The sequence below is a fragment of the Saimiri boliviensis genome, chromosome 9, assembly GCF_048565385.1.
Source record: "Saimiri boliviensis isolate mSaiBol1 chromosome 9, mSaiBol1.pri, whole genome shotgun sequence".
Taxonomy (NCBI): Eukaryota; Metazoa; Chordata; class Mammalia; order Primates; family Cebidae; genus Saimiri; species Saimiri boliviensis.
The window spans coordinates 91,229,617-91,517,974 of record NC_133457.1 but is presented as its reverse complement, the minus strand read 5'-3'; the positions used below and the strand labels follow the sequence as shown (position 1 = coordinate 91,517,974).

The window sequence follows — 288,358 nt, the reverse complement described above, 5'->3', positions numbered from 1 at the left end:
CAGCACTTTGGGAGGCCAAGATGGGTGGATTAGCTGGGGTTAGGAGTTCAAGACCAGCCTGACCAGCATGGTAAAACCCTGTCTCTACTAAAAATATAAAAATTAGCTGGGCATGGTGGCACGTGCCTTTAGTCCCAGCTACCTGGGAGGCTGAGACGGAGAATCGCTTAAATCCAGGAGGTGGAGGTTGCAGTGAGCCGAGATCACATCACTGCACTCTGTCTCAAAACAAACTCTCATCAACAGGTGAGTGGATAATAACAGTGAGGTATATTCATGCAATGGAATACTACTTAGGAATGAAAAGGAGTTAATTGTTGAAACAAAACAACACGGATGTATCTCACAGGGAAGCCAGATCCAAAAAAGTACACACTGCATGATTCCATTTACATGGAGGTGATAGCCATATTTTCATCTTTAACATTCACTCAAGATGAGCTGATAAAGCACCTCTTTCATGAAATATTTCTATAATTTCTATAATTAGAAGTTGAAACTGCTCTCATCACATCTTTTGATGTTTATATGCACACTTTTCTGCTAAAAAAAAAGATTAACCTAGTTTTTAGGGCTAATATTGGGCTAATATTAGATGTTTCTGACATATTCTTCACAAGGCCTTCAAACTAAGTCATGATATAATATTTGCAATTAGAAAAACAAATACTCAAAGCATGTTTAGAGGTATTTACATGTTTTCTGATATCAGTTGGAGGTGGGGAGGCCACCAGTGCTCTGAATCCAGAGGCTAAGATGAGCCACTTGTCAAGCTTGGCTGTTTGGAATTGTCTGTCCTTTGCAAAAGCAGATGAAATGAAGATACGGTAGTTAGTGGGATGAGTGGGCCACTCAGAAAAGTCAAAGTTCAGATTAGACTCATTTTCTCACGTATTTAAGTGTCTTTGCCATCTGTGTGTCTTCTCCTGTGCCTCCAGCTCTCATCATCAGGAGATGGGGCCAGCATGTTTGGAAGCCCACTCAGCCCATGCATAGATATGGCTACTATTTCCAGAATCCACTGACTCAGAGTTGCAGCCCAAGGTTATACGACAGTGCCCTGAGGTAGGGAATGGGAAGCAACTGGGTCTCCAGGCTCACTAAGGAGTACTGACCTGCAATGCAATTGCTACGTCAGCAAAGGTCCTCCGTCCATGGTTAGAGGGCTCCTGGATTTGCTATGCCTAGCCTGATGGCTTCCTTCATGAGACCATCCATCCACATTTGGCCCTTACCCAGGCCTGAAATTCTCCCCCGTTGCACTCCACCTACTTATGTCTATCACCTAGTTCAAAGCCAGTAAACCTCATCTCTGAACCAACAAAGATTTCCTTTATCCCATTAAAATGGCCTTAACATCTATCTTGAGGTCATGCAGCTATCTGGATGTTACTATGCTGATATCGTCTCCTTCTTCTATGGATTCCCAAGCAGAGTACAGGTTCCTTGGGGAGTAAGAGCTGGAACTTCAGCTTCTTTTATATCCCACACGGCACCCAGCACAGAGCACAGAGCTAAGTGCATCGACCCAGTGACTGACTGAATAAAGACATGCTATCGCGCTTGTAGAAGCCCAGATTCCTCCTTCTTATGACTCCCGCACTCACTTAGGAGGTCATTGTGGCTTAAAAGAAGTTACATCTCCATTAGTGTCAAAGCAACCGTATATAAGTGGCTCAACGTGATCAGGCATGAATTTCTTTGTTTTCCCACTCACCTGAAAGCCCAAGTACTCCAGAGCTTGCCCACACCATAAAAAGGCAAAGTACAAAACTGTTGAAAAGAGAGATCATGGTGGGTTTGCGAGAACGTCTTTCAGATATATCAGAAACAATCCAGATGGTAAACACTCTGACTCTTCAAGGAAAACCGAGGAAAGTGATTCCTACGGTCTCTTTTGGATCTACCATTTTTTGTTTCTGAGTGTTTTTTGAATATTCAAAATCCTTTAAGGGCATTTCACCATGCATAGGAGAAGGTCATGGCTCCTCACCAAATTGCAAGAGGTCTTTTATAGGCTGGACTCCACCTCGTTCTCCAAGCTCACCTTCCATACTCCTGATGTGTGCCATAGTGCCAGACCCTTTCAAGCCCTTCCCCGCCCTCTGGAGAATCCCTACTCACCTTAGTGACCAGTTCAGACATGGTCTCAGGAGACCTTTTCTAAGACCCTATGTGAGGTAACTAGCCCCCTTGGCACCTTGTGACGGAATTATTCACTTTCACGTACATATCTTAGTGAACCACGAGCACCTGCAGACCTTACCCTGTGTTTGGTCGCTTTGCTCTGCTCTCCACTGCTGACACCTATTTTTACCAGGCTGTCTCCAGGGACGCGAGCCCTTGGGATAGGGTCCTCGATGCTTCTCTACCTGCCTGACTTATAAATTTCACTAAGCTTCTATCCCATTCTCTTGAAAACAGCAGAACTTACTCTGACATGCCCTGAGGAAGTTATTTCTCCACTGCTGTTCAAACCCACTCCCAGGCTTGGCATTCCCTGGGGAGAGCGTCTCAGCCAAATCCGACTGCCTCCACCTCAAGCTTCCTGCCTCATCTACTAGGTCTTCCTAGAGCCACAGGAAGAATCAATGTTCCAGTGTCAGCCAGCAGGGGGCAGTGTGGAAACACACACACTAGGTCCTTTTTTCGAAGGGTGAGCTTCCTTGAGGGTGTTTATCTGTGCCTCTATGAAACATGGCTTGGGCTATTCCTCCATTCCCATGGCCAGGTGATCCTTCTTTTACCCTTCATTTCTATTAAATGAGAACATATCATTTCACTTACTGGATTGCTGGAAAGGCAACAAGCTCTGCCAGACATCTGTCTTTCAGTGCTCTCAGACCTGAGTCAGCAAGCCTGCCACATGCAAAAGTAGGAACATTAAATTCTTGAAGCTGGGAGAGAATAAGTGGGTTTCTAATCCTCTCTGGTGCATTCAGTTCTAGAAAGTGTTTCTTTATATTCTACTGGAATAATTGTATGTTTGTGTTTTTTCGTTTTGTTTTTTTGAGACAGAGTCTTGCTCTGTTGCCCAGGCTGAAGTGCAGTGGCAGGATCTCAGCTCACTGCAACATCTGTCTCCCGGGTTCAAGGAATTCTCCTGCCTCAGCCTCCGGAGAAGCTGGGATTACAGGCACGTGTCACCACACCTGGCTAATTTTTGTATTTTTAGTAGAGCCGGGGCTTTACTATGTTGGTCAGGCTGGTGTATGTATGTTTCAAACATACTTTAAAACATAATTTCTTTTTAGAGATGGGGTCATGCTATGTTGCCCAGGCTGGAATGCAGTGGCTATTCACAGGTGTGATCATAACACACTGCAGCCTAGAACTATGAGACTCAAGCGATCCTCCCACCCCAGCCTCCCACGTAACTGGGACTACAAGTGTACACCAACATGCCTGGCCTTTAAACATGCTTTTAAATGTGTCATAGATTTCCTTTCTCTGATGAGTAAAAAGAATTATCTAATGTTGACAAAGAGTCAAATCCCCCATGTTTAATCTTTCACCTCTCAGTGCAGATTTCTTAATGAATTCTGTTATTGAATCCACAAAATTTAACATCATGTTATTTTGGCCCTGCAGGCATAACTTCAAGCCATTCTGGATACTGAATGTGTTGCTGACGTACACATAAGCAAATCACTCAGAAGCGGACACACTTCATTACATTATCAGTACCGTGAAAAAATATTTCTATGTCATGATTCATTTTGAGAATGAGCACTTTCTTCTCAATATGTGTGTAATCACTTGGTCTCAGGAAGCTAAGGAACAGCTTACAAAGGGATTTTTTTATGCCCCACTAATTACGTAGCTTAAATCAGACTGGGTAAACATGTACCCCTAATGCAAATCATCAATCTCCATATGTTTAAGAAGTAATGTAGACATGCTGCTGCAGCATGCCCCCCAGGGAGTTCTGGACTTTAAATAGCATCTTATAAATCACCAGCAAAAACAATCAATTCATATCTTGGCTGAGGGTCTTTACCAGACTCCCAGATACCACTGGAGTTAAGCACTGAACCAACACAGGCTGGCTGCAAATAAGACCCATTGCTGTAGTCTGGATATTTGACCCCCATCCCCCACCCCCGCCAACCAGGAAAAAAGTCTCATGTTGAAATTTCATCCCCAGTATCAGAGGTGGGGCCCAGTGGGAGGTTTGGGTCATGGGAGCAGATCTCTCATGAATGGCTTACTGTCAGCCTCACAGGCGTGACTTCTCACTCTTAGTTCCCCCAAGAGCCAGTTGTTGAACACAGCATAGAACCTCCTCCTGCCTTCTCTCGCCTCCTTTCTCCGTGTGATCTGCACACTGTGGCTCACCCTCCCCTTCCACCATGAGTAGAAGCCGGAGGCCCTCATCAGAAGCAGATATTGGTACCAGCTTTTTATATAGTCTGCAGAACCATGAACCAAGTAAATCTATTTTCTTTATACATTACTGAGTCTCAAGTATTCTTTTATAACAACACAAGCAGGCTAAGATAGCCCCATCTGTGGTCAGTTCCCAAGGCCTCCTCTCTCATGTGAGCTTTGTACCTTACTCTATTTGATAAAGTTGTTTCTCGTGGGGATACGCATTAACCATTCTGATATGATATGGAATTGAAAATAAATGAATGGTGGATGGCAGGAGCCAGGTCACTCACTGCTGGAATGCCAATTTACAGATAGGCCAGGGGAGGAGGCTAGAAAGATCCACTTAACAATGGAGCAGAGTTGGAGACATCAGTATGAACTCATGTCTAGCTTAACACAGGGGCAGAAGGTTCCATACAGAAACATGCAAACGTATGTGACATTCACAGGTTAGTATACACATGAATATTTCCTTGCTCTGTCATCCAAGAAGACCGAAATAAAACAGCACCCCAGTAGCAAAAAGCATACCTAGCACCCAGACCTTGGTTTCTAACAGCACTCTCCAGTGAAAGGCACCAGAGCTCCTTGGAGAAAAGGTCAATTCTATGCCTCGGACAGAAATATGCAAGAGGAGCCTGGATCATTCTGCAGTGCCAGAAAATAAGGAGGCACTCAAAAACAAACAATAAACAAATGCATATTAATGGAGCTACATCAAAGAAACGCAGAAGCCAACTGAGAACGCTCCCAACAGCCAAAGCTGGAACAATTTGAGCAACGAAATAAAGCAGTGCTGGATTATTATCCAAAGTACAAAATAAATACCCCCGAGTCCTCACTATTGCAAATAAATGATTGAATAAATTAATCAATGGGGAAGAAAGGACAAGTCCTTTGGACCAGAGAAATTTCAAATAATGTGTGCAGACACTCTGCCTTCAAGGGGGTGAGGCATACCTCCTGACTCATTAAGTGTGGAGTAAGCATAGTGACTTCCTTCCTAAGAGAACAGTATGGAATAGGGGAGAAGAGTGACCTTACAATGGAGGATCCTAACACATACCACCTCAGCCAGGTGATCAAGGTCAACATCAGTGGTGATCAATCATGCTGATCGTTCGTACTTCTGACGTGATGTGAGGAAAATAGCAGTCTACTTCTGTGGTCTTCCTCTCAAAAACTCATAAGCCCAGTCAAATCAGGAGAAAAACATCAGACCAATCCAATAAATAGGCATTCTGGAAAATGTCTGAGCAGTGCTTCTCAAAACTATCAAGGTCATCAAAAACAAAGAAAGTCTAAGAAACTGTCACAGCCTAGAGGAGCCCAAGGACATGCGATGAGTAGATAATGTATCATAATGGTTCATTAATTCTAACAAATGTACCCTCCTCATGCAAGATGTTAACAAAGGGAACACTGGACATGGGTGTGTGGGAACACTCTGTACTATCTTCTCAATTTTTCTGTAAGCTTGAAACAGTTCTAAACAAAGAAATTCTTTTAAAAATACAATCAAGGCCAGGTGCAGAGGCTCAGGCCTGTAATCCCGACACTGTGGGAGGACCCCTTGAGCCCAGGAGTTCGAGGCCAGCCTGGGAAACATGGGGAGTTTCTACAAAAAATTTTAAAACTTAGCCAGGTATTAAGGTGCACACCTGTGGTCCTAACTACTCAGGAGGCTGAGGTGGGAGGATTGCTGGGGTCCAGGAGGCCAAGGCTGCTATGAGCCATGATCGCACCACTGTACTCTAGCCTGGGTAACAGAGCAAAACCCTGTCTCAAAATCAAAAACAAAGAACATATAGGTAAATGAAAAGATTAATATCCACAAAAGGACAAATATTGTGTATTTCATTTATATGAGGTAGCTGGAATAGGCAAATTCGTAAAGACAGTAAGTAGAAGAGAAGTTATGAGGGGCTGGGAAAGGAGAGAACTAGAGAGTATTGTTTAATGCACCACACTCCAGCCTGGGCCAAAAAGCGAGACCTTATCTGAAGAAAGAAATACATAAATAAAAATACAATCAACAGAAGAAAAGTATTTGCAATATGTAACAGATTCCTATACAGACTGTACAAAAAACTCCCAGAATCAGTGAGGAAAAGGAACAACCCGATTTTAAAAATTGACAAAGCCTGTGAAAAGGCAATACATGAAAGAAATACAAGTATCCAAAAAACATAAGGAAAATGCATAATCTCACCAATAATCCGAGAAACGCACATTCCACTAAAATACCTGTCAGACTGATTTCTCTTCTCACATTGAAGGTCTGGTGAGATCTAGTGTTAGCAAGGGTGTGAGGAAACAATGCAAATGTATCCATATAACACTCGTGTAATTAAGTATACAAGGGTGTACTGTCATGGAGACTAAGAGGGAAAGAAAGGCATGATCCCTTTGCCACATTATAAAGGAAGCTGTGACTGCAAAGTGATGGGTGGCTATCTAAATGCCAATAAGCCCCACAGATAGCCGCCCATCACTTTCCAGTGAAATGGAAACTCACCATCAGTGAAATGTAAATTAAAACTCTACCCAGATGCTACTGTGCACCAGAATGACTGACACAAATGTGGACGAGGATGTGGAGCAGCTAGAACTCCCGTGCACTATTGGTGGGATTGGCACAGTTTCACTGGAAAACTCCTGGGCAGTATCTACTCAAACTAAACAGGTGCTCATGCAGCCCACCAATTCCACTTCTCAGTAAACATTCAACAGAAGTGAGAGCTTATGGCTCCCAAGTGATACATACAAATTTTCATAGCCACCTTATTCACAATAACTACAAATAACTCAAATGTCCATGGATAGAAGCAGAGCTAAATGGTGGCATAGCCATGCCTGCCCATCCTTTGATTTCAGACTTCCAGACTCCAGAATTCTGAGAGCATCAGTTTCTATTGTTTTAAGTCACATGCTTTGTGGTCATTTGACACAGCAGCCCTAGAAAACCAACATTTCTTTGAATGAAATTCAAGAGTAGGCAAAGCTAATCTGTAGAGATGGAAGCTCAAATACTGGTGGGGACAGTCCTCATTTGGGAAGAGAAATGAGGAAGGCTTCAAGGGTGTTCAAAATGGATCCTGTTCCAGGCAGCAGCTACCTAGTCACAGACACATGGAAATTTTCACTGAATAATACATTTAAAATTTGTGCACTTTCCTGCATAGAAGTGATACTTCCTATAAAAATGTAAAAAGCAGAAAGCAGGCTGTTCTCTTGGAAGTACAAACTACTTTGCTCTTTTTTCTTTCTTTCTTCTTTTTTGTAGAAACGGGGTCTCACTGTGCTGCCCAGGCTGGTCTCAAACTCCTGGCTTCAAGCAACCCACCCACCTCAGCCTCCCAAAGTGCTGGGATTACAGGCGTGAACCACTGCCCCCAGCTACTCTTTGCTCATCCTTGAAGGAAATCTCCATGTTGTTCAACTTGCTCTTGTCACTCAAAATGACCATCCCCTACCCTCTATAAGTATGAGTAGAAACTGAAGATCCCTGGCAGCACTTCTCCAAGGTTGGTTTTCCCCAGAAGCAGGGCCTGAGACAAGGATTACAATGCAAGTGCTTTGTGTGGGAGCACGTGGGGAGGGGAGAGGGAGATGGGAAGTATGGGGAGGAGTACTGTGCCGCAGTGGGACCTGCTGAGACACCATGGGACACATGCCAGAATCTTATCACCAAGGAGCAAGGGAGCTAGAGCCTTTATTCACCAACAACCTTACCTCGCAAGGTACAGGTGGCTCCCAGCATGCCAGAGAAGGAACTCAGGCAGAGAGAAGCAGTACCTCTGCAGTGGCCTCCAGGCGGGGCTGAGGCCATGTCGGTGGGGACCTTCATCTCTAGATACAGGCGGGGAAAGGCAAGACCTGGCTGTCCTTGAGCTCTGCCCTCTTGTCTTGGGGATCGAAGAACCAGGGATGCAGTACACTGAGAAATTCAGGTTCATGGACGTTCCTCCCCTTTCTTAGCACACAGGGTCCCTCGCCATACACCGGGGAACCTCACCCCCACCCCCCAGGCACAACTACCGACACCTTTCCATGAGAACAAAGCAAAGTGACTTCAGCAGAAACTGCAGGTGAGGACGAAGGTTGTCGGGAGGAAGCCGGCCCCAGGCTCTCCAGGGCTCCATTGTTCTCTGCATACCTCAGAGTTGTCCAGGGCATGGTGCCGGCCAGCTGAGGAACTCCGGGTTTTGTCCTGTCTTCCTGCTGGTGGGAAGAATGGGAGCTGGCAGGAAAGGAAACCTACCGAACAAAGATACAGAGGAAAATCAGAGGCCCCCTGGAGAGGCACTACAGCTGGCCTCAGAGCTCATTGTATTGGAGTAGGGGAAGCAAGCCATTGCCTGGGAATATGCCTAAAAACTGCAGGAGACTCCCATGCCCATCACATCAAACCAGGCACTAGCCCAAGAATTCGACTTCCCAGATCTCCAAGCGAGCTTAAAACTTTGAGTCCAAAAGCCAAGATTTTTTCCATTTGCTTTAAAACTCTTGCTGAAAAGCAAATGTTGAAAAGTCTGGGGACTCATGTGTCAACCAAGAAAGAGGTTTCTTAAGGGCATCAGCCACCATCCAGAGCTGGGAGCAAAGCTAAGCTTGCAAGCTGGGGCCGGGAACACGTAGACAAGAACTCTGAAAGGTGTATGCCATCAGCCTACATGTGAGAAGGGCTCAGGGGCCTTGGGCATCCAGGTATCCGAGCTCTGGTGCCACAGTATTGGGGGCCATTGCTCAGAACTGCAGCCTTTCAATGGCAAACTGCAATACCCTTCAGACACCTGAGGCCCTCCTCTGGGGCATGGCCATGACAGGACGCGGTGAAGACCCAGAACACTTTGCTCCTCTTACCAGCTGCATGTGACTCTGAGAAAGTCATTTATCCTGGTGGTGTCTCTGTTTCCTCATCTGTAAGATAGAGATCATGACCTGCTTCGTGGAGTTGTGAGAATGCCAAGTGCTCAGTGTAGTGCTTAAAACATAGTAAGTTCTCACAAACATGAGTTAGCACGCTGGTGCAGCATGTGTGCTCACAGTTGAATGCCACAGGTGCACCCATCATCTACCTTCCTTTCTCTCCTCTAGATTTCCAGGGATGGCTTTTGGAGGGTAAAGGAATTGGTAGCTGAAAGGTTTCTACCATGAGCCTACAAGAAAAGCAGCTTTCCATCACACTCCAAACCAGAACTCTTGAGATCCTGTGATACCCACGAGAAAATGCATTATTAATCCAGTTCTTAGCATCTCCACTCACTGTCATCATCTTTCATCTGGATGTTTGCAACAGCCTCCTAACTGATGTTCCTGCTTCCATTCACAGGAACAAGAATAATCTATTAAAAGTCTAAAATCTGACTCACCCTCTCTCCTTAAAACTTTTTAAAAACTTTCAATTGTACCCAAATAGAATCCAAACTCTTGCACTGGCTTCAAAAGCCCTGTGCTTTTCTACAACATCGCCTAGACCCCTATTTTCCTGATGAACTCTGTTTCAGCCATGCCGGTTCTCTGTCAGTTCCTGAAACACAACAAGTTCCTTCTAGCCTCAGGACCTTTGTCTGTTTCCACTCCCTTCCTTTCAGTATGTGACAAGCTCCTTCTCAAACGTCAGATCTCAGCCTAAATGTCAGCTCCTCACCAGGCCTCCCCAGGCCATCCTCCCTAAAGGAGGTGCCTTCTGCTGCTGCACCATCATCTGTTTCCACTTTGCCATTCTCTTCTTGTATCAGTCAGCTATTGCTGTGTAACAAGCCACCTCAAAACTCCATGGTTTCAAATAACAGGCATTTATTATCACTCACAACTGCAAGTTGGCTGGGGTTCAGCTGGGCATCTGTGCCCCCCATGGAAGGGCTGTGGGTCAGGGGGGACAGTTCTGTACATGTTTCTCATCCTCCCCCTGGGGGAGACTGGGCACGTTTTTCTCATGGTAATATCAGAGGAACAATAGAGCAAGCAGAAAGTTGTGAGCTCTCTCAAGGCTTAGGCCTTGACATACCAACCTTTCTACCACATTTTATGGGCCAAAGTACATCCTTGTGATCAAGCCCAAACTCAGAGAGTGGGGAAATGCCCTCCGTCCATAGTGAGGCCAGGCAGGCCTGTGCCCACAGGGAGGAGGGATAAAAAATAAGGGCAGTCATACAACTGTCATGATGTGTGATTCATGATGAATATTTTTGTTTTTCTGCTCTCCACTAGAATGAGCAAGCAGGAAATTTGTCTCTCTTTACCTTTCCCTGGTACCCATAGCACCTAGAACAGTGCCTGACAAGTGACGGATGCTCAACAAGTTCCTTATTATACTTTTGTGTGTGTGAGAGAGATAGGGTCTGACTCTACCACTCAGGCTGGAGTGCAGTGCCACAAACATGGTTTACTGCATGCAACCTTCAACTCTTGGACTCAAGCAATCCTCCTACCTCCACCTCTTAAACTGCTGAGATTACAGTCATGAGTCACCATGCTTGGCCCTTTATTATACATTGAATGAACTCTTAGACTGGAAGCCCATGTGTTACCTCTAGATGACAATTGTCTTATAAAACCATCATGACAGCAATTGGCTTTTCAGATATGGCTTTTCTATTTTGTTTTTATTTTTTGAGCTCTGTTGCCCAAGCTGGAGTGCAGTAGTGCAATCTTGGCTCACTGCAAACTCTGCTTCCCGACCTCAAGTGATTCCTCTGCTTCAGCCTCCCAAGTAGCTGCGACTACAGGCACACACCACCACACACAGCTTATTTTTGTATTTTTAGCAGAAATGAAGTTTCACCATGCTGGCCAGGCTGGTCTCCAAGTCCTGACCTCGGGTGATCCGCCCACCTTGGCCTTCCGAAGTGCTGGGATTACAGGTGTGAACCACTGCACTGGCCTCAGATATGGCTTTTGTTGAATATGGGCTCAGATATAGACCAATTTTTGCTTAACAGTGGAGTCCTTTATTAATCAATGGACAACTTCATACCTACTTGTTAGCAATTGTTTGGACATGGTCTAAGGACTACCATAGCCACCTCCTGATCCAGAGCAGCAGAAAAAGCCCACAGACATGGCCATGACCAGGATGAGGACCATGCAGGGCATTCTCTACCCTGGACACAACGAAACTGATGAAACTCAGAGCACGACCCAGCTCCAAATTCCCCTGGTCCAAAACCTGCTTATTCTTTGAGGGAGTGGGGCCGCAGAAGGTAGCCATTGGACAAAGTGCAAAGGTTGTTGGGGTCCCTCTTTATACCTCCAGGCAGAATGGGGCAGACAGAAAAGCAGCTGGGAGCTGCCTTTGGAGCGAAGAGGCCTGGGTTGGCCAATGAGCACCCATGTCACTTTGGACAAGGCCGCTGGCCTCTTAAGTCCTTACCAACGCAAAGGGCAGTTGAGTAAATCAAAGGAGAAGAGCAAAAGGAAGGCCGCCCCTGTGCCGAGGCTCGCTGGTCCCCATCCAGGTTCAGAAGCCGCCCCTGTGCCGAGGCTCGCTGGTCCTCACCCAGGTTCAGAAGCCGCACCTGTGCCGAGGCTCGCTGATCCCCATCCAGGTTCAGAAGCTGCACCTGTGCCGAGGCTCGCTGGTCCCCAACCAGGTTCAGAAGCCGCACCTGTGCCGAGACTCGCTGGTCCCCATCCAGGTTCAGAAGCCGCACCTGTGCCGAGGCTCGCTGATCCCCATCCAGGTTCAAAAGCCGCACCCGTGCTGAGGCTCGCCATCCAGGTTCAGAAGCCGTGGTCTCCAAACTTTTCAGATTGGACACCCACTCAGTGAGCATTCCCAGTAAGTGCTGACACTTACTTATAACATTAAATACATGTGCTCTTAAATAACATCATTTACCGGTTCGTCTTCCCACTCTCTTGCAGCTGTGTTTCAGGACTCTTGATCTCTATTTTTTACAGTCATGCTTAAGCCTCAGGATTTTTGTGACAATTTTAGTCTAAGTAAAACTGAAAGAAATAGTATAACAAACTATAGTATAGTTTGAAATCAGTAGTGTGATGCCTCCAGATTTGTTCTTTTTGCTTAATCTTGCTTTGGCTATGCAGGCTCTTTTTTGGTTCCATATGAATTTTACAATTGTTTTTTCTAATCCTGTGGCAAATGATGGTGGTATTTGATGGGAATTAAGTTGAATTTGTAGAGTGCTTTTGGCAGCATGGTCATTTTCACAATATTGATTCTACCATCCACAAGCGTGGGATGTGTTTCCATTTGTTTGTGTAATCTATGATTTCTCTCAGCAGTGTTTTGTAGTTTTCCTTGTAGGGGTCTTTTGACTCCTTTGTTATGTATATTCCTAAGTATTTTATTTCACTTTTATTTTTTGCAGCTATTGTAAAAAGGGTTGAGTTCTTGATTTGATTCTCTTCTTGATCATTGTTGATGTATAGAACAGCTACTGATTTGTGTACATTAATCTTGTATCTGGAATTTTTGCTGAATTATTTTATCAGTTCTAGGAGCTTTCTAAGAGGAGTCCTTAGGGTTTTCAAGATACATGATCATATCATCAGCAAACAGTGACAGTCTGACTTCCTCTTTACCAGTTTAGATGCCCTTTATTTATTCTCTTTTCTTTTCCTTTTTTCCTTTTCTTCTTTTTCTCTGAAGTTTTTACTCTTGTTGCCCAGGCTGGAGTGCAGTGATGTGATCTCAGCTCACTGCAACCTTCGTTTCCCAGGTTTGAGTGATTCTCCTGCCTCAACCTCCCAAGTAGCTGGGATTACAGGGGCCCGACACCATATGCAACTAGTTTTTGTATTTTTAGTAGAGACAGGTTTTGCTATGTTGGCCAGACCAGTCTCAAACTCTGGTGATCTACCCACGTCGCCTCCCAAAGTGCTAGGATTACAGGTGTGAGCCACCACTGGGCCTGGTTGCCCTTTATTTCTTTTCTTGTCTGATTGCTCTGGCTAGGACGTCCAGTACTGTTGAAGACGAGTGGTGAGAGTGGGCATACTTGTCTTGTTCCTATTCTGAAAGGGAACGTTTTCAACTTTTCCCCATTCAGTATTATGTTGGCCATGGGCTTGCCATAGATGGCTTTTATTACATTAAGTTATGTCCCTTGTGTGCCAATTTTGCTGAGAGTTTTAATCATAAAGGGATGCTGGATTTTGTAGAATGCTTTGCCTGCATCTATTGAGATGATCATGTGATTTTTGTTTTTAATTCTGTTTATGTGATTATCACATTTATTCACTTGCATATCTTAAACCATTCCTGCATCCCTGGTATGAAACCCACTTGATTGGATTATCTTTTTGATATGTTGTTGGATTCAGTTACCTCGTATTTTGTTAAGGATTTTAGTATCTATGTTCATTAAGGATATCGGTCTGTAGTTTTCTTTTTTGTTTATGTTCTTCCCTGGTTTTGGAATTTGGATAATGCTGGCTTCATAGAATGAATTAGGGAGGGTTCCTTCTTTTTCTATCTTGTGGAATAGTGTCAAAAGTATTAATACCAACTCTTTGAATGTCTGCTAGAATTCTGCTGTGAATCTCTCTGGTCCTGGACTTTTTTTGTTGGTAATTTTTTTTTTTTTTTTTTTTTTTTTTTTTTTTTTGAGACGGAGTTTCACTCTTGTTACCCAGGCTGGAGTGCAATGGCGTGATCTTGGCTCACTGCAACTTCCGCCTCCTGGGTTCAGGCAATTCTCCTGCCTCAGCCTCCTAAGTAGCTAGGATTACAGGCACGCACCACCATGCCCAGCTAATTTTTTGTATTTTTAGTAGAGACGGGGTTTCACCATGTTGACCAGGATGGTCTCGATCTCTTGACCTCGTGATCCACCCGCCTCAGCCTCCCAAAGTGCTGGGATTACAGGCTTGAGCCACCATTTTGTTGGTAATTTTTAAGTGACCATTTCAATCTCACTGTTTGTTATTGGTCTGTTCAGGGTATCTAATTCCTCCTGGTTTAAGCTATGAGGGTTGTATTTTTCCAGGAATTTATCCACCTTTTCTAGGTTTTCCAGTTTATATGAGTAAGGGTGTCCATAGCAGCCTTGAATGATCTTTTGTAATTCAGTGGCATCAGTTGTAATATCTCCTGTTTTGTTTCTTAGTGAGCTTATTTGGATTTTCTCTCTTCTTTTCTTGGTTGATCTTGCTAATGGTCTATCAATTTTATTTATCCTTTCAAAGAACCAGCTTTTCGTTTCATTTATCTTTTGTATTTTTTGTTTGTTTGTTTGTTTCCATTTCATTAAGCTCTGCTCTGATCTTGATTATTTTCTTTCTTCTGCTGGGTTTGGCTTTGATTTGTTCTTGTTTCTCTGGTTCCTTGAGGTGTGACCTTAGAATGTGAGTTTGTGCTCTTTCAGACTTTTCAATGCAGGTGTTGAGGGCTGTAAACTTTCCTCTTAGCACCACCTTTGCTGTATCCCAGAGGTTTTGATAGGTTGTGTCATTGTCATTCAGTTCAAAGAATTTGTACATTTCCATCTCGATTTTGTTTTTGACCCAGTGCTCAGTCAGGAGCAGGTTATTTAATTTCCGTGTACTTGCGTGGTTTTGAAGGTTCCTTTTGGAGCTGATTTCGTTTTATTTCACTAGTCTGAGAAAGTGCTTGATGTAATTTCAATTTTCTTAAATTTATTGAGGCTCATTTTATGGTCTGTCATATGGTCCGTCTTGGAGAAAGTTCCATGCATGGTTGAATAGAATGTGTATTCTGCAGTTGTTGAATGAAATGTTTTGTATATATCTGTTAAGTCCTTTAGTTCCAAGATATAGTTTAAATCCATGATTTCTTTGTTGACTTTCTTTCCGAATGACCTGTCTAGAGCTGTAAGTGGAGTATTGAAGTCCCCCATTGTTATTATGTTGCTATCTATCTCATTCCTTAAGTCTATTAGTAATTGTTTTAGATTTGGGAGCTCCAGTGTTAGATGCATGTATGTTTAGGATCGTGATATTTTCCTGTTGGACAAGGTCTTTTACCGTTATATACTGTCCCTCTTTGTCTCTTTGAACCACTGTTGCTTTAAAGTTCGTTTTGTCTGATGTAAGAATAGCTACCCCTGCTTGTTTTGGTGTCCATTTTCGTGAAGTGCCTTTTTCCACCCCTTTACTTTAAGTTTTTGTAAGTCCTTATGAGTTAGGTGAGTCTCTTAAAGGCAGCAGGTAGTTGGTTGGTGAGTTCTCTCTTTTTTTTTTTTTTTTTTTTTTTTTTTGAGACAGAGTCTCACTCTGTTGCCCAGGCTGCAGTGGCACAATCTCCACCTCCCAGATTCAAGCAATTCTCCTGTCTCAGCCTCCCACGTAGCTGGGACTACAGGTTCATGCCACCATGCCCAGGCTAATTTGTTGTTGTTGTTGTATTTTTAGTAGAGATAGTATTTCACCATATTGGTCAGGCTGGTCTTGAACTCCCTACTTCGGGTGATCCACCCTCTTTGGCCTCCCAAAGTATTGGGATTACAGGCATGGGCCACTGCGCCCAGCCAGTTGGTGAGTTCTGTATCTTTTAAGTGGAGCATTCAGGCCGTCTGCATTCAATGTCAGTACTGAAATGTGAGATGCCGCTGCTCTCACTGTGCTCTCTGTTGCCTGTGTACTTTGGTTTTTGGTTTTGCTTATTAACTTGTATTTTTGTTTTTCAGGTCCTATGTGATCTATGCTTTAAAAAGTTTCTTTTTTTGATGTGTTTCCAGAATAGGTTTCAAGACTTAGAGCTCTTTTTAGCAGTTATTGTAGTGGTGGTTTGGTAATGGCAAATTATCTCAGCATTTGTTTGTCTGAAAATGATTGTATCTTTCCTTCATATATGATGCTTAGTTTCACTGGATAGAAAATTCTTGGCTGATAATTGTTTTGTTTGAGAAGGCTGAAGATAGGGTGCCAATTCCTCCTAGTTTGTAGAGTTTCTGCTGAGAAATCTGCTGTTAATCTGATCGGTTTTTCTGTTTAAGTTACCTGGTGCTTCTGTCTCACAGCTCTTAAGATTCTTTCCTTCCCCTTGACTTTGGATAACCTGATGACAATGTGCCTAGGTGAAGATCTTTTTTGCAATGAATTTCCCAAAAAAGTATTCTTTGTGCTTCTTGTATTTGAATATCTAGGTCTCTCACGAGGCCAGGAACTTTTCCTTGATTATTTCCCCAAATATGTTTTCCGAGCTTTTATAATTCTCTTCTTCCTCAGGGATGCTGATTATTTTCAGGTTTCGTTGTTTAACATAATCCCAGACTTCTTGGAGGCTTTGTTCATATCTTCTTATTCTTTTTTCTTTGTTTTTGTTGGATTGGGTTAATATGAAGACCTTGTCCTCAGGTGCTGAATTTCTTTCTTCTACTTGTTCAATTCTATTGCTGAGACTTTCCAGAGCATGTCACATTTCCAGAACTGTGTCCAAAGTTTGCTGAATTTTTTATTGTTTTTTTCTCTAAGCTGTCTATTTCCATGAATATTTCTTCCTTTATTTCTTGTATCACTTTTTGGATTCCTTGCATAGGACCTCATCTTTCTCTGATCCCTCCCCAATTCACTTAATAACTAACCACCTGAATTCTTTTTCAGGTAAATCAGGGATTTCTTCTTGGTTCAGATCTATTGTTGGTGAACTAGTGTGATTTTTTTTTTTTTTTTTTTTTTGGCGGGGGTGGGGGCGGTTGAAGAGTCTTGTTTTGCCATATTACTAGGGTTGGTTTTCTGGTTCCTACTCATTTAGGTAGGCTCTGTCAGTGGGAAGGTCTAGGGCCGAAGGCTGTTGTTCAGATTATTTTGTCCCACAGGGTGTTCCCTTGATGTAGTTCTCTCTCTCTCTTTTCCTATGAATGTGGCTTCCTGTGAGCTGAATTGCAGTGATTGTTGCCTCTCTTCTGGGTCTAGTCACCCAGCAAGTCTACCCTGCTCCGGGCTGGTACTGGGGGTTGTCTTCACCGAGTCCTGTGATGTGAACTGTCTATGGGTTGCTCAGCAGTGGATATCAGCGCCTGTTCTGGTGGAGGTGGCGGAGGGTGCAGTGGACTCTGTGAGGGTCCTTAGCTTTGGTGGCTTAATGCTCTATGTTTGTGCTCGTTAGCCTCCTACCATGAGGTGGTGCATTCCAGAAAGCATCAGCTCTAGTAGTGTGGAGAGGGATCAGTGGTGGGAGGAGCCCTAGAACTCCCAAGATTATGTGCCCTTTGTGTTCCACTCAGGGTGGATAGTCAAGGACCATGAGGTGAGGGTGGGGCTCAGCATGTCTGAGCTCAGACTCTCCTTGGGCGGGTTTTGTTGTGGCTGCTGTGGGGGATGGAGGTGAGAATCCCAGGTCACTCAAATTGTGTACTTAGGAGGATTATGGCCTCTGCTGAATCATGCAGGTTGTCAGGGAATTGGGGGAAAGCCAGCAGTCACAAGCCTCACCGGCTCCCGCAAACTAAAGGACCTGTCTCCCTCCCACCGTGCCTCCACCAACAGCCCCAAGTCTGTTTTCCAGCTCTAGGCAACAGGCTTGAAAGCTATCTGCCTTCCAGCTGGGAGAGAAAAAGGCTTTAGTTCTTCCCCTGCCTGTGAAGTCTCCACGATTCACACCCTCCCCAGCATTCTGGCCAGGAGACTTCTTGCCCAGTTCAAGTTGTTATAAATTTCAGCTAAAGAATTCCTTCTCCCTGTGGAGTTTTACCCGCTGCTCCTCTGGCCTCCCTCCCGATGGATCTCTGTGGTGCCAGGCAGGAATGGGCTGCTTGGGGACCCAGAGAGCTCCCAGGGCCTTTCTGCTGCTTCCTCTACCCCTGTCTTTCCCTTGGCTCTCTAACTTGATTCATCACCAGGTAAAGTCAGAAACTTCTCCCACAAACAGAACTTCAGCTTCTCCAGTGGGGGTGTGTGTTTGTGAGAGGAGGATCTCCCTTTTCCACTTGCACAGTTGGGGCACTCACAGTATTTAGAGTGTCTCCCGGGTCCTGCAGGAGCAGCCTGTCTCCTTCAGAGGGTCTGTGGGCCTCTTGGGATTGCTGGTTTGTTTTTGCAGTGGATCTGGGGCTGAAATTCACAATGTGAGCCTCTGCATGCTGCTCTGTCTGGAGCTGCAATCTAGTCCTGCCTCCCGCCTGCCACGATCCCTTCTAATCTGCATTTAGCTATTTTAAAGATGTTTAGTCCCTGCAGCGGTCCCATGAGATGGGTATTAATATTATGCCCATTAGGCAGATGAAGAAATGGAGGCGGGCAGAGAGTATCTGATGTCTCACCTCAGGGGGGACAGGATTCGAACCTGAGAAGTCTGATTCAGAGGCATCAAAACACACCAGGAATGTGTCGAAAGCTTTAGGTCCCAAACTACTGAGCCCAGGGAAGGTGCTTCATGATATGGGACTAACATACAAACCAAGTAAAGACACCAAGGCCAAATGTCACTATTTTTAAGATTTAAAAATGTTGATTATATCAAAATAGAAGTTGTAGGTTTTTTTCTCTCCACTCTGGAAGAGCGGGGAGGCAGGCGTTGCACCGGGTACTGGCCACCAGGGGGCACGCGGGCACCACCCACCCAGCGAGGCCGGGCCACCCTTCCAGCCGCCTGGCAGCCCGAAGGACCGCAGGGACCCTTGTGCAGAGCTGGCTCTCAGGAGTCCTCCAGCCCACCCAGGTCTTTCCTAGCCCCAACTCTTTCCCACCGCCGTCCCTGGGACAAGCAAACCTGCCGTGACAGTCAGCTGATACCCGGGTGGGATCCTCCTCGAGTCGCAGAGACAGAAAGTGCCCCCAGGGGCGCCGTTCCCTCCTCGCGGAGATGGTCTCTGAACACCTGCCTGCCTTGATGACTTCTGGGGACACCTGTCGGGGTTTCTGCTAGACGGAAAGGTTCCGGGCGCCCCTCACGCTCGCAAACTCTAGTGCTCACACCCAGGCGTGCTCCTCACATTCCAGAAGCCAAAAATGACCGTCTGGCTTTTCCACGGCGCCTCCTCGCCCAGGCGGTGACTCGGAGGTGGCGCTCTCACAGCGGGTGGGCGCGGGAGAGAGGAAAGCCTCTGGCATCCTCACCCCCAGGGCCCTGGGACTAGGGGTGCCCTCCACCCCGAGCCACCTGCGTCTTGAATTCCGTCCCTCCACGGAGAGGGCAATGCCTAAGCCCATGGAAGTTGGACGAGGGGCAGCACTGGAAGTCAGAGGCTGCAATGCTCCCATAAATGCAAAAGACGGTTCCTTCTTTCAGTGCCAGTGAGAAGGGTATCTTGAACATGAGGAATACAGCAGTGAGCAAGACAGAGGTGCCTGCTTTCCCAGGAGACAAACAACAAACAGATAAATAAGCACCACACTTTCCTGCCGAGCTAAGTGACATCCATGAAACAAGGCAACGGGTTAAGAAGAGGCTGGGAAAAGGTTTGGCTGTGATTTTGCTTTCTGCAGTTTGAGTTGCCCATGTTCAACTGAGGTTCAAAAATATTAAATGGAAAATTTCAGAAATAAGCAATCATAAGTTTAAATTGCATGCCATTCTGAGCAGCATGATGAAACCTTGCACCATCTCTCCCAGTGCTGCCCCGGGTGTGACGCATCCCTTTGTCCAGTGTGTCCACATTGCACATGCTCCAGGCCCATTAGTTACTTAGTAACCATCTAAGGTTTTCAGATGACATCCTGGTATGGTAGCGCTTACGTTCAAGTCACCCTTATTTTACTTAACAATAGCTCCAAAGCATAATGACCATAGTGATGCTAGCAATTTGAATATGCCAAAGAGAAGCTGCAAGGTGCTTTCTTTAAGGGAAAAAGTCAAAGTTCCAGACTTAATCAGCAACCTTTGCTGAGGATGCTAAGATCTATGATAACAAGGAATCTTCTATTCATGAAATTCTGAAGATGGAGAAAGAAATATGTGCTCAAACTGCAAAGTAATGGCCATGGTGCATGATAAGAGCTTAGTTAAGATGGAAAAGGTGTTGGTGTGGATAGAAGCATGAGGGAAATGTGTTCTGATTGATGGCAATCAGGCTCAGTATTATCCATGGTCCCAGCATGCACTAGGGGTGTTAGAATATATCCCCCATGGATAAGAGGAGACTATCGTGTCCTTGACGGGGGCATTGCTACATGGATGTATATATTTGGCCAAACTCTCCCAACTGGTCACTTCAGATAGGTGTGTTTCGTTGCATGCACATTTTTCAACAAAAATCTTTTCCTTTTGCCAAAAATGGGAAAGGAACACATTAACTAGGGTGGTTAGGATGGCCTCTTTACAAAGGGGACATTTGAGCTGAGACCTGAAAAGTGAGAATGAACTAGGAGTTAGCCAGGCCAGGATCTTGTCTCTTCCCGACAAGATGCTGCAGGCAGAGGAAACGCTGCATGGGAAGGGCCCAGGGTGAGAATACAATGAGGGCATGGGGAGACCTCTGTGGGCAAGGGGAGCAGGAGGGCAGGTAAGTGAAAGGGGGTCAAGGCCAGGGGCTGCTGATGAGGGACTTGAAGTCTGTGTAGGAGGCCTAAGTTTATTCTAAGTGTAATTGAAAGTCGATGGAGCACCACATGGAGGAAAGATCCAGGTCTCCAACCTGATCACCCTTGGGATCACCTCCAGGCAGAGTCTAAAGAGGGAGAGCGGGCGCAGTGGCTTACACCTACAATCCCAGCATTTCAGGAGGCTGAGGCAGGCAGATCCCTTGAGCTGCTCAGTGACATGCTCAGCCTTTTGAGTAGCTGGTACTACAGGCGGGCACCACGGCTCCCAGCTTACTGGGTTGTGTAATAGGTCATTTTCTGTACTGGTTTGTTGTGGTTACAAAGGTTAGCTGCTTTGTAACACAGAGCAAGAAAAGTCAAGTTGAATGTCTCAGGTGGGGCCACCAGAGAATGGAGGTGACCTCATCCGAAGTGGGACAAATCGGAGCAAATCATTTGGGTGGAAAGCAAGGAAATAAAGGGGCAACTTCAGCATGTCACTCAGGCCTCCACAGAGGAGGGTCTGGCCCTCCAAATTCCCAAAGGGCTCCTCTCCTGGGAGGCACTCTGTCTCCGGAGGTGAAAACACCCTTTCTTGTCTCTCTCTGCCTGAGATCTTGTTTCCAGCGTCAAATGAAGGACTGGGGAAAGAACCAAAGCTTCCCTGGTTCACTAACTGCTCTGGGAATTACCCAGAATTTTGTGACAGCATTGAGATTTAGAGTTGGCACAGAAGAAGAGAAGAGGGGAAGTGGGGTGCTGAGAGCCGGCTGGCGTTAGCCCTGCTTCAGCCACATTCTCTTCCCTTTATCACTCATGACTGGGCAACGCATCAGACCTCCCATGTTTGTGTACCTTCTTGTCTGTTAAACAGGGTTATCCAACTGATTGAGGACATTTCTTTCTTTTTCCAATTTCCCTTTTTCCAAACTAGTTTAGATCTTCCAGAGTGTGGTAGGCCAAAAAATGTCCCCCCAGAATATCAGGTCCTAATCCCTGGAACCTATGAATATTGCCTTCTATAGGAAAGGGGTCTTTGCAAATGGCGTTAAGTCAAGGATCTTGAGAGAGGGAGGTTATTCTGGATTATTCATATTTTTAGGCAGACCTGAAATAAATTCCAAGAATGTCATCTGGAGTGGAGGAAAAAGGTATATTTTAGGATGTCCAGGAAATTAAAAGATGATGAAATGCCCAAACAAGCTTACAAAAGTGTAGAATAGTTGAAATATTGACATCTAATATCCACTTGCCATGTCTGTGCACACATGCCTCTAATGGCCATCAACCGTGTCCCTTGGCCTTCAGGCTTTTTTGGCCACCAGAGCCTGCTCTGCCTGTGTATACAGCAAATGTATCAGGGAAGTGATGCCTCTCCAGCCCGCAAGAGCTGCCCTCAACCAGTGCCTAATGGAAGTTGGTATGTAAATACCCCAGCTCCCTCACCCCTAGGTGGAAGAACTCCAAGGTACCTCCCGCACTGGCTCCCAGAGGTCTCCACTGGGCCTGAGCTCCAGCTGCACACCATCAGAACTTATTTAATGACACACCCTAATAAGCTTCCCTCCCCCCCTTATTGCACTTCCCCACTCCACTTCCATTGTTTTCTAGAATCAAGCCCCAAATAAACTACTAGCCCTCAAATCCTGGTCTTAATGTCTGCTTCTAAAGGACCCCAAACTAAGACACTCTTACATCTCATTTAGTGAGAATGTCAAAAGCGTGTATTGAAGGCCCTTCATGAATTTGAACCTGAGTCAAAGGCCCTCCTGGCCCTCTCACATCAGGAGGCAACTGGAGCAGAGTTGGGAAAGTTGACCCAAGCCAGGGTACGGTTTCAGGGGCTTGAAGGTGATGGGATGCATAGCTCTGTGTGTGAAAATGAGCACATGGGCCTGTGGGGCAATTGCACAGCCAGATGCCTGCCAGACCTTGAGGCAGAGGTGCTCGCCTGCTGGGACTTCAGGAGAGAGGCTCTGCTGCCTCCCCACTTTCCAGGCCCTGGGGACATCCAGGTGTTCTGCAGAGGTGGAAAGGTTGTGCCCTGTTAGCCAAGGCCAGGCACCTCACCTGCAGTGGCGGGAATGATGGAGATGCAGGTGTGATGATGGCAAGAGGAATGAACTTTATCTCAGGGAGGGGCCAACCCAGGCTCCGCAACCAGTACGTATCTCGAATGTCAAGCTCCAAGCCAAACCCTTGTGACTAAAGAAACCCTCAACAAATCTTGTAAGGCCAGCAGCTCCCCTCCATTTGTTTTTGGATGGGGAAATACATGTGTTTTCTTCTATAATCTTCTAAACACATAGACTTCTAAAGTTTTAAAATTTTTGTTGTTGTTTTGAGACAGAGTCTCGCTCTGTTGCCCAGGCTAGAGTGCAGTGGCACAATCTCGGCTCACTGCAACCTCCACCTCTCGGGTTCAAGAGATTCCCCTTCCTCAGCCTCCTGAGTAACTGAGGACACAGGCATGTGCCACTATGTCTGGCTAATTTTTGTATTTTTAGTAGAAACGGGGTTTCACCATGTTGGCCAGGCTGGTCTTGAACTCCTCATCTCAAGGGATTTGCCTCCCTCAGCCTCCCAAAGTGCTGGGATTACAGGCGTGAGTCACTGTGCCCAGCCTAAACTCTTAATAATCTTGAAATATAGAACCCGAGGATATAGGCGTGGCCTAGGGGACCAGTTTAATGTTAGTTAGATTGAGTTAACCAGAGTAACGATAACAAAGTGGTGGCCTACAAGCCAGTCCCGGTGACAGTCTTTGTCTGGCATAGCGGTTTTTTTAAAAAAAAAACAAAAACAAAAACAAAAAAACAGAGATTCTGATAATAATCTGTGTTTCTGGGTTTTTGCATTTTCTTGAAAAATCAGAAACTCCTGAATCCCATGGGGCTTTCATTCTACAGGACAGCATTGCCTGAGAAGTTAGAATTTACAATCCTGCTAGTAGCAGAAAGTCAATCCAAAAGAGGAAGGTGTGGTTTGCAAGAAAGAGGAAATGAAGATGAAGAGAGAGCGTGTATGTGTGCTACACAAACCCCAGTAGATGATGAAGCAAGACCCCTGCTGACAACCAACACCAGGCTGAGAGTCACCCCCAGGGGACAGGTATCCAAGGAGACACAGTGGGTAGAAGGCTGGGGGAGACTGACAAGAGGTTTAGAGAGTTTGGGACAAGTAGGAGGCTGAATTCATGAAAAATACATTAAAACCTAGTCAAACGAAAGGACAATTTTAACTTCAAGGAGAACAAAAAGTTGTGCTAAAAATGGAGAAATAAGCCCAGTGCAGCACACATTCATCTTTACAGAGCATGTTTATACAGCGATACAGCGTAAAGGCTGGACATGCGTTAACCACAAACTGTGATTGGCAAGGAGACCAAAGAACTGGGGAGGAAGGTGGAAAAAGATAAGGCCCCAGATGAGCAAATCAGGAAGAGCGATACCAACATGCTACTCACAGATAAGGTGGCAAGCGCCAAAGAATCAGCTAGAAGAGTTGAAGGGCAGGGGGAGGAAGGGGAGGTAGAGGGTGGTAGGAGCAAGAGACAGCTGGTTTTGTTTGACTTTCTAAACCATGCGCATGTCTCTCATTGAAGAAAAGACAAACTATGTTTTGAAAAAAGCTAATTGAGCACAGGTAAAGCCACCACCCCCAGCTCTCATCCTTACTTCATGATAACCCTTAACAATTATATCCTTCCAATCTTTATATATACATGAAGACTGTTGGGGTTTAGAGTCATTTAAAGCAAATTTTAATTTGTAAGGGTCCTTAGGGAGGTATAAGGCTTCAGATCTCGCTGGGCCCAGTGGCTCATGCCTGTAATCCCAGCACTTTGGGAGGCTGAGGCAGGTGGATCACCTGAGGTCAAGAGTTCGAGACCAGCTTGGCCAACATGGTGGAACCCTGTCTCTACTAAAATACAAAAAATTATCTGGGCATGGTGGTGGGCCCCTGTAATCTCAGCTACTCGCGAGGCTAAGGCAGGAGAATCACTTGAACCTGGGAAGTGGACATTGCAGTGAGCTGAGATCCCGCCACTGCACTCCAGCCTGGGCAACAAGAACGAAACTCCATCTCAAAAAAATAAAAATAAAATGGCTTAAAATCTCTTAGACTTGGCCAGGCGCGATGGCTCAAGCCTGTAATCCCAGCACTTTGGGAGGCCGAGGCGGGTGGATCACAAGGTCAAGACATCGAGACCACCCTGGTCAACATGGTGAAACCCCGTCTCTACTAAAAATACAAAAAAATTAGCTGGGCATGGTGGCGCATGCCTGTAATCCCAGCTACTCAGGAGGCTGAGGCAGGAGAATTGCCTGAACCCAGGAGGCAGAGGTTGCGGTGAGCTGAGATCGTGCCATTGCACTCCAGCCTGGGTAACAAGAGTGAAACTCCATCTCAAAAAGAAAAAAAAAATCTCTTAGAGTCTACTGAGATCTATCTGTCTGTCTATTTAAGGATTTTGTATATATATAAATTAATTTTTATGTATATGTGATACATAAATAGTATCATCCTATATGTATTTTTTACCAACTATCTGTTTTCACTTAATATTATGTCTTGGCATCTACTTTTAGCTAGTGGAATTGGTGTGATGATAGGTCTGTAAGCTTTAAGATCCTTCTGCTACAAATTCAGAATAAAGAAATTATTACACAGACCAATCTTTATTACCAGGACTTGAATCTCATTTATGTCGTCCATTGAAAATAAAATGTTATCTTTCAAAATATCCCCCCAAGAAAGACAGTATTATGGATCTTGAACTTTCTGGGAGATGCATTTTTGGAGCACCTTCCTTGGTGGGATAAAGCAGTATAAGTCATTATCCCTCAGCATAATTCATTTATAATATCCCATGTGAATTCTTGTCCTTTAGCTACTCCTGGACTTTCTCCCCCACTTTTCTCAATATGCTGAATGTCACGCTGTCCTGAAAAGCAGTGTTACCGCTGCAGGGGTAACTTATATTTCATCTCATAAAGCCCCAAATCTGCATTATTTTTTATCTTAATTCAGGATGAATGCGGTGATTAAATTGAGACCAACATGGCTCGTGATCCTCAAATGGATTTTTGGATCCCAGTTCAAAAGTGGAATGTTAGAAATATGAGTTCATCTTACTCTGTAATAATGCCCTCAGTGACAGGCATGCACGTGGGCTTAGGGTAGAGAGCATCGTGGTGAAGCTTGATGATGTTCATCAGGAATATCAGAGTTAACCTCACAGTTGGATATCTTAATACTGCATTGTCATTATTTAGGGTTTCGGGTTTAAGTTATTAGAGTTTAGGGTCCTTGGGATCAGAGTCAGAGTTACATTTAGGAACAAGAAAGCCTCAAGGTAGTCTCTTGCTCTTCTCATGTCATTGGGATTATTAGGTGAAGGTACCTGATCATTAAGAAGAGAGATATAGGGTTTGGGTTCGGGTCAGGGTGTATGTAGGTCTGCTCCAACCTCTTTACAGAATTTAGAGTTCAGGGTCATTGGTTTATGACAATCAGACTTTTAGGGTCGTCAGGGCCAAGGGGGTCAGGGTCAACCATCCATTAATTTATCATCATTTGGAATTTGGGGTCTTCCTAACATCAATAGGATCCCTAAGTCAGGGTTCAAGTCCAACCACACAAACAGAGCTCTGCTCTTTGGGTAACAGATGAATCATTGAGGTATGGGGTAATGAGGGTCAGGACAGGTCACTGACAAGGTGTCTGCTCCATTGCCTGTTAGGGTTTAGGATTGTTGAGTCGTTAATGTCAAGGGCACTGGAGTTAGCATTAATGTTGTTGAGGCTGAGAAGGTTGGGCTCATTAGATTTGGGTTCCTTTGAAACTACTTAAGGTCACTTTAGGTTTAGGATAATTTCAGAGCAATTAGAATAGTTTAGAATAGTTTGGGTATTTTAAGTGCAATTATGATCTCTTGGATCTTTTAGAGTCTTTTGGACTGTTGGGGTTTAGAGTCATTTAAAGCAAATTTAAATTTTTAAGGGCTCTTAGGGAGATATAAGACTTAAGATCTCTTAGAGTCTATTGAGATCCTTAGGGTCATTTAGAGTTGTTTGGGTTAGTTTAGGGTTATGTGAGATAATCTAGGGCTTAAAGTTTTAAGCGTCATTTAAGAAACTTTAGCATGTTTAAAGTTGTTTAGGATTTAGGATTGTCTGGGATCTCTGAGGGCGTTTTAGAATTTAGGGTCATTTTAATTGGCTTAGAATCCTTTGGGTTTATATAGCTTCTAGCTTTGCTATTCCAAGTGTGGCCTGTGGATCAGCAGCATCCACATCCCCTGGGAGTTTGGTAGAAAGACAGTGCCTCAAACCTCACCCCAGGTCTGCTGAATCTGAGTCAACGTTCTAACAAGATCCTCTCCAGAATCACAGAACTTGCATCTTCAAGTTCTGTGGTAGTTTAGGGGCATCTGAGGTCACTTCCGAGTATTAGGTCTCTAAGGTTGTTAGATACATTACCATAGGGTCGTTTAAATGATTGGTTCTTTGGAGTGCTTAGACTCTAAAGTATGTCCTGACATTATTCATTCAGGATGTTTTATGCATTTGAGTTCGGATTGTTTAGGGTTCAAATGACTTAAAAGTCTTAGAGAGATTTTTAAGGTTTAGGTTCCATTTTGATTGCTTAGAGCTTTTTAAAGGTGATTTATTTATGTCACTTGGCACCATTTATATTCATGGAAGTTTATTTAGCATTTAAAGTTGTTTTGAGTAATTTATACCTCTTCAGAATCTCTAAGAGGGTCTGAAGCAGGTGTCCCCAACCTACGGCCCGGGGGCCGCATGCGGCCCCCTGAGGCCATTTATCTGGCCCCAGCCGCACTTCAGGAAGGGGCCCCTCTTTCATTGGTGGTCAGTGAGAGGAGCACAGTATGTGGTGGCCCTCCAACAGTCTGAGGGACAATGAACTGGCCCCCTGTGTAAAAAGTTTGGGGACACCTGGACTCTGAAGTCTTATACCACTTTGGGTAGTTTAGGATCACATAGGATTTAGGACCATTTGAGGTGATTTAATAGCTTAGGGTCATGTACGTTCATTTTAAGGAGGATTACACTTGTTAGTGAGTTTGGGTCAGAACTTAGAGGCTGTTAGCATTGGCACGAGGTCTTGGTGTTTATGGTACTTTTGGATATTCATTCATTCATTACACAAATATTATCACGGTGTTGCAAATCAAAGAAAATGACCGAGGTGGGTCTCAATCATTTTAAGAGGTTTATTTATCAAGGTTAAAGGCATACCCAGGAAAAGAACACAGAAGCTCAGGAAAAATCTGTGGTCCTCGCATTTCCCAAAGAGTATCCGGGGACCTCAATATTTAAAGGGGAAAAAAAGCAACTATTGTAGGAAAAAGAAAGGAACTTTTTAAAAGGGTAGGCAGTAAGAAAGGCAAGCAGTTGCACTCTTTTCAGTCTTCTTTGCTCAGCACTCACTGAGTACACATCATACATGTGAGAAAGGGGTAGCGGAGTAGTCAGTTATGCGTTCGTCTGGTGCTCAGTTAATCAGCATTTTTACGTAAGATAAAATGACACAGGGAAGAGGAGGCAGTTACACATTTGTGTCAGGTGAACAGAGGGATGACTTTTAGTTCTGTCCTTTGTCCTGTGCCTGTGAAGATCAGGGTGAAATTCAACAGAACTGCTTTAAAGTAAAGATCTTGGGACCCACAAGGAATTTCCTTGTGGGCACATTGTGAGGGAAGTATGTAGCTCTTTCTATCTTTGCAGCTATCTTTTTCTGAACAAAATGGGAAGCAGGTTTACATGACCCATTTCCTAACTTGACTTCTCCCTTTGGCTTAGTGAGTTGAGGATCTGGAGGTTTATTTTCCTTTCACAGTGTCTACCAAGGATCAGGTGCTGCCCTAGATGGTCTGGATGCCTTCACAGAGCTTAGGTTCTAGCGGAGGAGATACATAAATCAACAAATACATTCAGACTGCAAAAAGCACTTTGAAGAGTGTGGAAGCAGAGGGTAACTGGCAGGAGGGCAGCTGATTCAGGTGTTCCAGGAAGGCCTTGCTAGGAAGGAAGAGTTTAGCTGAGACCCGAATCAAAAAGGAGGCGAGCATGTAGTGAGCTGGGGGGAAGAGTGTCCCAAAAAGACCAAGTGGCAAGTGCCAGTCCCAGAAGCAGGACGGGTCTGCATATGCTTGAAGGGCAGCAAGGCCAGTGGAGCTGAAGCCCAGGGACCCTCCAGGAGGGTGGAGGCCATGGGATCCCAAGAAGAGGCCTGAGGTAGACCATGTAGGTCTGAAACAAACCCAATTGTCCCATAGAGCTGATGTTTATGGTTTCTTTTTTGTTGTTTTTGTTTTGTTTTGTTTTCTGAGACGGAGTTTCACTCTTGTTACCTAGGCTGGAGTGCAATGGCATGATCTTGGCTCACTGCAACCTCCGCCTCCTAGGTTCAAGCAATTCTCCTGCCGCAGCCTCACGAGTAGCTGGGACTACAGGCACATGCCACCATGCCCAGCTAATTTTTGTATTTTTAGTAGACACGAGGTTTCACCATGTTTACCAGGATGATCTCGATCTCTTGACTTCGTGATCCACCCACCTTGGTCTCCCAAAGTGCTGGGATTATAGGCATGAGCCACTGCTCCCGTCCTGGTTTCTTTGAAGAAACAGAGAAATTGATCCTCTTAGTCTTAAACCTGAGAAAGTGACACTTGTCTTAGCTGAGTTCCTTTCTCGGGAAACCAACTATCAGGCCTTCTAGATAGCATCAAGGCACTGACACTCACCAGATCATTGCATCTGGTGAGGCAAAACCCTTTGCCCGTCATGATTGCCTAAGCGACCACCTGCCTCCTGTTGACCAACTCCTCTTGCTTACCCCTGCCTAATTCCTGTTTTCCCATGCATGGTTACATTTCTTTCCTGCTATATAAACTCCTAATTTTAGTATCTCAGGGAAATGGATTTGAGACTGATCTTCTATCTCCTCAGCTACAGCACCTGATTGATGCCCTCTTCCTTGGCAAGGCTCATTGTCTCAGTGACTGATTTTCTGGGAGGCAGGCATTAGGACATAGCCTGAATTCCTGGTGTTTTCGGTAGCAGGTCCAGGTAGGCTAAATAAGGACTTGGGATTAAAAAAAAAAAACAAAAAAAGATTTGAGGTCATTTAGAATCACTGCATATCATTTGGGTTCTCCGTTTTGTTTTTGTTTTTGTTTTGAGACAGAGTCTTGCTCTGTCACCAGGCGCCAGGCTGGAGTGCAGTGGTGCAATCTTGGCTCACTGCAGCCTCTGCCCTCCCCGGGTTCAAGCAAGTCTCCCGCCTCAGCCTCCAGAGTAGCTGGGACTACAGGCAAGTGCCACCACGCCCAGCTAGTTTTTGTATTTTTTAGTAGAGATGGGATTTTACCATGTTGGCCGGGGTGGTCTCGATCTCTTGACCTCATGATCCACCCACCTTAGCCTCCCAAAGTGCTGGGATTACAGGTGTGAGCGACCTCGCCTGGCCGGGTTCTTTGTTTTTAAAGTTGGGTCATTCAAGGTTTAGGAACCTTTAGGGATGTTAGGAGTCACCACAGGTCATTTAGAATATTTCGTGGCTATTTAGGATCTTTTACTATTATTTATGATTTTTGAAATTCATTTGGGATGATTTAGGGTTATTATTGTTGTCAAGGATTTGGTTTTAAAGTTTTTAGATTTACAGTTGGTAGGACCCTGGCAGGTCCCTTTGTTGTCATTTAGACCTTTTTATTATATCTTGACTTGATTAAAGTTATTAAGGACATTTTTCAATTATTACAGCATTTAAATTTTTTTCTAGCATTTATGGTCACTAAAAGTTATTTTGCATCTTTTAGGGTCCTCTGGGATCATTTAGGGTTGACTAATAGTATTTAGGAATCTTAGTGTCATTTTATTGTTTGTCATTTTAATTGTCTAGGCTGGCAAGGCCAGCATGTCCGGCTGGCAGCTGTTAACTCCTTCAGCTGAGTGGCCACAGACACCCCTAGCCCACTCTTTCACTGTATTCTGTGTCTGAGGGAATTTATTCATCTGTCATGGGGTTGGGGTCTGCTTGTCGGACCCTGACAGGGACACAGCCAAATCATATCAGTTAGTAAGGAAGAGGCAGTATTAAAAAATCTGCTGCCAATGCCATAGCCCAGAAGAATTGAACCACGATCTCTTGGTATGGAATATAGACATCGGTGTTCTACAAAACTCCCCGGGTGATTACAGTGTTCCCCTTAGACCCTTAGTGCACCAGAAATATCAGCATCACATGAGACCTTCATTAGAGAAGTTCTCTGCCCTGCTCCATCTGCTGAATCAGGAACTCTGGTGTTGGGGCCTGGCAATCTGCATTTTAACAGGAACCCTGGGTGATTCTGATGCTTCCTAGAGGTCAAAGCCACCAGCATGAGGTTTACAGAAATCTTCAGGATCCTTGAGGCCTCTTAGGGTGGGGGGATTCTAAGGGCATTTTAAGAACGCTTAGAGTCATTTGGGTTTTTTTAGGGTTGTATATTATTGACTTAGTGTGTGTATCCTGAAAAGGTACCAGTAGGTACCTGAGTGAATTATTTTTAAATTCAGTTTATTTGATAATCATCTGAGTCAGCCCAGAAATCATGTTCACTGCCAGTGTCCCTGGCCTCTATGGGGATGAAGGTCAGAATAGCTCCTCAGCCCCTGGCTCAGGCCCCAGGTACATGGGGTGGGCTTGGGGAGCAGGGGGTGTCCCATGTGCCCAGGCGGAGTGAGGCACACATTTATCCAGAAGACACCAAGCAAAGGGCTTTGTGAATCAGGCACTGCAGCTGGTACCCAATTCCTAATCAAGACAATTTCAGAATGTAAGAAACTGAAAGTGGAACTGTCTGGCAGCACATTCTGGCTAACTTCAGATTAGAGTATATATTTTTCTCTTCTTTTGAAAACTTTTGAGGGTCCAATTTCTGAAAGGAGAATTGAGAGTGCAGTTTGAAAGTGCGTTTGGTATTCAGGGTGACTGACCCTAAACACGGAGAATTTCCCAATTCCTCACGTGGGGTGTCCATCCTCAGGCTCCTGCATACTCAAGGTAGCATGGCATGGTGGCTGGTTTTCTCAAAGGCCCTAGAACTATTGATGTAATCTTTCCATTTTGTGTGTGTGTATTACATAGGTGTGTATTTACATTACATATATATATGATTTTGGGATGTGGGACTACATTTCCATTGCATAATGGGCCTTCTATTTTTCTAGGAATTCTGAAGTCTAGTGCTTGGAGAAACTGACCCTACCAGGGACACAAAGGCCTGGTCTTCTGGACATTGTTTTTGTTGTTGTTTTGTTTTGTTTTGTATGTGTTTGTATTTTTTGGATTCTCAATATTTTCGGAGTTACTAAGCAGGAAATTTTAACTTAAAAGCCAATGTAATAGAAGCATTAAGAAAATCTAATACCACCTCCGCAACATAACTTTTTTCACCTTTACGTATAGGCCTACAATTACATTGAACATACTATTTTATTTACTTTACACAGCAATATTTTCCATGTTTCTACATAAACTGTTATGTAATTTCACCGAGTCTCACTCTGTTGCCCAGGCTGGAGTGCAGTAGCAAGATCTTGGCTCACTGCAGCCTCTGCCTCCTAGATCAAGCGATTCTTCTGCCTCAGCCTCCTGAGTAGCTGGGATTATAGGCACCCACAACCACACTTGGCTAAGTTTAGTATTTTAGTAGAGATAGGGTTTCACCAAGTTGGCCAGGCTGGTGTCAAACTCCTGACCTCAGGTGATCCACCCAGCTCAGTCTCCCAAAGTGCTGGTATTACAGCTGTGAGCCACCATGCCCGACCTTCTACATAAACTTGATAATTATACTTTCAGTAGCAGAATAATATTCATGCTTATGGTTTTTATTTTACCTATACCATTATCACAAGGAAGGAGGAAAGTAAAGAAAAAAAGTACTTGTCTTTTTATTTGGATTACTTAAATCTCTAGATAATTTGGGAGAGATCTGCTAAATTTTGAATCCACAAATGAGGTATACCTTTCCATTTTATAAATTTTATTTTTAATCTTTTATTAGATTATACACCTAGAAATGCATAGAAATACATTTTTATGTATTTTTCTTGTTTTAGCAACTTTGCAAAATTTATTTCACATTTCTAATAATTGATCTCTAGATTATTATGACCAACTTTAATTCAAATTTTATTTGTTGGTTTATTTTAATGGGTCATGGATGTTATGGTTTGCTTGTTTGCTTAGTGATTTTTGTGACAACTTGTATTATAGCCAATATTTGGCTATGGAACTTTAACGCTTGAAGTTGAACACAAACGGGAAAGAGTCCCTTGTCCCCCTCGCAGGGTGCAGGGCGTTTGACAGAGGGTGTGGCTTCCTTCTTTAGTGCCCGGCTGCTCAAACCTCTAGAGGAGCATACAGATGGGCAGGCTGTGGGGCTGCGATCCCACAGCAGTGTCTAGAAGGGTGAACATTTACAGCTCCTGAAGCCCCAGTGGGCGTGTGCTACAGGGTGCTCTTTTAGTTTAGCCGTCCATAGACGGCTTGTATTAACCAGCTCAGTTAGTCCCTCTACCTTGTGGCAAGTACAGAGGGCTTTCTGCATCCTGGGGTTCTTGCCTTGGTGTACCGGAAGAATTGGATCACACGTGGGCTTGGAGAAAGAGTGCAAGGTTTTTTTGAGTGGAAGTAGCTCTCAGCAAATGGGGGAGACAGAAGGGCGATGGATTTCCCCTGGAGTCAGGCCACTTGAGCCCGGGCTGTCCTCCGATTGCCCCTGCCAAACTCCACGCCGTTCTGCCTGTTGGTGGCCTGCCGGCGTGCCAGTGCTGCTGATGTGATCCTCTCCAGGTCCAGCCCCCGGTGCGTTCCTCCGCTGATGTGTTCATCTCCACGATCAGCCGCGCCTGTCTCTGCCTTGCTAGGGTCTCCGGTTTTTATAGGCACAGGATGGGGCACGGCAGGCCAGGGTGGTCTAGGGAAATGCCACATTTGGGCAGGAAAGCGAAAATGCCTGTCCTCACCTAGGTCCCTGGGGGTAGATCCCTCGCTAGGGACCACGCCCTCCTCTACCCAGCACTTCACTTCCCCACCTCGATATCATTTAAAGGGACCACGCTCTTCCCTTCCCAGAGCGTCAGTATCAATTACATTTCTCAGATGTGCCCTTACCTTTAAGATCTTTCCTTGGTTTCATTTTGGAATTAAGGCTCTTTGTAGTCCCAGACATCCAATATCCACAATGCGTGGGAGTTCTAAGCAGTTTGTTCCCGAAATTATACCCCAGACATCGCTGAGGCATAATTACTTTCCATCAGCAAGACATACCCACGCTCTCATGTTTCCTCCGCCCCAGCGTTTGGCACCAGCTACCTCTCAGCCCAGGGTTGTCCCAAAGAAGAATGTTGTAAAATACCCCAATCTAGGTGCCGTTGACCCCATAGATGGCTCTGCAGGTGAGGTAGGTGGCATCAAGGGCAGCTTAGAGGGGCTTAGTGACTAGCAGGGGACATTAAAAGTCATGAATTATTGAGTTGTGGAAATTTGAATGTTAACACCTTATCAGATACACGGTTTGCAAATATTTTCTTCCATTCTATAGGTTGTCTTCTCATCTCATTGTTTCCTTTGCTGTGTAGAAGCTTCTTAGTTTGATGTAGTCCCAATTGTTTATTTATTTTTTTTTTCTTTGAGACAGTATTTTGCTCTGTCACCCAGACTGGAGTGCATGTGATTTCAGCCCACTGCAACCTCAGCCTTCTGGGCTTAAGCAATCCTCCTACCTCAGCCTCCCAAGTAAGTGGGACTACAGGTGCATGACGCCCTGCCCAGCTAATTTTGAGGGGTATTTTTTTGTAGAGATGGGTTTTGCCGTGTTGCCCAGGCTGGTCTCAAACTCCTATGCTCAAGCAATCCACCCACCTTAGCCTTCCAAAATGCTAGGATTACAAGCATGAGCCATGGTGCCAGGTCTATTTTTGCTTCTGTTGCCTTTGCTTTTGGTGTCATATCCTAAAAATCAGGGAAGAAATATTCAGTTACAAGGAAAGTTCTAGGGATCTAATATACAGTGCTCCGACTATAGTTAATAGTACAGTATTGTTTACTTGAAATTTGCTAAGAAAGTAGATCTTTAGCCGGGCGCGGTGGCTCAAGCCTGTAATCCCAGCACTTTGGGAGGCCGAGGCGGGTGGATCACAAGGTCGAGAGATCGAGACCATCCTGGTCAACAAGGTGAAACCCCCGTCTCTACTAAAAATACAAAAAATTAGCTGGGCATGGTGGTGTGTGCCTGTAATCCCAGCTACTCAGGAGGCTGAGGCAGGAGAATTGCTTGAACCCAGGAGGCGGAGGTTGCGGTGAGCCGAGATCGCGCCATTGCACTCCAGCCTGGGTAACAAGAGCGAAACTCCGTCTCCCAAAAAAAAAAAAAAAAAAAAAAGAAAGTAGATCTTTGACATTTTGGGCTGGATGAAAAAATAACAGTTGATCTGAAGTGTACACACACACACACACACAGAGGCAGTGTGATGATGGATGTGTTCATGTGATGTGGTAATCATTTCGCAATGTATGTGTGAAATGTACATATATAACAATTATCAGGTTGTACATCTTGAATATATGTCATTTTTATTTGTCAATTATATCACAATAAAACTGAAAAATAATTAATTTTTAAATGAAAAAATAATATTCATGCTTATGGCTTATGAGCTAATCAGTCCAGGTTTAAAACTCCACTAAGAAAAATTTGTTGAGCCAGGCACGGTGGCTCATGCCTGTAATCCCAGCACTTGGGAGTCTGAGGCGGGTGGATCGTGAGGTCATGAGGTCAGGCGTTCGAGATCAACCTAACCAACATGGTGAAACCCGGTATCTACTTTAAAGTACAAAAATTGGCCAGGCATGGTGGTGCACATCTGTAATCCCAGCTACTTGGTAGGCTAAGGCAGGAGAATTGCTTGAACCCAGGAGGCAGAGGTTGCAGTGAGCCAAGAGCACACCATTGCACTCCAGCCTGGGCAACAGAGCAAGAGCAAGACTCTGTCTCAAAAAAACATATATATATATATATATATTATATATATATATAGTCTACTCTAATGCAAGAACAATTAAATCAGGGTTAGCAAAACACTGATACATAAAAATCCATATTATATTCTGCATTAAGCCAAAACATGTTCAGATTTCAGTTTTTCCTAAAGTTTAAACTTAACACTTAAATTCCAACTTATGGTTGCTGCTTTAAAAAAGTCTCATCAAAATTATGATAAGCTACTCTTTGGCCAATGCATAGCATGGTCATATTTATCATCCATCCTGGGACATTTTGAGAGTAAAAGGGGATTCTGTTAATAATTACATATAACCACAGAATAAAGTGGAAGCATCCCAAGCAAACCAGGACTTATGGTCCCTACCAGTGGGTCCACCTACCATTTTAAAACTTCTAAAGTTAACTTATATACTTATAAAGCATATACTTATAATTTATTATTTACATAAAGTTAACTTACTTATATAATGTATATACTTAAACCATAAGTCACAATTTCTATTCTGCATTTCTTCTTTTCTTCTTTCTGCCCTATATGATCTGCAGAAAATTTTGCATAGTTTTAAAAGGAAAATAGCAGTGTCAATTTTACTCAAGTTCAATTTTCAGCAGTGTTTTCTTTCATTTAAACATTTCAGCAACCTACTCAAATGGCTTCAAAACTTCACAGTGAGGTCTTGTACTCACAGCAAACTCCATTCGGTAGTAACTTCATTACCTAAAATAGACAATACCAAATTACTTCATAAAATCTGTTTCCATAAAACAAGCCAAGAACTGCCAGCACCTTTGGCAGAAGGCTATTAGAATTTTTTGGGTGATTTTAGGCACTGTAACTCCTACAAGGCTTACCACCTTTTGGGGAGTCTTGGTTGGACCCCAAATGAACCATTTATCTTCAGTCTATATCACCTACATCTACATGATGAGCTGTACAAAAGCCTCACTACTTTGGAGGGTAACTGCCTGCTCATCTGTTTCACCCAACTTAATGCAGCAACTGAAAAGCTATCTTTGAATTAAAAACTCTAAATACGGGAAATCAAAACAAACTCAAACGGAACTGTGATGTATCCAAACTTTATTTTTGTCCCTCTCTCCCCACTTCCCCACCTCTCTCTCTCTCTCTCTACTTATATATGCATTGTTTACAGAAGCATCATTTAAAATCTTGTCTTGGTTGTTACCTTCTTCTAGAGGCCAAATTACAATCGTCACTATTTATGCTCCATGGCCAGATATCTTAGAAAGATACTGTCAAATCACATATTAAATTTTATGAACCAATGAAGTAATTTCTGTGTATTAGTCAGGGTTCTCCAAAGGGGTGTGCGGGTGTGGGTGTGTGTAGAGGGAGGTGGGGGTGTGAGGAGACAGAGCTTAAGGAACTAGTTCACATAATTCATGTTGTAGTTCAAGTTCAAAGGCAGTCTTGAGGCAGAATTCCTTCTGCTCTGGGATCTGAGTCTTTTTTCTTAAGGCCTTCAACTGATTGGGTGAGGCCCACCCACATTATGGAGGGCAGTCTGCTCAAAGTCTACTGATTTAAATGTTAATCTCAACTTAAAAAAAAAACAACAGATTCACAGTAACATCTAGACTAATGTTTAACTAAATATCTGCGCTCCATGGCCTAGCCAAGTTGACATATAAAATTACATATGCTATCTCCCTCAAACCATAGGGGGAAACTTGGGCCCTAGTCTAAAAATCCCACAACTGGGGAGCCGTGAGGGGATGCTTCCAACAGAAGCAAGCCCAGGTGCCCAGCCCCTGCAGTGTGGGTTGGCCATTTTACAAATGAGAAAACCAAGTCCTAGAGAAAGGCTCACTGAGCTGGTCCCAGGGTCCGAGAGCCAGGAATGGAGTCAGAGTGGAAATCCAGCATCACTGAGTAGAGGTTCCAAGCTCTTTCTTCCTCAACTCCTGGCTCTCCAGAGCCCCTCAACTGGGAGCTTCTAAGACAACCTTCTTATTTCATGTCCTATTTTGGACAAACAGCCAGCCCCAAGCATGTTCAAACCATAAACTGGAGGAAAAAATTAATTTATCCAGTGGGTGGTCCTTCCTGTTCCTGCCCCCGACTTTACAGCCACCCTCTCACAACACAGAGCTCCTGCACCCAGCAGTCACACACAGACCCATCCACGGAGGGGTGGGCAACTCTTTGAAAAGTGCTTTATTTCAAGACGATCTAAGTCAGGTGCATTAAAACATAGCAAATTGTTACAAAAATGTATGGCTCACTAATGAGGCCTTGTCAGATTATGTTTAGATGAGTAAACACATCAGTGTCTAAGTTCAAAACCAAACATTGAACCAGGTCATGTACCATTGCTGAAAGGCAAGTTATAATTAAGAAAAGAATACTTCACAAGGCTAAAACAATTGGGGAAACCTTCAGAAACACTAGCAATTACACACCAGAAACATCAGCCTGGAAACAGTTCTGTGATCTACAGGGAAGACTCCAAAGGTAAACTGAGGCTTTCCCGTCATAGCTCGTGCATCTTGTGCTCAGTTAAACACAGTTAAAATGCAAGGGGCACTTAAACCCCACCCCTTGTAATAGGGTGAAGCTTTCTATTAAATCTGAACAAAGGGGTGCCACATTCATTTTTATTTTTACATCGCTAGGAAATCATCTCATCTCATCTGACTGAAGCAAGACTTTGTGCAAAACAACGTAAGTGGAAACATGAAAATGTGTGCTGCTTTATGAAGGATGTTCATAGTGATATCCTGTCTCCCATCTCATTCTCCACGTCATGGTTTGGCCACTGTAAGACACCGAAATTGCCTCGTCCATGTAGAAGTTTCTCTCTTGGCAATGTATCTATGACACCACATTCTTTGTGCTATAGCGCTTTGACATAAAATGTAGTTTTTGGTTGATATGGTGGTGGTGCTGGTGTTTTTCTAAAAGTAACTTCCCTTTTCTTAAGAGAGCTTCTTGCCCTTCTGTGGTCAATTTCTTTCTCCACCCTCCTGACACTTTGAAATAACCAGTCAACTCCACAGAATTCTTATCGAGACTTTTCTGCATGGAGAACAGATTGGGAGAGGCCATTCTATGCCACCGATGTTAGGAGAAAATGTCTTTACCTAGAGGTTTCTAGGAGAGAGTACTGTTTTCTTTTGGTGAGGGAAGAAAACATGGTGAAAATATTTCTCCTTGAAGCATCAGCATGTCTCAGGCCAAAATCTTGATGCGAGGCCCCAGCATTTTTTTTGCAGATGGGTGGCTAATATCCTGAAATCCTCTTGCCTCATCAACTTCAAGTTGAAGTCCATCCAGCCTGGAGACCAGTGTGTGCGCTCTTCACCTACACATACAGGCAAGACTTCCTTTGTGCTTTTCAGCATCTCCCCAAGATAACCGGCCCCTGCCCCGGCCCCCACCATTTAAGTCATCACCTTCCCTCTCATGTGATCACAGAGAATGTAACCTTGTGCTTAATTCCACCATCCCAGCCAGATGGGCTCAGGTTTTTCCTTCACTTGATCACATTGTAACATAATCCTCTGGGAGAAAAAGAAATAAATAACAACCCTATAAACTGGTCTTTTGTTCTTTATGTAATTTCAGGTTCCTTGCACACAATTACATAAACTCCCACAAATCTGTTGAAGAGTTTAAAACTGCAAGACCATGTGATATCAGTGAGAAAATCTGTTCCACGCTGTGGCAAAGCATCTCTGTTTCAACTGCTGCTACTTCAAAGGATCTTTCCAAAATTCCTCATCAGGTTCTTAGGATGTGAGAAATGACCTCTAAAAAGGGCAGGACAGAATCGGAAAGTGTGGTCTGCATCACATGAAGTGTGCTGTGTAAGATGGGAGCTCCTCTTTCACTTCCACCTCCTGACCTCCCATCTTTAAAAAGGCGGATCTGCCTTAATATTGCTCCCTTGGAAAGTGACCTGGCCAACTAAACATGTTGCACTATTTCCATATTTAACACTATTGTAGTGCTAGTGCAAATCAGAGAACTCTTCTAAACCAGAAATGGCTGTCCAATAACAGTTAGTGGTTAGTAGTTTGCTCTGTGGAAATTCTTCTCCCAAGTCCTCCAAGGAGAATTACTGGAGCCAACTAAGGCTTTGAACATGCAAGATAAAAATTACTAGAAGAGAAGTTCTCCAAATCATTTTCTCAAATGCAAAACTCAGGAAGTGTTTGCATTCACAGAACGGTTCTTTCCCATCTGTAACAAAGGAAGCCTCTCCTGGTGCCCATTCCTTGTCTTCCTACACCAATTCCGTACAGTTTGCAGAAGCCCTTCTGGGTTTCCACTCCATGCCCCACAGGGCTGGTGCTGCTGACCCTATGGAGGAAGGAGGCTTGCTATAACACCCAGGACAAAATGCCAGGGGCAGCATGCCATCTTTTTGCAGGCTACATTGAGACCACAGCTTTGAGTCTTTCAAAGATGCCGTAGGTATGAATGGGGCAAGAGGGTGCCTGGGGTAGAAACATCTCCACCAAAAAGGTCCACCTTCCTTTGGAGACACCAACCAGGGTCTACCCTTTCCTCAACTGCCCAGCTCTGCAAACCTTCTTTGGAGAGAAGGTGGAGAAGAGATGGGCAGTATCTTACCCCAGCTAGGCTCAGAGATGTCAGAGACACCCACTCTTAGAAGCTCCTGGTCTTGTTTGGTTGATGTCTACAGCCAGGCACCCAGGTCCAAGCATCTGTCTACCTTCTCAAACTGTATCAGCTGCACTGATGCCCAGCTGCCTGGCAAGCGTCCTGATGGGAGTCCCAGACTGTTCTTGCCCTTTCCCCGCATTGGGATTGACTCTAAAGATCACCTAGGTGGCTGCTCAGAGAAGCTAAGAAAGAAGCTCCATCCTCCCCATGCATCTTCACCAGGTGGCCTAAAGAGCTTCCCCGAACCCTATACTCAGTCAGTACCAAGAGAGGCTTCATTCTTAGAATGCATTTCCACATGCAAGGTGAGGGCAACTTGCAAGAACCCAGCGGTTAGAAAGAACAGTCTTGACTGCAAGCATGGCCCCCGCTTCAAGTGCAGGAAGACCCTTGATGACGTGAAGATGGGCTGGGTTCAGGCACCTGTCATTTCTGCAGGTAGCCTCGACACTACCCTTCAGCCTAAAACTTCCTGGCCACACTAGCTGGTCAGCCCCGTGTGCACACCAGTGAGATCTTTGTTTCTTGAGACATTTCATTCCACTCAAAGAAGCTCCAGAGAGATGGGTTGACAGCTGGGTACAGAGAAACACACAGGATCCTCTCTCTCTCCTAGAGGTAGCCATGGAGGTGAGGATGGAGGCAGAATCTACTTTTTATAGGTTTCCACGTAGAACATCACATACATCTTTGTCATTTAAAACAATCAAAGTTTCCAGTGTAAAAACATGGGGGCTTACTGCGTCTACCCCACAGATGATTTATCTTTTTATTTCCATCAGACTTCCCTCAAGATTATGTGGCTGTTATTTTGTTAATTTCCAAGGCTCTCACATTTACTGATCCTTGCAGGAATACAGGGAGAATTTCTACCAACATATAAACAATCCAAATGGTGAACCTGGAGAACCCTCTTCCCTTTCTAAACACAGGCAGACATGTGGCTGCTCCGTGGCACTTGAGAGGGGAAATCTTTCCTTCAACCTAAAAACCCCTCAGATCATGGTTCCTCTGATTTTCTGGCCCATAAGCAGCACATTTGCCAGGCTCACGGCTCTTGTGCTGGTTGCCTGGAATTTAATTACATGTGAAAGTATCAGGTAGGCACATGGATACGTACCATGTGTGCACACACATGCACACACACACATTTTGGGTCTTCCTTATAACCAAAATCAAAAGTCTTGTGAGTGGAAGAAGGGAGAGCAGGGATCCAGGGATGGGGAGCTGTCTGCTGACTTCTACATCCAGCTCCTGGTAGCAAATGATGGCTTGGCCGGAGCTGGGGAGGTTTGAGTCTAAATGTTTCCATGAAAAGAAAGTGCCCAGCTTCCAGGGGTTCTTATGGCAATGGCAGCTCCTGGCGTGCCCAGATCCCCTCGTTCTCGTGGCTCAGATTGTTGCTGGGGTCTCGGCTATCTCCTCTAGCCTCTGCCGAATCATCAGCCGGAGCACGGTGTACCTGGAGACAAGAAACAGGCTCAGGTGGCGAGCAGCCAGCAACGCACACTTCCCCAGGACCTTCCCGGCCACCCGGGTAACACCAAGGTCACAGCCGGTACCAGTGCAGTCAAGTGCTCTGCTCCTTTGCTTCCGTTACTGACCCCTGCCCCTCTTTAGCTACTTTGTTGCTTATGTTCATTCCTACAACACAATGAGAGAAAATAAAGAGGCCAAATCCAAATTAGATTATTTTCCTATGGTTAGAACATCTGGTCAAAAAAAAAAAAAAGGTAAAAAAATAACAACAGCAATAATAAGCATTCTACGAATTCAGTGGGTTTGCTTACTATGTCCAAGACACTATGCATAGTACTTCATATGCACAGTAGCTCATGAACCCTCACCTAGGCTAGATGATATAAAATTGCTAATAGTTGACCCTCTTGGGGGGGGGGGTCCCACAAAAATGGCAACTCCATATAGTCCAACCCTGTATCAGAACCTGCATTTTGCAGAAGAGGCCATAGCAGCTACCAGGCATGGAGGTCCATGGCTTGGGAGCAGTTCAGTTTTCCCATGACTTCCCTCAGCTATGGCACTGCAGATACATGAGTGGGCACTGTCATCCAGGGATAAATAGACATATTCCTTATGTTCAGGCCTTTGTGCTGCACAGTAAAAGCTATTTTTAAAGTTTCAGACAGAGTTGGCCGGGCGCAGTGGCTCACACCTGTAATCCCAGCACTTTGGGAGGCCGAGGCGAGTGGATCACTTGAGGTCAGGAGTTCAAGACCAGCCTGGCCAAATGGCAAAATCCCATCTCTACTAAAAATACAAAAAAAAAATAGCTAGGTTTGGTGGCACATGCCTGTAATCACAGCTACTGGGGAGGCTGAGGTGGGAGAGTCACTTGAGTCTGGGGGTGGAAGTTGCAATGAGCAGAGATCGTGTTACTGCACTCCAGCCTGGACGACAGAGCGAGACTCCATATAAAAAAAAAAGTTTAGGACATAGTAAGTGTTCAGTAAATGTTATCAGACTAGTTATGATCATCGATACAGTAAATCCAGCATTGGCTGTATTTTCCAGTGGCAACCATGAATCACTTATTCAACCACATCCATGAAAGGCAATCTCTTTTATGACTACACATGGCAAATAAATCACAAAATCCTCCCCAGAAAGCAGCTTTGTTTTTCAATCAAAATGCAATTTCCAGAAGAGAAATGTTATAAAGGGAGGAAAGGGGAGAAGAAAGGATTTTAGAGGTCAGTAGGGCAGGGTACTTCCAGTGTTAAGACAGCCTTCCTGAAATCTCTGGAACCTCCGGGTCTTGGTTAGCACTCCTTGCCCTCACCCCTCAGGCAAGCGGCGATAACACTCGGCCCAGGGACTGCACTACCCCTTGAAGTTACCCCAGACTCTGCCCAAGTCTTTGTAAATAATCCCTCCATCAAACACCCCTCCAAGACCCTCATCGGAATGAGCATCTATCTCCTGCTGGCAGCCTGATCATATACTTAAGAAACCAGAGCACAGTCACCTCCCCTACGTCTGAATCTAGACCCCAAAGAAATTTTAAACCAACACCTTTGCAGAGTATTTCCATAAGAGGGAGACAAAAGACACTTTGATGACACAAGAAGTAGAGAGATGAACATGACACTGTCATGCCCCCACTTGAAATCCAGATTTGTCAATGGGCAGCCCCCCCCCCACCGCGAAGAAAGCCCAGAGACCCAGGCCCGTGCAGCAGCTCAGCACAGTCCCTGCGAGGACCTAACAGAGGTCCCTCTGTTGAGGTCCAGGAGAAGTGCACCCAGGGCCCCAGAGGCCACGCTTACTTGCGCATCAGCTTCTTTACTTCCCGATCTTCTTCCTCCTGGAGCTTCTGAATGAAGCTTTTAAGTACCGGCATCTCAAACTTTATATACTGGGCCACCTGGGGAGAAAGAAGCTAGTCAGGATGCATGCCCTTCCCAGCATCACTACAGCTCCTTTCAGGGCCATCCTTATACAAGGCACAAAGCCTTGGAAAGTCTATTTTTTTTTTCTTTTTCTTTTCCATGATTTCCTTAAAGGCAGGAGCCAAGTCTCATTCCTCTCCAGGCTGGGAAGGAGTCTGTGATGGTCGCTTCACTTATGTGACACCATCTCATAACTTCTCATTTTTCATGTAATGCTTTCAGTTCACGATGAAGTGACACCAAACATATAAAAGCACTTTCTCTTGATACAGGAATGCAGAGAAAGAACTGAACCCATTATGTTTAATAAACCCCTTTGTTCTGCCCTAAGAGAATGGAAAGAACCAGGGTTCAGAATGACGAATTGGGTCTCAAGGCTCAAACAAGCATCCAAATATGAACTTGCTTTTGGAGAGGCTGTGGGTGCCTCTGGGGTGAGTTAAAGTTTAAAAAGGGCAGCAGGCATGGCGGCTCACACCTGTAATCCCAGTACTTTGGTAGGCTGAGGCCAGTGGATCACTTGAGGTCAAGAGTTTAAGACTGGCCTGGCCAACATGGTGAAATCCTGTCTCCACTAAAAATACAAAAATTAGCCAGGCGTGGTGGCGCACAACTGTAGTCCCAGCTACTTGGGAGTCTGAAGCAGGAACAATTGCTTGAACCAGGGAGGTGCCACTGCACTCCAGCCTGGGCAACAGGGCGAAACTCCACCTCAAAAAAAAAAAAAAAAATTAAAAAATGGCTTCCTTTCCCTAACCAGAATCCCCACCCTGCTCTATCAACTCTCCTTCCTGGGAGAAGTATACTTCTCTACCCTATTAATGTTGAGCTCGTCCATGTGACTGGCTTTGGCCAATGGAATGTGTGTGGACATGACACACCAAATCTGAGTGGAGGCTTCAAATATGCTTACATGATTTGGCCTGGTTTCTCACGCTCCACCATCTGCCATGAGGAGCACCCCTATGAGCAGTAACTACTGCCCCAAGACCCTGGGGCTCTGGATGAGTCACATAATGGCAGACCTGAACTCAACCCACACTTACAGTAGACCCATTGCTAACAGACCACAGAATCATGGGCCAAAAAGTCAATGTTTGCTGTTGTAAGCTATTAAGATTGGGAGATGTTTGTTACTGTAGCAAAAGCTGACTATTACATGGCTCACTTCTTGTATTTGTGTGTGTGTGTGTGTGTGTGTGTGTGTGCATGTGTGTGTGACAGGGTCTTGCTATATCTACCACCCAGGCTGAAGTGCAGTGGTGTCATCACAGGTCACTGCAGCCTAGATCACTTGGGCTCAGCTGATCCTCCCACCTCAGCCTCCCAAGTAGCTGGGACCACATGCACACACCACCATGCCCGATTAGTTTTAAAAAGTTTTTTGTAGAGATAGGGTCTCGTTTTGTTGCCTGGACTAGTCTCAAATCCCTGGTCTCAAGCAGTCCTCCTGCAGCAACCTCCCAAACCATTGGGATTACAGGAGTGAGCCACTGCAATCAGCCAACTGCTAACTTCCCAGCATTGCTAAAAGAGTGTTTGCAGACATTTCTCATCCCTCTCCCAGTACCCTAGGAAGCTTCAAGCAATTTATTCCTCCTATGGAAATCACTTTCTGCCTGGGCATTCCTCCAGCAACTCCCACCTTCAGCCTGGCTTCAAGAGAACCTGGTACTAAAGAACAGTAGTAAAAGGGAGCATTGGTCAAAAAGGTCATTCTATGCCCTAGTTGCAGGTGACCCAACCAAATCCCACCCTCCTGAGGACAGACCACCTGACCCAAAGGGGACTCACATCATAGGTGACTTCCTCCACCTGGTCCTTCTCCATTAGAAACACTTTGGAGACCTGCTCACACGGGCCCTGGAGGATTCGGGCAATCAGCGGGTAATCAGTGGTCTTCAGCTTCTGTTTCTCTGCAATCACACACAACCAGGGGCAGCCCTGAGTTTGGCCTGAGGCCTTTCTCACATTAAGTACTGGTCAATGTAGGGGTTCAAATGGATCAGGCACCTTAAGAGATGCCACTGTATAAGTCAAGAGACTAATTTATAAATGAACTATTCCATAGATGTAAAAAGCAACCTCCTCCCACTCCCCTCCCCGCAACAGTACCACCATGCCTCAAACCCCTTGGAGAATTTGGGTTTATCTGTCTCTTGAGAAAATCTAGGTCCTTTTTGAATAGCCAGTTAGGTTTAGGATTTGTTTACTGGCCACAGAAGGCAATCCCTAGTGGACTCACACAGCAAGCCCATCAGCCTTGAAAGCAAACAACATTTGGAAGTTTCCAAAACCCAAACAACAAGCAAAGGAGGCAGACGTATTTTTTTAACTTGCTATTTCGAGATAATTAGAAGTTTTAAAGTACACTGTGGCCTTCAGACTTACCACCACTCGTATGGACCACGTACAAGGCAAACTCTTCTGCTGAGTTCTCAATCTGAAGCAGAACAAAAGATACTTACTGAAAGTATCTGTTTAAACATCCCAACTCTGAGCCTTTTTCTCTTCTTTAACAATGCAAAGCTAAGTATATTTTAGGCTGTTTTGAGGGGAGAGCTATTTATCTACAACTCTCAGAAGTGATGAGAAGATTGAGAAGGCAGATGAGTTTATCAATAATATAGTCACGCGCTTAACCAAGAGGAAGCATTCTGAGAAATGTGTCACTAGGCGATTTCATTGTTGTGCAAACATCACAGAGTGTACGTACACAAACCTGGATGGCACAGCCTACTACACACCTAAGCCATATGGTACAGCTATTACTCCTAGGCTACAAACTTGTACAGCATGCTACTATACTCAATGCAGTAGGCACCTGTAACACAACGGGAAGCATTTGTGTGTCTAAACATACGTAAACACAGAAAAGGTACAGTAAAAAACAGATTATAATCTTACAGGACCACCATCATATATGTGGTGTATCACTGACCAAATGGGTCGTTCTGTGGCACATGACTAGGATAGATAATAGCTGTTGTCTATTGCAATATGCCAGGCATAGTTCTACAAGTGTTAAAGGTTTGAACCCATCTAATGCTCCTGACAATACCATAGTGAGGTCCCATTATCCTCATTTTACGATGATGAAGCAGAGGCAGAGACAAGTGAAGCTGCCCGCCCCAATTCATCCAACTCACAGGTGCTCAGTGGAGATCTGAAGCCAGAGCCTGTGTTCTTAGGTTGCTAGGCTACACTGGCTTCCGTTAAATATAAGAATACCTGGTCTCCAAGAGATTGTGGAAAACATAGAGCAACAGGACTTTAAAAGCACTCCTGCACTATAATTTACACATCTATTTAAGTATCATATTTCATATTTCATATAAGTAGGTTTCCCAACTGTGTCCCAGAAGTCAATCTTTGCACTGAGCCCAAAACCAGTCATCAGGCCCCAGGGTCCTTCTAAAGTAGCCAGTAGCCCATAAAGGATTTGAGAGCTGATGTTTCTCAAACTTTGGTAGGCATCCGAACCCCCTACAGGCTTGTTAGATGGCGTCCCTGGCCTGCCCCTCACAATTTCTGATTCAGCAGGTCTGGGGTGGTGACTGAGAACCTGAATTTCTAACAAGCACCCAGGTGATGCTGATGCTGTGGACCTTGTCTTGGATCATGAAGATCTAAAGAACCCAAGCCCTCTGCCCAGCATCCCACAAACCATACAATTCCCATAGCTCCCCGCACAACCACTCTAGGGGTCCCAAGGCACAACTGTGACCCTAATTGTGGCCAGCCAGCAAAGGGAACTTGCCTTAAATTTGTTGAGCAGAAGCTTCAGGACCTGTGGGGTGGTCATGGTGCTATTGATGCGGACGTTGGTGACAGAGCCATAGGCTGGTGTGAACACGGATGTCTGTCGATAGAAGGGGCCAGCTCAGGATGGGAGTGGGAACAAGGACCCAGTGCTAAAATCCAGGTGCGGTACAGGGCACAGTGACGGTACTCACAATGTACCCCCTGGGAGCCCTCGGCAGCCTGGCAAGCAGCAGGCTTTACAGACAAAGCAGCCCTCAGGGTTTGCATAATTCAGTTCATGCTCCACACTCACAAAGACCCTTCTGCTGGGACTTCAGCACAAGGCTGTCTCTGACCATTTTCCCACCATGCTCTTCTCTCCAGGGGTAGGATTTGAACAGAGCAAGAGGAAAGGAGGGGTCAGCTATCTCGGGCAGGGTTGGTGGTGCACTGACACCCCCAGGACTGAGACCTGCAGCTCTGCTTCGGAAGCAGCGCTGAGCTCCAGGAAAAGCCAGACCATACACCAACGGGGGGCACAGTGTGTAGGAAGAGGGTATAACATGGATTTTCTTGCAAGGGACTGAGGAGCTGTGTTTATGGGGTCTTCAAGGCTACAGCAGGGACTGCTTTATATAGCGCCACTGAATTCACCCACCACCCTAGGGGGGAACCCACAGGAGGACTCTGAGCCTTCTGAGCTGAGGTCCCTCCACCTTCAGGAGCCAGCAGGGCTTGCAGCCCACCCACAACCCAAAGACTAAACAGCAGCACACACTTGGCTTCCCAGGCATTGCACCACCCACCACATGGCTGTAGCCCTGAAGTGGCAGCTACCCAGGAAGGGGTCCTCCCCCTCCCCTGTCCCCCCCGTCCACTTTACCTTATGGTTGTAGAAATGGCCATTGATGGAGAAGCGATGGCGTCTGATTCGCCGCTGGTCACTAGGTGTCCTCACATTGCCACGGCGACGCACCCCAACATCACTGCGTGTGCGCATCAGCTGTGGGGTGTCCTCCTGCATGGGCTTCAGGCCCTTGGAGTCTGAGAGAGGAGAGGCAAATGAGTTGTCTGTCTAGACCTGGGACATGGCACATGGTCCTCTCTTTGTGGCCAGTGCTATAGAACCCACTGTCTCCAAAACCATATATTTTATACAAATAGTATTTTCTGCTGGGGGAAGACATAATGCAGAATTTACAGAGAAGCTATACAGTGACAAATTCAGACAACACTTCAGATCCAGACTCCCTGGGTTCACATCCTAGCTCCATGATTGTCATATATCACTAACCTCTCCGTGCCTCAGTATTTTTATATATAAAATGGGGATGATAATAATATCCATCTCAGAGGATTGCTAAGGGTTTAAATGAGTTGATACACATAAAGTGCTTAGACTAGTGCCTGGCACAGGCAGGTAACAAGATACTGCGGACGAACTCTGACACATGCTACACACGATGAACCTTGAGGATGTTATGCTCCATGCAACAGGTCAGTTACAAGACAGCAAATACTGAATGATTCCAGCTATATGAGGTACTTAGAGTGTACCTCATATAAGTGTACATCATATAACTGAGGTACACTCTAAGTACCTTCTAGGTACATTCAAAATTACAGTGACAGAGAATAGAATGGTGGTTGCCAGAGGCCAGAGGGAAAGGATTTGGGGAGGTATTAGGAGTTTAACGGGTACAGAGTTTCAGTTTCACAAGATGGGAAGCGTTGTGGAGATGGATGGTGGTGATGGTTTACATTATGAGTGTATTTCACACCACCGAACTGTACACTTGAAATGGTTAAGATGGTAAATGTTATGTAGCTCTTACCACAATAAAAAAAATAGAAAAAATAATGCTTAATAGAGCATACATATAAAAATATATGGGGTTCCCGTGGCCTATTTCTATCTTGTATGTATATAAATATAAAATATTGACATTAATCGTAAGTAGATTAATCTGATCTTATTAAAATATATTTAATCCATGTTATCTAAAAAAGATTTTGCAAACTGACAATATCTATGAAAATTTAAACCCAGAAATTCCACTTGAGAATCGTACGTGCTGACAAATGTGTGACATGACACATGTATAAGGCCACCGACTGCAAACTTGTCAGAGCAGAGACTGAAAATGACTTAACTGTCTACCAAAAAAGAGTGATGACATAAATTATGCTTTTTCCATACAATGAAATAATGCAGAGCTGTAAAAAAGGAGGAAGTTCTTCATAAATTTGTAAGGAAAAGTTCCCCAGATAAACTGATCCATGAAAACGAATGTGCAAAATGCTACCACTTGCAGAAACAGGGAAAGAAAAGAGACTACATCTGACCGGGAGCAGTGGCTTATGCCTATAATCCCAGCACTTTGGGAGGCTCAGGTGGGCAGAGCACTTGAGGCCAGGAGTTCAAGACCAGCCTGGCCAACATGGCAAAACCCTGTCACCACTAAAAATACAAAACTTACCTGGGATTGGTGCACATGCCTTTAATCCTAGCTACTCAGGAGGCTGAAGAGGGAAGGTCACTTGAACCCGGGAGGCACAGAGCCAAGATTCATGAAGAAAGGAAGGAAGGAAGGTAGGAAGGAAGGAAGAAGGGAGGGAGGGAGGGAGGGAGAGAAGGGAAGGACAGAAGGGGAGGGAGGGAAGGAGGGAGAGAGGAAATGGAAGAGGGAGGGAGGGCAGAAAAACTACATCCACCCATAAAGGTATGTCGATGTGTTTTGCCTATATTTGGATAGACTACCTCAGGAAGGATGTTCTTGGGATGCTTCTAGGTGGGTGGATAAGGTGGGTGACTTCATTCTCTCCCTTTGAATCTTGAAGCATATACATTTTAAATTCTCAAAAATAATTAACAGTTTATACCATCTACCACAGCGGTCTTCACATCGTTGGTCCCTAGCTGGAAGCACCTTTCCCCACACATGTACCTGTGGGGCTTGGCATCTGGTCACCCTCCGGCGGCCCATCCACCTCTGAGATCTGAACGTTGGGCACAGTCAGGGGCTTCAGGACGGTTCTGGGGGTGGAGAAGACAAAGGCGAGAGGAGAGACGAGTTTAACCCCTGTGGAGAGATGCCCCACACCCGCCGGACCCCACTCCTGCAAGGGGAGAACTTTGCTAGTGCCAGGCTGGGTACTGGCACACATCAGGTGATGAAGGGTGCAGATGGGCTGCGCCAAGCATCCCATGAGGCTGGCCCAGCTCCCAGGCCAAGCAGTGGGTGGAGCGGGGGGAGTTCTGGAGGGAGAAGATGTTCTTTTCCAGCATCTGCAGCAACACACGCATCCACTTCATCAAGCCCAGGATGGATACCAAAGAACAAAACCCATGTGCTGCCCGCACTGCTTCTAAGCATGTATGGGTTCTGTGGCTTATTTGGAAAACTCCAACAATAGCCATTTGTTTTGCAGGGTAAGATTCCAGTTCAGACTCATTGCTGTTGAAGAAATAACTCATAACTGCTTCTGGCGTTGAAAAGGAATGGAGAGTAACAGGTTGGCCACTACAAGGGCCGGGGCAGCTTTGGAAGGGACACTCTCAGTACTCTCAGGGTTGCAAGGATGGAGTCCTCAGCCAAGCTGAAGAAAGGGTTATGAGGAGGCAGTCCAAGCTGAGACCCTGGTTTGCCATCATAACTGGCAAATACCTTGTCGAAGCCAAAAAGGACAAAGAGAGCAGCTCAGAAAAACATTCAAAATCAACAAAGGATTTGGCTGGAAAGGAGAATCATATTTGACCAATGAGGACCAACCCATGGTGAGAAGAGCATGGGCTCCCTGGGGCCCAGGAGAGATAAACTTCATGTTCTGGGTAGGACTGTTTTAAGGGAGGACAATTAAAATGGAAACTGTAAAAGAACTTCCTACTGTAATTTAACTCATATACTTCTGAGCCACAAAATAGACCTGGCCAGAGCCTCTGGGGAGTGGTGAACCCTTGGCACCAAGAGCAGCCACTCCCCACTCCCTGATTTAAAGCCCTCACTCTTGCTGAAGTAGGAACTGGTCTCAGTATCCTTGGCTTTTTTTTTTTTTTTTTTTTGGCAGAGGTCCGGGGCAGAGTCTCTGTCACCCAAGCTGGAGTGCAGTGGCGTGATCTTGGCTCACTGCAATCTCTGCCTCCCAGTTCAAGTGATTCTCCTGCCTCAGCCTCCTAAGTAGCTGAGATTACAGTCATGCACTGTGCCCAGCTTTATTTATTTATTTATTTATTTATTTATTTATTTATTTATCTGTAGAGTCAAGCTGGTCTCAAAACTCCTGAGCTCAAGTGATCTGCCCACCTCGGCCTCTCAAAGTGCTAGGATTATAGGTGTGATCTGCCATGCCCAGCCTCAGGATCTTTCTACAGACAGCAGTCTAGGCATTCACTTTATTATAGCTGACATCTAAAGGACATCATTTACCATTCCTGAAAATTCTACCAAAGTATTTTTCAGGTTTCAAGAGTCAACCAAAACCAGCCTGATACCACAGAGAGGGGAGAAGGAGCAGGCGGAGTGAAAGAGCCCTTGGCAGCCCAAACCAAAGGCAGTAGGGCCAAATGAAATCTTCAAAGTCATCTCACTTAGGGAATAGAATATAAGTGTGGGGTCAGGGTCAGGCTGTGAAATGGACACAGCCATTGGAAATCAAACACAGCCATAATGCTGGGCATGGTGGCTCACAGCTATAATCCCAGCACTTTGGGAGGTCATGATGGGAGGATTGTCTGAGGCCAGGAGTTTGAGACCAACCCGGGCAACATAGTGAGACCCCATCTCTACAAAAAATACAAAACTTAGCCAGCTAGGGCCGGGTGTGGTGGCTCATACCTGTGGTCCCAGAACTTTGGGAGGTCAAGGCAGGTGGACAGCTTGAGGTCAGGAGTTTGAGGCCAGCCTGGCCAACATGGCGAAACCCCCTCTCTACCAAAAAATACAAAAATTGGCTGGGTGTGGTGGTGGGCACCTATAATTCCAGCTATTCAGAGAATCGCTTGAACCCAAGAGGCAGAGGTTGCAATGAGCCGAGATTGCACCACTGCAATCCAGCCTGAGCAACAGAAAAAAAAAAGACAGGGGGGTATGCACCTGTAGTCCCAGTTGCTGGGGAACCTGAGGCGGGGGAATCACTTGAGCCTGGGAGGTTGAGGCTGCAGTGAGCTGTGAATATGCCACCGCACTCCAGCCTGGGAAACAGAGGAAGACCTTGTCTCAAACAAAACAAAACAAAAACACAGTGATAGCGCTGAAAGCAAAGCAGAGCATGAAACCAGCAAAGTTAGATGAAACCAAAGAGCGTGAACCAGACACCTAGCGCCTATGGGGTGGGCAACAATTTTCCTCCTTAAATCCCCTTGGAAAGAAACCAGACCAGCTCCAGGGTTTGGCCACATAGTAGGGTTCTTTCAATCGTAGAGAAACGTAGATTTGGCCGTGGAGTTTAGCAAAGTGTTCAATGTGGCCAACAGACATGGTTTGGTTCTCATTTAAACCAGAAAAAAAAAAAAAAGGTCACTGTGGTTTTGGCCGAGAGGGAAGCATACTCCACCCAGGCTGGGGCCGAAGGCAGTCAGCATCAGCAGGTTTCAGGATGGAGCCAGGCTAGTCACTTGATCCTAAAACTCAAGCCCCAGAAAGACAATAAAGAGGGCGTTCAGTGGTGTATTCAGTGGCTTACTCAGCCATGGAGGATAACAACGGACAGCGCAAGTCTTCCCGGCGCTTCTGGTGGGGACTTGGACTCCCCACCATCATACCACGCCCTGGCTCCCCCTGTGGTCTGCAGGGAGCACACCCCTGGCTGATCTCGCTTGGCTGACTCTGACAGAGCCTAACATTCCTTTTCCTCTTCCAGTTTCCCCAACATTCAGAGAGCTTTGGTCAAAAGGTTCAAGTCGTAAATGCTTTGGAGCAGGCCATTCTGAGGAGTGGTCCCAGTGCAGAGGATGTTGGAGCATGGGGTGCCCTGTTAGAAATCTGCAAGCTGGGCCTCACCAGCCACTAGCAACTCCGCTTAGAGCTCTCCCTGAGGGAGGACTCGGTGACTCAGCAGCTCCCCTCCTGTGACCTCATCAGTGATTGTGGTGACAGGAAGGGGGCCCAATCACAACCACATCTGCCCCTGTTCCTCATTCCAAGCCCAAGGCAGGTGGAGAGTAAAGGCGGTAGGAGGAGGAACCAGGATCAGGGCTGGAGAGAAGAAGGCAGCATGTATCTGCTTGAGACACATAGAACCCCCAGGCATGCTGGTCATCTCCCGGCCCCAGCTCTCCTCACTCACCCCTGAGCCCCCAGGTTACAGCCAGAGTGCCAGGAGGAAGAGGACGGAGGGGGCCGAATGCGCTCATTGTCATCCTGCATCTGCAGGCGGATGGGCCGGCGTAGGCCCCAGGAGATGTTCAGGAGCCCCTCCACGATGAACTCATCTTCTTCCTGCCCACAAAGCAATGGGGGTGGTGAGCCCAGGAAAGTCCCCACAGAAGCCAAGACCGTGCTGAAGGACAAATGACACATTCTTCATATGTCCTAGCTGGGTGCCCCCAGTTTGTATTCACAGGATGGGGGCAGCTGCCCAGTTCACACCCCAGCTCGGAACACTTTCTCCCAGCCCTGAAGCTGACCTCACAGATCAGCACAAAAGTTGCCTTGAAATTCAAATACATATGTGCAAATTATAAAAGCATGTTTTTTTTTTTTTTATCCTAATGACTTTTAAAGAAAGCAGAACACATGTCTTAAAAGAAGTGAGACTAGCCTTGCTAACAGAAACAAGAACTGAATGCTTGAGTTAGCTACATCCCGTCCCCTACTACGGAAAAAGATGTCTCTTGAGCTATAACATGTGTTGAGCAATCCAACCTGGTGGTTGAAGGAAACTTAAAGCAACACTTCCCAAAGTTTATTCTACAGAACACCGGCTCCTCTAGCAGATGAACTGTTGTCTTTAAAAGGGTGTCAAGTGATCATGAGCTGGGAGAGGCTGTGCTAATCAGATTTCCTAACAGCAGACTGTCCCAGGTTCTGTAATAAACTAACAGGCTACATGACAACTCTCCAGCAGGTGAATAAATTTTGCAGGAGTCCCTAATTTATACTCAAAGGTTGCTGACTAATTAGAAGTTAAACATAAAACCATTCTAAGGCCTAAGTTTAGATGTTCTATCGCAAAGAACTGGGACTCATGACTATGAAATCCTTTAATCACGGAGCACTTTTAACAGGAAAGCTATTTAAGAACGAAAATCTGGCATAGCCCTGCTACTGATTAGTAAAAGCTTGGAGGGAAATCCCTAAAAGAATCAGCTCTCCTCTCCCTAGTCTCAGAAAAATCTTTCTGAACCCATGTTTTATGGGCTGATCAAGTGTCAGATCTGGGTCATGGCCACATCTTCAGGACAAGCCCCATACATGAAAATGACATCAGCCCAATGAGCAACTCACTTGGTCCCCAAAATCATCCTCAAAGAGGGAGGAAGGTATAAAAGAGGGCAGGAGAGACATGAAACAATTTTAGGGCACTTAGGAGTCTTGGGGAGAAAAGCTTCATGTAAACATAGGCAACTTACATGGCCTTCCCCTGGTCAAGTTGGGCATCATTATTTTACACAATTGTAGGTCAAAATTTAACCCAAAACAGGATTTTGTCTAAGTGGAGTGGTTTGAAGGACACGGAATAGGCCACTACATCCCATGCACGGTCCCCAAGCAACCTGCCCTAGCAGCTGAAATTCCACCATCTGTTATCTGTATCTATGGATTAAATCGACACAGCTTGATAACCTGAAAGTGTGTTTCAAAGGGCATTACACATATGGACCTTTTTATCAGTCAAGAGTGCTTGAGTATAAAGTGCTCTATCAGACTGCTTTATAACTCATCATCTATCTGATAACAGCCTTTAGAGAAATGGATACAGGAAGAGCAAGCTCACTTTCGGGATGGGGCCCAGATGAATAACAAAGGCAACCTAGGATGACCAAGTGTGGGGACAGGCCGAGTGCTACCATCCTGAGCTTGTGTGCTTTGCCCAGGTCACTGCAGTGATAGGACTTGGGCCCAGATGTTTAAACACAGAGGACTGGGGTTCCCGGATTGCCCGATGAGAGGGAGTCTGCCTGGGAGCTACCTGGAAAGGTCACTTCATGAAAGCTCCCTCTGGAGAATCTCCCCCATGAGACTGGGCTAGCCCAGCCACACATCTACAAGAATGTCTCTGGAACACATCTCTGAAACCTTCATCCTTTTTAGAATAAAACTGGGCCTGGAGTCTTCTTCCAAAGAACCCAAGGACTCTCACTAGCATCTTAAATGAGAAGCAGGAGAGGCAGGGATCTCTTGGGACCTCAGGGACCTTCAGACCCAGGACACATGGTGACAAGGCCAGTCAGGGCCTTCCCTGAAGACTCCTCACCTCCCGGTGCCGGAGCTGTAAATTCTGGCCTTCATAGTATAAGTTGTAGGTCTTCAGATGCAAGAGAAGTTCATTTCTTAGGAGGAAAAATACAAGAGATATAACATTATCAGCTGAAGCCACTTACTATGCAGTTGTTCCCTCTTTCACCTCTCACCTGGCCTTCGGTCACCCCACTTTGGGCGTTTGTCCACATGTACATACACACACATGCACACGCACACAGGGTTCTGCCGCCACTGCCCCATAACCATCTTCCCCCAGGATCAAAGTCAAGAGTGAGCACCACCCCAGAACAAGGCTGAATGTAAGGAGCAACTCCAGGGCGCCGAGGCGGACATTGGCGGCAGCACTCCCAAACCTAGCTGAATGAGCAGGTGTCAAGAAGCCACCGATGAACTGAGACAAGCACCTCAGAGCCCACAGACCGCGATTCTCCTGCCTGGCTGTGGCCTCTTCTCCCTCAAGCACGCTGTGAGTGAGGAAAGGACAATAACAAAAAGCCTGCACAAGACTCAGAAGCTGGCCAGGCGTGGTAGCTCATCCCTGTAATCCCAACCCTTTTGGAGGCCGAGGCCAGTGGACCACTTGGTTAGGAGTTCAAGAGCAGCCTGGCCAACATGGTGAAACCCCGTCTCTACTAAAAATACAAAAAATCAGCCAGGCGTGGTGGTGCACGCCTGTATTCCCAGCTACTCAGGAGGCTGAGGCAGGAGAATCACCTGAACCTGGGAGGCAGAGGTTGCAATCAGCTGAGATCACACCACTGTACTCCAGACTGGGTGACAGAGTGAGACTCTGTCAAAAAAAAAAGAAAGTAAGAAAAAAAACAGGAAAAAAAAAAGACTCAGAAGCTTCCAGGCTATTCAGAAGCTAAACAGGACAGGTTTGAGCTACAGTAACCTATGCTTCATAGAGATGACCTCATCATGTGTTTAAAAACTTGCAAACTCCCATCAACAGCAGAATGGGTGAATAAAGGAAGCAATAGCCACACAACAGAATACTATCAGCGAAGAGAATGCGAATGAACTACACGCCTGTGGATGACTCTCATGGGAATTATAAGATATGTGCTTTTTCTTAAATCTAGCTTCTTTCACAAAAAAGCAAAAAGAAAGACACAAGAAAAACATATCATATTCCATTGATACAAAGTTCAAAATAGGGCGTTAGAATTCAGGATAGTGGTTCACCTTAGGGAGTAGTGACAAGAAGTGGACATGAGGCGGCTTCCAGGCCCTGCAATACTTTTTCAATTCATAAAATTAGGGCAGGGAGCAGTGGCTCATGCCTGTAATCCCAGGCCTTTGGGAGGCTGAGGTGGGCGGATCACGAGGTCAGGAGATTGAGACCATCCTGACTAACACAGTGAAACCCCATCTCCACTAAAAATACAAAAAATTAGCCAGGCATGGTGCCAGGCAGCTGTCGTCCCGGCCACTCAGGAGGCTGAGGCAGGAGAATCGCTTGAACCCAAGAGGCGGAAGTTGCAGTGAACCAAGATCGAACCATTGCACTCCAGCCCAGGTGACAGAACCGGACTCCATCTCAAAGAAAAATAAAAAATAAAAAAAAATAAACCCTTAGAAACTCACCCTCTGAAGTCTGGTTCTGGGCTTCCTTAGCCACCCGGTTTTCCAAGTGGCTGCCGTAAGTCCAGCTCTACTGCAGATGGCCAGAGAGGAGGTTTCACCTTCTTTTTGATCAGGGAAATCCCTCATCAACCCTGAGAATGCACGAGTCAAGTTTCATCTAAAAGTGGGTGTTTTCTACTCCATGTGGGATGAGGGGGAGAGGGGTGGAGGGGGTCAGGGTTGCTGTGTGCCTTTGTTTAGTCTAAGGTAAGAGTTGACAGAGTTCTGCCCCTCTGAACCCAGCCATTCAGTGGAGAGATTTGGGACCATGCCAGGAGTCAAAACCCACTGGAAATGCCAAGAAACTCCTGACAAGTTAAACCTAGATAGATCAGCATGATTCTATGCAAGCTGAAATGAATTCGTGGAAAATGCGATTCCAAATAACCTAAGACAAAAAGCTGTTTGGTACTTTTGAACACACAGATCTGAAACTGGGAGAGAAAATCACTGGTTGGTAGAAGTCCCTGGGGATATCTGCCCATAAAGAGATAAGAATGGTCAGATGTTACAAAACATGTTCACGCCTGTAATCCCAGCACTTTGGGAGGCTGAGGCGAGTGGATCATGAGGTCAGAAGATCAAGACCATCTGACTAACACGGTGAAACCTTGTCTCTACTAAAAATACAAAAAAATAGCTAGGTGTGGTGGCAGGTGCCTGTAGTCCCAGCTACTTGGGAGGCTGAGGCAGGAAAATCACTTGAACATGGGAGGCAGAGGTTGCAGTGAGCAGAGACTGTGCCACCTCACTCCAGCCTGGGCAACAGAGTGAGACTCTGTCTCAAAAAAAAAAAAAAAAAAAAAAAAGTGTCAAGTGTGTCTGAGGACTTAAAACAATTTAATCTCAGATAAATTAAATGTTTAATTAAGATAGAGAAATCCTAGCTGGGCACAGTGGCTCACGCCTGCAATCCCAACACTTTGGGAGGCCCAGGCAGATGGATCACTTGAGGTCAGAAGTTCGAGACCAGCCGGACCAACAAGGTGAAACCCTGTCTCTACTAAAAGTACAAAAATTAGCTGGGTGTGGTGGCACAGGCCTATACTCCCAGCTACTCAGGAGGCTGAAGCAGGAGAATCGCTTGAACCCAGAAGGCAGAGGTTACCATGAGCCAAGATGGCTCCACAGCACTCAAGCCTGGGTGACGGAGGGAGACGCCTTCTCAAAAAAATAAATGAATAAATAAATAAAAAGAAAAAGATACGGAAATCCCTATGCTGGACATAAAAATATGTCCTTGAACTTCTAATTCAAGGGTCTCTAATTTTCCATTAGCAAAAAGCCTGAGCTTAAGAGCCTTTAGTGCATAGAAAGCAATTAAATTGTCCCCTTCTATTCAGAGGCACCTGTGCCAATTTTAGCCAGAACCAGAGCAGCCCAGGGACACGCTACCCCAGCCAGGACTCCCCGGGAACACCACAGACAGGACAGAGAGCAATGTCTAAGTCTGTTCTGGCTGCCGTACCACACCCTGGGTGGCTTCTAAAGAACAGAAATTCACTTCTCACAGCTCTCTGGCCAGGAAGTCCAAGGTCAAGGTAGAGTCGGTGTCTGATGATAGCTCTCTCCTCACAGACAGTGCCTTCTCACTGCGTCCTCACACCGTGGAAGGAAACACAAGCTCCCTTGGCCTCTTTTATAAGGGTGCTTAGATCTAATCAGAGCTCAGAGGTCCCAGCTCTTATACCATCACCTTGCCGTTAAATTTCCACATAGGAATTTGGGGGGGGACACAAACATTCAGAAGATAACGAACAGCCACCAGCCAACTCCTCCTCCTAGAAGCCTTCCAGGACACCACACCTTTTGAGCCCCCAACAGTCTTGACTTCCCGTTTACTTCCCCTCCAGGCCGGGCTCCGGGGCATGTTTTTATCTCTGGCAGCAGCCCTGATGCTCTCACAAGCCCAAGTTCAGCTTGACTCCTTCCCACACACAGGAGCCCCGCCAGTCTGACACACAGGGGAAGCCCCTGCCAGTGGCTGCCGTCCACCCCCAACACCCCAGCAGGGGACTGGCCACTGAGGACACAATACTCCAGCAAAATGTCTTACTTGGAAATGTATTTATCTTGTCCACATGGGACTAGGGACGTTTGGTGACTGTAATCCATTCTTCCTTTCTCTTTTCATCGGAAGGAGAGGCCTGTATTTGGAAGGAGAAGACAGACGTTTAAGTCAGGTTGTATCCTTGGGAACTGAGCAGATCTTGGGGTGGAGAGGGGGCACAATGCTGGACACCATGGTTCTCCATTCCTCCCCACCCAGATCCCGGCTAACACTGACCCAAGGCTATGAGAGGCAACACTGCTGACTGCTTCCTCGGCTGGCCACAGCCTCTGAGAATAAACATCCAGAGGAAAGACAATCCAAACACAAATGTCCCAACTACAGAGCACACTGACACCCTTGCTGGTTCCAAGGATGCCTGGTGAGTCCTCCTCTCTGAAGAGACCGACTCAACACAGAGTAGACCTATCTCGGGGACAGCCTGATTGTACTGAAGTCTGCTGGGGATGGGTAAACCACCTAAAAATGCCCAAATGCAGCTGAGCCCGAGAAATCACAGCATGTGTCTACAGTTGCCACTAAAATATAACAATATGAAAGACAATTTAATTATAACAATACATTATAAAAACACAGGTAACAAAACTATCAGTCCAATTTTGTTTAAAATCTATGTAAGTATAAAATATGCATATACATACACACATTTACATGTATAAATATTCAGATCAGTATTATATGTCAGGATTCTTAACCTTGGCACTATTACCATTTGTTTTGTTTTGTTTTTCTGAGACAGAGTCTCGCTCTCTTCGCCCAGGCTGGAGTGCAGTGACACAATCTCAGATCGCTGCAACCTCCATCTCCTGGGTTCAAGCGAGTCTCTTGCCTCAGCCTCCTGAGTAGCTCAGATTACAGGTGCCTGCCATCATGCCTGGCTAACTTGTGTTTTAGTAGAGAGGGGGTTTCACCATGTTGGCCAGGCTAGTCTCGAACTCCTGACCTCAGGTGATCTGCCCGCCTCTGCTTCCCAAAGTGCTGGTGTGAGCCACCATGCCCAGCCACATTATTACCATTTGGAGCTGGCCCATTCTTTTTTTATTTCTACTTGTAGAGATGGGATGTCCTTTTGTCACCCAGGCTGGGAGTGCAGTGGCATGATCATAGCTCACTGCAGCCTCAAATCCCTGGGCTCCATCGATTCCTCCCCCGCCCACTGTCTCAGCCTCCCGAGTAGCTGGGACTACAGGTGTGCCCCACCACCCCTGGCCTTGGACTGTTCTTTGTTGTGGGGCTGTCTTGTGCATTGCAAATGTTTAGCAGCAAGCAGCATCACTCCAGTGATGACAACCAAAACTGTTGCCAGACACTACTAAGTATCCCTGGGGCAAAATCACATTATTTACAATAGCCAAAAGGTGGAATCAACCCAAGTGTCCGCTGATGGATGAGCAGATAAGCAACACGGAGGAAGCATCCAACAGAATATTATTCAGCCTTCAAAAGGAAGGAAATTCTGACACATGGCAGAACATGGGTAAATCCCGAAGACATTATGACAGGCCACACCCAAAAAGAAAAATACTGTATGATTCCACTTTTATGAGACACCTAGAGGAGTCAGAATCAGAGATTGATTCTGTAGAATTGCGGTTCTTCAAAAAGTGGAATGGTGGTTGCCAGGAGCTGGGAGGAAGGGGGAATGGAGAGTTGCTTAATGGGTACAGAGTGTGCAAGATGAAGAGAGTTCTGGAGACAGAAGGCCATGATGGTTACACAACACTGAAGGTACTTCTTGCCACTAAACTGTACACTTAAAAATGGTTAAGATGGTAAACTTGATGTGTATTTTACCATTATATACGTGTGTGTGTGTGTGTGTGTGTGTGTGTATTTTTTTGAGACAGGGACTCACTCTGTCACCCAGGCTAGAGTGCAGTGGTATAATCTCAGCTCACTGCAGCCTCGACCTCCCCAGGCTCAGGTGATCCTCCCACCTCAGCCTCCTAAGTAGCTAGAACTAAAGGCATGTGCCACTATGCCCAGCTAGTTTTTTCCATTTTTAGTAGAGATGGGGTTTCGATTAAATGAAGACTCAAGCAATCTGCTTGCCTTGGCCTCCCAAAGTGCTGGTATTACAGGTGTGAGCCACCACACCCAGCCCACAATATATTTTTTAAGTGGAGGAGGAAGACATAGATGCCAGTATTATAGTGACAAAATGTGAGAAGGATTGGACCTTCTGGAAGAAGGATCCATCATCTAACGGACATGAACAGCCTCTAGAAGCTGGAAAAGCAAGAAAACGGACTCGCCCTAGAGTCTCCAGAAAAGAACACATCCCTGTTGATACCGTGATGTTAGCCCAGTGAGATTCATGTCAGACCTTTGAACTACAAAACTGTGAGATAATCAATTAGTGTTGGCCAGGCATGGTGGCTCATGCCTATAATTGCAATACTTTGTGAAGCCGAAACACGAGGATCACTCGAGGCCAGGAGTTCAAGACCAGCCTGGGCAATATCAGGAGACTCCTGTCTCTACAAAAAAAAAAAATTTTTAAGTTAGTTGGATGTGATGGCAAGCATCTGTAGTCCTAGCTACTTGGGAGTCTAAGGTAGGAGGATTGCTTAACCCCAGGAGCTCAGTGCCGCAGTGAGCTATGATCATATTGCTGCACTGCAGCCCGGGCAACAGAGTAAGACCTTGTCTCTAAAAAAAATAATAAAATAGCTGGGTGTAGTGGCTCACGCCTGTAATCCCAGCACTTTAGGAGGCCGAGATGGGTGGATCACCTGAGGTCAGGAGTTCGAAATCACCCTGATCAAGAAGGTGAAACCCCATCTCTTTAAAAAAAAAAAAGAAAGAAAGAATAATAAAATAAGGCCAGGCTCAGTGGCTCAGACCTGTAATTGTAGCACTTTGGGAAGCTGAGGAGGAAGGATCACTTGAGCACAGGAGTTCAAGACCAGCCTGTGCAACACAGGGAGATCTCATCACTACAACAAATACATACCTCTGGTCCCAGCTACTAGGGAGGCTGAGGCAGGAGGATAAATTGGGCCCAGGAATTCAATGCTGCAGTGAGCCACAATCATGCCACTGCACTCTATCCTGGTTGAAAGAGTGAGAACATCTCTTAATTAATTAAATAAAATAATAAAATTAAAATAAATTAGTGTTGTTTTCAGTTACTACGTTTTGGCAGCTTGTTACTGCAAGTGACCACGGGCTGATTCCATTCAGAAAACTGAGATGCTACCAGCGGACCCGAAAGTGGTACCCTGGGAATACAACGCATCTCTTGAAATTTTAAATTTTATTTTATTTTTTTACTTGTCCAAAAAGGAAGAATAATCTGATCATGAAAACCGGAGTACACACGTAATACAGAAAAAGAAAAAAAGGGAAGTCAGGCTAGTGAGAAAGCTTTTCTTTTTTAAGTGATAGTGACCCATAACTAGGGAGTGCCCCTTTTTCTACAAAGGTGCCCCTTCTACACATGTGTAAATTGACACATTCAACAAGCATTTATTGTGTGTCTACAATGTATTAAGCATCGTGCTTCCCGATGGTGGCACAGCAGCCAAGGAAACAAACCAGGCATGTGGAGGAGGGGAATGCGGGGGGCAGAGGGCTCTGTCAAGGGAGGGTGAGTGCTATGGTGGCCAACAGGAAGGATGCCTGTGGGTGAGCGCAGGGTCCTGGGGGACTTTCTGGAGGCGGAGACCTCTAAATGGAGACTTCAGTGTTGGCAAAGATGAGGGGTAAATGGGTCCAGGCAGAAAGCGCAGGCATCTCAGAACTGTGCGAGACAGAGTGGCACCAGCAGAACCCAGGCCTGGTGAGGAGTCTGGACTTCAGCTGGTGGGCGATGCTGGGCCATGTGAATGTGAAGGATGAAGAACGGTCCCCAGAGGTACCCAGGTGCAGACCCTGGAACCTGTGAATATCACCGTACATGGAAACAGGGAGTCTGTGGATGGGATTAAATGAAGGATCTTGACATGAAGAGACTATTCTGGATTATCTGGGGGGCCCTAAATGGAACTACTGGTGTTCTTATAAGGCGGAGGCTCTGCTGCACACAGCAGAGAGGAGGTGACGGGACAGCAGCAGCAGAGGGAGAAACGTGCAGATGTCGCACTGTGGACGAAGGCGGAGGAGGGGGCCACAAACCCAGAAGACAGCTCACAAGCTGGGAAAGGCAAGGATACGGATTTGCCCCAGAGCCCCCCAGTGCAAGCAGAGCCCTACCAACCCCTTAGTTCTGGGCCAGCGAAACTGGCCTCGAAACTTCTGGACTCCAGAATATGAGTATTAAATTTCTGTTGTTTTAAACCACCAAGACCAGCGGGGCGCGGTGGCTCACGCTTGTAATCCCAGCACTTTGGGAGGCCGAGGCAGGCGAATCACAAGGTCAGGATATCAAGACCATCCTGGCCAACTTGGTGAAACCCCGTCTCTACTAAAAATACAAAAATCAGCAGGGCGTGGTGACGAGCGCCTGTAATCCCTGCTACTTGGGAGGCTGAGGCAGGAGAATTGCTTGAACCCTGGAGGTGAAGGTTGCAGTGAGCCAAGATCACGCCACTGCACTCCAGCCAGGGCAACAGAGTGAGAATCCATATCAAAAAATAAATAAATAAACCACCAAAACCTTAGTCATTTTTTTTTCAGCAGCAAGAGGAAAACAAGGGGAATTCCAAGGGGAGGGATAAGATCTGATACACGTTTTTGAAAGGTCACCCACCCAACGCCTTGCTTTGTGGACAAATAATCTGGGAGAAGAGTTGCCAGGGGGACCAGTTGAGAAGCCAGAGCCTGAGTTGGAGAGACAGAGTCTAGAGAGTTTGAAGAGGTAGAGGGAAGTCGTGAGGCGTTAATGAAATTTAGGGAAAGGGAGTGCTGCTGGATGAAACGTGAGGTGACAGGCAGAGTCTTGGCGATGCACGGGCTGCTGGTGAACCACAACGTAGGCAGAGGTGCCACCTTCGGGGTCACTGATGCGAGGACCAGGGCTGAGTTTCAGGCAGGCCTATGGAAACTCCCGGTGCCGATAACCAGAAGTACAGCAGGCCTGAGGCCCAGGAGAGCAATTCCTGGCACGTGAGGTCAAGGGAGGGGACGAGGGCATCGGGAAAGAAGAGAGGGGGCAGGCCCAAGGGCAGGGCTTTGATGAACCCAGTGGGTCAGCATGGGCAGAGGAAGGAGTCCCTAGAGAAAGAGGAAAACAGGAGACATGGTACCAAGGAAGCCCAGGAAACAAAGGGCCTTGAGAAGGAGGCCAAGGTCGGCGGAGCCGGGAGCTGGTGGCTGGAGCCCAAGGAAGGGGAATCTGAGCAGCTTCTGATTTAAGCCACATAAAGGTCATGGGGGAACTCGGCCAGGACTAACTGCACAGCCTGGCTGGAGAATGGTGCCTGCTGTCGGCAGCCCTTCTCACTCAACGCTGGAGTCTTTCTTCAGCCAGAGGAAATGTTATTCTCTTTCTTTGGTTACTTTCCTTTCTTCCTCCCATTCTTGGTTCCTTTCCATTTTTGAGACAGGGTCTTGTTCTGTCACCCAGGCTGGGGTACAGTGGAGCCATCATAGTTCACTGCAGCCTCAAAATCCTGGCCTCAAGAGATCCTCCCGCCTCAGCCTCCCAAAGGAACTACAGGCACAGGCCACTACACCCAGCTAATTTTTTTTTCTTAATTTTTCTTTTATAGAGACAGGATCTTGTTATGTTAACCAAGCTAGTCTTGAACTCCTGGCCTCAAGTGATTCTCCCACCTCAGCCTCCCAAAGAACTGGGATTACAGCAAGCCACTGCACCCGGCTCATTCTGGGTTCTTCTGCAATCTCTTCATCTCTTCTCTCTAGCACTAGCCATCCATCCATGCCAGCAGCTACCCTTCATCTCCTTGTTTTTCTCAGAATTCTCCAACTAATCTTCTAATTCACCGATTGAATTTTCTCCAGGGCTCTCTCTTTTATTCTTTGCCTCCAACATAATCCATGATTTGGTAATTGAGTTCTGCATCTGACCTGCTCTAAAGACAATTTTTTTTGATACCATGTCTTCTTCAATCTACTGAGAATACCAGTTAGAGAATTTCATTCTTAAGACTATTTGGTTCTACAGAAAAAAATAGGAAGAGCAACGAAACAATAAACATATAGAAATAGATCCAAATATATCTGGGATCATAGACTGTAAGCAGCAGTTCTAAATAGCAGGGGAAAGGTAGCTTAATTTTTTAAAATATCACTAGAGCATTGGCTGGCCTTTGGAAGCGGGGATACAGGGAAGCTAAATTGCTTCCTTACTCCTTCCCCCAAAAGAAAAAATCTAAACATTAAAAAATGAAATGCTGAAGACATTAATACCCACCTGTGAAAATTTTAAACTTCTGTTTAGAAAAAAAAGTACACTACACAAGTCAAAAAAGCAAATTAAAAACTGGGGAAAAAGATTTACAAAACATAGGGCACCCAGCTAATGTCCTTAACACACAAGGGCTTTAATGAATTGGTAAGAAGGCTGGGCGCAGTGGCTCACGCCTGTAATCCCAGAACTTTGGGATGCTGAGGCGGGTAGATAATCTGAGGTTGGGAGTTTGAGACCAACCTGACCAACATGGAGAAACGCCATCTCCAAGAGTATGGTGGTGCATGCCTGTAAGCACAGCTACTCGGGAGGCTAAGGCAGGAGAACTGCTTGAACCTGGGAGGTGGAGTTTGCAGTGAGCCACCTCTCCAGCCTGGGGAACAAGAGCAAAACTCCACCTCAAACATAAATAAATAAATAAAATCAGTAAGAAAAAGGTCCTATGCTCATTTATAAAATGGGCAAAGGACATGCACGATAGTTCACGGAAAAGTCAATACAAGTAATTAATCAATCTGTGAAAAGGTGTTCAACTTCCCTCTTGACCCTACTTTTTACCTACCGACTGACACAGATCAGACAGTGTGTTTGTTGGCCCCGACTGTGGGATTTTCTAGGGCACGGCCACTCTCTACCTGTTGGGTGATCTCACCAAGGCCATAACTGTAATTCCAACCTAGGGGCTCATGTTGTCCCATCTTTGTCTATGGCCAGACTTCTCCCCACCTTTTTTCTGAGACGAGTCTTGCTCTTGTCACCCAGGCTGGAATGCAATGGCACGATCTTGACTCACTGCAACCTCCACCTTCCAGGTTCAAGCGATTCTCCTGCCTCAGCCACCCGAGTAGCTGGGATTACAGGCATGTGCCACCCCCAGCTAAATTTTTGTATTTTTAGTAGAGATGGGGTTTCACTATGTTGGCCAGGCTAGTCTCAAACTCCTGACCTCATGATCTGCCCGCCTCAGCCTCCCAAAGTGCTGGAATTACAGGCCTAAGCCACCGCACCTGGCCTCTTTTTCTTGCATTTACATGTCTTGGCAAAAGAGTGTTAAGAACATATTTACATAGCCTTCCCCATAGTCCAACTGAAATTATAGGTAGGTGATTCTAGGACCCAACCCCTCTTTTGCCCCACTCAGGGCATCTGCAGCTTTCTTCACAAACTTTCCAACCACCCTCACGCAGCACTGGCTCCCCGCAGCGAAACGAGGCTGCATTCGCATCCACCGCAAGGCAAACAGAGGCAGCAGCAGCAGGACTTACAGAGGGCCGGAAATTCACAGTTAATTCTGCTTGTTCTTAAACAGAGCATTGTTCCTCACACAAGGAAGGTCAGAGGAAGATGGTCTGTGGAACAGGAATGTGGATTCAACTGGACACTTCCTTCGAGGGTGCCTGCCAGTACCTGCGGCCTTGGAGACACGGCCTCGCTCAGCTGGCTGGCCGCAACGCTTCTGCCTCCCCTGTTATTATCAGGACTTTATGGAGCTCTCCTGGGCCCCAAAATGCCTTGTAAGAACTATTTATGATCATCACTTCCCACAGTGCCTTGGGAATACAGACTGATGGTTGTCATGTCTTATAGGTGGGAAACTGAGGCAAGGAGGAAAGAGGGGCTTCCCACATCAGCCAGTATCTAAGCACAGAACCAAAACACCTCGTAATCTACCACATACAGCAAGAAGAGGGGTAGAAAGGAGACAAGAAAGACGGGGCAGATTTTACACACATCTTTTTCTTTTTTTGAGACAGGGTCTCATTCTGTCACCCAGGCTGGAGTGCAGTGGCACAATCACAGCTCACTGCAGCCTTAACCTCTTGGGCTCAAGTGATTCTCTCACCTCAGCCTCCTGAGTAGCTGGAACCAGAGGTGCACACCATCATATCTGGCTAATTTTTTATTTTTTGTAGAGATGGGGTCTCACTATGTTGCCCAGCCTGGTCTCAAACTCCTGGCCTCAAGCAATTCTGTTTTAGCTTCCCATAGTGTTGTGATTACAGGCGTGAGCCACCTCTTCTGGCCCCAAACTCATTTTTAATGTGGAACCGCTCTTTGGAAGTCTAAAACATATTTAAATCTACTGAACTTTCTCTATGAACATGATTACTTACCCCCTCTAGAATTTTAAATCAGTACTTCTTTTTAGAAAAAAACACTTTAGAAAATAAAGCATATATTGAATGTCTATTCACCAAAAAGCATGTCTGCTGAAATGGCTGGAGATGTGACTACAGCTGGGCTTGCCTAGTTGAGACAAGAGCCTCCCAGGTTCCAGTCATGCTGGAACCCTGTTGGGGCCACCAAACCAGTTGGTTTTCCCCCTGGCACTGGCTTCATGCTCTGGCAGAATGTTCCGGACTCTCCTCAACTCCATTAAATGCCTGGGCAATGCCATGCTGCTTGTCAGTGGAATTCAGCTGGTTACGCAGAGACCTATTCATGACCTCCTGACTGCCTGAAAGACAACTTGGGGGTATGACCTTCCCTAAGACCCAGGAGGACGTCTTTACAAATGGAAGATCCTTCGGCTGTTCCGTATGATGACATCCCAGCCACAGAGAACTGTCTGGACCTACTTTTCACGCTCTTTGAATGTGCCCATGCCCCCGCTTAGCCCTAGATTCACATGTTCTAGCCTTGACCCTAATCGAAACTTACCTCCCCCTATAAATGACCCCTGAGGCCCATGGACAATGTGGGGACAGGCACTCCCACTTTGTCCTGCCCTTCAGCACAGCATACCCCACACAGAAGTCATCTGCTGGTGTTTCGGTCCCTTCCTGGGCCTGGAGCTTCCTCTCTGGGCCACCAGCTTCCAGCTCCCAGCCTGTGCCTCTCTCTTGCACCTGTTCCAGTTATCGTGATTACTGCTTCCAGGAAGGGAATGGGATCAACAGTCTGCCCAAGGACACTAACCTGCTCTCTCGGGCCAGGGGATTCCTAGAAGCAGAGCCTGAGAGACAGCTGACACGTGATTTACTGTGCAGGTGTTTTGAGGAGAAATCTGTAAGGGAATGGGGGAGGCTGGGCAGGGGCAGGGGGAGGAGCTAGGAATTAGGTGGGTTCAGCTGAGTCCAGCCACAGCTGATGCCCTGGAGAACTCTGGGGTGTGAAGGGCCACCAGAGTTGTCCTACCTGGAGGCCAGCAGGCGGGGCTTGTGGACCCCTGCATGTCAGTCATTGGCTGAGAGCCAGCCCTAGGCATTTGCCCTGCAAGAACAATTCTCAGGAAAAGTGTGCAACTGAGACCCAGCACTGTCAACACTCACAGCACACGATAGATTAAGGGGACCTGGGTGGTCCAGCAGCATCCATTACACCTGCTCCATATCTGTGATTGAAGCAACTACTGGGTCTGTCACTGTCCTCCACCCACTCTCAAGTTGGGAGGAAACAGCTGCCCCCTCAGGACCAGCCTGGCACTGAAGCCTAGGCTGCAGGAATGGGGTCAGAGTCACCAAGCTCTGGACCAGCTGAAGCCCTGCAGTGGCTGCACAAAGGATCCTTTCCCTTCCTTCCCACAGACCCCACTCACAGGTGTTTCCAGCATCCACACAAGGCCTTCCCAAGAATAAACGCAGGGCTGTCCAAGCCCTTGAAATTCACTGGCTCAGCTTCCTGAGAGGAGAGCAAACACCAAGTCCTCAAGACGCTCAAGGAGGTGGGAAAGGAACCTGCAGCTCTCACCAAAGACAGCAGAATCCCCTCTGCTCTTAGATCTTGCTTCCTCTAAAGGCCCCGTGACCAGGGAACCCGGAACGCATGCCACCATTCCTCAGTCTCCGAGCATCCCCAGGATGCTCACCCTGCATGGTTTCAGTTCCAGCTGGAGACCCAGCACCTCTCCTCTTATTTAGGAACTGCAAAGTCCTCTGAGGGAGGGGACGGCCCTAGTGGGAAAGTCCAGGGTGAGAGAAGTGAAGCGCTCCCTTTGGTGATCACTTTTGTTTTTTGTTTCCTGAATTGTCTTCCTGGTTGTAAAGCAGGGGCCCACCCCCACCTCAGCTCCTGGTGGGGGTGGGGGAGGGAAAGCAACAGTTGATCTATAGGACTCAGGCAGCCCCAGTCTGAGACAGGCTTGGGGAGGACAGGGCTTTCCATGGAGAATTCTTGGGGTGGCAAACCCCACAGAGCCACCATCTGACCAGTGGGAGGGTCGGGCACTTGCCAAAGCCTTGACTGAAACCAAGGATCGGGGGCGGTGTGAAGTCGTGGCTTGGAGACACCTGACATCAAAGGGTTTTCGACTCCAGGTGCTCATGAGACTCTTCCAGAGCAGGGGCAGGCAGGGCATGGGGAGAGGGGTTGCTTTAAAAATCCTGATGTCAGCGAGGCTTGGTGGCTTATGCTCATGGTGGCTCATGCAACACTTTGGGAGGCCATAGCACAAGGACGACTTGGGGCCAGGAGTTCAAGATCATCCTGGGCAACACAGTAAGACCCCATCTCTACAAAAAATTAAAAATTAGCCAAGCACGGTTAATGCATGTAGACCTAGCTACTCAGGAGGTGTGCCCCTGTAGTCCTAGCTGCTCAGGAGGCTGAGGTGGGAGGATCACTTGAGCACAGGAGTTCTAGGTTGCAGTGGGCTGTGATTGTACCACTGCACTCCAGTCTGGGTGATGGAGTGAACCCTCGACTTCAAAAAATAAAATAAAATAAAATCCTGACCTGATTGCAGCCAGACCAATTACCTCAGACTCTAGGGGAGGGGTCCAGGCAGAAGCATTTCCAAAGCCTCCGCAGGTCATGCCAGGGTACGTCCTGGGCTGAGCGCCACTGTGGAATCTGGTAGGAAAAGAGCTGTTTAGATTGAGGATACCACCGTAAGTATTTCAAAGCAGCCCTTCAAGAAAGGAAGGGGTGGTTTCTAAAAGCAAACTGAGTTGGGTATTTAGCCCCCTCTCTCTACTACTATTTCCAAGGAGAAAGGGGATAGTGAGCATCCCACAGGGTCCACGTGTTCAGGCACTGAGCTGATGCAAAGGGCTCCTTCTTGCAAGCCAGGACACCATGTCACAGAGGCCAGGACCCCAGCCCAGGCCCCAGGTCTCTTGCAAAGGAAAGACTCATTGGAGGCTCACAGTTTCCCCTTTTGGGGCCTGTGCACACCTCTTCTCTGAGCCCTGCCCCCACCCCCAGGACACCCTGGATCTCCCGCGTTAGAGAAGAAAGTTGCCGGACACAGAGCTCCACACTACAGTGTTAAAGACCGACTGGCCAGGTGTCCTGAGGGAATCTGCTCTGTAACCAAGCAGTGGGAGAAGAGATAGCGCTGATCCCTCTGTGATTCGGCCCCCTCATATCGGGGCAGGAAGCTGTGTGATTGGCAAACAGGAAACCCCAGCCCCATTGCACCACACGAGGAAGGAGACTTGAGCTGCAGGCTGGGGCCCTGCCAAGACCTAGAGTTGACAAGAGATGCCAGATCGTGCTTCCCAAACCCGAGCCTGTCCTGGGCATGGGCAAAATGTGGGCTGCCTCAGAAGGAAATGGCACACTGTGCCTTCTGCCTTCCTGCTTCATGCAGCAGAAGGCCCCTCTCTGCTTGGGGTCCTTTAACCCCTACACCAACCTCATTAAGATATAACTTTATTATCCTCATTTTGCAGTTGAGCAGCTGAGGCGCAGAGAAGCTAAGCAACTTGCCCAAAGACGCACAGCTAGGAAAGGGGCGGAGCTGAGGCTCAAATCCAGGACAGTGCAGCTGCAAAGCAGAACCCCTAGAGCAGGCGTCCCCAAACTTTTTACACAGGGGGCCAGTTCACTGTCCCTCAGACCGTTGGAGGGCCGCCACGTACTGTGCACCTCTCACTGACCACCAAGGAAAGAGGTGCCCCTTCCTGAAGTGCGGAGGGGCGCTGGATAAATGGCCTCAGGGGACCGCATGTGGCGCGAGGCCTGTAGTTTGGGGACGCCTGCCCTAGAGACTACAGCTTCTCTTGGGGTGATAAAGAAGAAAGTGCTTTCAGCCAAAAATCAGCCACCCAACTATATTCTGGAGGAGTATGTATCGGAATCCCTTGAGTGTGTATTGAAATCCCTCCAAGGGCTTGTTAAAATACAGATTGCAGGTCCCATTGCCCCAGCTTCTGATTCAGTAATTCTGGGGTGGGGTCTGAGAAGGTGCAGTTCTAATACGTGCCCTGGGCTGCTGCTGCTACTAGTGGTAGCAGGCTCTAGGCGCTTTATCTTAGTCCCTCCAGGAACCCCAGTGGGGAGGCTTTACTTTCACCATTTTACAGATGAGGAAACAGAAGGTCCCAGAGGTTAGGTGGCTTGTCCCAGGTGACACAGCCGACACGAAGCCCTGTGCTCCTGTGGCTCCCTGGCTGAGCGCAGGATCTGAGAGACTCACTATGTGAGCAGCAGGTGCATGCTGGCTGGGGGTCCTGGGGATGGGAGGAGAGTGAGTGTCCAGACCAGAGGATAAGCTGTGGGAAAGGCAGACCCTGCAGGGACCACGGGGAGAGGCCCAGGGCCACAGGTCCAACACGTGGGCACTTGCAGTCACAGAGCCACTGACTCTCAGTCCCATATTACCCACTGGGTGGGACACTGAGGGGACAATGAACTACCCCTCCCACTCACAGGCTCCACAGACCATCCCCACCCCATTCCCAGAAAAGACTTGATAAATGACAGGCACAGGCCCTTCCTGGCAAGCTGCCCCACTCCCATCCCTGGAGCTTCCCCCTTCTGGCCCACGGACACAGAAGGAACTGAGACGTGGTGCTGGAATTTCTCATTCAAGCAGTTCAGCCCCTTCTTCCGCCACCCACTGGGGCCGCAGCCCAGCCCTCCCTGGCAGGGCCTTCTGCACAGGTCGGGTTCCCAGGCGTGACTGCGGGAGATGGAAGGAAGTGGTCCCTGGACTCCTGCTGGGAAGGCCTGCCTCCAGCTCAGCAGTGGGCCAGTGGCCAGGTGAGTGACCTGGAAAGCCACCAGTGGGCCCGCCCAGACAATGGCCTTGAAGGCTGGAGGAGCAGCCACGTGTTTATAGGGAAGCCCCACCGGCGTCCACAAATGCCTGACCTTTAGGATGGATGTTTAGAAGGAAACTCAGAACCCTTAGCCTCTAATCAGAGAACCAGGGCACTGGAGCAAGACGGAGAAGGAAGCACAAAGGAAGCACAGGCTCCAGAGAAGCAGCTGCGTGCGTGGGTGTGAGCGCAGGTCCGCGTGGGAGTGGGAGTCCAGTGTGGTGTGTGTGTATATGGAGGGCATGGTTGGGGGGGGGAGGTGTATGGCCGTGTATGGCTGTTACATGTGTGTGTCCACATGTAGTGTGTGCTTGGTATGTGTAGAATTAGACTCTGGCTCAGAGAAACTAAAGACCTAGAATGCTAACCAGCCAAGACACAGCCCCTCGTGGGCTCAAATTCAGTCACCTGAGAAATTCCGTGTGACTGTGGGACCCAAGGGGAGAGTGAAAAGTTGGTGGAGACAACACTGGCCCCAGTAAAGCAAATAAGACAAGACACTCCCTTGCCTGCATTTCTCAAAGCCAGGGCCAGTTTATAGGGTAGTTTTCATGTCCCTGCTGGGGAAGAGCAAGGTAAGCTTTCTTTCAGTCCAGTAACTACAGGATTTAAGTGGAGCCCTCGTCCCACAGGGAGGCCACCCTGCAGGAAGTGCCCAAGGCCTATGTCTCCAAGTGCTCCCCACTCACCCATCTGAGGGTTCATCTCCTAGCTGTGAAGAGACAGAGACAGACAGATCCGGGCAGGTAAGGAGGGGCTGCCTCCGGGTCCCCTGTTTCCTACAAGCTCAGATTTCTTTAGTAGCCACACTTCCTGTTTACTGAGTGGTTTCCAAGTCACAGGCCACTCTGAGACTCATTTCTGACTTCACATCCCCTTCCTCAAGGGAGCCCCAGCATTCTTCCTTTTTTGGTGCTATAGGCTGAGACTCTGAGCTCTGTGTGCAGAGATCTTGGGGTTTCCTCTACTCACCACCTGGGGCCAGGACTAAAAACTCAAAAGCTAGGAACGCTGGCCTCCTCTACCCCCAGACCTCGACAGTTTCCTTGGACTTGAAAAGCAGTAAGTGGAAAGAGTAAAGGAAGCACTGGGTGTATGCAGAGCCCTGGGGTGGGGAGCAGCCTCTGCGGCCCATCGTTTAACCTCAAGTTAATGCACTCACAGCATGTGTGGGGAAAGTCCCTGCTTACAGCAGATCTCAGGCCCCTCCTAGTGCCAGGAGAGATGGCACATCGGGGGGTTTCCAGACAGACCATTTCCAGGGGAAGTTTGCCACTGTAGCACATTCACACCGTCCTCTGTCTGCCCTACGTCCAGCTGACCAACCCTAAAGGAAAGTCAGCCCCGTGAAAAGCAGAACTGCTCCTCCACATGGCCCACGGAGGCGGCTCTGTCAAATTTCTGTACACCCCCCATGACTGCCTAAGATGAAAAGGGCAGCCGCCCACTGGGCAGGGCCAGGTGAAGAGACCCTGAGTGCCCTCCCAGACCCACGCTCTCACCAACTCACTGGGGGAGGCACAGGCGTTTCGGGGAACTCATCTAACAAGGAACTTACAGCATTTGCCTCAGAGCAAATATCCCAGAGAAAAGTCACCTGACTCACTCCTGTGACCCCTGAATAGAGTTATGTGACCTGGTTTCCCAGTTCCGGGTCCCGCAGCTTCCTGAGCTGACTGGAGGGCATACTCTGCCTCACCAGCTCCCCAGCCTGTGGCACCGTGGCCCCAACTGGCCACATGAGAGCCATCCTTGCCCTAAATGTCTGTGTGATCAGCTGTAAGACCCGCATGGCACTTTAGGAAGGGGCACGGATTATCCGAGGCTACTAACCCATCTCCCCAGAGTACCTGAGGTCTCGTGGACCCCACCAGCTAAAGTCCCTGCACCCCATGCCACACTACAGACAAAACATTCAACAGCCAGCCACACAGCCACTGGGATGGGTATCAGCAAGGCAAGGGTTTGGCACACACAGGATGCTTGAAACAGAAAGGCAGAGACAGTAAGTAATTACCAAGAGCTGGAAGGAGAAAGGAATGAGTGGGTTATTGTTTAGTGGGTACAGAGTTTCTATTTGGAATGATGAAAAAGTTCTGAACATAGAGAATGGTGATGGGTTATGCAACATTGTGAATGGAGTTAATGCCACTAATTTGTACACTTGGAAATGGTTAAGGGGGTAAATGTTACAGTATGCATATTTTACCACGATAAAAAATAAAAATAAATTATTACATATGAAAAAAGATGAAGATCAAAATCTCCCCAAACTCCACCACCCAGAGTTAATCCCTATTAATATTTTATCATACATCCTTCCAGATGCTAATATAAATGGGTGATATATTTTGCAGAAATAGCACACCATTTGGTAACCTGTTTCTTAAAAATATATCATATTCTGGTGGCTCACGCCTGTAAATCCTATCATTTTGGAAGGCTGAGGCAGGTGGATCACCTGAGATCAGGAGTTCGAAACCACCTTGGCCAACATGGTGAAACCCTGTCTCTACTAAAATATAAAAAATTAGCTGGGCATGGTGGCACATGCCTGTAACCCCAGCTACTTGGGAGGCTGAGGCAGGAGAATTGCTTAAACCTGGGAGGCAAAGGTTGCAGTGAGCTGAGATCACACCATTGCACTTCAGCCTGGGCAACAAGAGTGAAACTCCATCTCAAAAAAAAAAAAAAATCATATTATTCCATGTTAATAGCTACACATCTACATCCTATATTTTTGTAGCCACATGGTATTCCAAAGTAGAGATATACCATGGTTAACTAATTTATGACTAGTTATAAATTAGTTATAACTAGTTGGCCATTTGTTCTCCATTTGTCACTATGGAGTGTTGTTATTATAAATAATGCCGCAAGGGACATCCCCACACACATATTTTTCTGCATTTATCCAGTTACATCCCTAGGGGAAGAATTCCTATGGGTGGAGCTGCTGAGTCAGGGACTTATTTGGGAGGGTTGTCAACAGAGCATTAAGAGTCAAATTACACCAAGATGTTGAATTCTGTCATATAAAGGTCTCTTTCTCCACATGGACTTTCCTCCAAACCCCCGTCCAAGAGCCAGTGTTCAACATTTACCAGCACATCACTGGTCACAACCTAGGCATGCAAACCATGAGCAGACTCCACTTGGGTATCTATACCATTGAATAGTGATTCAGAAAGGAAGGATGGTCCCTTCCATAAGAAACTAGTCCTGGCAAGGCACAGTGGCTCACGCCTGTAATCCCAGCACTTTAGGAGGCTGAGGCAGGTGGATAACAAGGTCAAGAGATTGAGATCACCCTAGCCAACATGGGGAAACCCCATCTCTACTTAAAATACAAAAATTAGCTGGGTGTGGCGCTGCGTGCCTGTAATCCCAGCTACTCGAGAGGCTTAGGCAGGAGAATCACTTGAACCCAGGAGTCAGAGGTTGCAGTGAGCCAAGATTGTGCCATTGCACACCAGCCTGGGTGATAGAGAGAGACTGTCTCAAAAAAAAAAAAAAAAAAAAAGAAAGAAAGAAAGAAAGAAAGAAAAAAGAAAAAGAAACCAGTCCCTCCCTCCCCAGCTCCCCAGGCATTGTCTGCAGACACGCCATGCCTGAACCCTGAAACTGGTAAACAAGATAGGCAGAATTATACTGGGTTAATGTCCACTGAATTCTCAGCAGGAAAGACTCTAGGATGGCCCCATGCTGGGTGTCCCATGGTGGGCACCACAAGTGTAGTCTGCATGAAAGTTTTTTGACGTTAAAGGTTTTGTTCTTGTATAGACAGAAGGACAAGGCAATGACTCTTCTGAAAGAGACCAAGGGTGAGAAGGGACATGTGGAATCATTTAATCCCTTGCCTTGGAGATGGGGAAACCAGAAAGACTCACAGCATAAACATTTCAGTAATCATTAGCCAAGTGCCGTGTCTCATGCCTATAATCCCAGCATTTTGGGAGGCTGAGGCAGGTGGATCATTTGAGGTCAGGAGTTCAAGACCAGCCTGGCCAGCATGGTGAAACCCCATCTCTATTAAATACACAGAAAATTAGCATGCCTGCAATCCCAGCTACTTGGGAGGCTGAAGCAGGAGAATCACTTGAACTTGGAAGGTGGAGGTTGCAGTGAGCCAAGATCGTGCCACTGCACTCCAGCCTGGGAAACAGAGTGAGACTCCACCTCAAAAAAACAATTATAATCATAACCATTAAATGCACCCCAGAGGTGTCTCACATGCGATGATTCAACTGGTTCAGGGGAGCACTTTAACATATTCCATGTCTTCGACGCCTAGTACAAGTCTTATCTTCCCCCTGCCATGTACAGAATTGGAAATTGAAATCACTGGGGTCACATGCTGACTCAGTCATGGCCAGATGTGTGCTGGGGCAGCTCCCACTCATTCTCAAGGGCCTATGATGCTCCACTCTTCCCAACATTGTTCACTGACACCATGTTGGCAGAGTGAAGTCGGCCATAGTGAGAATATTTATTTTTATTTATATCACATAAAATGGAAAACATCACAAACCCCCTTCCAAGAGCCAGGTGTTAAGCATTTACCAACAAGTCACTGGTCACAACCTAGCAATGTAAATCAGGTGACGTCAGTTCCCTCACCTAACCTAAGAGCAGCCTCTCTCTCCAAAGCATGGTAACCCTCCACGTTCCACCAGAATACACACTCTCAATCCATCGTAGCCTGCTTCTAGCCAGCAAATGATTTTCTACATGCTTGCTGTGTGCCAGGCCTGAGCACATATAATAGCTCATTTGACCCTCACAAGATTGCTGTGAGTTACTATAATTTCATCTTACAGTTATATTTTATTGTAATATATATAGTTATTATAATAGTTATCATTTCATCGTACTGTTGGGGAAACTGAAACTTTTAATGACTTTTCACTACAGGTTAAAGCCTGTCATAGGTTGGTTTCCCCCAAAAGTAGATCCTGAGATAAGAATTCAAGTTCAAGTACAAAGCGGGGTTGTCGGGGGGAGTGAGAAGAGGAAGGGGGAAAGTTAACACTATGAGCCATGGGGATTCAGTCCAGCAAGGGAACACTTAGAGACAGCACAGAACATGCCTTAAACTTATCCCAACAGAGAGGCTTCCTTTAGAGCAGGCGTCCCCAAATTACGGCCCATGGGGGCCCCCTGAGGCCATTTATCCGGCCCCCCGCCACACTTCAGAAAGGGGCACCTCTTTCATTGGTGGTCAGTGAGAGGAGCACAGTATGTGGCGGCCCTCCAACGGTCTGAGGGACAGTGAACTGGCTCCCTGTGTAAAAAGTCTGGGGACGCCTGCTTTAGAGGAAGCTGGAGTATTTGCACACCTTCTCCCATCAGTCATTGGCTGAGCAGCGAAACATGGGCAGGAGGCTGTCAGTATCTATTATGTTGCCCTGTACCCCACAGCTAGGAAATGGTAAGATGCAATTCAAACTCCAAATCCAATACTCTTTTCATGACATGTATAAAAATGAGTAATCACATTTTACTGAATGCCAACTACAGTTGAAGCACCACGCTGATGAAGGAAATCTAAATCACTTTCCCAAATCACTTTGGGTTGACATGTTCAAAGAAAGCACAGGTATTTCTCTGCCAGTTTTCACCAATTGAAGGGACAGGAAAAGCCCTTGGACGTTACTGTGCCCGCTCCACAGGAATGGATGAGAGGACTCCTCTCTGGTTCTGCCACAGCTGCCTTGGCAGCAGTTCCCCAGCCCCAAGTTGGCACCACACACAGCTGCATCAACTTGTGATGACAGGCTTTAGAGTCTTCCATCCCAGAAATGATCAAAAGTGACCCACTGGCTGCCCAGCCTGAGTCAGAGGATGTGCCGCTCTCCTTCCCTGTGCCTCCTGCCACATTCACCGACCCCCACCTCACACGGCCACGTGGTCCACAGGAACGCACAACCAGACCAATTCAATGAAACCAGCAGTGAGACCTGGGGGTGCTCACTCCAACTTGAAGACTTTTATAAAGTCTTCTGGGCCAGGCACAGTGGCTCACACCTGTAATCCTAGCACTTTGGGTGGCTGAGGTGTTTGAGACCAGCCTGGGCAACATAGCAAGACTTCATCTCTATTTAAAAAATAATAATAAATTAGCTGAGTATAGTGGCATATGCCTGTGGTCCCAGCTACTCAAGAGGCTGAGGTGGGAGGATGGCTTGGGCCAGGGAGGTTGAGGCTGCAGTGAGACTTGATTGCACCACTGCACTCCAGCCTGGGCGACAGAGAGAGCCCCTATGTCAAAAAAATAATAAATAAAAATAAAAATAAAAATTCTTCTTGGAGTCAGGGAGATGTTGAAATAGGACAGTGCGTCAGTGGAATAAAAACTGGACCATATTGTGAAGAGTGTTAGGGAGGCGGCAGCAGGGAACTGCTACTCTCGCTTTACAAATCCATCTGGGGCAGCTCTCAGCCACTACGGATTGAAGATAGAGGCTGAACATCTTGTTCTATTCCAAGCACACTACTGAGACCTGCCCTGTGTCTCACTCTGGCGGAGAGGAGTAGATGAGCCCCGGGACTCTTGGAGGTCACCCAGTCCATCTCCCAGCCTCTCTGTGCGACTCTCTGGCAACCTGACCCTGCCTCTCTGACCCCACCTCCCACTCAGTAAGGACACTTCCTGCCAAAATATCCTAAAGACAGCTGAAAACAATAATCAGGCCCAGGTTCTTTTGTGCTTTGATGACAGGTCTCCTTTCTGGCAAGCAGCGCTGTCCAGCCCTCTGAGGCAGCAGATACACGCCCTGGGCACCTCTCCAGCCGACTCGCTCAGCTATTCCTAAGCAGCTCACACATGGAACACAGACATGGAGCCTGGCTCCGGGACACCGGGAAATAGACCCAGAAGTAAAAGCAAAACCAGTGAGTAACTGGGATGTCTCAGGTGGGCCAGAGCATCCAAAGGACTGAAAACAAGGTATAGGGTTGTCCGCCACACCAGCTGACGCTTAAGATGGCACAAACTGGTGAGATGACCTGAGCCTCCAAACAGAAGTCATGTGGAGACAGAGAGATGGGCTGCGGAGTGCTAGGGATAGAGTGGGCCTCGCTCAGGAAAGTGGGGATGATGCTGGCCGGAGATACAGCAGGTGCGGGCGCAAGCCCGCTTGGCCAGATGCGAAGGGCATTGTCCTGTTCCCCTTCCCCTAGTAGAAGGCATGAAAAGGGACCTCAGATCCCTGGTCTCTCTCAGCCAGCCTCTTCAAAGGAGCCATGATCATTCTAACCCAATTTTAACAACATAGAAACAAAGGGAGTGGAGTACTTGGGATATGTCTAGGCTGTACCCCAAGGCTTATCATGTGTCTCCCCAATATTCCACCTCTGCTCTTCCATCTGCTGAAGGAGGAGCGGGACTCACCTTGCAGCCTCCCCAACACAGGGAATCCCAAGCTGTACCAGCCTATGCTCCAGGTGCCCAGGCAGGCTGCATGCTATGCCTCCCTCTTCCAGAGCAAGAACTCCTGCTCCTTCCAAAACTACCGCCCTCTCCAAGCTCAGCCATCATTTGAGGCCCTCTTCTACCCCTGTGAGACCTGCTGGACTGCCACAGCCCCTAGGCATCAGGCTGACCTGTCCAGAGGAGAAAACACAGCTACTGCCCACCCCCAATGCCTCAGGGTCTCTGATCCCAAATGGCTACCACGCAGGTAGATGCCACACTGTGTCCCTGGGACATCACATTTGAACGCAAGTGTTTTGGTTTTTTAAAAAATTAACTCTTCTCAAACAACCTAATATATCTTCTCCATGCCAGGTTTCTTTAATTCTTCAGACCACCTGCAGAAAAACTGCCTAGTAAGTAAATGTGGATTTGTTAGTAAAATAAGCCTAGCTACAGATTCCTCATCCAGATGTTCCAGAAAGAAGGCCCCTGGCTCTGTCTTCCCGGCAGTTTAAAAGAATGATTGTTTCTAATTCTTTCCTCCCATTGTACTAAGATCAGCTGTGGCAGTAACCGGGTCTCCCTCCAGGACAAATTGCTGTTTATCAGCTGATTGGTTCACACATTCATTCATCACTTACAAGGCACTTACTGTAACCCCAGCCAGCCCTAGACACGCCTCTGCTCTCCCGAAAAACACGTTCTAGGCGCAGGATTCCAGACACCTGGGAAATAGAGTGCATGCTGCGTTGAGAGGCCTCGCACTCGGCTTCTCCTGTCACTGAGGCACAGAGGTGCTGTGGACAGCCGAGGACCCACGCAGCGCCCCAGAGGTGAAACAGAACCGTCAGTCTCCCCGTGAGGCCACCGGCACTCTGCTGTCCCCAGAGTTCTCTGAGTTAGAGCTGAATGCAAAGGCGCGCGAAATGCAGAAGCAGCCGAGGCCGCCCACAGCACCTGCCTCGCTCTCGGGGCGAGAGAGGACGCCAGGCGGAGGTCCCCAGAGACCTGAGGCACTAGCTCCTAAGGAGAGGGGGGAGACCGCAAAGGGGGAGGTGCCCAGAGGGCCAAGGGCCCCCAAGCACACTGCGCCCTTCCGAAGCGCACCGCCTCCCCGCGCCCGGGACTGGGACCCGCCCCTGGGGAATCCGCCTAGAGGACGGCAGCGGATTGGGGTTCAGCACTTTCTGGGGCTGTCAGGTCCTCCCCAGCCCTGCACCTGCCACGCCGCCCCACCTCACCAGGAAGTCTCAGAGGCCCGGAGGATGGGGTGGGAGCGCCTTCCCATCGCGGGCGCGAAAAGAAGGAGGGACGCCCCCAGGGGTCCGAGAAGGAGGACTAGCTCCAAGCCACAACTTTCTTTGGACGGACCGTAGGCCGGCTGGGGCTCCGCGCCGGCCCGGCCCCTGGGTGGGGGCGGTCCGCGCGCCCCGGGAGCCCAGCTGCTGGGGGAGGAAAGAGGCGACAAGAGGCAGGCGAGGACTCAGGAGCTGATCCCGCCGGCGTCGGGGCCATCGTGGGAAAACTTTCGGGAGGGTGGAAAGAGAACGGCCCGCGCCCTGCACCTTGAGCCAGGCATCCCGCGCCAGTGCCTCGCTCTCAGCGCCCCGCGCCGGCGCCCCGCTCCCCGCTCCTTGCCTGCACCCCTGGGCAGCTGCGTCGCGCGCGCCGCCGGAACCGTGGAGTTGGAAAGTGGGGGGCGCTGCGGCTGGGGGGCTGCTCCAGCTGCGCTTCGGCCAGCGATCGGTGGGCTGGACTCAAATCCAGCCAGGCTGGGCAGGCGGTGGCCGCGCGATTGGGAACCGGGCGCCCCGCCCTCCTCGCTCCCCTACTCCCTCCTCTCCCTCCCTCCCTCCAGCCCCTTGGCCTTTTTCAGCCCCTACCCGGTCTGCTAGTCCGCTGTCTCCTCTTTTCTCTCGCTCTTCTTATCACCCCCCACCCCTCCGCCTGGCCTTCGTCTTTCTTCCTCCCCTTGTCTCCCGCCCCCTCCTCTTCTCCCCTCCCCTCTAGGGGCGGAGCTTCTCCCCTCCCTCCCAGACAATGCTGTGGCTGCGTCCCCTTCCCCGCCAGCTCGTCTAGGCTCACGCAGCCAGCGATTCTTCCAGGCTGGGGGTGGGAGTGCAGGGTTGGGGAGGATGAGCTGGCTCCCCTCACCTCCTTGCTGCTGCCCTCTCCAAGCGGGATGAAGACTTGCCCCAAGCTCCTTGGTTCACCCGGCGCTGTGACAGCCACTCCCAGGGAACAGTCACGCTGCCCCACCAAGCCCACCTCCTGAGGCCCGGATTCCCCAGGCAGAGGCTGTGGGATTTTTTTTTTTTTTTTTTCTAACATCCAACTTATTCCCAAAAGGGTTTGAGCCGGGCAGGGGCTAAACAGGCCCCTTCGACTTGGCGGGCCGGCCAGACGTGACAGCAATGCCAAGGAGGCCAAGTTTCTTTGTCCATTTCTCACCTCCCCCTTTTCCATCCCTGGACCTCCTGGCGCCCTCAGCACACAGGAGGCCCTGGAACAGTCCGGCTACGGGTTCCCTATCTGCTCAGAGCTCTCCCCCAACGTGCCTACCCCCAACCCTGCAGAGTTAGCGGGCCAAAGGGGAAGGAAGCCTCAGGCCAACCCCCAAGATACAGCCAGACCAGCTCATCCAGCTTGGAAGCCAAGCATTCTTTACTAAATTCATTGTTTGGATCTTGGAATGTGTCTCCCTTAGAAACAATATTATAAATGGTGATCTGCTTCCAGGCTGGCCACAAAACTCTGTTGAACCCAAAATGCAGCTGTAGGGTGGTGCTGAGAACTGTGTCAGCTACCCTGAAAAAGGAGGCCACTGATAAGATTTATTTATAGAAAAAATGTGTATATATCTTCTGATTCTTTCTTCTTGAGCTACAAACACTATAAATTAAATAAGTTACAGCTTTCCCATGAAGTTTCTCCATCTGGAACCGCTACTCTATTAGTTAAGCTTCTTTTCTTTGTGGGTAATAGAAATAACCTCAGGGAAATGTATTTGTGGATGCAATGGTTTCTCGATAATCTAATCTCAGTGTCAGAACTTCTTGGAGAGCTCAGTAAGAGGCAAATCTAGAGCGTAAAGGGCTTCCAGTAACCCAGAAAGTCTTCTCTGAGGGGTTCCTTCTTGTCTTTCATCACAGACTGGCCCTCCCTGCACCTCTGACACATGGTGAAGGGTGGCCATGGCTTCTATCACTGGAGCTTGGAGCTCTGCTGCTCAGGAAAGCAGCCAGATGCTGCTAGAATCCCTTAATCTCTAATCTAATCTCCCAAAAAAGCAGTTCACTGTTCTGTGACTGTACAGCTACTGATGAGCTCAGGTTGTCCAAACTGGACTGCCAGAAATCCTGAAGCTAGGCTCTATTTAAAACCAAACCCATTCCTTTTGTTTTTGTTTTGCTTTCTAATTTTGAGATGGGGGTCTCACTCTGTCACCCAGGCTGTAGTGCAGTGGCATGATCATAACTCGCTGCACCCTCAATCTCCTGGGCTCAAGAGATCCTCCTGCCTTAGCCTCCCAAGTAGCTGGGACTAAGGCATGTGCCACCATGCCCAGCTAATTTTTGTATTTTTTTTTTTTAGAGATGGGGTCTCACTACGTTGCCCAGGCTAGTGTCAAACTCCTGGCCTCAAGCAATCCTCCCCATCGGCCTTCCAAAGTGCTGGGATTACAAGCATAAGCCATCTTGCCAAGCCCTGAACACATTTCTCTCTACTTAGATTCTCCATCTTGGTGAATAAATTGATTCATTGATTGATGGATTCATTTATGCAAGATACCAGAAAACAATTTTCCATTCATCAGTTTCCCCATACCAAAGCCACAGGAGAGAAAGGAATAGCCCTTCACCCTTCAAGGCAGAATAGGGCAACACATCAAAACAGGGATAATATTTTGCATATATTAAACTAATAATTAAAGTTTACCCTTAAATCATGTTTTCTTATAGTCTTCTACCATCAGAGGCCAGACCAGGAGGCTCATGGCCCAGGAAGCATCAGATGAGCATTGTCTAGAATTGTCTAAAATTCTCCAATAGAAACCCAACTCATGGCTGGCCATGGTAGCTCACGCCTGTAATCCCAACACTTTGGGAGGCCAAGGCAGGCAGACCACCTGAGGTCAGGAGTTTGAGACCAGCCTGGCCAACATGGTGAAACCCCATCTCTACTAAAAATACAAAAGAAATGCAACTCACCGGGTGCAGTGGCTCATGCCCGTAATCCCAGCACTTTGGGAGGCGAAGGCGGACAGATCACAAGGTCAGGAGTTGGAGACCAGCCTGAACAACATGGTAAAACCCTGTCTCTACTGAAAACACAAAAATTAGCTGGTGTGGTGGCGTGCACCTGTAATCCTAACTACTCTGAGGAAGGAAGGAGGGAGGGAGGGAGGGTGGGAGGGAGGTAGAAAGGAAGGAAGGAAGGAGGGAGGGGGGCAGGAAGGAAGGAAGAAAGGAAGGACAGAGAAAGAAAGGAGCCATTGTTCCTTAAGGTGGAATGAGTTCCTGTTCCTGGAGCTGTCCACCACTGCTATGCTGGGATGAGGCGTGACCTGAGGGGATGCAACACAGAACACACAAATCATCTGCTCTAAGCTCCAGGATGAAGAGGGGCAGGTAGACCCTGGCTAAATCGGGGGCTGGCAGGAGGACCTGTTGGAGACCCAGAGGGAGGATCAGCGAAGGCCAAGGGAAGATCAGGGTGCAGAGATCCGAAGGATCCTGGAGCACCCAGACCTTAAACTGCACATGCTGCAGGCATCATCAGTAGATGTCAGCCAAGCACTCAGGAGTGGGACCAGCATGCCCAGCATCCTGCTTTCAAGGGAGGGTCCAGAGCGGGCCCTCTGTAGCAGGGCCCACGGAGGACCTTGAGGCCTCCCTGTGATCCTGAGCACCAGCCTCACTAGCCACCACCAGAGTAAGACACAACCTCTCCCAATGATGCGTCTTAAAAAGAACTGGGCAGAAAGAAAGAACTCTGAGAGACTATTTACTTAAGAAGACCAGAGGGACCGTTTAGATTATTGCATAAGACTTCATTTATCAGACTAACATTTAGGAATTTTTTCCTCTGCTATCCAGAAGGTAAGAATTTACAGAGGAAGATCCAACGAGATCTAGAGGGATAAGGAAGCCTAAGTGAGGTCTCCCCTGGCTGCAGCCACCTCGTCACACATCTGCTGCACCAGCATGGTGGGCTGGCCAGACATCTGCTTGAGAGGTGGAAAAAAGACCCTCTTGGGAGAGAATTTGCATTCTAAAGAAAGAAAATTCAAAGCTTGAGTTGACAGAAGGCTAATGAGATTGTCACTCAACTCTTTCCCCAATCTGGTCCCCTGGACACACAGGAGGGTCCTCCTGGGAAGAAGGGGCTCTAGGTTACAACAGAAAGGGCTGTTCTGTAAACCTCCAGGTACTCTGGGGCCCAAGCAATTATGTTTTGGGAACCCTCCTGCTGAGTAATACTTAAGGGGCCAACACTCCCGCTGCTCAGCTTCTCTATTTCAGGAGTTTGTTATGTTGACAAAACTACCCAGATAGAGATAGCTTGATTGCTAAAATGGTCACAACTACTGGCTCCCCCACACGCATGCTATTTAAGATGTGACTCTGCGGTTCCTCCAATAAGGAAGTGGGGTCTACTTCTCCACCTTAAATCTGGGCTGACGGTGAGGGTTGCTTTGACCATTAGGAGGCACGAGGCAGGCTGTGCCTTTTCAGAGCCTGGGCCTCAAGAAGGCTTGCATTCTGCCACTCTCTCTGTTGGAACATTGCCTCTACCATTGAACAAGCCCGAGCTAGCTGGTTGGAGAATGAGCCCACATGGCCCAGAGCCAAATGAGCCCAGTTGTCCCAGTCAAAGCCCCAGGCATGTGAGAGAGCCCAACCAAGATCTGTCCAGTCCCATACCCAAATCCAGAGCTGACCACCAATGCATGAGGGAGTCCAGCTGAGTGTAGCCCAAAAGAGCCAGCTGATAAAAAGCATCAGCAAAATAGATGGTTATCACTTTAAGCCACTAAGGTTCGGGGTGGTTTGTTTTACAGCAATAGTGAACTGTTAAAAAACTTAACAGGATCCTGCTGTCAAGGCTGACACAACCAGGATATTGAGCAGACACAAGTCTGAAGTCCCCTGGATTTGCTTATGAGCTTGTGCGTGAGATACCTCTAGGAGTTCATCCCCACTACCAGCCCTGCACCCCCACCCTTTTCCCCCCACCACCAAAAAAGCATAAGAGGTATTTTCAAATGGCTCAAGTCTGAATGAGTTGGTGACATTTAGATTTGTGGCTGTTAATGTGACTCCGTTTGTTCTCACAAACTTGAGAGACATAGGGAAATCTGAGTAACACAGATTTTGTCACTGAACTTTACAAGTTTATCTTTCATGGGGAAGGAGTATCTTAATTAAAAGAGTCCATTTCATCCACCACTAAGAACTTTCCATAGCATTTAAAGTATTTATGCGAAGCAGTGTCTGGATCCATCCTTGCAGATGGGAGACTGGACTGAAGCTCTTACTCAGCTGATATCTAAGGAGGCTCATATGCCCAGGAGACCTGTCATACTAGTATCCTCAGTTAAAACACAAACACGGGCTGGTAAGAGAAAAAAAAGAAAAGAAAAGGACTCAAACTACATAACCTAAACTTATTCATTTCCACCGTTTGTCTCTTTTCACAAAAAGCATTTCATAGCCTCAAGGCTAAACTCGCCCTTGACTATCTTCCTGATAAACAAAGTGCTTATAACTAATTTGAACCATGTTTCAGATTGGGTGGGATATCTCATATAATTTTCCTAGGAATCCATTCAAGTTTTTTTAACCCCAGGATTACATTCCACCAAAGCTCTCCTTCCATTTTTGGAAGGAAATACCAATTACTTGGTGGGAAAAATGTTACTCCATCAATACAAATTGAATACACATCCAAAATTATAGATATTGATGTGATACTATATATGTTACCATGGTGAAACTATGCAGTCTGTGTTTGGCATAGGAAAGGCCAAACTACCACCACACACACACACACACACACGTGCACACACACACATTCGCACATACATACACATGCACACACACACACACAACTCTATTGTTCAGAGCTTTCCAATGAGCCAGAAAGAGACTTCTTGCTAACAACTGAGAAAGACTTTGTCTTGGATAGACGATCATTGGGACCAATAATTTTCTCATGAATTCAGTAACTTAATGAAAAAAAATCACCTATAAACAATTAGTCAAAGAAAAGTTACAGGACAGGTGTAGTGGCTTGAACCTGTCATCCCAGCACTTTCAGAGGCCAAGGCATGCAGATCATTTGAGTCCAGGAGTTTGAGAACAGCCTGGGCAACACGGCAGAAACCTGTCTCTACAAAAAAATCCAAAACTTAGCTGGCATGGTGGTGTGTGCCTGTACTACTTGGGAGGCTGAGGTGGGAAAATTACTTGAGGCTAGGAAATCAAGGCTGCAGTGAACCAGATGATGCCACTGCACTCCAACCTGGACAACAGAGTGAGAGCCTGTCTCAAAAAAAAAAAAAAAAGAAAAGAAAAGAAAAGAAAAGAAAAAAGGAAGAAGAAGAAAAAAGAAAGTAAAGAAAAGAAAAAAAAAAGAGAGAAGTTATAAGTACACCAGAAAAGAATTACAAGACAAGGAAAGAGGAGAAATATAAGCTACCAGGACTCAGGGAAAAAGTGAAAGAGAAGAATAAAACTATCACAGAAATGAAAGACCCAATGAAGGAGCAAAACACTTTGAAAATTCCGCTAGTAACTGGAAGGTACATTTCAGAAAAAAGAATGCAGTAACATGGAAAATCATGAATTTTAAGATGAAGAAGAAATAATAGATATAGAACAAATACAGAAGAAATTCAACATATGTATAATTGGCATTCAAATATATAAATGAAGAAACCTTTCCTAAACTGAAAAATGTGAATTCATAGATTCAAAGACTATACTATGTTCTGGGAAAATGGATATAGTTTTTTTTTTTTAACTATACCTAATGTATGTTTACACCCAAATGTATGTTCCATGAGATATGAGGGATGGGGATTTTTGTCCTTTTTTGTTTATTGCTGTTTTCCCAATGCTTAAAATAATGCCTGGCACCTAGGAGCCCCCAGTGAACATTCACTAGCTGAATTGCTAAAGGAACAGATTAACCAATATCAACATATCCTATTAACATTACCATACTTCAAAGATAAAGAGTTTTTGATTACTCAGCAAAAAGATCAGATCATTCACTACAAAACAACATCCTGTGTTTGCTATTGTGAATAGTCCTACAAGGGCCAAGTGTGGTAGCTCACACCTGTAATCTCAGCATTCTGAGAGGCCAAGACTGGAGGATCATTTGAGCCCAGGAGTTTGAGACCAGGCTGAGCAATGTAGTAAGACCCTGAATATACAAAAAAATTTACAAGTTTTAGAAAATAGTGCTATGATAAACATATATACCATGGAATACTATGCAGTCACAAAGAAGAACAAGATCATGTCTTTTGTGGCAACATGGATGGAGCTGTAGGCCATTATCCTAAGTGAACTAACACAGTACCAGAAAATCAAATACACATGTTCTCATTTAAGTAGGAGCTAAACATTAAGTACTGGGACCTACTTGAAGATGGAGGGCTGAAAGGGAGGAGAGGATTGAAAAACCTTCCTATCAGGTATATGCTTATTATCTGGGTAACAAAATCATCTGTATACCAAACCCCTGTGACACTCAATTTACCCGTATACAAACCTACACATGTACCCCTGAACCTAAATTAAAATTTTAAAAAATCAGATTGGTGGCCAGGTGCAGTGGCTCACACCTGTAATTCCAGCACTTTGGAAGGCGGGGGCGGGCAGATCACCTGACGTCAGGAGTTCAAGACCAGCCTGGCCAACATGGTGAAACCCCATTTCTACTAAAAATACAAAAAAATTAGCCGAGTGTGGTGCCAGTTGCCTGTAATCCCAGCTACTTGGGAGGCTGAGGCAAGAGAATCACTTGAACCCAGGAATCAGAGGCTGGAGTGAGCGGAGATCGCACCATTGCACTCCAGCCTAGGTGACAGAATGAGACTCTATCTCAAAAATTAAAAAAGATAAGATTGGCTACAAACATCAGCACAACATTCAAAGCTAGAATACAATGAGACAATCTTGTACCACATATGCTGCTATGGTGTTTCAGAGAAAGAAAACATGACCCAAGAACCTCATATCAATCCAAACTGTAGTCCAAATATAGAACATGTACATATTTTCAAAATTACAAAAATGCAGCCACCTTGAAGAAAATGCAAAAAAACCAAGTTTGGTAAACAAATGAAAAACAGAAGCAAAAACACCAATAGTGAGCACTGAATACATTTATGTTTGGGATTACAATTAAAACAATTATTGGAATGACAGTTGTGAAACAAAATGAATGCGATTCACCATTATCAAACAGAAACTGTAAAAACCAATGAGGGTAACAATGTGTTAAGTATCTTGAGTTTCTCATGTTTTTGAAGTTGAAGGACATGAAAAATATGTTTCAAGTCTATAGCCCAGCTATTAGAGATTCAAACAAGTGTGAAGTTATGCAAGAATCCTCTAGAGAGAGGCTGTTGGCTGGGGGTAGCATCTGTTTCTTTGGTGGTCTTGGAGCTTGAGCAGTTTGATGTCATTTAGTGTGTGGGGACCAAAGATAATGAGCGAACTGCAAAATGCTTGACTGTCTTGGACGAAGACGATTTTTCTCATACAAACATTCACAGTGTCCCTGTGGAGCACTAAAGCACTAGAACTCATAATAGCAATAACCAGCCCAAATTGAATGGAGGAGAGAAGAGAGAGGATTTGGGAGCAAGTGGAAGCAGCCAGCTGGTTTTTTCATTACTCATGGTGAAAAGTCAATTGGTTGTATCCTAAGAAATAGAGGATTAAATAAATTATACACAAATATGAGTGTTCCTTTGTACTATTTGACTTCCTCTTGTTCCATGTGCATATATTAACTAGTCAAAAAAAAGTAGTTAAGCCAAGGTGGGAGGAGATTCAAAATAGAGATTAAATTGCTTGAGGCCATGCCGGGCACTGTGGCTCACGCCTGTAATCCCAGCACTTTGGGAGGCTGAGGCAGGCGGATCACAAGGTCAAGAGATTGAGACCATCCTGGCCAACATGGTGAAACCCTATCTCTAAAAAAAAAAAAAAATTGCTTGAGGCCAGGACTTTGAGATCAGCTTGGGCAACATAGCGAGACCCCATCTCTACAAAAAATTAAAAAATTAAAAATTTTCTGGAGATAGCATCAGATAAAATTTTATTTTATTTATTTATTTATTTATTTATTTATTTATTTATTTATTTTGAGACGGAGTTTTGCTCTTGTTACCCAGGCTGGAGTGATGGGGTTTCACCATGATGGCCAGGCTGGTCTTGAACTTCTGACCTCAGGTGATCCACCCACCTCGGCCTCCCAAAGTGCTAGGATTACAGGCGTGAGCCACCACACCCAGCCCATATAACATTTTTTAAAAAAGAAAAAATTTGCAAAGCTTGGTGGCTCACACATGTAGTCCCAGCTACTCAGGAGGCTGGGTGGGAGTTTCACTTGAGCCGGAAAGGTGGAGGCTTCAGTGAGCCGAAATTGCACCATGCGCTCCAGCCTGGATCACAGAGCAAGATCCCAGCTGGAAAAAAAAAAAAAGTTAAAAAGTCAATATCCTAGTGGCAGGGAAGAGGGTCAGGGAGAAGGCAGGTAGGGAGAGGTGAGCTGGGGAAGCAAGTCATTTAGATGCTGGAGGCGATGGATCCTGAGAAGGTATCTAGCATGCTGTCCTCTCTCTAGTGTTATATCTGGAAGGATAGGAGTGGACAATAAGACACTCAGATTTCAGACCAGTTTGGGATCTGAAGGTAGAGACCTGCCCCACTTCCCATCAATCATCTGGAGCAACATGGTATCCATGGCATAGGGCTGCCCAGGCACCTTTGGCAGCGGAAGGACCTATGTAGACCCAGAGAGCTTCTAGGGGTTGCAGGAAGTTATAGGAGAGCAGCTAACATTTCCCATAACCCTGAGAAGGGCATGGAAGCCACATGGGAGAAAGCTGGGGAGCTGAGAGCATCTCATGGTTGGAACAGGGGGACCCACGGGTCTTGCCAGGGACCACACAGAAGCTCAAACATCTTGGGAGCAGCCAGGGAGGAAGGATGCTATGGATGCCCAGGAAGGTTCTGGATGCCCAGAACCATGGAAGGATGGATGCCCAGAACCATGACAACACCCATGTTCCATCAGCCCACCACCACCAAAACAGAGATGAGACCTGGCAAGAAGCTGGGAATGGGACCGCAGAAAACAACATTTCAGAATTAAGTGAATTTTAACCTAAAAGGACCACATTTCTCAAAAATTCATCAGCATGATTTTTGCTGCCAGCCAAATGGAGGTTCAAATAGAGATTAAATTATATGTTTTAAAAAGTTTCAGGTGCTCTGTGTGCAGGTTAAAGGTAGAGACCAGGGATGTACAACAGTCACTACAGGGAAGCCCCTAGGAAGACAGGACTCAGTGTAGAAGGGGAGGCCTCGCAGAGGGAGTGACATCTGGGTCAGGTCTTAAGAGTGAGATGCGGAAGGACATTCTAGGCAGAGGCAGCAGCAAGTTCAAAGCGATAAGGAGCCTGGCTCAACCAGAGAACAGCGGGTGGTCCAGTGTGGCTGGAAGGTGAGAGGCGTTTCATGTTCCACTTATGCAGCCAAGAAACAAAATTCAAGACAAGTCGAGTTCCCTGCTTTCTGTGGTGTTTCAGGGACACAGCTCACCTTCCGCTCTGTGTGTACTTGGTCCAAACTGCAGGGCCAGACGGGGAGCCAGTTGGGAGAAGTTTCTTGGAGAACAGTTATGCTTCCTGGGCCAAGAAATCTCAGGAAGAAGCCAAGGAGGGGAGGGCTGGACAGCACAGCCAGCAGGACTAGTCCATTGACCCGTTCCAGCCTGTCATGAAATGCCTGAGACGCTGACCCTTCTCCCAGCGCTGGCCAGATCTCCGCAGAGGCAAAGCCAACTTCCAGGGCTTTACCACTTTGAGACCTTGACCGCCCTTCCTGCCCCTGGCCCAGCCCACCCTCCTGCATGCACAGAGACAAACGTTCAGCATGTTCTCTCCCACACTTGACCTAATGGCTTTGCTATGGAGACTTCCCTGACCCAGCAAGCAGCCCCACGCCTTCCTGCTGTTCTCTGATTGAGAACAGGCCCAAGCTATTGAGGCCTTCCAACAATCTTAACCTCTTTCTCCCCAGACCCAGCCAACCAGGGAAGGTGGGGAGGAGAGCCTTGAAGCAGCTAAGTGACAACAGAAAATGCAATTACAATGTCCAGTCAATTGACTCTTGTTCTGAAGGAATGGTGACTCCGTACCCAGGCAAGCAGGGAGGAGATGGGAACAAGATGAGATGGGAGAGGCCATGTCATGCCTTGTATTGTAGGCCACGATGAAGATCTGGAGGTTTCGCTCATATTGCAGTGGGATGCCCTTGAATCATGGATTTATTATAGGAGTTAGACTTTATGTCCTTGTGGGAAAAGCTGGTGAGGTAATACCTATAAGAATCACTGGGGCCGGGCCCAGTGGCACACACCTGTAATCCCAGCACTTTGGGAGGCTGAGTCAGGTGGATCATGACCTGAGGAGTTCAAACCCAGCCTGGCCAACATGGTGAAACCTCATCTCTACTGAAAATACAAAAATTAGCTGGGCGTGATGGCGGGTGCCTATAATCCCAGTTATTCGGGAGGCTGAGGCAGAGAATTGCTTGAACCTGGGAGGTGGAGGCTGGAGTGAGCCAAGATCGCGCCACTGCACTCCAGCCTGGGTGGCAGAGTAAGACTCCAACTCAGAGCAAAAAAAAAAAAAAAAAAAGAATCACTGGAAGATCAGAAAGATGTCACAGGGGAAATGAAAAATATCTATGGAAGGCTGTTCTTTGTGTGTAGTGGTAAGCCTGGGTCAGCCAAGGCAGGCTACAAGGAAAACCTTGACACAAAGTGGGAAAAGCCAGCATAAATGGAGACACAGGAAGCCACAGCAAAACCCATGAGGACAAATTGGAACCTGTCTGTCTTTCATACATCAGGGGTGACCTGCAGAAGACGCCTATGGGCCAGGCACGGTGGCTGACACCTGTAATTCCAACACTTTGGGAGACCGAGGCAGGAAGATTGCTTGAGCCCAGATGTTCAAGACCAGCCTGGTCAACATGGAGAAACCCCATCTCTACAAAAGCAGTAAAAATTAGCTAGGCATGGTGGTGTGTGCCTCTAGTCCCAGCTACTCTGGAGGCTGAGAAGTGAGGGGATTATTTGAGCCCAAGAGGTAGAGGCTGCAGTGAGCTGTGACTGTACCACTGCACTCCAGCCTGGGCATCAGAGTGAGACCCTGTATCAAAAAATTAAAACATTTCAAAAACCCTCAGAGCTGCACATGTAGGAGATCCAGTGTGAGGAGCAGGAGCTGTTGGTCTGACTGTCCTCAGGTGGATGAAGGCATGGGGATGGGGACAGATGCAGCTGTGGTAGCGTCCAGAGCCTGCACTCATTTTCCAAATGTAACTGCTGCTGATGCTGCCGTCTGTCTCTTTCTAAATCTTGTACAAGTCACTCCTGTAGCCTAGTGGCCTGGACACACAAAGGGGAGGGAATTCTGGGAAATTGGACTCCAGCTTAGCTTGGTTGACACAGTACAAGCTACTGCAGAGTCCAAAACAGAGACGGGGTGTAGAATAAATTGAGAGCTTTCCATAATTCTGGTTTTGTTTAGTGTTACAAATGCTCTTATATGAACTTAGCATTGTTTCTGAATGTGGTTTGAAAAATTGTATATGTAAAAGTGATGGCATAGGATTTCTTTGCCTCCAATTTTGTTGTTGTTGCATTTCTTCCTTTACTTGACAAGTGCATTTGCCTTCTGTTTCTCTTTTTGAGATCTGCATGTTTAAACCCTTTAATGGCTGTACTGCTAGAAGTTTTTGATCTTTAGGAAAATTACAATGGGATACCATTGAAGTCCTTTAAACTAGGAAAAGATGTAATCAAATTTACAATCAAAATATCACCGTGGCTACTTTATAGACAAGGGAGTGGCGAGGGACAAAATTAAAACATGTAAATCGGTTAAGAGATTATTATGGAAGTTAAGAAACTGTGGCCACCAAGGCAACCCATTAGCCAGACCTTGCGGATGGCTCCATGGCTCCATGTCATTACTTATTTCTCTCTGGTTCACACTGTACCCACCAACAGGGCTGGAGTGTTGCTGCTCCCTGCACTCACTCTGCTGTTTTTCGCTTCCCTGACTTTGCTCAGTCAGCTGTCAGACCCCAGCATGAGCAAAAAACGAGAAGAGTTCCTAGACAGAGTTGAGAACAGCACCAAAAAAAAAAAAAAAAAAAAAAAAAAAATTCTGGCACTAAAAAATTGAGTTTTATCATGAATATTTACGTACACACATGAAATGTATAGTAGACCTCCATATGCCACCAGCCAGATTTAACAGCCATAAATATTTTGCCACACATGCTTCACCAACTTCTTGTCTTCTCTAAGTATTTTTCCCATTAATCTTTAAAACTGTGATAAAATGCACATAATATAAATTTTTCATCTTAATCATTTTTAGTTTACAGTTCAGTAGTATGAAATACATTCATAATGTCACCACTATCTGTCTCAGAACTCTTTCATATTGTAAAACTGAAGCTCTGTCCCGTTAAACAGTAACTGTCCATCTCCCCTCGTCGCTACCATTCCCTAGCAACGGCCATTCTACTTTCCGTCTATGATTTTGACTACTCTAAGTACCTCATATAATTGGAATTATATAATATTTGTCTTTTTGCAACTGGCTTATTTTACTTACCATTATGTCCTCAAGGTACATCACAGATTAATGTACCATAGGTCAGAATTTCCTCTCTTTTTAAGGTTGAGTGGTATTCCATTGTATATTTATACAGTTTGCTTATCCATCCATCCATAGGTTGAATGGATTTGCTTATCCATTCAACCCAGGAACATTTGGGTTGCTTCCACTTTTTATCTTGTGAATAATGCAATAATGCCCTTGTAAACATCAGTGCACAAATATCTCTGGGACCCTGCTTTCGGTTCTTTTGGGTATGTACCCAGAAATGGGATTGCTGAATCATACGGTAGTTTTTTTTTTTTTTTGAGGCAGAGTCTTGCTCTGTTGCCCAGGCTGGAGTGCAGTGGTGCCATCTGGGCTCACTACAACCTCCGCCTTCCAGGTTCAAGTGATTCTCCTGCCTCAGCCTCCTGAGTAGTGGGATTACAGGCACGTGCCATCACACCAGCCTAATTTTTGTATTTTTAGTAGAGATGGGGTTTCACCATGTTGGTCAGGCTGGTCTCAAACTCCTGACCCCGTGATCCTCCCGCCTCAGCCTCCCAAATCATATGGTAATTACATTACCAGTTTTCTGAGGAGTCACCATACTGTTTTTTATAGTGATATACCATTTTGCATTCTCACCAACAAAGCACAAGGATTCCAAAGTCTCCACATCCTCATCAACATTTATGATTAATATTTTCCATTTTGTTGATAGTAGCCATCCTAATGGCCATAAGGTGATATCTCATTGTTGTTTTGATTTGTAGCTCCTCAAACATGACTGGGGCTCTGTCTAAAAACAAATGACTCAGGCTGGACACGGTGGCTCATGCCTGTAATCCCAGCACTTTGGGATGTAAAGGTAGGTGGATTGCCTAAGACCAGGAGTTCAAGACCAGTCTGGGCAGTATGACAAAACCTTATCTCTACAAAGCATATTAATAGAAAAATTAACTGGGTGTGGTGGCATATGCCATATGTCTGTAGTCCCAGCCATTTGGGAGGCTAAGGTAGGAGGATCCCTTGAACCTGAGAGATCAAGGCTGCAGTGAGCTGTGATCACGCCACTGCACTCCAGCCTGGGTGACAGAGCAAGACCCTGTCTCAAGAAAAGGAAGGAAGGAAGGAAGGAAGGAGGAAGTGAGGGAGGCAGGGAGAGAGGAAGGAGAAAGAAAAAAACCCAAATGGCTTAAAACAGACATTTCAAGTTGAGACAGAGTAAAGAAAAGAGGAAACAGCGATGAAAAATGGACATTTCAAAACACACAGTGAAATCTAACAGAATAATACGCTGTATAAAACTGTGTAGTATAAGCACACAGTAAGAATTTATAGATAAAAGATATATTACAAGACAAATTCAAATAATCAGCTGAAATGAAGAGTATTGACCTGTCTCTGCAAAATTTAGGAGTCATGCCAGACATGATGGCTCACACCTGTAATCCAGCACTTTGGGAGGTTGAGGCAGGCGGATTGCTTGAGCCCAGGAGTTTGAGACCAGCCTGGCAACGTGGTGAAACCCCATCTTTACAAAAGATACAAAAGTTAGCTGGATGTGGGGTGGTGCATGCCTGTAGTCCGGTACTAGGGAGGCTGAAGTGGGAGGATCACCCGAGCCTGGGAGGCTGAGGACCATTTGCCAAGATCCAATATGAATTTGCCTTATTGTAATTGAGACAGCTAGAGAGATTAGTAGAACAACTGACTAAAATATAAATTCCAGAAGCATAAAACACTTAAATGTAAAATATTAAATGATAAAAATCAAGAATGAAATATCGGACTACACATACAACCTAGGGATGGAGAAGTTATCTAAACCAAAATGGGAAGCCCACTTGCTCTGCAGATCCAGGTAGCTGATAAAGCATTTATAAAAACTCTTTATGTATTATGGATATTCAAATATTTATCTATATTGCAAATACTTTTTCCCTAATTAATTTGTGTATTGAATTTTCTTTGAGTATTTCTTGCCAAGAAATAGCAATAGACAAATAAATTTGGGAGAGAAATATTTGCAATACAGATTAAGAGTTAAATACCCATAGTAAACAAATAACTCTCACAAAATAAAAGATAACCTGAAAGATAAATGGCAGATGATCTATGCAGCAAACCACAACGGTACATGTTTATCTATGTAACAAAACTGCACATCCTGCACATATACCCCTGAACTTAAAATAAAAGTTAAAGAAAAAAAAGAAAGGAAAAGAAAAAACGGCAAAGAATATACATAGAAAGTCCATAGAAGGGCAAATTGAAATGGCTGAGAAACAGAAAGGAACTACTTGAACACATTAGCGATCAAGGAAACGCAACTTCAAGGAAATACCACTTAAGTTACCATGAAATATGTTATATTTCTGAGAAAATTTAAAAGTTAACAGCATTATTGACAGAGATGAACGTGTGAGGAATCGGGTAAGGTCCTTTCATACTTTCTGGTGGAAATGTAAATTATTATAGCTTTTTGGAAAGCAATCTGGTAACAACATCCCTTAAAATTTAAAATACCCAGTTTGGCATGGTGGCTCACGCCTGTAATCCCAACACTTTGGAAGGCCAAGGCAGGTGGATCACCTGAGGTCAGGAGTTCAATACCAGCCTGGGCAACATGGTGAAACCCCATCTCTACTAAAAATACAAAAATTAGCTGGGCACGGTGGCACGTGCCTGTAATCCAGCTACTCAGGAGGCTGAGACAAGAGAATCACTTGAGCCAGGGAGGCAGAGATTGCAGTGAGCTGAGATTGCGCCATTACACTCCAGCCTGGGTGACAGAGGGAGACTCTGTGTCAAAAAAATAAAATAAATAAAATTTAAAATAACCAGACTATTTAGCCCAGCAATACTACTCCTGGAAATGTATTTTATCATTCGTTTAAACCTAGACAAAACAATGTTTATTATAGCTACATGTGATGACTAAACACTAGGAATATGTATATCTCTCAGATTTGAAGAAGCTATGGTGAATCCACAGCAACGAATATTGTGAAATTATCAGGAAAATTAATTCAAGTGATACCAGTTAAACTGTAGGGATTTTCACAGGATATTGCTCAGTAAACAATGCAAATGCAGCAAAGCGTGTATGAGAGCAAACGACGACAAAACATGAAGGAATATGTGTGTGTGTGTGTGGTGTATTGTGTGCGCGCATGTAGAATAGCTTGCTAGCTAGTTGTTTTCATGGTTATGATCATGGAGAAATGTACGAATGATATCAAGCACACTGCTCACATGGATTACTGGAGTACAGCAGGAGGATGGGCAGAAGGAGAAGGGGATGGCAGAGGAGAAGCAAACAGAAAAGATGGAAAAAAAGCTGCACTAAAAAGACATCCATGTGTATAAGATGTTGCTTACGTTAAATTGTATTTTGATGCATAAAATATTAGAAAAAGAAAAAATAGATCAATAGCTTCCTATTGGTAGAAATGAGCACAGTATATTGTCAAGTGCAAAAAGCAAGTGGCAGTGTAGTATGCTCGTATTTATAGGTGGTATGAATTGGGATTTTGAGGCTCACAGTGTCTCCAAGGGGTTGGAAGGTGGGTGGGAATGGCAACGGAAGAAGAGTCTTCTCGTCGTTCTGCCCGGGGATACGTCTGGAGACAATATTGGTCCAGTTAAGGCAAGGGCTGCCTTGGTATGTGTGTAGGGGAGGCGTAGGAGTGGTCATTGTGGACTTCTGGGTGCAGCTCAGAGGCAGATGCCTAAATCCCACCATGTGAGTCATTCCTCCAGTCTCAACCTGTGGTTCCAAGACTTTTTTCCAAGGATAGAAGGTTCTGGAAGACTTTGTCTACTAAACCATGTGATTTCTTAGTCAAAACCTTTCCCATACTGGACAAAAGGTGGCAATACATAAGAGGTGGCTTCAGCGCTTTCATATTTATACTGATACATTTGGCCACAAGTGTTATTTTTTTGTTTGTTTGTTTGTTTGTTTGTTTGTTTGTTTTGAGAGAGTGTTTCACTCTTGTTGCCCAGGCTGGAGTGAAGTGGTGCGATCTTGGCTCACCACAACCTCTGCCTCCTGGGTTCAAGCGATTCACAATTTCCCAGCCTCAGCCTCCCAAGTAGCTGGGATTACAGGCATGTGCCACCACGCCCAGCTAATTTTGTATTTTTAGTAGAAATGGGGTTTCTCCATGTTGGTCAGGCTGGTCTTGAACTCCTGACTGCAGGTGATCCGCCCCCCTCGGCCTTCCAAAGTGCTGGAATTACATGTGTAAGCCACTGCTCCTGGCCTTAATTGTGTTATTTTAATGTCAAGCACAATCTGAGGAAGTACAAGTTTTCATATTTGTTTTAGAGAAGTACAGAGGGTTTCCCATTTCTTAACCTGTGATACAGATTGAGTGTCCTTTATTTAAAATGCTTGGGACCAGAAGTGTTTTAGATTTTGAATTTCTTTCAGATTTTGGAATATTTGCATTGTACTTACTGGTTGAGCATCCTTAATCTGAAAATCTGAAATCTAAAACCTGAGATGCTTGGTCTCCATGGTTTCTCATGCTCATGCTTTGTGCATGACATCAGTGCTCAAAATGTTTCAGACTTTGGAGCATTTCAGGTTTTAAATTTTTGGATAGGGATACCGAACCTGTATTACCAAATATAGGCATGTGTTGACTAACAACAGGGATACGATCTGAGAAATGTGTTGTTGGGCGATTTTGCTGAGTGAACATCATAAAGTGTTCCTACACAAACCTAGATCTTATAGTCTATTACACACCTAGGCTACAGACCTGCACAGCATGTTACTGTACTGAATACTGTAGGTCAGGGATCCGAAACCCCTGGGCTGCAGACTGGTAGCAGTCCATGGCCTGTTAGTACTGGGCCACATAATAGGAGGTGAGTGGTGGGTGAGGGAGCATTACTGCCCGAGCTCCGCCTCCTGTCAGATCAGCAGTACATTAAATTCTAATAGGAGCATGAACCCTACTGTGAACTTCACGTGTGAGGATCTAGTGGCTCCTTATGAGAATCTAACTAATCCCTGATGATCTGAGGTAGAACAGTTTCATCCTGAAACCATCTATCACCCCATCCCCTAAATCCATGGAAAAATGGTCTTCCACGAAACCAGTCCCTGGTGCCGAAAAGGTTGGAGACTGCTGCTGTAAACGCAATGGGAAGTATGTTTTTATTTATTTATTTTTTCTTTGCTTTGCCACCCAGGCTGGAGTGTAGTGGTGGGATCTCAGCTCACTAGCAGCCTCAGCCTCCCAGACTCAGGTGGTCCTCCTACCTCTGCCTCCCAAGTAGCTGGAACCACAGGCATGTACCGCCATGTCCAGCTAATTTTTCTTTCTTTCTTCTTCTTCTTCTTTTTTTGTAGAGATCAGTTGTTTTTCACTTTTCCTGACTTATCATAGACTTTTGTAAAATATTTTTAAAAATAAACTATGGAATCAAAGATAAGGTTGGGCATGGTTGCTCATGTCTGTAATCTCAGCACTTTGAAAGTCTGAAGTGGGTGGATTGCTTGGGCTCAGGAGTTCAAGACCAGCCTGGGCAACACAGAGAAACCCTAACTCTACACACACACACACACACACACACACACACACACACACACACACACACACACACAAATTAGCCAGGCATCATCAGAGCCCAGGACGAGTCTGCAGTGAGCTGAAATTGCACCACTGCACTCCAGCCTACGCAATGGATTAATAACCTGTCTCCAAAAAGAAAAAAAAAAGAAAAAAAGAAGCCCACATATTTTAGTATTAGAGTCAGCAGACATAAAATGACTGTCAAATTGCTTAGAAAGTTTTAGAAAGTTGCTATGACTCCATTTCTGAACATATCTTGTGACAGTCTTTAACAATCCAAGAGCACACTTTGGAACACCAGCGTTATAAACAGGACATATCAGGATTTTGTTTTGACATTTAATCTGACAATCTAGAGAGTTTGGTTCATTTATAGTTATTGGTATATTTGGGCCTGTTTCTAGATCTCACATCTACATATGTCCTCTTTACAACACCATAGTGACAGGGCCTTCAATTACATTGTGATATTATGGATATTTCTTTTTTCTTTCCTTTGGCCCTGGCTAGTTTTCAGCGAGCAGGCTTACCAAGATATTTGTTGCTCACCTTTCCTTCAGTTTTCTCCTACAGCACCTCCTATGCGTTTCTCTTTAAGTATCTTACAAAAAAATATTTAAAGGTGGGCATTCAAGTACCTAGACATAAAATCGTAAGTTCAAAATTATTTTCCTTCAGTTTTTAAAAAATGCTTCTGAAAAATCTGATGCTCCTGATCAGAGCTCTTGAGGTTTTGAATCTGTTGATTCTCTCTGGAAGCTTTCAGAATGTTGTCTTTGTTCATCTTAAATTTTACTACCCAGTAATGAAAATGAAATGCACTATATTAAAGAGATATATCAGCCGGGCACAGTGGTTCATGCCTGTAATCCCAGCACTTTGGGAGGCTGAGGCTGGCAGATCAGAGGTCAGGAGATTGAGACCATCCTGACCAACATGGTGAAACCCCGTCTCTACTAAAAACACAAAAATTAGCTGGGTGTGGTGGTGCATGCCTGTAATCCCAGCTACTCAGGAGGCTGAGGCAAGAGAATCGCTTGAACCAGGGAGGCAGAGGTTGCAGTGAGCCGAGATTGCACCACTGCACTCCGGCCTGGTGACAGAGCAAGCACACACACACAAAAAAACAGATGTAACAACAAAAAAGTATCTCATAACACTCAACAAAGCATGACAACACATGTATTATTCCTTTTACATCATGTTCAAAACCATGTAAAACTTAATAGATTATTTGGGGGTGCCCTTATGTAGCAAAATTGTGAAGGAAAGGAAAGGATACATTCAAAATTCAGGGCAGCAGCTCTCTTCATGAGGTTGAAGATGCAATAGGAGAAGCGGTGGGGGGCGTGGAGTGTCTGAAGCACTGTTAATGTGCTGCAGTCGGTGCCGGGGGTGGAAACATGGGTACTCATCAGTTTTCAAATACCTTACAAAATCTTTTGCATGTACCTAATTTCAGGTAAAATGATCCCCCTTGTGATGGACTCACCAGCTGCGATTCAGGGGTCAGGATATTGGGATGGTGGCAGCTGGCTGCAGGTCTTGCAGAAGCAGCTGCACTGGTCACTCATGGTTCAAGGGGCCAGAGAAGAACCACGGGTGGAGATGGGAATGGGGTAGTTCTAAGTTTGCCCTAAACCTGGGGTGTCCAATCTTTTGGCTTCCCTAGGCCAAACTGGAATAACTGTCTTGAGCCTCACATAAAATACACTAACATCAGCTGATGAACTAAAAAAAGAAAAAAAGAAGAAAGAAAAAGAAAAAAAATTCAGCCAGGTGTGTAATTCCAGCACTTTGAGAGTCCAAGGTGGATAGATCAATCACCTGAGGTCAGGAGTTAGAGACCAGCCTGACCAATACGGTGAAACCCCGTCTCTACTAAATACAAAAAAATTAGCTTGGCATGGTGTCCCATGTCTGTAATCCCAGCTACTGGGGAGGCTGAGGCAGGATAATCGCTTGAACCCGAGAGGCAGAGGTTGCAGTGAGCCAAGATTGTGCCATTGTACTCCAGCCTGGGCAACAAGAGTGAAACTCCATTTCAAAAAAGAAAAAAAAAAAATCTCAATGTTTTAAGGAAGTTTATGAATTTGTGTTGGGCAGCTTTCAAAGCCGTCCTGGGCTGCATGTGGCCTGTGGGCAGCGGGTTGGACAAGCTTGCTCTAAGTGAAAACACACATCTAATCACCCCTGGACCCATCATTATACCCTCACCCCACCAGGGAGCCATGCTGGGGCAGAATGGAGCTGCTCTCAGTCTCCCACAACTCAGCATTTCCTGGCCCAGTCTGAATACTCGCCTGAAAGTGGGCATGGCTGCTGAGATCCTCTCTGGTCACCACTCCCGAAATGTCTCCACCTCCAGACGGGTGACTGTGAGAACAGACTCAGAATTTCATCCCCAAAGTCTGGCATGGGCGCACTCCGTAACTTCTGAGGCCTCTGCGACTTTACTTCCTCCTCCCACATCCTCGCAAGAGTCCTGCCTGTATCTCTGGCTCTCTGGGTACAAGAACTGATTGGGCCTTTCCTCCAGCTGTCATTGATCAGTCTGCTGGGCACCAGATGATGCTGCTCCTGAACTTGTTGAATTGAATTTCTTACCAGTTAATTCCTTCCCCTAGGTGATGACTTTTAATTAATTACTATCAGCTTTCTGTACCCGAGGCGTCTGTATCCTTGGATTCAACTGAAGATTGAAAATAAAAAATAAAAAAATAATGATAATAAAAATGTAAATATAAAAATAATACAGTATAACAAGTATTACATAGCATTTGTATTGTATCTCATAAGTCATTTAGAGATGATTTAAAGAATACAGGAAGATACGCAGAGGTTAGATCCAAATATTATACCATTTTATTTTTTTGAGGCAGAGTCTCACTCTGTCACCTAGACTGGAGTATAGTGGTGCAATCACGGCTCACTGTAGCCTAAAACTCCTGGGCTCAAGCAATCCTCCCACCTCAGCCTCCCAAGCAGCTGGGACCACAGGCGTGCACCACCATGTGCGCCTACAATTTTTTAGATAAGGGGTGTCTCACTATGTTGCCTAGGCTGGTCTCAAACTCATGGGCTCAAGTGATTCTCCTGCCTTGGCTTCCCAAAGTGCTGAGATTACAGACCTGAGCTGCTGTGTCTGACCCATTTTGCCATTTTGTATCAGGGACTTGAGTAGCCTCGGACTGTGGTATCCAAGGAGGTCCCGGAAGCAATCCCCTACAGATTCCGAGGGGCGACTCTTTTCTTAAAGAGTAGCCCAAGAAGGAAGCGCGTGAAGAGCAAAACTGTGTCCAGGAGAGCTTTTATTTGTACGGAACAGTTTTAAAAATACAGAATAAAATAGCTTTATCTCTACTATTATTCACAACATCTGGTCCAAATATTACATATTTTTAAAATACTTAAACGTTTAATGAAGCCATGTTAGAAAAACAATATGAAAATTCTTTTTAAAAACTCCATAAAAGAATTACACATCTCAAAAAACAACCCCACCCCAAATACCCTCGGTATGCAAAATAAAAATAAAAAACAAACAAACAAAACCCCAGAAAGGTATATATAGCCAAAGTCAGTCACAAAACTCAAGGAAAATATAGGCATCCCCACTGTTTTAAGAACAGTCAGAAATTTATTAAGGTGTCAAATGAAGATTGTTACTAACAGAAAAGGAAAGTCATTTGAACCGTAAGACGGCAATGTGGGGAAGGGCGTCCCAAGTGCCTGGAAACACGCACAGCGATGCTAAGGATGCGGGATGGTAGGGTGATGCTGAAACACCATCAACACCAACCAGAAAGGACAGGAATGTCTGCGAGGCTGCTGAAAAGAGACCCCCAACGCTAATGTGCTTTATGGGCAGATGCTGAATGCTGGCAAAACTGGGCGGTCTTCTTGCACTATTCAGGTTCTGACTGCAGGAGGGGCAGAGAGTGGTCAATGTATCTAGTGTCTAAGTCCCTGTGTCTAAGTCATGAGGGGACAGAGTACCACAGGCAGCACATAAGTCCTCGGGCTCTTCTCTAAAGCCAAGGGGAGGCTCCCTGGAGAAGCAAGCTTTGTGAATACTCAGGCTGGAGCCGCACACTAGTGCAGCGTGCAGCAGGTGTGGCTGGGCGTGCACAGCTGGCATCCAGCGACAGCCATGCTAGGCCCGTGCCTGTATCAAGTGTATACCCCATGCATGGCCACCCCCCCGGATGCTGCTTCTTTTCTGGCCAGATGGGTTCTGGAATGAGGCTTCTGCTACCGCTCCACATTCACCTTCCATCTGGCCTGGCCACTCCCATGGCATTCGTATTACTGAAGATGAGACTTGCCAACTTTAAGTCTAAGTTGCTAGTACCAATATTTCAGCAGGGACATGAATGAAAGAAATCACAACTTAGCTCATGGTCATAAAATACATGTATGGGTAAATAAAGTATACACACATACTAGAGATTCATCAATGGAGAAATTCTATCATCACATGACATTGTCATGAAAATTATATCATTCCCTCCCTGGAAAACTGTGGCTATTATCCTGGGTAGAAATGTTATTTTACTATATGGAAATACTGCAATATTCATGCATAAACCAAGTTATCATCATGAAAGTCAGTATTCTACAGTATAAAGCAAAACCTGTGTGCGAATTTGTTACCATGAAAATGGGAAACCATCAGGACCCATGAGGCTTCATTCTGGCTGGCATGGTTAAGCCACTTCTCCTGCCTTGATCAATCCCAAGAAACCAACTATAAGTTAGCATGTGAAATCCTCTTTAAAGATTCTGAAAGTAAATGTATCAGTGAATCTATATTTAACTCCCTAATGAGAATGAAAATTGCTTACAGAGACTAGAGTCACTTCCCATTATCTGTGAAGCAGTGGCTTCACATCCCCCACTGTGAATATGGCATCACCTCCTTTCCGTATTAACACTAACTACGTTTCGTGTTGGGATTGCCAACACAAATGCTTCCTTTTAAGGACCAGGCAGGTGACCTGGGAAGGTGGTGGTGGGTAGGTGGTCTCTGCGGAAACTGGAGACTAACTGGCCTGCAAGGACATTCACATCTAATATATTTTAGAACGCTCTACAGGTAAAACAAAGTACAGGTGGTGGTTCAAGGCCCCAGCAATGCAGGCCAGTGGTGAGAATGGGCAGTGTCACAACACAGACCGTATGTGGCCACTGTGTCCCCCATACCTCCCCTTCAGGTATGTGCTTAAACCCAAGAAGCAGATGAATACATTCTTTTTCTTTCAATTACAAATTTTCCTTCTGTAGCATATTTTCCAGCAGGATAACCACTTCCTAAAATGGTGTGTGTGTGTGTGTGTGTTACATGTTCAAGTTTATTAGTCATTAGGGGATGTCAATCACTCAAGGCTGTGCAGAAAGTACCAGATTCAGCAGGGGCATCTTTGCCCTCTTTGCTCCCCACCTCCTAACCCCTTAACCCTCCTCGGACAGAATATCAGGTTGGCCCCTGTGGAATAAGAAGAGCAGAAAACTCTCATTCCAACAGGAGTTGAAAGTGTAGGGCTTCCTTCCCCATGTGAAGGCTCGCAGAGGGCACCCCACACATTCGCGGAGTTTGAAGCCTCCTGATAAAACCCGGCCCAAGGAGGGGCTTCAGAAGGGGGTGGGTTTCTGGATGACTGAGGCACACACCCTGAGTGTTATGCAGTGGAAGACGCCCAGTCAAGCTGAAGAGAAGGTACCCCTGGATCACCAATGGCTCTCAGGCTTTTATTTGGGTATTTGGTCCTTCTGCTCACCTGGAGAGCTAGAAGATTGCAAATCTCTGGGATGTTTAGCAGTCGTCCCCATTTTTCAGAGCAGAGAAACTGGAGATGTTGAGCAAAATCCAAATAGAAGGAACTGAGAGCAACTCAGGGCAGGAGGGCTGCCAGCCTCGAGGGCATCCCAAGGCAAGAGGGATGGAAACCTTCAGTCAGTGTGCTTCTAAAGTATGCATCAAAGACACATTTAAGAAAACATACAAAATTAGATGTAATTTAGCATCTAAGTTCTTTACTTAATCTGCAGTAAGATTTTGGCAAAACAAAGCAGTGGCTCCAAGGTGTTCTTGCCAGAATCAACCTTGAAGCCCTGAACTTCCAGGAGTGAAGTGGCTACAGTGATGTAGCAATGCTGCAGACAGCGCCGCAGCACTGCAGAGCTGAGCCAGCCTGGGGTCGAGGGGGACCGGAATGCACCGTGTGGACAGAAGGCTGCCGAGAACCACGCCCTGCCGCTGGAGACAGGGGACAGGCAGCCACGCAGCCAACCAAAGCTCCACCAGGTTAACGGCGCTGAAGATGCGGCCCCTCATGAAGCGAGGGCACTGCTTCTTATCTCAGGCTTTTTCCTTCGCTGAAAAGTTTCAAACCAAACCAACAGGAGTCATTTCTCAGAAAAGATTTAGTGTTATTAGTTAGAACTCTCTTAACAGAGAGGGAGCCTATTGGCTGCTTTTCTTACCTCCTTCGGCTACCGCTTTCACCTGTAAAATCAAGATCTAATGGACGTGCAACATGGCAACCCACAGGGAGTCTCCTTAAGCCCATGACTGCCAGAAACAACTTGCAACAGAAGCACGGGTGTGTGGGGCCGGCTGGGCCGACAGACCATTCCACGTGGCGGCTCTGCGTGTTACCCGCTCTCAGCCTCCCTTCTTCACAAAACAAATTCACGTATAACTTGACCCATGATTTCTGGGCTCTGGTCCAGTAGTCAGTTTTGATAAATAGATTAGGCATTACAGTATTTACACTTTCATGGTATCAAGCAATACAAAACACAACCACAACAATGGTTACTGGCCTTCAAAAGCCGTTACAACAAGCTTCCCTGATGGTGCCCACAGCTTTACAAATGCTGGTTCTTTTCTTGATGGGGCGGAGGGTGGGGTGGGGGACAAGGAACAGGGATGCAAGGAAAGAGGGTCACATGGAAAACACTGATTTCCAAAATCTGCTATAGTCAATAACATTAAATAGGAATAAAACCTTGTAATTATAGACACGCGCAACAATAACATCCACATGACGGCAGAGCCAAGACGCCCATCAGCTTGTCTGACTGGTGCCTTGTGCGGCACTCAATACTCATCATACTGGCCAAGAGTGACAAATGCCAGATAAGGTGTCTCAGCCACTAGTGAAGTGAAAAGAGGCCAGTGTGCACGTGCTAGCCCAACCAGGGCCAGGGTGGCCAGGAGAAGGTGCAGCGGAGAATCAGATACTAGCTTCAGGGTCCTTTCCTTTCCCCTCCAATGCCCCAAATAGATGTTCATTCAACATCTGTGCAGACCTTAGCCACAGCCAGAGCTGGGCACAGGACAGCCACGCCACTGTTTTCAGGTCAACAGCCTCCTCCTCCAGGAGAACAGGGACAACAGACTCATATAGGGCCAGTCAGTCATGACAGTGTGAGGACACTGGTGCCCCTTGGTCAGAGGAGGTCTCTGTGGGCACAGACCAGGGTCAGATGATAAGGAAGCAGGTCCGGGGCCTTGGAGAGAAAGAGAAAGCCCCTGGACCCTGGAGGCGGCTTATAGGAAAGCTGCCCCTGGGTGGTGGAAGGGAACTGAAGCAAGGAATCGCTGCAGAGTTTAAATGCCCACTCCCCAGGGAGAACTGGAACTTCAAATCTAGTGACCACAGTCAGCAATGGACACTCTCAAAGGGCAAGGGTTCAAGGGTTTAAATAAGGAGATAGGTGAGACACCGTATCAGGCACCATCATCCCCACAGCAGAAAAGTGATTCAGTCCGTCTTAGCTCTGGGGCGCAGAATGTAAATGCAGATATACAAACATGTATTTTATTCTTGTTACCCAGCAAGGAACTACGGATACATGCCTCACTGCGGCTGGGCCACAGGGCACAGCGAAGGCTATCCTGTGGCCTGGGAGTCTTCGTCTGAACTCCGGCTGTTGTCACTTTTCCTGAGGCCTTTCCACCATGTGTAGCCCACGAAAGTTGGGCTGATGGGTAAGTAGCTGAAGCATCTGTATTTTTTAATAATGTTCATGCCAAATGGCAAATTGTAGGACTCCATGCCGTCGAGAGATTTGCTCCCTTTGCCCACGCCCTTCTTCCATTTCCTGATTCCTCTTTCCTCTGGAGTACCTGTCATACACATCCCAAGATAAAACAAAGGAATGCTTTGTTTAGCAGCTCTACTGAGAATGAAACTCCCGATTCATACACCACACACACACACACGCACATGCACACACACACACACACACACACACACACACACACACGCCATCCCACAGATCAAACCTGCCCAGATGACAGCAAAGAACACCTCAGGAGTTGAAGGTGCTCAGCTATCCAGGTGCCCAAACCAGAAGTCTAAGAAGCACTAGCCCCTCCATGTCCCTCATTCAAGCAATCACCTAATGGCCTTCCGACCTCCCTATCCTTCTATGTGACCCATATTCTCAATTTTCACTGTTGGGGTCTGGCCCAGGACATGTTATTGCTTTTCTGGTTCATTCTATCTATCTCCCAACTGGTTATCTACTCTTCTGGTTTATCATCCCCTGCCCCAAGTCTGTTCAAAAAATACTTTTCTAGGCTGGGTGAGGGGGCTCACACCTGTAATCCCAACATTTTGGGAGGCCGAGGTGAAAGCACCACATGAGGTCAGGAGTTCAAGACAAGCCCGACCAACATGGTGAAACCCCAACGCTTCTCAAAATAAAAAAATTAGCCAAGTGTGGTGGTGCACGCCCATAATCTTAACTACCTAAGAGGCTGAGACAAGAGAATCGCTTGAACCCAGGAAGCAGAGGCTGCAGTGAGCTGCGATCATGCCACTGCACTCCAGCCTGGGCAACAGAGCAAGACTTGTCTTAAAACAAACAAACAAACAAAAAACTCTCTAAAAAGTAAATCTGAGTCAAAAAAAAAAAAAATCTCAAATCTGAGTTTGCAAAACAGGGCTGAGTCTTTACTGTATCACACAATTCCTTCGTCAACCAGTCCCTGCACAGTCACTTCCTGTCTAGATAGACCCACACTTCGTGCTGCTTTGCTCCATTCTGGCATGGTGCTGTGGGGGGACACACAGGTCATGTGCTTGTCATGCTCCTGTGGGGATGAACATCCACCGGCTGGAAACTCCTGGCCACTCTGCACCCTGACAGATGGGTCAGGGAGAAAGCTCTGAGCACATGGGACTCAGCAAGGAAGCGCATGATGTTTTTATATCTAAGCTCTGCTCTCTCATCCGTCTTTCGGAAATAAAGCTGACTTTAATTTCCATCAGCCTGACTGCTGTGCCCCTCTCTCAGTTCCCACTGGCTTAGGAGAAAGAGGGTGGTTCTTACGGACTCTCTTAAATCCAGTGCCTTCCATCTCTTCATGTGTGTGATTCCTTCTGCTTTGGTTTCCCCAGCAATCTCTTGATTGAGGATTTTTATGGAGATGGGTTGTTTTAAGGGGGAAATCTCAATAAAACCTTCAAGCCTAAGAATAAGTATCATCCTTCCTTGAAAGCAGGGAAATCTACCAGTATATCCATGGCAGCATTTTACAACGGTCCACAGCAGCCATCTCCAAGGCAGGATGCACATAACATCCTAGTCTGTCACCCCAAGCTCAGCACAGAATGTATCCATAAACAGGGATCATGGGTTTGGAGAGGCAGATGCCTCCAGGCACCTCTCATCAATGATCCTGGACCCCTAATCTCAGCCTTTGCCCACGATCTTCTACTGCCTTTTGGTCTTAGTTGGCTGGAAGCCCACCTTAGGAATGACTCATTTAAAGGACAGTCTCCCCACGCAGAAGTGGCGCAGGCTGTTCCCACCTGTCTCAGATCAGATGAAAGCCACACTGCGGGCCCTTGGGCACAGGCTGTGCCGGGAGGCAGAAGCCTGGGCTGTGCCCACCCCACTGCCATCTCACCACACACAGGGAGCTCACCTGTTATCTCCCAAAAGTTGTTCAGTAGGAGAAACAAAATTAATCAGTTTATTTAGCAAAAAACGGATTCTTACATGGAGGCTGAGAGCGCCATCGCAACTGTTTTAGAAAACAGTTATAACCAGTGATGCTTTGAACTCATTTACTCTTCCTGTTTCCAATTTCTATTTGGCAAAAAAGTAACTCATATGTGAAAAAAAAAAAGTGTGTTTGATATATACCACGTACCTGGAATGGTGTTATCCAGGATAAATGCCACACAGCCCCCTACAAACATAGCTGTCGTGAGAAGGACGTTCAACACTTGATCGATTCCTGTTATCCCTAGAAAGAGAACACAGCCATAAAAGTCAGTGCCACAGCAGGAGAGAGCCTGACTTGGGAAGGGGCAATGGTGTGGGCAGAATTCCACCAATCAAAGCAGTGCAGGAAAGTGTAAATTTCTTAGTTGTGCACAAATTTTTGCCAGTAACGTTTTAAACTATGATGAATACTTTCAGCAATAACCCAAAGGTATCTCCATAAGGAGAATTCTCAACAGTGGTGCGTAACACGTGAATAACAGAATGGCGTTCTCCCTACAAGGAACTGTGAAGCCGCAGGGGTGTAGTCTGTGGATAAAAAAATTCAAAATTAAAAAAAAGGTAGTCGAGCCGGGCGCGGTGGCTCGAGTCTGTAATCCCAGCACTTTGGGAGGCTGAGGCGGGTGGATCACGAGGTCAAGAGATCGAGACCATCCCGGTCAACATGGTGAAATCCCGTCTCTACTAAAAATACAAAAAATTAGCTGGGCATGGTGGCGCGTGCCTGTAATCCCAGCTACTCAGGAGGCTGAGGCAGGAGAATTGCCTGAACCCAGGAGGCGGAGGTTGCGGTGAGCCGAGATCGCGCCATTGCACTCCAGCCTGGGTAACAAGAGCAAAACTCCGTCTCAAAAAAAAAAAAAAAAAAAAAAAGGTAGTCATAAGGCTGAGAAAAAATTACAAAGTGAAGAAGATGACGACAAAATTATTTCTGGTACCTGCAATCATACAAGAGTTTCCTGTATCCTGGGTTACCAATAAGTGCTTAGCTGCTTTTAATCAAGAGCAACTGGATTTATAAAGATGTCCTCCCATGATTATGACACATTAAATGTAAAAAGTGACAAGAATCCCATTTATCCACACATTTTCCATACTGAAGATTGAACGATCCTCAACAGAAAACCACAAGCACTGGTGAGGATGTGGAGAAACAGGAATGCTTGTACATAGATAGCAAAATGGTGTGGCCGCCATGAAAGAGTTTGGCAGTTCCTCAAAAGGTTAAAAATAGAAGTACCGTATGACCCAGCAATTCCACTCTTAGGTATATACCCAGGAGAAATGAAAACAAGTACTCGAATATGTCTCACATTGATTATTCATGAATGAACGTATCTGTGAAATTGCCTACACTAAAATTTATTTGTAAACCAAAAATGAATGCCCTTGGTGCCTTCACGGGCATACAGAGTAGTGAAAAATCTAAGCTATGCCACACACATTCCCAGCTGATGTCAAATGAGCTGACGAGCTGCCTTGTTCTGGCCTCCTCCTGTAAACAAGAGTCCTTTTTGCAGAAAATTTAGTGCCCTGTCTGTCATACTGTGTGTTTTCTGCTGGCAATCTCAGTATTTAAAATGTCAGCCAAGTGGTGTGAAGTGCTCCCTGATGTTCCTGCGCATGAGGCGGCTGTGGTGTTTTAGAGATTTATCTCGGCACAACCGTAGCACTGCTGGTTATGTTTCCCCAGCGATGGTTCAGTATTTGCTAATACTGTTTGTGGCGACTCTATGGAACATAACTTCATGAATAATGAGACCTGACTGTACTTGTACATCAACATTCACCATAGCCAAAAGGTGGAAACATCCCAAATGTCCATCAATGGATGAAGGGATAAACAAATTATGATATATACACACAATGGAATATTATCTAGTCATAAAAAAGGAATGAGGCCAGGCATGGTGTCTCATACCTGTAATCCCAGCACTTTGGGAAGCCAAGGCAGGAAGATCACTTGAGGTCAGGAGTTTGAGACTAGCCTGGCCAATATGGTGAAACCCCGTCTCTACTAAAAATACAAAAATTAGCTGGGTGTGGTGGTGGGTACCTGTTATCCCAACTACTTGGGAGGCTGAGGCATGAGAATCGCTTGAACCCAGGAGGCAGAGGTTGCAGTGAGCCGAGATCATGCCCAGGCCTGCACTCCAACCTGGGTAACAAAGCAAGACTCCATTTCATAAAAAGGAATGAAATACTGCTGCATGCTACGACATGGATGGATCTTGAAAACATGCTAAGGGAAAGAAGCCAGACACGAAAAGCCACATACTATGACTCCATTTATATGAAATACCTAGAATAGACTGTGAATCCATAGAAACAGAAAGCACACTGGTGGCTGCCAGGGACTGGGGGCAGGGGGTGATGAGGATTTACTGCTTAATGAATTTGGAGGTTTATTTTGGGGTAACCAAATGTTTTGGAAACTGGACAGAGGTGATGGTTGCACAACACTGTAATAGATGCCACCTAACTGCTTAAAGTGGTTAAGTTTGTTATGTGAATTTCGCCCACAAAAAGTATATATATAAACAAATGGTCCTCAATTCTGCACTGGCTAAGATATTATCAGTAGCAATGGTTGTATCTTGAGATGGTTCCTCCTTTCTACATTCTTCATCACATTGCAGTATTAAAAGGAGGAGTTAAAAAGGTTAATCTTGAATGCAGAAGCCACATGGTTTTGCTCTGAGGATTTAATAGGATAGGCATAAAATAGTACAAAAATGTGTTCAAAGTCCATGAAGTTGAGTTTCAAAAAAAATTATATTAACAGAGCATTCGTCTATTAAGATAGACTAATGTAATCAAAAGGATTTACAGAGAGGCATTCTCCTTCAGGAGAGGGTCCCGGTAAAAAACGGACCTTAGTATCCAAGACCATCACATGAACACGCCAGCCAGAAGCCCACAGGGCTTCCAGGTAACTGCTGAAAAGTGAGACTCAAGAGAAATGCATGTACAAATCTCCACAATAGTTCCTGAAGGTCCAAAGTCCTCTCCAATGGGCAAAGAGCCATGCGTGGACTGGTGGCTGTGGTTCCAGGTCCCACTCCAAGATGCAAAGCCCATTTCCTTACCTGTGACAAGAGGGTTCTGTCTGAGGTAACTCGGAAGGACAAGTCCAAAGAAGATCGAAAATCCAAGCACAAAGAGGTTCCGGGAAGAATTCAAATCAATGAACTGCAGGTTAGAGAGGCCAACAGCTGTGATCATTCCTGGAGAAAAACACACCAGACCACAAGCTCCAGCACCACTGCAGCGTGGACAGCAGATTGCTCAGGGCAGGTGAGGGCAGGCTCCCCGGTGCCCCTTCTCTGCCCAGCAGAAACCAAGGAGACCAATGCAGGGACAGGAAGGGGGACGTGTGGGGTTGGACTGTGGCCACCCTGGGCTCTGGGCCAAATGACTCTTGGCCTAAGCACTATTTGGGTTCATACGGGAGCATAAACACCATGTGGCATTTTGTCAAGTAGAGAACTAAGGACATTGGTTCCCTCTCTATACAAACATTTTGATTAAACAGGGAGACCTACCCAAATATCTGGAGCATGTCTGGTTATTACAGCTAAATGGCGCAGAGATCAAATCCAGAGTCCCACTGTAAAAATGGTCAGTTTAAAGTAGTCCATTCAGAGGGATGGTATTTGAGTTAAATTGGTCAGAAATACTAAAGAGATTAGATTTAATCTCAATATTCGTAGCACAGTAAGATCTTATTGTTGGTTTCATCTTTAGCATAAATTCAACTCAGGGTGATATAAAGTTTTCATTGTTTGAAGGCATATCCTTTGTTATTTTAAAATAGAAATTTATCATCTTCTTACTGAAGGGAGTCAGCAAAAACACCATGATTCCGATTAAAACCCCATAAAAGTAAAGGAAAAAGCCAGAAAGGGGAGTTTTACCAAAGAGCGTGCAGAAAAGGGCTCCCAGCACAGGATCTGGAAGGGAGGCGAAGAGGGCGCTGAACTTCCCGATCATGCCGAGGGCGAGCATGAGGGCCGCTCCGCACTGTATCACGCGGCGGCTGCCGACCTGCAGGGCACAGGAGGCCGGGAGACAGGGACTGATCTCCATGCCGCATCACCATAAATTACCCAAGAACCCTGAGGAGAGATACCCATGGCCTGGCTTGCGACCTTCCCCTTCTCCTCAGCCGACTCGTCTCACCTCCACTGTGGGGACCCTGAGGGTCACCCTCGGCATCTCCATGCCCTGGTGATGCTCCCTGCACTCAGGCCCCGGGGCTCCATTGCCCTGGCACAGTCATCATGGGCGGGGATGACCCTGTGTCTGGAATGCAAAGCCCACGCTTTGCCCCTGACAACCCCCTGGGTTCCCAGCACCACACGTCACCAAAGTGACCTTCCCCAAAGCACTTCAGCCTCAATGCCAATTTCCCCACACCAGTAATCAGACCAAACCCCCAGACATTTCTGGAACCTCCTTTCCTGATGGCACAATTCCCGTGAGAGGTGGCAAAGAGAAGGGGTTACGGGTGAGGACATCTGGAGCTCGATGGCAGGCTCTTCTCCCAGCCCGCCTCTGACTATGGTTGGGCAGACCCGCGGCCTCTAGGATCTCAGGATCTTCATCTTGGTCATGTACAAGCCTTGTGGTTTTGCTTTGAGAATTGGGACCTGCATAAAACCGCCTGAATGGTAGCTGGCACACACTGAGCCATCTGAGAGCCACCTACCTGGGCCTGGCTGCCTCTGGCTTTCTTGCACCCACTCGTCCTCCATACTGCCATGGAGTGACCTTTCTAACACATGGAACTGGGGAGGTCGGTCCCCTCCTTGCATGCTCTGGTATGAAATAAAACCCACTTCTCAGGCTCCTTCTAAGCACTCCAGGAAGGCCTGGGCCTGTCTACCTGGACATCCTTCCCTGCGGCCCCTTCCTAGCCAGATCCCAGACACATCCTTTTAAACATCACCCAAATGCTCCACAGAAAAGTATCCCGACACTAGGACTCTTCCCCCATTATAGGCTCCCACGGCACCACATAGGGTGTTATCTGCTACTGTTGATCTCTGCCTCCCGGCAGCTTCTGTCTAGCCTGCTGTCACCCGGACAGTGGGAGGTGGCACGGGCATCTGGCTCAAGAATCCTGCACTGTGGGCCCCTACTCTGTGCTGCCTCTTCCAGGAAAACACCCTGAGGATGTAAATTGGGTAAACATTTCAGAGTGTTTGGGGGAATGTCCACAAGGCCTTATGTGTGACCCCAGCGAGGAGCAGAAGAGGGCTGCTTAAATTTTAAGTAAAAGTGAGATGAAATTTTAAATGCAATTCCCCTTATACACTGGCTGCATCTCAAATGCCCACCAGGCATACGTGGCTGGTGCAGCTGTGTGTGACATGTTGACCACTGCACAGAACTCTCAAAGGACCAGGGTCAGCCGGTCAAGCATAAGCATCAGAGCCTGGTCTGAGCTGTGCACGTGAGAGACGGCCGTCCAGCTGGACTCAGTCACTGTCCCACTGTCCCTGGCCTGCCCCTCCTCACCCCACAGAGGGCAGGGAAGCAATGGAAAAGATCACTCAAACTGACAAATCAAGCAAAAGTGACTCGTGCTTGGCTGTTAATAGGTAATAAGGAAGGCTTTCATTCACCAATGGCTGCATCTTCAGCAAACATTTTTGAGGAACTACTATGTGACCAGCACTTGTTAGACTGGAGCAGGTGAATGAAAGATAAGTCACAAGCTTGATTAAATAATCTCACTGCTATACTGTTCTGCTGTGGAGGAGCCCAGCAGCAGGGAAGAGAAAATCTGAAAATTTAGGGCGGGTTGTTGGAGATGGTCCTGAGGGGTGAGTAAGAGTTTGCTGGAGGAAGAACATCCAGGCAGCCTATGTGAAGACTCCCAGCAGGGTCAGGCAGGCCTGTTAGGTATGAGGGGCCGAACTGGCCCCAGGGATACCTGAAACTAAATCTGACACAAAAGTGACATCTGGAAGACTGATCTGCCTTTGATGCTGTCAAAAATACAAACAGCAACTAAGCCATTCTTCCATTCAATGAACATTGCCCAAGTACCTATTGTTTTATTCTAACTACCAGAGACAGAGCCCTAAAACCCCAGCCCTCTCGCTGCTTCCCCAGGACTTTGTGTCCCCTCTCACAGGACCCATTCCCTGGAATCTCCTTGGTTCCTCCCTCATGAACTGTGGCTCTACCTCTAAGTTCTTGGAAAAATAGGCCCTAAGTGTATGGTTTTCCAAAGTCTTCCACAGTGGTGCAGAATGCGGCAAAGAGAAATGACTAAAGAGATTTGACAGCCAGGGAGATAGTACTTGCTCTGTTCCTAGAAATAAACTAAGATAATGATAATGATGAACCTTGCTGGTCCAGGCAGGAAGGCACTCAGGTGCCATCATTCCTTCATGCAATATTGATATTTATGAAGCACCCACTCTGCCAGGCTACTGTTCTAGACACTTGGGAAACATCAGCTCATTAAAAAGTGTTGGCAAGGTAACTTGTCAGAATAAGCTAGTACCATTCAAATTTTAATAATGAGAATGATTTCCCAAACCACCTTGGTGGTCACGTTATACGATGATGTGTTTTAAAGGGGTGCAGAAGGAGGAGGCTTGTTAAACTGTCTTCCCCTAAGAGTGCCATCTTCTACAACACTTTTACTCCTACAATTAGGTATCCTTTAATTGGTTCCATGACCACCACTTCCTTCGCCTCAGATAGCAACAACCACAGATGCTCAAGTCCCTGATATAAAATGATAAAGTATTTCCATGTAGCCTACATGCATCCTCCCATATACTTACTTATTTTTATTTGAGACAGAGTCTCACTGTCACCCAGGTAGGAGTGCAGTGGCACGATCTCAGCTCACTCAGCTCACTGCAACCTCCACCTCCTGGGTTCAAGCTATTCTCCTCCCTCAGCTTTCCAAGTAGCTGGGATTACAGGTGCCTGCCACCATGCCTGGCTAATTTTTGTGTTTTTAGTAGAGATAGGGTTTCACCATGTTGGCCGGCTGGTCTCAAACTCCTAACCTCAGGTGATCTGCCCACCTTGGCCTCCCAAAGTGCGGGGATTACAGCTGTGAGCCATGGCGCCCAGCCAACATCCTCCTATATACTTTAAATTACCTTAATATTACTTACAATACTTAATACAATGTAATTGCTTTGTAAATTGTTGTCAGACTGCACTGTTCAGGGAATAATAACAACAACAAAAAGTTTGTACATGCTCACACAGAACAGTACAGAAACAAACAACATTGGTTCAGAAACAATATTTTTGAATTGAAGTTGGTAGAACCCTCAGATACAGAGGGCCGGCTATCTTATTTGGGATTTTGGATTACTTATATGCCTATAAGCTCACAGCAGCAAACTGGCTAAAGCATGGCATGGTTTAGGCCCCATTCCGTGCCCACAAGATCATTCCCAAATCTCCCTGTGCTTGGCACTGGCTTCTCACTGTGGGCAGCTACAGAACCCCCAGGACGGCGCTGGAGGAAATGCCCCTCAGGCAACCTTCCCTCACCTGCCCCATACCTGGAACAACAGGCAGATGGGGCCACTGGTACACCTGAGGCTGGGCTCTGGCAGGGCCCTGTCAACTTAGGGAAACCAACAAACAAGCTAGGCATGCAGGTGCACGCACGGCGGTTCCCTCGCACCTGGATTTGCAGTCAAGATTAATCAAACTTAGTATCTGGTTTCTCTTTGTCCGGTTACAGATCTTACATGGCAAGGGAGAATTCTTTCAAAATCCACTCCACCCTCCCAATTTTACAGAGATCAACCAGTTCTAGAAGGTTTCTGGGCTCACTCCAAGTCCTCAGTGAGGGAGACATGTGAGTCAGAGGCCATCGAGGAGGGTGAACCAATTTTCATGGTCTTAGTTGTACAACATACAATGGCCAATGGTGGGTCATCTCTTAATTTAAAACTAGTGACACCTCCCAGTTGGGATCCCATTTCTACCTTTTGCCCACCCTCCCCCCACCCCCACGGTTTATTCTCATCATTGCAGTCAGAGCGATCCTTAAAAAAAGAAAAAAAAAAAAAAATCCCATCAAGCTGCTCCCTGCAGCATCTGCTTCCACTTAGCATCTGTGGCTGCCTACTTAACCTGTCTGCGTGACCTGGTCCTCAGTTACCTGGCAGACCTCACCTGTCCAGACTTCCTGATCCGCACTGGCCTCTTTGCTGACCTCTACTTCCAGGATAGGGTTCTGCCCTGGCCACATCCCAGCATCTTGAATACTCTTCCCCACATTGTCTGCAAGCTCCCTCCCTCCATCCTTCAGGTCCTTGTTTGAGGTCATCTGAAGATCAGCCTATTTAACACCTAGTCACCCTCTCCCCAAGCTTCCTGTCCCATGTTTCCCCCAGTACTTATCACTGGCTGACACATACTGCATCATTTATGGACCTAGTATGCTGACTGTTGACTGTCTTCCCACAATGTAAATCCACTTTTTAATTCACTGATGTATCCCAAGTACCTCAAATGGTGACCTGGCAAAGTGAGTGCTTTATAAATATTGCATGAAGGAATGACAGGACTGAGTGTCTCCCTACCTGGACCAGCGAGAGAAGAGAGACTTCCAAACAGGCATTGTAAACACTTAAAAAGGGAGATGGAGAGAAATGATTTTTTAAAATCAGAGGCCCACCTATTGGGAACTTGCAGTGGCCAGACCGATCAATAAAATGGATGAATGCTTAGAGGCCCAATCATTTAATTAGAAAAATCTGTGTACCTTTGTAATTCCCAAAACTCCAATGTTGGGACTGGATGAAGTAGAGCCATTTCCAGTACCAAATATGCCATCAAGAACACAGGAGAGGCCCTCCACGAAAATTCCCCTAAAATGTAAAGGAATGGAGGAAAGAAAAACATTCATTCAACTGGGTGATCCACTCACTCTGAAACAGCCTCTACACATCTGCAATCCAAAAATGTGGCCCACAGACCAGCAGCTTCCACATCTCCTGGGAGTGGGGGTTAAAAATACAGAATCTCAGACCCCGCCCCAGACCTGCTGAAGCAGAATCTGAATCCTTTTTTTTTTTTTGAGATGGAGTCTTGCTCTGTCACCCAGGCTGGAGTGCAGTGGCATGATCTTGGCTCACTGCAGCCTCTGCCTCCCAGGTTCAAGCGATGATCCTGGTTTAGCCTCTGGATAGCTTGGATTACAGATGCCCACCACCATACCCGGCTAATTTTCATATTTTTAGTAGAGATGTGGTTTTTGTCATGTTGGCCAGGCTGGTCTCAAACTCCTGACCTCTGGGTGATCTGCCCACCTCAGCCTCCCAAAGTGCTGGGATTACAGGAGTGAGGCACTGTGCCTGGCCAGAATCTGCATTTTAACAGAACCCAGCAAAGCTCATTCAATTTTGAGAAGCACCTCTCAAAGTCAAATGTTAGATTCGAGTGTTTTTAAATCACTGCAAATGAAAGCAAAGGATTTTAGCCAGAAAATAAAGCCATCTGTTGGGGTACAAGACAAACATGGGCCGTCTATGGAAATAAAACACTGATGTGATGTTTTACTATTAAATTCAGTTTCATCAGGAAGGGTATGTTTTATAATTTCATAGGTACTGACACTTTTAAACATATTGATATGTATTTTTTTTTTTTTTTTTTTTTTTTGAGACGGAGTTTCTCCCTTGTTACCCAGGCTGGAGTGCAATGGCGCGATCTCGGCTCACCGCAACCTCCGCCTCCTGGGCTCAGGCAATTCTCCTGCCTCAGCCTCCTGAGTAGCTGGGATTACAGGCACGTGCCACTATGCCCAGCTAATTTTTTGCACTTTTAGTAGAGACGGGGTTTCACCATGTTGACCAGGATGGTCTCGATCTCTCGACCTCGTGATCCACCCACCTCAGCCTCCCAAAGTGCTGGGATTACAGGCTTGAGCCACCGCGCCCGGCGCGATATGTGAGTATTTAATCATATGTAGCAGCTCCATTAGAGAAAGATGTGGACATCAGGACTGGAAGCCCCTAACAGAGCCAAGGCAAGACATGCCAAACCAGCCCACTGATCTCATCACATATAGTCCCTTTTGGGGTGGCAGAGCTGGCTGGAGAACAGAAGGGGATCTGGGCTTTCTTTTCTCTGCAGACTCTTCAGGGGCAATTATCTAACAACTTCTGAAAGCTAAAGACCAAGTATTTTGAGACCATAAACCCCATAGTTCATAAACCCTAGATTTCACAGATTTCATTCACTTCTGCTATTCCTGTCCCTATTTACATAAATTGTAACTGTGCATAGATTACACAGGGCATAGCCCTGGGGACAGGTGGAATGTATCTAACTGATAGGCCTGGAGCAGTTACAGCCTGCTGCTAAGGTTTCCACTACAGGGGAGAGAAAAGGTATCCTTGTGCTTTCTGTCTGTCTGATGGTGGCAGCCAAGATTGGATGGGGAAACACAGGGAGAAAACAGGTAATTTTTGCAACGTCTAAACAGTGCTGTATAGCCAAGTAAGGTGGTGCACACCTGCAGTCTCAGCTACTCGGGAGGCTGAGGTGGGAGGATCACCTGAGCCCAGGAGTTCCAGCGTGTGGTACATTATGATTGTGCCTGTGAATAGCCACTGCGTGCAGCCTGGGGAACACAGTGAGACTCCAGGTCTTTACAAAACAGCAGTAGCAACCCTGTGAACAGTGAAGAGCTTGTTTTGCACTGAAGAAAAATTTCAGTTTATGGAAAAAAAACAAAAACAAAAACAGCTATACATCTCCTTTGATCCTCTGTTATCTTGTTTTGTGTGTGTGTGTGTGATCTCCAAATGATACACACACACCAAAAAAAAACAAGTAAAGAACAAGTGCAGTGCTTGGCATGTGTTTTTTGAACTTAAGGCTTCCAGTGGTTTCTCAGAAAGCTGTTTGATGTCACTGCAATTAAGAAAGGGTAGGAATTCTGTTCCACATCATGAACGAGGAGGAAAATGAAAGTGAACAAGAGCAGTGATATGTCCAAGGACAAATAGCCACTGGAGTCCTGCTGCTTGGCTGGCTCCTGCTGAAACTCCTGGTTTTGTCTTCAAGGCAATCTAAACCTAAGAACAAAGTAACAAGACCACGCGGGAACTCATCTTCTCAGGAACGTACCTGTTTATTGCGTGGATAGGGGGCGGTGGGGCACAGGACAGCCGTGCGCAGGCGTAGTAGTCACCGATAGACTCGATGATGCTGGCGACCACAGCGCTGAGCATGCCAATGACACCAGCTGCGGACACGGTGGGTAGTCCCCACTGAACTGCGGGAGGAAAACAACCATGAACGCTCCCAGAGGGGCAAGCGAAAGTGACCAAGACTAGTTACCCGAAGTCCTTCTGAATGCTGGAGGACTCTACGAGATCCACGTGGATTCTGAAGCTCGTGGATATTGTTCATTTTAAAATCTTAAGCACCAGATGCCTGGGACAGTTGCTGAGTCAGATGAAGACGGCCATAACGAGGACTGATCCCCACTGTGTCTTTATTTAAAAGAAGACGTCATGGCTGGGCACAGTGGCTCACACCTGTAATCCCAGCACTTTGGGAGGCTGAGGCAGGCAGATGATGAGGTCAGGAGTTCAAGACCAGTCTGGCCAACATGGTGAAACCCCATCTCTAATAAAAATACAAAATACAAAAAATTTTGTGGTGGCACATGCCTGTAATCCCAGCTACTTGGAAGGCCAAGGCAGGAGAATCTCTTGAACCCGGGAGGCAGAGGTTGCAGTGAGCTGAGATCGTGACACTGCACTCCAGCCTGGGTAACAGAGCAAGACTCTATCTCAAAAAAAAAAAAAAAAAAAGAAGAAAAAAATAGAAAAAACATAAGAAGATATTACTGGGCTGGAAGAGGCCAGCCATAGCTTCTCTTTCCTGTTTCTAAGCCACACTCAGTATCTACTAAATAACAACTGAAAGTGGCCTGCTGTGGAGGGAAATTTGTAAGAGGGTTTTATAGCCCTGCTATACAGAGCAGGGTATAAAGAAACAGTGGCCTTCCCCAGGAGAAGCTGCCTAGTGAAAAAGCAGTGAGGAATCACCAGCTAAATTTAAATCCTGATAGTAAAGCATCCATAAGGTATGGACAGTCCTTCTCTACTATAATACCAGAACCTTATTTTAAAATCATAAACCATGTTATAGGAACTTAAATACTTTCATTTCAGGAAGCAAAGTGAGGCCCCACTGTAACTTCATTTTAAGTTCTGCTTTTAATCTTTCATTTGATATTTTTTTCTTTAAAAGAATATTAATTTGGACTTGAGAGCTATAAATTTAATAAAAAGAGCATGGGTCTCTTTCAATGTGAGAATGAATAGGCTCCTTTGATAAAGGAGCTAGCCCTTCTTCTCTTGAAGCATTAGTTATAACACACCCACTAAGCAGGAAGCACAGCAGAAAAAGAACGAGGGCTAAAACATGGTCTCTCACTCAGGAGCCAACAATGCAGCTTGGGGAACAGGACACTCCAAAAGATCTGGGGAGAGGGCAATGGCTCAACTTCAAATGAATTCAAGCTGAGCTGGGTCACAAGGAGTGTAAGTGAGGACATCAGGAAAAGGCAAAGTCAGGCCCTGGCCAGGGAGGATTTGAGGAGGAGGTAGGAATGGAGGTGCCCCCTCCAGGGGTGGGGATTTCTGGGGAGGGGATATGAAAGAAGAGCTGGTGGACACAGAGCTTTCATGCAGGTCAGAGGGCAGGAAGCAAGTTCTGGAAGAGTTCCAAAAGCCATCTAAGCCACCTAGAGGGGTCTGGCCTGTGTTATAAGTAGCCTAGAGCAACCATTGGATTGGGAAGAGAAAGAGGATACAAAGATGTGCAGAATGAGCCTGGAGTGCAGTTAAGGGCAGAACTGTTCCTCCCTCGGGCTGGTCACTCTGTGGGAGCAGCCAGGGGATGCAGAGGCAGCCCTCAGTCAGGGTGCAAGGTACGCAGGCGGCTCAGCACAGCCCGTGCATCCTCAAGAGGCCTGCTCAACAGAGCAGCTCCAGGTTGATCTGGAATTGACTTTCCTCATTCAGAGGTCTTCACCGAGCAACATTTTCTCTTACTAAACTATCTTTTATATTGTTACCTTGTTACTGTTGTAGTATTCTGGTTTCAGTTTACTGTCTTGATTCCGAGGGGGGATTCTTATTTTGATCTTTTTTCCTTCATATATATCCCCCCCTACCCCCACTTAAAGACCTCGTTGGATTCCAGCCCTCTGTCTTGAGTCTGTTATTTCTTATCTCCTTTCACCAAGAAACTTTCATTTAGTTTGTTACTTGACAGCAGGATCTCTCAACCTCAGCACTGCTGACATTTTGGGCAAGAAATCTGTATTATATTAAGAATCAATCCAGATAACACCTAGCGTACTACAGACTGAAAAGCACTGCTCAGGTATTTGAAACTGTCTCTCTGGATTAAGGCAAAGCACTGGAGAGTACTACATATGTACACAGTAGGACTATATCCCTGGGGTGGCTTTCTAGCTCCATACTTACAGTGAAGCTCTGGCACCGCACCAGCCCTCAGCAGGCCAGGAGCCCTACGTGCTCGCTCCCAGCCAGCACAACCTCGGACACTCTGTCCACTAAGTTTCACTTTCTTGTGTGTGGCCCATGGGCCCTAGGAAACTCTCTCTAGTCCCAGCACCTGTACAGCTCTGCCTCTCCTGGACAGCCCAGCTTGTGCTTCTACTGGCATCCACCTTGGGAGCTGCCTGCACAGGCAAAAGACCACCCTGTATGTGCTATGGGGACTTCTACTCACCCGCTGCCCCCGCCTCTCCTGGCCTCACCCTGAGTACCTCACCAACTAATTTGTAATTTCATTTAATCTCAGACTATAGGTATGTATATGAACCCTGCACATTCTTTCTTGGAGAAAGGATAGGTATGTTTATCATACTTAGACCATACAATCTGATGAGAAAGTTATTTTAGAAATATGAAATTTTTTTTTTGAGATAGAGTCTTGCTCTGTCACCCAAGGCTGGAGTGCAGTGGCATGACCTTGGCTCCCTGCAACCTCCACCTCCCAGACTCAAGTGATTCTCCCACCTCAGCCTCTGAGTAGTTGGAATTATAGGCACCCGCCACCGTGCCTGGCTAATTCTTGTATTTTTGTAGAGACGGGATTTCATCATGTTGGCCAGACTGGTCTTGAACTCCTGACCTTGGGTGATCCGCCTACCTCAGCATCCCAAAGTGCTGGGATTACAGGCATGAGCCACCACGCCCAGCCTGAAAGATGAAACTCTTTAAAGCTTTCCTAAGTGTGTTGAGAACAAAAGGAACAGCCAACACTCATCATTCAACATGCTCAGAGCAGTCATCTTTAACCCAACCTTAAAATTTTTGGCTTCTCTCACTTTTTCTCCTTGTCATAATAAAAAATGAAAATAAGACAGTTAAGCAGGGAAAGAAGTAGGCTGAACCTGACTGAGCTCAGGCTCCAAATCTAATAAAAACCCAAATGCTGGGACTAGAGTCTTCACAATGGAACCAAGCATGTAACAACCACTGGGATCACCTAGACGGGGCTAGCCGTGAGTCCAGGTGATACCCCAGCTGGGGAACGTATTCTCACCCCCAAGGAGTTAGCCAACACTCAAATCAAGATGCAGCTTTCAGCCATTAGTGACTATCAACTTACCTCTACAGCTTCTGACCAAGTTTAAAAGATTACAGCTGCCCATTAAGAGATTATATAAATTCCATTGTGCTTGAGCAGGTTGCTTACTAATCCCTAGGCTGTTCCCACTCACGTCTTCCACTTTGGCAGCTCTATACTTGCCTTTCTAAGCAGCTGCCCTCAAATCCTGGCCACCAGAGCTCAAAGCTGGCAAGAGACCCCTTGTCCAGGATTTCATTTTAGCAGAGCTTAAAGAGACAGCTAGCTAATCTGAGAAGGGAGCCGGTCAGTCTGTGTGTGTTGGTTTCTGCCCTCTGGGGACAGGGCCTCCATTTCTTGCTGTCTAATCCTCTCCTGACCAGAACGGCAAGACCTCCAGGGGACATTCTGGGACAAAGAAGGCGGTTCTGCCAACTTCCAACCCCTCTCAGTTGGGCCCTCCTGGGCTCCTGACCCCTCTAGCCATCAGAATACTTACATGGGTATGGAACCTTAAACCACGGGGCTACCAGCAGCACACCCTGCCTGGCATCTGTGCGAGCATAGAAGCCATACTTTGTGCTGTCGGGAGGGAAGACGTCTGTCACCGTGAAGATGAAGCAGAGCAGCCAGGATACCAGGATGGCCAGGATGATCTGGAGTGGTCAAGGGGAAGCTCTGTCAGGCCAGTATGGCTCCCAGGTGTTGACTAAAAACACCCCTTTACCACGGTCTGAACATCACCCCCAGAGCCCACTATCGCCTGTACTTTGCAGACCTATTCTTCCTTGAATGGAATCTCATTGAGAGAGCAGTTTCATTCCGGTAAATTTATCTTACCCTTTCCAAAGTCTGGCTAGTAAAACAAGAATGGACATCATGCCCACAGAGGCCACGTGAAGTCAAATCTTACTCAGTCCCAAGGACAATGTCCCATTCCTTTGGCACTACTAAAAGGATGTGCTCCCATTTCAGAATCAGAACCTTTAAGTCTAAGATGATCTGAGTGGTCATTAGTACCCTGATGTCTCTGCACAGACATGGTCCCCGAAGCGGGGCCTGCTTAAAACCCTCCCTTTACTTGATCCCCTTACATATGAACCAAAGGCAAAAATGTCAGCAGGGGGAGAAGTCAGCTACTCACAGGGAACATTTTGAACAGCTGTAACTTGTACGCAGTCCATCCTTTCTTGGATTTATAAATCGGGAGAGGAAATTTAACATTTCTGGCATATTGAGAAAACAGTAATACTAGGAATATCGTCCTGAGGAGAGAGAGAAAACAAATGAGGTCAAAGGCTGTTATGTCTCTGTTATAAAATAACACTTGAAGCCTCTATGACAAAATTGACTGTATGTGTTCAATTCATTTACCTAGAAAGCTGCTAGTCCTCTGAACTGCTATTTGAGAAACAGTGCATCTATTGGAATGTAAGTCTTTTGGAAATACTACTTTGGGGAAGATTTTACAACTAATTTGCCTAGCATTTCTTGACACTGAAATGAAATTGTGATGTACATACCTCAGGACAGCTTTTCCTAAATAGAATAAGAAAACCCAAAGAATGTACACATTGATGGGAAAAGCTTACACTGTGTAAGGGGAAAGATGCCAGACACAAAGAAGACTGTGGGATTGCAACTATGAATCACCTACCAAGCAAACTGAGAAACGACTGCATGCACACACAAACAGGTAAGAAGGACATGATCCAAAGTTCCCCCAGGGATTCTCTTTGGGTAGTTATACGATTTGCAACTGGTTTTCCCACTTTTCTGTATTTTCCAGTTTACTTACAACAAGCATAAATTACTTTTAAAAGAGCAAAAAGTGAAGCTTCACTACTTAAGAAAACTAGATACAGTAGAATTCAGTATTAATAACATTCCCGAGAGGCTTCTGCGTGCCAGACATTACACTAATGTCTTCCTGTACATCATCTCAACCTTACGGGGTGGCTTCCATGATCGTCCCCTTTTTACAGAGACAAAGCCAGAGGTCCAAGATCACACAGCAAGGGTTGCAGGGTTGCGGGGGCAGGAATCTGAGCTCTAGCCCCGCTGGTCACAGGGCAGAGAGGCTGGGCTGCGGAAGGCCCTCTCCTCTGAGCCTCACGGCCCTGACTGAACTGCTCTAAGTGCTATGGGAGGCAGCAGCAGACGCTGACCCCTCAACAACAGGACCACAGCACTTCCTGACACACCAGTCCATGACATAGGTCTGGTGTCCTATGTGGCTGGCAGCTGTGGGGTCACTTCCCATCCTCCTGGGTGGATTTACTTATCACCGAAACAAAAACAGTGCACAACAACGCGCCTCGGTCTCCACACAGTCTCGCTCTTTGACTTACGACCTGAGGTAGAGCTGGCAGGAAGAACAGGTTCTCAGTTAAAGCTAAGCTTAATTGTTCTTGGGCCCAGTTCCAATTGCTGAGATGGAATCATTAGCTCCATCGACAGCTGGTCAAGTGTGACTCCACTGTCACATTCCTAATGAGGCGTGGATGGCAGCCTGGCTGGAGAAAAGGCGCACTTTGCTCCACGGGCCTCCCTGACTACTCAGGCGCTTCAGCGAACTGGTGATCCATTGGGGCCACTGCCAGTACCAGTTCAAGGTTGAAAACACACACAGTGCCCACGTTACTTCACTTCCTCTGGGATAGTGAAGCTTAACAAAAAGCAATACGATAACGAGGGATACTAAAACTGGAATACTTTAAACTTAGACCTACACACAATTTTCATGTTTGGAAAAAACAAATGCTATTTATTTGTTTCAGAGTGATTATCAGGAGCTCTAAAGATGCCCCAAGTCTGCTGTTTTTGTCATCATTATTTTGGGCAACACACCTACACATTTAAGAGGGGACAGAGACCACACAGAATTTGAGGAGGGACACCCAGATCTCCGGCCCAAATCTGGCAACTCAAATTTAGAAAGTAGATTAGGCAGCAGATGAACATGACTCTTTCTGCTCTACTTCAAGTTTATTTTTATTCTCAAATACACCTGAGGGTGGGCACCCTTGTGACAGAGAGGCAGGGGCTTAGAGGTGCAGACCTGCCCATGTCCACACATTTGAAATGAGCAAAGGGATGAAGCGTTCTAGCCCCAGTTCTCAGGATGGGCTGCTGTCTACTCCACTGGCTGCTTTCTGTCTCACAGTTACGTTTGTTAACTTTTACTTTAAAATTTTATGCAAGTAATGCATACTCAACTGTAGAAAAAATTTAAAAGAGAAAGATAAAACCCTGAAAATCATCCATAATCCCCCCTTGAGTAATAAAATCACATAATATTGTGGTGTGCCTGTTCTGAATGGCTTTCAATCCCTGGATATTTGCAGGGTGCTGGAGGAAGACAGATCGTTATCTTCCTCGTCCCCTGGAGGTCATTATCTAACCCAAATTGGGATCATGCTTTATGCAGCTTCCTGACCTGCCTCAGCACCTATTGTTAATACTAAGAACACTTTTCTACCTCATCAGACAGAGATTTGCATCAACACCTTAGTGACTGCTTAGCATTCAGTTTTATGGACATACCACAGTTTGTTTAACAATTCCCATACTGTATGACATCAGAAGTAATATAAATGGCTTTAATCAGCTGTATCATCACTGCTTCTAAGACTCAATCTTTACACACGGAGGTATGCATTTCAGCATTTTTTGGCAGTAGCAAAAACTTAAGCGACATGCATGAGCATCAATTAAGAAATGGCTGAATAAATTATAGACCTTTATTATTAAACACTGCACAGCTTTAGAAAGAAAGAGATAATCTAAACATGCTGTCTTGGAGAAGCAAACCCAACAAATTATTGGGGTAAAAACAAATTACAAAATAAAATAATATTGAAGCTGCATATATGCTAGTTTGTACTTATTTGCTTAAAAACATAAAATTATGGAAGGATAAAAACTAAATTTTTTGCTAGTTAACAATTGTGAGATTCTTTTGAGAGATGGAGTAGGAGGGGACTATTATTTTACTTTAGATTTCTGTGCTTAATTACTGTTAAATTTCAACTACCTAGAATTTAACTGAATTAGAGGGGGGTGGAAAACAGTGTTTTGGAGTGCCTGGTATTGATACATGGAGATTAATTAAACTCTCTTTACTTCTGAATAGGTTTGAAATTTTCCATAAGAAAAGTAAATTAAAAAATAAGTTTTAAAATGTAGATTCTACCAATGCACTGTGCACTGTGCTAGGAAGAGCAGCCACTGACTGGCCATGCTTACCCTCCCCTGAGGATCTGTCTCTAAACTCTATCTCTATTGGAGTGACTTAGTTTGTACAACCTTATTCACTCTCAATTCCAATAGAATCATGTGGATAATATACATTTTAACAAATTGGGAGGATAAACCTTTTTCACACATTAATCATCTAGGTGTAGTTCCTATTTTGCTAATGGCTACGCCTATCACACCCTTCATCCATTACTCCACTGGGATCCTGTCACTTTTAAATTAACCAGTAGAACTCTTTACAAGTTAGGGACATTAGCCTTTCTGTGATATTTTTATAAGTTATTTTCCCAGTTTTTTTTTTTTTTAAGACAGAGTCTTGTTCTGTCGCCCAGGCTGGAGTGCAGTGGCACAACCTTGGCTCACTGCAACCTCCACCTCCTGGGTTCAAGCAATTCTTGTGCCTCAGCTTCCTGAGTAGCTGAGATTACAGGCACCTGCCACCAAACTCGGCCAATTTTTATATTTTTATTAGAGATGGAGTTTTACCATATTGGCCAGACTGGCTGAGAACTCCTGAGTTCAAGTGATCTGCCTCAGACTCCCAAAGTGCTGGGGTTACAGGTATGAGCCACTTCACCAGATTTGTTTTTAATTCAGTGGTTTTTGATGTTTTAAATGCATCAATAGTAAAATCTATCAATCTTTCTCTTTTCAATATCTTCTTTAAGAAAGATTTTCGTTCCCTCAGGATTAAATAGTATATTTCTTCTAGCACTTTTAAGGTTATTTTGTATATTTACATCTTTAATATAACTGAAATATAATTTGGTATTTAGGAGTCTAACTTTTTCCCCAAAATAATTATTTAGTTTTCCCTACACAATTTGTCCATTCCCCACCGGTTTCAAATATGACTGCCATCTATACCAAATATTTATTTTTCCTTGATTCCATTTCCATTCTTCTTACTCTGCTCTACCAATGTCTATCCTCGTCCCAGGACCACAGTATAATTTATGAAGCTGTGGAATGTATTTAATTCCTCTGCAGGCAAGTCACCAACCCCTTTCCTCTCTGATCTTTGTGGTATGGATCTACGTTATTTTACTTTCTTGTTTTACACATTGACTAGCACATATGTAGAACACCTTTAAATGATACCAGTGATAATAAACAAGCTTATTTAATTTCCTGACTTCAAAAGACAGGACTGGTTTGAGTCTTTCATCATTTAAGTATGAGGCATTTTTATCTTACACATAAAATCCTTCTATTCGGTCAGGCACAGTGGCTCACACCTATAATCTCAGCACTTTGGGAGGCTGAGGTGGGTGGATCATGGGCTGGGCAACATGGTGAAACCCCGTCACTACTAAAAATATAAAAAATTAGCTAGGTGTGGTGGTGGATGCCCGTAATCCCAGCTACTCAGGAAGCTGAGGCAGAATTGTTTGAACCCGGGAGGTGGAGGTTGCAGTGAGCCGAGATTGCCCCACTGCACTCCAGCCTGGGTAACAAGAGCAAAACTCTGTTCCCCTCAACACCCCGACCAAGGTTCAGGCTAATTTCTAACACTTGGGTTTTGAAACCCACCTTGGCCACTTAACTTACTGTGACTCTGGGCAATAACATTACATCATGGTGCTCAGTGTCCCCTGCTGTTAAATGGGGTAACAGTAGGATGTACCTTATCTGATACTATATACAAGTATTTTTATTTTTTATTTTATTTTTTCTATACAAGTGTTATATAAAGGACTGATGCATAGTAAAAGATCAATAATTACCACCTATTATTAAATAATTGCAGAACATTTCACAAAACAAAACAAATGAAAAATCCTCTCATATGTGATGACTTATTTGTTTTAGGAATTTTACTGGCTGGTTAAATTCCAGTGTAATGGAACCGTATACCTGCATATGATCAATTCTTATACATGCTCTGCAGACACACAGAGAATGTGGAATCTGTGTTACACAGAGTTCTGCAGCTCTAATCGTCAGTGATATTATCAAATTCCCATATGTCTTCATTAACACAAAGTGTTAACTTTACTTAAAGGGGCCTCTTTGATGGATGTGATTTCTATATGAAACGACAGGCTGACTAGCAGGACCCTGGCAGAAACCATGTCCCTCACCCACCCACCTCCAGGAGTGCAGAGCCCGGTGTGGCCTGGGTAGAAAAGTCACATCATCAATGCCAACAGATCTTTCCTACGACTTCTCTGGAAATACTCCAGACTGCTGCCAGTCTGGAAGCATTTTTGAGTCTCATGATATAAAAATCTGGCTTCTCAGTATGTCAATTCATGCACATGAGACTTGGCAAGACCTCAAAAGTCAAGAACAAATGGCGCCACCACTGTACCGAAGCTTAAAAACTTACAACCCACCATCTTCATATTGCTGCTAAGTCTGTCTTTGTAATACCTCAACTGCATGTCAATTTCCAACCCCTGGGTCAAAAACCCTTTGACTGTTCCCTAGCATGAAGCAAATAAAGTTGAAACTGTCAGACCATTCTTATTACTGCAAAACATGATCTCCTGAAGTCTGTGTGAATGTTCATAAGGCTGCTCCCATACTGATGGGACGAGGGGAGATGTTTCCACTTACAGCATGGCAATGCCCCAGTGCTTCCCAGCTCTCTCCCCCGCTGCCTGGAAACCAGAGAGGCCGATGAGGGCCACCGTGGGTGTAATGGTCAAGGGCCCGATGTACTTCAGTAGAGCCCCAGGCAGGCCTAGGAGGCCAATAACTACTTCTATCAGTGAGGACATGATGATGGCCCCCTGGATCTGCAACAAGAGATGGCACAGACAAAAGAATGAGCTGCTTGTACATTGCACACTCAGAATGTCACTCGCAACCATAACTGATAATTCTGCAAGGCAACAAGTTATTATATCATCTAACTGGGGAGAGATAGCTGGAAAATTCCCCAGGACCTGATGAGAAACTTCAGTGGGCGCTAACTGGGGCCTGCATTCCTGATACAGGTGTTATTACAGAAATGGGCCCTGGACACAAAGCCCACATGCCTTTTCCACTGCTAAATGATGCAGGCAAAAATTTATAATTCCCATTGAAGAAATACAACATTTTAAGACCAGCCTTAGAGGAGCAGTGCAGCACAAAGATTCTCAGCTTTAAAGAATGAGCACCCAACAGGACATCAACAAGACAGTGTTATTGACAAAAATTCTAAAGGGATGTTTTCAGTGTGCAGAATGGCCACATCTGTGCTCATTCTGAACTGATGGTGAATTATCTCACAGGTTTGGGAAAACATTAATACACTGTCAGCCGTACTTCCTGCCTGCTTCTGTTCAACTGCACTTTGGCAGACAAGTATCTTTAGTTCTTTCAATGAACACAGACAAACACTGAGGCCAGAGTGAACAATTCTGTCGATGATGAGCCTCTGTAGCTCCGTCCAGTGAGCCACGAACCTCAGCTAGTTGTGCTGGCAGGTGTGAATGGCCAGGTCTGTGGGTGTCCAGGAGGGAGAAAACCACTCCTTCTGGTTGCCCAAAGCATTTCCATATTGCTTTATTTTAGAGTGTTGCTTAACTACATTTACTTTAACAAGAGAAATAAACATTATCAGTAATTGAAAAAGAAAAGAAGGACTCAGTGAAAGCAACTGCGGTTTCTTGGGTTAACCAACAGTGAAGCTGAGAAGAAACATGAAGATGCCAAAAGCAGAGAATGCTTGTCTTTTACCTCTCGGATCCGGGGATACCAGATGTGTTCTGTGTGCAACAGCTCTGCTGTTCCATTGGCAACTGAAACATCTTGAAAACAAAAACAAAGTTTTTCTTGGAGTGAAACTGATGTCTCACATGGCATATTCATTTTACCCTTTAAGCAGAATCTTCTCCTGGTTTTTATTATATTTATGTCAATCCCATCCCTAAAATTCAACCTCCAACCAGACAGCTTATCTTATTGAAAGGTGGATCCTCAAACGTTAATTTAACCAAATGAATTCATCGACTGAGAGCTCCCCAAATTGTCAAAAGCTAACTGAAGTGGTGATACACGTTACTAGCACCAGCCTCACACAAAAAAACCAACCTTTGCACACACCTCATTGAAATGCCCGACAGCAAGGTTGCTGGACTGAGGTCTGAAAAACTTAGATAAAACAGAGGGTCTTTTCCAGTTCCCAGATCAAATCAATGGTCACAAAGTAACCCCTAGGAGCAAGGAAGGAAATGAAGGCTGGAAAACTTTGCTCCTAGAAGGTCAAAATGTAATTGTATTTTTGAGAGGTCTGACTGATTTTCTCAAATTCCCTATCTTTTCCTGACCTTATCGGGTTCCTTAAGGATCTTTGCAATCACTAAGGAAGGGGAATGAAAGTCATTTGCAGCAAACCACAGTAGCCAGATCCTTAAAAAGCAAAGATGTTTCAGAGAAGGGATGCTGACGCAGCAAAGAAAGTGATTACTGGTGGGTCATAAAATCCACTGAAAGAGAGAGGCAGAAAAATAGCACAAATATTTTTCTATTCTGTTCCCATGTTTGTCAATTTCATTAACATAGAGAAATGAGATCAGTTCTGATCCTTTCTTGCTCTAGGGTTAGGGATGAACAAGTGGATAGAAAGAGAGAGACAGACACGATCCACAGATTGGAGCATTCTAAGCTGTTTGTGGGTTTGTGTGCTTTGTCCCTAATTCCAGAAAGGATTTAGCGCTGCTGAGGGCAGCATGTCCAGGCCTCCCTTTACACCTGCTTTAAAGGACCCCAATGACATATGTGGAAATAACTGCAATTACCTGTGGTGTTACATTTCCATTTATCTAAAGACAGGATGGCTCGAGCAGGGGCCAAAAATGCAAAAGCACTGGCCTGAAACAGGGGTAACCTAAAAGAAACGAGACCAAAACCATGATCACGGCATCGGGAACTACCGAAGTAGTTCACTATTTGACAGCTTAACAGTCTTTTCCATAGACATACAGCAAATGAGTAAATGCAGGCACACCTAGAAGAAAAAGCCCCAGTCTGCAAAGGTCTCCTGTGCCATGCAGCCACAGCCAGTGGCTTCCTCATCCTCCCCACTGCCACTCTCCTCCCACCCAGGCAGCTCCAGGGTGGGCCCCGTGATCAGTGCCAACACCCCAACACTGGTCCCTGCCATCACCACCTTTCCTCTTGCAGGTGGGGGACTGCAGGCATTTGGGCTTTCCTCTTTCCTACTGAGCTTATAAACCTTTTAAGCATTCAGTGTATTTCTGCTTTTTTACCTTCTTCCTCTTCCTTTTAAATTCTTATCGGTTATCATAGGAAAAAAATTCCTTCCGTTGTTTCATTTTGTGAATCAAAACCTGCCCTAATCACAGATTAAGGACAATACAATAGCAGATGTAATAAATATTCTGCTTAATCATAAAAATACTTAAAGGTATTCTAACATATTTTAAAGAGCCTAGAAAACTTGCAGAAATCTCCATTAAATTTGCTGCCCACATCCTCAAACTAAATGCAGAGATCCTCAAATAACATGATTTGATTATATTTTAGATAGTTCCATATTGACTTCATGAACCCTTTAGCTATTCAAAAAGACCATTTTTTTTTTAATGGAAATGTAGGGCATTTTAGCTAAGTCACATTAAAGTGGCTTTATGGGTTAGCAAAAAAACTTACACTATTTTTCATATAGTTTTGACGGTAAAACATTAAACTGGCTCCTCCTGTTTTCAGAGCTGGGAAATCTCACACATCCAAATCCTGAATGCCCCAGGAAGCCTGGTCAGTAGCCTTGCCAGTGAGACAGGGACCCAGCATCCCTCCCTTTGAGCTGTCTGGCAGCAAGTCCTACCCACAGTGAAACAGGTGCTGGACTGAGAAATCGAACTGGCTCTGGCTAAAGGACAAGCAGCCTCGATACAAGTCCAGAGCCCAGCACACAGCATTCTGAGCCAGTGAGCTCAAGACTTCCTTGTTACAGACGCTCTCCTGGCTGCTTAATCATGCAATGACATCAACCCAGAGCAGGCAGGGTGCTGGCTTTAAGGCACATAGGCAGGCTACACCGTACAAACCAGATGCATTGCTGATGGCCACTCCCATGGGCATGCCCTTCAACAACCATCCAGTTATAATTACCTGCCATAGGGGCCCAGAGGATAGCAGAAGTGAAGGTCACCTGAAGTGGGAATGTACGTCAAAGGGAAAACACTGACTTCTAAGCATTCCGTAAGCACAAATTTTCAGGACTGTACTGAAAGGACAGCATGTAATTAGGGACAGAAGGAATGGTCCAAATGCCACCTGGTTTACTACGGTTTCAGATTTTAAGCAATGCATCCTAAGGCAATGGAATACGAATGGTGAACTGCGTTTAGAGATTTTATCCTTAGGAATGGCCATCACACATCACACTACATTGGTAAGTCTTTGGAAATGGCAAAAGGAAAGACTGGATCTGGCTTCCACTCCTCAGTTAGATCTCAGTCTGAACCTGACCTTGGCATATGACTTGGGCATCTTTCAGGGTGAGCATCTGATGGCTTAACTAGCACTAAAAGTCATGAGAGCGCTGCTGCAAAGACACTCGCTTCTTTGCATGCTGCTGGGACCTTGGGTTACTCTGAAATAGACAACGACAGAAAACGTCTCCTGAGATGATCTCGAAAGGGCTGCTCATGCCAGCATTATGTGTTCACATCTAGCCAGGCAACACCACCTGACACAAGCTGTTAAGACGCCAGTACTAAGTGTGGACTCTATCACTGGTTTGACTGAACATTCTTAGGGACAGTTGCAACAAGAGCATTTGAACACATTAAACAAATGAGAGCTTCCCTAGATCACAATTAACAAAACCAACTTTTCAAGAAAACAACTGAAGGTGAAAAAAAGGCTGTTTCAGGTGCTTGCCCAGTGTGATGCTGGTCAATTCTCAGATCTTCTCTCTGTACTCACAACACGGCTCCTGTTGCACTCATGTGACCATGTAAACCTCAGGCACCCAGGTGGGTCTCCCCAGGCCAAGACAACTGCCTGCTCTCTTATTTTGTACTAATGAGTGGAAAGGAAATACAGTGAACTGTGCTTTTCTTTATACCAGGGGCTGCCAAACCAGCCACTGGGCCAGATCTGGGGTGCTACTGGTTTTTCTAAGTAAAGTTGTACCGTAATAAAGGACAGCCATTTATTTACGCATGGTCTACGGCTGCTTTCATGCTACCACGATATAGCTCAGCAGGATATTTACACAAAGCACAGGATATTTACTGTTGGCCTTTTACAAAGCAAGTTTTTCTGATCTGTGTACAGGGAAAATATATCTTAAATATGTGAAGACGCAGTGGATGTGTGCAGTTGCAAACTCTCACAGTTAATAGTGGTCACTAGTATTAGTTTAAAAAAACAAAATCCTGAGCAGACCAGCAACTCTGTCATGAGGAGATCCCATGTCGTGCTCCTGCCTCAGGACAGCAGAAGAACCTAAGCAACCTCCACAAGTCCTTACTTTATTCAAAACCCTGCTAGAGGCCCCCCATGTCCAGCTTGATGCCCAGGTAACCTGAACCCCGCTCCTAACCTGGTATCTCTCACCAGCTCCTTCATACAAGTTCAGCTTTCATTTGTCATTTAAAGCACAGAGAAAATACCACCTCCTCCAATAAATATTCCAGGATCTCCTTTGAATCTGTAATGTGTTTCCCTGTAACTTGGGACATTTTGTCAAGATTTCTGCAAGTCACCTCCAAGTTACCAGGATACTGCTTTAGGATTCTCTGAGAGTGCTGGTTAAATGTGGAGATGCCTGCACTCATCCTGGTGAGCCAGATTCAAGGGTGGGTGGCACCAAATCTGCATTTTCAACAATGCCTTCTAGGGGTGGCTGAGACTGAAAACCCCTGTGCCAGGTAAAGGGATTTATCATTTTGTCACTTGATAAACATTCTTGGGTATCTGCTTAAAATCGGCACAATTATAAGCAGACAGACGATGGAAAACACGCCCTAAGCCCTTCCGTTTTTGCTGCGTGAAGAAGACACTAATTATGGTCACATATGGGGGCAGTGATGTGACGGTGTGAAATGCCATGGGGTTCTGCAGGTGCAGTCGCTTGAGCGGGTCTTAAAGCATGAGAAGTGCTTTGCCACGTGTGTGGGGGTTATGGATATTGAGGGCAGAGAGAGGGCAGTCGCAAAACAAGAGCCACAGGACAGACCCAGGAACCCTCAGAGGACCGCATATTCTCCATCTGGGCGAAAGCACAGGGAGCTCATGTGGTGAAGGTCAGTGGGGACTGGATGACAAATGCCCCCTGCGTTCTTCCTGCAGCAAGAGGAACATGAGTAAAGGGCCTGCTCTGAAAGGACCACTGGAGGAGAACTGGGAGGGGTGACCTTAATCCTGAAGCTATTCTCAGTCTGGAAGGAACCAAGCCACAGAGGACATCCCAACAGGCTGTGGCACGACTCTGTGTGTTGTCCTTGCTTTTTTTTTTTTTCTTTTCTGTATCTTTGCTTTTTAACTCCCTTTGGCATTGGCTCACATGGCGAGCCAGCCTGAATCAGGTCTCCACATGCACCCAGCCTCTATCTGTTCCCTTCCTCAGGCTGCTCTGTCTGTGCTGGTTGGTGCACTCCCCATGAGCTGTCTTGCCCATCTCAATCCTGAGGTGGTGGTCCCCCAATAGTAGGAAGCGGATAGGCTTCACCCACCATCTTTACCCACCATGTATCCCAGCACCAATGAATACTTAATGAATTGAAGGAGCTATTTACAAATATTCTCAGAAAGGAATTCTATTAAACTAAAAACAAGAGGTTAAGCCTTTCTGATGAGTTGATTTTGACTGCAAATTTGGAAGAGAGAGATGATTAAATTAAAATCACTCAGAGTTGGGGGCGAAATGTGCATGGGTTTTCATGATTCACCCAGATATGCCTCCAGATGCTGGGGAGCTTGCAGTCCTCCTCTGGTGCCATCAGAGAAAGTTTAAAAGCTGATGAATGGTTTCTATGGGAAGCACCATGAAGGTACAAACTGTAACTGCCCAGAACTAAACTTAATTAAAATGAATAAAACAAAAACAAAATTCACCAACAGAGAACATATATACTCTGTGCCTGGCTTCCTTAATCTACCAAGACGACAACCAAAGTTGATACAAAACCTTGCGTTGTCAAATGAACATTGACTTGAGACGTAAAACTGCAGTAAAAAATTTTGAAAAAATAATCCCTAAGTGATATAACAGGTTTGGCTTTGAGAAGCTATAGGTTCATTATTGAATCTACCACTAGGAGTGTGTGTACTAGGTACTTTCAAAGAAAAGCAAGGCCAGGCACAGTGGCTCATGCCTGTAATCTCAGCACTTTGGGAGGCTGAGATGGGTGGATCATGTAAGGTCAGGAGTTCGAGACCAGCCTGGCCAACATGGTGAAACCCCGTCTCTACTAAAAATACAAAAATTAGCCAGGCATGGTGGTGGGTGCCTATATCCCAGCTACCTGGGAGGCTGAGGCAGGAGAATCACTTGAACCCAGAAGGCGGAGGTTGCAGTGAGTTGAGATCACACCACTACACTTCATCCTGGGCAACAGAGCGAGACTCCATTCCCCACCTCCAAAAAAAAAGAAAAAGAAAAGAAAGACATAATGTATCAAAGAAAACATTTTCTTAATTAATAACATGTTCTATCATTTACTGTATCTATCCATTCATCCATTCATCCATCCACTGATCTGTTGAACTGTTGGAAATTAGACTGTATAGTCTATCTGTAGATCGTGGTGATGGTAAAGTGATTGTGTGAGCTTATAGCATACACATGTGTATGGTATAAGCTCAACTAACTACACAGTTTAAGGCTGAATTCGACTGCACGTCTATTGTCCCTCAATAGAGGTGACATTTAAAAAAACTATGTCTATCAATCTATCAAGTGTTTTGGGCAGCGGAGGCAGGGAGATGATAACATATTCCTCAAGACACCATAGTCATGCCAAATATTGAAAAAACTCCCCAAATTTAAAACAGGAAAAGAGCTTCCGTCCTTATTTGGTACTATACACTCCTGTGTAGGGCTGCTTTTGCCAGGGCAGTTACCTGCCTAAAACAAAAGAACTGGGGATAGGGGAGGGAATGGGAAGGTGGGGAGGAGCAGAAGGCCATGAGGAGGAGGATGAGCAATTCAGAGCACAGGGAAATATGTTTGGGGCAAGTGGGACCCAACAGTCGAAGAAGAAAAGTTGTAGAGAACTAAATTCATTAAACTTACAAGCAAGAAGAGGACTCAGTTGGACTCCCAGGCCCCTGAAACATCATAAATACCAGCAAACATAGAAAGGGTGTAGTAACTGAAGGGAGATCACCCAGAAAAGCTAGAATTTCAGGAACAAAATCAAGTAGACCCACCATAGAGAAGAAGTTCAGCTCAGGCAAGAGGGACTCAGGCCTCAGGGCTGGATCAAACGTCCTTACAGCTTTCTGACAGCCTCTGCCACAGACTCCAGGGTCAGTGGGCCCACCCTGACTGGGGACACTGGCAGTGTGGCTGACCCAAGCCCTGCTGCACTCATCAGGTCCACGTTACTCTACCAGGCTGCCCAGCTCTTGCTTGCTGTACAACCACTGTACTACCTGCCTCCTTCCCTCCCAGGGGGCTCACTAAGATAAAGAGTCAGCCAGTGAGAGTGGACAGGTACCAGGCATCATCTCACTTGATGCTAACAACCTTTCTTTTGAGACAGGGTATCACTTTGTCACCCAGGCTGGAGTGGAGTGGCACAAATCATGGCTCACTGTAGCCTTGACCTGGCCTCAAGTAATCTTCCCACCTCAGCCTCCCGAGTAGCTGGGACAGGTGTGCACCACCACACCTGGCTAAATTTTTTGTTGTTGTTGTTGATGTTTTTGTAGAGACAAGGTCTCCTTATGTTGCCCAGGCTGGTCTTGAACTTCTAGGTTCAAAGTGCTGGGATTACAGGTGTGAGCCACCACGCCTGGCCTGGATTCCCATATTAATGTACGATAATTCTTTTTTAATTAAATGGGTGGTAAATTTTTTTTTATTTGGGCCCCAAACCCTATAGCCTGCTATTATGTGCCTGCTTGACATGACAGAATCCAAAGGATTTGACATCTCCTACATGGTAATTTTGGCAAAAATGTTTACCCTAAATCAATCATGCCTCCAGCCCCATCTTCTGGTTGACAACAAACGAGAGGGATTGTGGGACAAATCAAACAATGTGACAGGGACATGGATCAGACACAATCAGACCATGGGACACTCATGAGACATCGGTTCTGGAAGTTTTTTAAAAAGATGATGATGTGGGGAAGAAAAGGTGGAGACAGCAGAGAGACACGACAAACAAAGGCACCATATGAAGGTGTCTGGTTTAGGGAGGGAGTAACTGTGAAAGGTATTTTAGGGACAACTGAGAAGTTAAATATGAACTGCATATGAGATGATGTGACGGAATGATTGTTAATGTCCTTGGGTGTGATAAATGGTCTCTTGTGATGCGTAAGAGACACTCCCGTTGCTGATTGCTAGGAGAGTATGGAGGGGTGAGCCATCATGCTATCTGCAACTTTACTTCTTTTTTGTTTGTTTGTTTTAAGACAGGATCTCGCACTGTCTTCTAGGCTGGAATGCAGTGGGGTGATCATGGCTCAGTGAAGCCTCAAGCTCCTGGTCTCAAGAGATACTTCCACCTCGGCCTCCCGAGTAGCTGGGACCACAGGTGCACATCACCACACCTAGCTAATTATTTTTATTATTTGTTGAGACAAGGTCTCACTATGTTGTCCAGGCTGGTCTCAAACTCCTGGGCTCAAGCAATCCTCCTGCCTCAGCCTCCCAAAGTGCTGGCATTACAGCCCTGAACCACCTTGCCCAGCCTGCAACTTTGCTTTCAAGTGGCTCAAAAATTTTAAAAATTACACTTGTACCCCAATGCAAATACATATACAGAAAGAGAAGTGGGGGTAGGGGTTCCAAGTCTCACCCACCCCAATCTAATCACTGCATCCCTCCATGCTTCTAAGTTTTATAAACAGCCATGAGTTCAAAGTCCTCAGATGTAAGACCTTAAAGTCTCCTGGAGCCACTCCTTGTACTCAGTGAACACATATCATGAACAATGTTCCAATAGGGCCCCAGGAACCTGACAGGATAGAAGACAGAGGAACTCTCTCTCCTTAGAGCAGACAATCTGTTTAGAGACCAGGTTCCTAAACCAGCTACAATGATGCTTTTGGCCAAATGCTACCTTTTCTCAGCACATCAATGTGCTGTGTGCTTACAGCAGGCCTGAGAGTGGCCAGGAGGGGCTCCTCTGAGAGGGGACATCCTACCTTTCATTTTGCTGGAGAGGTCAGAGTGATGCCTCTAAGAGGGGCCTGGATTGAAAGGCTGGGGGTGGCCCCTTAAACACCGTTGGAGAGACAGTGTTGGGACAGTGGGGCAGGGTCCTGGAGGACCCTAGAGACACCAAGGGTTGGGGTGGGAACTCTGGGAAGCTTGGAGGTGCCACAAAAGAATGACAGCTGCAGGCTGCAGCACCATGACAACCCTGCCCTGATTTCTCTGGATTTTAAAGGCTTTGTACTATTACCAAGAATAAGGGTTAGCTGGAATTGACATCACAGACCAGCCAGAATGAGAACTGTTGAAACCTTGCTCAGGGGAACTCGGTAATGAAGACCTCCTTGAAGCAAAGCTCAAGGGATCAAGGTCAAAGGAGAGGAGGGAGAAGGAAAAGGCAGGGAGGAAGAGGGAGAGGGAGAGGGAAGTAGCACCCACAAGGAACTGCCTTTCCCTGAACAAAGGCCTGGAAAGCACCAAAGCCTCCTAACTCCAAGACAACTGGGGCTAAAGCCCACAACCTTCAATGCAAAAAGACAACGGCCCCTGGAGGAAAAGAAGACATTTTGATGCCAGGAGAGATGTGCAGCAAAGGAAGGGCCTGCAGCCTGCCAACCCAGACACGCTTCATGTGGCCTTGGCATCCTACAGTGGGCCTTCTGTGCTTGAATGAGGTCTGCAAAGACACACATCTGCTTCACCTTCACGGGTTGCCGTCAACTCCGGTCCTTTTTATAGAACGAAACAGGTTTCCAGGATAGCATTCCACTCAGATCAAGAGCCCATGTGAAATGAGGAGGGATGACCTGACCACAGCACTCTGTTCCTTCCTGTATTCGAGACGCTTCTGCAGAATAGAGGGCCCACCCCTCAAGAGCACAGGCCATTATTTCTCCTCAGGCTCCCTTCACCCTCAAATCCAGCGACTAGGTACTCAGCCAGAGGCAGTCAAACCACTGAACAGATACGGAACTGAAACACAGCAGGGGAACCACCTCGGAGCTGGACAAGTCAGAGACCGTGCCTTAAAAATCACGAAAGCTGGACATGAGAAACTTTTCCTTCTGCTGCTCTAAGCCTAAGGAAATGAGTGGTGAGCTGCTCAGAAAACAAAAACAACCCAAAAAAGCCTACAGAGGCCATCTGCCACCCTTCCGGCGGGGTGCTGCTGAGAGTCAGGCCTGCACCCTCAGCTGCGCCTGCCTCCCCTTCCACCTTGCTCCACACACAGCCTCTACCCCAACTGCTCTATCTATTTATTCCATCCTTTTTTGAGCAGAAAATAAACACAGAAGTCTAAAAGAAATGATAATTCACAGCTTATGATGGATCTATCTAAGCAACCAGCAAAACTGAAAGTCTAAAATATGAGCTCACATTTTCATATGCAAAAACTCCCCAAAAAGTATTCCAGGAAACATAATAATCTACAAAAACACAATAAATTCATTAAAACAAAAGCTAACTATATCATTCCCAGGACATCTTAGGAAGAAGCATCCTTTGATTTTCACAAAGGAAACAGGGCTGGAGGGGTCACTTTTCCATAATGCCACATGCTATAAATATCTCTCTATCCTCAGAAGTGTAGATTCTGATGCCCAAGGGGTTAGAATTTTATTAAAGTATCCCAAAACCTGACTTTCATGAGCACTGGCCATGCGGCATTGATCTTGGTGAGCACCCCTAGAACAGATGCTGTCCTGAGTAAGATGTGGGAGTCCAACAACCAGAGGGGACCTCACCCTCCTGAGGTCTGGCTGCCAACTTTGCTCTGCTGGATGGGAACAGGGCGTATGCTCATGGAGTAGCTGGCCACTTTGGGGATTTCTGCTCTTCTCTCACTAAACCCACAGAAAACCTGAGGCAAGGATGTGAGGGGTGGTGCGGCTGACGAGGTAGCCCAGCCTCTTCTGGCCCAGTGCAAAGAAGGGAAGAGGAAGGGTGGAGGAGTCTGAGTCCCAACACGTAGAGATGGAGGATGGAGAGACGTGGGGGATGAGAGGAGAGGAGACACATGAACATGGGGTGCAGCAAACATGCCCCCAGATGGTGACTGGCTAGTCAGGGAGGGAAATAGTGGCCTGTTCCATTGCCTCAGTGCCCCTTCGCTGCCTCAGACATGTAGCCCCCCACATAGCAGGCCCCCAAGTATACCCAGGACCTATACAGAAGATCTGCAAACAGGGTCTGAGGCCCTGCAGAGCAGGAGCCCCCACCTGAGCCCCTGCTCACTGCCCACCTGCTGGTCGGAGAGGAAGCAAGGGGTACAGGCAGCACACAGCACTGCAGGCTGGGAAGATTCACAGCAAGAGCCCCCCCAGCCTGGAGGGCCCGGCCACCCAGGAGGTGCAGGCAGGGGTGTTCCCCTCCCCCATCCCAAAGGCTCTCTCTAAGCTGCTTAGCTAGAAAGATTTTTTTTTTCCATGTCTTTTTCACATGTAAAATACATTCAGAAACATTCCTTAATCAGGGCACACGAAGCACATTCCACTCTGTGCTGCTTCTCTTTCCAGCTAAGGATTCAAAGCAGGAAGGGACTTCCAGAATGAGGAAGAGTAAGACTGGGGGATGAGTTCAGTCCCAGCACAGTCTCCTTCCTATCTCACACCCCTGAGGCTTGCCTGGGCCCACGTCACCTTTCTCACGAATGCCACTGATCCCCTAGGACAGTCCTCACCCCCTATGCTTAGTAATCAAGTAACATCCTTCAAGGCACAGCCCCAGAGAGTGTGTCCCCTGCTAACGAAGTCACCGAAGGCCCCCTGTGCCTACTGATAAGGCACAAGTCCTAGCCTCTGTGTGCATGGTCAGGGGGATCATGCCAGGCTGTGACCTCCTGCCTTTGCTCCTGCCCCTGCTGGGATGGAAGCTGTTCCCTCAGCCCTCCTGGCCAGAGCCCTTGGAGCCTACGGGGCCTGTCTCAGATATCGTCTCCTCCAGGACTCCCACCATGTCCCCTGGAGGATGCATTGCGTCTCTCTGATGGTGCTGCCCTTTGTGCTATGGGTCATGTGCTTCAATGTCACCGCTGCTCCCACCACGGCCAGGTCCCATTCACCCACACCTGCTACACAGACCAGTCACTGAATATCTGCAAGGCTGAGCCAGTACTCTTCCTCTTTGCCCAGGTTAAGAGCACGGGGTACTACCCATACCCTAACAATCACAGAAAACCCCTACCACAAGCCCAGTGCCCCACCAAGGCCCCCAACACACACTCACCTGCCCAGCATCACACAGTTGCTGACGTGATTAGTCAGCACCACCTGATTTATGACTCAAATGGCCACACTGTGGGGAGGATGGAAGCAGGGGTGGATGGGACTGCCATTCCTTGCACAGAGCCAAAGGTCATGGGGGACTCACTCTGACTCCTCACAAACAGGGCAAGTAAGGCTGCTTTCACCCAGCCTCATGGGCATGGGGCACACAGACACAAACCCTCCTCCAGGCCACAGCTCTGCATTTTGGGTCCCTGAGCCATCCCAGTAGGGTGTCAAATCCCTCTCCTGTTCTTACTCCACTCAAACTGCTCCCCAGGCCAGCGGAGAGGTGAACCATGCTGACCTGGGTTGTTCCATTTAGGTCTTGTACCCCAACGGTGGGCAAGATCATGCCCTCCATGACCAAAAGTATTTACCCCAAGTGCCCCCAGGCCTTCCTTTCTGTGTCCCATTAGGCAACTGTGCCCATCAGGCTCAGCTGCTGGCCAGGCCTGGCCTCCTTGGCGTAAGCTGGGGCAGAGCTGCACACGGTGCATACTTCACTGCAATAAAGACGGCTTTCATTCCCTATTCAGGTCAAACCACAATGCTCAACAAAAAACACTGACCAAATTCACAGAGGGATGGTGCTTACAAATCCACAGATAAGTCAGCTGTTTAGAAAAAGAATGTGTCTCCAGAGAACAGCACTCCATGGGCAAAATAAGGGTCCTGAGTCAGCCAACAAAAGCTTTGCCATGCGCTCTGGACTTGAAGTACAGAGTCCTGAATGCTGTACCCAAAGAATGACAGGGTGCCAGCCAGGTTGAGCCCTCCTTAGAAGGCCCGGACCACATCTCTTCCCCCTAGTCGGTCAGTGATACCCCTGCCTTACCCTCTGGGGGGCTTGAAGAGACCCTCCTCCCTTCGGCCCAGCTTGGTGGTTGTGGGCAGAGTAGCATGGGCTCGGATCTGGGAACGTTAAGAGCTCACCATCCTCCAAGGCTCCCCTATCCCTCTGCTGTATAAAAGCAACCCTGCAGTCCCAAAGGATTCTGACTTATCAGAATGCAGACCCTGACTTTAGCCCACACCCACCCTCCCCCACAGGCAGGGCCAGACCTTACACAGCCTGTCTTTGAGGGAGCAAGAATCAGAGCTGGCAGTGAACTCAGGACAGTCCTGCCAGAGCATGCTTTACCCGCTGAGCAGTGCCCTGGAGTAAAGTGAGAGGCTGCACCGTGAAGAGGGCAGAAGAGCAGGAAAGGAGAGGAAAAGGCAAGCTTGCAGGAGGAGGGAGGAAGGTAGGAAAGGACGTTTATTCTCCTTCCTTTGCCAGCTTCACATCCATTTAAGCTGGTAGCTGGAGATGCAAAAATGAACAAGCCCAAGCCCTGGCATCAAGGAGGAAGAAAGGGGAGAAACGCATAGAAACAAAAAGGACAAACTGGAATAAAGGCCACACTGGAAGGATGAACACAGGTGGGAATTCAGAGAACAACGAAGGGCTCCACAGAGTCGGGAGGGCAGGATAAGCTGGGCCTGGAGGATGAGCTGGTGTGTGCCAGGCGGGTAGGGAGAAGATGCACAGGAGGGTAGACAGTGGGCCCTCAGGAGTGAAGCCAGGGAAGGCGGGAGGCAGGGCTCAGAGGCATGGCTGGAAATGGAGGTGGGGCAGAGAGCAAGGACCAGCCTAAAAGCTAGGTGCAGCCTGGTGTATAAAAAGGGAGGAGAGCTGCAATATGGCTCACCCTGAGGAGGGTGCAGAAGTAGAAAGATGGCACTGAGTATGGGGCACAAAGCGCATCCAAGAGCAGTGCCCTGGAGGCAGGGAGCCTAGTGGGACACTCTGGTCTGAACTCAAGGGATGGGGGCACAGAGGGGTGCTGGGGAACGAGCATGACTTGCCAAGGGGGCAGGGGGAGGAGAGTGAGGCTGAGTTTCCAACTTTGACAACTGGGCAGGGGAAGGTGGTGGTGGTGCCGCCATTCACCAAGAGAGGAAACGATTGGGAGGAATACTTCGGGGTGGGGACCAACGGACACTAGGACACTCCCTCGCCTCCATTCAGTCCTTGCAAACAGCCCTAGGCAAATGGCATGGCACAACGCCTTCTGGGGGCTTTGGCATCCCCCATTAGTACCCCAATCTCACCTGCATCCAAAGGTTGTCTGCAGCAAAGTCGTGATTCCCACGCAGAAGAAAATGGTCCCGATGAGCTGACTGGTGGCCCACTGGTCGTACCCCACACACATGGCATCAGCCAGCAGGAAGGGCACCGCAATCGTGCCACTGAAGCAAGTCAGGTAGTGCTGCAGGCAGGAGGAGAGTCACAGGAGAAACAGTAAACCGTTCCTTGTTTATTCTGGATTTCATCCTGACTCTTCTCTCTTGTTAAAAAATAGCCCACATAAAGAATCTCCTTGGTGTTTTAGATATATATTCTGGTATACCAAGCCATATGTTTTTCCTTCTTTTTCAGCATTTCTCCTTTTTTGTTGTTGAGACAGAGTTTCACTCCCATTGCCCTGGATGGAGTACAATAGCACGATCTTGGCTCACTGTGACCTCTGCCCCCCAGGCTCAAGCAATTCTGCTTCAAGTAGCTGAGATTACAGGTGCATGCCTCCATGTCTGGCTTTTTGTAGCGATGGTGTTTCACCGTGTTGGCCAGGCTGCTGTCAAACACCTGAGCTCAAGCAATCTGCCTACCTCTCCCTCCCAAAGTGCTGGGATTACAGGAATGAGCCAACACGCCCAGCTGCATTTCTCCTTTTTATTACATTTTCTTGCCTTATTACTCACTGTCATTATTACTTATTACTTGGATGAATCCATGTCTCACAAAGGACAACAGTCAATATGAGCACCGGTGATAGTTTACTCAGGTAATTCTTATTGGAAACATTTGGGGTTTTTCCCAAAATGCTTTTCTGGCATAAATTGCCAAAACCATAAGGCCTTTCTCCTCTAATCTGTTATCATGAATTGTGATGTGCTGAACTATTCTGGCATGCTTCAAACAAACCCTAGTTAGTCATGCTGTGTTTTTCTTCTGGGATTTGATTTGCTAATATTTTATACAGAATTTTGCATCTACATTTCTAAGTTAATTAGTCTACTTCTTTTAAAAAGTTCTTTCATGTGTGGGGATTAAAGTTACATAAGCTTCATAAGTTACATACATACGCATGGGGGGTTTTCCGTCTTTATCTGTGAGCTGGCATTGTTTCTACAAAGAACTCATCTGTTCCAGTCAGGGCAGGGTTAAGGGCATATGGTAGCTGTGGGAATCTTCCAGAAAGAACCCCATCCCACTTTCCTTTGGGACCCCCCTCTGCCACACCTGTAGCCCCGGTAGGATAGTCCTAGCACACACGACTCACTTCCCTCCCTTCCCCGGTTAATCAGTTCCATTTCTGTTCTGCAAATTTCCTATTTTTCTTCCAGCAGTTTCCCATTTCTGCCCACATTTGCCAAACATGCCACACGTAGCCCATGAAGCCCAACTGTGTAGGAGTTTCCTGGGGTGAAATATTCCTGTTCAGGATGTCTCAGGGCTGCTCCCAAGTTATGTACTCTGAATGGTCAGGAAGGACATGATGCAGGTGGGGTTTCCCACTCCTTTCTGACCAGGGAAGACTGCTAGAAACATCTATAAGATAAACATTCCAAAAAGTGTGTTTCCTGAATCTGGTTCAGAATGTTTGGCCCAAGGTAGATTATTTGCCAAGGCCACTCAGCTTCTTTGGCTCTGACTCCTCCCCTACTCAACAGACACCTGCCAGTCCAGGTTACCATGTGCTTTGACACCTGAAAGAGGGTGAGGGAAGAGCAAGGCAACTGGAAACTCGACCAAAGCACCCAACTGTTGCCAGGCACAACCCTGCCCCAGGGTGAATAAACATCTGTGGACAATGAGATGGATTTTCTCAGCACCTGAGATGCCTTAGGTTGAACAGATCACACAAACTTGAGAAAGGAAAAATGGTAAGTCAGACCTCAGAACAGAGTCCAAGTTAAAACCAAAGCAAACACAGGCCTGGGGTGTGCATCTAAGAAAAGACCCTCCCCACATCATCCCATTTCTCCAAAACATCCCACATTAATCCTATAAAAGGGAACAGGGTGCTGAAGACAGAGGAGGGAAGTACCAAAGACGATGGAGGCCTCCATCAGCTATGTTACCAACCACCTTGTCCCTCGGCCCGCCTGCCCTCCCCTCCCACTGGAAGCTGCAGCAGACGATGCTGCCACTACCATGGCAAGTTTCCCTTCCTTTAAGAAATAAGACTGAAACCTACCATTTAGGTCCTGGTCAACATGGCATCTTTCAGGGCAACTTGTGTTTCATGGCAGAGGTTACCATGATTTTGGATGGGTTAACTAGGCCAGGGATGGGAGATGAAAATTCATTTCTCTTTTCTCTACTCTTCAACTTTTCTTCTTCCTCTATTCTTCCAATAAGTCTATCTCCTTTCCCTTCCTTTATGTCACTGCTCTTCCTTGTCCCCTTAACATCTTCCTTCTTTCCTTTTCCCTGGTAATCCACTCTATCTGTTCTTTTCTTTCTCCTTGCTATAATGTCAACAATTCCCATTCATCACTTTCTTATTTTCGAGACAGGGTCTCACTCTGTCAACCAGGCTGAAGTGGAGTGGTGCAATCACAGCTCACCACAACCTCAACCTCCAGGGCTCAAGTGATCCTCCTGCCTCAGCCTCTTAAGTAGCTGGGACTATGGGCACACACCACCACACATGGCTAATTTTTGTATTTTTTGTAGAGGTGGACTTTTGCCATGTTGCCCAGGCTAGTCTTGAGCCCCTAGGTTCAAGTGATCTGCCCACCTCAGCCTCCAAAACTGCTACGATTACAGGTATGAGACACTATGCCCAGCCCCTACTCATCACCCTTAAAAGAGGAATTTATAAAAGTCTTCAATAAACAAAAATCAAAATTGAATTTTTAGAAAATTCCAGATGGTAGACAATGCAAACACCTGCTGGTGGTTACACATCCTACAGGAACCATCTTACCTGCAACCCCAGAAATATACACAGGTACCAGGGAGGAACATCTTCTATGGTGTAAATCATGTCCGATCGCTGAGGATCCAGACTGCCAGTGCTATCCAGGGTCTCGGCGAGAGAGCTCTGTGAGCGAGAGGGGGTAAAGGAAGTACTCATTAAATGTGAAGACCAATGTTAGCTCAGCCATGTACAGACCATCATTACAGATAAACAGCGTTATCAAGTGGCTGCTGTTTTCCTACAATTTTGAGCCTTGGCTATCTTTGAAGCAAGGCTCAAGTACACTCACTCTCTGGGATGGTCAATCCTCAGAATTCAGGGAGTCAGTGTCCTCTGGCAACAGTTCATCCCTGAGAGCACTGAGCTTGCTGAGAGCTTCTCCCCAGGCCTGGGGATCTTCCTGCATGGACAGACATGCTCCCAGGTTGAGACCACAAAATGATACCCTGGCACAAGCAGTTCTTGACTGAGACCCGAAGCGTTAGAAAATGTTAACTACTTTCAAATAGACAGCACACGGATCTGCCCCTCCCAGCCCACTTTATCCCTGCAAGTAAAAAGGATCTTGGTACTTTAAAGTTCTATACCCTCCTATCCAAACGCTATTGCTCAAATAATGTCAAGTGAAAAAAGCAAAATTCCTAAGTATATAAACATGGTGATTTGAAATCTGTTTAAAAAAACAAAACATTAAAAATGTATTGATCATTTAGGTGACAGGTTTTTTTTCTTCTTTTTCCCCTAGCACTAGTAAAAAAATTAACATTAGTGTGTGGCATGCTTTTTAAGCCAAAATCATCACAAAGACCAGTCACTTTAGGTTAGAGTGCAGCCTCTTCCAGTCACCCACAGCATCAGTTCTGAACTCATGCAGCATCTGAGCCAAACAGAAAACTCAAGGTAGCCCTGAGTTCCCCAAGAGAGCCTCAAAACTGCCCTGGTTTCAAAAACCATACAAATAATCTTTTCTTGGAATTTCTACAAACAATCATTTCTTAGAATCCAAGATGTGCATCTCATTCTTTAAAATCTTTTATAAACTAGCAAACAAAGTGCTTAACAGGAAACAAAATGGAAAGACATCAGACAAAAAGACGAAGATGATGGCATTCTGACCATTGACGGTATCTAGCCCAATAAATGCCCTCTGGTCTGATGTATTTGGCCCACAAAAAAATGCTGATTCCATGTGTTCCACATGGAGGCAAAAGGGGTTTGGGGCCCAATACCTTAAATGAAACAAGGGACACAGTTCACCCTCACCTTCCTCAGCCAGAAGGTAAATGTCTGATGGAAACTGACATCTGATCTAATCCAAATGTAACTGAATATGACCTTTTGGGCAAAACTTTCTCTTCCATCCTAACAAGGGATACTGGCAAATTTGCATTGCTGAATTCGTCCACAATGGATTATGGATGTCTTTAAAAACTTGTTGGAAAAAAATGGTAGAAAAAGTATATATGTGTGTGAGAGGTGTGTCATGTAGTGATGTACAATAAAGATGAACTCAGCAGGTCTGGGCTGCCCAGTCCTGCACATTTCAAAGAAAGGGTTGACTCTTGCCTGGCATATGGGGGATAACCTGAGCTCTTGAGATTTCTGCCTCTTAAACATGTCTTTTTAGGCCTAGTGCGGTGAATCACACCTGTGGTCCCACACTCTAGGATGCTAACGTGTGAGGATCACTTGAAGCCAGGGTTCAAGAACAGCCTGAGCAACATAGTGAGGCCCCTTCTCTAGTGTGTGTGTGTGCGTGTGTGTGTGTGCATGTGTGTGTGTGTGTGTGTGTGTGTTTTATTTTATTTAACCTGAAATTTGGCAACAAACTCTGGACACCAAGGCTCAGGTGAGCGTCCCCGGTTGAATGAGTGTTATCCCACACCATTGCTGGGAAAACTGAACCCTGCCTGGATGACTCCACTGAGAGAAGATGGCTGCAAGGCTGCACCTGGTGTCTCCCAGACCCTGCCCATGTGCCTTTTTCCGTTGCTGATTTTAATCTGTATCCTTTCTCTGTTTAAAAAACAAAACAACAAAACGCTTAACTGTGAGTAAAACAGCTTGCTGAATTCTCCAAGTCTTTCTAGTTAATCACAGAACCTGATTTGGGAACTCCTGACCTGAGGTCAGCGTTTTGCTAACATGATAGAATTATGGACATGGGGCTCATTAGAAAAATGTCAGCTCAACAGCACCACATTAGCTATAGCCACAGAGGCAGGAGTGCTGCTGCTCACAAGGTAACATGGGCAAAGTATTTCATCACAAAGAGAAATGTCTGAAGACAGAATACATTAACACTAGCACAGACTAGTACAACCTGTTACACAATAATAAGCAACTATTCTCTAACAGTTCCAAAACCACTAGTTTTAATTATAAGGCAGATGAAAAGACTTTTTGGGGGGGCATGTTGGCTCACATCTGTAACCTCAGCACTTCGGGAGGCCGAGGCAGGTAGATCACCTGAGGTCACGAGTTCAAGACTAGCCTGGCCAATATGCTGAAACCCTGTCTCTACTAAAAATTTTAAAAAAATTAGCTGGGTGTGGGTAGTGGGTGCCTATAATCTAAGCTATTCTGGAGGCTGAGGCAGGAGAATTGCTTGAACCCAGGAGGTGGAGGTTGTAGTGAGGCGATATCGCACCACTGCTCTGCCTGAGCAACAGAGCAAGACTCCGTCACACACACACAAAAAAGACAAGACTTTTTGCATCTGTTCTTTTCCAGGCAGAGGTTAAAATGTACACACAGGCACATGTATGCACATGCACACACACAAACTTTTGTTAGTAATGAGGATAACTCTACAACTCAGAAACAAAACTAGTGTAAAGCTCCACAGCTGTATGAAACAATAGAGGAGGGGGCTATGGTTAAGGGGATCAGACAACGCTGTGAGGCAGACGCGGTGCAGCCCCGTCTGATGACAGAAGGACCGGTCTGGCCCTTGTGCACTCTGCTCACTGTGGTGTCACACTCAGTGATCACCGTGAGCCATTTTAAATATTGCAAAAACAAAAACCTCTAACAAGGTTTCTGTAAATGATGACTACACAAATAATTATGTCACTTTAAAAAGACTTTCCATCTTATTCCATGGTCCGAAATAATCTATTCTTTTTTTTTTTTTTAAATAATCTTAAGGACAAAAAAATTACCCATGCTCCAAAGAACAGAGTGAACTCAGAATGCCGTTCTCTGCCTGGAACCTTCTTAACATTTTTAATAACCTTTGCTATCTCGTCTGCAGTTATTTATCTAGTCTAGCAAATCTGGAGTCAATTGTAGTCTCTTTCTCTAGGAAATGATTTCCTCTAGAGCAGAGTCAGCACATAGTTTTTATAAAGAGCTGTGTGGTAAATACTTCAAGCTTTGGGAACCACATGGTCCTGTCACTGTAGCACGAATGCAGCCTTGGGCTATACGTACGGAAACAAAGAAATGTGGCTGTGTTCCAGCAAAACTCTACTGACAAGAACAAGTATTAAACCAAACTTGGCTTGCCAGGCCCTGTTTAGCATTTCAAACTGAGTATCATAAAGTAGTATGTAATATACTCTTGTACATTTCTTCTCCTTTTACTATACTAATGTATATTTGTACGTTCTAATTTTTTTCTTAATCAGGGCCACCAAAGATTGGGTAGACTGCTGGAGCTAAGAAGTTTGAGACAAGCCTGGGCAACAGATCGAGACCCTGTCTCAAAAAACAAACAAACAAAAATTAGCTGGGTGTGGTGGCATACACATGCAGTCAGCTACTCAGGAGTCTGAGGTGGGAGCATCACTTGAGCCTGAGAGGTTGAGGCTGCAGTGAGCTGTCATCATGCCACTGCACTCTAGCCTAGGCAACAGAGATCTTGTCTCAAAAAAAAAAAAAAAAAAAAAACAGGATGGTGGCTCACATCTGTAATCTCAGCACTTTGGGAGGCTGAGGCAGGCCAATCACTTGAGGTCAGCCTGGCCAACATGGCGAAACCCCGCAACCCCATCTCTACTAAAAATACAAAAATTAGCTGCATGTAGTGGCATACACCTGTAGCCCCAGCTACTCCAGAGGCTGAGGCAGGAGAATCGCTTGAACTCAGGAGGTGGAGGCTGCAGTAAGCCAAGATCTCACCACTGCACTCCAGCCTGGGCAACAGAGTGAGACTGTCTCAAAAACAAAAAACAAAACCAAAAAAACCATCCTAAAAAAATCAATTTCCTTATTCTTTTCAATAAGCCAGCTTTTGAGTTTTAGTTAAACATGGTAGATTGACCATATGTGTCATTTCTTCTAAGTCCTAAAAATGCAGAAGGAATAAATACAATACAAATCTACAAGGACAAAGCAAACAGGAGAAAGAAAATGAGATTAACAATTTTTTTAAAATACGGAAAGTGTTTGGCTGATTTGTGACCAATGTGGGAGAGGGAAGGAATGCACAAGCTGGGTGCTCATCGAAGGATGCTGTGAAGAGGTGGGCTGGCTCACCAGCAGGATCCCAGGGAGGGCTATGCTTGGATGCACTAAACGGCATAGCGATGGGGAGAGGACACATCTTAAGTCCGCACACTGGTCAGACGGCGTGTTAACTACTGCTATCCTCCTCCTTCAAGACACAAAAATGTATGGCTTGAAGAATATAAACTGCAAAGCCCTCAGACTGAGGAGTACCACACAGCAATCAAGGAAAACATCAACAGCAGGATACTCGTCTTCTTCCAGAATGCCAAAAACCAGGTCACAGAAGCCAGACTTATACCCACAGGAGACCACACAATTCCTTTCTAGAGAAAGCTGATCAGCCCGAAGGCAAGACAGTGACATCTACAGATCCCACAGAGACAACACAGCTTTCCACCTGGTCATGCAGAGGCAGGCCCACAATTAGATAAACTTCATCACACACAAAGACCTCACAATGCTATCTTTCATTGCCTCAAATCCTGGTGGCTCATGCCTGTGATCCCAGCACTTTGGAAGCCAAAGCGAGCAGATTACTTGAAGCCAGAAGTTCCAGGCCAGCCTGGCCAACATGGCAAAACCCTGTCTCTACCAAAAATAGAAAAATTAGTCAGGTGTGGTGGTGCATGCCTGTGATCCCAGCTATTCAGGAGGTATGAAGTATGAGAATTGCTTGAACCTGGGGACACAGTTTGCAGTGAGCTGAGATTGCACCACTGCATTCCAGCCTGGACGACAGCGCAAGACTTTCTCAAAAAATAAAGTAAAAAGGTACTGAAGTTACATAAGAGAATGTCTTTCTTTTAAGGAAATACACATGCAGTATTTAGTGATAAAGGGGCATTATGTCTGTAAGATTCAAACAGCTCAGAAATAATAATATGCCTATAAGAATGATTAAGAAAATACAGTGAAATGTTAACATCTGGGGCATGTGTGTGTGTGTGTACCTATATGGAAAGTGATACGGAATATACGAACAGGTTGACTATCCCTTACCTGAAAATGCTTGGAACCCAAAATGTTTTAGATTTCAGATTTTTTGGGATTTTGGAATACTTACTGGTTGAGCATCCCAATCCCAAAACCCAAATCCAAAATGCTCCAATGAGCAAGCATTTCCTTTGAGCATCGCGTCGGTACTCAAAAAGTTTCAGGTATTGGAACATTGCAGATGTTAAATCTCAGCTTTAGGATGATTACTCTGCATCAGATTGCCAGCCGCTGGTTACATAGAATATATAAAGAATGGAGGGGGTACATTCTCAACTTCCTTATTACATGTTTTGGACTATTTACTATTAGACAAGCATGTTAAAGTGAATGCCGTTCTTTTTTAGGAACAGCTAGTCCTTTAACAGAAGATGGCTTAAAAAGAACCCCTAAGGATCAAAAGTCAGAAAAGGTCTTTTATGTTGTGTTTTGAGATAGATTCTCACTCTGTCACCCAGGCTGGAGTACAGTGGCACCATCTTGGCTCACTGCAACCTCCACTTCCTGGATTCAAGCGATTCTCTTGCCTCAGCCTCCCAAGTAGCCAGGATTACAGGCGTGTGCCATCAAGCCCGGCTAATTTTGTGTGCGTGCGTGCGTGTGTGTGTGTGTGTGTGCGCGTGTGTATTTTTAGTAGAGACAGGGTTTCACCATGTTGCCCAAGCTCGTCTCGAACTTCCGAGCTCAGGCAATCTGCTCACCTTGGCCTCCCAAAGTGCTGGCATTACAGGCATGAGCCACACACCTGGCCCAAGTCAGAAAAGGTCTCTAACTCAAAAAAAAAGTAGACCTAAAAGTTCTGAAGACAAGTTTATTTTATCTTGTATTTAATATGAAAATTGCAATTATGTATTTGAAACAACAGGCAGCAAAAGGCCCAACGGCACACAGGGCAGCTTATTAATAACCACCTTATATGCCACTCCGCTCACACTGTGGCAGTCCCTGCTACCTGAGAGCCTTTTGGTGGGGCGCAGTGGTTCGCATCTGTAATCCCAGCACTTTGGGAGGCCAAGGTGGGTGGATCACCGGAGGTTGGGAGTTTGAGGCCAGCCTGGCCAACATGGAGAAACCCCCTCTCTACTAAAAACACAAGAAAATTAGCCAGGCATTGTGGCGTGTGCCTGTGGTCCCAGCTACTTAGGAGACTGAGGTAGGAGAATCGCTTGAACCAGGAAGGCAGATTGCAGTGAGCCAAAAAAAAAAAGGTAGCCAACTGAGGGTCTGGCCTAAGGACTAGCACTTTATTTTATTTTTTTTCAGACAGTCTCACTCTGTCACACAGGTTGGTGGGCAGTGGTGCCATTTTAGCTCACTACAACCTCCACCTCCTAGATTCAAGCAATTCTCCTGCCTCAGCCTCCCGAGTAGCTGCAACCACAGGCATGCGATACCACTCCCAGTTAATGTTTGTATTTTTAGTAGAGACAGGGTTTCACCATGTTGGCCAGGCTGGTCTTGAACTCCTGATCTCAAGTGATCCGCCCATCTCAGCCTTCCAAAATGCTGTGATTGCAGGCATGAGCCCACACCCAGCCCGTCTAGCACTATTTAGTGTGGCAGCTCTTCTCCCTGTCCTCCTCATTTCCGAAAGTAAGAAAAATGGCGAGGAAAATATGAAGATACCCCATTTCATTGGTATTCAAGGAAATGCAAATGTATCAATGTTTAGACAAAGAAAAAATGTTCGCCCAAACAGGAAAATACACATCTAGCATAAATGTGCTAGAGACATTTTTCCTACAACTAGATCCTTCCCTCTGGCAAAAGGTAAAGCTAAGCCCCAAGGTGTTAATGCTCCTTATTATTTATTTCTAAAGACGGTCTCCAGACAGAGAACGAGGAAGTCTAAAGACACGACAGCCTGGAATCATGTCATACAGGATTATATGTGGCCCCAACAAGTCTGTGAAGAAGCACTTTCCTACAAGTCGGGCCGTGTGAAAGCTGCGGCCTGGCGAGTGGGACGTGCCTCACTGCAGACCGCAGGCAGCAATCCACATGCCAAACACCAGTACACTAACCTCTGAGGAGTAGCCTGGAACCCCGCACTTCTAGAATTTCAATATCTCTGCATGAATCTACTTTAATTAACCTCCATAAAATTTATAACAGCTCCAGGCAACAGGAATATAATAACAATATTGATTGAGAGGCAAAAATGAAATTTCCGTTTCCCAAACTGGGATTTTCTTTAAAAGGGCATAAAAATTTGGTTATTTCAGAATTTCAGTACAAGTTACTTGTTCTCAATCACTTCAGTGATTATACTGTGAACTCACCATGCTAATACCCAAGTCAGGTACTCTATTTGTATGTGTGAACTTCTGAGTGGTCTATTATTAGAATACATAGTATACACTGTCTACAGTGCAAAACAGTGGTTCCAGAATAGAATTTCTCATTACACAAATTGTTCAGTTTCTCATTATGTAGGCTGAAAATTAGTAAACTTTCACTGTAAAAATAAAACCTGTATCTAAAATCTATCAGGAAAAACTCAAATGAAAGTCTTGGAGCAGCAATACAATTTGGAAATATCAGATTATCCAGCTTCTCATGTGGTAGGCACCGTGGTAGATATAAGGAAAAAAAGAAACCAGGATATCTGTACTCACTTTATTTTTAGTTACGTATTTATTTAGTTTATTTTTTAGAGACAGGGTGTTACTCTGTCTCCCTGGCTACAGTGCAGTGGCATGATCATAGCCCACTGTAGCCTCAAACTCTTGGGCTCAAGCAATCCGCCTGCCTCCTGAGTAGCTGCTACTACAGGCACACACCACCACACCTGGATAATTATTTCATTTTTTTTGTGGAGATGGGATCTCACTATGTCGCCCAGGCTGGTCTCAAACTTCTGGCCTCAAGCAATCTTCTTGCCTCTGCCTCCCAAAGTGTTGGGATTAAAGGTGTGAGCCACTGCACCCAGATTGGAGCCACTGTGGTCAACTCTTTCCTGACCTCTATGGTCACCTAATCTGACCATTTAAGAAGATGGAATGAGGCACAGAGCAAAACAAAAATAAACAAAAACAAAAACAAAAACAAAAAACCCACAAACACGATTCTCCTCATTTTAGTGTACTATTTCCATTGCTTTGGTCAAAGCTCAAAGGCATTTTCATAGGCTGCATAAACTACTTGCTGATTTCCCTTATTCTCTTACTGCACATGTATATGTGACAGGCATGATGCTAATAGCTTCACATACATATTATTTCATTCAATCTTCACAACAACCATAAGATGGATGTTGATATTTTTATTCCCATTTTAGAGATGGGGAACTGAGCCCCAGAGAACTTCTATAATTTCCTCAGTCTGACTCATATTTGCACCAGACCTGATGCCAGACCCCAAGTTCTTAACCACTTCCCTCTGTCATCTTGGCTGAGGCCTTTTAACCTATCTAGATGATGACTCCTCTACGGTTCTCACCTTAAATGCCATTAAAACAATTAAAAACTGGTAACTTCTATTCCCTGTGGCTCCTCCTATTTCCTTTATAAAGAGAACATACCCCTTGGGGGTCAGAGACCAAGCCCTACCTGAAGGTCACGCAGGTGCCTGCACAGGATCCACATCTGGGGCAGCACTTGTGGGAGGTGATGGAGGTAGGGATGGGGGGTACAGGGTGAAGGGGTACCTTTTCTGCAATGCCGTTTTCCGTAGTGTAGATCGCCATAAGCTCGGTGTCCTCATTGTCCTGCTCACCACTGGAGGTGGCGCCTCCATTTATCACCACCTGCAGAGACACTTTACTTAGAGGCTGTTTCAGTATGAACCACATTGCCCCCCCAACCCCCCAAAAAGCCTTTTGTAATTCTCCTGGTAAGTGCATGACCAGGCATGGTTTTGATGGAGAAACATACTCCAAGTTCCATATGGGGAGGCTGCCTGGGCAAGAGGCTCAGCCAGGGAGAATAGAAATAAAATCCCAGAGCAAACTCAGCAGCAGGACCCCCACATTCTCCAGACCAAGCAAAGTTTGGCTCAGAGGCCCACGCTGCCTTACTTGTGTGAGCAGGCCCTGGCTGAATAGGCGAGAGTGCCCTGAGCTGCCTCGGTTAAGATCCCTGCCCACATAACCACTTGAGGGCGACTTCCTGCACCCAGAAGGTGAAATGTTCTAGCTGGAGGAACTCAAGCTCTGCTGTTGAACCTAAGTAAACCAGTCCACCGGAGAGCACCCCTCTGTAAGGGGCTATCCACCATCATCCCAGGTTCTGCTAGTCGGTAGCAAGAGCCATAAAATATTTTTACTTTTTAGCCAAATGGTTCCACTTCTAGGAATCTATGCTGGAGAAAAATGCTGAAAACAAAAGCTTTAACCCAAAGAAAGTAATTACTGTTTACAGTAACAAATAACTAGTTTTTTGTTTTGTTTTGTTTTGTTTTTTAAGATGGTGTCTTGCTCTGTCACCCAGGCTGGAGTGCAATGGCATGATCTCAGCTCAATGTAACCTCCGCCTCCCGGGTTCAAGTGATTCTCCTGCCGCAGCCTCCCAAATAGTTGGAATTAAAGGCATCTGCCACTACACCCAGTTAATTTTTGTATTTTTAGTAGAGATGGAGTTTCACCATGTTGGTCAGGCTGGTCTTGAACTCCTGACCTCAAGTGATCCACCCACCTCAGCTTCCCAAAGTGTTGGGATTATAGGCATAAGCCACCATGCCTGGCCCAAATAACTAGTTATAGGCCACTGACACCAAGAATACTACAAGGGAAAAGATTTTTACACAGAGTAACATCAAGGAAAATGCATATGTAATAAATATTGAAGTAACTATACATATGGTTAATGGTGCAACTACATTTAAAAAATACAGATTAAAGAAGTATATAAAAAGTTCAGGGCCGGGCGCGGTGGCTCAAGCCTGTAATCCCAGCACTTTGGGAGGCCAAGGCGGGTGGATCACGAGGTCAAGAGATCGAGACCATCCTGGTCAACAAGGTAAAACCCCATCTCTACTAAAAACACAAAAATTAGCTGGGCGTGGTGGTGCCTGTAATCCCAGCTACTCAGGAGGCTGAGGCAGGAGAATTGCCTGAACCCAGGAGGCGGAGGTTGCGGTGAGCCGAGATCGCGCCATTGCACTCCAGCCTGGGTAACAAGAGCAACACTCCGTCTCAAAAAAAAAAAAAAAAAAAAAGTTCAAATTCTGGCATTGTGAAATACACCAAAGGCAAGCAGAAGACAAGTGATGGTCTAGGAGAAAATACAGTGCCGCAGATATAAAAAGGGTATCAACATTCATAAAAAACACCTCAAGCCAGTAATAAAATCAAACAATCCAATTCATCCCTGAGAGGTCTAATGAAAAAAGATCCAAAGGAAATGGGCAAGGGCCAGGAATATATCATTCATAGAAGAAAAACACATATATATAATAAAATGCATGAAAAGCTGTTTCATATCATTTTAAATTATGGAAGTAATGATTAAAATTTTATTTTTTAAAAAACAAATTTAGAGGAAACTTAAAAAATTGAATCTGGTGTTGACCAGGGTATTGGGGACAGTTACTCTCCTGTGTTCTTAGAAAGAACATACTCTTGGTGGAATGGCCTTCATGGAGGGAAATTTGGCAATGGGATTTAAAACTGGCATTTCTGTGGATCCAGCAATTATACTCATAGAAGCTTATCCTCTAGAAATACCCATGCGGGTAATATATACATTGAAGGTTGATTACTGCTGCAATGTATGAAATCCTGAATACTTGGTGACAACATAAATGTTCATCAAAAAGACACAGTTACAGTATTATATACTCATTTAGAGGAGAATATTCAGCCATTAAAAATAATAGAGCACCAGGCACGGCGGCTCACACCTGTAATCCCAGCACTTTGGGAGGCCAAGATGGGTGGATCACTTGAGGTCAGGACTTCGAGACCAGCCTGGCCAACATGGCAAAACCTCATGTCTACTAAAAATATAAAAATTAGCTGGGCATGGTGACGGGCACCTGTAATCCCAACTACTTGGGAGGCTGAGGCAGGAGAACTGCTTGAACCCAGGAGGTGGAGGCTGCAGTGAGCCAAGACTGTGCCACTGCACTTCAGCCTGGTCAAGAGAGAAAGACTCTATCTCAAAAAATAAAAAATAAAAGTATGCAAGAGATCTGTTAATTAGTTCATACTCCTACAGAGCAGAATTCTATTACATTACTCCAAATAAAGACCTGCTTTTAAAATTATTTCTCAAACATGTTATAGGTTTTTACATAAGCCAACTGAGCTTGTGGAGCTGGTTTACCTATAAAAACTGGCTGCTAGCAGTCTACACATTCTTGGCCAAGATCAAGTCCACAAGATGAAACTCTTAATTTACAAAGAGAACCGTGCTCCAAGCCATATTGCAGCAGTGCTCAACCCACTGAGAAGCCAAGAGCAACACACTCTCAGAATGAACTCCCTTAAAACACAGATTAGTTACTAAATCATCAGAAAAGCCCAGATCTGACTGAAAGTCCAATGCCAGCTAAACTAACCTTCACCTGCTTTTATCTTGGGTTGCTGCAGGGAACAGCAACTTTACTGGTGTGGGGTTTCCTTTGCAGAAGATGAAAATGTTTTGGATCCAAATGGAGGAGGTTGTACAACACTGGGAGTATGTTAAAATATCACTGAATTGTTCACTTTTTTTTGAGACGGAGTTTTGCTCTGTTGCCCAAGCTGGATGGAGTGCAATAGCGTGATCTTGGCTCACTGCAACCTCTGCCTCCCAGGTTCAAGTGATTCTCCTGCCTCAGCCTCCCGAGTAGCTGGGACTACTGGCACCCACCACCACGTCCAGCTAATTTTTTGTATTTCTAGTAGAGATAGGGTTTCACCATGTTAGCCAGGATGGTCTCGATCTCCTGACCTTGTGAGCCGCTGACCATAGCCTCCCAAAGTGCTAGGATTACAGGCAGGAGCCACTGTGCCAGCTGAGTTCACTTTAATTTTATTTTATGCAAACTTCACCTCTATACATTAAAAAGAAAAAATCATCTATATACATGGCACCGAAGAGGATAGATTTTAGAATGAGTTAACAATTTCTACTGCTCCCCTGACACATCCCAACACTATTTACACACACACAAATAAGTACAGATGATCCTCAACTTACAATGGTTAGACTCAGGATTTTTTGACTTTACAGTGGTACAAAAGTGAGACATGATCAGTAGAAACTGTCAAGTACCCAATACAACCCCTCTGCTTTTCATTTCAGTATTCAAGAAACATGAGATACTCAACACTTTACCATAAAATAGGCTTTGTGTTAGATGCTTTTGCCTAACAGGCTACTGTAAGGGTTCTGAGCACATTTGAGGTAGGCTAAGGCAAGCTATGGATTGCCAGTAGGTTAAGTATATCAAATGCATTTTGAGGATATAACCCCATTATAAGTCAAGGAACATCTGTATTACAAAATGCAGATACTCCTAAGCCTAGGAAAAAAGCTCACATATTCATTCATTCAACAAACTGTAGTTGTATCCCAGGCAATGAGAATGCAGTCCTGCCTCCCTGCAGGAGCTCAGTCTAGAGTGAGTGCCCCCCTGCCGCGCCAGGGAATTCTGCCATTACACAGGAGACAGTAAGTAGCCATAGAGAAATGCCAAGAACAGGAGTGCCACAATCAGATGCTTGCACTGGACATCCACTCTGGGTGCAGCAGGAGAGTGGATCGCTGGGGTAAAGGAATGACTCCTTGGCACACGAGGAGACAGTGGCTGGGCCAAGGTGTTAACAGTGCTCTGGGAAAGACAGTTAGCTTCAGGAGAGAACAAAGTTGTGGACTTAATGCCCCCTGAAGATTGTCTCGATGGGAGCTCTGCGTTGAGTACAGGGGAGACATTGTCACCGCACAGCAAGGGGCACGGGGGCAAAATGTCCAGGCTGCTGTCTGGGCTTCTCAGCTGGGAAGCTGGGTGGACGGAGGTGCCAGTCCCAAAGAAACTGGTGGGAGGGAGGGGTGGAGTGTTTGTAAACCAATTCAAAATGTGTCTGACCCAAAGAAATTATACCAAAAAGGAAGCTTTACTTTGCCAGGCCAGTCCAGGAGTTTACTTACCTGTAAATACTACTGACGTAGATAACCTATGATTTGCACAGGTCCAGCTGTCCCTGAGGACCTCAGAGCCCAGCTTCCCCCTGCAACCCTCCTATTGCATAGCTGAGATGTAGCTGACCTACCGCTCCTCTCCATGCTACCCCACCCCCATTCCCTAAGGAAGCCCGTAATAAGATGGGGACACCAACACTCTTGTCTGATTGGCTTGTCTGACTGGCTTGTCTCTGATGTACTGACATGCAAGGAGCTGCCTAAATGGTTGTTGACTAAATGGTTCTTACAGATGAAGAGTTCTATTGAAGTGCTAGTCTATTTTACTAATACTTTTTCCTTTGGCTTATTAAAATAGATACTCTAATGATTATTTTTAAGGCAAAATTTGATTTTAAAAATCAACTGGTAAAAATCAGTTCTTGAGGACAGTTTTTTTTAAATGGGAAAATGATTACAATATTGATGATAATATCAGCTCCACATTTTGGAACTTTTAAATATTATTTTAATTGGGGAATAAAACATGTCTTGGGAAGCTTTCTAAACTTAATAAAGTCTGGTTTTCTTTTGGGTAACTAATAGATGCCATAGAAGAATCCTGGCATCTTTCACCTCAGGAAATTGATCACGATTTTATGAAAATATTGGCAGATTATTACACTCCTTTTGGGAACAAAATGCCCTTTCTTCTCCAAAACTATCTGAAACTAAACTTGTGGCCTGAAGTTTTTGTCTCCTAAACTAATACTGTACAATCACTCAATCCGCTACAAAAGCAGGTTTTCTCGGCCTAACCAGATGATTTTGTCTCCCAATGTGCCATTGCATTTGCATTGTATTTATTGAGCAATGGACCCATTTCCACACTCAAAGTCATACAATCAAAGTGTATACTGGCTGCTAGCAGGATACACATTCTGTATATTTGTATATCTAAAGGATTCACAAAATGTATACTTTGAGTGTGGAAACGTGTCCATTGCTCAATAAATACAATGTCTTTTTTTGCTTGCGTTTTATTTCTACTAAGCTAAGACAATGGTACTAAAGTAGTTTCTTTTTTTTTTCCTCTATTTTTTTTTTCTAGCCAAAGATGAAGTATTTATTTCTAAACAGTTCTCCTGAGATGGTCAGAGGTGTAGGAAGCAGGAGTGACAGAAGTCATTGCCTCGGGGTGTCAGTATCACAGCAGTGCCAGGTGAAACTGGCAGCTGCGCATGTCCACATTTCTCAAGCAGAAGTGACAGTGCATGTGCTGCTTACTGACACCTGTCAAGCGGAGGACACTGGCACCCGGGAAACCCCACACCTCCAATGTGAGTGTTCAGAACTGTATCTGACTGCTAAGAGAACCACTTTATACTAAACCAATCATTTTCAGAGTAGTAATAAAGTTCCCTCAATTTCTGCTTTCAGTTCTTTTAACAGGAAGGTAACACACGCTGTTATGAATCTCCCTCCTCAACACATAAGCATACGGTTATTTCCTCTCACGGCCAAATCTATTCCACAATTAAAATGTGTTTCGAATATAGAATAAAGATGATAGATTAGTGTTTCCCAGCCTTACTCCAAGTTCCTTTACTATGAACATGAAAACTTCCCACCTACCTTCAATATTATTAGAAATTTTGAAATTAACCACTATGAAAAATAAGTACAAGTGAGTACAGTACAACATATTCTAAACACCCAAAGCTTGTCAATCTTAGATTATACCACCCCAAAAGATGCGGCAGGGACACAGCTAACATGACACTAGCGACCTTGAATCTGGCTGATGCAGGAAAGCCTCTAATTTTGCTTTCACTGCCTCTTCCAACAGGACGGCTCCTGTAACTTCCCAGTGCAGGTGACGCTGCTGGGTGGCTCAGCCTCCACCACTCGCCCAGCCTAGTCTGATCTTCCTATGGCCACCTTCTCCAGAAGGCTAAGGCTGTGGCAGCCAGAAGCATCCTGGGGGTTCTAGCTGCATCTCACCTTCCCCCAGCGGGGGGACAAGAGCAGCCAGAAGGAGCCTCATCTCTCCCCGTGCCAGCCCACAGCAGAGCTGGGGCGGGTAATGTGTCTGCCTTGGCCCACACTGAAACACTCTGCAGTGCGTGCTTCTCCCACACCCCAGGCAGGTAGTGGTAGCTACTGTACTGTCTGCCTGGCACATATTCATGCCCGGCACTGGGCTGGGCACTTCAAACATCTTCCCTTCTATGTGAGGTTTCTAAGAGATGTTCTGGGGATCCCGTCCCCAGATGGATTCAAGAACAGATCCTGAGGCCACGAGGCACCTTACAGCACCCCACCCAAAGTGGGGCCATCCTCTCCCATTCTTTCCAGATGCTAACACATTACAGAAAACAAACGCATGTCTCTAAAATGTAAAGAACAGGGAAGGGACACAAACTCAGTAAGAAAAAGGCTAACATCCCAACAGGAAAATAACTAAGGAAATAAACATAGTTCCTGAACAGTGAAAAGATGCTCGACTTTACTCATAAAAAGATATATTAAAACTATGATGAGAGCCGGGCATGGTGGCTCACATCTGTAATCCCAGCACTTTGGGAGGCTGAGGCAGGTGGATCACAAGGTCATGAGATCGAGATCATCCTGGCTAACATGGTGAAACCCAGTCGCTACTAAAAATACAAAAAATTAGCTGGGTGTGGTGGCATGAGCCTGTAGTCCCAGCTACTCGGGAAGCTGAGGCAGGAGAATCACTTGAACCCGGCAGCGGTTGTAGTGAGAATCACTTGAACTGAGGCAGCGGTTGTAGTGAGCCAAGATGTCACTACCGCACTCCAGTCTGGGTGACAGAGGGAAACTCCATCTCAAAAAAGAAAAAGAAAAAACTATAATGAAAGGGCAGGCGCGGTGGCTCACACCTGTAATTCCAGCACTTTGGGAGGCCAAGATGGGTGGATCACTTGAGGTCAAGAGTTCTCAACCAGCCTGGCCAATATGGTGATACCCCATCTCTTCTAAAAATGCAAAAATTAGCCAGGCATGGTGGCACATGCCTGTAATCCTAGCTACTCAGGAGGCTGAGGCAGGAGAATCGCTTGAACCCAGGAGTTGGAGGTTGTGGTGAGCCAAGATCACACCACTGCACTCCAGCCTGGGTAACAGAGCACGACTCTGTCTCAAAACAAAACAAAACACCTAACCAGCCTGCCTACCTAGCTTAGGCAAATAAAAGTTAGTGGGGATGGGGATTAGGAATTTAGTAGTGGGGGTTCACCTAGAAGGAAGGAAATCTGAAGTAGTCCTGGAGATGCAAAAGCCACAGGTAGGAATAGCAGTCGGCAATCAGAAGAGAGCAAGGCTGTATGTGGCAGGGAGATCACAGCGGGGTTTGGTGCGGTGATCCCAGGAAGAACTGATGCTGGCCCACAGAAAGCAAAGGCAGCAGAATGAAGGCAGTGGAATCACATGGGGTAGGCAAGGCAGGAAGCTTTATCAGCTACTTCTGATACGTTCCCATTGCAGCATTTAATGAGAGCAGAACAGACAAGAGGTCCTCAAAGGCCTTTTCCATGACCAAGATTCCATAAACCTAATCTCACACAAAATAAGAGATGGGAGTCTGGGTGAGGTGGGTCACCAGCACTTTGGGAGGCCAAGGCAGGTGGATCACTTGAGTTCAGGAGTTTGAGACCAGCCTGGCCCACATGGTAAAATCCCGTCTCTACCAAAAAAATACAAAAATTAACTGGTCATGGTGGTGCACACCTATAGTCCCAGCTATTTCACAAGAATTGCTTGAACCCAAGAGGTGGAGGCTGCCTGGGGGGTGACAAAGCAAGACTGTCTTCAAAAACAAAAACAAAAAACACCTGGCCTGCTGGCTCATACCTAGAATCCCAGAACTTTGGGAGGCCGAGGAAGGTGGATTGCTTGAGGTCAGGAGTTTGAGACCAGCCTGGCCAATGTGGTGAAACCCCGTCTCCAAAAAAATTAATTAATTAAAATAAATTAAAACACACACACACACACACACACACACACACACACACACACACACAAAAGTAAGAGATGGCCAAAACGCTGATCAACTTTGTAAGCCTGCTAAGTAAGAGATGGTAGCAAGAATCTCTTGCTATCTTCATACCAAATTGTGTGCTTCCCAACTGTTAGATATGCACTTTGTATACTAACATCTCTCATTTCATTTAAAACTATCCCAACCCTGTTCAAATTAAAAGTATATTACAATATGATAGACTATCTGAAACCTCAAAACCAGAGGGAAAAAATTAATTTTTAAGATAAAAATCTAGGGCTGAGTGTGGTGGCTCATGCCTGTAATCCCAGCACTTTGAGAGGCCAAGGTGGGAACATTGCTTGAGCCCAGGAGTTTCAGACCAGCCTGGGCAACATAGTGAGACCCCATCTTGAAAGGAGGGAGGTAAGAAGGAGGGAGGATAAGGAAAATAATATCTTACCATGCACAAAACTCTTTATTTGCGTTCCACAGTTTTGATGTTTTCATTTCAAATCATATATTGGCATATTCCTTTTCTAACGCTTTTTCCCCCCTACTTACACATTTTAAAAGAAAAAAAGCTGCTCATCTTGGTTGTTTCACTTCAAGCTATTAAGAGCATCCCCTGCCCTAAATCATGGCCATTATGCAGTATATTAAAACTCTCATCTTACAGAAAGAGGAGAGTTAAACCAATTCCCTGGGTCAACTCCAGGAAACAGTCTCTCCTCATCCTCAGGCCCTTCTTGGAATCATATAGTCAATCCCAGGATCTATTATTCTTACAGAAAGAACATTTTCCCACACAACTATTATTACCATCCAACCGAGACTTTTCATTTTAAGATCTAAGTACTCCAAACTCTCTATTTAAGGATGTACAAAAAGGAAATTCACAGCACCTGGTGCTAAAGTCACAAGAACAAGGATGTGTTCTGGGCTTCCTTGCTTGGTTTTTAGAACGAAAAGTATTTGCACCAAAAAACCTTTTTGCTCTCTTTTCACTGCTGAAAATGGGCATATTCAAATCTGTCATCACAGGCAGGGGTTCACAAAAATGAAGCAGCCATTAAATGGTTTCTTCACCCATTGGTGATGTACCTCCCTATATCCTTCTGCGAAGGTCACTTGTCTTAAAAGAGGGACAGGAGGAAGAGGGAGGGAAGGGACACAGAAAAGGAAAGAAAGGAGCATGGGTCCCCGGTCCTGGTGGCTGCCCTCCTCCCCCTGCTGCAGGGCATCCTCATACTGCATAGCTCTGAGCACCGCCACTCTGTCCCACTCACCTCCTGCCTGCTAGGTACACCCATCAGGTCACAGCCCCACGAGCCCCAGGTCTCCTCCTGCAGCTCCTTCCAGGAGTCTCTTCCAGGACAGAACCTCTCCCCTGCTTTTCAAAGCTCCTGGCCACACCTCCAACCACAACTGCAGCCAACCCTTCCTCCACTGTGGCTCCTCCCTACTCTCCCTCCAGAGTCAGGGTTTCTGCTGACTTATTTTTCAACGCCTGGAATGGGTTTCTCTTTCAGAAGGGATTTGCTCCCACCCTCATCCAGCCCAAAACCAGAGGCCAGGTCTGCTCCAGGGCCTGGTGGCTTCTCACACCTCCACAGGGCAAGCACCCAGGCTGCAGCTGCTGTCAGCATGCCTATCCTAGGGCCATCAGCTCCCGCCTGGCCTCCTGCTTTTCCTCTTCAGCCTACTCCCCACTAGGCAGAGCATGTCACATCTCTGCTCAAAGGCCTCCAAAGGTTTTTCTCAGGCCAACATTCTGGTCAGGACTATAAGGCCTACAGAATCTCTGGTCAATGCCCACCCTGGCCAAGAGGCCTTTGCCCTTGAGGCCCACACACAGGCTTCCCACAACTCCTCCAGGACTTTACTCAAAGGCTGATTTCTTGGTGTAGCCTTTCCTGGCCACCTGAATTTTCAGCATCCATACCTCTCCCTTATTTTTTCCCCTCGTATTTTTCAATATCTAACATCTACACATTTGACTTATTTCTATTGTGGATTGCCTGTCTACCACACCAGAATGGAAGCCCTGTGGCCAAGCAAAGTGGCTCCTGCCTGTAATCCCAGCACTTTGGGAGGCTGAGGCAGAAGGATTGCTTGAGCTCAGGAGTTTGACATCAGCCTGGGAAACACAGTAAGATCCCATCTCTACAAAAAAAAAAAATTAAAAATCAGCTGAGCACAGTGGCATGTGCCACTGTTATTCCAGCTACTCAGGAGGCTGAGCTGGGAGGATGGCTTAAACCCAGGAGGTTAAGTCTGCAGTGAGCTATGATGATGCCACCGCGCTTCAGCCTGGGTAATAGAGCAAGACTCTGTCTTAAAAAAAAAAAAAAAAAAAAAAAAGGATGGAAGCTCAGGGATTGTTGTCTGTCTATTCGCTGCTGTTCTCTAGTAGAGCCCAGACCTGCAAGTGGCACTCAGATCCTATTTTCGAAAGGATAAAATAATGAATAGCTTGCAGGTCCTATATGATCACTGTCTGACCTCACATTCTATTTCTCACTATCCCCCTCCTTGATTTATTTTTCTTCACAGAATTAGTGGCCACCTGCCACAAGATTGATGTGTTTGCTTGTTTCTTTACTGTTTTTCTCTTCCTACCATCACTAGGAGGCCAATTCCAGGACAGCAGGAGCTGGGCTTGTTTCACAGCTGTGTTAGCTGTGTTCTCAGAGCCTCACACGAAGCAGGTGCCCAGTAACCATCTGCTGAATGGAAGAATTCCTTTCCTCCGAGCCTTCCAGGTCAGGTCACTATCAGCTCATACCTGGACTGCACTAGCACCCTAACTTGCCTTCCTATCTCCACTGTTCCTGCCCTAGCACCCACTGCAGGAATTTCCTACCCAAAACAAGCAATTTTACTATGATCTCTCCTCAGCATCCCCACTGCTCATCTCCACCTCCACGGTACTCTGCGCTAAGCTTGCACCCATAGCAGGACACAGCCATGCCCACCCTCAGCTGAGAGGCCCTCAGTCTCCCTCCTCTTGACCTGCTATACCTAGACATTTTTGAAGAGTTCCATGTTATCTCCCCTGGGAACCTTCATTTAACCAGCAAGGCCTCCTACCCTATAACACAGCTGGGCAAGGGTCTCGCATGGACATCATCACAGCACTTGTGCTGGATTCCAACCCTAACACTGATGGCATGCTGGCTGTCTTGCCATGTCTCCCCCACCGGGCTGTATGCAGCTGGTCACCAGGTGTGTGCACCAGCCACATTAAATCAGTGCAGGAACGTGAGGCTGTGGGCTTCCCATTACATGTTCTGAAGAACACACACGGAGGGAAGATGAAAAGTGGTGGGTTCTTATGAACACTCAGGAGTATTTTTCCCATTCTCTGCTAAGACTGAACCTCATAACGCCACTCCTCAGTCCAAGCTGCTAATATCTCCAGTCAGAATAATCTACTCTTGATACCCAAATACTCTCATAGCTTAAGAAAGCTTAAATGCTTTTCTTGACTCTAAATGATAACGTGCTGAAATGACAGGCTGTGTCGCAGCCATGCCTGTGCTAACAGGAAGTTCTGGCTGTTAACTGGGATTCCAGGTTTAGGTGGTTCCAGAACCGCAGAGCAAACACACAGCCTTTTACTGGCGGTCCTTCCTTCTGTACTTTGGGACCAATGTCCTTAGGGTATGACCAACGTCATTCATCAGGACTTTTTTGCCTTTTTTTTTTTTTTTTTTTTTTTGGTTCCTATTTCTTGCCATGGGCATTCACCCCTTTTAGACATTTCCTAGCTAGCTTTAAAACACAAGAATTTGCCTCACTAGATTCCTGTGGGATAAGAAGAAGATCTTTTGTTATGTTCCCCCTATTTGATATCAACTACTCTGACCACATGATCTAATTTCCTAGTCGACATTCTCTTTCTAATATGGATGTGTTCTTTTCCTTTGTAAAACGTTTGTGTGGGTGTTTTATTTTGTTTAAAGATTCGGGAAGCACTCATCCAACACAGGATGCCTGAGAGAATCTCTAAAGATGAGCAGCCACACCCCTGCCTCCCTTTCCAGCAGGCACACCCCCACGCCTGGTTCTCAGGAGCAGCCAGATCTGGTTACTGGTGCCCAATCTGGTGCTGCACTCCAGCACACCTCTCTCTAGATGCCTTAACAGCTGACAGCCTAAGGCCCAGCTTTGTATTCCAAGGCAAATTAAGAAATAAGAGCCAGCATTTCAGCAAGCAGAGATGGACTAACCACTAGCCATGTGTGGCTATGGAGCGCCTGACTAGTACAAGCAATGAAGTGAATTTCAGGTTTTATTTAGTAGTATTTAATTTAAATGTAAACAGCCACATGTGGCTAGCAGCCATGGTATTAGACAGCACAGATCCAGACAAAAAGATAAAACCCAGGCTACCATGCTGGTTATTTGTCAACATTTACATTTGCAAAGGCCAGGATGAAACAAGGCACAAGCGGGCGGCAATGTCCTGGCGTGATCCTCCCAGTTACTCATGTGTGGGTATCTCCAAAAGTGAGACTGTTGGCCCTGTCTTCCTCTGCCAGCTCTGCCTGGTAGCCAGCACCCTCTCCCACATGTCAGCCACCACCCACATGAGCCATCACAATGAGTCTTTACAGCTCTCCTGATCTCTGTGTGCTCCAAGTCCCACACCCCCAGTGCTTGCAGGCTGTAGGAGCACAGCAGTTCAAATCCACAACTTCTCAGATAAAATCCATCATCTTCCATCTTCCCCACACTCCAAACTTACGGTTTTCCCGAGACTTCATATTTTTCTCCAAAGCCGCCATTCGTCTAATCAAGTTCTTATGTATAAAATCTTGATGGGAATCTGAAACGTCCCCATCTTTGGCCCTCGAAGTCTCCTATCATCTCTTCTGTCAGCCTTACCTCTGTTCTTACTATTCCCACGCCTTTGGTATCTCCCAGATCCACCAATTCTTCCTGTCTCAGCCCACTGCCCCTGCCTCCAACCAGCTGCCCCTACACTAATCCCATCCATCAGGCAGTGGGAAGTGACCCACTGTAACTTAGCCCCCTCACCTCTTTCCTGACACTGCGCAAATCATTCAAAATGGTCTTCTACCTAACAGTTGACTTAGTTCAAGACCGGAGTCTTGAACTAGTGATTTCACTAGTGATTAAATACGGGCAGTACTGCATTCCTGTTCTTATTAAATTTTCTTGCCTTTTTTTTGGAGACAAGTTCTTGCCCTGTCACTAAGGATGGCTGGCATGCAACGACACAATTACTAACTCACTGTAGCATCAAACTTCTGGACTCAAGCAATCCTCCCACCTCAGTCTCCCAAGTAGCTAAGACTGCCAGCACATACCACCACAACCAGCTAATTTTTGAATTTTTTGTATAAATGAGGGTCTTGCTATGTTCCCATGGCTGGTCTTGAACTCCAGGCTGCAAGTGATCCTCTGGCTTGGCCTCCCAGAGTGCTATTACAGACCTCAGCATCCTCACCCAGCCTGTATCTTTTTTTTCTTTTTTTTTTTTGAGATGGAGTCTCACTCTGTTGCCCACGCTGGAGTGCAGTGGCGCAATCTCCGGTGACTATAACCTCTGCCTCCTGAGTTCAAATAATTCTCCTGCCTCAGCCTCCTGAGTAGCTGGGACCGCAGGTACATGCCACTACAACTGGCTAATTTTTTTGTATTTTTAGTAGAGATAGGGTTTTGTCATGTTGGTCAGGATGGTCTCAAACTTCCGACCTCATGATCTGCCCACCTTGCCCTCCCAAAGTGCTGGGATTAGAGGCGTGAGCCACTGTGCCTGGCCACCTATAACATATTTTCTAATAAAACTGTCCACAACCCAAAACTCCATCCCACAAACTATTCTTTTGTAAACATTATTTAGGAGCTTTTGTTTTCATGTTTTCCTTCTTTTGGGTAATTTCCTATTTTATCGTGAGCTTTGGGAGTTCAGACTAAGACCCAGTTTGGCATCCTGACTCCAAATCATCCTGGGAGCTCATGTTTGGACTCTCTGCCATCTCCATCTCTGCTATTTACCTCCTTCCAGCAGCTCCATCCTATGATTCCAACTCTATTCCTACGCTTTGTAGTTCAATTTAGCATAACTTTAAAAACTATTTTCTTCCCCTTTTAACGCTTTCTTTTATAGCCCTAGACTGGGATAAAAATTCTGTAACATCCATAATTAAATGGCTCTAGTGTTAAATCAACTTTAAAATTAACATCATATTTACACCCAGCTATAGCTTATGTCCACATTCCCAGCTCCCATGTTCTCACAGGGACTACTACTTAGGTTGGATCTGGAAATTAACGCTTTGAGCAATATTCCTTCCCAACCCTGCCCTAAAAAATGTAACAAGGATAGAAGGAAAAACCTCAAAATAGGTAAGCTGAAAAAAGACAAACATTTCCATACACAAGAAACATGTACAGGCTTGGTACAGGGGCTCATGCCTGTAATCCCAACACTTTGAGAGGCTGAGGCAGGTGGATCACTTGATCTCAGAAGTTCCAGACTAGCCTGGCAACATGGAGAAATGCCATCTCTACAAAAAAATAAAAATAAAAAAATTTAGCCAGGCCCAGTAGTACACACCTGCAGTCCTAACTACTCAGGAGGCTGAGGTGGGAGGCTGACCTGAGCCAAGGAGGTTGAAACTACAGTGAGCTGTGATCACTCCACTGCACTCCAGCCTGGGCAACAGAATAAGACCCTGTGGGTGGGGGGAGGTGGGGGGAGGAGAAAAAGGGTAAAAAACATTTATGGAAAAAATGGGGCTGATATTGGGACCTGCTGGGCTGAGCCTAGAAGTGCTGAGCCTGGAAGCCCTAAGCCAGGCAGCCTCAGCTCCAGCCCGGAAACAAGGTGGGGGCTCAACCAGGCCTGGCAGGCTTCCCCACTCTTACATGCCATGGTTGGGCTTGAGGACACCACTGCACTCCTGCCTAGGCAACAGAACAAGACCTTGTCTCGAAAAAAAAAAAAGAGGAAGAAATCCTGGAATACTATGCTTCCCATTAGCCCCATCTCCAGTATTAAGAGGAAAACATCTTGAGGCAAGACCTCTCTAAAGAGCATTTTTCAGTTTTTAAACCAACACTTTATAGGTAACTTTACACAAATCAAGTCATCATCCTACATCTGGGATAAAAATGTTCTCACTGAATATAATGAATGTGTGTAATCAGCTTTGTCTGACTGCTATCACTTATTGAGATAAAACTACCTCTATGCCGGACACTGCTGCCATAATACACACGGACAGTGGGCTTCCAAGCAGTAAGTCATTCACCCTCCCACCTTGCAAGTGTGTGATGTTGGGTTGCACATTATTTCCTAAGAGTATATTTTTGAAGATAAAACTAAGCCTTCAACATCCTCCAAGACACAGTCAGCACTGGGCTAGATTTAAAATGTTAACAGCAATGCATGCTTCCTTCCTGGAGTTAATCCCAGCAGATGACTCCAGGCTGGGAGCACAGCTAATACCCAAGAGTTAGCTGAAAGACTATCTCACGTATAAAGTATTTGGTTTGCAAATGCCTTAACCTTCACTGAAAACATGAGTTTTAAAGCCAATCCTATGTTGATTCCATCTGGAAACTACTTTCAAGAGATTCAAGAAAGGAAGACTGGGAATACGATTACCGGAAGAGTGAAGAAAGCGGGGTGCTTTGCCTCGTCTTCGTATTTGCCTTCCGTTGAACCTCCAGCCTCCATTGATTTGGATGTGGTGTTCTTACCAATACCCATCATTAAGACAAACGAGTAGTTTGCACAGCCGTTGGAGAGCAGCTGGAAGTGAAGCCTTATTCAAGCAATGAGCCCAGGATCAGCTGGTTCTTCTAGTGCCTGGAGCCGATTCTCAGGCAGAGATGAGGCGCGCAAACGGCATCTCTTAGCACCTAGAAAAGAAGAGCACAGCCGAATCACCCCAAAGCACAAAAACAACACAGGCCATGCGGTCACTGAGTTTCTTGCACAGAAAGAAAGTCATACTACACATTATACCCAAGCATCCAAAAAACACTTTACCTAATTACAGCTTTCAGGCGCCCACCTCTTCTTCACTTAATAGTCACCCACTGATTCTGAACTGGCTGCTAGAGAGGGGGACCACCAAACTGAATTATCAAAAATATCACAGTACTAGGGAGAAAAAAAATAGCTAAGGTACTTCTTTGATATGCATATTGTTTATATCCCATAACCCAGCATTACCTAATAGAACTTTCTGCAATAAGGGAGCTATCATATATCTGTCCTGTCCAACAGTCACGTGGCTACTGAGACCCTGAAATGTGCCTAGCGAAAATGAGTAACTGAATTTTAATGGTATCCAATTTTAATCGAAATCTAAATAGCTACTTGTGTTTGTGGCTACTATACTGGACAATGCAGATACAGCCAATTAACCATGATTAGATGGGCATTAAAATAATTCTAAATTCCCTACATGTGCCCAATTAAAAGCAGGGGAAGATACTCAAAAGCAGTGAAAAGAGGAAGCGGCCAGGCACAGTGGCTCATGCCTGTAATCCTAACACTCTGGAAGGCTGAGGGGGGCAGATCACCTGAGGTCAGGAGTTTGAGACCAGCCTGGCCAACATAGAGAAACCCCGTATCTACTAAAAATGCACAAATTAGCTGGGTGTGGTGGCAGGTGCCTGTAATCCCAGCTACTCAGGATGCTGAGGCAGGAGAATTGCTTGAACCTGGCAGGGAGAGGTCTCAGCAAGCCACTGCACTCCAGTCTGGGCAACAAGAATGAAACTCTGTCTCAAAAAAAATAAATAAATAAAAGAGGAGGTAAAATGAACCTAGGATTAAATGGCCTCACAGGATTCCAGGAAAAAACCAAAACGTGCTTCAAGTGGGCTAAAATGCCATCAAAAACAAAAAAAAAAAAAAGGCAAAACATTCAAAAAGCAATCAAATGACAACACAGACCTAAAAAAAGAAACTCAATCCCCCCAACACACCCCAAAAGGAGGTAAAATGGCACAAAACAAGAAGGGGCAGGAGTGGGAAATCAGTAGTAGGAGACCTAAAATGGATCAGACATGCCCAGAGCCTCTGACACTGTTGACTAAAGAAACAGCACAATCCACCAAGGTAAGAGAAAAACCTAAGAAAAACTCAAATGTAGGAAGGCTTTGGAATAATTCTACGTAGCCAAGTTTCAATGAAGCAGCAGAAAATTCAAGAACTTCCAGTCTCCACTAGTTTCAAACAACTGAAGTATGACCTGGACAATAAAAGCAATGAACAAACATCTGGAAGGCTCTTTGACTAGGTTTCAAAAATCAGAGGATAAGGGCTGGGTGCAGTGGCCACAACTGTAATGCCAGCAATTTAGGACGTCGAGGCAGGCAGATCACTTGAGGTCTGGAGTTCAAGACCCGCCTGGCCAACATAGTGAAACCCCGTCTCTACCAAAAGAAAAAAATACAAATGGTGGCACACACCTTAATCCCAGCTACTCGGGAGGCTGAGGCAGGAGAATTGCTTGAACCCAGAAGGCAGAGGTTGCAGTGAGCCAAGATTGTGCCACTGCACTCCAGCCTGGGTGACAGAGTGAGTGAGACTCTGTCTCAAAAGCAAAAAAAAAATGGCACAGAGTAACCCTCTAAAGAATGCCATACATACAACAAAACATACCTAGGTATGCCTCAATTTATTTTACAAAGAAAAGGTAATACAAACAGGTAGGGGTGGGAAGGGCAGAAGGCATCCCCTGGTACTCCAATTAGAGTGATATCAGATTTTACCACCAATTATCTTCCCACCAAGAATAAAGAATCCGACAAAGCTGTCCTGCAAACGTGAGAACAGCCCTGCAAGAAGTTTGGAAATACAAGTACAGAACTTGCTGTTCAAGGAACGCTTCATGGGACATTTCGTTCAATAAATACTTTGGATGAGCCAGGGGAAAAATTAAATGTGAAGAAATAATGAAGAGAAAGAATTATGCAAATTTTAGAGTTCAGCAATTAGAGGGCAAGAAAGGAAAACAAAAGAAACCGCTACCAGAACATGAAGTTCCATGAGGGGAATAGAGAGAGCTAGGTTCATACATCAAATGCTTCGGGGTGTTCGTGCTTGTTTGCATATTCACGCACATTTTGCATTTTCATTCACATGCTATCCATGTTCATTTAAAGTAGCGGTTCTCAACCCAGAGTAATTTTGCCCTCCAGGGGACATCTGGCAACGTCTGGAAATGTCTTTGGCCATCACAACTGGGGGACAGCTACTAACACCTAGTAGGCAGAGGCCAGGGGTGCTGCTGAGCATCTTACAATGCACAGGACAGATCCCATACCAAGATGTCAGGAGGGCTGAGACTGAGAAATCTTGGTTTAAAGACACTACCCTCCTCCCAAGAATGCCACCCCACATGTGCCATGTTGATCCTAAGGATGAGATCAGGTCCTCCAAGGGATATACTCAGCAGTTGGAGGAGTGGGAACATGCATACAGCAGAGAGTAAAGCCCACAGAGATGATCATCTATGGGACTTACTCCAGTTTGGTCATTATAAGAATTTTCTGGCTGGGCATGGTGGCTCGTGCCTGTAATCCCAGCATTTTGGGAGGCTGAGGTGGGCAGATCCTAAGGTCAGATCGAGACCATCCTGGCCAACATGGTGAACCCCCGTCTCTATTAAAAATCAAAATTTAGCTGGGCGTGGTGGTGCATGCCTGTAATCCCAGCTACTCGGGAGGCTGAGGCAGGAGAATCATTTGAACCTGAAAGGCAGAGGTTGCAGTGAGCCGAGATCACATCATTGCACTCTAGCCTGGGCAACAAGAGTAAAACTCGGTCTCAAAAAAAAAGAAAGAAAGAAAGAAAAAGAATTTTCTTTTTTCAATAACAGAGGTGAATAGGTCATTATATTTTTCCTTAGCTTTCTGCCATTTACAGGGGATATGAGAACCCATTTTACCGTGCAGTTTCCAATCCATAAAAGCAGAGACTTCCTATAGCCAGAAGGAAAATTATGGATATTGCTTAAAAAACCCTAAAGGCTCTACTTGTAGCCCTGATGGTGTGTGCATTAATTACTTAGAACTAACCTTTTTCCTATATTATTACCTAAAATGTTACATGACAATCCAGGAAACCAATTCCTAGCAGAGGCAAAGTTGAGGCAGAAGCACCCAGCATCTGTTGCTCGCCTGCTATAACTGTTCCTTGGCATGGCTGCTCAGGTTCCTATGACCAGGGACCTTTCCTTGGACTACTTACTAGTCCTTTCCTTAAATACTTATTTTGGCTTCGCCATCAGCATAATTTGTCTGCTTCTTGAAGTGCTTGGAGACACCCCTTTGTGAATCTCTGTCATTCTCAGGCTCTATCCTTCACCTGGGCCTCCCATAACTGACATTCCAGGGTCAGCACTCAGCTTGCCCATTTTGTCGCCAAAATACCACCAACAGGTAAGTCTACCTATGCGATGGCAGCTTCCTGTCACTGCCAGACTGCCTGTGCCCACTGACATCAAGCAGACCAAACCCAGTCACATACCAAGATGACTCAAAGAGGCAGGAAAGTGGGTCAACGAGCATTACACTCCACAGGAGCTGGCAGGCACATTATAAGCTAGAACTGACTAGTCCATGGAGGGTATCAGGATGAGGTGTTCAATTCAGCAAGAAAATGAAGAGAATCTAAAGGGTTTCAAAGAGGATGAAGATAATGGTCAGATTTGTACTTGGGCAAGGTAAAGTTTGGACAAAATAGAAGATGAAGTCCAGGCACAATAGCTCACACCTGTAATCCCAGTACTTTGGGAGGCTGAGGCAGGAGGACTATTTGAGGCCAGGGGTTCAAGACCATCCTGGGTAACATAGCAAGACCCCCATCTCTACTTAAAAAGAAGAAGAAGAAGATAATGAAGTAGAGGCCAGAAGACCAGAAGGCTAAAGTGTCTGTGTAGATGAGAAATGGAGGCTGCAGGACAGCAGCAATGTGGAAGAAAAGGAGAGAAGGTGATGAGAGAGAAACTAGAGAGTGGAACAGAGTCAGTTACCACTTGCACAGAGGGCAAGGGCATGGGGAAAAGCAAGGATTCAAAATGGTACTGCGATCTCCAACCAGGGAGTCTAAAGATGGTGATAATTTATAATAATTTACTTTATTTCTGATTATAAGAACACTGCAGAAACTTCCTAGTGAAAGCATAAATCACATTCAAGAACCCCCTCTGCAATCCCCACCAAAAGGAACCCAAACACTAAACAGAGAACAGTATACCCACCTGGCCACTAAGAAAGGCCCCAGCTTCCAAAGGCTTGGTATGGTACTATGCATCCCCCACCCCCAAAGCCTTTCACTTATGAGAGTTGGCTCCAGCATCACACCCAGGTCTCAAGCAGGGATCCACATTTTGGTGGACGTCAGAGGGGAATGAACAAGCAGAAATCAGACCCAGCTGGGCAGTCAGAGTGGAGTTAATGTCCAATGAGGCAAAATGAACGCAAGGATTAGGAGTGGGCCTTTAAAATAATTCCAATTCATATCCTAGGGGAATTCAAGAAAAAGTAGTAACTTCAGGACCAAAGGAGTTCTTGGAAATCATACACGACTGTCAAAATAAATCTCTTGGTAGATACACAACTGGGAACCACGTTTATAAATTATTAGAACAATTCCACGAACTGTCGTTACAGCAAGAAGCAGTATCAGTACAGGAGGAGTTTCCAGTTGATGGATGAGGAGTCAGAAAGATAAAGACACTTTCCTCACACTGAAGGACAGCCTGGGGTCTTCAGACACAAAGGCCACCTTGTGCTGGGAAGATACTAAAGAAGTCACTGCTGACACATCCTAGGGAAATGCCTGGACTCTAAAGACATAAAACCTTGAAACTTCTTGTCAGAAAAAAACCAAAAACATACAAACACAAGCAGGTTACTGACAAAGGAAAGATACTATTAACATCAACTTCTTACCATTCACAGTAAAAACTGGAGGAAAAAGTGACATTCACAGCATCCCGAGAGAAATGAATGCAGGGCCTAAAATGCCACATCCAGAGCACCCTCAGGGGTCCCACCACCCTGCCACGGCCCCCACAGGTCCTAACTCATTCATCACAACCCTACTGTTGAATAAAGATATGAAACTACTGCAGGGATCACTACAACACTGCCAAGTCTCACAGCCCGTAATATATAAAATCTGTGCAAGTAGGTAATTTTTCAGAAATGTTGCCATGCATGGATTCGTGAGTTTTTTGTGTCTGCTGGCAAGCGCAGAGCCTCTTTTGTGGTTTAGCCCCTTATGTCCTTTGCCTATATTCTATAATGTTTACAAAGCTTTAATATAAGGATGTTAATCCTTTAAATCTTTGTTGTATCTGATGCAAACATTTTATCCCTGCTTTTTGTTTATGAATTTTGGGGGGTGACCTTTGAGCTGCCAGAGTTGTCATCATGTTTGTGGAGCCACATCCATCAGCCTTCTACATTGTGATTTAGCCACTGCCACCCAACATTTTCCCAAGGTCTATACAAAACCCTGAGTGAAAATGAACACACCCAAAAATAAAATTTGCCTGAAGCAGTCACAATAGATCTCTACCCTGAGACCACTAAAAGTTTATTTTTTCAGAAGATAAAACAGGCAAAGAGGATACTGAAATACTGGTAGATTTTTACACGGCCACTTGCCATATGGTCATATTCCAAGGGGCCCATAAGCGCTTTGTCCCATATCTAGCATATCAGCAGAACTTTCAAATCACCCTTATCTATATCAACTTTAGGGAAAATAATGGGACATTTTTTCTTCTTTTTTTTTTAAATTTTATTTCTTTTTCATTCACCTAATACACTTACTTTTTTTTCTTAAAGAGAAAAAAAAGTCTCACTATGTTGCCCAGGCTTGACTCAAAATCCTGGCCTCAAGCAATCCTCTTGCCTCAGCCTCTCAAGTAGCTGGGACTACAGGTGCAAGCCACCACGCCTGGCTAAGGAAACTAAGGGAACTTTTTAAAGCAGAATAAATTTACTCTCCAAGGTTAAGTTCATCATGGTGTTCCAGACATGAACATCCACTGCAGCAGGAAACCCTTCCTGACCATCCCCAGCACTAGGAACATACAGGGATAGTTCCATCCAACAAGAATACCTTCCAGCAAGTACTCACAAGTTATAGTGGGGGAACCACCCATGCTCTTCGCTCACCTCTTCCAGAGTAGTACCTGGCCTATCCTGAAGCCTTAGACCTGAAGAGCACAGGAGAGGCTCAGAAAGCGCAGAGCAGTGATGTTCTGAGAAAAGCGTCGGGGAAGAGGACTGCAGGGCTCAGGAAGAGGGGAACACATTTCGTCAGGGACAGTACATGGGGGAAAAAGGAAGAAGGGGAGAATGTTGAACAAAGAAATGTGTCCTTCAACACTGCCGTAAAAAGCCCAAAAGGACAGAGCATTCCACACCCAGCGCACAAGGATGATGCAGACACTCTCAAGGTCAGAAAGAATGCGACAGCCCGAGATCAGAGGGTTTTGTCCACACAGGATGAGCGTGGTGTGCATAAATGCCAAGGTCCAGCGGCAAAATGCAACAGACAGAGGGGAGAAGTGAGGGAAGAGTGGAATTTAACATCTGTATAAAAACAAGAAGCAAAATCTCCCTGAGAATCTGACACTGGGGAAAGTGTGCCAACCCGTGGTCCCTCATTGCCCCTCTTCCGACCCCTTGCAAAAGAGAAAAAGAGAACAAGCAAATCCACTCACTGTCTTGCCCTTAATACACGACAGTAGCAAAGGAGGAGCTGAGGGATGAAAAATCATGATGGTAGCGGCAATGGCAGTAAGAACTGCAGTTTTCCAGTTGCTAAGTGTCTGTGTGTTCCAGGCACATCTCTGACCTCTTATTAAATAAATGACAGTTATTTCTGGCCAGTAAGCATAGTATTGTTTGGTTTGCAAGACACTCTACAAAAGTAGAAACTGAGCTACAGAGAAGTAAAATAACTTGGCAAAGGATACACAGCTATAAGCAGTAGAAGAGGATTCAAACTTGAATCAGTAATTTGAACCTGCTTTACACTGTTTATACAAGCAAGACATAAAACTGTCCTTTAAGTGCTCAGCTTACAGCTATTCTCCCTGGCCAAACATAGCCCAGGCCAGCTGGCCTGTACACACTCCCTCTGTGAGACTTGCTGGTGATTTCTGCCCTCCTTGTGATTTTTGAGGGGGTACTGAGGGGCAGGGACCACCTTGAAGCTCCTTTTCCAGGGCTGATACCCACCCGCCTCGGACTAGGAACTCTCCACCCTGTGCACTTCTAGTCACCTGCATGGCTGCTCCCTAGCACACGTCACCACGGTCTCTCATCAAGATCACAATTGCCATTTAACTCTGGTTCTCATTCCATCTTTTTTTTTTATGAGATAGGATCTCACACTGTTCCTCAAGCTGGAGTGCAGTGGCACAATCACAATTCACTGCAGCCTCGACTTCCCAGGCTCAGGCAATCCTCCCAACCTCAGCCTCCTGAGTAGCTAGGACTACAGGCATGTACCACCATACCCAGCTAGTTTTTGTAAAGATTAGGTTTCACAATGTTGCCCAGACTGGTCTTGAACTCCTAAGCTCAAGCAGTCTGCTGCCTCGGCCTCCCAAACTGCAGAGATTACAAGCATGAGCCACCGTGCCTGGCCCTCATTTCACCTTTTTTATTTTTATTTTTTGAGATGGAGTTTCGCTATTGTTGCCCAGGCTGGAGTCCAACGGTGTAATCTCGGCTCACCGCAACCTTCACCTCCTGGGTTCAAGCAATTATCCTGCCTCAGCCTCCTGAGTAGCTGGGATTACAGGTATGTGCCACCATACCTACTATTGTATTTTTAGCAGAAATGGGGTTTCTCCATGTTGGTCAGGCTGGTTTCAAACTCCTGACCTCAGGTGATTCGCCTGCCTCAGCCTCCCAAAGTGCTGGGATTACAGGTGTGAGCCACTGCTCCCGGCCCCTCATTCCATCTTGATGGCTCTAAACACCTGTCCAAATGGTAAGTAGCAAGATGCTTCAACAGAAAATTACCATGCTCTTTGATGGCTTCCTAATTTAGAGTGACACCCAAATTCCTTCATAAGAGATGACTATGGGCCTATCCAGGCCCTCTTTACCAGTCCCTTGTAGCCCCTACTGTGGTCACTCACAGACCTCTCCTATCTCTCAGGACTCTGTTCATGCCATCCCTCCAAAACGAGCCTCCTTCACCTCACCCCTTCTCACTGGGTGACTCCCATCAATACTTCCTCTGATCACCACCTCATCATGGTGTCAGAAGACCATGTGGAGGGCCAAGTGTGATGGTTCACATCTGTAATCCCAACATTTTGGGAGGCCTAGGCAGAAGAACTGCTTGAGGCCAGGACTTTGAGACCAACCTGGGCAACACAGCAAGACTCCATCTGTACAAAACAAAATTAAGGTAAAATTTTAAAAGATGGTTGTAATAAAGCAAGATCATGTCTGTCTGTCTGCCCAGCCAGACAGCTGTGGGAAACAGAAACAGTATCATATCACAGCCTCACCATCTTACCTCCACCCCTGGTGCTGAACTTGGCACGAATATTAAAGGTTATCCAAAGTCTATGGATTGATAAATGATGTTTTTTTAAAGGCATGTGGTATAATGTAAGAGTAGTTCTCTTTAATAATCTTACTACATCAAAACTATCTGTGACACAGCAGACACACAGATGTCAGAAACAAGTCAGGGGTGCCAATGTCACCACCGTCGATGGACGCCAATGGAGAAGGATGAGGGAAGTATTGGAAAAGTCCAAATTATAACTATAGCAAAAGATATGAAAAACCTCAGACAGAGTGAGGTGGCTGAGTTGGTTGGTGGCGGCGGTCGTGTGGCAGACGCAGAGATGTAGATCTTTGTGAGGACCCTCACAGGTAAGACCATCACCCTTGAGGTCGAGCCCAGTGACACCATTGAGACTGTCAAAGCCAAAATTCAAGACAAGGAGGGTATCCCACCTGACCAGCAGCATCTGATCCTTGCTGGCAAACAACTGGAGGATGGACACACTCTCTCAGACTGCAACATCCAGAAACAATCCGCCCTGCACCTGGTGCTGCACCTGCGAGATGCCATTATTGAGCCTTCCCTCCACCAGCTCGCCCAGAAATACAGCTGCCACAGATGATCCGCCCAAGTGCTATGCTTGCCTGCACCCCCATGCTGTCAACTGCCGCAAGAAGCAGTGTGGCCACACCAACAACCTGCGCCCCGAGAAGAAGGTCAAATAAGCCTCTACCTTCCTAGAAGGGCACCCTCCTGCCGAGGCCCCATGGCCCTGGAGCCTCAATAAAGTGTCCCTTTGGTTGACTGGAGCAGCAAAAAAATAAAAACCAGAAACAAAAACAAAAAAACCCACCTCAGAGAATCTACAATTAGATAGCGAGTTACAACACACACAAGCAAGCCTCTTTCTATGTGATTGAATCAAACATTTCCCAAATGCCAGTGACAAGCATCTGTATCAGAAGCTGGCTAGCCACCACCTGGCCTCTTTCTGCTTTTACGTGTTTAAAAGATTGTGGACAACAGCAAAGAAGAACATGTGACCGAGATCACCTGGCCCCTAATACCAAAGACATTTACAGAAACGTTCGCCCGTGCCTGACAACAACAGGATGAAGGAATCCTGCTCACCACAACAAAAACAATGTTAAATACGTAATAAATGTAATAAAAAATATGTGTTACCTTCATGAAGAAAACTATAAAATACTACTGAGGGACATAAAGATTTGAGTAATCAGAGAAACAGATAATACTCTTCAATAGAAAAGGTACTGTAAGAATATTCATTTCTGGGCTAGGCGTGTTGGCTCAAGCCTGTAATCCCAGCACTTTGGGAGGCCGAGGCGGGATCACGAGGTCAAGAGATCGAGACCATCCTGGTCAACATGGTGAAACCCCATCTCTACTAAAAATACAAAACATTAGCTGGGCATGGTGGCACATGCCTGTAATTCCAGCTACTCAGGAGGCTGAGGCAGGAGAATTGCCTGAAGCCAGGAGGCAGAGGTTGCGGTGAGCTGAGATCACACCATTTGCACTCCAGCCTGGGTAACAAAAGTGAAACTCCATCTCAAAAAAAAAAAAAAAAAAAAAAGAGTATTCATTTCTAATTAACAATCTATACAGATTTAATAAAAATCCATTAATAACACCCCAAGGGGTCAGGGGAGCTTGTTGCTAAAAATCCCTCTAGAATAATAAGCAAGGGCTGGGTGTGGTGACTCATGCCTCTAATCCTAACACTTTTGGGAGGCCAAGGCAGGTGGGTTATCTGAGCTTTGGAGTTCGAGACTAGCCTGGGTAACAAGGCAAAACCCTGTCTCTACCAAAAACACAAAACATTAACTGGGTGTGGTGGCATGTGCCTGTGGTCTCAGCTACTCGGGAGGCTGAGGTCAATTACTTGTGCCTGGGAGGTGCATATTTAAGGTCTACATTTTAACATTGTTAAGAATGCACAGAAATATTTAGTGACATGGAAATACGTTCACCCTGTTATGTACGTGCTATTTTTCAACTTGCTTTTTACATAAGACAGGGTGAACATCTTTCCATGAAGTGAAACAAGCTAGCCACAGAAGGACAAATACTGCATTATTCCACTTATATGAGGCGTCTAAAATAGTCAAATGCAGAAGCAGAGTAGGATGGTGAATACCAGGGACTTGGGAAAGGGGTCAATGGAGAACTGCTATTCAACAGGTTAAAAGTTTTAGGTTGCCAGGTACTGGCTCACACTTGTAATTCCGGCACTTCGGGAAACCGCAGCAGGCAGATCACCTGAGGTCGGGAGTTCAAGACCAGCTTGAACAACATGATGAAACCCTGTCTCTACTAAAAATACAAAAATTAGTTCGCCATGGTGGCACACACCTGTAATCCCAACTACTTGGGAGGCTGAGGCATAAGAATCACTTAAACCCGGAGGCAGAGGTTGCAGTAAGCCGAGATGGCACCACTACACTCCAGCCTGGGCGACAAGCAAGACTCTGTCTCAAAAAAAAATCAAAAGTTTCAGTTACACAACATGAGCAAATTCTAGAGATCTGCTGGACAAAACTCTGCTTATAATTAACAACGCTACAGTCAGGCATGGTGGCTCACGCATGCCTATAATTTTAGCACTTTGAGAGGCTAAGAGTGGGAGAATTGCTTGAGGCCAAGAGTTCAAGATCAGCCTAGGCAACATAGTAAGAGTCTATCTCTAGAAAAAAATTAAAACTTAAAAATTAGCCAGAAATAAAAGGAAACAATACCACATTATGCACTTAAAAAGTTGTTGGCCAGGCAAAGAAGCTCACACCTGTAATCCTAGCACTTTGGGAGGCCGAGGCAGGCGGATCACCTGAGGTCAGGAGTTCGAGATCAGCCTGGCCAACAAGGCGAAACCCTATCACTACTAAAAATAAAAAAATTGGCCAGGTGTGGTGAAGCATGCCTGTGATCCCAGCTACTTGGGAGGCTGAGGCAGAAGAAACACTTGAACCCAGGAGGTGGAGGTTGCAGCCACTGCACTCCAGCCTGGGTGATAGAGACTCCTCCGGGATTAGGGTGGGAGGAGTTGTTAATAAGGCAGATCTCATGTTAAATGATCTTATCACAATAAAAATAACAAAAATAAAAAGAATGGTAGAAGATACTACTTCCCTTGAGTGAAAAAAAAGTTCTTTCATAAGTAAAAAGAATAAAAGGCAATATATACAATGAAAAAGATAGTATGTACAGCATTCACCCACTGTGCATGTGTATAGTATGTGGCCATGTGTACACACACCAAAATGTTAGGTGATAGAAACACAAATGACTTATTTTCCTCTTTTAACTCCTCTATATTTTCTAAACTAACCTAACAACAAAAGATGGGTCCACTTTCTCCCCTAAGAGTCTCACGATGTCCACATTACCACCAGTTCTTCCTTACTGCTCATGCTCACACTCAAGTTCAGGGGAAAGGCGGGTTCCCTTTACAGCATCTACCCCCTTTACAATGTACTATAAGCAAAGAAATTCAGTCCTTTCTGTTGCGAGCTCAGGATACAGCAGTGTGGAATAATGTCCTCATATTTAAAGTTCTAAAATAACTCTGGGTTTCAGAAGAGAGTGGAGAAAAGCCAAAGTTCTACAAATTACACTTGGCATCTCGATTTTTTAAAGCTCCCTGCAGCCAAAGTTAAAAATCACTACCTTAGAGCAAGCAGAAAATCACTAGAGACTCAAAAAGAAAAAAGTCACCTTGAAATAAATGTAAACCTGACAGAGGAAAAAAATCAGCAATCTGGATAATTCTATTATGTGGAAATAGAAAAGTAAAATAAGCAAGCAGAAAATCACTACAATCTCAAAAAAAAAAAGTCACCTCGAAATAAATGCAAACCTGACAGAGAAAAATAATCAGTAATCTAGAAATTTCTATTACGTGGAAGTAAAAAAGTAAAATATTTGGATCTTTAACAGATCTTTCAATCCCCTGAGAAATGCATCACTAGCTCTCCAGCCACTAAGAATCATGCACAAATGCAGAATGACAACAGCTTTCAATCAGTACTTGTTTCATCAGCTATTCAGCCGGTAATGATTTCTTTTGAACTTCATTTTATCTGACCATTTTTCCCTGTCCAGGAAACAGAGTCACCCCTCTCACTGTGGCTTAGCAGGGCCACCTGAAGGAGAAATGTGACGGCACCAGAAGTTTTTAGGGCTGAGCTATTCCTGGAGTTAAATACCAACATTTTGCGTGTTTCTTAAAAGAACCACCAAATCCTAAGAAAAACCTGTCCTTTCATGATCAGCACCAAACAGAGTCAGCATATAACATTCAAAGCCTCCAATGGCTGAATGAATTTTCACTAAGAGTCTTCCCAAAGAGTAGAATCCCCAGAGGTAAAATTCATCTTTAACACTGGGCACAGTGACTCATGCCTATAATCCCAACACTTTGGGAGGCCTAGGTGGGAGGATTGTTTGAGGCCAAGAGTTCAAGACCATCCTGGGCAACATAGCGAGACTCTGACTCTACAAAAAATAAAAAATAAAATTCATCTTTACATTCCCAGCTCTTAGTACAGAACAGACAGATGCTCTTTACAAGGAAGTACACAAGGGTAAAGGGGAAAGATCGATGCTCAGTAAATGCTAATGAAATTTACATTTACTCCAAGTGGATGGCACTGAATAAATACTACATCAGAAATATAAATCCATAGCAAATCCATCATTTGCTCTAGACATAAAAACCTACAGTTCTCCAAAAGGGATACTAGAGAGAGAAATTGCCAGAATAAGAATCAGTAGCTCATGTGCTTAAGACTCACTTGGGAAGCCTTATTTAAAATGCAGGTTTCTGGGCCAGGCACAGTGGATCACACCTGCAATCCTAGCACTTTGGGAGGCTGAGGCAGGCGGATCGCTTGAGCCCAGGAATTCAAGACCAGCCTGGGCAACATGACAAAATGCCATCTCTACCAAAATGTAGAAAAGTTAGCCGGGCCTGGTGATACATGCCTGCAGTCCCAGCTATTTAGGAGACTGAGGTGGGAGGATGGCTTGAGCTCTGGAGGTAGAGGTTGCAGTGAACTGAGACTACACGACTATACTCCAGCCTGGGCAACAGAGCCAGACTCTGTCTCCAAAAAAAAAAAAAAAAAAAAAAAATTATTTCACACAAAATACACGTAAGACAAAAATTCAACACTGTTTTATTCATAACAGCCCCAAACTGGAAACATCCAAAGAGCCGTCAAGATGTGGATAGATAAGCAAACCATGGTGGTTCCATCAGAAGGAACACTAGTCAGCAACGAACCGGAGAGTGGCTGCTGATGTGCCTGACAGCACAGGGGAGTCGCACAGACGTTTCATTGAGTTAAAGCAGTCAAACAAAAGATACGCAGCCTGAGTCTAAAAGACAAAACCCTGCTACGGTGACAGGAAGCAGAGAGTGGTTACCTAGGGCAGCAATGGAGGGAGGGGCTCCCCAGGTTAGGAGTGATAGAAATCTGTTTTGACCGTGATTCTGATGGCTCCATTTGGATGTGTATCCACTTACTGTATGTAAATACTATCGCAATAAAATTGACTTTAGAAGACTAAAAGAATTCAAAAACCCCTGTAATCCCGCCAATTTAAAAAATGTCCCCTCCTTGGGGGATTGGGAATCTATATTTTTAATAAATGCACAAAAATTCTCATGCTAACAGTCCTCATATCACCCATACCTTGGGAAAGGCAATCTTGGCTGGGAGAAAGCTATTGTCTCCACTTCTTTAAATTGACCCAGACAGGGGAAGAGTATGACTAAGAAGGAAGACTTTGGGATAAGGACACTCAAAACCTCAACCTGCCAAGTGCTACTTTGGTTCTCACCAAGACACAAACAAGAGCTTTCAGGGCCGGCCAGGTTCAGTGATAAAGCACATTCCAAAACCCAATCCATGGCTCTGCTTAAATCCCATAAGGGGATTATAGTCAAACTGTGGCTGCTCCATTAAGTTCTGTTAAATGCTAACATTTGACCTAAATCCTTTAATCCAAGTCAAAAAAGATTGTTGGAACAAGTATCTTGTAGGTGTGGTGAGGTCTGGTTTTGAATGAAACGCTCTGAATTCTCAAAAAACAAAACAAAACAAAACAAAACCCTCAACTTGTATATGATCAACTCCCTTTGAATGAAATGACTGAACTGGTTACCTAATACACAGAGTCCGACCTCAGGGAGTTTGCAATTCTGATGCTGATTCTACCTATACTTATTAAAGCTCTAAAGCAGCAACAAATGAACTTGTGAGCAGTGGTAATTATTTGATCTTGTGATGACAACTATGTCATCATAGCGTGTGACTAAATAAAAGAACAATCATTCTGTTGTCTTCTTCAAAATGCTGCAGTAACTCTTGCCCTTATTTTTCTTTTCTTTTTTTTTTTTTTTTTTTTGGAGACACGAGTCTGGCTCTAGCATCCAGGTTGGAGTGCAGTGGATGGAGCAATCGCAGTTCACTGCAACCTCCACAACCTCCACCTCCTGGGCTCAAGCCAACCTCCCACCTCAGCCTCCTGAGTAGCTGTGACCACAGGCATGCACCACTATCCCCAACTAATGTTTGTTTGTTTTTTTATAGAGACAGGGTCTCACTTGTTGCCCAGACTGGTCTCAAACTCTGAGCTCAAGCAATCCACCTGCCTCGACGTCCCAAAGTGCTGGGATCACAGGCATGAGCCACCATGCCAAGCCAGCATTCATTTTTCAAACTACAAGTCAGTATCTACTACTGGGTCATGAAATTAAATTAGTGGGTCTTGACCAGAATTTTTAAAACAATGGCATTTGACAGAACAAAAACCTTAGAGCATATCTCAAAAGACAGGTAACCGAGAGTGTCAAGGTAAAATGCTTCATGCTGCGGGTCAGGGGAAAAGAGTCTGGAAGTCACTGATGTAAAAGCTCTGCACACTGACATGAAAGGCATGTTCCAGGTGCCCAACTTAAATCAGATTATTCAGTGACCTTAAACTATCATGCCCATAGAAATATTGTGCCAAAATGAGGAAGTGGTACCAGACGATGGCACCGATGACAAAATATCACATTCCCCTGCCACAATGATGGAGAGAGTCCCCAGAATCACAGCACCAGGGTGGCCTTATAATTAATTACAATAATCTGCCAGAGCCCTAAGCCAAACTACCTCCAATGACTGCAACGGAAGGAAATCTCCTTTGCACCCTAATGTGCCATCTCAGCCTTCTGTCACTATCTCGATTTGTAGATTTAATTCTTTTAAAGAATTGAAAATGTTTTAAAAGAAGCCAGATAAAACCTGGATTTCTGAGAGGGAACCATCTCAGAAACCAGTTTCCATCTGTAGCGAGCCCCAGGAGTAATGATCCCTTAGAGGCCACTCCGAGGGGTCCTGACAGCAGCAACCCTGCTCTGACAGAAGAAAAAGGGTCCCTGGGCAAACATTGTACTAGTTAGGACTCATCTAAAAATGGGTTCTCAGATCCTCACCAGTGGGCCAGAGAGGACGCAAAACCACCGGATAAACATGGGAAATTTTCCTGAAACATCCATGGGGTGACTTCAGTGGGGAGGATCATTCCTAACTGACAGCAAATAGTTTATAGTGCATAAAGTAAAATGGACGACTGACAGAATGAAACAAGGTGTTGAAGAACGGGCTCTGCCTGCAGAAGATCCCTTCAGTTTGTCCCAAAGACTTGGTCCCAGAAGCACTGGTGCAGACCAGCTGTGGTCCCCAGATGAAATCCTAAATCCTAAAGAAGCTCCTAAATCCAGCCTGAGACATGTCATTTTGCTGACATCGAATTACACATGAGCCATGAGAGGTGATGGTCATGGTGTCTAGGTGACAAGACAATAACTCATTTGACTGCTTGTTTAGAAGATCGATGGAGTCTGAGACAGTAAAATGTCAAAGTGGTGGATGCTTTGTTTGTTTGGGGGCTTTAAGATACAAAGTCATCCACAATCTTTCTTTTTCTAACCGAATGCTATAGCAAACAGATGCTACAGGGCCTGCTATCCCTGGTATCTTTCAGCAGAAGCTTTCTTTCCAAAACTTAATTTAAATAAAATTATAACAAGACCATCTTAAGCCTCATCATCCTGGTCATTTCTCCTCGGTGCCAGGTGCCGCCCACACTGACCTCCAGAGTTCCCAGGTCTAAGCTCAAGAGGCCTCCTCCTCCAAGGAGCACTCCTGGGTTAGCTGTCCTCCTTCTGTGTTTCCATGGTTCCCAGCTTCCTGTCTGCTCCCCACCAGAATGAGATGGCAGCAGGGACACAGTGTCCAATGCATAAAAGGCATTCAAATATTTGGGGAATCCCTGACTCATTCAGGGAAATCTTGTGGCTGGGACATAAAAGGAGAAAGGAAGGGGCAGTACGGCAAAAAGTGCAACCTGCATGACAAAATTAAAATCTGAATGTGTATTTTAGCAAACTAAAGCAGAACAAAAACGAGTTTTATTGCATTTATTTCTACTATGTCGCTGGGTGCAGTGGCTCACACCTATGATCCCAGCACTTTGGGAGGCTGAGGTGGGCAGATCACGAGGTCAGGTGCTTGAGACCAGCCTGGCCAACATGGTGAAACCCCGTCTCGATTAAAAATACAAAAAATCAGCCAGGCTTGGTGGTGTGCACCTGTAATTCTAGATACTTGGGAGGCTGAGGCAGGAGAATCACTTGAATTCAGTGCAGTTTAGGCAAACTTGAACAAGTTTGAACTTCAGGCAGAAGTTGTCGTAAGTGGAGTTCATGCCATTGCACTCCAACCAGAACAACAGAGCAAGACTCTGTCTCAAAAAGAAAACCAAAAAAAGAAAAGAAAAATTTAAATATTTCTACCACGTGATTTAACACACATGGTGTTTTTATTTAAACACTATTGAAACTGTATTAATCAATCATCACAGGAGCCACTGAAAAGCTAATTTTATACAGAATTTTAACAAGATAAAAACATGTGCATAATGAACTATCAAGTTCCAGAAACAAACATGATTTCACTCAACCCTTACAAGAATTCTGGGAGGGGTTGTTATTCTCTCAGTTTCACAGATGAGAAACTGGGGCACAGAGAGGTTGATTTATCTCTCTCTGCACAAAAGCTCAGGGCCAATATTGTAGGTCCAACAATCACTCTGAAAGGACAAACATTGCTCGTGTTACCTTCCAGGCTAAGAGGAGAAGGTGCCGAAGAAAAGGCCAAAAGACCAGAAAAGGCCTGAGACGGTCATATCTAAATGTCATTCTGAAGGGAGCCGAGGAAAACTTGTGAGTTACTTTCAGGGAATAGAAAGAATGCTTTCTTCTCTTCCAGGTCTCCAGATGGCCTTCTCATTTGATGCTCCCCCTGAGGGCTTAGGTAACTTCCAGAAGATGGCTCTGCCCTGCTGATTCAGTCCCACTGTGTCTGGGCTGCCTGCTCCATCCTCTTTCCAGCATAGCCCCTGAAGAGGAATCCTCAGCAGGACACTTGGTCACCTCCAGCTACTGTTGCCAGAGCTGCCCTGATGGGAGAAGGCAGGCTCGGCTGCTGGGAGAAGCATGTCAAATAACTGCTCACCCCCTCGCCTCAAGCTCAAAGGACTCACCAGATCTTTCTCTCATCTGCTCTTCAGACCACATCATTTCCCAAGGGCCAAAGCCAAATTTCCTTTTTTCACCTGCGGAGAAAGATCCTGCTCCACTTTGCCCATATTTCCTAACTGCCCAGTTATGCCTGCTTGGTTTTGCTGGACTTTCACCCATCGATTCAGTACTCTCAACACCACCCACTTTCCCGTCTCATCTGGAAGATATTTCACTTTTGAGTCTCTTTTGCAGTATCATTTCTCTCCACCACACCCCACCCCTTCTGCCTGCCTAGTCCAGTATACAAGAGTTCCTCTTCCCTGCAGACTCTCCCAAGGAAAAGGGAGCTCTGAAATTTCACCTGCTCTGATGGATTACCTAACAGCTGAGGAGCAGGTTTGCCTAAACTGCACTGTGATTATCTGGGGCCGGGACACTAACTCTTCCCCAGGTTACCACCACGCACATGGTGATCAAATCACTGCAAAGCTTTTCCCTGATCTTCAATAAATGGGAGGCTTTAAACATTGCATGCCTGCATGTTATACATTTTTTTCCCTGCAAAGGAGCATGTTCTTCCTAAACAATTATTTAAAAATATATCCATTAAATACAGAGACTGCAATCACTTAGAATTGTATGCTACAGATGTCTTGCTTTTTTTCTAGTGTCTAAACGTGACATTTTAATAACCCAAAGACCCAAAATTAAAAATATATCTGCACTCAGCTAATAACAGACTCTAGCTCTCCACGAAGTTTCTTTCACTTAGACTCCTTTTTGGTTGTATACTTTTCATCAAACTCTTGAAACTCTACACAGAAGGAAAACGTAGGTCGGGCACAGTGGCTCACACCTGTGATCTCTGCACTTTGGAAGGCCAAGGTGGGTGGATCACCTGAAGTCAGGAGTTTGAAACCAGCCTGGCCAACATGGCGAAACCCTGTCTCTATTAAAAACACAAAAAAATTAGCCAGGCGTAGGGGCAGGCGCCTGTCATCCCAGCTATTTGGGAGGCTGAGGTGGGAGAATTGCCTGAACCTGGGAGGCAGAGGTTGCAGTGAGCTGAGATGATGCCATTGCATTCCAGCCTGGGTGACAGAGCAAGACTCCATCTCAAAAAACAAAAAGGAAAACATAAAAGAACACACAGAACTTTGGCAGTCCTGGCACCAGACTGGACCCTGAAAATAAACAATTTACTTATATATTTTTTAATTTTATCTACTCTGACAATAAGCACCTGAAAAACATGGAAATGTCCCTTGCTGCAGATCAAGTTTTTATTGTTATCTTCTCTCACATACCTAATTAAGGGTATTGCCTTCTAAGAATTGCATAAATGTTAATGTTCAGTTTTTGCCGTTTAAATTATGTCTGACGGCACTAAGAAACTCTAGAGATTTTCTAGTAATGCAGCTGCAACCAAACTGGGGGCTTCTCACCCACCTACACAGGCACAGTTAGACACACACACACACACACACACACACACACAGAAACAGATATTTATGCAGAAAATCAGAAACATCATCAGAGATACAAACACTAAAGATACTCACATGGAAACAGATACACAGACCCGAATACACAGACACAAACAGATATTAATCAATATGTGTATCCTAACAACTCATTCCCTAAAGCAGAACCACGAAATGGCCTTACCTTCAGAGTGAACCCCCAGCCTTCCACAGAAATGTCCTCTAATCAGTGCCTCACCCACCACTTCTGTGCTGGTGTCTGAGCAACACTGTGACTGTCCTGGTACTCAGCATGAGATGCTCTCAGGTGCTGAAGGAATTTCCGCTTTTATAACCCACTCAGGCTAGCCAAAATTGTATAACCACACCACCTCATTAGAAATGCTATTTGTGTTTCACAACAGCCACCACCTGGTTACAAACGGTTACTGCGTGCTTCTAGTATGGTCTTAACATTAATTTGTAGCAGGTTTCTCCATGCAGGCTGGATAGTGTATTGCAGAAACCAAGCAGCTGCTGAGAATATATGTCTTAAACCTACGCTAAGAAGGAAAATTGAAACCTATCTTTGTAAACCCTGCAGTTCAGATGAATAAGTCCACCCATGCTGCTTCCAGCTCAGTGAAAAGGGGGATTAATTTTACTCTCTGGTAAGTTTCCATTTCCCCAGTCAGGGCCCAAAGACAATTGTCTTCAAAGCTCAAAACATTTCAGATCTCAAGGTAGGAGCTCATCATTAAAAGGTAGGCAAAGCAAACGAATAACTGTCACTTTGAAGAGCTGACTGCTGGGGTCCAGTTCAACATGGCATCCAGTGTGCAGGATCCCACTGAATCTTACTGAACAGTGGAAGTACCCATGAAGACAAATGTGGCGAATGCACACTGACAGTCTAACATCAGGACTAGGGAAGAAGCCACACCTGTGGCCAGACTTTGCCCTTCCAGTCCTGACTCCAGGCCAGGGCCTGCCAGGAACCTGGGCAGTGGGCAACCTCTGCCCTATGGAATATGCAAATACCTGCCTCCATCTCCCTAACATCAGACTGCCCTTCCCAAATCCAGACAGGGAACTTGAGGCTCGGAATGCAAACAGCCAGGCAGAAGGGGCATCTTAGAGGATGGAAGTCCCTGAGATAAAGACAGAAAAAGAACCAGGACTATTCCTAGGGAAAAGCAGCTATAAGCATTCCTCATTCACGGAAACTTTGAGGAGCTCAGCAGTGAGGTAAGAGGATGACACCACCCAACCAGAAGGGACACCTTAATAGAAACTGGGGAAAAGGTTGGAAGCCAGGTGCTTCGACTGATCAGGGCAGGGGACCCACCACCACGAGTGTTTAGAACACAGGTCCGCACGGGACACCTCCAACCCATCAGGTCAATACACCTTGGGGAGCAGAGAACTGTATTCACGACATGCTGTGAAGACTCTAACATCAGAAAGGATTTGTTGCAGGAGCCAAAAGAAATTTTCAAAAAAAAAAAAGACAGTTGGAATAAAGAAGGAAAGAATTTTTTTCAAGTCAGATTTTTTTTTAAGTAAACAAAATTGACAATTACATGAAGAAAATGGATCAAGAACAAAAACAAGAAGCTAGGATGGGGAAGAACGGCAGGGAAATGAAGAGCTAGCATTAACTCAGAAGCAAGCAAGAGAAATGGCATCGCCAAAGACTGAAAAGGAGGTGGGTGACAGGCCTGAGAAACTCTGAGACAAGGAAAAGTACAGAAAGGCTAAGGCAGTTCCGAGACAGAGCTGGACAGGAAAAAGCAAAGAGTAAGGCCAAGCCGTGACTCATCAGTGCCTCTCAACCAGACTTAGAAACAAAAGGGGCAATGAAGCCAGCTGTGCTGTACGATTCCATTTACACAAAACCTCCAGAGTAGGCAAATCCACAAAGACAGAAAGTTCATCAATGGCTGCCTGGGGCTGGGGTGGGAATGGGAGTGACTATTCATGGGTTTGGGGATTCTTTGCAGGATGAAAAAAGTGCTAAAATTGTATTGTGGTCATGACTGCCCAGCTTTGTGAATAACTGTGTACTAAAAACCACTGAATTGTGTATCTCGAGATGATGACTCTCATGGTGTGTAATATACCTCAACAATTTTTTTTTTTTTTGAACTAGAGTCTTGCTCTGTTGCCCGGGCTGGAGAACAGTGGCACCATCTTGGCTCACTGCAACCTCTGCCTCCCGGGTTCAAACGGTTCTCCTACCTCAGCCTCCTGAGTAGCTGGGATTACAAGCTCATGCCACCATGCCTGGCTAATTTTTTGTATTTTTAGTAAAGACGGGGTTTCACCATGTTAGCCAGGATGGTCTCAATTTCCTGACCTTGTGATCTGCCCCCCTTGGTCTTCCAAAGTGCTGGGATTACAAGCATGAGCCACCACATCTGGCCAATAAAACTTTTTTTAAAACAACAAATGAGGCTGGGCGCAGTGGCTCACGCCTGTAGTCCCAACATTCTGGGAGGCTGAGGTGGGCAATCACCTGAGGTCAGGAGTTTGAGACCAGCCTGGCCAACACAGCAAAACCCTGTCTCTACTAAAAATACAAAATTTAGCTGGGCATGATGGCACATGCCTGTAATCCCAGCTACTCAGGAGGCTGAGGGCAAGAGAATCACTTGAACCTGGGAGATGGAAGTTGCAGTGAGCCAAGATTGCACCACCTCACTCCAGACTGGGCAGCAGAGCACGACTCCATCTAAAAAAAAAAAAAAGAACAGGGCCGGGTGTGGTGGCTCACACCTGCAATCCCAGCACTTTGGGAGGCTGAGGCGGGCAGATCACGAGGTCAAGAGATCGAGACCATTCTGGTCAACATGGTGAAACCCCGTCTCTACTAAAAATACAAAAAATTAGCTGGGCATAGTGCGTGCCTTTAATCCCAGTTACTCAGGAGGCTGAGGCAGGAGAACTGCCTGAACCCAGGAGGTGGAGGTTGCGGTGAGCCGAGATTGCGCCATTGCACTCCGGCCTGGGTAACAAGAGCGAAACTCCGTCTCAAAAGGAAAAAATAAAAAATAAAAAAAGAACAACAACAAATGGAACAGACTTAAAGAACCTAACATAAGAGATACAGACTAAAAAACTATTCGGAGATGAACAAAAATCTGAGTAAAGGGACTGCAAGGGCATTCCAGGTTCATGCAAAATCATACACTTGGACACATGCTAGCAAAATAAACCACAGGATGAAAGAATCGTATACACATCCAGGGAGAAGGAGAAAATGTTTGGTTTACTTAAATAGTAGCTTGAATTAAGCTTAGCACCTGGGTTGTCCACGGAAGTATTAAATGTCAGAAGACAGTAACACAGACACAAACCAAGGGAAAGGTCTTACCAAGGAATTTTATACCCAGATAAGGTGCTCTTCATGTGTGAAAACCAAAAACAAGACAGTTTGAAATGTGCGTGAGCTCAAAAGAAAAGGAGGGAAAGAAAGCTTGAAGCTATATTCCAACCAGGTTGGAGTACAGAAGTGAAATTGACAACAGGTATACAAGGCTGCTAAGCAATATGCTAAAACCATCAAGGTAGGGACAAGGCTAAATAACTAATGTAAACCTGGTTATAAAACTTAACACATAAGCCAAATTGCTCTCTGAACGTATGCTATATAAAAAACATAATTAAATAAAACAGACTTTAAACGTAATTAAATAAAGATTACATTAATAAAATTTGAAAACAGAGAGTAAGATGCTAAAGCCCTTCTCGCAGAGAAGAATCAGAGGTCTTAACTATGACAACTAGAGAAATGAGTTTTTTAAATGTTTTCACTTAAAACAACTATTAGAATTTGAAAGAGAACACAGACTAAAACACAAGCTAGACCTACAAATGAGTTCAACTCATTTAATTAAAAACACTCAGATTGCATCAAAAAATAAATGCCAGCCAGACGCAGTGGTTCACGCCTATAATCCCAGCACTTTGGAAGGCTGAGGTGGGTGGATCACTTGAGGTCAGGAGTTCGAGACCAGCCTGGCTGACATAATGAAACCCCATCTCTACTAAAATTACAAAAACTAGCTGGGCGTGGTAGTGCACACCTATAGTCCCAGCTACTTGGGAAGCTGAGGCAGGAGAATCACTTGAACCCAGAAAGCACAGGTTGCAGTGAGCCACTGCACTCTACCCTGGGCAACAGAGAAAGACACTGTCTCAAAAAAATAAACAAAAATAAATAAAATAAATGCCAACTCCTCCCACCCAGATACAGCTTAAAGTGGAAAAAAAGGAACATTAATACTGCCTTATTATTTTTTAAATGTCAGACACAATGGAATTCATGCCAAAAAGTATTAAGCAGGAAAAAGGAGGTCAGTTTACATTGCTAAAGGATAAAATTCAAAAGAAAAATATGTCAGTCTATATTCTGAACATTCTTTCACTGAAATAAAGTCTATAATGGCTAGAAATAGAGAAGAAATGACCAACACTTCATAACATGTATGTCTCCAAAAAGAGAGGGGTAGGAGGATATACAGGCAGAGGCGCCATGTCCATATTTATTTTATTTTGCATTGATTACAGAATCTGAAAATAAAATGAATAAGGCTAATATAACAGATATCAAACTTTACACTCCATAGAAAATAGCTTCATTCCCAATGGCTAGAGAGCATTTGTGCAAAGTGACCATCTATCATGCCACAAGGAAAATGTCAAACCCCACAAAAAAGGGAACATTTTGGCCGGCCACAGTGGCTCACGCCTGTAATCCTAGCACTTCAGCAGGCCGAGGCAAGTGGATCACCTGAGGTCAGGAGTTCGAGACCAGCCTGGCCAACATGGTAAGACCCCATTTCTACTAAAAATACAAAAAATTAGCTGGGCATGGCGGTGGGCACTTGTAGTCCCAGCTACTCAGGAGGGTGAGGCAGGGGACTCACTTGAACCTGGGAGGCGGAAGCTGAGTGAGCTGAGATCATGCCACTACACTACAGACTGGGCAACAGAGTGAGACTGGATCTTCAAAAAAAAAAAAAAAAAAATCCTATTTCTCACTGCCTGATCATAATACTAAAAATAAATAAAAAATCATCATCAAGAAAGTTTAACAACTTCAGTTTTAAATCTTTTTCCTAAATAACCCTTGAGCCAAAGAAGACATTGAAATTGTAACAATATCTCTATGTTAAAGAAGAAAAAATAAGTAACAAAATATACTAAGAAGAAAAAAGAAATTAAAGAGTAGGAAAGAGGGAAATTAGTTAGAAAAGAAGCAACAAAACTGATAAATGGGATAAACACATTCAAAAGCGTTCTTAAACCTCCAGAGGCCGAGGAGAGCAAAGACCTTCCCCTCAAACAGGCACCAGGCCCAGGTGGTTTTGCAGGCAACTATTTCCACAGCACCAATATCCACAATATCAAGGCATAAGCACTGGAAAAAGAGGAGAAGCTTATAAAAATCCAGCATAATGGAGAGCAGGGGGTAGGGAGGTTGGGGAGGGATAACATGGGGAGAAATGCCAGATACAGGTGAAGGGGGGATGGAGGCAACAAACCACCTTGCTGTGTATGTACCGATGCAACAAGCCTGCATGGTCTGCACAAGTACCCCAGAACCTAAAGTACAATTAAAAAAAAAAAAAAAAATCCAGCATAACCCTGATTCCAAAGTTGACAAAGCACAAGGAAAAGAGAAAAGCTAGTATTTTAATAACTCCCATCAACAGAAAGAAGGAAGAACTGTAAGGTCAAAAGAAACCAAAAAGGCATGACAAAACCCAAGGTCAATTTTTGAATAAAACTCTCAGCACATTAGACACAGAAGAAAAAAGTCCGTGAAAAGAATCCCTACCTCATATCAAAGGCAACGAGATACACAACCTGAACACACCCTGAGGGGTGCCCTTTAAAGTCACTGGTTAGTAAACACAGGACAGAAAATAGGGCAAAACAACTAAAATGCTAAACATCGACAAATACAGCGAAAGAAGTTTTAATTCTTCAGAAATAATTCTGCATTTGAAAATATCTAATCTGATTAACATAATCTCTGATTTATTTTCCTTTTATGAATGAAATCTACAATATGTTTTTCTTTTAATTCCACAGTTGGTAATCATCATTTCTGTCTTTTCAGATAAACGTTAAGTATTGAAATTTCAGCGCCCCTGCTGTTGTAAACTGAGTAAAACAACAAAAGAGAGTCAAGATTATCAGCTGGACAAAATCTACTCTGATTCTTTAATAAGACAAGGGGGAGTTGGGGGCAGATGATGGAAGTGCTAAAAGCAAATGCATTAACTAACAGCACCCTCTAGTGTTATAAAATCTAACTCGCACTTGGTAGAAATGAAACGTAAAATTTTTAAAAACCTCTTTCGGAAAATTTCAAACATCCAGAAAAGTAGACAAAATGAAAACACATTTTCATTTCATATTCAATTTGATTCTAATTACTGGCTGTTCGTATTCTTGTAGGAACTTGTTTCGTTAAGAGGCATCAGAGACAACCAGGTGTCTCTATGGACCCTTCTCTGCCGTTTGATTAGTAATTCAACTAATAAAATCCTTGGTTTTAAGTTGGGCATACAACCAACTAAATTAAGGCAACATTTTCCAGCCTTCCTTGCAGCTAGATGCTTCCAGCCTTCGCCAATGGATATGGATGAAAGTAAGCATGCCCTCCCCTCTCCCTTCCCTCCTCTTAACTGGTTGTAAGGACCACCTTGGATTATGTAAAAGAATCAATATTCTAAGAAGCTGAGCATGGTGGCTTATGCCTATTATCCCAGTGCTTTGAGGGCGCTTGAGTCAGGAGGACCACTTGAGGATAAGCGTTTGAGACCATCCTGGACAATATAGCAAGACTCCCATCTGTACAGAAAAAAAAAAAAAAAAAAAAAATCCACGTTCTTTTAATTAGCTGGTCATGGTGAGGTATACCTGTCATCCCAGCTACTCAGTAGGCTGAGGAAGGAGGATTGTTTGAACCTAGGAGTTCCAACTGAACATCCAGTGAGTTATGATCATGACACTGCACTCAAGACTGGATGACACAGCAAGACACTATCTCTAACAATTAATTTTAAAAATAAGAATCAATACTTTAGAAATTTTAAACAGGAGGACAGATTATGTGAGGAAAAAACTGTTATCCAAGCATGTTACAGCAGCCAAAACTATACCCTCAAAAAAGAAAAGAAAAACCAATAGGCCAGGCACAGTGACTCACGCCTGTAATCCCAGCACTTTATGAGGCCAAGGTAGGCAGATCACCTGAGGTCAGGAGTTCAAGACCAGCCTGGTCAACATGGCAAAACCCCATATCTACTAAAAATACAAAAATTATCCAGGGGTGGTTGGTGCAGGCCTGTAATCCCAGCTACTCCAGAGGCTGATGAGAATTGCTTGAACCCAGGAGGCACAGGTTGCAATGAGGGAGACTGAGCCACTGCACTCCAGCCTGGGAGACAGAGCAAGCCTCTGTCTCAAAAACAAATAAAAGAAACCTGCCTGGGTACAGTGGTGCTCACACCTGTAATCCCAGCACCTGGAGAGGCTGAGGTGGGCAGATAACTTGAAGCTAGAAGTTCGAGACAAGCCTGGATAACATAGTGAAACCATGTCTCTACTAAAAATACAAAAATTAGCCGAGCATAGTGACACACACCTGTAATCTCAGCTACTCGGGAGGCTGAGGCATGAGAATTGCTTGAACCCGGGATGCAGAAGTTGAAATGAGCTGAGATCGTGCCACTGCACTCCAGCCTGGGTAACAGAGCGAGACTGTCTCAAATAAAAAAATTAAAAAAAAATAAAAAAGAATAAAGAAACCTGACATTCAGGCTGGGCGCAGTGGCTCACACCTGTAATCCTAGCACTTTGGGAGACTGAGGTGAACAGATCACTTGAGGTCAGGAGTTTGAGACCAGCCTCCAGCACGGTGAAATCCCATCTCCACTAAAAAATACAAAAATTAGCTGGGCATGGTAATCTCAGCTATTCAGGAGGCTGAGGCAGGAGACTCGCCTGAACCTGGGAGGCAGAGGTTGCAGTGGGCCAGTATCATGCCACTACACCACTCCAGCCTGGGTGACAGAGCAAGACCCTATATAAGAAAAAAAAAAAAAAAAAGGCCGGGCGCGGTGGCTCAGCCTGTAATCCCAGCACTTTGGGAGGCCGAGGCGGGTGGATCACGAGGTCAAGAGATCGAGACCATCCCGGTCAACACGGTGAAACCCCGTCTCTACTAAAAATACAAAAAATTAGCTGGGCATGGTGGCGTGTGCCTGTAATCCCAGCTACTCAGGAGGCTGAGGCAGGAGAATTGCCTGAACCCAGGAGGCGGAGGTTGCGGTGAGCCGAGATCGCGCCATTGCACTCCAGCCTGGGGTAACAAGAGCGAAACTCCGTCTCAAAAAAAAAAAAAAAAAAAAAAAAGAGGGCCGGGCACGGTGGCTCAAGCCTGTAATCCCAGCACTTTGGGAGACTGAGGCGGGTGGATCACAAGGTCAAGAGATCGAGACCATCCTGGTCAACATGGCGAAACCCCGTCTCTACTAAAAATACAAAAAATTAGCTGGGCATGGTGGCATGTGCCTGTAATCCCAGCCACTCAGGAGGCTGAGGCAGGAGAATTGCTTGAACCCAGGAGGCGGAGGTTGCGGTGAGCCGAGATCGCGCCATTGCACTCCAGCCTGGGTAACAAGAGCGACACTCTGTCTCAAAAAGAAAAAAAGAAAACTGACATTTGAGGGAAAAAAACTGTATTAAACTATATCTATTCTAAGAATAAAAAAATTCAGAAAGAAAATCTGCAAAGAGCACTAGTAAGAAATCACATTTGGAACAAGCCTAGTTTCCAAATTTTTCAAACGAAATACAAGATGAGTACATATTCTTAACCTGGGGGTATGGTGAGAAAATAGGGGGTTGAATTCAGAGGAACCAAATAGCAGGTTCATGATAAAAGCTAAGCATCTGGGTAAAATGAATAAATTCATTGTTCACCTTGACTACCGAAAACTTATTAAATTGGCTTCTCTGGCAGACACTTAAAGCCTGGCCACTCAACCATAATCTCAAGGCATGATTCAGAATGTGTGCTGACAAGCACATACCACAATTCTGCCAATGAAGTAAAAACACTTCATCCAATTCTCAAAGCAAATCCACTGTGAAGACTAACTACACCCTTTCAGCTCAAGACTCGCATTACATGTGTTCTAGTTAGCAGGCTGCAGTAGAAGGGTTAGTGGTAGAGCATCACTGCACCGGCGTCTGTACCCCTCACTGGAAATCATGCATGGTGCTGTATGTGCAGAAAAGTCATTAACCAGTGACCCAAAAATGCCTCTGTAAAGTGAGATTGCTGCCCTACTCCTGTAGTTTATGCACTTCTGTTTTTAGTAGTGGAACAAGTATCCTCAAATTAAATCTTACTTAAAGCCTGGAGGGGAGGGGGAGACATCACACCAGTAGGTAGATGGGGTCATTCAAATGGAGGTTTGACATTCTTCACTATAAAGTTTGAATATACATTTTCCAGAAATAAAATAATCCAACTAGTAAATGAAAGATTCCATGGTTTAATGAACATATTAACTCTCAGCAAAAAAAATACATTTACCTAATTTTCTAGCAGTAGCTGCAAATGTTTACTTACCTTTGTTTTTTTATTGTTTTTGCTTTTGTTCTTTTGGGTTTTTTGAGACCAGGTTATGAGACTGGCTAAGTTTTGTATTTTTGATAGAAACGAGGTTTCACCATGATGCCAAGGCTGGTCTTGAACTCCCTGTCAAGTCACTTCTAAAATACTGTTTTTTATGAAAACACAGGCTGGGTGCAGTGGCTTACACCTGTTATCCCAGCACTTTGGGAAGCAAAGGGGGTGGATCATGAAGTCAGGAGTTCAAGACCAGCCTGGCCAACACAGTGAAACCCCGTCTCTACTAAAAATACAAAAAATTAGCCTTGGTGGTTGGCATCTGTAATCCTAGCTACTTGGGGGGCTGAGGCGGAAGAATCACTTGAACCTGGTAGGCAGAAGTTGCAGTAAGCCAAGATTGCACCACTGCACACCAGCTCAGGTGACAGTGCGAGACTCCATCTCCAAGGAAAAGAAAACACAAACATTCCCCTCAGCCAGAGAATCTCTAACTATGCAAAAAGCAGTTCTCATGTAACCTTGATAGAAAAACTCTTCAAATTTGTTTGGACAGTTCCACACAGACCATCTGTAGTGATTGCCTCATAGCCTCTGTGGGTAGAGATGTATGCAGACAGTTGCCCTTGCGCAAGGCAGCATGAGGTGAGAGGAGGGCAGGAAGCTGGGGGCATGCTTATCTAATCACTTGTTTTCTTAATGAATTAAGAAGCAGAGGTCATGGTTTCGAGTAGAAAGACTGGGTATGGGATTGCATAGAAGTGGCTATGGAAGAAGAAAAACGATGAGAAAAATGATATTGTTAAAAAAAAAAAAAAAGTCAAGATCCAACTGAGCCCAGAACTCAAAACGTGAAATAGAGAAAATCACCTTGTTATCTGGTTTCTCTCCAACAGAGTTCAACCAGACTCTGCCCACTCCCCGCCAAAAAAAAAAAAAAAAAAAAAAAAAAGAACCAGAATAATAAAAATTAATAGTAGGGCTCGGGCACTGAGGGAGCTTGACAAGTTCTGGAGGCAGCTCAGAGAGGGAGGAGACCATGATGTTAGTCTGGCAGCCATCTGATGACCTATGGCGTCTACAGCAGGTAAAAAGGATTGGGGAGGCAAAGGGAAGCCAGAGAACACCACAAAGCTGCAGTACCAGGACTGATGAAGGGGAGCCATGTGGGCTAGGAAGGACGGGGTGTGCAGACACACTCCCGGCTCAGGATCCCAAAGTGCCATCTGGGAGACGACTGGGCCTGGGAGAGCTTATGTGAACTGCAAGTAAAACTCCCTGCAAAAGGTAAAGGGACAATGAGGTCCCCTGGCCAGATGAGTCAACAACTGAGAGATGATGCTAGAAGACACAGTGGAAAGAAATACGGCAGACCAGGAGCCAACATTCAAGGAGGCATAAAGAATGGTCAAGAAGGCCGGGCGCGGTGGCTCAAGCCTGTAATCCCAGCACTTTGGAAGGCCAAGGCGGGTGGATCACGAGGTCAAGAGATCGAGACCATCCTGGTGAACATGGTGAAACCCCGTCTCTACTAAAAATGCAAAACATTAGCCGGGCATGGTGGCACGTGCCTGTAATCCCAGCTACTCAGGAGGCTGAGGCAGGAGAATTGCCTGAACCCAGGAGGCGGAGGTTGCAGTGAGCCGAGATCATGCCATTGCACTCCAGCCCGGGTAACAAGAGCGAAACTCCGTCTCAAAAAAAAAAAAAAAAAAAGAATGGTCAAGAAGTTGCTAGATGGCCGGGCGCAGTGGCTCACACCTGTAATCCCTGCACTTTAGGAGGCTAAGGCGGGTGATTCACCTGAGTTCAGGAGTTTGAGACTAACCTGGCCAGCATGGTGAAATTCCATCTCTACTACAAATACAAAATTAGCCAGGAGTGGTGGCAAACACCTGTAATCCTCGCTACTCGAGAGGCTGAGGCAAGAGAATCGCTTAGAACCCTGGAGGCAGAGGTTGCAAATGAGCCGAGATCGCACCACTGCACTCCAGCCTGGGTGACACAGCAAGACTCTGTCTCAAAACAAAACAAAACGAAAGTTGCTAGATGATGGCAAAGAGGAAAAAGGGGGTGTAAGTGTCTCACTGACTGGTATGGACTTCGAAACTAACAATAGTATTTAAATTAAGGCTAGAGGACACAGCCTGCAATTCCCTCTACCTGGAAATACCACAACACTTGGAGAATGTAAATATCAATTCCTCAGCCCTCAAAATCCACACCCCTCAAAATCCAAACTACTCATTGCACTCTTTGCTGTTCTCCCAAAGCAAGGAGCACAATTCATGCCAAATGTCCTTCGTTATCCAAAGTTATACTTTTCTCGAGTTCATGAAGCCAGGGATCCACATTTTCCGGGTCTATCCAGTTTCTAAACTGTCGTCAGCAAAAAATAAAAGAGTTCAGAGTGTGAAGGGTATAAACCTAAAAATGTATCCAGCAAACCACCAGATCAGGAAAACAGGTGCTCTGGCAGGCTGGCTTCAGGATCCTTTAGCCACAGCCACAAGCACTTAAAAGGAGTCTGCATGGCTATAAGAATTCTTAACACTGTTGTAACTCCTTTAATATTATTTTCTGTGTTGTCAATAGGAATATGACCATATGTAAGCTTTCTTATTAAAAAAAAAAAATGTAAAAAATCTGGCCAGGGACAGTGGCTCATGCCTGTAATCCCAACACTTTGGGAGGCCAAGGTAGGTGGATCACTTGAGGCCAGGAGTTCAAGACCAGCCTGGCCAACATGATGAAACCCTGTCTCTACTAAAAATACAAAAATGAACCAGGCATGATGGCACATGCCAATAGACCCAGCTACTCCTGAGGCTGAAGCATGAAAATCACTTGAACCAGGGAGATGGAGGTTTTAGTGAGCCAAGATTGTGCCACTGCACTCTAGCCTGGGCAACATAGTGAGACTCTGTCTCAAGAAAAGCAAAAAAATCCAAAAAGCAGAAATAAAATAAAATGCACCATTTATAATGTATGCAACAAATTGTAAATTTACTACATAATTTTTAACATCCCTTTAGCAGGCAAGCACTTTGGATAGACTGCTAGTTGGAGTAATAATTACCATACCTTTTTTTTTTTTTTTTTTTTTTTGAGACAGGGTCTCATTCTGTCGCCCAAGCTGAAGTACAGTAGCACAATCATGACTCACTACACCTTTGGCCTCCCTGGGCTCAGGCAATCCTCCCACCTCAGCTTCCCGAGTAGCTGGGATTACAGGCATGTGCTAATTTTTCTATTTTTTTGTAGAGACAGGGTCTCACCATGTTGCCCAGGCTCATCTTGGAACTCCTAGGCTTAAAAAATCTGCCCATATCAGCCTCCCTTCAAAAGTGCTGGGATTACAGGCGTGAGCTACTGCACCCAGCCATAACATTTTTAGATGGTAATTTAACATCACCAATCAAAGGCTCTAAAAATACACATAGCCTTTGACCTAATAATTTTACTCTTAAGGAATTTATCCTAGCAAAATAATTAAAACAGGCTTAAATTTTTCATTTCGTGAGTGTTCATTAAAGTAATGCTTAGAGCAATTCAAAACCAGAGGGGGGAAATATTATCAATGCCTAAAAATAGAGGACTGGTTGGTACAACTGTGGGTACATTCTTATAAAAGCATATTGCAGAGATTAAAACATGGGTGACTGACGTGGCAACGTGTGGAGTGCATTATTGAGCTGAGAAAAAGGCCGGCTTAAAAAACACACTTGATAATCCCATTTCAGTGTATGCACACATGCAGAAAATGAAGGGACACCAAAGCATTAGCCAGGTGTGGTAGCACACTCCTGCAGTCCCAGCTACTCAGGATGCTAAGGCAGGAGGATCGCCTGAACCCAGGAGGTGGAGGTTGCAGTGAGCCGAGATGGCACCACTGCACTTCATCCTGGGCAACAAGAGTGAGACTCTGTCTCAAAGAAAAAAAAAGAAAAAAAGGAAGGAAAAGGAGAAGAAAAGAAAGGAAAAAAAGGAAGGAAGAGCAGAAGAAAAGAAAGGAAAATGTAGGGGAATAGCAAAATGATAAATTATCTCCAGATTAAAGGATTCTATTTTTCCCCTTATTTTTCTACAGAGTACCTATGTCACTTTCATAATTCCTATGTCACTTTCATAATTCTTAAGAGCTTGAGCCATTATCTTAGGACAACACAAATATACAGGTAAGACAAACTAGAAGAGAAATTCTGGCAGTCAATACCAGTGCTGAGGAAAGACGCCCTGTACAGTCAGTGTGCTCCCAGAGAGAGTGCTCGGAGGGCTAGTATTTCCTGGTAACTAGGAGCCTAAATTTCTCATTCCTAAGGGCTTGCTGATGACATCTGAGTAACTTAGAAAACCAAAGGTGTGGTCACAAGGTAAGCGGTCTTCATATTTGGTAAATATACTGTGTTCAGGGATTCCCGATCTTCCTTAAATCCTTTATATTCTTGGATCTCAACCCTTCCAAGGGCTATTTTTATCTAACATTAGTTACTATACTTCTTCACATTTCCTAGATCTTCAATTCCTTATGTAATGAGAAATGAGACTCATTCATTGCAACCAAACTTTAATTTATCCAAAATTATAAGCTGGTCAGGCCCAGTGGCTCACATTAGTAATCCCAGCACTTTGGGAGGCCAAGGCAGGTATATCGCTTGAGCCCAAAAGTTCAAGACCAGCCTAGGTAACACAGCAAAATCCCATCTCTACAAAAAGTACAAAAAATTAGCCAAGTATGGTGGTGCGTGCCTGTAGTCCCAGCTACCAGGGAAGCTGAAAAGGAAGCATCACCCTAAGCCAGGTGTAGTGGCTCATACCTGTAATCCCAGCACTTTCAGAGGCCGATGGGGGAGGATCACTTGAGGTCAGGAGTTGGAGAGCAGCCTGGCCAACATGGAGAAACACAATCTCTAGTAAAAATACAAAAATTAACTGAGTGTGGTGGCATGTGCCTGTAATTCCAGCTACTCAGGAGGCCAAGGCAGGAGAATTGCTTGAACCCGGGAGGTGGATGCTACAGTGAGCCAAGATCATGCCACTGAACTCCAGCCTGGATGACTGAGACTGCATCTCAAAAGGAAGATCACCTGGGCTCAGGAGGTCAAGGCTGCAGTGAGCTATAATCATACCATCATACTCCAGCCTGGACAAGAGAGGGAAACCCTGTCTCAAAGAAAATAAGAAATAAAATTATAAGCTATAGAACATATTTGTGATTCTTGGGTAAAAAAGGAAAACATACACATAGACTGTGGTGGGGGGTAGAGGGAGTATCAATTTACTTTGTTGAACTGGTTCAGATGCATTTTCCAGACAACAAAAAATCTAAATTTGACAGGAAATCATGAGGAAGGAAGGGGAAACTGTAGGGGCATCATTCAAATGTGAGAATTTATTACTATATAGTCCCTGAAAAGGAAGGGACTTACTTTATCAAACACTGAAAAATCCAAGAGCTTGGAAGTTGAAAACATATTGTTCAATGCTAAATAAAGCAATGTGGGGTCTAAACTGTGCTATCCAATGTGGGAACCACCAGCTCCAGGTGGCTGCTAAGCACCTTAAATGTGTTGGAGAAACCCCATCTCTACTAAAAATACAAAATTAGCTGGACACAATGGTGTGTGCCTGTAATCCCAGCTACTCAGGATGCTGAGGCAGAGAATCGCTTGAACCTGGGAGGTGGAGGTTACGGTGAGCCAAGATTGCGCCATTGCACTCTAGCTTGGGCAACAAGGGCAAAACTCCATCTCAAAAAAAAAAAAAAGTTTGTCCAACTGATAGGTGCTATGATGTAACATATACAACAGACTTCAAAGGGTTGCTGTGAAAAAAAAAAGAATGTAAATGTCTTACTAATAATTTGTATATTGATCGTATTAAAATACTATTTTTAATATATCAGCTTATAAAATATATTACTAAAATTAATTGTTCTTATTTTCCTTTAATGTAGCTATCTGAAAATTACATAGGTGACTTCCATTATAATGGTATTAGGTACTGCTAAAGAATGTGGGTACCAGGGAAAGAGAAAATGCTATTTCAGAGCACACAACCAGGGTAATCATGGTAAGACCACATCTTACGACTTCTGATACTTTGATTTTACAGACACACACAGACACACACACACACACACACACACACACACACACACACATACACACAAAGAGGTATGGCCATCTTTATCCAAACATCAAAGCCAGCCCCATCATTAATATCCTACACAGTCAGCTGGGCAGATTACATGATGGGGAGCAGGTGCCATAACCTAATTTTCCACACACAGAACTGAGAGAGGGAAGGAGGCAGATGTAAAAGAGACCAAAGCAGAAATCCAGAAGCAGAAATCTTGTGCTAACAAGAAGCGTAGGCTGAAAGGTCAGAAGGGCTGGAGGCAGGGGCTCTTTGCGGGAAGCCAGAACCAGCACAAGAAATCTAAATAAAACACAGGGCCCATCCAAAGGTAAACATCACTCAAATCCTGAAAGGGTTTATCACTATTGATCTGCAGGTTCCAGTTTACGGCAAACATAAAACAAAATAATATGTGTATTTTAAAGAGGATTATCATTAGACATCACGGGCTACATTTATTGATGAGGTTTTTTTTTTTTATACCATACAGAAAAATCAGCAAACAACTTAGACAATTTATAAACAGCTGGTCTTAATCCAACACTAAGATGTTGATTTTTCAAAATAACCAGTTGAAAAGGCCAGACTTGTTCTAATTTGCTTGGAATCTCTTTCATAGTAACTGTTACACAACTGTTCCATCTTCCTTCCTTACCTTCTTATGTAAGCTCTGTAATCACCATCAGTGTTTACATAGATTTGAGAAACCACCAAATTTCTCCAGTAAATATTTAATTCTCTTGTTGCTGCTGATCAAACCATAAGCAACACAACATTTTTATACTACATGTTTGGTAATGAGAAACTGAGACACTGACGTCAACAGCAGAGAGTCTACAAACCAAAAATACCAGGATTTCCCAATACAAAGCTTCTTAGAAATTAGGCCCCAATAAAATAGAAAATTGTCTTCACTGCTCAAAGTTTTTGATCCAGTTTCTATCTGGAGCAGCATCTGTGCTGGTTCTAGCACATGCTAAAATACCCTTCAACCAGAACCAGACACCCAGTCTGCAGGCACAGGCACCAAGCAGAGTGGGCGTTCTCAACTATGAAAGCCAGGCACTAAACCATCACCTGTATGTTATTAATGACAAAAATGAAAGGTGTCAGCAAGCCTCCTCTTTACTCAGTAAGAGCGTGATATTTTAGGATTTGTACTCATCATTCCAATTCAAGGCAAATTGGAATGAAACCAACCATCCAACTATATTCCTGACTGCCTTCAGTGGGCTGGAACATGAAGATGGAGATGCACTAGGCTGAGGCTCTTTGCCATCTGATTGTACAGGCCAGACACCAAGCAAATCAGAGAAAACACATACAACCATCGAGCTGGGCAGGAGAGCTCAGGGACACTTGAACTCCAGGCTTGAGGTTGTCAGAAGTGACTTTTAGGAAGTGAGATTAGGGTCAGCCTTCAAGATGGCGGGAATCCCGAGAGGGATGCCACCAAGGAGGTCCAGAGGTAGGTGGCATGTGATGCATCTTTTGGGCACAGAACACAAGAGCCTAACCCCAGCACCTGGAGGTCGGAGGGCAGGGAAGCAAAGGAAGAAAACCTCTTGTGGAGTCAAAGTTGCTTTGAAAGACAAGTATCAACACAGAATGGCTTCATGGAACATGAGTTTCTGGGCAGGCAGACAGCAGTCGTCCACAACAGGATAATCTCAAAATGGGGATCAAGAAGCTATTGAGTTAATCCAAGGAGAAGGACCTTGGCGACTGGGACGGTGAAAGTGCCAATGAAAAAAATGAATGAACTGAAGGAGTGATTTCAAAGAAAGACCTGGTGTTAAGGGTGACCTCTAAGAAAAGAGCCAGGTGTCCCCTTCAGAAATAAGTAAATGGGCTTGACAAGGTAAATCATGAAAAAGGTCAGGATGTGGGATTTTGTTATTTGTTTTGTTCTGTTTTTTTGAGAGGGAGTCTGGCTCTGTCACCCAGGCTGGAGTACAGTGGCACAGTCTTGGCTCATGGCAACCTCTGCCTCCCAGGTTCAAGCAATTCTCCTGCCTCAGCCTCCAGAGTAGCTGGGAATACAAACTGGGAACACAGGCATGTGCCACCATGCCCACCTAATTTTTGTATTTTCTGTAGAGATGGGGTTTCACCATGTTGGCTAGGCTGATATTGAACTCCTGACCTCAAGCATATCTACCCTCCTCAGCCTCCCAAAGTGCTGGGATTAGAGGCATGAGCCACTGCGCCTGGCCAGGATGTGTCGAATTTGAGTTGGTGATATGTACATTCCAATTAGGACCCACAAGAGACCACCAGATAAATTTGAGAGAGTTCTGCGAAATGACGGAGAAAGAGATTTGTAAATTGAAATATAAAGATGACAAGAAAAACTGGGAGTTTGAAAACCATTTATTTTGAAGGTATCCCCTACAGAACCCTCTTCCTCTCACTTCTATCATTAATAAATGCTACTTTTATGACTAGACTTCCAGGGATCATTTCTATCTCTAGTTCAATACTAGAGAAGTTTCTCTGACTGTGTAGAGCAAAAAATTTTAATATTACTTTTAAGAATGGGCCAGGAGCAGTGGTTCAAGCCTATAACCCCAGCACTTGGAGCCTGACATGGGAGGATCTTGAGTCCAGGACCTTCAAAGTTACGGTGGATTATTGCTCCATTGCATTCCAGCATGGGAGACAGAGCAAGATGCTGACTCTGGGAGGGAAAAAAATGATGATGGCTTAGGGAAAAACAGAAATAGTGGAAAGAGATACACAAAAAAACTTCACAGTGGTGTTATTAGGTGGTAGGAACAAGAATTCTTTTTTTTTTTTTCTTGAGATAGGGTCTCACTGTTACCCAGGCTGGATTGCAGTGGTGTGATCTCAGCTCACTGCAACCTCTGCCTCCTGGGTTCAAGCAATTCTTGAGCCTCAGCCTCTCAAGTAGCTGAGATTACAGGTGTGCACCTCCCACGCCCAGCTAATTTTTTTTTTTTTTTTAGTAGAGACTGGGTTTTGCCATGTTGGCCAGGTTGGCCTTAAACTCCTGACCTCAGGTGAGATCTGCCTGCCTTGGCCTTCCAAAGTGCTGGGATTACAGACATGAGCCACTGCACCTGGCCTTCTTTCTAATTCACAATTTCCCAAGTGTTTTATTTTGTTTTTAGTAGTAAGTAGAGACTTCTTTATTACAAGTTTTTTTTTTTTTTTTGAGACTGAGTTTCGCTCTTGCTGCTTAGGCTGCAGTGCAATGGCACAATCTCGGCTCCTTGCAACCTCCATCTCTCGAGTTCAAGTGATTCTTCTACTTTAGCTTCCTGAGTAGCTGGGATTACAGGCATGAACCACCACGCCTGGCTAATGTTGTATTTTTAGTAGGGCTGGGATTTCTCCATGTTGGTCAGGCTGGTCTCGAACTCCCAAGCTCAGGTGATCTGCCTGCCTCAGTGCTGGGATTACAGGCATGAGCCACCGCGCCTGGCCTTTATTAGAAGTTTAATTTTTTTTTTTTTTTTAAAGGAGTGATTCCCCTCTAGATATTTGTAAAAGCTCTTTTTTTTTTAAGACAGAATTTCACTCTTATTGTCCAGGCTGGAGTACAATGCCACAATTTTGTTTCACTGCAACCTCCACCTCCCAGATTCAAGTGATTCTACTGCCTCAGCCAGGCGCACACCACCATGCCCAGCTAATGTTTTGTATTTTTAGTAGAGATGGGGTTACACCATGTTAGTCAGGCTGGTCTCAAACTCCTGACTTCAGGTGATCCACCTGCCTCCGCCTTCCAAATTGCTGGGATTACAGACATGAGCCACCATGCCCAGCCTTATAGAAGCTCTTATAAGTATACACAGAAAGTAAATTTTACTGCACATAAAATTTTTTAAAACAACACTGATGTAACATTTTACACCTACCACACTGAACAAATTTAGTTTTAACGAGTCAATGTATCTCACAGCATCTTTTTTTTTTTTTTTTTTTTTCTTGAGGCAGGGTCTTGCTCTGCCATCCAGACTAGAGTGCACTGGCACCATCAGAGCTCACTAAATCCTTGAACTCCTCAGCACAAGCGATCCTCCTGTTTCAGTCTCCAAAGTAGCTGGGACAATAGGCATGCACCACCACACCCAGAAGCAGAGGATTTGAGAGAATGTGTCAGTAGATATGTAATTCTTGCAGCTTTTCTGCAGGATAATTTACCAATATAGATCAAATTTTAAAAAGGTTTTCCGCAGGATAATTTACCAATATATAACAAATTTTTAAAAGGCCATGCACTGTGCTTAACACTGTTACTACTAAGACGTTTTCCCCAAGAAGAAATTTGATTGTGGCATAGTTTATAACAGTAAAAAATTTAAAATAATCAAAATATTTATCAAGCTTTGTGATAAGGGAAACAGTAGGAGCAAATAAAGAACGCTCCTTAGTAATGTATATGTGGTGAGTCTCATTAATTAAACTGCAGAGAATGCTTGGAAAGGGGTAAGGAAACAATTCTTAAATCTGTTTATACCCCAGGGTCCTCACGTATAACCTTCATGGAGGGCCCCAAGAGCAGGAGATACTCAAAAAATGTTTGCTGATAATAAAGTCAAAAGCATGGAAAAAAACTGAAAATATTTACCTCCTACTTTGTAATTAATATAAGTAGCAAGACTATTTTTCTAATCTACTTACATGGAATTTGGCCTAAAGAAGTCCATTACCTTATCATTAGCATTAACCTTACCAATTCATTCTTCCAAAGGTTGTGCATTTAGACCATTCTAGACATGTAAAAAATGTACAAAGGGTTATGGTCAAGTACAAAAGGATTCTAATGCTACAGAGCTGCCCGCCCAATTCTACCATGAAATACCACTGACCAGGTGTTAGAAATCAGCCTGGATAACACCGTGAGACCCCCAACTCTACAAAAAAATTTTAACAGTTAGCCAGGCACTGTAGCTCATGTCTGTAGTCCCAGGCATATGGGAAGCTGAGGTAGAAGCATCAAGTAAGCCCAGCAGGCCAAGCCTGCCATGAGCTGTGATCGTGCCACTGCACTCCAGCCTGGGTGACAGAGCGAGACCCTATTTCAAAAAAAGTAAGAAAAGAAAAAGGAAACACAACTGGAGACTGTGATTTACACGCACCTAAGTGACGTTGCGTAGACCTGTCCATATGCTTTCCATTAAAAGTCGGTGAGCTACATTTGCTTATGCACCAAGGTCCAAGCTCAAAGCCGCATGAGAAGTCCCAGTTAGTGCAGTCAAGACCTAGCTGGAGAAAAGCAAATGGTAAATTAAAAGTAATAACAAACCTAGCAGGAGGCACTCTGCATGAATGGAGTCTATTTTTCAATCAGCCATGCCCAATCCTATTATTTATTACTTTTTTTTTTTTTTTTTTTGAGATGAAGACTTACTTTGTCACCCAGGCTAGACTGCAGGGGTGAGATCTCGGCTCATGGCAACCTCCACCTTCCAGGTTCAAGCGATTCTCCTGCCTTAGCCTCCTGAGTAGCTAGGATTACAGGGGCCTACAACTACGCCTGGCTAATTTTTTGTATTTTTAGTAGAGATATGGTTTTACCATGTCGGCCAGGCTGGTCTTGAACTCTTTTTTTTTTTTTTGAGACGGAGTTTCGCTCTTGTTACCCAGGCTGGAGTGCAATGGCGCAATCTCGGCTCACCGCAACCTCTGCCTCCTGGGTTCAGGCAATTCTCCTGCCTCAGCCTCCTGAGTAGCTGGGATTACAGGCACGTGCCACCATGCCCAGCTAATTTTTTGTATTTTTAGTAGAGACGGGGTTTCACCATGTTGACCAGGATGGTCTCGATCTCTTGACCTGGTGATCCACCCGCCTCGGCCTCCCAAAGTGCTGGGATTACAGGCTTGAGCCACCGTGCCCGGTTGGTCTTGAACTCTTGACCTCAGGTGATCAACCCGCCTCAGTCTCCCAAAGTACTGTGATTACAGGCGTGAATCACTGTGGCCAGGCTTTAGCTACGTTTATTAGAAATCTTCAATGTCAGAAGGGAGGCACAAAGGTGACATCCATCAATGTTTAGTCAAGGGGAATAATAAAAAGAACATGAAAAAAGAAAACAAGAGAGACACTTTAAAAGAATGGCTTACTTTCAGTTAAATTATAATAACATACACTTCCTTCAAAAATACAAGTTGCACAATATGTGTGGTTATGATTTTACTTTTATTTAAAGGATAATTACATAGTATGCATTTGTGTACACAGAACAGGGCTGGCAAGGAAACAGATCAAACTGCTTTGAAGAGGTGCGGGGGGCATAAGAAGAGATTGTGTGACTTTCCCAATTTACTAAATACAAGTCTGACAAGGTAGAATTATTTTTCAACATATGTATGTTTCTTATGTAAGTCCTTTGAAAAAAACTATTAATTAAAAATGGCTCCATAGGGGCGAAGTGCAAATTAACAGAATGTCATTTTTAGCTATACATTGTTGGAAAATTCTGAATGGGGAAGTGAAAAGTACTAAGACTCCTTAAAGACATGTTTTCGGAGAGTATTTTTCTAAGCTGAGTGGCAAGATGACTGGAAGGACTTGACTCACTACTGCACAGAACAAGTATTGAGAACAAACCACAGAACTGAGTCAGAAGTTCTAATACTGGGAACATGTAAATACATTTTTGAGAAAGGAATATCTGAGGAAGGAGTTAAGCAGAAGGAATCACGATACAAACAAAAACAAGACTGAGCTATCAGTGAGCATCCTTGAACTTCTGGCACAGCACCCGGCTGAATGCCCCTCCCATCCGCAGGTTCCACCACACTCTGGAAACATGAAAATTGCCCTTTGCACACCAGGTTACAGGGCTGAGATCAAAGCCCAGGCACTGCAGCAGGTCAGAGGAATCATCACTTGGGACACATTGACGGCCACCTAACTTTCCCCCTCCAAGGCCTGCCGAACTCTCAAGAGTCTGTTCACAGAGCTTCTGTTGCTTCTTAATTAGGATATGCAAAAGTACATACTACATGCTATGGTTTCCAAACACTGACTTCATACAGGAAACATTCAACAAAAAATTGGGGAGGAAATCATACAGAATTGCCATCTGTGTATTTTACTATGTTAGTTAACATCTACCACTGACTCACCATCATTTCCTTAAGAAGGAATGTTAACTCTTCAAAAGCAGGAAGGAGAGAGTAACAGGGCCAGTATCATACACAGGCCAGAAGCTTTGAGCAGCCAAATCATTATATCAATTCAGCAGATGCCAAAAAGGCTGACAAAACACTTCCTCCTGATTTAAAAAGCAAACACCAAACATCTTCAATGAAAATTAAAACATACTTCCCGAATATGACAAATATCTTCTGAAAACAAGGGCAAACTAAAAACACTACATATTCCTCATGCTTTTGTATTTTGTTTTTTAAGTTTATTTTTAACTCCTTACACTATCATTCCCCATGTTTGTATATTTTTCAAAGACTTCCAAAAGAAACACATGTCTGAACTTGAAAATCTCGATGAAATGGGCAATTTTGGGGGGAAAACTATTTTTTCAGTTTTTTGTTTATTTTTGAGACAGAGTCCCGTTATGTCACCCAGGCTGGAGTGCAGTGGCTCGATCTTAGCTCACTGCAACCTCTGCCTCCCAGCTCAAGCAATTCTCCTGCCTCAGCCTCGAGAGTAGCTGCGATTACAGGCACATGCCACCACACCTGGCTAATTTTTATATTTTTAGTAGAGATCAGTCTCAAACTCCTGACCTCAAGTGATCCACCGCCTCAGTTTCCCAAAGTGCTGGGATTACAGGTGTGAGCCACCATGTCTGGCCAAAAACTATTTTTTGGAAACCTGAACAAGTCACAATAAATGGAGAAAATTACAAAAGCAAATTACTCTTCTCCAAAAGGTGCTGGGCCCAGACAAATTCTTAGTTACTTCCTGGTAAGAAATGGCACTGAAAGAGCTTCCCAATTCCTTCTGGGAAAGCAGACAAACTGACAAAGCACAAGGGAATAAAACTATGTATTTCTTCGTTGGTGCAGAGTAAGAAATAAAGAAAAAGAAAGAATACTATGTTAACCACACTTGCCATTCGTAGATTCTTTTTCTTATTTTTTTTATTTTTTGAGATGGAGTTTCACTGTGTTGCTCAGGCAGGAGTGCTGTGGCACCACCTCAGCTCACTGCAAACTCTGCCTCCCAGGTTCTAGCAAGTCTCCTGTCTCAGCCTCCCTAGCAGCTGAGATTATGTGCATGCACCACCATGCCTGGCTAATTTTTGTATTTTCAGTAGAGATGGAATTTCGCCATGTTGGCCAGGCTGGTCCCGAACTCCTGACGTCAAGTGATCCACCCTCTTTGGCCTCCCGAAGTGCTGGGATCATAGGCCTGAGCCACGGCGCCCAGCCTGTTTTAATTTTTACAAATTTGACATGTAAAGAATGACACCTGGCTTTGATCTTGATTTCTTTGATCCATGTGTCTACAGTTGTTTTATGAACTGTAACTATCTTTTACCCATTTTTTTCAGTAGATGTTTGGGTTTTTCTGATTCATTTGCAAGTTTCTATCTTTTTCCTACTTTCGTTTTTTCCTTTCTGCAAGAATTTCTTAGAGGTTAAGGATATTAACCCTTTGTCTATTGCGAACATTTTCCCCAGAAAAAGCAAATGACTGCTTTTTCCATTTTGTTTATACCACTTGAAATAGAGGACATTTTTTAAGTCTCTCTGAAGTGATACCTAACATCTTTTTGCAATTTCTTCTATTACCTTTGTGCTAGAAAGTCTCCCCCATCCCAAAATAAGAGAAATATCCACCATAATTTTCGGTTAAATGTTTTTGGTCAAAACCATTTGAAAATGTTCAATATCCACCTCCTTTAAAAAAATGCATATCCAACAAAATCACTGTTCTAGAAAAATAACTAGATGAATATAATTGTATATGCTCAGTTGTAGGACAAGCAGAGTCCACTACATAAGGGCTGCATGAATAAATTATGATGGTAAAACACTATAGGGCCATTCTGTAGTACACCATTGACATAGGGAAAATAGTTAAGATCTATTACAAAGTAGGGTGAAAAAGGCAGAACATCTCTCTCTCTCTCTCTCTCTTTTTTTTTTTTTAGACGGAGTTTCGCTCTTGTTACCCAGGCTGGAGTGCAATGGCGCGATCTTGGCTCACCGCAACCTCCGCCTCCTGGGTTCAGGCAATTCTCCTGCCTCAGCCTCCTGAGTAGCTGGGATTACAGGCACACACCACCATGCCCAGCTAATTTTTAGTATTTTTAGTGGAGACGGGGTTTCACCATGTTGACCAGGATGGTCTCAATCTCTTGACCTCGTGATCCACCCGCCTCGGCCTCCCAAAGTGCTGGGATTACAGGCGTGAGCCACCACACCCTGCTAGAACATCTCTCTCTTTATGAACACAACTTGTTCAGCAAGACAGGCATTCTGGGACACTCACTTCAACATTAACTGGATCCTCCCGGGGTTTCAGGCACAGGTGGTGTCCTATTTCTTTTTGCTTTTCCATTTAACCCATTATTAATGAACATGTATTATATTGCTAATTTTTTTTAGTGGAGACAAGATCTCAGGCTAGGTACAGTGGGGCTCACGCCTCCAATTCCAGCACTTTGGGAGGCTGAGGAGGATCACTTGAGGTCAGGAATTCGAGACCAGCCTGGCCAACATGGTGAAACCCTACCACCCTCTACTTTATTAAAACAATACAAAAACTAGCTGGGCATGGTGGCATGCACCTGGTAGTCCAAGCTACTAGGGAGGCTGAGGCAGAAGAATCACTTGAAACGGGAAGGCCGAGGCTACAGTGAGCCAATTTTGCTTGCACCACTGCACTCCAGCCTGGGCAACACAGCGAGACTCCGTCTCAAACAAACAAACAAAAAAGAGAGACGAAATCTCATTATGCTGCCCAGGCTGGTCTTGGATTCCTGAGCTCAAGTGATTCTCCTGCCTTGGCCTCCCTAAATGCTAGGATTACACAGGTGTGAGCTACCACATCTGGCCTATTTGTGATTTTTTTTAAATCTCAAAATTAATAAATATATATGCAAGACAAGTCACTAAAAATAGTTTTGCTCAATGCCTAAGTTGTACTTATCATCAAAAAATTTAAGATACTGGCAGTGGCACACGGTGTATAATCTCAGCACTTTAGAAGTCTGGGGCAAGAGGATTGCTTGAGCCCTGAGGTTCAAGACCAGCCTGGACATGTAAAGAGTCTCTATAAAAACAAACAAAATTTAAAGACACCTTTCCTTATTTACTCCTATATTATAAATGGGATAATAAAACTTCTGGTTCAAGAAAAATAGGGGCTTTGTCCATCATCCTAATTACATGAAGATCTAAGGAGTAATGCCCCAATTTACATTCCTGGCCAAAGGACAAACTTAAAAAAAACACTCCCATGGCAACTATCAGTGCTAGTAAGTCAAGCTCAGCTAACACAAATGGCTCTATTTTTCCCTTCAAAAACTGTGCCTTTGCGTGTGAACAAGTACTGCCGACCTTCAACTAAGCTGAAAAGCCTATCTGACGTCTGTTAGCCCTAAAATTTTCTAAACCTCTCCAAAATGTCTAGGAGTGATCGCGATTAGATAATAACCAGATTAAAGTAACTAGAGGTCAGAATTGTGAACTCAAAACAAGGACGACCTAGAAATGGCTAAGCCTGGCAAGCTGCTTCTCCCCAGCACTCTGCCCAAAGACAGTGCTCAATGAAGTGGGTGGAAAGAATGAACACAAGGGGCTTAGATATCCTGCAACCCGGCCCTCCTTTGGCAACTGAAGGCACAGAGGGGAAACAGAGTCTCTCACACCCAGCTGGAGGCAGCCAGAGAATCAAAACCCATACCAGTCTCATTTCTCCTAGAGACTGTTAAAGGGAAGATGCCAGGATATGCACAGACGGCATGTGTAGCTCCTATCCTAAGCTGTGCTGAGCCAGATGCTGCGAAGCTACACATGTTGAGTTCCCCTCCACAACCTCCAGGAGCCAAGAAGACTGGCAAGCCCCTAAAACGTAGCTAGGACAAGTGTTTCCCAAGAGCTGGAATACAAGTGGATGCCGATTTTTAAATAAGAAGCCTAAAGGGTAAAATTAGAAAGACTTATTTAAGGCTATTATCTAAGTATGATGCAAAAGTCTCAAATTTAATATTACTGGAGCAAAACTAGGAAATTAAAGAAAAAGAGCACCATCAACCCAAAAGACATTATGTGTGCCCAAAGGGTCTAAACACCACAAGCACCCAAACTTAAGGTTCACATTTACTCGGACAATGGAGTCAGCAATCCCAACACATTGGGAAGCCCAGGTAGGAGGATCGTTTGAGGCCAAGAGTTCAAGATCAGCCTGGGCAACACAGAAAGATCCTGTCTCTTGGCTGGGCACAGTGGCTCACACCTGTAATCCCAGCACTTTGGGAGGCCGAGGCGGACAGATTACAGGTCAGATCAAGACCATCCTGGTCAACATGGTGAAACCCTGTCTCTACTAAAAATACTAAAATTAGCTGGGTGTGGTGGTACATGCCTGTAATCCCAGCTACTCAGGAGACTAAGGCAGGAGAATTGCTTGAACCTAGGAGGCAGAGGTTGCAGTAAGCCAAGATCATGCCACTGCACTCCAGCCTGGGGACAGAGCTAGAATCCGGCTAAAAAAAAAAAAAAAAAAAAAAAGACCCTGTCTCTACAAAAAAAATTTTTAAATATATGAAAAATGTATTAAAATATAGACAATAATATTAGAAAATCTTCAATTCCAAATTTTATTTTTCTTTTTAATTTAAAGGTGGCAGTTGGCTGTTCATATTTTAGTAGACAAGCAAATAAGAAATCAACAAAATACTTTAAATAAAATCATGCTCTGACAAATTTTTATTCATCCCTAAGAAAAATGTTTCCTTTGAAACTTTAAAATTTGAAAAATGAGATTTCTAATTTGAAAATTAAGAAAAACAATCTGAAGGCCGGGCGCGGTGGCTCAAGCCTGTAATCCCAGCACTTTGGGAGGCCGAGGCGGGTAGATCACGAGGTCAAGAGATCGAGACCATCCTGGTCAACATGGTGAAACCCCGTCTCTACTAAAAATACAAAAAATTAGCTGGGCATGGTGGCGTGTGCCTGTAATCCCAGCTACTCAGCAGGCTGAGGCAGGAGAATTGCCTGAACCCAGGAGGCGGAGGTTGCGGTGAGCCGAGACCATGCCATTGCACTCCAGCCTGGGCAACAAGAGCGAAACTCCGTCTCAAAAAAAAAAAAAAAAAGAAAAACAATCTGCAAGTAACACTTGGTTCTCTAATATATCATAAAATAAAACTACAAGGCAAATGGGGAAAATATGTATAACGTCTATTAAAGTGCTCATGTCCTGATATAAAAATAACTGTTATAAATCACCAAGAAAAAGAGACAGATACAAGACTAAAAAAACTGGCAAAAAACATGAATAAGCCAAACAAAATACACATGGCCAAAAGAATCGTTAAAAAGTACTCAAACTCACTAGGTATCAAAGAAAAGCAAAATAAACATGATGATTTCATTCTTCACTCAAATTGGCAAAAAAAGAAAAAAAAATTTTTTTTTGAGACGGAGTTCGGCTCTTGTTGCCCAGGCTGGAGTGAGTGATTCTCCGCTCACTGCAACCTCCACCTCCCAGGTTCAAGAGATTCTCCAGCCACAGCCACCCTAGTAGCTAAGATTACAGACACCCGATACCACACCCAGCAAATTTTTTATATTTTTAGTAGAAAGATATGTTTTAATATGGCAGTACCTCCCAGTGTGTGTGTGTTAACCAGAATGCAGAGGTCTCTAGGATGTATGCTACATTTGTGTTAAAGCCTTAAAAATCCAAATGATGCACTTTGTGAGGCCAAGGTAGGCCAATGTGGGCAGATCATGAAGTCAGGAGTTCCAGACCAGTTTGGCCAACATAGTGAAAACCTGTCTCTACTAAAAATACAAAAAATTAGCTGGGTATGGTGGTCTATGCCTTTAAGAGGCAGGAGAATCAAGTGAATCCAGGAGGCAGAGGTTGCAGTGAGCCGAGATCATGCTATTACACTCCAGCCCAGACAACAGTGTAAGACTCAAAAAAAAAAAAAAAAAAAAAAAAAAAAGAAATGCAAATGATATCCCTTCCAACAATTTTGTCTAAATAATCACAAAAATGCACACAGATTTACGTACAATGCTGTTCACCCACTGTATTATGTCCACCACAGCAGAAAATGACTCATAAGCTAAATATCTAATAGAAGGATTTGTCAAATAAAATATGACATATTCAGCACAAATCAGCTGCGAATAGTGTTTTAAAGGACTATTTAATTAGTCACATGTCTAAGACGCACTGCTAAGAAAAAAACTGGCTTAAATAACCTTCATATAATTTCTATTTTGAAACAAACAGTTATGTACATATGCATTTTTTTTGAGACGGAGTCTAGCTCTGCTGTCCAGGCTGGAGTGCAATGGTGCGATCTCGGCTCACTGCAACCTCCACCTGCCAGGTTCAAGGCATTCTCCTGCCTCAGCTTCCTGAGTAGCTGGGTGAGATTACAAGCACCTTCCACCACACAAAACTAATTTTTGTCTTTAGTAGAGATATGGGTTTTCACCATGTTGTCCAAGCTGGTTTCAAACTCCCAACCTCAGGCCTCCCAAAATGCTGGGATTACAGGCGTGAGCCACCGCATCCCACCACATTAATAACCAGATAAAAGAATATTCAATGAGTAAAATATAAGCTAATGTATAAGCATTCCACCACAATCCTAATATTCCTTAATCTAAGACACTAGTCCAGATATTTTTCCAGTAATTCTGACCTTAATTCTGACCAATAGCTTCATATACTTCAACAGTAATTCTAACCAATAGATGTAGTGCTCTCTATATGACAATTCCTAAAATAGCTGTGAATTTCCTACATATTCTTATCAATCAATTTCCTATTGCAAAAGGGCAGACACAAAAATTCCTGAGAAAGGACAGATGATCTCCAAACATTCTGCTCTATCATTGCTCTCTAAATAGACCAGGGACAACCCAATACGCCCATGGGCAAGTCAATAACGTAATCATTTAATTTCTCAGGAGAACTGCGTCACAGATCGTATCACATTAAGAGAAAGTGCACAAACAGACCTCTCTAATACATTTGTCATCAACGTGACACCGAAGGATCTGTAAGTTAGCAATATGTACATATCCATCTCAGACAACTATGAAAAGGCTTTAAAAGCATTATAAATATCTGAATTTTAAGTTTATTTAAAGCAATGGTGCTCAGCTCTGACTGTAGCCTGGAATCACCTGGAAATGCTCAGGCTGAATTCATCAACTGCAGCCAGTCTCATGGATGTGTCCAGGCATCAGTAGTTTTTAAATTTTTCCCAAATGATTGCAATTTGCTGTCAAGGTTAAGGACCACTGACATGAAGCATGTTTTTCAAGCGATAGATAACGAATGGCCCATGAGAGTGAGTACTCAAGTCAGTGCCTGAGGTCAGCAATTTCGTGTTTTTTCTTTTTTTTTTTTTTTTTTGAGACAGAGTTTCGCTCTTGTTACCCAGGCTGGAGTGCAATGGCGCGATCTCGGCTCACCGCAACCTCCGCCTCCTGGGTTCAGGCAATTCTCCTGCCTCAGCCTCCTGAGTAGCTGGGATTACAGGCACGCGCCACCATGCCCAGCTAATTTTTTGTATTTTTTTTTTTTTTAGTAGAGACGGGGTTTCACCATGTTGACCAGGATGGTCTCGATCTCTTGACCTCGTGATCCACCCGCCTCGGCCTCCCAAAGTGCTGGGATTACAAGCATGAGCCACCGCGCCCAGCCAGCAATTTCTTAATTTAAAAAAATGGCATAAACTAGACTGGACTAGAAGAAATTATCATAATGTACTGCTCCTCATGCAGATAAATACTGTCTCAAGAAATTTTTCAGTTAAAAATATGTAATTCTTGGCAATACAACCCAAACTGATCTTCAGATTCAATGCAATCACTCTCAAAATCCCATCTGCCTTTTTGGCAAAAATTGACAAGCCGATCCTGAAATTCTTTCTTTTTTTCTTTTTGAGACGGAGTGTCGCTCTTGTTACCAAGGCTGGAGTGCAATGGCGCAATCTCGGCTCACCACAACCTCCGCCTCCTGGGTTCAGGCAATTCTCCTGCCTCAGCCTCCTGAGTAGCTGGGATTACAGGCACGTGCCACTATGCCCAGCTAATTTTTTGTATTTTTAGTAGAGACGGGGTTTCACCATGTTGACCAGGATGGTCTCGATCTCTCAACCTCGTGATCCACCCGCCTCGGCCTCCCAAAGTGCTGAGATTAGAGGCTTGAGCCACCGCGCCCGGCCAATCCTGAAATTCTTACGGAAATACGCAGGACCCAGAATAGCCAAAACAATCTTGAAAAACAGCAAAATTGGAGGACTCCCACTACCCCATTTCAAAAGTAATATGAAGCTATAGTAATTAAGACAGTGTGATATAAGTACATACAAAGATACTAAGATACGGGTAGCCATATAGATTAACAGAATACAATTGAGAATCCAGAAATAAACCTTAACATGTGATTTTCTAAACAGGGTATCAGGACAATGGAATAGGGGGTGGAGTCATCCTTTAAACAAATGGTGCTGAGACAGCTGAAAGTTCATATGTAAAATAATGAAGGTGGACCCCTACCTCAAACATTAAAAAATTCACTTAAAATGGATCACAAACCCAACGTTAAGAGCTAAAACTACAAAATCCTTAGAAGAAAACCGACGGGGTAAATCTTTATGACCTTGAGTTAGGCAATGGTTTCTAAGATATGACACCAAAAGCACAAGCAACAAAAGAAAAACAGATACATGAAGACTTTATCCAAATTTTAAACTTTTTTACCACAAAAGACACACCAAGAAAATGAAAAAGAATCTTACAGAATGGGAAAAAATATTTGCAAATTACATACCAGATAAAGGACTCGTGCAGAACATATTAAGAACTCTTGGCTGGGTATGGTGGCTCATGCCTGTAATCCCTGCATTTTGGGAGGCCAAGGGGGGAAAATCACGAGGTCAGGCGTTCGAGACCAGCCTGGCCAACTGGTAAAACCCCATCTACTAAAAATACAGAAAAGTAGCTGGGCGTGGTGGTGAGCACCTGTAATCCCAGCTACTCAGAAGGCTGAGGCAGAATAATCGCTTGAACCCAAAAGGCAAAGGTTGCAGTGTGTTCAAGACCAGCCTGGCCAACATGGCAAAACCCTGACTCTACTAAAAATACAAAAAAATTGCCCAGGCATGATGGTGGGCACCTGTAATATCAGCTACTCAGGAGGTGGAGGTTGCAATGAGCCAAGACTGCACCACTACACTCCTGCCTGGTGATAAAGCGAGATTCTGTCTCAAAAAAAAAAAAAAAAAAAGGAAATTTCAGAGTACACAGCATAAAAGGTTATCTGGCTGGATCCAGTGGCTCATGTCTGTAATCCCAGCAGAAGCAGCAGGGGCAGGAAGATGGCTTGAGCCCAGGAATTCAAGACTAGCCTGGGCAACACAGCAAGATCCCTTTAGCCACAAAAAGAAAAAACAAAGGTTATGTGGTATGGTATGAAACTTTTTTTTTTGCGGGGATGAGACAGAGTCTTGCTCTGTTGCCCAGACTGGAGTGCAGTGGCACAATCTCACCTCGCTACAACCTCCATCTCTCAGGTTCATGTCTCAGCATCTGGAGTAGCTGGGATTACAGGCGCAGACCACCATCCATGCCTGGCTAATTTTTTGTATTTTTAGTAGAGATGGGATTCCGCCATGTTGCCCAGGTTGGTCTCAAACTCCTGAGCTCAGGCAATTCACCCACCTCAGCCTCCCAAAGTGCTAGGATTACAGGCGTGAGCCACTGCGCCCAGCCATTAAACTTTTTTTTATTTTGAGACGACTGTTGCCCAGTCTGGAGTGCCCCTCTGTTGCCCAGTCTGGAGTGCAGTGGTGCAATCTTGGCTCACTGCAACCTCTGCCTCCCGGGTTCAAGCTATTCTCCTGCCTCAGCCCCCTGAGTAGCTGGGATTACAGGTGTCCACTCCACGCCCAACTAATTTTGGGGTTTTTAGTAGAGATGGGGTTGCACCATGTTGGCCAACCTGGTCTCGAACTCCTGGCCTCAAGTGATCAACCCACCTTGGCCTCACAAACTTCTGGGATTACATGCATGAGCCACTGTGCCTGGCCTTGAAACTTTTGTCTGAGATACACACACACACACACACACACACACACACACACACACAGATTGAGAGAGAGAGAGAGAGAGAGAGAGAGAGAGAGAGAGAGAGATGAATATAAATAGAGAAGTGGGTCAGTCAAAACAAAAAGTCTGGAAAATATATTTTAGCAGTTGACAGACAACCAGCCTGACTAACATGGTGAAACCTGACTCTACTAAATACAAAAAAATTAGCCGGGCATGATGGCACATGCCTATAATCTGAGCTACTTAGGAGGCTGAGACAGGAGAATTGCTTCTACCTGGAGGCGGAGGTCACAATAAGCCAAGGTGTCACCATAGCACTCCAGCCTGGGTAACAAAAGTGAAACTCCATCTCAAAAGAAAAGAAATAAAACAGTAAGTATGAGATCTCAGAGTCAAAAAGAGAAATTGAAAAAAAGCTGAAGTCACTTTGAAGCATCATTGTAAGACTGAAACTAAACACCAGAAAAAGTTTATTTGACCCTGGTGTCTATTTTGGTCAAGTAATAAGTTTCCCTCCTCAATCCACCTCTCAGGGCTCAGAGGAGCTTCCTACTCCCACTAAATTCAGGCCCCTTCTGGTGAAGTCTACTGCAGATCATGCAGGGAGCTCCAGAGGGAAGGATGCACCATCACTGGAAATGGGGTGAGCAGCCAAGACTTGCAGACCCCAGACTTAAACTAGGGGTCCAGAAGCAAGTGCAAAAAGAACTCAAACCGAAGCTAAGGGTCAACTGGAGGAAAGAAAGGAGAAGAAACAAAATCGATATTGCTAACTTACTCAGTTTATCTTTGGGTGAAAGAAAGAATAAAGGAGGGCCGGGTGCGGTGGCTCATGCCTGTAATCCTAGCACTTTGGGAGGTTGCAGCAGTGAGCTGAGATTGTGCCATTGCACTCCAGCCTGAGCGACAAAAGCAAAAATCTCCATCTCAAATAAATAAATAAATAAAATAAAGGAAGAGAATAAGAACGCATCAAACTTTAAGGCAGAGAACATTTTCAAAGAGTGCAGGTCAGGATCTCTGATGCGGAAGATGCGAGCAGCTGTACAGTCCAACAGCCTGGGCTAAAACAGAAGCCCCGGGGACAAACCTCAAGAAAGATCACTCGTGAAATTCCTTGCAGCAAGAAATCTGAGGTCAACTTCAAATCAGCAGAGAAACAAAAATTTAGAGAATCATCACTCTCGGGGAGAGACTACCAAGAATATTTGTGAGGATTCCAGGGGTCAATGTCAAGATGCTGAGATTTGTTCCCTAAAAAAAAAAAAACACTGTGTATGAGACTGTAATTAGGACACTTATTGAATACCACTAAAGACTGTTTACAACACTGCATTCCAGTAAAAATTGAAAATAAGGGCCGGGCGCGGTGGCTCAAGCTTGTAATCCCAGCACTTTGGGAGGCCGAGGCGGGTGGATCACGAGGTCGAGAGATCGAGACCATCCTGGTCAACATGGTGAAACCCCGTCTCTACTAAAAATACAAATAATTAGCTGGGCATGGTGGTGCGTGCCTGTAATCCCAGCTACTCAGGAGGCTGAGGCAGGAGAATTGCCTGAACCCAGGAGGCGGAGGTTGCGGTGAGCCGAGGTCGCGCCATTGCACTCCAGCCTGGGTAACAAGAGCGAAACTCCGTCTCAAAAAAAAAAAAAAAAAAAAAAAAGAAAGAAAATAAGAACTATGGGGCCAGGCACGGTGGCCCATGCCTGTAATCCCAGCACTTTGGGAGGCTGAGGCAGGCAGATCACCTGAGGTCAGGAGTTCGAGACCAGCCTCACCAACATGGAGAAACCCTGTCTCTACTAAAGTACAAAATTAGCTGGGCATAGTAGCACACTCCTGTAGGCCCAGATACTCAGGAGGCTGAGGCAGGAGAATCACTTCAACCCAGGAGGCAGAAGTTGCACCGAGCCAAGATTGCACTAGAGTACTCCAGCCTGGGCGACAGAGCAAGACTCCATCTCAGGGGGAAGAAAAAGTATTTTGAAACCCTAAATTGAAAAACACTGGAGTAAACACTGAGCATAGGCACTACCCGATAATAAATCCTACTATAAAGTGATTATAATGACTAAAACAATAAGGTCTTGGCAAAACAGCAGACAGACAAACTGAATAAAACAGCAGATCCAAGGATTCAGCATATGTTTAAGGTGGGGATTTTTTTAGTTAATAAGGATGAATTAACAAATAGCACCCAAAAAATATAAACTAGAGGGGACAAATAATTCTTATTTGATGCCACACTCCAAAACAAATATCAGATTAATTAAATTACAGCCCATATATTTTTTTTAAAGAACTAAGAGAAAATATGGGTGAATATTTATAAAGTCTTGGGATAAAGAAGCCATGGGAAAGAAAAAAAGATTGACAGATTTAAATTCAAGGCATAGGAGCCGGGCGCGGTGGCTCAAGCCTGTAATCCCAGCACTTTGGGAGGCCGAGGCGGGTGGATCACGAGGTCGAGAGTTCGAGACCATCCTGGTCGACATGGTGAAACCCCGTCTCTACTAAAAATACAAAAAATCAGCTGGGCATGGTGGCATGTGCCTGTAATCCCAGCTACTCAGGAGGCTGAGGCAGGAGAATTGCCTGAACCCAGGAGGCGGAGGTTGCGGTGAGCCGAGATCACGCCATTGCACTCCAGCCTGGGTAACAAGAGCAAAACTCCGTCTCAAAAAAAAAAAAAAAAAAAAAAATTCAAGGCATAGGAAAAAATATTTGTGAAGTGGAACAAAACAATGCAAATCTTGAGTATTACTAATTCAAAAATCCAAAATTTGAAATGCTCTAAAATTCAGTAATTTTCTGAGTGCCAAGAAGACACTCAAAAGAAAATGCTCACTGAAGCATTCTGAATTTCAGCTTAACAAATTAGGAATGCTCAACTGGTAAGTTTATTGCAAATACGCCAAAATCAAAAAAAAAAAAAAAACACCCCAAATCCAAAACTCTTTCTAGTCATAAGGGATACTCAACCTGTACATGTTTCTCGAGCAGGTAAAGATCAAAAACAACATGTCTAGCAGCATCAGCTTTACTCAAAGAATATGAAAGAAAAAAGTTTTATATTAAAATAAGCACTGATGTTTCTGAAACAGAATGAAAAATTCACATTAATTTTAGATAAAACAGAAGAGACTTAAAAGAAGTATCATGCTTGTTATATTCCCAACACTTTTAAATATGCATACATTCCCCCATATCATACATCTGTGGAATAATTTGTGAACCAATGTCTATAAATATAAATATCAAAAAAGCTCTTGATGAGAAATATATGAACTTGGGGGCTGAGCGCAGTGGCTCACACCTGTAATCCCAGCACTTTGGGAAGCCAAGGCAGGTGAATCAGCAGGTCAAGAGATCAAGACCATCCTGGCCAATGTGGTGAAAACCCATCTCTACTAAAAATACAAAAATTAGCTGGGTGTGATGGCATGTGCCTATAGTCCCAGCTACTCGGGAGGCTGAGGCAGGAGAATTGCTCGATTCCAGGAGGTGGAGGTTGCAGTGAGCTGAGATGGCGCCACTGTGTTCTAGCCTGGTGACAGATCGAGACTTGGTCTCAAAAAAAAAAATAAATAAATTTTGTTGGCCAGGCATGGTGGTTCACTCCTGTAATCCCAACACTTCGGGAGGCTGAGGCGGGTGGATGACCTGAGGTCAAGAGTTGGAGATCAGCCTGACAAATATGGTGAAACCCTGTCTCTATTAAAAATACAAAAAAATAGGCTGGGCGCGGTGGCTCAAGCCTGTAATCCCAGCACTTTGGGAGGCCGAGGCAGGTGGATCACGAGGTCAAGAGATCGAGACCATCCTGGTCAACATGGTGAAACCTTGTGTCTACTAAAAATACAAAAATTAGCTGGGCATGGTGGTGTGTGCCTGTAATCCCAGCTACTCAGGAGGCTGAGGCAGGAGAATTGCCTGAACCCAGGAGGCGAAGGTTGCGGTGAGCCGAGATCGTGCCATTGCACTCCAGCCTAGGCAACAAGAGCGAAACTCCGTCTCAAAAAAAAAAAAAAAAAAAAATACAAAAAAATAGCTGGGCATGGTTGCGGGTGCCTGTAATCCCAGCTACTTGGGAGGCTGAGGCAGGAGAATCACTTGAACCTGGGAGGTGGAGGTTGCAGTGAGCCAAGATTAGGCCATTGCACTCCAGCCTGGGCAAGAAGAGTGAAACTCCATCTCAAAAAGAAAAAAGAAATTGTGTTTCCTCTGTGAAGACCGAGGACACAGCAGTGCTTTCAGTCTGAAGTAGGGTGGAGAAGACCCTCAGAGCCACAAAGCCAAGATCTCTGAGATGAAATGATGGTCCAGAATGAAAAAACTTATTCAAACTTAATTACATGGAGCTGGTGTTATGTATATATTCACTCAAACAAAGGAAAGCCAGTAGGGAAAAACAAAACTGTGTGAGCGTTGAGGTGGTGGGTAGAAGATTCCTACAGGAACAAATAGGAATTGACAGAAGGAATTCAAGCTGGGGTGCATAAAGGCAAATACTGTAGCCAGGAAAGAACCACAGGCAAACAAGACAGGAGCGAGAGCAGATGGTCCTGCTCCCATTCAGCCTCCTCCCGGTGCGCCCTTTACTCCACCCCAGAATTTTCTAAAATACACATCTAAACAAGTCACTCCCCTCTGGGAATCTCCCCGTGGCTTTCCAGACAAAGATTTAGGCCCCATAAATACAGTGTCAAAGGACCTCTCCACCTGACTCCCATCACATCCTCAGCATCCTTCCAACTGTCCTGACTCAGTCACCCTCCTCTCCCAGTCACATGCCTCTCCCGGCTCCACCCTTTGCTTACACTGATCTTTCCATCTAGCCCAACCCTGCTTTCTATCCCAACTCCCCAGAAGTCACCCTGGAACACAGGGACAAAGCACGACTAGAGCCTAACTTCGAGCTTGGCAACTGACCGAGCTAGGGTCAAATCTTGACTCTACTTGGCAGTGCTAAGACCCTAGACAAGGAGCTGCCCTCCTGCCACACCTCAGCATCCACAGCTGTAAGATGGAAAACAGTACCCAGACCACAGGGCTGCCGAGACATGAGAGAACACAGGAGTGCTGGGCAGAGCTCCTTGGCACTCAACTGACACTGGCTTCTCTGCCCTCTTTTATACTAACAGGAACTTAGAAACCCTGAGTTTCAGACAAGAGCTGGGAATAGTGCCCTACCGTGGTTTAACAGACAGAATTCAAGACCCAGGAATTAACTTACAGAAGTTACCCAAGCCTTCATCAATGAAGTGAAGGACCAGAAGCCACTTTGCCTTCCAGTTGCTAGAACTAGCAGTGATAACCTCGAGTGACCAACACATAATCGATATCTATGGGCACCATCACTGTTTCACTGGCCCTATCACCTGGGGCTGTCATGTCTTTCTAGGGTCCCTTTTATTGCTTGGAGAAGGTCCAACACAGAAGTGCACCTTATCAAACTGCACTGCCTGTTCAACTTAGAAGATGGAGAGATTCAACTCTATAAGAGTTACACACATAGATAGGTGACCTCCACCAGGTGCTCAATGAGACGACGCCTTTGGAAAGCTGCTTTGGCCAAAACTCATGAGTGGGCCTGGCACAGTGGCTCAGGCCTGTAATCCCAGCACTTTGGGAGGCCCACAAAGAGTTCCAGACGAGCCTGGCCAACATGGTGAAACCCCGTCTCTACTAACGATACAAAAATTAACCAGGCATGGTGGTGTGCACCTATAGTCCCAGCTACTCGGGAAGCTGAGACAGGAGAATCGCTTGAACCCAGGAGGGAGAGGTTGCAGCAAGCTGAGATCACACTACTGCACTCCAGCCTGGGTGACAGAGTGAGACTCCATCTCAAAAAAATAAAATAAAATAAAATAAAATAAAACTCATGAGTGAAGATTTCCTGATCACTGACCAGAGAAAGCCACTCTCCTTTAACGGTGGAATTTCCATAGAGGGCCTTAGAGATGCCTAGTCTCACATACTTGGCTGAGGTCAAAGTCCAGAATTAAAACAAAGAACAATGAGACGCTCACAAGATTAGTATTTCCACTGAGGATGACCTCCTCCGAAAATCTCCACCCTTGCTTTTCTCCTGCATTTGGGTTAAGTTGGGTTGGCACTATAACCTAACATGGCCTAAACCAATTCTTTGGGCATCTCAGTTAATGGCCACTTTCTTTCTAGGTGCTAAGACCAGAACCTCGGAGTCCTCCCCGATTCTCTTTCTGGTTCATCAGCAAATCTCAGTCTCACCTTGAAATCCCACAGGTCTCCCCTTAGCCCTGCACTGGCCATCTGGCTGTCCCCTTGCTGTCCTGCCTTCAATCTATCTCACACAGCAATGCCCAGAGTGTGCTTGCTAAAAGCTAGATCAGTCCACCTCCCTTCTTTACCCCAAAACCCTCCAATGGCTCCCACCACCCTCAAGGAAAAATCTACAGGTCTTACAATAGCCCATGTGGCCTTACATCTGACCCACACGGTTTCTCTGACCTCAAAACCAAATTCTACCCTCCTCCTGCCTTAGGGCCTTTGCATCTGCTGCTTCTTCCCCTCAGAATGATCTTTCCCCCAGATCTCCACATGCCTCACTCCCTTAATAGCTTAGTCAGAGATGACTCAAGCCTTCTGCTATGAACTCAATTGTATCCCCCACCCCCATAGGTTGAAGCCCTACCCCCACAAAGTAGCTGTATTTAGAGATAGAGCCTTTAGGAGATAACTTAGTTTAAATGAGTTCTTAAGGATGGGGCCTTGATCCAATACGACTTTTTTTTTTTTTTTAAGACGGAGTCTCAGTCTGTTGCCAGGGAAGAGTGCAGTGGTGCAATTTCGGCTCACTGCAACCTCCACCTCCCAGGTTCAAGTGATTCTCCTGCCTCAGCCTCCCTAGTAGCTGGGACTACAGGTGTCTGCCACCACGCCCAGCTAATTTTTTGTATTTTAGTAGAGACAGGGTTTCACCATATTTGCCAGGATGATCTCGATCTCCTGACCTGACCTTGTGATCCGACCGCCTCGGCCTCCCAAAGTGCTGGAATTACAGGTGTAAGCCACGTCGATCAACCAGGACTTTTTTCTTAAAAACAAAGTCTAGCTTTGTCACCCAGGCTGACGTGCAGTGGTGCAATCATGGCTCATTGCAGCCTCAACCTCCTGGGCTCAAGTAATCCTCCCACCTCAGCCTCCTGAGTAGCTAGAACTATAGGCACGGGCCACCACGTCCAGCGAATTTTTTTTTTTTTTTTTTTTTTTTTTTTTTTTTTTTTTTTTTTTTTTTTTTTGGTAGAGACAGAGTCTCACAATGTTGCCCATACTGGTCTCAAATGATCCTCCCTCAAGAAGTGCTGGGATTACAGGTGTGACCAACAGTGCCTGAACAGGAGATAAATGGCACGGAAAAAAGACCACGTGAGGACTCGTCAAGAAGACAGCCACCGAACAAGCCAGGAAGAAAGCCCTCACCAGAAACTAACCAGGACAGAAATTTGACCTTGGACTTCCCAGACTCCAGAATTGTAAAAAATAAATTTCCGTTGTTTAAGCCACCTACACTGTGCTATTTTTGTTATGGCAGTGTTAGCAGACTAATATACCTTCCTCCCTGTCTACCCTTCCAAAAATATAAACTCCCATCCCCAGTTAATCCCCTGAGCCTTGCCAGATTCTTCACAGCACCAGGTCTCATTGTCCACCTCCCCATACTGTGGGCTCCATGTGGGCTGAGAATCTCCCTGCGGCATCCCAAGCACCAAGAATATTAGGCACTCAAACGATGTAATAAATGTGTGAAAGGCCCATGAAAGGTGCAAGCTGAAAGCAGACCTCAATTACAGGAGAGCCAAGAACCTAGAACCTGTGACGAAATAAGAGGTTCGAAATAGCAAAGCCAGAGAGAAAATGAGAAGAACGGCACAGAGCACACAAAGGGCTCGTTTCCACCCAGAGGCTGCAGCACACAGCTTAACCTGGAGAAGGACGGTTCCCTACCGAAAGAATAAAAGCAAGCCCAGAGAACAACTGGAGGAATAGCAGGACATAAAAATGAATTAATGAGGTTACTGGGCACTGGGAACCAACAGACTGGTGTGTGGGAGTTTTATGGGCAAGGCCAGGAAACAGGTCAGAGAAGGACTGTAAGATGTTTAAGTTAAAAAAGCCTAAGAGGTTTCATCATCTATCCACTTAAAATCAATTAATAATTTTTTTAAAAAGCCTAAGAGGATTAAATAAAAATACGTTTTTAAAAAGCTTCAATTTACATGTACAAAGCACCGAATAATTTCAAATTATTACTGCTTTTTTTTTTTTTTTTTTTTTTGAGTAGACAGTCTCACTCTGCTGCCCAGGCTGGAGTGCAGTGGCTCAATCTCAGCTCACTGCAACCACCACCTCCCAGGTTCAAGCAATTCTCCTGCCTCAGCCTCCTGCATGGTTGAACTTACAAGCACATACCACCTAATTTTTGTATTTTTACTGGAGATAGGGTTTCACCATGGTGGCCAGGCTGGTCTCAAACTCCTGAGCTCAAGTGATCTGGCCACCTCAGCCTCCCAAAATGCTGGGATTACAGGCATGAGCCACCATGCCCAGCCCCAGCCTCCGGCTTTTAATTACCTTAACCAAAATGGGAAAATCCCTCAAGCTACCAGTAGTACCAGGAAACAGGTCTCCAAATAGATCCCTGGTTTGTCTTTAGAGACACTGAACAGGATAGCAATAGCCAACTCAGGATTTCAAACACCCCACAAACTAGACCTTACACTGTGTGAGGGCAGAAGGCAGAGTTTATTCAACAAGTATTTGTTCAGCAGCACCTGGCCACCAAGTGGATGGGGGCAGACGTAGATGGACAGAGTACTCAATGGGTGGCTACATGTACTTGCCTGCCCCTGGGACACATGACTCATTTCTGCAATGCTACATCCACTAGAGTTTGCTACATAAATGAGATATGTAGTATGGTATGAAACCTACCAAAACCATCTACATTTTTCTAGCCAGGTACTTTTTTTTTTTAAGGTGGCCACCACACTTAGCTATGTTTTTTAAATAGAAACAGGAGTCTTGTTATGTTGTCTAGCCTGGTCTCGAACTCCTGGCCTGAAACAATACTCCCACCTCAGCCTCCCAAAGTGCTGGGATTACAGGCATGAGGCACTTCGTGATCCACCCACCTTGGCCACAACACCTGGCCCAGGTACTTTAATAAGCTTTTTTTTCCCCCCCCGAAGCGGAGTTTCACTCTTGTTGCCCATTCTGGACTATAATGGTGCAATCTTGGATCACTGCAACCTCTGCCTCCCGGGTTCAAGCTATTCTCCTGCCTCAGCCTACCAAGTAGCTGGGATTACAGGCATGCACCACCACGCTCTGCTAATTTTGTATTTTTAGAAGAGACGGGGCTTTCTCCATGTTGGTCAGGCTGGTCGTGAACTCCAAACTCCCAACCTCAGGTGACCCGCCTGCCTCAGCCTCCCAAAGTGCTGGGATTACAGGCATGAGGCACTTCGCCCAGCCAATAAGCATTTTTTAAACAGATGTTTACACTTAATTGACTTAATTGACCATGCCACAGTCAGAGAATACAGAGAAAAAAAACTGTCAAAATAAAAAGTTCCTGAAATACCTATTTTCTTAAAAAAATCACCCTCCACTCTAAGCAAAGACACCAAAGAGAAATGCCTTGGTATTAAAAGAAAGAAGCTAGTTGTCCTTTTGGCAAAGGAAATAGCCTAGAAAGCAGATACCTCATGCTAAAGGATGTCACGTGGGACAGGCTGGACACACCTGCCGCCTCCCTTTAACTAGCAGGTGTGCCATGAGGGCTTACACTGGGCACACCCATGGGTGCCCAAAAGCTATTAAATTTGGGATGAATGAAAAGAGAACAGTAGCAATACATTCACAGGTGACCCTGATCGAGCCAACCATAACCCAGCAAAGAATTCTGAATTTTTGAGCTGAAAGGGCCCTTTATAAATTTCACCAGGTTCAACCACTTTCAGGGGAGGCAGGCAATGTCACTTGCAAAGGTGAAAAGGCAAGTGCAGACAACCAGAAATGGTGAGGCCGGAACCCGACAGCATTCAAATACAAAAACAAAAAATAAAAATGCTCCAGCCACCCCGATTCCAGACTTTTGCTTCTGAGAGGAGGAAACCGACTGAGGGAGGTCACATGGCCAATTAGTGACAGCTCAAACCAGACTGTCTCCGGACTCCCGGTCCCATGTCCCCGCACATCCCGGGCCTTCTCTGCGCGCAGATGACCCAATTGTCAGCAGGGACTGCATCTTCCCCCGCCCGTCTCCCAGAACTGCAAGAATAAAAGTGGCACCTACTACAAATGCCGCAGACCCAGAAAGCCCTAATGGGTGACTTTCTTCCACCTGCAGTTGCCCTCATTTACCCTTTGCCCTGACAATCGATCATTTCCCATCAGTCACGTTTAAATCCCCAGCCTGAAGGCCGAGATCCTATCAGCTACCCACCCAAGAGGGACATCTAGGACCAAATGAAGGAGAAAATCCTGCCTGCCCCTTAAAGTAGTCACACTCGAAATGTCATTATTTTTCCCCCGAAAGGTGGCAAGCAGGGGGACCCGCGACCCCCAAGGAACAGGCCGGAAAGGCCCCGGGGTCGGAGCAGCTGCCTCTAAAATTACTTGGCGCAGCCTTTGTAGAAGGGAAGAAAGCAAGAATGTAAAAGGCACCTTCTTGCCGCCCCTCCTGATGCCCCTGAATTACAGAGACGATGTCCGCGCGCAGCACCTGGGGAGGGACGAGGGAAGCGACCCCAGGACGCGCGGGCGTAGAGCCCGGGAGGAGGCGGCGGCGGCCAGTGGGGTGCTGTGGTAGCCCCATTTGCCTCCCCGCTACGCGGCCTGAGGGCCCGAGCGCGCTGTGGCTGCCGCGGCGGGCAGGGGTGGGTACCCCGAGGGCCCGGCCCGGCCGGCGGGGCGGCAGGAGCTGAGGGCCGCCGGGCATCTCGGGCCCCCGGGCCAGGGTGACCGGCAAACGCGGGGTCCCAGGAGAGACGGGTCGGAGTGGGGGCGCGCAGGCCGCGCCGCGGGGCCGGTGGGTGACAGCGCGCGGGGGCCGTGCCAGGCCGGCCTCGTGGGCGCGGCGAGCACCTCGCGGCTTGGCCGGCAGGTGCGGCCCGCGGGCCGGGCAGGGGACGCAGCGGCCCGGCTCTCACCTGGCTGCAGCTCGCGTGGTTCCTGTCCTGCCGCCGCGCCTCGGCGCCGCAGTGCCAGCTGCCGCCGCCGCCTCCGGTCCCCGCCACAGCCGCCTGCAAAATGGCGCCGCGGAGGGGCGGGTCGGGGGCGGGGAGCCGCGGAGCCGCCCGCCCCCGCGCGGGCCTGGGGCCCACCTCCCTCCCCGCCCCCGACCCCTGCCGTCGGGCCTCCCCCGGGGGAGGGGCTGCCCCTGACACCCCGCAGCGCCCCCGGGAACGTCCCGGGCCTCGCACCCAGCCGTCCGGTCCCCGTTCCTTTCATTTCCCTCCCCTGCGCGGAAAGATCGCCCCCTTTCGCGACCCTTCCCTTCACTCGCACCTGCTCCTGGGGACCCACCTGGCAAGCAGAGCGCTCGTCCCTGAGTGCCCTGGTCCAGGTCCCCCCTTTTTACCCTGCCTGCCACCGAGCCCTGTCCTTGCTGGAGCATGATAACCAGACAGTTTGTGGTGCACTAGGCTCGGTGGGTTGGATGTTTTAAAACAATTTCAGCTCTTGTTCAGTTAGGTTTTTTAACTTAGCTGGAGAAGTAGTCCTCTTTACGTCATGCAGAGATGGCACCACAGACTAAGGCTTTTCAGACTTGAATTCCCTGGGAGTCGTGTTAGGCTAGGGCGGATTCACATTCAGTGGCTCTGGGGTGCAGCTCGAAAGTCTGCACTTCTAAAATGACCCCAGGTGATGCCCCCGGGTGAGGTTCTTGGACCGCTGGCGGAAAGGCCAAGTGTAAATCCCTGGCCTCGGTCTTCAGCGCTGGGCAGCCTCACTTGAGGACTTCATTAAGATGCAGATGGCTGGGCCCCGCCCCCAGAGTTGCTGAGGCCGTAGGTCTGGCGTGAGGGTCCAGAATCTGCGTTTCTGGCAAGTTCCCAGGTGAAGCTGATGCTGCTGGCCCGGGGACCATAGGTATGGAGCCACTGCTGAAATCTGAAGTCATTTTTTAAAACGTTCTAGTAATTAGTACTTTCTTAACACCTTCCATCTTGAAACCATTGGCATAGTTGCTTTACTAACTGAATTATAATTTACCAGTTCCCGAGCAACTCTTGAGAAACAATTGTGGACAGTGTCTGATCTCGTGGAGAAAAATAGATTTTATAATCGGAATTATTTGTGTGTTTTACACAGTTTTGGAAACTGACATCACACGTATCAATGGGGTTTGGGGGGCGCAGCAACTACAGGAATTTTATGAAATAGGCAAAGTGTGGTCTGTGTCTTGACAAAAATGCAGTTATTAGAGAAATAAATGGGAAGACACATTATTATTTGCTTAGATTTAATTTTTTTCGAGACAGGGCCTCACTGTGATCCAGGTGGGAATGCAATGGCACAATCAAGGCTGCAGCGTCAACCTTCCAGGCTCAAGGGATCACCCCATCTTGGACTCCTAAGTAGCTGGGATAACAGGAGCACAGTACCATGGATGGCTAATTTTTATTTTTCGTAGAGATGGGGGTCTCGCTGTGTTGCCCAGGCTAGTCTCAAACTCCTGGACTCCTGGACTCAAGCAGTCCTCCCAAAATGTTGAGATTACAGGCGTGAGCCCCTGTGTCCGGCCCAATAACAGTATTTTTTTTTTTTTTTTTCCTGAAGATGGAGTTTCACCATGACGGCCAGGCTGGTTCTGAACTCCTGACCTTAGGTGATCCACTCACCTCAGCCTCCCAAAGAGCTAGGATTACAGACGTGAGCCACCGCGCCCAGCATAACAGTATTTTTTAAATATAAAAGTTGGCTGGTGGGGCACAGTGGCTCACGCCTGTAATCCCAGCACTTTGGGAAGCCAAGGTGGGTGGATCACGAGATCAGGAGTTCCAGGCCAGCCTGGCCAATATGATGAAACTTTGTCTCTACTAAAAACACAAAACAGCCAGGTGTGGTGGCACTAGCCTGTAATCCCAGCTACTCAGGAGGCTGAGGAAGAAGAATCGCTTGAACCCAGGAAGCAGAGGTTGCAGTGAGCCGAAATCGCACCACTGCACTCCAGCCTGGGTGACAGACGGAGACTCCGGAAATTCCACAAGGAAGAAGGATCGACAGAACTCAGAGTCGTCCCTCTGTTCATGTGAGACAAATGCCTATCTGACTGCTTCCTTTGATTCCGTGGAAGGCTAATCAGAAACTCAAAAGAATGCAACCTTTTGTTCTTTATCTATGACCTAGAAGCCCCCTCTCCACCTTTCCCGCCTTTCTGGATGGAAAAAAAATGCACATTTCACGTATATTGATTGATGTCTCATGTCTCCCTAAAATGTGTAAAAACAAGCTGTGCCCTGACCACCTTGGGCACATGTCGTTAGGACCTCCTGAGGCTGTGTCACAGGCGCGCATCTTTAGCCTTGGCAAAATGAACTTTCTAAATTGACTGAGACCTGTCTCAGATATTTGAGGTTCACAATTCCTAGTGGGTGACAGCAAGGGGAAAAAAAAGCGTTGGGTTGCAAAATTCAATACACACTGGAATGTCGAATGTTTTCATCTTCAGCAAAGAAGGAGAAAATAAAAAACAAAGATGCTGTGACCAGCACCCACAAAAAAACTCACGCATTGCCAATAGCCATCTTTCTACACCGGTGAGATCATAGAGCATATGCCAGCCAACCTTTTTTTTTTTTTTCTTTTTCTCAAAAAAAAAAAAAAAAGATCATAGATGTGTTCTGCTTAGCTAGGAATGCGGAGTCTTCTGATTAGAAAGGAAGTTCCAAGGTCCAGACCCCTGAGCTTTTAAGTCTATCCCCTTCCCATTGTTATTTCACGAACTATGGAATCTTCAGTATCTCCCTCTCCCTCTCCAGGCATTTACCATTTTTCTCTATCCTGAAAAACCTTCCAGAGCCGTCCTGCCTTCCCTTTCTCTCCCCAACCTCCCTCTATCACCCCTCAGGCACTGCCCCTCTCTGTTTTATCAGATGTCATCTGTGACCTTCTAATTGCCAAAAACAATTGCAGGTTTGCAGTCCTTTTCTTCTTTGATGGCTCTGAAATAGTCCATTGACTTCTCACTTGAAACTCTATTCTTGTGATAATACCACTTTCTCTCACTAACTATCCATACTTCTCCCTTCCCTCTCAGTGAAGTGAGTTTCTCAGGCTACAGTCTAGAAATGTTAACATTCCCTTGTATCTCCTTTCTCCCCTGCCCTCTCCTTCTCTAACCCCTCTGAAGGTCGGCCATCTATCTCATCGTGATTCCTAAACCTCTCTCTCTAGACAAGACAGACATCTTTCTGAACTTGTAGACACACTTCCAATTGTCCAGGGCAGGTAGCAACCTGCCCTGAATATTCTCCAGGAATTGCAAATAATCTCTAATTTTGATGCATGATTCTCTCCCATAACATAAACTGGGTTTTTCGGTTTTTGTTTTTTTTGAGGTGGAGTCTCACACAGTCATCAGGCTGGAGTGCAGTGATGGGATCTGGACTCATTGCAACTTCTGCCTCCTGGGTTCAAGCAATTCTCCTGCCTCAGACTACCCAGTACCTGGGACTACAGGTGCCCGCCACCATGCCCAGCTAATTTTTGTATTTTTAGTAGAGACGGAGTTTCACTATGTTGGCCTGGATGGTCTGATCTCTCTCCCTTGTGATTTGCCCACCTCGGCATCCCAAAGTGCTGGGATTATTGACGTGAGCCACCGAGCCGGCCCTAAACTGGTTTCTTATCTGGCTTCTCTCATTTTCCTACCAGAAACTTCGAACAGGTCTATGAGTCCTTGCCCCGAAGCCTAAATGTCCACTCTGTCACCTATGGTCAAGCTGGGAAGTATTTCTGGAATTCTCTTCTCATCCAACACAGACCCTCACTGGCTCTTTCTTGGACTGTTAACCATCAAAAAAGTTTCTCTTTGGCCTATTGGCCCCAAAACTAATCTCCTGAAACTATCCTTGTTATCATCCCAGGACATGGAACTGATAATCTCACACCCTTTCTGAAAATCCTTCAGGGCCTCCCAGTCAAAAGGATAATTAGAGGCCAGGCACAGTGGTTCAGGCTTGTAATCCTAGCATTCTGGAAGACCAAGACTGGAGGATCACTTTTGCCCAGGAGTTTGAGACCACCCAGGCCACACAGGGAGACTCCATCTTTGAAAAACTAAATAAATAAATAATGTAATAGCTAAATAAAGAATAAACAACATAGGTCCTTTCTCAGTGTAGCATTCAAGGTCCTTAACCTCTAATCTCAAGCTTCTTTTTCTTCTTCTTTTTTTTTTTTTTTTTTTTTGGAGATTTTACTGCTGACAAACTGGTGTCAGCAGATAGCTCTGACCTCCGTCTTTCAAAGTTCTTACAAATATTAAATGTGCATAAAGTGCTTATTCAGTGCATGAATATGTAGGTGTTTAATGTCATTATTTTTATGTAATTATCATCAATTTAAAAAACATCAAAATTTTCCCATTCAGTTCCTTTTCCTTTTATTTTCCAGTCCTCTTCCTATTACAGCGCAGACAAGATTTTTTCCTCCTCCCTTAACTTTGCTAAACTAAATCAACAGAATATATCAAGAATGTTTCATGACCTGGTTAATTTGATTGAAATTTCAGTCATTTCCAGGCTGCGTTATTTTTGAGAGGTAATTGTAGCTTTGGGCTATTTCATCTTCATACAGTACTTGTCAATGTTATTTTCAACATCTCTCTGGAGTCCAGACCTGGGGCAAACTTTTTCTGGAAGGAGCTAGATAATAAATGTTTTAGGTTTTGTGGGTCAAGAGGTAAAATTGATATTATGTAGGTACAGTACTAATATAATGATAGAAAACAAATTTCCACAGATTTCTTATTGATGAAATTCAAAATGTAATAATGATTGAGTATAATATTTTTATAATACAGGTCTACTAATGAAAACAATAGAATTTGGGGGGTGAGGAAAATAAGATTTTGCTTAATTGGGATTCAAGTTTAGTCTATCTTAACAAATTGATGGCAAATGTTCATTGGTAAAAGCCAATTTTATTTATTTATTTATTTTGAGACGGGTCTTGCTCTGTTGCTCAGGCTGGAGTGCCATGGTGCAAGCTCAGCTCACTGCAACCACCACCTCCCAGGTTCAAGCAGTTCTCCTGCCTCAGCCTGAAGTAGATGAGATTACAGACAAGTGTCACCATGCCTCGTTAATTTTTGAATTTTTGGTAGACACAAGGTTCTGCATGCTGCCCGGGCTGTTTTTGAACTCCTGACCTCAAGTGATTCACCTGCCTTGGCCTCCCAAAGTGCTAGGATTACAGGCTTGAGCCGCCACGCCCAGCCTTGTAAAAGGCATTTTTAGATGGTACAAAAACAGGGAGTGGGCCTTAGTTTGTGGATTCCCAATCTAGATAACTCCCTAAACTATGGGTTGTCTCGTCCGGGCAATACAAGACAGACAGATATGACTTTTAATTTTTAATAGAGCTGATTGACTGGGCACTGTGGCTAACACTCATAATTCTAACACTTTGGGAGGCCAAGGCAGGAGGAATGCTTGATCCCAGTTCAATACAAGCTTGAGCAAAAAAGTGAGACCCCCATCTCTATAAAGCATACAAAATAAAAAACTAGCTGAGTGTGGTGACATGCACTTTTAGTTCCAGCTACTTGAGGGAATGAGACAGGAGGATTGTTTGAACCCAGCAGTTTGAGACTACAGTGAGCTATGATGGTGTCCCCATATTCCAGCATGGGTGACAGAGCAAGACCCTGTCTCAAAAAAAAAAAAAAAAAAACAAAACAACAACAACTAAAAAAAAACCACACCCAAGCTGGACTCGGTGGCTCATGCCTGTAATCTCAGCACTTTGGGAGGCTAAGGCAGGTGGACTGCCTGAGCTCAGGAGTTTGAGACCAGCCTGACTAACATGGTGAAACACCATCTCTACTAAAAATTCAAAAGTTAGTAGGGTGTGCTGGCACATGCCTATAATCCCGGCTACTTGGGAGGCTGAGGCAGGAGAATCACTTCAACCTGAGAGGCAGAGGTTGCAGTGAGCCAAGATTGTACCATTGCACTCCAGCCTAGGCAACAAAAGTGAAACGCCGTCTCAAAAAAAAAAAAAAAAAAAAGGGCAAACAAAAAAAAAAACCCAGTTCCAATTGAATGATAGAAGAAAGCAGGCAGGGTTCCGTGGCTCACACCTGTAATCCCAGCACTTTGGGAGGCCGAGGCAGGCAGATCACAAGGTCAGGAGTTCAAAACCAGTCTGACCAACATGATGAAACCTGTCTCTACTAAAAACACAAAAATTAGCTGGGCATGGTGGCGGGCGCCTGTAATCCCAGCTACTCAGGAGGCTAAGGCAGGAGAATAGCTTGAATCAGCAAGGCAGAGGTTGCAGTAAGCTGAGATTGCACCACTGCACTCCAGCCTGGGCAAGAGAGCAAGACTCAGGCTCAACAACAACAAAAATAGATAGAAGAAAGCAAAAGTATGATCTAACTTGGCAAATACTTGTGACAGAAGGCAGTAACTCCATGCGTATACCATCTCTCTTTCCTTCTTTCTTTCTTTTTTTTTTTTTTTTTTTTTTTTTTTTTTTTTTTTTTTTTTTTTTTTTGAGACAGAGTCTCACTCTGTTGCCCAAGCTAGAATGCAGTGGTAAGTGGTTGAAGTGATTCTCCTGCCTCAACGTCACAAGTAGCTGGGATTAGAGGTGTGTGCCACCACCCCCGACTAATTTTTGTATTTTTAGTAGAGACAAGGTTTCACCATGTTGCCCAGGCTGGTCTCAATCTCTTGGCCTCAAGTGATCCACCTACCTCAGCCTCCCACAGTGCTGGATTATAGGAGTAAGCCACTGCACTCAGCCTACACCGTCTCTTGATGTCAGCAGAATTCACACTTTCTACATCTGTCTCATACTAAGACATAACAGATTTAGGGCTGCATGGTAGGGCCAAAACCTGCCCGAAATGACATGTGTGTGTGCATGTTCAATGATGTTCACTGAAGCATTATTTCAAGTAGCAAAAGAAAAACAAAACATCTGAAAACAACCCAAACATCCATTGATCCAGCAATGGTCGAATGATCTATCAGATAGGCACTGTATAGCATGTATACCATGCATCCTTTTCCCCACTCCACCCTCTTGCTTTCTTCTATTTTTTTTTAAGACCAGGGTCTCACTATATTGCCCAAGCAGGTCTAGAACTCCTGGGCTCTAGCTATCCTCCCACCTCTGCTTCCCTAAGAGCTGGGATTACAGGCATGAGCCACAGCACCCAGCCTCTTTTACTTTTTTTGAAATATACTTCATGGGCTGGGTGTGGTGGCTCAAGCCTGTAATCCCAGCACTTTAGGAGGCCGAGGCGGGTGGATCACGAGGTCAAGAGATCGAGACCATCCTGGTCAACAAGGTGAAACCCCGTCTCTACTAAAAATACAAAAAAGTTAGCTGGGTATGGTGGTGCGTGCCTGTAATCCCAGCTACTCAGGAGGCTGAGGCAGGAGAATTGCCTGAACCCAGGAGGCGGAGGTTGCGGTGAGCCGAGATAGCGCCATTGCACTCCAGCCTGGGTAACAAGAGCGAAACTCCGTCTCAAAAAACAAACAAATAAACAAACAAAACAAAGAAATATACTTCATATGTCATAATACTCCATTTTAAAGTGTACATTTTAGAACATATCATTTAAAGTAAACAATTGTGGCTGGGCCTGGCCACAAGACCAGCCTGGCCAACATAGTGATACCCCGTTTCTACTAAAAATAAAAAAATTAGCCGGGCATGATGGCACACACATGTAGCCCCAGCTACTTGAGAGGCTAAGGCAGGAGAATTGCTTGAACTCCAGAGGCAGAGGTTGCAGTGAGCTGAGACTGAAACACTGCATTCCAATCTGGGCAACAGAGCAAGACTCAGTCTCAAAAACAAACAAAAAAAGTAAACAATTGTAAACTTTACAATTCAGTGGTTTTCAGTATGTTCACAAAGCTGTACAATCATTACCACTAATTTTAGAATGTTTCCATCACTCCTAAAAGAAACTCCATCTCTATTAACAGTCATCTCGGCCGGGCGCGGTGGCTCAAGCCTGTAATCCCAGCACTTTGGGAGGCCGAGGCGGGTGGATCACGAGGTCAAGAGATCGAGACCATCCTGGTCAACATGGTGAAAACCCCGTCTCTACTAAAAATACAAAAAATTAGCTGGGCATGGTGGCACATGCCTGTAATCCGAGCTACTCAGGAGGCTGAGGCAGGAGAATTGCCTGAACCCAGGAGGCGGAGGTTGCGGTGAGCCGAGATCGCGCCATTGCACTCCAGCCTGGGTAACAAGAGCGAAACTCCGTCTCAGAAAAAAAAAAAAAAAAAACAAAAAAACAGTCATCTCCTATTTATCCTCTTCCCCCAACCCCTGGCAACCACTAATCTTCACTCTCTTTCTATGGATTTGACAATTCTGAACAATTAGTATAAATGGAATTATATACTAATATGTGATCTTTTGTGACAGGCTTCTTTCACTTACCGTGTTTTCAAGGTTCATCTACATTGTAGCATGTTTCAATATTTCATTCCTTTTTTCATTGTGATAAAATATATGTATAATAAAGTTTTCTTTTCTTTTCTTTTTTTTTTTTTTTTTTTTTGAGACACATTTTTGCTCTTGTTTCCCAGGCTGGGATGCAGAGGTGTGATCTTGGCTCACTGCAACCTCTGCCTCCTGAATTCAGGCGATTCTCCTGTCTCAGCCTCCTGAGTAGCTGATATTACAGGCATGCGCCACCATGCCTAGCTAAGTTTTGTGCTTTCAGTAGAGACGGGTTTCACCATATTGGTCAGGCTGGTATCAAACTCCTGATCTCAGGTGATCCACCCGCCGCGGCTTCCCAAAGTGCTAGGATTACAGGTGTGAGCCACTGCACTGGGCCAAAATTTACCTTTTTAACCACTTTTAAGTGTACAATTCAGTGGCATTAAGTGCCACTCCAGGCTGGACAACAGAGTGAGACCCTGTCTCCCCCGCAACCCACTGCCCCCTGAAAAAAGAGAGCATTAAGGCCAGGCGTGGTAGCTCATGCCTGTAATCCCAGCACTTTGGGAGGCCGAGGCAGGCGGATCACAAGGTCCTTAATATCGTCTGGATCATTCTTGCTCAGAAAGTCCCACCCTGGCCTCTCCTGGAGCCCCCCTGAGTCCCTAGGCCGGTGCAGGTATACTCCATGCAGCACAGCTTTTCGAGTGAAATGTATGGAAATGAGTCGTTTTTCTGTTTCTCTCCCTCACTGATTGTCAGCACATCCAGGGCAGAGATCTTGATTTAATTAATTCTGTATACCAGCTCCTCAGATGGTGCCTACCACACAGTAAGTACTCAGTGACTCGGTTAGTACTGAAGTACTCAGTTAGTACTCAGTGACTTCAGCTGTTCCACCAAACCAACAGGGGCTGCCCACTGATGAGAGGTGAGATGTGAGGAAAAAGATCTCAGGATTAACCAACCCCCAGGTCCTGGAGAACTGGAAACTGAATTAGTCAGGGTTCTCCAGAGAAATAGAAACAACAGGATAGAGAGAGAGATACATATAAGAAGATGAAGAAGAGGGGATTTATTGCAGGAATTAGCTCACATGATTCTAAAGGCCGAGAAGTCCCACCGTCTGCAAGCTGGGGAACCTGGAAAGCTGATGGTGGCGTTCAGCCTGAGTCTGAAGACCTGAGTACCTGGCGTTCTGGTGTCCAAGGGCAGGAGAAGATGGATGGCCCCACTCCGGAAGAGGGTGCGAATGTGCCTTCACCCTGCCTTTTTGTTCTGTCTGGACCCGCAGTGGATTGGATGGTGCCTGCTCACGTTGGTGAAGGCAGAACTTTTCTGTCTACTGATTTAAATGCTTATCTTCTGCAAACACTGTTCCAGATATACCCAGAAATAATGTTTTACCAGCTATCTGGGCATCTCTTAGCCCAGACAGGTTGATACCTGTAATTAACCATCAGATAAGCCAAGTGGAAAACATAGGTTACAGGCAAAACACAGAAGGCTCCAATGCCAGGGAACAGAAACTGCGCTTTTGGGATGGGCACTGTGACTCAGACATGTGATCCAGCACTTTGGAAGGTTGAGGTGGGCGGATGGCTTACACCCAGGAGTCCAAGACCAGCCTGGGCAACATGATGAAACTCCATTTCTATAGAAAATACAAAATTCGCTGGGCGTGGTGGCTCACACCTGTAACCGCAGCACTTTGGCAGGCCAAGATGGGCAGATCACCTGAGGTCAGAAGCTTAAGACCAGCCGGCCAACATGGTTTAACCCCATATCTACTAAAAATACAAAATTAGCCAGTTGTGGTAGCAGGCACCTATAATCCAAGCTACTCTGGATGCTGTGGCAGAAGAATCACTTGAACCTAGGAAGTGGAGGTCTCAGTGAGCCGAGATCATGCCATTGCACTCTAGCCTGGGCAACAAGAGCAAAACTCCGTCTCAAAAAAAAAAAAGAAAAAAAATACAGCCATTCGAGGTGGCTCACACCTGTAATCCCAGCATTTTGGGAGGCTGAGGTGGGAGGATCACTTGAGGTCAGGAGTTCAAGACCAGCCTGGTCAACATGGTAAAACCCCATCTCTACTAAAAATACAAAAATTAGCCGGGCGTGGTGGCACCAGCCTGTAGGCCCAGCTACTTGAGAGGCTAAGACAGGAGAATCACTTGAACCCAGGAGGTGGAGGTTGCAGTGAGCCAAGATTACGCCACTGCACTCCAGCCTGAGTGACAGAGCAAGACTGTGTGAAAACAAAAATTAGCCAGTCATGGTAGTGCACGCCTGTAGTTCCAGCTCCTGGGAAGGCTGAAGTAGGAGGATCATTTGAACCTGAGAGGTAAAGGTTGCAGTGAGCCGAGATCGCGTCAGCCTAGCAGACTGGGAAACAGAACAAGATCTTGTCTCAAAAAAAAGAAAAAAATGGGACTTTGTTTTTTGTTTTTTGTTTTTTTTTAGACAAAGTCTCCCTCTGTCGCCCAGCCTGGAGCACAATGGCATTATCTCCGCTCACTACAACCTCTGCCTCCCAGGTTCAAGTGATTCTTCTGCCTCAGCTTCCTGAGTACCTGGGATTACAGGCGCACACCGCTATGCCTGGTTAATTTTTGTAATTTTAATAGAGACAGGGTTTCCCCATATTGGCCAGGCTGGAAAACTGGGCTTTTTTCAATAAGAAAATCATTTGAACCTAAAACCTCATAGACACACTTAGTCTTTGAGGGGGAAATAAGGAAAAAGAACAAAAATCCATCAGTAGTTATATAAAGTAGAAAAGAGGTTGAATGGGAGGAGCAGGTAAAATGAAAAGAAAAAGAAAAGAGGTTCAAACAGGAAGTGGGAGGACAACTTTTTTTTTTTTTTTTTTTTTTAAGAAAAGAGGCAAACTAATCTAAACTGTTGGAATTTGGGATGTTGTTCCCTTTGAGAGCATAGTGACTAAGCAGAGGTGCCGGGGTCTTCTGAAGAGCTGGCCATGTGTGATGTCTTGATATGGGTGCTAGGCACACAGGCATATGCATTTTGTGAGATTTCTTTTTTTTCCTTTTTTTTTTTTTTTCTTTGTGATGGAGTTTTGCTCTTGTTGCCCAGGCTGGAGTGCAATGACGCAATCTTGGCTCACAGCAACCTCTGCAACTCAGGTTCAAGCGATTCTCCTGCTTCAGCCTCCCGAGTAGCTGGAATTACCGGCATGCACCACCACATCCAGCTAATTTTTTTGTATTTTTAGTAGAGATGGGGTTTCTCCATGTTGGTCAGGCTGGTCTCAAACTCCCGACCTCAGGTGACTCGCCCGCCTCAGCCTCCCAAAGTGCTGGAATTACTGGTGTAAGCCACTGTGCCCGGCCTTGTGCTATTTCATTAACCTGCACATTTAAATGCATTTTCCTGTAAGTATACTACAAAAAGCTTTTTTTTTTTCTTTTTGAGATGGAGTTTCCCTCTTGTTGCCAAGACTGGAGTGCAATGGCACAGTCTTGGCTCACTACAACCTCTGCCTCCTGGGTTCAAGTGATTCTCCTGCCTCAGCCTTCTAAGTAGCTAGGATTCCAGGCACCCACTACCATGCCTGGCTAATTTTTGTGTTTTCATTAGAGAAGGAGTTTCATCATCTTGGCCAGCCTGGTCTTGAACTCCTGACCTCAGGTTATCTGCCCGTCTCGGCCTCCCAAAGTGCTGGGATTATAAGTGTGAGCCACTACGGCCAGGCTTCTTCCCTGTTTTAAGCAGCTTGGTCCTTCTCTGAAGTGGGGCCTGAGGCACAAGGACAGGCCAAGCAACGTGAACTGGTCCCAGGTATTGTCTCCAGGAACATGTGCCTCCGAAAAGAGCGATCTTTGTGCTGTACTGCCGGATGTAAAGGTTTAAGTTTGAATATTTCTTTGATCTTAAAATAAATGGGTTATACAACTCACGAAGCCTTGGAGAAAAAAGGCTCAGGGTCCCTTCTGTGCCTCCGCCTTGCTCGGTGTCCTTGGGGAAATCATGTAACCAAACTACACATAGTTTTCCTCATGCAAACTTGAGATAATTTCATCTGCCCTATACACTGCCTAGGTTGGTATGAGGGTTAAATGAGGTAATTGATGTGAATGTGCTTCAGATGTTTTTACAGCCTTTTACAAATACTGAATAAGAACCCTAATCTAGCTGTGGAACTGAGCCCACAATTGGTCTTTGAGCCATAATATCCAACACTCAGTCTTTCCCTAGGTGATATTTGTCCTCTGTCTATATTAAATTCTGTTCTCTTTGTTTTTGATAAGGTCTCCAGTTTGTAAGGTCACTTGGAATTCGGGTCCTTTGTGTCCAGATTGTTGGCTGCACCACTCACTTACCTCCTATAGGTTAATACAGCTACTCTTTATTAGTCATGTGCTATCTGGCAGGGACTGAGCTAGACACCACTGACAAAATGGTGAATAAGAAACTTACTGGCCAGGCAGTGGCTCACGCCTGTAATCGCAGCACTTTGGGCTGAGGTGGATGGATCACTTGAGGTCAGGCATTCGAGACCAGCCTGGGCAACATGGTGAAACCCTGTCTCTACTAAAAATACAAAAAGTATCTGGGCATGGTGGCACACACCTGTAGTCCCAGCTACTTGGGAGGCTGAGACAGGAGAATCAATTGAACTTGGGAGGCGGAGGTTGCAGTGAGCCAAGGTTGTGCCACTGCACTCCAGCCCGGGTGACAGAGCAAGCCTCCATCTCAAAAAAAACAGCAAAAAAAGAGACTTACTAAGTCTGCCCCCAGTGAGCCTGCATGCTGGTAGGTATGGGAGAACAGAAGATAACTTAACTGCATAACCAGCATCTGGCTGGGCTCCTGGTACTCAGTGGACTTATGTTCTAAGACATGAGATGGCAACCAAGAAATAAACAAAAAATAATTATGTGCTTTCTCTGCTCATATGCAGTGTGGTGGCAGCAGGTGTGGCCTCAACATGCAGAGCAATGCTAGTGAGTTTGTGGATGTGTATGAAGTGCTCCACCAGCAACCGCATCATCAGCACCAAGGACCATGCCTCCACCCAGATGAATGTGGCTGAGATTGACAAGGTCACGGGCAGGTTTAACATCCAGCTTAAAACCTATGCTTTCTATGGGGCCATTTGAAGGATGGGTGAGTGAGATGACTCTGTTCTCCGATTGTCCAATGCTGATGGCATCGTCTCAAATAATCTTTTTTTTTTTTTTCTTGAGATGGGGTCTCCCTGTATTGTTCAGGCTCAAGTGCAGTGGTTCAATCTTGGCTCACTGAAACCTCTGCCTCCCAGGCTCAAGTGATCCTCCTGCCTCAGCCTCCTGAGTAAGTACAACAGATATGCAGCACTATGCCCAGCGAATTTTATTTTGGTAGTGACAAGGTTTTGCTGTGTTTCCCAGGCCAGTCATGAACCCCTGAGCTGAAGCAATCCGCTCACCTCGGCCTCCCAAAGTGCTGGGATTACAGGCATGAGCCACCATGGCTGGCCTCAAATAACTGTTAACTAGAGAGAATCATGAATGTGGAATATTTGTCATAAATAAATAGTGAAAACCTAAGAACAGTAATTATTAGTCCTATGTTGGTGATAAATCTAAAATGAACACGAGGATAAGGCTGGGATCAAAGTTGGGGGACAACTTAGATAAGATGATAAAGGATGAAGAAGGTGACATTATTGCTGAGACTCAGCAAAGCCAGTTACGCAGAGACCTGGGGGAAGAACGTTTTGGGAAGTACAACAGCAAGTGCAAAGGTCCTGAGGCAGGAAAGAACATGCCATGTTCAAGGAATTGCAAAGCAGTCAGTGTGACCGGGACGTGGAAGGTAAGAGGGAGAATAAGATGAGATGAGATTAGAGAAGAGGTAATGAAGAGGCCAGGGAAAACAAGGCTCCTAAATGTGATGGGGAGGCAGTAAAGGGTTTGAGGAGCAGTTTATGTTTTGTTGTTGCTGTTACAGGGTCTTGGTCGCCCAGGCTGCAGTGCAGTGGTGCAGTTACGGCTTGTCGCAGCCTTGAATTCCTGGGCTCAAGCGATTCTCTCACATCAGCCTCCCTTGTAGTTGGTATTACAGGCCCATGCCACCATACCTGGCTTAATTTTTAAATTTTTGTCCAGAAGGGGTGTCTCTGATTACGCTGAAAACAAAATAACAGAACAACAACAACAACAAAAAAAAAAAAAAAATAGAAAGAAAGAGGCCAGGTGCAGCGAGTTACACCTGTAATCCCAGCACACTGGGAGGCCAAGGAGGGCAGATCATGAGGTCAAGAGATCGAGACCATCCTGGCCAACATGGTGAAACTTTGTCTCTACTAAAAATACAAAAATTAGCTGATCGTGGTGGTGTGCACCTGTAGTCCCAGCTACCTGGGAAGCAGAGGTTTCAGTGAGCCGAGATTGTGCCACTGCACTCCAGCCTGGAGACATGAGACTCCACCAAAAGAAGGAAGGGAGGGAGGGAGGGAGAGAGGGAGGGAAGGAAGGAAGGAAGAATTAAAACTTTTTTTTTATTTTAAAGAGATGGCGTCTCGCTGAGCTGCCCAAGCTGATCTCAAACTCCTGAACTTAATTGATTCACCTGCCTCAGCCTCCCAAAGTACTGTGCTGGGATTATAGGTGTGAGCCACCATGGCTGATCTATTTAGATTTTAAGAAGATCTCTTTGGCTGGGGTGAGAGAATGGGTTGAAGCGGCAAAGTGTAAAGCAAAGAGAACAGGAATTACAGGAGTTCAGGTTGGAAGACAGTGGTCTGGCCTGGGGTAAGAGCAGTGGAAGTGGAAATATGGGGCAAATTCAAGACACACTTTAAAGACTCGTTGGGCATGGTGGCCTTTAATCTCAGCACTTTGGGAGGCTGAGGCAGGTGGATCACTTAAGGTCAGGAGTTCAAGACTAGGCTGGTCAACACGGTGAGACCCCCGTTTCTACTAAAAAGACAAAAATCAGTCAAGTGTGGTGGCACATGCCTATAATCCCAGCTATTCGGGAGACTGAGAATTGCTTGAACCCAGAAGGCAGAGGTTGCAGTGAGCCAAGATCACACCACTGCATTACAGCCTGGGCAACAGTGAGACTCTGTCTCAAAAAAAAAGTCGGGCACGGTGGCTCACACCTGAAATCACAGAACTTTGGGAGGCCCAGGCAGGCAGATCACCTGAGGTCAGGAGTTTGAGACTAGCCTGATCAAAGTGGAGAAACTCTGTCTACTAAAAATACAAAATTAGCCAGGCATGGTGGTGCATGCCTGTCATCCCAGCTAGTCAGGAGGCTAAGGCAGGAGAATTTCTTGAACCCGGAAGGGGGAGGTTGTGGTGAGCCGAGATCACACCATTGCAATCTAGCCTGGGAAACAAGAGTGAAACTGTCTCAAAAACAAAAAAAAAATTTCGTAGAAGCAGATTCGAGATAAAGGTTTGTTTGTAAGTGATTTATCATAAGTGATTTATGAAGGAAAGGCTCCCAGGAGAACCTGGTAAGTGAATGTCTTTCTTTCTTACTGCCTTGGCTAGTCTTGAGTTCCTAGAGTCAGGAGATCTGCCCACCTCTAAAAGTACTGGCATTGCAGGCACTATCCTGGTAAGGGACTTTCTTAATAGTGAGTGAAAGTAGAACAGGAAAGGAGAGAGAGCTAAAAGGAGGGTCATGGGCCCAACACATCGAGAGACGGAGGCAAGCAGATCACTTGATCCTAGGAGTTCAAGGCTGCAGTGAGCCACGATTGCACCACTGCACTCCAGCCCCCAGCCCAAGTGACAGAGGGAGACCTTGTCTCAAAAAAAGAAAAAAAAAAGATGAGCGATTTTAGGTAAGGTCTCAGCCTCAGCCTCATCTCCATGGAGTTCTGGAGTATAAATTATATCTCCAAGTTTGTTCCTATTCAAGGCAAGGTAGCTGGGCCTCATATCACAGCACTGGTCAGTCAAGATGTAAACTCCTAGCCTCTCTGTGTTTTTAGGCAGGCAGAATTGAGGACAATTCTTCAAAGAGAACATAGATATAAGTCCAGTGAACCCAGGGTGGTGACCCATAGAAATGGTTGGACCTTTTGGCATGTGGAGGTTGCACCTGGAGTGTTCACTAACGATCCATATAGGTTAAAAATGTTTCTGGCTGGGCGCGGTGGCTCAAGCCTGTAATCCCAGCACTTTGGGAGGCCGAGGCGGGTGGATCACAAGGTCAAGAGATCGAGATCATCCTGGTCAACGTGGTGAAACCCCGACTCTACTAAAAATACAAAAAATTAGCTGGGCATGGTGGCACGTGCCTGTAATCCCAGCTACCTGGGAGGCTGAGGCAGGAGAATTGCCTGAACCCAGGAGGCAGAGGTTGCGGTGAGCTGAGATCGCGCCATTGCACTCCAGCCTGGATAACAAGAGTGAAACTCCGTCTCAAAAAAAATAAAATAAAATAAAATAAAAATAATTTTAAAAAATGATAGTGGTAGTGACATTTATTGAGTACTTCACTGTGATCTAGGTACAGACTGTTCCAAAGACTTTACAACTGTTATTTTTGTTTAATCCTCATAACAACTACGGGGTAGGCACATTTATTGCCTCCATGTGACAAAGAGAGACAGTGAGGCTCCAGGAGGTTAATAATTTACCTGGCACAATGGCTCATCCCTGTAATCCCAGCACTTTGGGAGGCCCAGGCAGGCAGATCACTTGAGCCAAAGAGTTCAATACTAGGCTGGACAATGTAGTAAGACCCTATTTTTTTTTTTTTTTTTTTTTTTTTTGTGAAACGGATTTTGCTCTCGTTGCCCAGTCTGGAGTGCAATGGCGCGATTTTGACTCACTGCAACCTCCGCCTCCCGGGTTCAAGCAATTCTCCTGCCTCAGCTTCCCGAGTAGCTGGGATTACAGGCATGTGCCACCACCCTCAGCTAATTTTGTATTTTCAGTAGAGATGGGGTTTCTCCATGTTGGTCAGGCTGGTCTCCAACTTCCGACCTCAGGTGATCTGCCCACTTCAGCCTCCCAAAGTTCTGTGATTACAGGTGAGAGCCACAGCGCCTGGCTAATGAGTCCCTATCTCTATAAAAATTACAAAACAAATTAGCCAGGTGTGGTGTTGAATGCTTGTAGTCCCAGCTACTTGCGGGGATGAGGATTGCTTGAGTCGGGGAAGGTCGAGGCTGCAGTGAGCCATGTTCAAGTCACTGCACTCCAGCTGGGATGACGGAGTGAGACCCAGTCTCAAAATAAAGAAATAAATAAAGGTTCCATAGACAGTCCTTTCCTGAAAAGATTCTGGGAAACGTTAAATGGCAGCCATAAATAATAATTATTGGCTGGGTGCAGTGGCTCACACATATAATCCTTATACTTTGGGAGGCCAAGGCAGGAGGATCCCTTGAGTCCTGGAGTTTCAGACCAGCCTAGGGAGTATAGAAAGACACTCCCCGCCCCCATCTCTACAAAAAATTGCATAATTAGCTGGGTGTGGTGGTTCGTACCTGTAGTCCCACCTACTTGTGGGGCTGAGGTGGGAGGATTGTTTGAGCCCAGGAGATCTAGGCTGCAGTGAGCTGTGATCCTGCCATGCATTCTGGTCTGGGCAAAAGAGTAAGACCTTGTCTCAAAAAATAAAAATTATTGTTATCATCATCATTTTTTATGTTGTTATTATTAGAAATGACAGGAGCATGAACCACTGCTCCAGGCCTTTATTTATTTATTTTTAGAGATGGGGTCTTACCCAGGCTGGCCTTGACCTCCTGGGCTCAACCAATCCTCCTGCCTAGGCCTCTGGAAGTGCTGGATTACAGGCATGAGTCACCGCACCCTGCTTTGTCTCATTATTGATGATGCATGGCAATTACTTTTTTTTTATTGTGATAAGATATATCATACTAACCATTTTTTTTTTTTTTTTTTTTTTGAGACGGAATTTCGCTCTTGTTACCCAGGCTGGAGTGCAATGGCGCGATCTCGGCTCACCGCAACCTCCGCCTCCTGGGTTCAGGCAATTCTCCTGCCTCAGCCTCCTGAGTAGCTGGGATTATAGGCACGCACCACCATGCCCAGCTAATGTTTTGTATTTTTAGTAGAGATGGGGTTTCACCATGTTGACCAGGTTGGTCTCGATCTCTCGACCTCGTGATCCACCCGCCTCGGCCTCCCAAAGTGCTGGGATTACAGGCTTGAGCCACCGCGCCCGGCCTCATACTAACCATTTTTAAGTGTACAGTTCTGTAGTCTTAAGAACATTCACATCATTATACAACCATCCCCACCATCCATCTCCAGAACATGTTCATCTTCCCCAACTGAAACTCTACCCATTACACATTAACTCCCTATTTTCCCTACCCACCAGGCCCTGGCAACCTCTTCTACTGTCTCTATGAATTTGATGACTCTAGGCACTTCATATAAGTGGAATCATATATTTGTCTTTTTGTAACCCGATGATTTCACTTAGCACAACGTCCTCAAGCTTCATCTGTATTGTAGCATGTATCAGGAGTTCCTTGCGGTTTTTTTGTTTTGTTTTGCTTTTCGAGGTGGAGTTTTTGCTCTTGTTGCCCAGGCTGGAGTGCAATGGTGTGATCTTGGCTCACCGCAACTTCCACCTCCCAGGTTCAAGCGATTCTCCTGTCTGAGCCTCCGAAGTAGCTGGGATTACAGGCATGTGCCACCATGCCAGGCTAATTTCGTATCTTTTTAGTGGAGATGGGTTTTCTCCATGTTGGTCAGGCTGGTCTTGAACTCCCGACCTCAGGTGATCCGCCACTTCGGCCTCCCAAAGTGCTGGGATTACAGGCGTGAGCCACCGTGCCCACCAGTTCCTTGCCTTTTAAGACTGAATAATATTCCAATGTGTGCATATATCACATTTCATCAGTGTATCCATTGATGGACACTCGGGTTGCTATCACCCCTTGGCTATGCTGCTATGAATGTGGATGTACACATATCTCTGAAAGACCTCGTTTTCACTTTTTTGGGGCATGTACCCAGAAGCTGAATTGCTGAATCATATTGCAGTTCTATATTTAGGTTTTTGAGGAATTGCCATACCATTTTCCACAGTAGCTGCACCATTTGATGCTCCCGTCAGCAATGCATCAGGGGTCCAGTTTCGCCCCATTCTTACCAACACTTACTTTTCTATTTTCTATACTAGCTATCCTAGTGTGTGTGAAGTGGCATCTCATTGTGGTTTTGTATTGAATTTCCCTAATGATTAGTAATGTTGAGCATCTTCTTATGTGCTTGTTGTCCATTTTTATATTTTCTTTTTATCTTTTTTTATCTTTTTTTTTTTTTTTTTTTTTGAGACAGAGTCTGGCTCTGTCATCCAGGCTGGAGTACAGTGTTGTGATCTTGGCTCCCTGCAACCTCCACCTCTGGAGTTCAAGCAAATCTCCCACCACAGACTTCCAGGTAGCTGGGACTACAGGCACACGCCAACATGCCCAGCTAATTTTTGCATTTTTTAGTAGAGACAGGGTTTCACCATGTTGGCCAGGCAAGTTTCGAACTCCTGACCTCAAGTGATTTGCCCACCTTGAATCCCAGAGTGCTGGGATTACAGGTGTGAGCCAGCATGCCCAGCCATTTTTATATCTTCTTCTTCTTTTTTTTTTTTAATAGGTGGGTTTCACCATGTTGGTCAGGCTGGTCTTGAACTCCCGACCTCAGGTGATCTGCCCGCCTTGGCCTCCAAAGTGCTTGGATTACAGGCATGAGCCACCATGCCCAGCCTTTTATATCTTCTTTAAAGAAACATTGGCCAGGCACGGTGGCTCACGCCTGTAATCCCAGCACTTTGGGAGGCTGAGGCAGGCATATTGCTTCAGCTCAGGAGGTTCGAGAGTAGCCTGGGTAACATGGTGAAACTTCATCTCTATATAGAATACAAAAATTAGCTGGGTGTGGTGGTGTGGTGTGTGTCTGTAGTCCCAGCTACTAGGGAGGCCGAGATGGGAGGACTGATTGAGCCCGGGAGATGCAGGCAGCAGCAAGACATGATTGTGGCACTGCCCACTCCAACCTGGATGACAGAGCAAAACCTTGTCTCAAAGAAACATCGCTTCAAGCTTCAAGGCTTTGCTTTTTTTTTTTTTTTTGAGATTGGACTTGTGTTGCCCAGGCTGGCCTTGAACTCCTGGGCTCAAGTAATCCTCAGTTTCCCAAGTAGGTGGGACTATAGGCTAGCACCACCATGCCTGGCTTCTTTGTCTACTTTTGAATTGGATTGTTTGTTTGGTTATTGAATTGTAGGATTTCTTTATATACACTGGATGTTAATATTTTATCAAAAACATGTTCTGCAACTATTTTCTTCCATTCTGTGAGTTGTCTTTTCACTCTCTTGTTTTTTTGTTGTGTGGTTTAACATTTTTTTTTAGGGTCTCACTATGTTGCCCAGGCTGGAGTGCAGTGGTGTGATCCTGGCTCACTGCAGCCTCATTGAACTCCTGGGCTCAAGTGAACTTCCCACCTCTTGTTGTTTGCTTTTCTTTCCTTTCTTTTCTTTCTTTCTTTCTTTCTTTTTTTTTTTTTTTTGAGATGTGGTCTTGCTCTGCCACTTAGGCTGGAGTGCCGTGGCATGATCGTGGCTCCCTGCGACCTTGACCTCCTGGGCTCCAGCGATCTTCCTGCCTTACCCTCTGGAGTAGTTGGCACTACAGCCATGTGCTATCATGCCTGGCTAATATATATATATATATATATATATATAAATACATATCTTTTAGTTTTTGTAGAGAAGAGGTTTGACAAGGTGGTCTGGAACCCCTGGGCTCAAGTGATCCTCTCACCTCAGCCTCCCAAAGTGCTGGGATTACAGATGTGAGCCACTGTGACCAGCCTCACTCTTTCACTCTCTCTCTTTTTTTTCCCTGAGGCATAGCCTCAAGAAGTCCCAAGAACATGTGCTTTCTGGCCTCTTCATAGTGTTTTCTTTTTTCAGTTTTTACAGTTTTATTTTTATTTTTATTTTTATTTTTTTTTTATTTTTTGAGACGGAGTTTCGCTCTTGTTACCCAGGCTGGAGTGCAATGGCGCGATCTCGGCTCACCACAACCTCCGCCTCCTGGGTTCAGGCAATTCTCCTGCCTCAGCCTCCTGAGTAGCTGGGATTACAGGCACGTACCACCATGCCCAGCTAATTTTTTGTATTTTTAGTAGAGACGGGGTTTCACCATGTTGACCAGGATGGTCTCGATCTCTCGACCTTGTGATCCACCCGCCTCGGCCTCCCAAAGTGCTGGGATTACAGGCTTGAGCCACCGCGCCCGGCCACAGTTTTATTTAAATACAGAATGTGCACAAGAGCTGTCTATTCATTTTCTTCACTGCGCAGCCTGGCACTGGGGTTGGTGATTCTGATGGCCAGATGGGCAGTTCTTTCCACGATGGTTTTGTGGTTCTTGGAGGAAACACTGTGAGCAATCTCAGCACAGTAAGATTTGTTACACATCAGCAGCACTTCCGGCTCCTTCATGTTGTGGACCGGGAACTTCGGAAGCCCCTGAGCAGCATGTGCTTTGTTTTTTGTTGCTCCCATAACCAATGTTGGGCATCAAGATCTGGCCCTTGAAGCTTCTATGAACCGGTTGTCAATACCTCTGGGTTACTGCCAGTTACGCTTAATTTTGACGTATCAATCTGACTGGTGCTGGATGAACTTCTTGGTTCTCTTTTTGATGATCTTGGGCTTCACAAGGGGTCTGAGGGCGGCCATGATGCCAACGAGGAGATGGCTGCCACATCCATAGGCAGCGCCAAGGAAGAGAGACGATAGTGTTTATTTTTTATTTTTTATTTTTTTGAGACGGAGTTTCACTCTTGTTACCCAGGCTGGAGTGCAATGGCGCGATCTCGGCTCACCGCAACCTCCGCCTCCTGGGTTCAGGCAATTCTCCTGCCTCAGCCTCCTGAGTAGCTGGGATTACAGGCACGTGCCACCATGCCCAGCTAATTTTTTTGTAATTTTAGTAGAGACGGGGTTTCACCATGTTGACCAGGATGGTCTCGATCTCTTGACCTCGTGATCCACCCGCCTCGGCCTCCCAAAGTGCTGGGATTACAGGCTTGAGCCACCGCGCCCGGCCACAATAGTGTTTATTGATGTACAAAAGTTTTTAATTTTGATGAAGTCCAATTTATTTTTCTTTTGTTACCTGTACTTCTGGAGTCATATCTGTGAAATTATTGCCAATTGTAATGTCATAAAGATTTTTTTTCTAAGTGTTGTGTAGTTTTTACTGTTATGGTCTTTGATCCATTTTGGGTCATATTTTTGCATATAGTGTTAGGTAAGGATGCAACTTCCTTCTTTTGCATGTGGATATCCAGTTTTCCCAGCACTATTTGTTGAAGAGACTGTCCTTTCTACATTAAAAGGTAGTGGCTCCTTTGTTGAAAATCAATTGATCATATATATGAGGGTTTATTTTAGGGCTCTCTATTCTTGTCTGTTGGTCTATATGTCTGTCCTTATGCCAGTATCACAGTGCTTTCATTACTGCGGCTTTGTAGTAAGTTGTGAAATCAGGAGGTATGAGTCCTTCAACTTTGCTCTTCTTTTTCAATGCTGTTTTGACTATTTGAGGAATGCAGGTTCTTTTTTTTTTTTTTTTTTTTTGAGCCACAGTCTCCTCTGTCGCCCAGGCTGGAGTGCAATGGTGCGATCTCGGCTCATTGCAACCTCTGCCTCCTGGGTTCAAGTGATTCTCCTGCCTCAGCCTCCTGAGTAGCTGGGATTACAGGCACACACCAACACATTTGGCTAATTTTTGCATTCTTATTTTTTATTTTATTTAATTTGTTTTCTTAAGATGGAGTTTCACCATGTTGGCCAGGCTGGTCTCAAACTCCTGACCTCAAGTGATCCACCCACCTCGGCCTCCCAAAGTGCTGGGATTATAGGCGTGAGTCACCACGCCTGGCAGAATGCAGGTACTTTTTAAATAGGACTCCTAGAGGTACCAAGGAAAGAATGATTCATAACAGTTGCTGCTTACATACTTTAGGAAGAATGTTGTGGCTGTGTCTGGCCCATCTCATGGGTTTGGTGACCCTACTGCCTGTACCAAGAAGTATTAATAGAATGCATGGTCCGATAATGGTAAAAGCATTACATTACATAGTTATATGCTATACATATTTAAGTTATTAAAATGTACAAAATAGGCCAGGTGCAGTGGCTTATGCCTGTAATCCCAGCACCTTGGGAGGCCGAGGTAGGTAGATCGCTTGAGGTCAAGAGTTCAAGACCAGCCTGGCCAACATGACAAAACCCCGTCTCTACTAAAAATACAAAAATTAGCCAGGTGTGGTGGTGCTCACCTGTAATCCCAGCTACTCAGGAGGCTGAGGCAGGAGAATCGCTTGAACCCAGGAGGCGGAGATTGCAGTGAGCTGAGATTGCATCACTGTACTCCAGCCTGGGCAACAGAGCAAGACTCTGTCTCAGGAAAACAGAAAGAAAAGGAAAGAAAACGGAGAAAAGAAAAGAACCCTACAAAATAGCATGATGGCATGGAATCAGAAATCTGAGCTGTCTGGTCTCTGTACACACATATAGTTTCAGTTTATCCGAACACTTCTGCTTGTTTCTGTACTCCGCTCTCCTGACCCACCTCCTACCTTCTTTTTTCTGCATTCAGATGCTACTTGCAAGTCATTTTTATCTATTTTTATTTTTTTCCCCTGCAGACGACTTTTTAAAACTCTATGCTGTAACTGTACTGATTAAAAACAAGGAATACATTTACCTGGTTCCAAATTCAAAGGTAAAAAGGCCCAGGATGAAAGTCTCCCTGGCATTCCTGCCTTCCTCCTCCCGAATTCCCCTCTCCAGCAACAACCACTCTTAAGGCTTTCTTGTAATTCCTTCTCAATATGTATATTCATACATATACATTCATGAGCTGGATGCAGTTCAAGAATGAATTCCAGCAACTCAGAAGGCTGAGGATGGAGGACCACTTGAGCCCAAGGGTTCAAGGCTGCTGTGCAGGAGTTCACACCACTGCACTCCAGCCTGAGTGACAGAGGGAGATCCCAGCTCTGAAAACAAAACAAAACAAAAACGTTCTGTGCATAGCCAAGTGAAAAGAACTTCCTGACACGGCAGAAGGGCAGCTCCTGTGCCATGTGCTCCTACAGACTTTCATCTGTCAGCAAGTAGGCTCCCGCCCCTGCACCGGAGGGCTTGATGGGAACTAGGAAGATCCTCAGCAGCCTTATGGCAGGCTGTGCATGGGGGTGGGTGTTGAGGGCTGAGCTTCCTTCCACCCTGGAGTGCCTGCATCCAAGCTCTCAAGAGGTGGCATCTTTTATTTTATTTTATTTTATTTATTTATTTATTTATTTATTTATTTATTTATTTATTTATTTTGAGACGGAGTTTTGCTCGTTACCCAGGCTGGAGTGCAATGGCGCGATCTCGGCTCACCGCAACCTCCACCTCCTGGGTTCAGGCAATTCTCCTGCCTCAGCCTCCTGAGTAGCTGGGATTACAGGCATGCGCCACCATGCCCAGCTAATTTTTTGTATTTTTAGTAGAGACGGGGTTTCACCATGTTGACCAGGATGGTCTCGATCTCTTGACCTCGTGATCCACCCGCCTCAGCCTCCCAAAGTGCTGGGATTACGGGTTTGAGCCACTGTGCCCGGCTTTTTTTTTTTTTTTGAGACAGTTTCGCTCTTGTCACCTAGGCTGGAGTACAGTGGCATGATCTCGGCTCACTGCAAGCTCTGCCTCCCGTGTTCAAGAGATTCTCCTGCTTCAGTCTCCCAAGTGGGATTACAGACGAACACCACCACGCCCAGATAATTCTTGTATTTTTATAATAGACAGGCTTCCTCCATGTTGGCCAGGTTGGTCTCGAACTCCTGACCTGATTACAGGCGTAAGCCACAGCACCCAGCAGGAGGTGGCATCTTAACACCCTTACTTCCCTGCCTACCCCTCTGGTGAAATAACTCTGGGAGGTCATCTATGCTGGTGCCCAGTGCTTCTCCACCGGTTCAGCTTCAGTTGCTCTCAGGAGTTACCTGTTGGATCACCCACCTGCTATTGGCCGCCTTTCCCTCCCTGTCTCACTTCCCTACTCCCTTCCTTCTATTTAGCCAGTTTACTTCCCAAATCAAGTACTTGCACTCGAATCCTTGTCCGAATTTACTTTGGGAGAAACCCAAAGGAAGACTCATGTATACACTGTTCTGTACCTTGCTTGGTTCACTTAACGTGACCTGGAGATATGCCCCTATCACTACTCCAAGGCTTCCTCATTCCTTTGTTGTTTTCTTTTGACACAGGATCTCGCTTTGTCACCCAGGCGGGAGGGCAGTTGTACAATCCGGGCTCACTGCAGCCTCAGCCTCTCAGGTTAGAGCGATCCTTCCCCCAGCCTCCTGAGTAGCTGGGACCATAGGCACGTGCTACCATGCTCAACTAATTTATATATTTTTGTGTAGAGACAAAGTTTTGCTAAGTTGCGCAGGATGGTCTCAAACTCCCGAGCTCAAGTGATCCACCTGCCTTGGCCTCCCAAAGTGCTGGATTTACAGACATGAACCTCATTCTGTTTAAGGGCAACACAGTATTCCCTTCCATGCACGTGGGTAAGAGCTGGGCTCTGGAGACAGACAGACAGCCTGCAAGTCATTTTTTCATACCTAACACAGGACCAAATCCTTTCACAGAGGGTGGCCTGCTTTCCCTCCATTTTTTCTTTTTCTTTTTTTTTTTTTTTCTGAGATGGAGTCTCACCCCATCACCCAGGCTGGAGCGCAATGGTGCGTTCTCGGCTCACTGCAACCTCCACCTCCTTGGTTCAAGCAAATCTCCTGCCTCAGCCTGTTGAGTAGCTGGGATTACAGGTGTATGCCACCATGCCTGGCTAATTTTTTTGTATCTTTAGTAGAGACAGGGTTTTGCCATGCTGGCCAGGCTGGTCTCAAACTCCTGACCTCACGATCTACCCGCCTTAGCTTCCCAAAGTGCTGGGATTACAGGCGTGAGCCACCGCGCCAGCCCCCTCCACTGTTTCTGCTTTCATGATTCCCCCAGGCCCCTCTTCCCGAAATCTGGGAGGCTTGCCTAACTCACTCCCGTAGTCTTGCACATAGTCTGTAAATTACCAAATCTACAGACTGGCACTCCCAAATTCGTCTGTCTTACCTACAGTTTATTTGTCCTTTGCTCTTTTTTTCCTTCCCTCCCTCCTTCCTTCCTATTATCTGCCCCCCTATCCTAACCCCAGGTTAGAAAAACAAAAGTTTGAGTATTCTCTTTTCAGTTTTTTTAATTTCTGAAAGTTAAACACTGGTTACCAGGATTAAAAAGTCAGGAGATTTCACATTGGAATCTGGATTTTATGTTTCTCTTGAAAAATCAATGCTGTTTCATTATAGTCTCAATTTTTTAAAAAAAGAGAGAAAGAAATCAGGCTGGGCACAGTGGCTCACTCCTGTAATCCCTGCACTTTGGGAGGCCGAGGTGGGCAGATCACCTGAGGTCAGGAGTTTGAGACCAGCCTGGCCAACATGGTGAAACCCGGTCTCTACTAAAAATACAAAAAAGATTAGCCAGACATGATGGCAGGCACCTGTAATCCCAGCTACTCAGGAGGCTGAGGCAGGAGAATCACTTGAACCCTGGAGGCAGAGGTTGCAGTGAGCCGAGATCATGTCACACCACTGCACTTCGGCCTGGGCAACAAGAATAAAACTCCATCTCAAAACAAAAAAAGAAAGAAAGAGAAAAAAATCATAAGTCCCGGCAATGCCTCTGTTCTGGCATGACCACAAATCACAATTTCATGGGCCAGAGCTAAGGATCCCCTGGCCCCATGAGGTGGGCATCTCTCAACCACTCACCACTCCCCACAGAGACCTCTTCACTTATTTATGGACCTCCCTGGCCCAGTAGGTGATTGGATATGAAACGCCTGGTTCAAGTCCTTATTAATGCAAGCTTGAAGGTTGGTTTGTTTGTTTTGAGATGAAGTCTTGCTCTGTCACCCAGACTAGACTGTAGTGGTATGACCTTGGCTCAGTACAGCATCCACCTGCCTGGTTCAAGCAATTCTCCTGCCTCAGCTTTCCAAGTAGCTGAGACTACAGTTACCACGCCCAGCTAATTTTTGTATTTTTAGTAGAGACAGGGTTTTTCCACGTTGGCCAGGCTGGTCTCAAACTCCTTACCTCATGTGATCCTCCTGCCTGACCTCCCAAATTGCTGGGATTACAGGTGTGAGCCTCTGTGCCCAGCCGCAAGACCTTATCTCTTAAAAACAAGAACAGCTGGCTGGGTGTGGTGGCTCACGCCTGTAATCCCAACACTTTAGGAGTCTGAGGTGGGTGGATCACAAGGCTAGGAGTTCAAGACCAGCCTGACCAATACAGTGAAAACTCTCATCTCTACTAAAAATATAAAAATTAGCTGGACGTGGTGGCATGCGCCTGTAGTCCCAGCTACTTGGGAGGCTGAGGCAGGAGAATTGTTTGAACCTGGGAGGCAGAGGTTGCAGTGAGCCAAGATCAGGCCACTGCACTCCAGCCTGGACAACAGAGTGAGATTCCGTCTCAAAAAACAACAAAAACAACAACAGCTGCATCATCAACAACAACAACAAAACCCAGATTCTGATTCAGTAGATCTCGGTGGCGCATGAGATTCTGCATTCCTCACAAGTTTCCAGGTGATGCTGGTGTTGCTGGTCTACAGACCACACCTGGAGGGGCAGGGATTAGTCTCCTTTTCCACAGTCCATTTTGCACATCACTGGGGATTTATTTTTCTAGTACATTATGTTTCTAGAATTCCAGTGGTTGTTGAATATCCATGGCAATTAACTGTTTACTGTTTGGTTTTTTTTTTCACACCTTTTTTTTTTTTTTTTTTTTTTTTTTTGAGACAGAGTTTCGCTCTTGTTACCCAGGCTGGAGTGCAATGGCGCGATCTCGGCTCACCGCAACCTCCGCCTCCTGGGTTCAGGCAATTCTCCTGCCTCAGCCTCCTGAGTAGCTGGGATTACAGGCACGCGCCACCACACCCAGCTAGTTTTTTTGTATTTTTAGTAGAGACGGGGTTTCACCATGTTGACCAGGATGGTCTCGATCTCTTGACCTCGTGATCCACCCGCCTCGGCCTCCCAAAGTGCTGGGATTACAGGCTTGAGCCACCGCGCCCGGCTACTGTTTGGTTTTTTTAAATCACAGAATCTTCTGGCTTCCCAAACAGTGTTACTGCTCGGATCCCTGTGCACGGTGTACAAGTAAGACCTAACAGGTGCTAACTGAAGTCAAAGAGGAGGCCCTGCAAGGTGGCTCACGCCTGTAATCCCAGCACTTTGGGAGGTCAAGGCTGGTCAGGAGTCTGAGACCAGCCTAGCTAATATGGTGAAACCCCCGTCTCTACTAAAAATACAAAAATTAGCTGGGCATGGTGGTGCACGCCTGTAGTTCCAGTTACTCAGGAGGCTGAGGCAGGAGAATCGCTTGAACCTGGGAGCAGAGGTTGCAGTGAGCCGAGATCACACCACTGCATTTCAGCCTGGGTGACAGAGTGAGACTCTGTCTAAAAAAAAAAAAAAAAAATGAGGAGGCCCTGAAAAGTATCGCTCTGAAATCTACCTCCCCACTTCCTGATCTCCAGGTCCCCGTGTTCGAACCACAGGAATTTGAAACTGTGGAACTCAGTTAAAAATCAGAGATCTCATTCTGGTATTCTAAGGCTTTAGGAGTTAAGTAACTTGCCCATGGCTACACAGCTGCAAAACCCTGGATTTCCCAAACCCTTTTCCATTTTTTGTCCTAAGGCCACAGTCACAGCATTTCCCAGCAAAGCCTGGCCCAGATCCACTGACTTTCTGATTTTTCTTGACTTATTCACACCTGAGAACAAACAACCTCTCTGCCAGTTGAAACTGTTTTCAAACAGGGTTAGGCTCTGTGGCTCACACCTGCAATCCCAGCACTTTTGGAGGCTGAAAGTGGGAGAATCACTTAAGCCCAGGAGTTCAAGACTGACTTGGGCAACAAATCAAGACCCCTGTCTCTTGAAAAATAAAAAACAATGGGCCGAGCTCAGTGGCTCATGCCTGTAATCCCAGCACTTTGGGAGGCTGAGGCACGTGGATTACCTGAGATCAGGAGTTTGAGACCAGCCTCGTCAACATGAAGAAACTGTGTCTCCACTAAAAATACAAAAATTAGCCAGATGTGGTGGCGCATGCCTGTAATCCCAGCTACTCGAGAGGCTGAGGCAGGAGAATCGCTTGAATCTGGGAGGCAGAGGCTGCAGTGAGCCAAGATCGTACCACTGCACTACAGTCTAGGTGATAGAGACTCTCCCAAAAGAAAAAGAAAAGAAATTAGCTGAGCATGGTGGTATATGCCTGAGTCCCAGCTATTCAGGAGGCTGAGGCAGGAGGCTGCAATAAGCTGTGATCGTGCCACTGTACTCCTGCCTGGGTGACAGAGCAAGACCCTGTCTCAACATAAATAAACAAAAAACAAAGAAAATACAGTTTATAAGGAGTAAGAAAAGGTGGTTTGTGTCTTTTCCTCCTCTTCTGCACTCGAATTCTCTCCAAATTGGTGCATTTTTCTTAGACAAGGTGACAGGCGGGGGGTGGAGGGAGGAACGGAGGGGTAATGCAAAATGGTGCATTTGGCAAAACATTGAAGACCAGGTTATTCCGGGATAAAACTGGCAAAAGGTTGAAGACCAGGTTGGATAAAGTTCTACCTCCTTGACTGCCTGGTCTCCAGGTCTGCATCTTGTGGTCACAATCTCTGCCAGGTAAGATTTTACCTTTCTCTCTCTGCCTGTTGCAGGGAAGTTGGTGTTCACCTTTACCTAAATTCACCCTTGCTTTCTTGCCTACCATGGAGGCAGGGGGGCCCTTGCTCACTCCATCTCTTATATACTCAGAATGTCCTTGTTTAATGAGGTTTGGCTTTTTTTGTCTGTTTTTTAGACAGGCTGCAGTGCAGTGGCAGTATCTTGGCTAGCTACTACCTCCACCTCCTCAGACTCAAGTGATTCTTCTGCCTCAGGCTCCCGAGTAACTGGGATTACAGGGGCACACCACCACCGCCTGACTAATTTTTGTATTTTTGGTAGAGACAGGGTTTCGCCGTGTTGGCCAGGCTGGTATGGAACGCCTGACCTCAGGTGATCCACCTGCCTCAGCCTCCCAAAGTGCTAGGATTACAGATGTGAGTCACCTTGCCCAGCCGGCTTAAAATTTTTATTTGCCAGGCATGGTGGCACATGCCTGTAGTTCCATCTACTCGGGAGGCTAAGGATGGAGGATCGCTTGAGTCCAGGAATTCTGGGCTGTAGGGCACTATGCTGATCAGGTGTCCACGCTAAGTTCGGCAACAATATGGTAACCCCCAGGAGCGGGGCACCACCAGGTTGCCTAAGGAGGGGCAAATTGGCCCTTGTAGGAAACAGAGCAGATCAAAACTCCCATGCTGATCAGCAGTGGGATCGCCCCTGTGAATAGCCACTGCACTCCATCCTGGGCAATATAGCGAGACCCTGTCTCTTTAAAAAAAAAATGTATTTTATTTAGAGATAGAATCTTGCTCTGTTGCCCAAGCTGGAGTGCAGTGGCACAATTGTAGCTTATTGTGACCTTGAACTCCCGGGCTCAAGTAATCCTCCCACCTCAGCCTCCCCAGTAGTCAGGACTCCAATTCTCTCCACAGAGATGCATGTGCCACCATACCTGGCTAATTTTTTTTTGTTTTTTTGCAGAAACAGGGGTCTCACTATATTGTCCAGGCTAGTCTTGAACTCATGGCCTCTTGCCTTAGCCTGTCAGGGGTCTGGGATTACATACATGAGCCATGCCCAGCCATATTTAATGGGTGTTTTTGTTGTGTTGCATTGTGTTGTGGTTTGTTTTCTTTTGCTTTGTAAGATGGAATCTTGCTCTGTTACCCAGACTGGAGTGCAGTGGCAGGATCATGGCTCACTGCAGCCTTGATTTCCTGGGCTCAAGCAATCTTCCCGCCTCAGCTTCCCAAGTAACTAGGACCACAGGCATGCGCCATCACTCCCAGATAATTTTTTACTTTTTTTAGAGATGGGGGTGGGAAGGAGTTCTCTGCATGTTGCCTAGGCTGGTCTTGAACTCCTGGCCCTAAGTGATCCTCCTGCCTTGGCCTCCCAAAGTGTTGAAATTATAGGCCGAGCAACTGGGTACAGTGGCTTATGCCTGTAATCCCAACACTTTGGAAGGCCAAGGGTGGGTGGATCACCTGAGGTCAGGAGTTCAAGACCAACCTGGCCAACATGGTGAGACCCATCACTACTAAACATACAAAAAATTAGCTGGGTGTGATGGCAGGTGCCTGTAATCCCAGCTACTCAGGAGGCTGAGGCAGAAGAATTGCTTAAAGCTGGGAGGCGGAGGTTGTAGTGAGCCAAGATCGCGCCATTCCACTACAGCCTGGGTGACAAGAGAAAAACTCCATCTCAAAAAAATACAAAAATATGAAAAAAATACAAAAAAATTGCCAGATGTGGTGACATGCACCTGTGGTCTCAGCTACTCAGGAGGCTAAGGCATGAGAATCGCTTGAACCCAGGAGGTAGAGGTTGCAGTGAGGCAAGACTGCACCACTGCACTCCAGCCTGGGTGACAGAGCAAGACTCTGCCTCAAAAGAGAGAAGAAAATAAATCTGAAGCCAGTTTGTCAAAATGCTAACTTTTGCTCTATCTGAGTTGTAGGTTCCTAAGCATTTGCCATGATATTCTCATTATTTCTCTGGCTATTTATAATACTTCATAAATTAAAAATAAAGGAAGGAGATGTGATATTTTTTCTAAAGCAGCACTTCTCAAACTTTCACGTACAAGGAATCCCTTGGAGATCTTGTTAAAATGCAGATGCTGAGTCAGTGGCCTGGGGTGGGGCCTGAAAATCTACACTCCTCACAAGCTCCTATGTTGGGATGCAGCTGGTTTCAGGGCTCCATTTGAAGAGGCAGCCTTCCAGACAACTCAGTCTCAGGGCTCCTGAGATGAAGTGAAGGGCCCAGCCCAGAGGACTCGGCGTAAAGGTTCACAGGGTTGGAGGCTGCAGATGCTGACAGTGCCTACGGCTTTCCTGCCTATTTTAGGACATGCTAGAAGCTTGGTGTGTCCTAAAAACCATCTTTCAAGAGTCTGTCCCCAGCTGCTGCTAGTGGGATTTTTTTTTTTTTAATTCTCTATCCTATTTAACCTTCTCACTGATGACCTTTTTATGCATAATTTTTTTTTTTTTTTTTTTTTTTTTTTTTTGAGACAGAGTCTCGCTTTGTCTCCACGGCTGTAGTGCAGTGGTGCAATATCTGCTCACTGCAACCTCTGCCTCTCAGGTTCAAACGATTTTCCTGCCTCAGCCTCCCCAGTAGCTGGAATTATAGGTGCGTGCCACTGCACCCAGCTAATTTTTGTATTTTTAGTAGAGACAGGGTTTCATCATGTTGGCCAGACTGGTTATACATAACTTTTTATCACAGATGTTTGGTTTTGGTTTGAATCTTTGCAAGCTTTGTAAACCCTTAGTTCATTATGCTTCTCCCTTGATTACTCATTTTAAAACTCTTGATCTGACATTGGGAAACTTTAAGCTATAATCTTGTCTTGATTTTTTTCTTTTTCTCTTGCCTTCTATGCTTTCCATTTTATTTTTATTTATTAATTTTTTTGAGACAGAGTCCCACTCTGTCACCTAGGCTCGAGTCCAGTGGCATGATCTTGGCTCACTGCAACCTTCGACTCCCAGGTTCAAGCAATTCTCTTGCCTCAGCCTCCTGAGTAGCTGGAATTAAACAGGCAACCGCCACAATGCCTGGCTAATTTTTTGTATTTTTAGTAGAGACGCGGTTTCTCCATGTTGGTCAGGCTAGTCTCAAACTCCTGACCTCAGGTGATACACCCGCCTCAGCCTCCCAAAGTGCTGGGATTACAGGTGTGAGCCACTGTGCCTGGTCTATTTCTTTATGTATTTACCAAGACAGGGTCTTACTCTGGAGTGCTGGAGTGTGGTGGCATGATCAGGGCTCACTGCTGCCTTGACCTCCAGGGCTCAAGGGATCCTCTCACCTCAGCCTCCCTAGTAGCTGGTACTATAAGCATATATCACCATGCCCAGCTAATTTTCTGTAGAGATGAGGTCTTGTTATATTGCCCAGGCTGGTCTCGAACTCCTGAGCTCAAGTGATCCTCCTGCCTTGGCCTCCCAAAGTGCTGGAATTACAGGCATGAGCCACAGCACCCCATATCCCTTTTTCTATTAGAACTTATTTTCACATTGGCTGGGGAGAGGGTGGACCACCAACGTTTTATATTCCCAGCTTCCCTCTGGCTCCCCAGGAATCCTCAGCTGGGGTGAGGATGGTGCTGAATGACTCTCACATTTCCCAGGAGACTGGGAAAAATAACTGCTTCATTTCTCTGTAGGATCACAGGCTCTAGCTTGTGCATTAGATTTGCTGGGGCAGTGTTGATGTCTCCCAGCCTGCAGGCCCATGTAAGAAATTGCATGTCACGAATTCCATGTACTCTGGATTGGGAGGCAACAAACACTGATGAGAATTAGAGGGGCTGAAGAGGAGCCAAGGGATCTGGGGTTACCCAAACGTCTCTGGGAATCAGGGTACAGTGGCCACATCTGGGCTGCTCCATGGGGCATCAGGAGCTTAAAACTGACTCCTGTCCTAGGTTTCGGTACCAAACGTTAAACACGTGCTCTGAATGAAGGGACTTCCCCCTCTAAAAAGGCTTTGTGTCAGCAACATGGCTGTTTATTCACCCGGGTGCAGGCAGGCTGAGTCCAAAAAGATAGTCAGTAGAGGATGGAGGGATAGGAGTTGGTTTCATAGGTTTGGGGTAGGGAGTGGAAAGTTACAGAAGTTAGAGTTCAGGGCAGTTTTTGCAAGCTGGGAGGGGGTCGTAGGGTCTGGAGTCAGGAGGTTGACCAAGGTCGGTTACAAAGTCCAATTGCATTATCAGTTGAGGGGGGAATAAGGAACAATAGAAGAATGTGTCAAGTTAATCAGGTGCCACAGGGGTTGATCATTCTTCCCTTTTTTGTGGTCTCCCAGTTACTTCAGACTTTCTAGTTCCAGGAACTCATCTGGAGTGTCCGTGCAGGTCACAGAGATTACCATGGCACTGTCAGTCAGCCTAAAAGAACATATACCTGTGTTCCCTTTTGTGCTCATCAGCAACGTCCTTGGTGCCTGGATCGGTCCAGTAGAAATGGATATATTTCTGCTTTTCTTTTTCTTTCTTTCTTTCTTTCTTTCTTTCTTTTTTTTTTTTTTTTTTTTTTGAGATGGAGTCTCACTCTGTTGCCAGACAGGAGTGCAGTGACACGATTTTGGCTCACCACAACCTCAGCCTCCCAGATTCAAGGGATTCTCCTGCCTCAGCCTCCCAAGCAGCTGGCACTACAGGCACCTGACACCTGCCTGGCCAATTTTTGCATTTTTAGTAGAGACAGAGTTTCACCACGTAGGCCAGGATGGTCTCAATCTCTTGACCTCGTGATCTGTCTGCCTTGGCCTCCCAAAGTGCTGGGATTATAGGTGTGAGCCACTGCACTCAGCCTATTTCTATTTTTTTGAAACAAATTTTCCCTCTATTGTCCAGGCTGGAATGTAGTGACATAATCACAGTTCATGTACCCTCAACCTCCTGGGCTCAAGCGATCCTCCCTTAGCCTCCTGAGTAGCTAGGACTACAGCTACTGCCACATCTGGCTAATTAAAATAATTTTTTTTTGTAGAGATAAGAATCCTGCTATGTTGCCCAGGCTGGTCTTGAACTCCTGGGCTCAAGTGATATTCCTGCATTGGCCTCTCACAGTGCTGGGGTTACAGGTGTGAGCCACCATGGCCGGCTGCTCCTGCCTTTTAGGTTTTGACTCATTTCTCTTCCTCAGGGGAACTTGGGGCAGGATCATGGCAGGGCCTGGCATGAACCCTTGATGGCACAGCATCGTGGTAAGGGGCATGGGTACCAGAGTTCAAGTGGAGAGAATACCTCTTATGAACTGGGTGTCCTTGGCCAGCATTTAACCTCTTTGTGCCTCAATAGCCCCTTTATCAAGGATAACAGTAGATCTATCTCATAAGTTATTACCAAGTAAAACTTGTAGAATGGAGCTTGGCACAGAGTAAGCTCTCAATTAATGTCACTTCTTCGTCACCCAACCTTGGCACTACATTAGGAACACCTGTAGATAGTTAAAAACTGCATTGCAGGTCACTTCCCTCAGAACCTCTGGAGTGGGACCCAGGCTTCCGTGTTGTTGTTTTTTTGAGATGGAGTCTTACCCTGACACCTACGCTGTAGTTCAGTGGCGAGATCTTGGCTCACTGCAACCTCTACCTCCCAGGTTCAAGCGATTTTCCTGCCTCAGCCTCCTGAGTACCTGGGATTATAGGTTCGTGCCACCACGCCCAGCTAATTTTTTGTATTTTTAGTAGAAACGGGGTTTCACCATGTTGGCCAGGCTGGTCTTGAACTCTTGACCTCGTGATTCACCTGTCTTGGCCTCCCAAAGTGCTGGGATTACAGGCTTGAGCCACCGTGCCTGGCTTGATTTTAACTCTTATAGTAGGATGGTGTATACACTGTTGTGCATGCTTCTTCTTACGTAACAGTATGTATCTTGGGAATCTTTCCACATTTCTATCTTAAACATTTCCATGTTTAAAAAAAATAAGTGCATATTTTTGTTTGTTTGAAACAGAGTCACTCTGTCTCCTAGGCTGGAGTACAGTGGTGCAATCTCAGCTCACTGCAACCTCCACCTCCTGGGTTCAAGCAATTCTCCTGCCTCAGACTCCCTAGTAGCTGGGATTATAGGCACACAAAACCACACCTGGCTATTTTTTGTATTTTTAGTAGAGATGGGGTTTCACCCTGTTGGCCAGGCTGATCTCAGACTCCTGTCCTCAAGTAATCCGGCCCCCTCGGTGAATCTTCATTAAATGCAGTTCTTTTCACTAATTTCATTCAGGAGACAGTAAGCTCTTTGATCTGCATATTTCTTTATCTCAGGATAATTTTCTTCTCTTGTAGTTTCAATTATTAGGTCTAATCCTTTTTGAACTGATCTCGGCCTGAGAAACATGGATTATATGCATGCTAGCTTATCAGTTAGGGATTTCAAGGAACATAAATTTTCTGAAATTCATGTTTCAGAAAACTCAGACACCAGTGGCTTAAAATAGGTGTTTATTTTGCTCACATAATGAAATGTCTAGGGATGGGTGGTTGTGGATCGTGGTTCACTAGATTAAGGATGTTGGAGCCTAGACCCCCAATTCCCTCGGCTTTTTCGTCATTGTCAAAATGTGGCCTAACACTAGCCTCACCTCTAACAAAACCAAAATAATGCCAAGAAAAGAAAAGGGGGAACGGATATTTCCACTGTGTCTCTGACCCAGCTTTATGTTCTCTGCCCGCGATGATCCTTTTCATCTATTACTCTGTTCTTTTTTATTGCATTCCAGGCAAATATCTTTTTTTTTTTTTTTTTTTTTTTTTGAGACGGAGTTTCGCTCTTGTCACCCAGGCTGGAGTGCAATGGCGCGATCTCGGCTCACCGCAACCTCCGCCTCCTGGGTTCAGGCAATTCTCCTGCCTCAGCCTCCTGAGTAGCTGGGATTACAGGCACGCGCCACCATGCCCAGCTAATTTTTTTGTATTTTTAGTAGAGACGGGGTTTCACCATGTTGACCAGGATGGTCTCGATCTCTTGACCTTGTGATCCACCCGCCTCGGCCTCCCAAAGTGCTGGGATTACAGGCTTGAGCCAGCGCGCCCGGCCCCAGGCAAACATCTTTAAAGGTCATCCTCCAAAATGGATTTTAATGCATTCCTGAATTTTAGTTTTCCTGCAATCCTTTGTGATCTCATCCAACTTTCCTCTAACTTATCCTACTGTCGTTTCATCTCAGTCACCTCTCGTTGTGTGACTTTCTGCTTGCTTTTAAAAGGAGTCAGAGTTTTTCCTCATCTACCAAGTGTGCTGTAATACTTTTGGAAGGCTTGCTTGACCTGTTATCCTTCCCTCTTCTCTAAAAATAAGCTCCTGGGGTTTGGGAAAATTTTTATTTTATGTTTTCATTTTTTTTTAATTTTTAATTTTTTATATTTTTTGAGACAGAGTCTCCCTCTGTCACCCAGGCTGAAGTGCAGTGGCTGGATCTCTGCTCACTGCCTAGGTGGGATTACGGGTGCCTGCCACCACACCCAGCTAATTTTTGTATTATTTATTTATTTATTTTGAGATGGAGTCTCACTCTGTCGCCCAGGCTAGAGTACAGTGGTGCAGTCTTGGCTCACTGCAGCCTCTGCATCCCAAATTCAAGCAATTCTCCTGCCTCAGCCTCCTGAGTAGCTGTGACTACAGGGGCTCACCACAATGCTTGACTAATTTTTGTATTTTTAGTAGAGACGGGGTTTTACCATGTTGGCCAGCCTGATCTTGAACTCAGGTGATCCACCTACCTCAGCTTCCCAAAGTGCTGGGATTACAGGTGTGACCCACCACGCCTGGCCTAATTTTTGTATTTTTAGTAGAGACAGGGTTTCACCTTATTGGCCAGGCTGGTCTTGAACTCCTGACCTCAAGTGATCCTCCTGCCTCGGCCACCCAAAGTGCTGGGATTACAGGTGTGAGCCACCACACCTGACCACTGTCACTGATTTTTGCTGAACTCTTAAATCTTTTTTTTTTTTTTTAAGAATAAAGAAGAGGAAGAAAGAGAAAGAGGAAGAGGGAGAGAGGATGGGGGTATTGCTTTATTGCCCATGAACTCTTAAATCTAATATGAGTATTAGTTTATATTTTCAAACAGCTCCTGACTTCAGTTGATCTGCCCGTCTTGGCCTCCGGAAGTGCTGGGATTACAGGTGTGAGCCACTGCGCCCTGCCGTGACACACTTTTATTAACATTTTCTCTATTACTTTCTCTCTTTTTTATTTTTTGAGACAGGGTTTCTGTTTTCACAGACTGAAGTGCAGTAGCGCAATGTCAGCTAATCTCAGCTATTTGGGAGGCTGAGGTAGGAGAATCGCTTAAACCTGAGAGGCGGAGATTGCAGTGAGCAAAGATTACACTATTGCGCTCCAGCCTGGTTGACAAGAGTGAAACTCCGTCTCAAAAAAAAAAAAAAAAAACAAAAAAAAACCAATGAAAATATTCTGTTAGAATCAACTTGCTTTATGGAATTAGAAATATATGCATGTTTTGGCCGGGCGCGGTGGCTCAAGCCTGTAATCCCAGCACTTTGGGAGGCCGAGGCGGGTGGATCACGAGGTCGAGAGATCGAGACCAACGTGGTCAACATGGTGAAACCCCGTCTCTACTAAAATACAAAAATTAGCTGGGCATGGTGGTGCGTGCCTGTAATTCCAGCTACTCAGGAGGCTGAGGCAGGAGAATTGCCTGAACCCAGGAGGCGGAGGTTGCGGTGAGCCGAGATCGTGCCATTGCACTCCAGCCTGGGTAACAAGAGCGAAACTCCGTCTCAAAAAAAAGAAAAAAGAAAAAGAAAAGAAAAAAAAAGAAAATAACCAATTCCTTTTGCCGGGCGCGGTGGCTCAAGCCTGTAATCCCAGCACTTTGGGAGGCCGAGGCGGGTGGATCACGAGGTTGAGAGATCGAGACCATCCTGGTCAATATGGTGAAACCCCGTCTCTACTAAAAATACAAAAAATTAGCTGGGCATGGTGGCGTGTGCCTGTAATCCCAGCTACTCAGGAGGCTGAGGCAGGAGAATTGCCTGAACCCAGGAGGCGGAGGTTGCTGTGAGCCGAGATCACGCCATTGCACTCCAGCCTGGGTAACAAGAGCGAGACTCCGTCTCAAAAAAAAAAAAAAAAAAAAAAAAAAATGCATGTTTTAGGCTGGGCAAGGTGGCTCATGCCTGTAATCCATGCCTGTGGGTAGATCACTTGAGCCCAGGAGTTCCATAGCAGTGAAACAACACCTCACAAAAAAGAAAAATAAAGTTTGCTGCCTGCCTGTAGTCCTAGCTACTAGGAGGCTGAGGTGTGAGAATCACTTGAGCCCGGGAGGTCAAAAATGCAGTGAACTGAGATTGTGCCACTTCATTTCAACCCAGCGACAGAGTGAGACTTTGTGTCAAAAAAAAGGAAAAGGAAAAAAAGAGAAACATGTATCTTATCATCTGTAAATTGTATACCATATATCCCTCATATCAGAAAAATTTGTAATAAACATGTATTAATATATATACGCATTTATTTTTTTCTAGAAAGTTGGCTGTAAAAACATCTGTTAAACACCACTGGATGGCTACTCACATTCCTAAATAACATGCCTCTCATTTCCACCCAGATGAACACACTGCCTGTGTGTGTGTGTGTGTGTGTGTGTGTGTGTGTGTGTGTCTGTGTGTGTGTGTGTTTTGTTTTTTGGGTTTTTTTGAGATTCTCTCCTTCTGTCGCCCAGGCTGAAATGCCATGGTGCAGCCTCAGTTCACTGCAGTCTTGACCTCCTGAGCTCAAGTGATCTTCCCACCTCATCCTTCTGAGTAGCTGGGATTTTGATTTGGAGTCTCACTCAGTCACCCAGGCCGGAGTGCAGCAGCATGATCCTGGCTCACTGCAACCTCTGCCTCCCGGGTTCAAGTGATTCTCCTGCCTCAGCTTCCCAAGTAGCTGGGATTACAGGCGGCCAACACCATACTTGGCTAATTTTTGTATTTTTAGTAGAGATGGGGGTTTCACCACATTGGCCAGGCTGGTCTCGAACTTCTGACCTCAAAGAATATTTATCTGTCTCAAAAAAAAAAAAGCGTATCTATATTAGGATCTGATCCTCCTTATCATCTGCATCTCATCACTGCTACCCCCTACTCAAGACACCCTCTTCTCTCTTCTGGATTATAGCAGTCATCTCCTGGTGGGCTGCCCTCTGCTACCCTTGCCTTCTTACTCAACAGTCTAAGTGGTCCTTTAAAAAAGTCAGATGACAGCCAGGCATGGTGGCTTGCACCTGTAATCCCAGTGTTTTGGAAGTCACAGCAGGAGGATTGCTAGAGTCAGGAGTTCAAGGCTGCAATGAGCTATGATCATGCCACTGCACTCCAGCCTGGGCAACAGAGCAACACCCTGTCTCTAGTATAAAAGTGTCAGATGAGACATTACAAAGTCCTTCTTCTGTCCAAAACCCTCTGTTATGGGCTGAATTGTGTCCCCCTCCAATTCAGTTCATATGTTGAAGGTCTAAGCCCCAGTTCCTCAAATGTAACTGTATTTGGAGATAGAGTCTTCGAAAAGGCAGTTACATTAAAATGAGGTCATGAAGATGGGGTCTAATACAATATGACTTACATGCTTATTAAAAAAGGAAAACTAGCTGGGTGCAGTGGCTCACTCCTGTAATCCCAGTGCTCTGGGAGGCTGAGGTGGGCGGATCACCTGAGGTCCGGAGTTCGAGACCAGCCTGATCAAAACACGGAGAAACCCCATCTCTACTAAAACTACAAAATTAGCTGGGCATGATGGCACAGGCCTATAATCCCAGCTACATGGCAGGCTGAGGCAGGAAAATCGCTTGAACCAGGGAGGTGGAGGCTATGGTGAGCAGAAATTGGGCCATTGCACTCCAGCCTGGACAACAAGGGTGAAACTCAGTTTCAAAGAAAAAAAAAAAAAGGAAAACTGAGGCCAGGTGCAGTGGCTCATGCATGTAATCCCAGTACTTTGGGAGGCCAAGGCAGGCAGATCACTTGAGCCCAGGAGTTTGAGACCAGCCTGGGCAACACATCAAAACCCTAACTCTATAAAAAAATGTAAAAATTGGCCGGGCGCGGTGGCTCACGCCTGTAATCCCAGCACTTTGGGAGGCCAAGGCGGGTGGATCACGAGGTCAAGAGATCGAGACCACCCTGGTCAACATGGTGAAACCCCGTCTCTACTAAAAATACAAAACATTAGCTGGGCATGGTGGCGCGTGCCTGTAATCCCAGCTACTCAGGAGGCTGAGGCAGGAGAATTGCCTGAACCCAGGAGGCGGAGGTTGCGGTGAGCCGAGATCGCGCCATTGCACTGCAGCCTGGGTAACAAAAGCGAAACTCTGTCTCAAAAAAAAAAAAAAAAAAAAAAAAATGTACAAATTAGCCAGGCGTGGTGGCACGCACCTGTAGTCCCAGCAGCTATTTGGGAGGTTGAGGTGGGGGAATCACTTGAGCCCTGGAAGTCAAGGCTGTGGTGAAAAAAAAAAAAAAAGAGGCCATGTGTGGCGGCTCACACCTGTAATCCCAGCACTTTGGGAGGCGGATGTGGGTGGCTCACCTGAGGTCAGTTATTCAAGACTAGCCTGGCCAACATGGTGAAACCCTGTCTCTACTAAAAACACAAAAAGTAGCTGGGAGTGGTGGTGGGCGCCTGTAATTCCAGCTACTTGGGAGACTGAGGCAACTGAATTTTAACCAGGAGGTGTAGGTGAGTCAAGATCATGCCACTGCACTCCAGCCTGGGTGACAGAGCAAGACTTCATCTCAAAAAAAAAAAAAAAAGAAGAAGAAGAAGAAGAAGAGGCCGAGCGTGGTGGCTCACGCCTGTAATCCCAGCACTTTGGGAGGCCGAGGCAGGTGGATCACGAGGTCAAGAGATCGAGACCATCCTGGTCAACATAGTGAAACCCCGTCTCTACTAAAAATACAAAATATTAGCTGGGCATGGTGGCGCGTGCCTGTAATCCCAGCTACTCAGGAGGCTGAGGCAGGAGAATTGCCTGAACCCAGGAGGCGGAGGTTGCGGTGAGCTGAGATCGCGCCATTGCACTCCAGCCTGGGTAACAAGAGCGAAACTCCGTCTCAAAAAAAAAAAAAAAAAAGAAGAAGAGACCAGGCTCGGTGGCTCACATCTGTAATCCCAGCACTTTGGAAGGCCGAGGTGGGCGGATCATGAGGTCAGGAGTTTAAGACCAGCCTGGCCAACATGGTGAAACCCCATCTCCACTAAAAACACAAAAATGAGCTGGGCATGCTGGCTGGAGCCTGTAATCCCAGCTATTCAGGAGGCTGAGGCAGGAGAATGACTTGAACCCAGGAGGCAGAGATTGTAATAAGCCAAGATCATGCTATTGCACTCCAGCCTGCATGACAAAGTGAGACTCCATCTCAAAAAAAAAAAAAAGAAGAAGAAGAGGAAAACTGGACACTACACATAGAAGATTGCCATCTCTATAAACCAAGGAACAAGACCTCAGGAAAAACCAACCCTGCTGACACCTTCATCTTGGACTTCAAGCCTCCAGAATGGTGAGGAAATTAGTTCCTGTTGTTGAAATCCACCCAGTCTGGGGTACTTTGTTATGACAGCCCTAGCAAATTAATACATTCACCAGTGGCTTCCAATTTCACCCAGATAAAAAGCCAAAGTTCTTACTCAAACCTACCAAACCCTAAACTTAGCAAACTTGGTGGCCACTGCTTGGAAACTTGTTGCTCAGCCAACTGGAAGGCTGCAGAATTGCCTCTGTTATGTGGAAACTGGATCAACAGAGTTAGCGTTGCAACAAGAAAAATCCGACATTGGAAAGAAAACCTTAAAGGGCCGGCTGAAGAGGCTCACACCTGTAATCGCAGCACTTTGGGAGGCTGAAATGGGCGGATCAGACCAGCCTGACTAACATGGTGAAACCCATCTCTACTAAAAATACAAAAAAATTAGCCGAGCATGGTGGCACATGCCTGTAGTCTCAACTACTCCAGAGGCTGAGGCAGGAGAATCGCTTGAACCTGGGAAGCAGAGGCTGTGGTGAGCCAAGATCATGCCATTGACTCCAGCCTGGGCAACAAGAGCAAAACTCCATCTGAAAAAAAAAATTAACCTTAATAATTTAAAAAATTAAAGATCTCACCTCAAAAAGTTTAGCCAACTCTGCCTCCTTCCCTTTATGATGCTCTGCCCCTCCAGGGAGATGATGGGAACAATTCCTTTTTTTTTTTTTTTTGAGACAGTCTTGCCTTGTCACCCAGTCTGGAGGGCTGTGGCGAAATCTTGGCTCACTGCAACCTCCATGTCCCAGGTTCAAGTGATTCCCCTGCCTCAGCTTCCTGAGTAGCTGGGATTACAGGCATCTGCCACCACACCCAGCTAATTGCTACCCCGCCCAGCTAATGGGAACAATTCTTAGGCTCTTGGTAGACTGGTCAAGGCCACATCAATCCCCTAAGTCAGAACTGGGTATCTATGGTGGGTTAAGGGCTGAAATATAGAAATATATGCAATTATCTGATGGTTTATGGCTCATTTCAACCAAAAGACCATTCCTAGCTCATTTGCACTGTTTTCACTGAGATGTCAAAAGTGCTGAAAGGAGGCTGGGAAAGCTGGTTGGCTCCTGCCTGGGGCAGGCAGCTGATGCAGGAAATTGGCTGGTTCCTATAATTGGCACTGTAGCTCCCAGTGAAGAGAGGGCAGACAGATTTAAATGAACTGTGTTTGGGAGGAGGTGGGGAAGGAAAGGAGAGATGATTTGGGTAGAGAGTATGCATGAAGATGTAGTGGAGGCCAGGCACAGTAGCTCATGCCTGTAATGCCAGCACTTTGGGAGGCCAAGGCAGGCAGATCATCTGAGGTCAGGAGTTTGAGACCAGCCTGGCCAACATGGTAAAACACGGTGTCTACTAAAAATACAAAAAAATTGGACAAGCCTGGCCAACATGGTGAAACCCTGTCTCTACTAAAAAATACAAAAATTGGTCGGGTGTGGTGGCTCATGCCTGTAATCCAAGTACTTTGGAGGCCAAGGCAGGAGGATCACCTGAGGTCGGGAGTTCAAGACCAGCTTGACCAACATGGTGAAATCCCGTCTTGAAAAACAAAAACAAAAATTAGCTGGGCCTGGTGGTTCATGCCTGTAATTTCAGCTACTCGGGAAGCTGAGGTGGCAAAATCACTTGAACCTCGGAGGTGGAGGTTGCAGTGAGCCGATATTGCACCACTGCCCTCCAGCCTGGGTGACAGAGTGAGACTCTGCCTCAAAAAAAAAAAAAAAAAAAAAAAAAAAAAAAAGATGTAGTGAATGTTGTTGGTGCCACCCAGATCCTGTTTATCTGCTGCCTCAGTCAGCTTGAGCTACCATAAAGTACCACAAGCTGTGGTGGTTTAAACAACAGAACTGTGTTTTCCTTTTTTTTTTTTTTTTTTTTTTGAGATGGAGTCTCACTCAGTCACCTAGGCTGGAGTGCAGTGGCACCATCTCAGCTCACTGCAACCCCCACCTCCTGGGTTCAAGTGATTCTCCTGCCTCAGCCTCCTGAGCAGCTGAGATTACAGGCACATGCCACCACACCCAGATAATTTTTGTATTTTTAGTAGCGGTAGGGTTTCACCATGTTGGTCAGGCTGATCTCGAACACCTGACCTATGATCCACCCACCTCAGCCTCCCAAAGTGCAGGGATTATAGGTGTGAGCCACCTTGCCCGGCCTAGAAATGTGTTTCTCATAGCTCTAGAGGCTAGAAGTCCAAGATCAAGGCACATGCAAGATTGGTTTCTTCTGAGTCTCTCTCCTGGGCTTGCAGATGACCATAGTGTCTCTGTGTCCTCGAACGGTCTTTCTTCTGTGCATATGTACCCCTGGTGTCACTCTGTGTGTCCTAATTCCTCTTCTTATAAGGATATCAGTCAGATTGGATTAGCGGCCAACCTAATAACCTCACTTTTAAGTTAATTATCTCTTTAAAGGCCCTGTCTCCAAATAGAGTCACATTCTGAGGTACCGGAGGTTAGGGTTTCCACATATGAAATTTTGGAGAACACGATTAAGCTCATACAGCTGCCTGGTGCATCTCTCCCCAAGCTGCAGGGGGTGATGGTTGATAATGACTCACAACTGCCCCATTCTCTAGAGAGGAATTTTTGGCCAACTGGGATTGCCTTGCCTGGGAGGTTGCTCACCCCCAGTAGCTTGTAACCAGTTCTGTGTGACTCTGTTGTATAAAGGCTGTTCCTCTTGCCCCAGGGAGGGACCAACACTGTGGTGCTATTCATACTGCAGAACTCTGGGTGGGATCATGCTAAGGCTAGATTCTAAATGAAAACCACATCTTTGCTCAGCTTCTTCCTCTGCCGCATGTGGCTTCCCTCACTTCCCTTTTCTCAGGAGCACCCCGTGAAGACATCATGTGCAGCTGAATCCCTGCCTCACACTCTGCTTCTAGGGAGCCTGACTTATGACAGGTTTTTTTGTTTTCTGGTTTTGAGAGGAAGTCTTGGTCTGTCGCCCAGGCTAGAGCATAATGGCACAGGCTCTGCTCACTGCAAACTCCACCTCCTGGGTTCAAGCGATTCTCCTGCCTCAGCCTCCCAAGTAGCTGGGACTACAGGTGCATGCCACCACGCCCAGCCAAATTTTTATTTTTTAGTAGAGACAGGGTTTCACCATTTTGGCCAGGATGATCTCAATCTCTTGACCTCATGATCCGCCCGCCTCAGCCTCCCAAAGTGCTGGGATTACAGGCATAAGCCACCGCGCCCGGCCCTTCTTCCTTATTTCTGATGCCTCCTTCAGACAGGAACACCCTCCTCCAGGTCCTACATCCTCTCTCCGGGGCCAGACTAGGAGGGTCTTCAGGAATATGAGGAAGGGGATGCAGAGAACCTAAGCAAGAAAAATCCCTTCATGTCGGGCGCGGTGGCTCAAGCCTTTAATCCCAGCACTTTGGGAGGCTGAGGCGGGTGGATCACAAGGTCAAGAGATCGAGACCATCCTGGTCAACATGGTGAAACACCGTCTCTACTAAAAATACAAAAAACTGTGGCCGGGCGCGGTGGCTCAAGCCTGTAATCCCAGCACTTTGGGAGGCCGAGGTGGGTGGATCACGAGGTCAAGAGATCGAGACCATCCTGGTCAACATGGTGAAACCCCGTCTCTACTAAAAATACAAAAAATTAGCTGGGCATGGTGGCACATGCCTGTAATCCCAGCTACTCAGGAGGCTGAGGCAGGAGAATTGCCTGAACCCAGGAGGCGGAGGTTGCGGTGAGCCGAGATCGCGCCATTGCACTCCAGCCTGGGTAACAAGAGCGAAACTCCGTCTCAAAAAAAAAAAAAAAAAAAAAACCAACAACAAATACAGGGTTATATACATGTCTGTTGTATATAGCATATGTTGTATTTAGCACATAGAAAAATGCAAAAACTTTTATGTAAGGGTTAAAAAATAGCTCGCGAATATCCAGGTGAAGGAACAGAAATAACAAGTTTGATCCTCAAAGTTCCTGTGTGTGCCTCCCTGGACATAGCCAGCTTATCCTTAAACATGCTCATGATTCTGACTTTTGTGATAATCATATCCTTGCCTTTATTTTATTTTATTTTTGTTTTTGAGACAGTGTCTCACTGTTGCCCAGGCTGGAGTTCAGTGGTGTGATCATGGCTCACTGCAGCCTCAACCCCTAGGCTCAAGAGATCCTCCCACTCAGCCTCCAGAGTAGCTGGGACCATAACACATGTCACCACTCCCAGCTAATTTTTTTTTAACTTTTTTTTTTTCTTTTTTTAAGATGGGGTTTCACCATGTTAGCCAAGCTGGTCTTGAACTCCTGACCTCAGGTGATCCACCCACCTCAGCCTCCCAAAGGACTAGAATTACAGGTGTGAGCCACTGTGCCTGGCTAATTTTTTTTTTTTTTTTTTTTTTTTTTTTTTTTTTGAGACAGTCTCGCTCTGTTGTCCAGGCTGGAGTGCAGTGGTGTGATCTTGGCTTACTGAAACCTCTGCCTCCTGGGTTTAAGCAGTTCTGCCTCAGCCTCCCAATTAGCTGGGATTACAGGCAACCATCACCACACCTGGCTAATTTTTGTATTTTTAGTAAAGATGGGGTTTCACTATGTTGGCCAGGCTGGTCTCAAACTCCTGACCTCAGGTAATCCACCCACCTTGGCCTCCCAAAGTGCTAGGATTACAGGTGTGAGCCACTGCACCCAGGAAGCTAACTTTTTTTTAATTTAATTTTATTTTTTAGAGACGGGGGTCTCACTATGTCGCCCAGGCTGGAGTACAGTGGCTGTTCACAGATGCGAGCCCACTACTGATCAGCACAGGAGTTCTGACCAGCTCTATTTCCGACCTAGGCTAGTTCACCCCTCCTTAGGCAACTTAATGGTCCCTCATTCCTGGGAGGTCACCATATTGATGCCGAACTTAGTGCGGACACCCAATCGGCATAGCGCACTACAGCCCAGAACTCCTGGGCTCAAGCAGTCCTCCCACCTCAGCCTCCTGAGTAGGTAGGACTTCAGGCACATGCCACTGCGCCCGGCCAGCTAATTTTTTCAATATTCTGTAGTGATTACTTCTTGCTATGTTGCTCAGGCTAGTCTTGAACTTCTGGCCTCAAGCCTGCCAAAGTGCTGGTATTACAGGTGTGAGCCACTGCACCCAGCCCTATTTCCCTGCATTAAAAAAAAAAAAGAATTTTAGCACCTGTGTACACATCCCCAAATAATAAAGTTTTTCCTGTTTTTGAAATGTATGGACTGGAATCATACAGTGCATTGTTTTTTTATTTTTGTTTACTTTCCTTTTTTTTTTTTGAGACGGAGTTTCGCTCTTGTTACCCAGGCTGGAGTGCAATGGCTCGATCTCAGCTCACCACAACCTCCGCCTCCTGGGTTCAGGCAATTCTCCTGCCTCAGCCTCCTGAGTAGCTGGGATTACAGGCACGCGCCACCATGCCCGGCTAATTTTTTGTATTTTTAGTAGAGACAGGGTTTCACCATGTTGACCAGGATGGTCTCAATCTCTTGACCTCATGATCCACCTGCCTCGGCCTCCCAAAGTGCTGGGATTACAGGCTTGAGCCACCGCGCTGGGCTTGTTTTCATTTTTTGAAACAGTCTTGCTCTGCTGCCCAGGCTGGAGTGCAGTAGCACGATCTCAGCTCATAGCAACCTCTGTCTCCTGGGTTCAAGCAATTCTCCTGCTTTGGCCTCCTGCATAGCTAGGATTATGGGAAT

The 288,358-nt window shown here is 45.5% G+C and overlaps 2 protein-coding genes, 1 non-coding gene and 2 pseudogenes across 13 annotated transcripts; 3 read left to right on the top strand and 2 right to left on the bottom strand.

Annotated features, from left to right (window-relative positions):
• Nucleotides 1–41,560: 41,560 nt before the first annotated feature.
• RASSF2 (Ras association domain family member 2) lies at nucleotides 41,561–82,473 on the bottom strand. Of its 7 annotated transcripts, none has more exons than XM_039479633.2 (12): nucleotides 82,385–82,473; nucleotides 70,796–70,889; nucleotides 59,768–59,858; nucleotides 56,075–56,150; nucleotides 53,945–54,096; nucleotides 50,608–50,696; nucleotides 48,543–48,703; nucleotides 47,676–47,777; nucleotides 46,307–46,358; nucleotides 45,710–45,831; nucleotides 43,793–43,890; nucleotides 41,561–41,967 (listed from the first exon to the last, which is right to left on the bottom strand). In XM_039479633.2, the coding sequence occupies exons 3-12, from the start codon at nucleotides 59,824–59,826 to the stop codon at nucleotides 41,898–41,900; spliced, it is 981 nt and encodes a 326-aa protein (XP_039335567.1). In that variant the 5' UTR covers nucleotides 59,827–59,858; nucleotides 70,796–70,889; nucleotides 82,385–82,473; the 3' UTR covers nucleotides 41,561–41,897. The 7 variants fall into 7 exon arrangements, with proteins under 7 accessions (XP_039335567.1, XP_074262388.1, XP_074262386.1 ...); XM_074406287.1 differs by lacking the exon at nucleotides 70,796–70,889 and adding an exon at nucleotides 81,143–81,226 and having other exon boundaries at nucleotides 82,385–82,453; XM_074406285.1 differs by lacking the exon at nucleotides 82,385–82,473 and adding an exon at nucleotides 73,774–76,604.
• Nucleotides 82,474–104,323: 21,850 nt separating this feature from the next.
• Nucleotides 104,324–239,955, bottom strand: SLC23A2 (solute carrier family 23 member 2). 5 transcript variants are annotated; one of them, XM_074406280.1, is made up of 17 exons: nucleotides 239,851–239,955; nucleotides 216,501–216,627; nucleotides 175,623–175,879; nucleotides 159,579–159,677; nucleotides 150,488–150,604; nucleotides 147,603–147,760; nucleotides 134,675–134,763; nucleotides 133,614–133,684; nucleotides 132,504–132,685; nucleotides 126,826–126,946; nucleotides 126,181–126,337; nucleotides 122,193–122,340; nucleotides 119,821–119,926; nucleotides 114,977–115,106; nucleotides 114,149–114,286; nucleotides 111,205–111,300; nucleotides 104,324–109,167 (listed from the first exon to the last, which is right to left on the bottom strand). In XM_074406280.1, the coding sequence occupies exons 3-17, from the start codon at nucleotides 175,728–175,730 to the stop codon at nucleotides 108,932–108,934; spliced, it is 1,956 nt and encodes a 651-aa protein (XP_074262381.1). In that variant the 5' UTR covers nucleotides 175,731–175,879; nucleotides 216,501–216,627; nucleotides 239,851–239,955; the 3' UTR covers nucleotides 104,324–108,931. The 5 variants fall into 5 exon arrangements, with proteins under 5 accessions (XP_074262381.1, XP_039335479.1, XP_074262382.1 ...); XM_039479545.2 differs by having other exon boundaries at nucleotides 216,501–216,623; nucleotides 239,851–239,954; XM_074406281.1 differs by lacking the exon at nucleotides 216,501–216,627 and having other exon boundaries at nucleotides 239,851–239,954.
• On the top strand, nucleotides 121,384–121,512 carry LOC120367993 (small nucleolar RNA SNORA31). The gene has a single exon (XR_005582224.1). It is a non-coding gene; the product is annotated as a small nucleolar RNA SNORA31 (small nucleolar RNA).
• LOC104653409 (ubiquitin-ribosomal protein eL40 fusion protein-like) lies at nucleotides 184,873–185,257 on the top strand (annotated as a pseudogene).
• A 13,352-nt stretch (nucleotides 239,956–253,307) lies between the features above and the next one.
• LOC141585557 (small ribosomal subunit protein eS21 pseudogene) lies at nucleotides 253,308–262,114 on the top strand (annotated as a pseudogene).
• Nucleotides 262,115–288,358: the final 26,244 nt, after the last annotated feature.

Bases quoted from the DNA above. Each gene is read 5' to 3' on its own strand.
- RASSF2 (XM_039479633.2), bottom strand. From the start codon at position 59,826: ATGGATTACAGTCACCAAACGTCCCTAGTCCCATGTGGACAAGATAAA. The intron at 48,704-50,607 runs GTACATGTGTGG...CTCCTCTCTCAG, and splicing joins CCAGATGCCAAGCCCCACAG to ACTCCAAGGGCCTGAAGCCC. The intron at 41,968-43,792 runs GTAAGCGTGGCC...TCTTGTCTCCAG, and splicing joins GTAAAGAAGCTGATGCGCAA to GTACACCGTGCTCCGGCTGA.
- SLC23A2 (XM_074406280.1), bottom strand. From the start codon at position 175,730: ATGATGGGTATTGGTAAGAACACCACATCCAAATCAATGGAGGCTGGA. The intron at 159,678-175,622 runs GTAATCGTATTC...GTGTCTCTGCAG, and splicing joins CCGCTTTCTTCACTCTTCCG to GTGGTGATAAATGGAGGCGC. The intron at 126,338-126,825 runs GTGAGTAGCTGA...TGACCACTCCAG, and splicing joins AGCTGTTCAAAATGTTCCCT to ATCATCCTGGCCATCCTGGT.